The 245000-nt window shown below is 45.1% G+C and overlaps 3 protein-coding genes across 11 annotated transcripts in view; 1 reads left to right on the top strand and 2 right to left on the bottom strand.

Annotated features, from left to right (window-relative positions):
- LOC147016127 (VPS10 domain-containing receptor SorCS3-like) overlaps positions 1-43951 on the bottom strand; it is a 999683-nt gene extending 955732 nt beyond the window's left edge. For all 4 annotated transcript variants that reach the window (XR_015050022.1, XM_085848866.1, XM_085848865.1 and 1 more), the window contains exon 1: positions 43517-43951. Coding sequence is in view for 3 of the 4 variants with exons in the window: in XM_085848866.1 (XP_085704992.1) it covers positions 43517-43816 (300 nt within the window). In the remaining variant the exon portion in view is untranslated. The remainder of the gene's footprint in view (positions 1-43516) is intronic.
- Positions 43952-108372: 64421 nt separating this feature from the next.
- On the top strand, positions 108373-239345 carry RALBP1 (ralA binding protein 1). Of its 6 annotated transcripts, none has more exons than XM_085848868.1 (12): positions 108374-108622; positions 119720-119996; positions 131037-131242; positions 154713-154980; positions 167243-167592; positions 181797-181958; positions 192762-192893; positions 193172-193282; positions 194510-194631; positions 206337-206460; positions 230551-230829; positions 238172-239345. In XM_085848868.1, exons 2-12 carry the CDS (start codon positions 119738-119740, stop codon positions 238403-238405), a joined length of 2247 nt encoding a protein of 748 aa, XP_085704994.1. In that variant the 5' UTR covers positions 108374-108622; positions 119720-119737; the 3' UTR covers positions 238406-239345. The 6 variants fall into 6 exon arrangements, with proteins under 6 accessions (XP_085704999.1, XP_085704994.1, XP_085704998.1 ...); XM_085848872.1 differs by having other exon boundaries at positions 239142-239345; XM_085848869.1 differs by having other exon boundaries at positions 108493-108732.
- On the bottom strand, positions 209374-218684 carry LOC147016132 (uncharacterized). The gene is made up of 2 exons (XM_085848874.1): positions 218591-218684; positions 209374-211966 (listed from the first exon to the last, which is right to left on the bottom strand). Exon 2 carries the CDS (start codon positions 211905-211907, stop codon positions 210363-210365), a length of 1545 nt encoding a protein of 514 aa, XP_085705000.1. The 5' UTR covers positions 211908-211966; positions 218591-218684; the 3' UTR covers positions 209374-210362.
- Positions 239346-245000: the final 5655 nt, after the last annotated feature.

The following is a 245000-nucleotide window of genomic DNA, read 5'->3' on the forward strand; positions in this document are numbered from 1 at the left end:
GGGCCCGAGGTGGGTGCGGCAGCGGCCGCGGTGTATGACACCTCCCCCCCCCCTCTCCACCAAGACCCTTCCCCAACCCCTGCCGAAACGGCTCACTTGAGTGCATCCGACATGGCCCAGCTATTCACCATGCTGGCACAAATGAATGCGGCAATGACAAATGAAATAAAAAACGAAATGAAAGGCATGAACGAAAAGATGGATACAAATACAAATGAAGTGAAAACGACGATGGATGCGAATACACAGCAAATGAGGGAAGAAATGAAAGAGCTGCGGGGTGAGACGCAGAACATGGGCCGATGCCTGCAGGCGGGCATGAAGGCCGTGACCAGGGAGCTGGGAATGGCGACTCCACGTGTGGGAGCAAACGAGCTGGAAGGGGGTGCAACGGCTGACAGGCCCGCGGTGGAGGCGGGTGAAAAAATAATTCAGGGGGCGTGTTCGGCGAGGGTCGTGACAGAGGAATCGACGGTGACCAAAAGGGAAAAATTAAATGGGGAGACCAAAACGTGTGAGACGAGACACGAGGTGACGACGACAGAAAGAATAAAATGTAGAGAGACACGGGAGATAGAGGGTGAATTGGACGGGGTAAGTGACGCACACACACACACACGGAGGTAGTGGAGGACAATGGGGGTGAGTTCGCGGAGCGTGCAGGGACCCAGTGCGAGCACCTGGATGGCCTCCTCCAGGAACGAGGGGAGTATGCCCCCTTGAGGCGAGTCACGACCAGGTGAGTTCGGTCGTGCTTTGCGAGGTTGAGGGGACGAGTGCTGTGGACGGGTGCACGGAGAGCTTGGGGGGTGTAGAGGCCCCGGAGACCCTTGTGGGGACACAAATCCCCAGTGTGGTTGTCCCTGTGTGTGTGGTGCAAGGTGTGAGTGCGTCCCCGTGTGTGGAAGCGACCCCGTGTGTGAGTGGTGTGGTGGCGATGGTGCCGGAGTGCGTGCTTCCCAGCACGCCGTGTGTGGATGAGGCACCGTGTGTGAGAGAGGCCGTGTGTGTGGATGAAACGGCCAGTATGAGTGAGGCACCGCGGGTTAGTTCCCCCGCGTGTGTGGATGAGGCACCGCGGTTGAGTGCCCCCGCGTGTATGAGTGAGGCACGGTGTGTGGATGAGGCACCGCGGGTGAGTGCCCCCGCGTGTGTGAGTAGTATGGTTTGTGTGAGTAGTGAGGCACGCGTGAGTGAACGGCCGTGTGCAAGGTCGCTGTGTGCAAGGGAGACCGTGTGTGTGAGAGAGCGGTATGAGAGGGAGATGTCGGTTGGCATGCGGGAGCACGCAGCCGCGTCTCCCGGTGTGAATGTGATGGAGTGGACTGTGTGCGTCGTAACACGCAGGTGTGCGTGGGTTGAATGGCGACGGAGACGGCGACATGGGAGAAACGAAAGCCGGGTAGCGGCTGTGGTTGTTTCGAGGACCGTGCCGGGTTCACCCAGCCGCGAGCACGCGGTCCGTGCTGTGCAACGCACGAGACCACCACGTGCTCGCTTGCGAGAGTGAAGTCCCGGTCCGGAAACGCACGCGGTGGATTTGCCGATCCCGCGGACGGACAAAGTTTAGGCAGGCAAATGGATTTGGACCGGACGGGTTCTCCACGCGATCGTGTGTGTTAAGCTCCAACGGGCAAAGCACATGTGTTCGCGTGGGGAACCCCTCGAGAAGTGGGGCTTGTGTTTTTTCTTTGCGCACGGTGACGTCATGGCTGCACGTGTGGTTGGAATCCGGCAGGAGGGGTATCTCTGCCGGATGGTCCCGTCCAAGGAGGGACGAGGAACACGTGCAGCTGCATGACGTCACGGGCAGGTGCAAAGTGCGTGAGCTCTGAGTTGCCGCGCAGGTGCTGCGCATGTAAAGAGAAAAAAAAAAAAAAACAGTAAGCCTCACTTTCGGGTGCAAAGGATTCCTGGGCAAGGGGTGGAAGACCCCCTTACCTGGGCACAGGATGGAAACTAGTTAGGGGGAAGGGTTAGCTTAGTTAGACCGACTCCATGGGGCAGGGGTAAGTCCTCATGGAGTCCGTGGAATGGATTAGTTAGAGGGATTGTAGCCAGATTTAGGTTGGGAAATAAAATGGGATTATTTTGGAGACCGTGACAGACTTGTGGATGTGTAGAGGGGACGTAGCTTAGCTACGTAGTGTTAAAAGGAACGTGCTACTAGTTTAAGGGACGACGTGGGAGCACGAGTTAGTTAGGGGATGTAGTTAGAAGGATGGCAGAGTTCAGTGGTGTGTGTGTTGAAGAGTTGGTGAGTTGTGAGGCATGTGCTTGGTGAGTGAGTGAGGCCAGCGGGTCTGTGTGTGTGGAGTGAATGGGGAATGCATGGTGCGATGAGTGATTGGGGGGAGGAGTGACTCCCGCCCAAGGGACCCCGGGGTCAGAGTAAAGTGAGTTAGGGGGTTAGTCAAATTTACAAAACGGAGGTCGTTTTGCTGTTGGTGGGAATGTAGGCTCGAGACCCATTTGGAGGGGTGCAGGAGCCCTGTTGACGGGCTTGGGAGCGTGGCTGCGAAAGGTGAGTATTGCTGAGTGGGTACCCCGGGCACCAGGCTAGTCAGCCGCGGTAGGCCATGGGCCCATGGGGGGCTGGGATAGAGTAGTGGGCACGGGTGCGCCTGCTTGGTGCGGGGGCCCGGGGCGCCATTAGCCGCGTGGGCAGTGTTGTGGGCACGGGTGACCCTCGGAAAGGGGCCCGGGAGGCCGGCCTGCCACGTGTGCGTTTCAGGGGAGGTGCCATAGGGGGCACTCCCTGGTGTTAGGGAGCTGGTAGGCTCGGAGGCAGTGTAGTGCCCGGGGGTGCCATAGCGGGAGAATCGGCAGAGGGTCGTGCCTGCCAAAGGGAGCCACGTGTCCCAGCCAGGAGACCGTGTGAGGGCACGGAGAGAAAATTGGGGGGCGAGGCCCGAAATTGTGAGGACACCAACACAGGCGACGGGAATCTGGGTTGTTAGAACCAATAGTTTAAGCGAGAGGCGCTTGTTGAAAGCCCCGGGGTAGTTTAACAGTTAAATGGTTAGGGTAGATTAGGAGATGTACCCCTCCGCACCATCCATCCCCTCGCTGTCGTTGTGGGCCGCTGGACCCACTTGGTGTTAAGATCGCCGAACTCTGGGGAGGCCATTCTGAGGCTTCGTTGGGCCTCGACACAGGACGTTAGCTCTCCCTTATTCCCCTCCGGGAAGGGAACGTAGGGGTTGGGAGTAGGCTAGGTGACAGGATAGGTTAGCCGAACAAGGACGATAAAGGGGGTTAGGGGACGATTTATAGTGGGGAAGTAAAAATAGTAAAAAATAAAAAAATAAGTTGGGGCTAAATTGGGGTTTGACAAATTAAGGGAGTGGGTATAGACAGTGACAGGCAAAGGCGATAGGGTGGGAGGGAGACAGGTAGGTAGGTCCGAGCCCGCCTTCCAAGTGGCCAGCACCACCGCACTCCCTCCACCAACCTCCACGGAATGGCAAAGGCTGGCCAACTTCATCGGCAGCTGTTCTGTTGCGAGGCCTGTGCCGGCTGGACCGTCTGCAGCTGCTGTGCTGCAAGGCCTGTGCCGGCCAGTTCATCTGCTGGCTGTTTTTCTTCAAGGCCTGTGCCGGCCAGTTCATCTGCCGGCTGTGTTTGCCTGCAGCGGCCTTCTTCTGCGGGCTGTGTTTGCCTGCTGCCTTTGCCATGCCATGCCCACTGCCCACGTTCGCCAGCCCCGTTCAATTTTGCTTTGCCCCCCCCCCCCTGTTCATTGCCATGTGCGCCAGGATCAAGGCAACAGTTTGCAAGCTGCGAGAACTGCCCTGTTGGCAGCTACAACACGGGCCTGCAGTGGCGGCCCGTGCACCGTGTTTGTGTTCATGCATCCATTCGTTGTGTTCATTGCGTGTGCCACTTGAGCTGGCACGGAGACTGCGTTGTGCAGCCCAAGCACCGTTGTGGTTCACTGAGTTCAGTTCAAAAGGGAAGGCCTTGGACTGCGTGTGAGCAGCCAGCCACGTTCCCTGTCACCTGCATTGTTTGAGCCAGAGACTGCATGCGGGCAGCCTGGCTCCCTGCTAACTGCTTTCTTTTTGCAGAGTCAATGATCCTGGGCCATGGTTTAGTGTAAAATTTGTAAGTTAAGGTAAGATGTACTGTAAATATGAGTGCGCCCCCGGCATGTCTGTCTAGCGCCGGCAATTTTATTTAAGTCGTCCGTGTGAGTGAGTTTGTTGAGATAGTTACGCAGCCCTCAGGTTATTTATTTTGGGGACACGAATACCATGAATGTCGCACTCAGGGATCCGTAGGTAAAATGTACGAGGGGAAAACTACACATGATGGCACACGAAAATTTGACGACTCGGGACGAGTCTGTAAAAAGGGAAGGGGGTAGTGTTGTGGTTACCAAATTCGCAAACCACCATTCAGGTCCCTTAGGTGAGGTATCTCGGTAAGTACATGTGTAGTTAGGTCCAAACCCGTTGTCTCGTGGGAATAAATGTTATTCATGCGTGCTGCGACTCTTCAGGATAGCCGTTTTTCTTTTACTATCTTTATTTTGGACCAACCGCCATTGTTACCACCACCAACCACGACATCAACCACCAACCACAACGCCGCTTCACCACAACCGCCACGACCTTCACGTCACACCTCGCAACCGTAGCATCGCCACCGTTCTTGCCCCGCTGTGGGTACCGGTGTTGGATTCGTGCAGAGCGCGCGTCGAACCGCGTGTACAAAATCACGGATTTTGTGCTTCAAAAACGGATCAAAAACGACACACGCCCACTTTTTGCCGTCCAATCGGTGAGCGAGGGGCGAATTGGCCCCGCCCCCAGGGCGATCGATATATGCAAATTTGTGGATCAAAAAGCCTTCACGCCCACTTTTTCTCGGGCCAATGGGGAGCGAGGTGAAAGGTCAAAGGGAGGGGGTCAAAGGCGAAGTTACGGGGGGATAAAAGGACGGTGTTCGTCAGTCAGGAAAAGGAGAACGAGAACGAAAAGGAGAACGAGAACAAAAAGGAGAACGAGAACGAGAAGGAGTCGGAACGGAGGGGACGAGTGTGGAAGTCTGGAGCCCGAAGCCTGCAGTGGCTGGAGAAGCTGAAGAGAGTCGAACGAGGAGAGCCCAAAGAGGAGTCCAGGGTGGAAAGTCCAGAGGCGGCAACGGCGAAGGCAGACGAGGGGGTGCTCGCGTCGGTGCCGGGAGCTGCACGCCCGAGGGAGGCCGGCAGCGCGACCTGGCCGAGGTGGAGACGCACACCAGGGATAATAAAGATCCTCTATACCCCGAGCATCAGCAACCCCCTCCTGTTTCCCCCCGCGCTGAGATAGTGCGACCAAGGGGGCCCCGTTCCCACCCCCTACCAGACACCGTCCACGAGGCCCGCGGGTTGCGGGGCCATCGCCGCTCCGCGTCTCATCACCAGACGGGTAGGCCCGACCCGGTCTCGGCCTCAGGCCTGCCTCATTCTTGAGGGTATTTCTTTTCCTTGGTTTTGGGTATGTGTTGTCGGCGCCGTCTGTGAAGTAGAATTGTATAAGTGTTGCCGTGTGCTCGGTAGTCGGTATTAGCTCTGCACTGTGTTTTCACTTTTATATTTGCTTTTTGTGTAAATGGAATTGTGTTTTCTTTTTTTGTGTGCATTTGGTGGAATTGTATTTGTGTGCTTCCCGTGTGCCGCGAATAAATGTGCTTTATTGTTGAACTGTTCTCCCGCTTCGCTTCGTCTTTTCCTCCATTGAATCCCCATCTTGCTTCACGTAAAGGGTTGGTAGTGGGCTGAATACGCCCGATAATTAATCGAACCGTCGAGGTCGACGATAACACCGCTCGGTTATTCTGATAGTACGGAACGGGTCGCTTAAGTGGCCCGTGTCCGAAGTCGACCTGCGGCGAGGTGCGATCGCCCGGTCTACCCTCCGCGTGGGTACTTGGGTAGTTCGAATTTGGCGAGCAACCCTATCCCACGCGGGGGCTGATTGGCTCGATCGCGGTGAGACCGAAAGGTCCACCCGTGACTGGTTCCCGGCATTAGTCCGAGAGGGTCACGACTGGATTGTCCGTCCGGTGGGCGACGTGCCGCGATTCGAGTTACGTGGCCGTCGCACGCCGGCGGGCGCGAATCCGCAACAATATATACATATACATATACATATATACATATACATATACATATATATACAAGTATATATACATATACATATATATATATATATACATATTGTTGTGGTTGACGAAATTCGCAAACCACCATTCAGGTCCCGTAGGTGAGATATCTCTAAGTATATGTGTAGTTAGCCCAAACCCATTGTTTAGAGGGAATAAATGTCATTCATTCGGGCTGCGACCCTTTTTGATAGCCGTTTTTCTTTTACTATCTTTATTTTGGACCAACGGCCATTACTACCAGCACAACCACCACCAACCGCATCTCGACAACCACAGCCACCTTCTCCAGAACCGCCTTCACAACATCCACCTTCTCCACAACCGCTTTCACACACCAACCACCAACCGCAAACGCCGCTTCACAACTACAGTAACGCCAACAGCCACGACCTTTACCGTCACAACTCGCCCTCGCAACCATCGCATCACTGCCATTCCCGCACCGCTTGTGGGCACCGATACTGGACTCGTACAGGGCGCGCACCGAGCAGCGGGTGCAAAAATACCAGCCTTTCCGAGAAATCGGATCAAGAATGATTCACACCCACTTCTGTTCCGTCCTATCAGCGAGCGTGGGGCGATTTGGCCCCGCCTCCAGGCGCGTCGGAGTATAATCGCTATATGCAGATTCGCGGATCAAGAATGATTCACGCCCACTTTTCCTCTGTCCAATGGGGAGCGTGGCTCCGCCCCCGAGCCGTTCCTGGTCCAAAAATCTGCATATGATTTCTCCTGTCGCACTATAAAGCGCCGAGCGCGGAGCGAATCAGGGCAGTTGGACGGAGTTGAGGAGAGGGAAGAGTTGGAGAGTTGTGGCGGCGGCGAAAGCAGTTGGGAAGAGTTGAAGAGTTGAGAAGAGGAAAGAGTTGGAGAGTTGTGGCGGCGGCGACTAAATACGCCCAATAATTAATCGAACCGTCGAGGTTGACGATAACACCGCTCGGTTATCCCGATAGTACGGAACGGGTCGCTTAAAGTGGCCCATGTCCGAAGTCGACCTGCGGCGAGGTGCGATCGCCCGGTCTACCCTCCGTGTGGGTACTTAGGTAGGTCGAATTTGGCGAGCAACCCTATCCCACGCGGGGGGCCGATTGGCACAATCGTGGTGAGGCCGAAAGGCCCACCCGTGACTAGTTCCCGGCATTAGTCCGAGAGGGTCACGACGGGATTGTCCGTCCGGTGGGCGACGTGCCGCGATTCGAGTTACGTGGCTGCTCGCACGCCGGCGGGCGCGAATCCGCAACACTGGTGTCAGGAGTGGGATACAAACCCATCCCCCTCCTCGCGGCACTGGTGTCGGAGAGCGGGAAAACGGGCTCTCCTGTCTCCAGCTAAATTCACGGGAATCGGTCCAGGGGAGAGAGGAGCGACCCCCGATTCCCTCCAAATTACGAGCGATTTAAATTAACCCTTTACGAGAAATAAAATGGCGTCTCAAGGCGAGCGGGAGCCGGGGGTATTAGAAATGTATATGTGTAGTAATGTAGGATCCATGGTCCAGGATGAAAACCCCGTGCAGGAAATGTTGGTTGTGCAGGAACACGAACTCGCCCAACTGAACCCAGAGCCCGAAATAGGTGCGGCCGCGGTGTATGACACCTCCCCTCCCCCTCTCCGCCAAAACCCTTCCCCGATCCTTGCCGAATCCGCTCAGCTGAGTGCGCCCGACATGGCCCGGCTATGCGCCATGCTGGCAGGAATCAGTGGGGACATGCACGAAATGAAAACGAATATGGAAACAAACGCACTCAAAATGAAGGAAGAAATGAAAGAGCTGCGGGGTGAGATGCAGAAAATAGGCCGAAGCCTGCAGGCGGGCATGGAGGCGACGACAGTGGAGCTCAAAATGGCGACGCCACGTGTGGGAGCGAACAAGCTGGGAGGGAGTGCAACGGCTGTCAGGCCCGCGGTGGAGGCAGGTAAGGAGAAAATAATTCGGGGGACGTATTGGGCGAGAAGCGTGACGGAGACGTGCACGAGGGAGATAAGAGACGAGCTGAAAGGAATTGCGAGGGAGAGAAAAGAACAATTAAGACGGAAAGCAAGGATGAGGTACGCGGAGATCGTGAAAGAGCAAGGAGTGAAAAACAGGGAAGGACGGGAGCGACTTAAGGAGAAAGCAAGGTTGACCTACATAAAGATAAGGGAAAGACGCCAGAAAGAAGCAGAGACTAATAGACTCAAGGGGACAACAGAAACTAATAAATGTACAGAGACACGGGAGATGGGAACGATAGAGGGAAGACTACACGATGAAGACGGGGTAAGTGACGCACACACACACACACGGAGGTAGTGGAGGATAATGGGGGTGAGCTCGCGGACTGGGTAGAGACCCGGTGCGAGCAGCTGGATGGCCTCCTCCAGGAACGAGGGGAGGGAGTATGCCCCCTTGAGGCAAGTCACGACCTGGTGGGTTCGGTCGAGCTTTGCGAGGTTGAGGGGAGGAGTGCTGTGGACAGGTGCACAGAGAGCTTGGGGGGGTATAGAGGCCCCGGAGACCCTTGTGGGGACACGAATCCCCAGTGTGGTTGTCCCGGTGTGTGTGGTGTCGAGGTGTGTGTTCACGAGTGTGGCGAAATGCGTGCTGCAACGCACGCATAGCGCGGGTGCAAGGGCGTGTGTGAGAGCGACCGGGTGGGTGACAAAGACCCCGTGTGCGGAAGCGACCCCGTGTGTGAGTGGTGTGGTGGTAAGTGTGCAGAAGATCGTGCTTCCCAGCACGCCGTGTGTGAGTGAGGCACCGCGGATGAGTGCCCCCGCGTGTGTGAGTGGTATGGTTTGTGTGAGGGAAATGGCACGAGTGAGTGGAAGGCCGCGAGTGAGTGGAGCCACGTGTGCGAGGGTGGTGGCATGCGTGAGTCAACGGCCGAGTGGAAGGGAGACCGTGTGTTTGAGAGAGCGGTATGTGAGGGAGATGTCGGTCGGCATGTGTGAGCACGCAGCCGCGTCTCCCGGGATGAATGTGATGGAATGGACTGTGAGCATCGTTACACGCAGGAATGCGTGTGTTGAATGGAGACGACGACGGCGACAGAGGGACAAAAACCGGGTAGCGGCTGTAGCTGTTTCGGGGACCGTGCCGGGTTCACCCAGCAGCGAGCGCGAGGTCCGTGCTGTGCAACGCACGAGGCCCCCACGTGCTCGCTTGCGAGAGTGAAGTCCTGGTCCGGAAACGAGCGCGGTGAATGTTGCCGATCCCACGACGGACAAAGTTTTGGCAGGATTACGGATTTGGACCGGATGGGTTCTTCACGCGGGCGTGTGTGTGAAGCTCCAACGGGCAGAGCACATGTGTTCGCGTGGGGAACCCCTCGAGACGTGGGGCTTGTGTTTTTTTTTTATGCGCACGGTGACGTCATGGCTGCACGTGGGGTTGGAATCCGGCAGGAGGGGTATCCCTGCCGGATGGTACCGTCCAAGGAGGGACGAGGTACACGTGCAGCTGCATGACGTCACGGGCAGGTGCAAAGTGCGCGAGCTGTGAGTTGCCGCGCTGGTGCTGCGCATGGAAAAAAAAAAAAAAAACAAGCCTCACTTTCGGGTGAACAGGATTTCCCGGGCAAGGGGTGGAAGACCCCCTTACCAGGGCACAGGATGGAAACTAGTTAGGGGGAAGGGTTAGCTTAGCTAGACCGGCTCCATGGGGCAGGGGTAAGTCCTCATGGGGCCCGTGGAATGGATTAGTTAGAGGGATTGTAGCCAGATTTAGGATGGGAAAATGGGAATAGATTTAGAAGACAGTGACAGACTTGTGAGTGTGTAGAGGGGACGTAGTTTAGCTACGTAGTTTTAAATGGAACGTGCTATAGTATAAGGGACGACGTGGGAGCACGAGTTAGTTAGGGGATGTAGTTAGAAGGATGGCAGAGTTCAGCGGTGAGTGTGTTGAAGAGTTGTGAGGTGAGTACATGTTGAGTGAGTGAGGCCAGCGGGTCTGTGTGTTTGGAGCGAATGTGGAATGCATGGTGCGATGAGTGATTGGGGGGAGGAGTGACTCCCGCCCAAGGGACCCCGGGGTCAGTGTAGAGTGAGTTAGGGGGTTGGTTAAATTGAAAAATGGAGGTCGTTTTGTTGTTGGTGTGAATGTAGGCTCGAAACCCATTTGGAGGGGTGCAGGAGCCCTGTTGATAGGCTGGGAGCATGGCTGCGAAAGGTGAGTATCGCTGAGTGGGTACCCCGGGCACCAGGCTAGTCGGCCGTAGTAGGCCAAGGGCCCATGGGGGGCCGGGATAGCGTAGTGGGCACGGGTGCGCCCGCTTGGTGCGGGGGCCCGGGGCGCCATTAGCCGCGTGGGCAGTGTTGTGGGCACGGGTGACCCTCGGAAAGGGGCCTGGGAAGCCAGCCTGCCACGTGTGCGTTTCAGGGGAGGTGCCATGGGGGGCACTCCCCGGTGTTTAGGGAGCTGGTAGGCTCGGAGGCAGTGTAGTGCCCGGAGGTGCCATAGCGGGAGATTCCGCAGAGGGTCGTGCCTGCCAAAGGGAGCCACGCGTCCCAGCCAAGAGACCGTGTGAGGGCACGGAGAGAAAATTGGGGGGTGAGGCCCGAAATTGTGAGGACACCAACACAGGCGACGGGAATCTGGGTTGTTAGAACCAATAGTTTAAGCGAGAGGCGCTTGTTGAAAGCCCCGGGGTAGTTTAACAGTTAAATGGTTTGGGTAGATAGGAAGTGTACCCCTCCGCACCATCCATCCCCTCGCTCTCGTTGTGGGCCGCTGGACCCACTTTGGGTTAGATCGCTGAAGTCTGGGGAGGCCATTCTGAGGCTTCGTTGGGCCTCGACACAGGACGCTAGCTCTCCCTTGTTCCCCTCCGGGAAGGGAACGTAGGGGTTGGGAGTAGGCTAGGTGACAGGATAGGTTAGCCGAACAAGGACAGTACAGGGGGTTAGGGGACGATTTATAGTGGGGAAGTAAAAATAAAAAAATAAGTTGGGGCTAAATTGGGGTTTGACAAATTAAGGGAGTGGGTATAGACAGTGACAGGCAAAGGCGATAGGTTGGGAGGGAGACCTGGCTTCCCAGGCCCCTTTCCGAGGGTCACCCGTGCCCACAACACTGCCCACGCGGCTAATGGCGCCCCGGGCCCCCGCACCAAGCGGGCGCACCCGTGCCCACTACGCTATCCCGGCCCCCCATGGGCCCTTGGCCTACTACGGCCGATCCTACTATGGTAGAGTAGGTCCGAGCCCGCCTTCCGAGTGGCCAGCACCACCGCACTCCCTCCACCAACCTCCACTGAACGGCGAAGGCTGGCCAGCTTCATCGGCAGCTGTTGTTTTGCTGCAAGGCCTGTGCCGGCTGGATCGGCTGCAGCTGCTGTGCTGCAAGGCCTGTACCGGCCGGATCGTCTGCAGCTGTTTTCTGCAAGGCCTGTGCCGGCCAGTTCATCTGCCGGCTGTGTTTGTCTGCAGCGGCCTTGTTCTGCAGGCTGTGTTTGCCTGATCACCTTTGCCATGCCATGCCCACTGCCCCTGTTCACCAGCCCCGTTCAATTTTTGCTTTGCCCCCCCTCCCTGTTCATTGCCATGTGCGCCAGGATCAGCAAGCAACAGTTTGCAAGCTGCGAGAACTGCCCTGTTGGCAGCTACAACACGGGCCTGCAGTGGCGGCCCGTGCACCGTGTTTGCGTCCATCCATTCATCCATTCATCCATCCATTTGTTGTGTTCATTGCGTGTGCCACTTGAGCTGGCACGGAGACTGCGTTTGTGCAGCCCATGCACCGTTGTGGTTCACTGCGTTCAGTTCAAAAGGGGAGGCCGAGGACTGCATGTGAGCAGCCGGCCACGTTCCCTGTCACCTGCATTGTTTGAGCCAGAGACTTCATGCGAGCAGCCTGGCTCCCTGCTAACTGCTTTCTTTTTGCAGAGTTCATTGATCCTGGGCCATGGTTTAGTGTAAAATTTGTAAGTTAAGGTAAGATGTACTGTACATATGAGTGCGCCGCCGGCATGTCTGTCTTTGCGCCGGCAATTTTATTTAAGTCGTCCGTGTGAGTGAGTTTGTTTAGGTAGTTACTCAGCCCTCAGGTTATTTATTTTGGGGACACGAATACCATGAATGTCGCACTCAGGGATCCGTAGGTAAAATGTACTAGGGGAAAACTACACATGATGGCACACGAAAATTTGATGACTCGGGACGAGTCTGTAAAAAGGGGAGGGGGTAGTGTTGTGGTTGACGAAATTCGCAAACCACCATTCAGGTCCCGTAGGTGAGATATCTCTGTAAGTATATGTGTAGTTAGCCCAAACCCATTGTTTAGAGGGAATAAATGTCATTCATTCGGGCTGTGACCCTTTTAGATAGCCGTTTTTCTTTTACTATCTTTATTTTGGACCAACGGCCATTACTACCACCACAACCACCACCAACCGCATCTCGACAACCACAGCCACCTTCTCCAGAACCGCCTTCACAACATCCACCTTCTCCACAACCGCTTTCACACACCAACCACCAACCGCAACGCCGCTTCACAACAACAGCAACGCCAACAGCCACGACCTTTACCGTCACAACTTGCCCTCGCAACCATCGCATCACCGCCATTCCCGCGCCGCTTGTGGGCACCGATACTGGACTCGTACAGGGCGCGCACCGAGCAGCGGGTGCAAAAACACCAGCCTTTCCGAGAAATCGGATCAAGAATGATTCACGCCCACTTCTGTTCCGTCCTATCAGCGAGCGTGGGGCGATTTGGCCCCGCCTCCAGGCGAGTCGGAGTATAATCGCTATATGCAGATTCGCGGATCAAGAATGATTCACGCCCACTTTTCCTCTGTCCAATGGGGAGCGTGGCTTCGCCCCCGAGCCGTTCCTGGTCCAAAAATCTGAATATGATTTCTCCTGTCGCACTATAAAGCGCCGAGCGCGGAGCGAATCAGGGCAGTTGGACGGAGTTGTGCAGTTGAGTTGGGAAGAGTTGGAAAGAGTTGAGCAGTTGGACGGAGTTGAGGAGAGGGAAGAGTTGGAGAGTTGTGGCGGCGGCGAAAGCAGTTGGGAAGAGTTGAAGAGTTGAGAAGAGGAAAGAGTTGGAGAGTTGTGGCGGCGGCGAAAGCAGTCAAGAGAGTGTCTGTCGGGGTCCGGAGAGGCTGGAGAAGCCAAGAATCTTTGTGGAGGTCTGCGCTCGTGTCAGAGTCGGGGAGCTGCGGAGAGGGGAGGCCGGTAACGCGACCGAGGTCGCAGTGGAGTCGCTCGTCGCGGGACCCAAGCCAGCCAGATATCCTCTTTCCCCCGAGCATCAACAACCCCCTCCTGTTTCCCCCCGCGCTGAGATAGTGTGAGAAGGGGGCCACGTTCCCACCCCATTCCAGGCAGTGCCAGCGAGGCCCGCGGAGTCGGGGCGCCGCCGCCATTTTGCGGCTCATCACCAGGCGGGTAGGCTCGACGCGGTCTCGGCCCCAGGCCCGTCTGCCCCCTCATCGTTGAGGGTGGCCCCTTCCTTTTTCTTTTGCTTTGGAGTATATGTGTTGTCGGCGCCGTCTGTGAAGTAAAACTGTGTAAGTGTTGCCGTGTGCTCGCGTAGTCGGTAGTAGATCTGCATTGTGTCTCTTTTGTTGCATTTGCTTTTTGTGCAGAATTGTCGTGTTACTTTTACATTTGCTTTTGGTGCATAATTGTTGTGATTGTATATGTGTGCTTTCCGTTTGCCGCGGAATAAATGTGCTTTATGTTGAACTGTTTTTCCCGTTTCGATTCGTCTTTTCTTTTATTGAATCTCCATCTTACTTCACGTAAAGGGTTGGTCGTGGGCTAGATACGCCCAATAATTAATCGAACCGTCGAGGTTGACGATAACACCGCTCGGTTATCCCGATAGTACGGAACGGGTCGCTTAAAGTGGCCCGTGTCCGAAGTCGACCTGCGTCCGAAGGTGCGATCGCCCGGTCTACCCTCCGTGTGGGTACTTAGGTAGGTCGAATTTGGCGAGCAACCCTATCCCATGCGGGGGGCCGATTGGCACGATCGTGGTGAGGCCGAAAGGCCCACCCGTGACTAGTTCCCGGCGTTAGTCCGAGAGGGTCACGACGGGATTGTCCGTCCGGTGGGCGACGTGCCACGATTCGAGTTACGTGGCCGCTCGCACGCCGGCGGGCGCGAATCCGCAACAATATATATATATATATATATATATATATATATATATATATATATATATATATATATATATATATATATATACATATATATATATATATATATATATACATATATATATATACATATACATATACATATATATACATATACATATACATATATATACATATACATATACATATATACATATATACATATATACATATACATATATATACATATACATATACATATACATATACATATATATATACATATATATATATATATATATATATATATATATATATATACATATATATATACATATACATATACATATATATATACATATACATATACATATATATATACATATACATATACATATATATATACATATACATATAAATATAAATATATATATATATATACATATACATATACATATACATATATATATATATACATATACATATATATATATATATATATATACATATATATATATATATATATATATATATATATATATATATATAATAGTGTAACAGGCACTCTGCTGATCCTCATTGGACACTGTCGACACCAAAGCGTCACCTCCAACAGAGGCTCTGGCCCAGTGACTCAGTCAGTGAGAAAAATATTATATGGTCATTACCAGTTAAACATCAAACCACGGATCTGGATTTTGGACTTATTTGCCCTCATCAGGCTCATTTGCTTGGCTTATTTACTCATCACACTAATCATGATTCGATTTTCCCACTGGTCAAATCATGTGCCTTCTGGTTGAATGGTTTTCAGAATTTTGAACAATTGTCTGGGTGGCAGACGGATGGTTGTTCTGTGCGCATTATGTGGTGTTACCATGTGAGACATAATCTGCGGCAATGCTCACCATAACAGTCAGGAGGTGCGACGTATGTATGTATGTATGTATGTATGTATGTATGTATGTATGTATGTATGTATGTATGTATGTATGTATGTATGTATGTATGTATGTATGTATGTATGTATGTATGTATGTATATATATATATATATATATATATATATATGTATGTATGTATGTATGTATGTATGTATGTATGTATATATATATATATATATATATATATATATATATATATATATATATATATATATATATAGTTACGGAAATGGCCCTGAGTAGGCTACGAAATATAGGATTAACTCAGATCCCCCATTAAATGCATGTTTAGCTCGGCTGTTCGATAAAATGGACGTTACATGTGTGTCGGGAGGTGTAGGATGCATGTTTTTATTGTTCGTCCAGTGGTGGTGTGCCGAGGGCTCCCTCTTCTTCCTTCCCCTCTCCGGGCGATAGGCCCCACCCAGTGGGCTGAGAGGGAGTGGCCTGGAGAGGGAGGTGGAGCTAAGGGGAGGAGCCAGTGGCTTCGAAGCGAGCGAACGAAGAAGAGACAGTGGTGATTCTGCCGGGGGAGAAACTGGACTTGGGCGCGCCGGGTCTACCTTCTGTGACCTGGAGAAGCGAGCCAGGGCCGAAGGAAAGGCAGGGAAAGGACTGCAGGAGGTCCGTCTGCCCTCAGCAGCGAACGGAGACCGCTTGGACTGATTCAGTTTTGGGAGAAGTACAAAAACGGCAGTCGGTTTTGAGGCCACGAGCGCCGAGAGGAAAAAGGAAAGCGAGTGGTGCGATCGGCAGGGAGAGGACCTGGCAGCTGTGTGAGTCTGGAGTCGGCTTCGAGAGGAGGTGATCGACAGGCTCAACCTGTGTCTAACGACAGAGCCTCTGACTGCCCCTACTCACTTCACGGCTCGACGACATCTTGAAATCCCACGGACCCAGCTTGCCAGAGGCCGGCATCTCGATTTGGCCTTGGCTGGTGAACAGGCCAGGCCTGGACTTGTATGCTCTACCTTGAGAGAAACCAGCTGGGACCGATCGTCGATCTGGCGGTCTTGTGCCGTCGACCTTACGTGGGGTCAGAGGGCGCGGAGACAGCGTGCGGTGCGAAAAAGGAAGGTGAGCGCCGTCTCGCCACGCGGCGTGTTCGAGCTTGGGCTCGAATCCGTGGACATTGGCTTGTTACGAGCGACATTCATGCTTTTGACACTTTCCTCTCGTCCATGAAACATCACCAAGTACTCTGTCTTGTCTGCATGTTGTTTAAGGCATATCGCGGTAGGGACCCCCTCGAAACCTGTAGTACCCTAGTTAAGAACAGGTTATAGATTAATTAAAACATTGTCATGAATACTTTGCTTGTGTTGTGTTCCTCGATGTTCCCCAATAAATCTGGTTGGTTCGTATGAAGTTGCCGCTATGGATTAATTTGTGTCGCGTCGAGGAACAATCCGTTTGATTTGTAAAAAAAACCAAAATGGTTACAGACTGGCAGAAAACGCTCGGCATCTGACAAAACCAGTCTGTAACCGGGGTTCTAGTTCCCCAGCTGGTAAGGTCCAGGATTACGTTGGTATCGCAATTGAAGATGCGTGACCCGAGGCCTGTGCCGAGCCAGCCGGCGTTATAAACCCCAGAGACGGCGGTGGTGAGGGTGGCGCCAAGAGTCGGGTGAGAATTCCGCCACCCCGGATCCGCAACAGTTTGGTAGTCAGGAGCGGGATATTTGGACCTGTGGTGCATTTCGCACCCTGAACATTGGTTGCGAGAGGCGCGAGAGAAAAATAAAAAAAAACGACGCCCGCAAATTTGATTTTATTTTGAGCGGATCGGGTGTAAAACTTGGAAATTATAAAGAAAATGAAGTCACAAAATGGCGGCGCGGCTCCACCTTGACGCAACACGAAGCGGGAGTGGACTATTAATTGTGCAACGAACGGCACAACACGAGGCGGGGGCTCCCAACCACCGGTTCAAACCACGTGGTCACGGCATGCGCCATGGCAGGCGAGGCAGGACGACTACGCGAACATTGGCAAGCATCAGATACGATTGGGGGATGCCTTGGAACAAGTGAGGCGTTATGAGAATTATATAAAGGAGGTACAAATTGAATTGGACGAGGCACAACGGCATGCAGACGAGCTTCAGAAAAAGGATGTGTATGGTGGGTTTCAACAACTGGTCGATGTATGGGAACGAATGCAGTGGCTGACAGACAACTTAGCCAACAGAGTCAACGAACTACATGGAGAAAAGAATAAAGTAGTGTTGTTTACCCGTCAGTTTGAATATGAGAAGAGCAAACAGAACAAAAGAATAGAGGAAGAGCAGATTGGTATCTCCCAGGATAGGATGAGCTTGGAGGAAGAATGGGGAAAAAAGGTAGTAAAGGAAAAAAATGTGAACACGATTTGGAATTGGAACAACTGAAGGAAGAGGTAAGATCAGGCAATCAGATAAGAGAAAGCCGAGAAGAGAAGATAAAAAGAGGAAAGAAATATCTGGAGCAAAGGAAGGAAGAATTGTTGGAAAATCCAAGACAGTTCGAAGAACTACAGGGAGAAATGAGGAAAGTAGAGTGGAGTACCCATAAGTTGGAACAACAGAAGAGCGAACTGAACTAAAGAATAGAAGAGGAGCAAATTAGTAACTCCCGGGATAGGGAGAACTTTGAAGAAGAATGGAAAACAAAGCTGGAAGAGGAAAAACGGTAACACGATTTGGAATTGGAACTACTGAAGGAAAAGGTAAGAACAGGCAATCGGATAAGAGAAAGTCTAGAACAGAAGATAAAAATAAAAAAGGAATTTCAGGTACAACTAAAGGATTACAGTAAGAAAGGGGATGGAATGAGGAAGGAAGCATGCGAAAGAGGTGTGGAGATGAGAGAGGAATTTTTTTAAAAAGCTTCTGAGTTACAAAAACACCAAGATAATGAGAGAGAATTACAAAACGAGCTGAGGATGTTAAGAGAGGAAAGAAAGAGAACAGAGAATGAAATGTTCAGGAACCACACTGTGCAGATCGAACAGTTAGAAGCCAAGGCAAGATTAAAGAACAACAAATGAAGCAAGAAAGGGAGATCAACCAATTGAGAGAGACGATGAGATTGGAGAATGAGGAACAAGAGACAGTGGGATAGAAAACAAAAAGAACATGGATTTGAAATTGGACAACTAAAGGAGAAAGCAAGGTTGGAGTACGAGGAGATAGTGAAAGAAAAACAAACGAAACAGGAAAAGGAAATCCACCAATTGAAAGAAACGATAAGATTGGAGAAGGAAGAACATGAGAGACAGTGGGAGAGGAAACAAAAAGAAGATGAATTTGAGGTTGACCAGCTAACGGAGAGAGCAAGGTTGGAGTACGCGGAGATGGTGAAAGAACAAGGAATGAAGCAGGAAAGGGAAATCAGCCAATTGAATGAAACGACAAGATTGGAGAATGAGGAACAAGAGAGACAGTGGGATAAGAAACAACAAGGACAATGTGTCCAAGAGCCGCATCATTAAGGTTTTGTCTTCACCATAAGAAGAAGAAGAAGAACAACAACGTGGAGCTCTCAGAGCCAGCGTTCGCAACGCGACACAGCTAATAAAAAAATAAAAATATATTTATATAAAAAATATAAATATATAAATAACAACTTCCGATATTTTGTCACATGCCTTGATGGAGCCAATAGGGAGACCCGTCATGGAGGCTCCTGTTCATGACGAGAAAATCGTGTATTGATGAAATTACAACACATTAAATGGAATAATCTTTAAATAGTAACGTGAACTTTTCGAAACTTTAAAGCAAATGTCCGAATATATTTAAAAGTTGATGATAGACGCTCTCAAATGGCAACCTCAATGCGAGGCTGTGTGCAGGTGTTTTGTATTGAAGGAGATCCCGATCCTGTATATAAAAGAGCTGAGTCCTAAAGGTTTTGTGAGAAAAAGAAAAAGAAGAAGAAAAAAGAAGAAGAAAAAAAGAAGAAGAAGAAAGAAGAAAAAAGAAGAAGAAAGAAAAAGAAAAAAGAGAAGAAGAAAGAAGAAAGAAGAAGAAAAAAAGAAGAAGAAAGAAGAAAGAAGAAGAAAAAAGAAGAAGAAAGAAGAAAGAAGAAGAAAAAGAAGAAGAAAAAGAAGAAGAAAAAAGAATAAAAAGAAGAATAAAAAGAAGAATAAAAAGAAGAAAGAAGAAAGAAGAAGAAGAAAGAATAAAAAGAATAAAAAGAATAAAAAGAAGAATAAAAAAGAAGAAGAAAAAGAAGAAGAAAGAAGAAGAAGAAAAAGAATAAAAAAGAAGAATAAAAAGAAGAATAAAAAAGAAGAAAGAAGAAAGAAGAAGAAGAAAGAATAAAAAAAAATAAAAAAGAATAAAAAAGAAGAATAAAAAAGAAGAAAAAAAAGAAGAAGAAAGAAGAAGAAGAAAAAAGAAGAAGAAAGAATAAGAAGAAAAAGAAGAAGAAAGAAGAAGAAGAAAAAAGAAGAAGAAAGAAGAAGAAGAAAAGAAAAAAGAAGAAGAAAAAAGAAGAAGAAAAAAGAAGAAGAAAGAAGAAGAAAGAAGAAGAAGAAAGAAGAAGAAAGAAGAAGAAAGAAGAAGAAAGAAGAAGAAGAAGCCTCTCTCTTAGAGCCACGTTCGCTCCGTGAGACGCGGCTGAAAAGAACAAGGAATGAAGCAGGAAAGGGAGATCAACCAATTGAAGGAAACGATGAGATTGGAGAATGAAGAACATGAGACGGTGGGATAGAAAACAAAAATAAAACGAATTTGAAACTAACCAACTAAAGCAGAGAGCAAGGTTGGAGTACGCGGATATGGAAACCTCTGGAAAGAAAACGAACAACTAAAAAGGCTCACAGAGAAAGAACGACTGAAATGGAAAGGAAAATGGAGCCACAAAGTAGAACAGCACAATAATACAGGATGTGTGACATTACCACAGGGAGTAATGTTAGTGGTGCGGAACTTGATTGACATCACTCGTCAGATGACACCACAATTAGAGCAAACCCTGGTGAAGGAGACATTGAGGGAGCATACGGGGTTGTTGACGAATGAAACACATTTTGAGCAGGTCCAGCATGTGGAGCTGATCGCCCCAGAGTGTGGCGAACCGATGATGAGCAACCTGCTGGAGAGAAGTCACCGGACAGAGGTGACTCTGGAACGAAGCAGGTACGTGGGCACATGCATACATGGTGCGGACGATGAGCTTAAGGTAGAAATTGAATTTTATGTTAATGAAGAGACTCTGTCGAGTGGGGTGCACGTATGCGTGGACCCCTGAATGTGTGTGTGGAGTGCCTGTGAATGAATGCTGTGAGCCCACACTCCAGACTACAGCACCGGTATGTGCTGCCGAGGCTGAAACGTGTGTGGGTACTCACCTGGCGGTCGAGAATGTAACCCTGGAGTGCGAGGCAGTTAGTCAGTACGCAGGCAAGGTTGAATGTGTGGAGGGTCAACACATAACCTTGGAATGTGTGCAGCCTGCTGTGAGTGAGAGTCCTGAGCATGGAATGAGTGGTGACATAGGAAATAGGTTAGAGGCGCAAGGAGAAATAGAAATGCCACGAGGACAGAACTTGAGCCAGGGGATGGAAACCATAATGGACAACTCCACATGGGTTCTTGCAGAGTTAGAGGTGCTGCATCCAGGAGCAGGCTTTAGAAATTGGATTTTAATTTCTCTATCAGCCTCACAGGAACTTTGGGGTAGAGTGCAGATGAGTGGCAGACGGCACTGGCGTGTGTCACTTGGTCTTCAGACCTTTCTGAGCACAGGAGTGGTTTGGCTAGCTGAGTGGGGTTTATCTGTCTTCAGGGAGTTATGGAGAAGAGGCGGAGGCCGTTCCACCGATTGGGGTTTTCCTGATTTCCGTGAACCCTGGAGAAGAGGAGGAGGCCATTCCACCGATTGGGGTTTGCCTGATTTCCATGAACCCTGGAGAAAAGGAGGGGGTGGATCACAACCCCAATTGAGAAGTGACCCCTTTGAGCCATGGCGGAAAGGCGGCGGGGTCATGTAATGGGTAATGAGGGATTCGTTCCCTCACTCCCCTTTCAATGAGCCAAAGAAGCAGGCCATGTGGGGTAGGAAGAAATTTTGATTGGAAATTGGACCGAAAGTGATTGCAAATTGAGAGATGACAGAAGGCATAATAGTGCAACGAGTGGATTTGGGTGATTATTGAAAAAAAGAGTGGTGGAGACAATGCAGGCAGAGCGTTGAACACACCTGAAACAAGTGGATGACAAAGAGTGGTTTGTTTGAGGAAAGAGTGAAATGCCTGGTTGGAGCCGTGCAGAGGTTCCATGGGGCTGGTGAAGAGATTTTAATGTCTGGTTTAAACTGTTGGAAATAAACGATTTGGGCAGTATGGAGGAGGCCAGCCAACGACGGACATAGTGACAAATAAATTGGGGTTTGATGAAAAAGTGTACTGGTTAAATTTGATGACCAAGTGGTATCCAAGGGACTGGTGTGTTTTTGTTTTCACATAAACGTGAAAGGTGTTGGATGGTGTTGTGGGCAGGGTGTGCGGCACTGTGGAATGAATGACTAAAGTGTTTGGGTGAATGGCGTGATTGCGCAGATGAGGAGAGCGAGTGTGAACAACATACCCTGTCGGTAGGAGTCTCTTAACCAAGTTAGTGTAGGTTAGGGGGACTTAGAGGATTTGACATGGATTCTGGCTGCTGTTCCATTGTGCAGGCGGACTGCGAGAGGTAGTTGCAGGCCAAGGTATGGTGGTACTGGCTGGTAGTGTGACATGGTATTGGAAGTTGGTGAGTCGGGAAATAGGGCACCAGGGCTTTCGGGGTTCGTGGCAGATGAAGGCTGTCAGAGGTGCCAGGAGAGCACTGTCGGTTCAGTGCCAGGAGAGCACGGTAGGTTCGGTGCTATGAGAGCACAGTATGGGTGCTATGAGAGCACAGTGTAGATGCTATGAGAGCACAGTATGGGTGCTATGAGAGCACAGTATGGGTGCTATGAGAGCACAGTATGGGCGCTAGAGACAGCCACCCCTTAGTTATGAGCGCCAGAAGCACGCTCAGGTGAACCCCGAGGTCGCTGGGTGTCCTCCACCCCCCGATTGGAAGCAGGCAAAAAGGCCTAGTAGTCATCACACTCCCCAGCCAGCAAGTTATGCCTGGCACCACCGAATGGAAAAAGACAAAAAAGGGCCTTGCCCAGGTTTAATAGAATGGAACAGTGTGCCAGGTTGGGAAAAATGGGTCATTAGGATCATTCTAGCAATAGCAGGGTTTGTTGCATTGTCTAGATCTAAAAGTAAATGGTTCGGTTCGATGGACTCTCCTCCACACCATTCATGTGAGACACCTGGTACGAGTAGAGTTGATGGGAGAATTTGTTAACAAGGGTCAGGCTTGGTCACCCTCTCTAAGTGCCAGAGAGGCCACCAGCATGTCATGAGCACACATCCACGAAGATAACAGTTTGAGTAAAACACACCATCCTGTCAGTAAAGAAAAAAAAAGGGGGTAAAAAAAAAAGAGAACTTAACAAAACAAGTCCATTCCAAAACAAGTCAGGCAAAGAAAGTTAAGGGTACACTCCATCTCACCTGGTCTGAGGTGATCACACCCATTTGCGTCCTCAAGAACACCTCCAAACTGCATTTGCTTACATCGATATCACCGTGCCACGATTGCTGTCACCTGCTGTCCAATGCAGGGCTTGTTGTCTGCTGCTGCTCGTGAGTAGGCCATATGGGCCGAAGTATTTTTGTGGGCCGTTGCGGCCGAAGATTCATGCCATTTTGTGGGCTCAGTGGGGCGAATAACTCTGTGAGATTCGGCCACTGGGCCGACTGAACTCACCTGGTGAGAGGCCAATAAGGCCACGAAGTGAGGAAACCCTCAGGGATGAATGGACAATACTGCCGGGAGGGGGCATGAAGGAGCGAACACGAGAAAGAACTTTGAACGTTGGAATGTTCTGCTCCTATGTCAATATTGGTGTTAAAAGTAAAAATGAATGCCCTCCCATTCAAATCCATAACTAGAATGTTAAGTAGTGTGCATAGAGTGTGAATTTGTTTAATAGATTGGTGATCCGACACACTAGGATAGGGACATGCCAATCTCACTGTGACACTTTGCTTTTGGAGTTAAGTGCTTCCCATGTTGTGGGTTAGAGTCAATGGGAGATCTGTGCTGCACGTCAGACAGGGCCATTGCCGTGGGCTGCCCCAGATGGAGGCTCGGTAGAGCCTCGGGAGAAAGGTGGGGGCAGTGTTACGGAAATGGCCCTTATAGGCTACTAAATATAGGATTAGCTCAGATCCCCCATTAAATGCATGTTTAGCTAGGCTGTTCGGTAAAATGGACGTTACATGTGTGTCGGGAAGTGTAGGATGCATGCTTTATTGTTTGTACAGTGGTGGTGTGCCGAGGGCTCCCTCTTCTTCCTTCCCCTCTCCGGGCGATAGGCCCCGCCCAGTCGGCTGAGGGGGAGTGGCCTGGAGAGGAAGGTGGAGCTAAGGGGAGGAGCCAGTGGCTTCGAAGCGAGCGAACGAAGAAGAGACAGTGGTGATTCTGCCGGGGGAGAAACTGGACTTGGGCGCGCCGGGTCTACCTTCTGTGACCTGGAGAAGCGAGCCAGGGCCGAAGGAAAGGCAGGGAAAGGACCGCAGGAGGTCTGTCTGCCCTCACCAGCGAACGGAGATCTCTTGGAGTGGTTCAGTTTTGGGAGAAGTACAAAAACGGCAGTCGGTTTTGAGGCCACGAGCGCCGAGAGGAAAAAGGACAGCGAGTGGTGCGATCGGCAGGGAGAGGACCTGGCTGCTGTGTGAGTCTGAAGTCGGCTTCGAGAGAAGGTGATTGACAGGTTCAACCTACATCTAACGACGGAGCCTCTGACTGTCCCTACTCAGCTCACAGCTCGACGACGTCTTGGAATCCCATGGACCCAGCCTGCCGGAGGCCGGCACCTCGATTTTGCCTTGTCTGGTGAACAGCCCAGGCCTGGACTTATATGCTGGACCTTGAGAGAAACCAGCTGGGACCCATCGTCGATCTGACGGTCTTGTGCCGTCGACCTTACACGGGGTCAGAGCACGCGGAGACCGCTTGCAGTCTGAAAAAGGAAGGCGAGCGCAGTCTCGCCACGCGGCGTGTTCGAGCTTGGGATCGAATCAGTGGACATCGGCTTGTTACTAGCGACATTCGTGCTTTTGACACTTTCCTCTCATCCATGAAACATCACCAAGTACTGTCTTGTCTGCATGCTGTCTGTCTGTCTGTCTTGTCTGCATGTTATTTAAAGCATATCTCGGAAGCGACCCCCTCGAAACCCGTAATCCATAGTTCCCCAGTTAAGAACAGGTTATCGATTAATTAAAACATTGTCGTGAATATTTTGCTTGTGTTGTGTTCCCCGATGTTCCCCAATAAATCTGGTTGGTTCGTATGAAGTTGCCACTATGGATTAATTTATGTCGCATTGAGGAACGATCCGTTCGATTAGTATATAAAACCAAAATGGTTACAGTCTGGCAGAAAACGCTCGGCATCTGACAAAACCAGTCTGTAACCGGGGTTGTATCTCCCCAGCTGGTAAGGTCCAGGATTACGTTGGTATCGCGATTGAGGATGCATGACCTGAGGCCTGTGCTGAGCCGGTGTTATAAACCCCGGAGACAGCGGTGGTGAGGTTGGCGCCAAGAGTCGGGTGAGAATCCCGCCACCCCGGATCCGCAACAATATATATATATATATATATATATATATATATATATATATATATATATATATATATATATATCTCTTCTTCTTCTTTCGGCTGCTCCTGTTAGGGGTCGCCACAGCGGATCATCCGTATGATCCGCATAATGATTTGGCACATGTTTTACGCCGGATGCCCTTCCTGACGCAACCCTGGTCGCCTCTTACGACACAGGGATATGGTATACCTATTTTAACGAGGGTATACACCAGCCCAGTACACTGGTACTCACTTTGCTGACCTCGGAAGGATGACAGGCTGAGTCAACCCCCTGGTGTATTAATTCAGTGGCCCAACGGGACTTGAACTCAGGACCTTTTGGATCCCAAGCCGCTGCCCAAACCACTGTGCCAACACCAGGCTATATATATATATATATATATATATATATATATATATATATATATATATATATATATATATATATATATATATATATATATATATATATATATATATATATATATATATATATATATATATATGTATATATTATATATACAGTGGTGCCCCCAGAATACGAATTTAATTCATTCCAGGAGGCTGTTCGGATTCCAAAACTATTTTCCCCATAAGAAATAATGGAAAGTGAATTAGTCCGTTCCTGGACCCCAAGAAAACCCACTTTCAAGACACTTTCAACTGAAATTACCCATGTTTAAGGTAAAATAAGATGAGTCAATGACCTTTTCTGGGTCATGAATCTTCTTCCAAGCCTGTGGGATGAGCAGGAGCGTTGTCACTTCTTCCATCAGTCTGGATGCAGCTCCGGCCTATCAGTGGCCATTGGGATCCAAAACTTAAACTGTTCAGCCTGGTGGAGGTATGTAATTAACCATGAAGCACCAAATGGTGTTTTATATCCCAGTACACTCTGTGGAGACACAAACGTGCTGTTTTCACCGCACGGTTCCACGGGAGAGAATCAAGAGGGGAAGCGATTGGGTGACGCAGCATGACGTCACTACCATGCACGCGAAAAAAACGTTGAGTTCGTTAAAGCCGATTCATCAGAGGGTTCATTGAAGGAGTTCGCTTCTTTATTTTTTCCGAATCGTACACACGGTCGATTTCGGCAGCGAGATCAGACGCACGCATACTGCTCTCATGCTTAGCGATAAGTTCTTTCTTCAACTCAATTGTCATTCTCACGGACTTCCTCGAACTCCTATTTGCTTCACTGCTCTTCTTGGGTGCCATGGTGAATGCATAAGAGTGATAATTGAAAGAAAAAAACAACACAAATCAAGGTGAAAACACGAGGTAAAGTAGCGATCGACACACGAGAGATGCTTTCACGAGTACTTCCACCGACGAACTGAATGAACAATGCCAACATGAATGCCATGTTGTGTTTGGCTTCCGAAAATGTGTTCCGTTTTTAGGGCAAAATGTTCTCGAAAAAATTGTTCGGATTCTGGGGGCACCACGGTATATAGAAACATCGTTTCTCTCTTGCCTTCCCGGCGCACGCTCGCCTCAAAGCCAGACTGCTCAACTCCGTCCTCTCAGTTTCTTACCACTTTGTCTTTTTGGGGGGCGCCCCTTTACGAAGCCGACAAACTCCTCCCCTTAGTTTCACTTCCTTTTTTTGGCCACTTCCCCTCTCAGCACGCTGGGCGGAGTCTTGCCCAGAGAGAGGAAGGAAGAAGAAGGATCTCTCGATCCACTACCACTGCACAAACAAATAACAGCCTGTGACACCTCCCGACACACATGTAACGTCAAATTACCGAACAACCTGGCGAAACATGCATTTAATGGGGGATCTGGGCTAATCCTATATTTAGTCGCATACGAAGGGCCATTTCTGTAACAATATATGCCTTTATATACATAAATATAATATATATATATATATACATATACACACACACACACACACACACACACACACACACACGTGTTTCTACATACATATATATATATATATATATATATATATATATATATATATATATATATATATATATATATATATGAGACTGGTGTTGGCGCAGTGGTAAGGGCAACGGCTTGGGATCCAAAAGGTCCTGAATTCAAGCCCCGTTGGGCCACTGAATTACTACACCAGGGGGTTGACTCAGCGTGTCATCCTTCCGAGGTCGGCGAAATGAGTACCAGTATACTGGGCCAGTGTATACCCCGGTTAAAATAGGTGTACCATATCCCTGTGTCGTAAGAGGCGACTAGGGTTGCGTCAGGAAGGGCATCCGGCGTAAAACATGTGCCAAATCACTATGCGGATCATACGGATGATCCGCTGTGGCGACCCCTAACGGGAGCAGCCGAAAGAAGAAGAAGAAGAAATATATATATATATATATATATATATATATATATATATATATATATATATATATATATATATATATATATATATATATATATATAGTGTTACGAATTTGGGAATTCGATTGCACACAACATAGAAGTTCCTTTAGTCAGCTATGTCGATAAGTGCTTGTTCCCGAGATAGCTCACCTTTCATTGTATAAATGTTCAGAAATCGATTAGATGCGCTGCGGATCGATTTAATAGTAAGGGAACGAACAATGGAGACATCCCTCCCCCTCTTCTGTGAAGAGGAAGAAGAATCCTGCCGGCCCGTGACTCATGACTCAACAACTCCCTCCCACCCGTGGTTGAGCGGGGGGGGGGGGGGGGATGGAGCACGAGGGCATGAGTCACGCCGAGATCGGGGGAAGGGCGGACAAGGATAAGAGATCTTTTTCTTTTGTTCAGGGTAGAGTTGGAGAGGGCAGAGTTGGAGAAGGGAGTTGAGAGTAGCCGTTTAGCAGACCGTTGGGTCCTGCTTGGCTTGCGTTAGGGTTGAGGCCTTCGGAAGCTTTTTGCTTCGGCTAGCTCAGTGAGCTTCGGCTGAGGCCTGACTCGGGAGGAGGCTTTTTGGAGGCTCTTTGCTTTGATGGTTCCGTGAGCTTCGGCTTCTGCTTGACTCGGGAGAGCTTTTTGCTTCAAGCTGCCCTGTTTGGAAGGAAGTTAAGCCGGTCGCTCGGCTCGAGCTGCGAGTGGTGACTTCTTCTTCTTGGTTCGTGGAGCTCTTTGTTCTCCATTTTGGTTCCCAGCTTGGTGCGACTCATCGACCTCTTCGTGGAGGTGGTTCCTCGGGGAAGCGATGCATCGACAGGAAGGATCGGCGCCTCGTCTCACCAGCACGTGTTGAGAAGCGCGGGAGGTGGTTCCTCGGGGAAGTGACACATCGACGGGAAGGATCGGCGCCTCGTCTCACCAGCACGTGTTGAGAAGCGCGGGAGGTGGTTCCTCGGGGAAGTGACACATCGACGGGAAGGATCGGCGCCTTGTCTCACCAGCACGTGTTGAGAAGCGCGGGAGGATTCGCTGGAGCTCAGGAAGGATCGCGGCTCACAGCGATTGGATCCAGCTCGCTCTCACTGGAGCCCGGATCCGAACAACTTGAAGACCACACGAGGTGGAGAGGTTCGAGATAGGCTCTGTCCTCTGAGCTGGAGCTCGTTATTAAAGGCCTCTGCCACCATTTCTTGGGTGTGTGTGAGTGCGTACATGTGTCCGTGGGCCCGTCTCATAAGTAGGAACTGTTGTTAAGTGCACGTGACTGTACATAATAAGTAGACAGTTGTAGTTATTTTGCCGTGCTTTTGTTGCTTGTATAATTGCACACGTGTTTTGCCTTGTTTAATTGCATACGTGCTTTATTATAATAAATGTCCTTGTGTGAATGTAAACCTATTCGTAGCATCCATTCCCTCATTGAACTGCCCCATCTTTCCCTCGGAATATAGTTGGTTTTTAAATAGCCGATAAATAGAATCGGGTCTGGCGAGGTCTGGCGATAATACCCGCTCGGTTATCCCAGAAGGGAACGGACCGCTAAAGCGGTTCATGTCCAAGCAGGCCTTCGCTGAGGTACGGTCCCTCGGTAGGTTACCCACGCGGGTCCTTAGGTATATCGATATTCGATGATTGACCCCATTTCGCGCGGGTAGAATACGGACTGGGCCGTGGTGGGATTAAAAACCCACCCATGACTGGTTTCTGGCATTGTTCCAGAAAGTCACGACTGGATTGTCCGTTCGGTGGGCGAAGCGACCGCTATTGGTTAGACGCGGTCGTTCGCACGCTGATGAGTGGGAAATCTACAACAATATATATATATATATATATATATATATATATATATATATATATATATATATATATATATATATATATATATATATATATATATATATATATATATATATATATATATATATATATATATATATATATACACACACACGTGTATCTTCTTCTTTCGGCTGCTCTCGTTAGGGGTCGCCACAGCGGATCATCCGTTTTGGATCATCAGATAATGATTTGGCACAGGTTTTATGTCGGATGCCCTTCCTGACGCAACCCTGGTCGCCTCTTACGACACAGGATATGGTACACCTATTCAAACCGGGGCATACACCGAGCTCAGTACACTGGTACTCACTTCGCTGACCGCGGAAGGATGACAGGCTGAGTCAACCTCCTGGTGTGTATTTATTCAAGCGGCCAACGGGGCTTGAACTCAGGATCTTTTGGATCCCAAGCCGCTACCCTAACCACTATGCCGACACCAGGCTATATATACATATATATATATATATAATATATATATATATATAATATATATATATATAATATATATATAATATATACATATATATATACATATATACATATACATATACATACACACACACACACGTGTACATACATACATATACATAGATATATATATATATATATATATATATATATATATATATATATATATATATATATATATATATATATATATATATACATATATATATATATATATATATACATATATATACATAGATATATATATATATATATATATATATATATATATATATATATATATATATATATATATATATATATATATATATATACATGTGTATGTACAAATATATAAATATATATGGTGTCCCCAAAAAATACAACTTTTAAAATGCTTCATTTGATCCGAAAAAAGCAGTAATTTTCATCACTAATGCTTCATTTCTTGTTGCAGAGACCCTGAAGTTTATTTTGATACCAAGCAAGCACCAATAAAGTGCCAAGACTGACCGTACAACAACGGACAAAACTTGTTGAACTTTGGCACCAGACGAAAAGTGTCATACAGGTGCAACGTCTTTACTCGAGACATTCCGGTATCCACTTGCGCCATGCACCAAACTTTCGGACAATAAAGTGCACCATCGCAAAGTTTATCAATGTGGGAACTATCTGTGACCTTCACAAGGGTCACAGTGGTTGGAAGAGGACAGGTCGTAGTGAAGAAAATGTGGAAATGGTGAGACAGGCGGTCGTTCAGAGTCCAAAAAAATCGATTCGACGACTTTCTGCCGAGACAAGCATTCATAAGAGCACCGTTCAGAGGATCCATCGCCAAGACATTCATGCCTTTCCATTCAAAATTCAAATGGAAACGGTGCTTAAGCCTAAGTCACATTTGCTCCACGGCTAGGAGACGGCGGCCGTACCCCCTGAATTTACAGAAACGTGTGGCGGCCGCAGAGTTTCTGAGGTGGCCTCAGGGTGGCCCTACGCCGTATGGGTATCTTTTACAGGCCGTAGGGGTCGCCGTGTAATTATAGCACGGAGTTATAACTTTTTTCATTTCTACGTTGCCCGTAGCAATTCGACAAGCCAAGCTGTGACGTAGATGTGTTCCACGTCGACCGTACGTAGGGCGTACGGTGGGCTTGCCTTATTCGTGCGACTGCCGTAGGCTCTTATAAATGAAAAAATGAATTTTTCCAACCCCCAAAAAATTACGGCGGCTGCACTATTTCCACGGTTGCCATAGGGTAGTCCTAATGCGTCCCTGTGTTCAACGTACGGTGGCCTTGCGGTCTGTGTGACTACCTGCGGGCAACGCAGGGTCGACGCACGGTTCCCCTACGCCCGCCGTGCGTCCTACGTACGGCCTCGGTGGCAGTCTGCGTCGACCGTGCGCTACCGCGAGAGATCGGAGTATAGGTGTTTGCCTATACTCCGAACTGGTATATTCAGTTATATATATTATAGATATAGTATATTCAGTTATATATACTGCCATATTCCGAACTGTTATATTTTTATTTCAGTAAAAAAAAAGAACTGGTATATATACCCACTCGTTACCGTCTGTCTGGCCGCACGTTCGCCTTAGGGCCCCCCCCCCCCCTGCGGTCGCCTTGCGGGCTCTTTAAGGCTACCTTGCGTCTGCCTTGAAAATTCTCTGGCCACCGCAGGGATGCCCTAAGGTCACTGTGCGACATCAAATCAAAGACCGTGCGGCACCCCCACATTTTCGGTCTCCACAATTTCTAAATACCCCGTGCGGCTCCCCGACAAATAAAAACATATGTGACTGCTACAATGTGTTACCGTGGAAATACTGCGGCCGCCCTATAATTGCTAGTGGCCATAGATTTTGTAGATCCTACGGCCGCTGTGCCAAATGTGACTTAGGCCTAACTGATCAACAGAAACGCAAACGACTAGACTTTGCAAATCGGCTCTCAGGAAAGTTGGAGGAAGATGCAGACTTCCTCAAAAAAACTTCACATGATGGACGAATGCCATGCTCACTTGTCCGGGGAGGTAAACAAGCAGAACTTTCGATACTGGGGAACTGAAAATCCTGGTAATGCATCAACTGAACTGCTGCCTCGATCTGTACTCAAAGTCACCATGTGGGTGGCGGTTCGTTGGTATGGGATAATTGGTCCATACTTCTTTGAAGATGACCAGGCATGCACTTGCACGGTAAACCAGAGGAACTATCGCGAAATGATTCAGGAATTCTATCTGCCTGAGCTACATACTCGGGCCCGTCGGAGAAACAACCTGATCCAGATGAGAACCCAGTGGTTCCAGCAGGATGGGGCATCACCCCATACAACCAGGGAAACAAGGCGTTTTCTCAACCAACATTTTGAGGGCCGCTTTATCTCCCTCTATGAAGACGTTGAGTGGCCACCGTATTCCCCTGACCTTATTCCTCCAGACTTCTTCTTGTGTGGGTATCTCAAGGACAGGATCAACGGAAACCCAAGGCCTCAGACTCTTGATCAGCTGAAGGAAAACATCCACCGAGAAATCCAGAACATTCCTCAGGAAATGTTTCCCAAAGTGATGGAGAACATGACAATGCGTTTGCAGGCAGTGATTGGACAATGTGGAGCCTACGTCGAACATGTGGTCTAAAAGAAAATGATGATTCTATTCCAAAATTGAAATTTTGGTGGCAATTTTGACATTGGTACAATAAACTTCAACCTTTCAGCTTTCTATCCAGCCATATATCTTTTTTTTTAAATAAATGTTATGACCATCCTCTTTGCAGATGAAAAGTTGTGTTTTTTTGGGACACCCTGTCTTCTTCTTCATATTGTCTATATATATATATATATATATATATATATATATATATATATATATATATATATATATATATATATATATATATATATATATATATATATATATATATATATATATATATATATATATATATATATATATATATATACATTGTTATGGATATGGAAACCATTTGCATTCAACATACAGATGTCCCAAAAGTCAGTTATGTCGTTAAGTATGTGTGTAGTCAGATCCCTTTCCTTTTGTCGAGTGGGAGAATAAAAGGTGTGCGTTACGATTTCTTTTTAGTTAGGTTATTAAATCTTTACATCCAAACCCTCCAACCCTCCAACAAGCCCTCCAACAAGCCATCTAATAACCATCCCATCTGCATGACTACTCGGCCCATCACGATCCACCACCAACCAGCTGCCTTCTCGCACCATGACGTGCCAAGGCAAGATCTCGTGGTTCCGGCCACAAACGTTGTACCTCTTTCACGACGACCTTTTTGCAACGTTGATACCGTTACTCGTCAAGTATGAACCCGCGTGGATGAGTGGCTGGGGTTTCCCAGCAGGGGCCGTTGCAGCATTGATACTGTTACTCGTCAAATATGAACCCGTGTGTAAGAGTGGCTGGGGTTTCCCGTCAGGGGCCAAGGCCCCACCCCGGAAAGGTATGCCGGGGACCCTGTCCAATAAAAGGCGACAGCGAGGTGTGTTCAGCAAGGCCCCTCCCCGCTGAGGGAGGTCCAAAAATTCCCGAGCACTCTCTGAGGCAGGTGGTCTTTGTGAGGTCTTGGAGGGTCTTTTTTAGGTCTTGGGTGGTCTTTTTGAAGTCTTGGAGAGTCATTTTGTGATCTTGGAGAGTCTTTTAAAAGTTCTTTTGAAGAGTTTTTGGTGGGCGTCGAGGCGGCAAACGTGTCTCTGCTGGCCCTCTACGAGAAAGGGAAGAGCGACCCCGACCCCCCTCTATGACCCCGCTACTCACCACCCGAGCTCCGCCACGAACCTCGAGTCCCACACGTGCAACTGGTGACCAAACCAGTGACCATTGTCAGGTGCCACAGCACGGAGTCCCCCTTTCTCCGACGTCCAGGTACCCAACCGAACTCTGACCCCCAGCTTGTCTCTCTCCTTGGCTGCAAGGGTCCAATAAAGAACTCTGGGTTTATTTTCATTTGTGTGTGTGTCTGCGTGTGGGCTCGTCTTTAAGTAGAACTTAAGTGTTTTTGGATCCTTGTCAATACTTCTTGCATATTCGCATTGTCTTGCTTTGTGTCTTCATTTCGTGTAAATAAAAATTGTTACAAATGTTCCCAGTTCGTTTCCATCCCTTCTTACATTGGTTCAGCATGGTTCGGATCTGAATTTATGCGGGATTTTATCCCCGATAATCCGTTCATTCCAGCTGGCACAGCTTTGGCAGTTTCCGCTTGGCTGCACCCAAACCGGAGTTGGTAGTCGGTAGTTGGAACTCGACCACAGTCGGTAGAGTGACCCAGTTTGAGCAAGACGTGCCGAGGGCATGGTTTCCCCGGTAGTCGAAATTGCGTAGTTAATGATATCGGATGGGGGGGAGGAGGGGTGCAGGCCAGGCCAGGCCAGGAGAGAGACAGAGACAGAGACAGATAGAGACCCAAACATTTAACCACTCAACCTCATCGCGGGAGATACCAATGATCCGAAATGCCTTGGTTTCTACAGCGTGAAGCCGAGAAAGGTTACAGGCAAGAGCACCAGCCCAGAGGGGAGAGCAGTACTCCATCAGGCTGCAGACAAAAGCTTTGTAAGTGGTCAGGAGCTCAGGTGGGCCGAGGAAGGACTTTGCACAATGGAGGATTCCCAGTCAGCGACTGGCTTTGGAGGCGAGGTTTGAAATGTGGCTTTCCCAGGAAAGGTCATGGCAGATAGTGAGACCCAGAAGCTTGAAAGAAAAGACTTCTCCCAGAGGATTGTTGAGAAAGTGGATGGGGGGGTTTTCTAAATGGACCTTTCGAAGAGACATTGTGAGAGTGTGAGATTTGTCCGTATTGAAAGACATGTTCCACGTGTTGGACCAGTTTGTGATTTTATCCAGATCTGCAGTGAGCGAACAAGCTGCTGCTTGCCGGTCTGAGGGATGACCGATGGTACGGCAGAGGGTGGAGTCATCAGCGAAGAGATAAAGAGGATTTCCCATAGTCGGAGAGATCATTGATGAAAACCAGAAAAAGAACAGGGCCCAGAACGCTGCCTTGAGGAACTCCAGCCTGGACAGGAAGAGGGGATGAAAGAACTCCATTTAGGGCCACACTGTGACTGCGACAAGAGAGGAAGTCTGCGAGCCATGAGTGGAGATGGCCTTGGATACCATAGGAAGAGAGTTTGGTGAGCAGGGCAGGGTGCCAGACTGTGTGAAAAGCACGTGAAATGTCCAGGGATGCAGCTTGGATTTCCTGTCTGGCATTGAGGACTTCCATCCATTGTTGGGAGAGCAGAAGCAGCATATCCAGGGTAGAGTGACCTGGTCGTACACCAAATTTATGATCAGAAATCAATCCATTGGAGAAGAGGAAGGATTTAATGTCTGAAGTGATGATGGATTCCATAACCTTGCTGATGATTGGGAGAAGGCTGATTGGTCTGCAGTTGCAGCAATCTGTTTTTGCACCTTTTTGTGCAGGGCAATGATGTTTGCTGATTTCCAAGCAGATGGCAGATGACCTTGAGCAAATGAGAGGGTGAATAGAAAAGAGAGAGGGTGTGCAACAGCAGAAGAGCAGGCTTTGAGGACACGTGGGCTGATGCCGTCTGGACCGGTTGCAGAATCTGAGTCGAGGTTTGACAGCAAGCTCTCCACCTTGTCAGGAGAAAAGGACACAGAGTCCAGGGACAGTTAGTGGGGCAGATAACAGCACTTTTTGAGAGGAATCGTGCAAATGATGATAAAAGCATCAAATTTGGCACATTTGTTCTCCAGGGTGTTCTAATCAAATCTGCCTGATTGGCCATTTGAAAATCCAAATTTTGAAAAATTTGAAAAAAAAAAAAAAAAAAAAAGACTTCAAAAATGTCAAGATCATGAATCAATGTTGGATGCTGGATGAGATTGGTGAATGTTTCAGAAACTTCATCAAAGAAGTTCCAAGTCTGCCGTGCAGTTTTCTTCCCTTTACCGCGGAAGGCAGACAAGACGTCACATCCAGTGAACGCATGGGAAGTATGGGATCCCTCCAGCTTTCTTAGGCCCTATTGCAGAAACTACCTCATGGACTGGAATCCATCGTGCCTTGGCTCCTTGGCCAAAGGCAATCCACATGTTCTCAAGACCTAGTTCCTGTAAGGATGGCAGTGCATATATTGCTATGACTAGTACGTCAGTCTCATTAGCCAAAATGATAATGGACTTGCTACCATCCGTCGTTGCATCCCTTGCGTGTACAAATATTTGAGTATTAGCTTCTTCATGACAACATGGAGTCACAGCATCCAGTGACTTCCTTGTGTTGCTAATGGCATCTTCTCCTTTTCTGGCAATGACTGTGCTTGTCGTTTGTGCTTCACACATCTTTTCCGCAAGGAAGTGAAACAGCTGTCTTGTTGCTGTCATCTCAAAGAAAGCTTCTCCAGTTACTTGGGGTCTTACTGGTTCCTGTCACTCTTCTTCCGATTCCTTGCCCCCTTTTCGACCTTGCCTCGGACTTCAGACTTGACTTCTTGTACACATCAAACACGACGTCCACCCTCTCGTACCTGGCACCATAGGATTCCACGTTTGGGATGATGTCTTCTTTAGCAAAGTCATCAAATATCTTTGAAGTGTGTGGAGGTAGGGCATTGATAAGTGCTGAGCCATCAATGATGACTGCATCTCCCCTTGGTTCTCTGTCTGGGATGTTCACTTGCGCTTCAAGAATTTCAGCCAGCTGTGACTTCAAATTTTTTTGAATTTTTTTTTTTTCAAATTTTTCAAAATTTAGATTTTCAAATGGCCAATCGGGCAGATTTGATCAGAAAGCCCTGCAGAACAGAAATGCCAAATTTGATGCTTGTATCATAATTTGCACGATTTTTCTCCTGTCTACTACACGAAGTTGGGTGCGACTGGTTAAGGTGGGTAGAGAAAGTGATGGGTTTTGGACACAAGATTTAGCTGCAAACACCGAGTTTTGGCATTCAGCTTTTTCAGGTGCAGTATCAGCAGTGCGGCCATTTGAGGTAATGAAGGGGATGGAGGGGGAACTTACACCAGAAACAGATGTGATTAGTCGCCACCAGGATTTTGAGAAGGGAGAGAGGTTTGACAGTTCAGACTTGAGATGAGAAAGATGTTGTTTTCTGGCTCTCCTGAGGGTAGATACACACTTGTTCCGAGCTTGATGGAAGGAACTGAGATTGCCCTCAGGTTGGGTTTGCTTTCCATGAGGCAAAGGCAAGTTTGTTTCAGGACAACTGCCTCACCACAAGCTTCAGTGAACCAAGGGCGGGAGGAAGGGTAGGACAACTGAAGATGAGAGGGGATAAATCTGTGCATGAGGGAGAGCAAGTTTCTTTGAAAGAATTCCCAGGATGTGTTGATGTTGGAGAAAGTAGCAATAGGAGATCAGTCTATAAGTTTGATGACTGCTTGGAGACCCGGCCAGTCAGCTTGAGTGAAATCCCAGACTCAACGGCGGTGAGGTGGTTCTCTGATAATAGCCAGAGAGATGTCCACTTTGACAAAGACGTGGTCAGAAGAACCGATTGGAGCAGAAAAAAAGAGCAGCAGATATTGTCAGGGAAATTTGTCAAAATCAGATCCAGAAGAGATGGAGTACCATTGGTTGAGATCCGGGTCGGGAAGTTGACCGATTTAGTCAGTCCCAATGAGTCGCAGAAAGCTTTTGCTGAGGTGCCATGACAGGCGAGAGAGGTACCCACACCTTGCCAATTGGCATGATGACAATTGAAGTCACCACATAAGAGGAAGAGAGAGTTTGGATGAGAAGATAGAAGTTGGTCCATGTTTTCGGATAGTGAGGTGTAGATGGAGTTATCACTGTTCGGTGGACGGTACAGTACACATATAAACATGAGGTGGGAGTGGAGGTGAAGCTATAGCCAGAGGTATTCCTGGGGGTGTGGGGTGTGAGGGCAGTGCATGGAGAGTGAGGAATGGAGTCTTTGATGAAGAGAGCAACTCCTCCACCAGGACGAGGATCAGGTCTGTCATACCAGAGGAGGGAGTAACCAGAGAGATACTTGGGAGTCAGACATGTCTTGGGGGAGGAAAGTTTCTGTTAGGCAGATTATCTCTGGTTTGTCAGTGGCAACCTGTATGGAAAGATCTGAAAGGTTTGAGCGAAGGCCCCGGATATATGCGGTCCACACTTTTAATGAAGAGAGAGAGGAGGAGGCTTTGGGTGCAGGGGGTGCGGGGGGAGGATGAGGGTCAGACAAGGGACGAGGGGGGAGGTAAGGAGGGTTGTTGAAAGAGTGTGGGGAATTGCAGAATAGCTCGGGGAGGGGGCCGGATGAGGAGGAGAAAAGGCTCTGTGGTGCTGGGGAAGAGGGGAGACAAGAGAGGGGGAAGAAGGCAGTTGAGGATTTGAGGAGGTGGAGTGAAGACATGGAGGTGAGAGGGCAGTGGAAGGAGGCAGCTTTGTGGATGAGAGGGGGGGGGAAACTTTGAGAAGGATGAGTGAGGGGGATGAATGGTGGGACAAAGGTGAGGAGGGAGTTTTTGAGAGAGTTGAGAGGGAGGCTTGGAGGGAGAAGAGTGGGATGGTTGCTTTGAGAGTGAGGGGTGAGATGGCAATGAAGTTGGAAAAAAAGAATTGTTGATGGAAAGCGAACATTCATAGCAAACTGGGGTTTTTTTAAGTTTTAGGTCAGAGATGCGATTTAACACATTTGTTGAGGGATGCAATAAAGGCGAATTCAGAGAATAGAGAGAAGAAACGCTGTAACAGTTGGATTTTTTAGGCAAGGTATGAAGGAAAGGTCGAATTGAGAGCAGTCTGTTTAAATTGCAGAAGAGTAGTGCATTCTGATACAGTAAAGAGTACCACACATGTGAAAGAGGAAGATGAAGCATTATAAGAGATAGTTTTTGTGATTATTATTAATGTTTGAGAAAGTTTTCAAAAGATTAGGTCATGGAAGTGTTGTAGAAAAAAAAAAAATTCGAGGAAGAAGAAGAATCAGAGAAAGTTAGCGGTTTTTTTTTTAAAGATAAGAAATAGAGTGATTAATTGGGATGGGTGACGTTAAGAAAGTGGGAAAGATAGCAATTGAAGATAATGGGGAGAAAAAACAAATAAACACGATCGTACACCGAGGGGAACAAAGGGTAGGCCTCAAGCCTCAAGCACCCAGTAAGACAAGTTTTTACAAACCTTTTTTTTTATGTTTTAGTTTTTTTAAAAGTTTTAGGTCAGAGATGCGATTTAACACATTTGTGGAGGGATGCAATAAAGGCGAATTCAGAAAATGGAGAGAAGAAACGCTGTTACAGTTGGATTTTTTAGGCAAGGTATGAAGGAAAGGTCGAATTGAGAGCAGTCTGTTGAAATTGCAGAAGAGTAGTGCATTCTGATACAGTAAAAAGTACCACACGTGTGAAAGAGGAAGATGAAGCATTATAAGAGATCATTTTTATTATTATTATTTATGTTTGAGAGAGTTGTAAACAGATTCGGTCATGGAAGTGTTGTCGAAAAAAAAAAAAAATCGAGGAAGAAGAAGAAGAGAAGAAGAAGAGGATATGAAGAAGAAGAAGAAGAATCGAGTCGTGAGTGAGGAAGCGAAAGGTTGTGGTTTTTTTTTAAGATAAAAAATAGTGATTACTTGGGAGGGATGGGGGATGTTAGGAAAGTGGGGAAGATAGAAATTGAAGGTGATGGGGAGAAAAAAAACACGATCGTACACCGAGGGGAACCGGTCGGCCTAAAACCTAAAGGGAAGGCATCAAGCCTTAAAGTTAGGCCTCAAGCACCCAGTAAGACACGGTCGACAAAATCCCACAAAATAGCACGATTTTTGAAACAAAACCGAACTAGGAACACACAGTAACATGTAAGTGAGAAAATAAACAGTTTAATATACACATTAATATAAAATGCAATTTATTTTTGGTTATTTAATAAAATGCGATCATTACAACATATTTTATGAGTCATTGTACAGTATTTATCAAAATATTCAAATTTGACAACAGTACTCATATTTCTGAAAAATATCCTAATTTGACAACAAAAATCTTGATTTCTCAGGTGGTCAAAAACTTTTGAGTAGCACTGTAGCGACTGCCTTGAAGGCCTTATTGATACATCCATGTGGCAAACCACTTTCAGCCCTCAAATGAAGGCTGTATTAATTTTGTCAGTTATTTAGCTTCAGCAAACATTGTATTCTATTCCACTTCCAGTTCGTGTTCTATGCTGTGGTTGGGTTAACAACGAGAACTGTATATTTCAGAAACCTCAACTGAAAATGACTGGAATGCTCACCTGACAACTTGACCAGAATGTGTCCTTTTGCCACTCCTTTTGTATAATTTCACCAAAGTTATGCAAATTAACTTAAGACAATGAAAAGTTCTTGCCTGGAACAATCCCAAAAATCAATAGCTTGTTTATGTATCTCATATGCATGGTTATACAAGTTAAAAATGGACAATCAAATCACAACTTTACTCTAAAATGTGTTATATTTCGCATTTTAGATCATTATCTCCTTTTCATAACCAGACTATGGTGGTGTCATGAGCATCTGATCTGAGTCTGGCAGATCAGTGGTTCAAACTTTGGCCGAGGCATACCATAGACTAAACTATAAGGACACTCTTCGACGTCGTGATGTCACCAAATATGCCTGTTGTTCTTCTTCTTTCGGCTGCTCCCGTTAGGGGTCGCCACAGCGGATCATCCGTTATGATCCGCATACTGATTTGGCACCGGTTTTACGCCGGATGCCCTTCCTGATGCAACCCTGGTCGCCTCTTACGACACAGAGATAAGGATTGTGTTTCGCCATGATTCCGGGCTGCCCTACACCCTCTCATAGTGCAACCCAGCACAGAGCGCCCGTCCTCAAGCGATCCTCCAACCCAAGCCTCCGAGTAGCCGGATTACAGGCGCACGCCACTATGCCCGGTCACCAAATATGCCTCCGCCCACATTATTAGATCATTCTACATACTTGTGCAAAGTTATTTATTTAAATCCCTGAACCCAGATTCAAAATATTAAATAATTCTGGCTGTCAGAGCATGCATCCAATCATGTTGAGATTGAAAACACATATTCCACATGACGACTAGATCATAACTGACGTTTAACATCGATCGATGAAGCGGTCCATGAGAAAGATTTTTTTTTTTAAGATTTTGTTCAAACCAATATGGCAGCCGGATGTGATCGATTAATTATTTATGAACACCCTGGTATCAAGGCTTGGGGAACATGAAAGTGAAGTTTCCCCTCGAATTTTCAAGTCATTCTGGGGAAGATGATTTTAAAATATTTATTCTTCAAAAAAAATCGGAGCTGCCAAATCATGTGACCTATGACATCATAGGCGGAGAACTTTTCGTTCCTCATGGATAGGCGATCATACCTGTAAAGTTTCACCTCGATCTGTTTCACTATTTATAAGATTTTTGAAGGTGTTTAGTTTTTTAAAATGTGGCTGCCAAACCATGTGACCGATGATGTCATCAATCCCCCCCCCCCGCACCCCAAATACAATTTAGCCCGAGATGGCCCTCAAAAATTTTCGTGCACATCGGATAAAGCGTTTGACTTATGTAATTATGACGTCATGACAAAAATCACACTCGTTTCCAATGGGGAGTACGTCACATCTGTCAAGTTTAAATTTTTTCCATGAAACGGTTTCGGAGATACAGAGGTCCAAAGTTTTTCCTTTTTTCCAACATGGCTTCCACACCACGTCGACACCACGTTGACCTATGACGTCATGATTATCACAATAATATTGGACATGAGTAGTCGCACCTATGGTGAAAATTCTGTCTCAATCAAATAAGCGATTATGGAGAAAACAGAGAAAATTAGAATGGATGGACGTATGTACGTACATACATACGGACGGACGGACGGACGGACGGACAACCCAAAAACATAATGCCACTGGTGACTGTCACCGGAGGCATAAAAAATGGTAAGTGCTGCATTCTTACTTGACACACAGCATTTAAAAGGAGAGAGAATGGACAAACAACACTGGGAAAGCAATGGCAAACCACCAGCATCATCTTTGCCAAGAAACCGCTTCGTCAGTACCGATGCTCTATAAAGATTCTGGTAGATAAAATGAAATCTCATTCTCACCCTTAATATACACCACCAGAGCCTGAAAGTGTTCAAATTAATTGCTGTACAGATCCAGCTTTTGATTTTGACAAAAAAAGGGTAAAATTGGATGCATTTTCACCCACTTTCACCCTATTATCCCCACATTTTCACCCTATGATCACTACATTTTTACCCACTTTCACCCTATTATCCCCACATTTTACCCACTTTTACCCAATTATCCCCACATTTTTACCCACTTTCACCCTAATATCACCACATTTTAACCCACTTTCACCCTGTTATCCCCACTTTCACCTGATTATCCACACATTTTTATCCACTTTCACCCAATTATCCCCAAATTTTTACCCACTTTCACCCAATCACCACATTTTTACCCACTTTCACCATGATATCACCACATTTTTATCCACTTTCACCCTAATATCACCACATTTTTACCCATTTTCACTCTAATATCACCACATTTTTACCCACTTTCACCCTATTATCACCTACTTTCACCCTAACAACACCACATTTTTACCCACTTTCACCCTAATATCAGCACATTTTTACCCACTTTCACCCTAATATCACATTTTTACCCACTTTCACCCTAATATCACATTTTTACCCACTTTCACCCTAATATCACATTTTTACCCACTTTGACCCTAATATCACCACATTTTTACCCACTTTCACCCTATTATCACGACATTTTCACCCTATTATCCCCACATTTTTACCCACTTTCACCCTATTATCCCCACATTTTCACCCTATTATCACCACATTTTTACCCACTTTCACCCAATTATCCCCACTTTCACCCAATTATCCCCACTTTCACCCTAATATCACCACATTTTAACCCACTTTCATCCTATTATCCCCACTTTCACCCGATTATCCACTTTCACCCAATTATCCCCACATTTTTACCCACTTTCACCCAATTATCACCACATTTTTACCCACTTTCACCCAATTATCACCACATTTTTACCCACTTTCACCCTGATATCACCACATTTTTACCCACTTTCACTCTAATATCACCACATTTTTACCCACTTTCACCCGAATATCAGCACATTTTTACCTACTTTCACCCTAATATCACATTTACCCACTTTCACCCTAATATCACATTTTTACCCACTTTCACCCAATTATCACGACATTTTTACCCACTTTCACCCTATTATCACTGTATGTTAATTGTGAGGAATGAGGACCCTCTGGTGCGATCAGTAAAATTACTCTTGAAGAGTAACACCCAGAGTATCAAATGCGATTGAATATTGGACTGGTCATCTGCTTTTAACCAATAAATTAAGCAGACAATTGAGACTCGTTTTCTCAGGCTTTGTTCTTTTTTTCGAGAATGATCTGCAAACTATAAAATGTGATTAGTCAGTCCCGTCTTGATAAGCGGCCCTTTCAAGGTGCTGTTTATCATGGAAACAGAGACACTATGTACGTGGGATTTCGTGAATGCACGAGGATAAGCATCAAGCATGATGTCTCTGTACATCTGCAAGGCACTGCTCATGTCATGCTTCGTTCACATGAATAACCCAATCAAAATTGGAATGATACACTTCGGTTTCCCCGTTTTCGTAACTCCAGGTAGACCGGGGGGCATGAGCATCCAGCATGAGTGAGACTTGCGAATGCAAAGAGTGGGACCGAGCTGAATCGGAGTGAGATGAAGTACCAGGACCTGAGTCAAGTGAAGATAGGTTGGAGAGGGCGGAGACAGAAAGAGCGCGAAGCAAAGCATGGGAAAACGCATGCGCACGTACGTACACTCACTCACGCACACTCACTCACGCACACTCATTCACGCAAACTCACTCAAGCACTGACACACTCACGCACGGACACAAACCCACACTTACGTACAAACACACGCCCGGACTCACGCTGCTGTTGTCCCCCGTCCAGTGCACTATAGCCTGATTGTGCGTGCTGTCACCGCTCAGCACGAACGTGCTGGTTGTAACACCGTAAACGCGGGTCCCCGACGCCGATCCCGAGTCCTCGGGGAAGTGAGGATTGGTCACGACGAAACGGGACCCCGAGTCCCATGACCTGGCAAAGTGCGGGCTGCGCGAATCCCCTCGTTCCCAGGAGTGGAGCCCGCAGTGCGCCGAGCGGAGCGAGCTCAGGGCGAGGGACCCAACCAGGAGCACGGACGTACGGAGAGACCCTCTCGAGCCCATGGTGGATCGACGCACAGCTCGTGCGAACCTGCGGCAATGCGGCCGCAATTCGCTTTCCTTTCCCGCCCGAGTTTCTCGCTCTCTTTCCCTGTTCTTGTGCCCGCTATTTCTGAGAAGCGCGCTGTCTCTCCTCTCCCTCCCTCCCGTTTCTCCCTCTCCAAGCTTGATCACAAGACGGCACATCTTATCGGCCGCAAAACTCCGAGTGAAAGTGGAGACGCGCCCCCTGCCGACGCCGGTCGAGGAACTCGCTTATCTGAAAATGGCTCGCATTGAGTGCTGGCCATTAAACAGGAATTATTTCATGCTTTAACATGGAGCTGATGGTAAAGAACATTTAACATCCGCTGATAATAACAATTAATAACGAAATTTACTCCAGCACAAGTTACATTGAGATAATTCAGTCGGATATATAATTATCATGGTTACATCATTATCTGGAGAACTGCTTTCCGCAGGGCAAAATATCTGACCAGAAGCCACAGTTAGCAGTTCGGGGAAACGAGGAGCGATCAAAACGTTGGACCAAATCATCGCTACTCACGATGGTCCACGAGACACCGACATCTTTTCCTTTTCAACATACGTATGAACACAATTATACATATACAGTCTCATTTCGAGCCTCACACCACAACTGTTTATAATGAGTTGGGCGAGGAACTGAAAAACGCTGGGGCACTTGCTTTGCGGATGGCCGGCTTAATGCCAATTTGGTGGTGATTGCACGCCCGAGCGGAGCTGAGCGCTGCTATTCCGAGAAAGCGTGTATATATTATGTTTGGAAGGCTAACTCCACCCCAGTGATGAGGAATTCAACATCATTTGCATCCCGAGGGATTCCGCCGATGTTGCCAGAACGACCTGACGTTTGGAAGGTGGATTGAGGAGCAGGCACACACGGTCTAACAAATAAGGGTTTATTAAATAAAAGGAGACTGGAACGAGACATGAAAACAAATGGAATCAGCGGACAAAGACTGACGATAAAGGACGATCATTAATAAATAAATATATAAATTAGAAAGCATCCCAAAATTCAAAGCCCAATCGCATCCGCTTTGCACTCCAACTAAACTTGACAAAAACGACAGCTACAAAGAAAAGATTTTAAATGTATTGATCAGTCTTCTCCATATTATGAAAATAAAAAGGTTTATTGAAAATTTGATAACAAAAGCTCAAATGGTAAAATAAATAAATAAATTAAGTTATCGCCTCGACAGACAAGACATTAAAACAAGAGGTCAGAGACCGGAACTTATGAAATCAGTCACTGCGATACTGACTTTTGGACCTCAAAAACACAAGAAGCTTCTAGATTTTGATTGGTGAACCACTTCAACAACCCAATATTCAAATTCTGTTCAAATTTCAAGTCAATTTGATGAAAACTGATGATTTTGTGTGACCTTAAATTTTGACCTTTGACCTCAAAAATAAATAAAAAATAAAAAATAGTCATATAGCTTTTTCTTGGTGAACCAAATCAGTGATCTTTTGTGTAAACTTTGTTCAAATTTCAAGTCGATCGGATGAAAATTGACTTGATGTGACCTTGACCTTTTGACCTCACAAATAATAGGCTTGTTGGATTTAATTGGTGATTGGTGAACTTTTAATTGGTGATTTAATTGGTGAACCAAATGAGTGACCCAACTTGCAAATTATGCTCAAATTTCAAGTCAATCAAATGAAAATGTCATGTGAACTTCACCTTTGACCTTTTGACCCAATTATTCATTACTCTTGTAGCCATTAATTACTCTTTACTCTTGCATTAATTACTCTCGGAGCCATAATTACAATTATTGATATTACTTAACAATGCAGCCACTAAGAAAGTGCCTTCCTGCCACCGGCACAGGACACTGTCCACGGCTCTGGCCTGGTGATGAGGTAAATGAAGGTACAGAGTGGTTGCTGTTGGTGTTGTTGCCTGTTTGGAGAACATTGACAAGAAGGCGATGTATGGACGGACTGAAGAGTTTTCAAAAGGCGAAGACTGGGTCCTGTACATTGAAAGTGTGTAGCATTATTTTGAATCCTAAGAAGAGGTCCATCTTATCAAGTGTATACTAGGAATAACCAGAGTGGTGTCAAAGCCACCCAATGCTCGCCTGTTTATACATTTATTGTTTTTCGTTTTTAAAAGACTAGTCTAATAATATTTTTTTAAAGCATTGCAGTGAAGTCTGATCCAAATAATTTTAAAGCAATATATGTATTTGTGTATTGTAATCAGTAAAAATAGTGTGGTAGATAAAAACATTAGAAAGGTAATAACTTGCACCAAAAACTTTAACATTTTCACGCTCATGCTCATGCTGATGCTCACGCTGACGCTCATGCCGGGGGTATCGCTATAGCTCTCTGTTCTTCGAACAGGCGAGCTAAAAACTACAAATTTATAAGACTATTATCACCTGAAAGACTTGGTGACAAATCGTTCGACGAACTGGTTGGTCTCCTTCTGAATCATCCTGACAGTTGCTAAACAGGGAGCTGCAAAACACCTCAAGGTGACATTAATTATGAAATCATGACGCGTGTCCGTGTGTCTCTTCCATAACTCCAAAACCATAAAACCTAACAGCCTGAAACTTTTGATGCAAACTAACAAAACCCAAGGAAGTGTAAGAGTGAAAATTGGGTGTTTGGGTTCATGAAAACACCCCTTTTGAAGATAATTAAGGGCCATATTTAATTATATCCTTAATCAGGTGATCCTCGGCCACCTCGCTCTCTGGGGTCTTAAGGTGTTTCCTGGGTACCTCACTGGAGTCTGAAGCCGCCATATTTTTTTGGCCTGCTCAACCATGCCTAGACTTGGAACAGGCCGCAACAATTTATTCATGATAAAGTTTTTTTCACTTTCCTCACTCATATGATCAAATGCCTGTTCATCACAGTGACGAATTGCTGTATACATCACTTTTGTAAGTCCTAAAGTTTTCAAATTAAGAGCTTGGAGCGACTTCATGATTTTGCACGATCAACTCTCACAGACAAATTAAATTATATCATCGAAATATTATTTCGATTTTGAGGATCGGATATCATCCAGACTAAATAAGTATTGAAATCTGGAGTGAAATATGATAATTTAAAGAAATAATGAGGCTTATAACGAAGCCGATAAACCTATTTACTTAAAGCAAGCAAGGCGATGTTCAACTTGGTGTTGGCTTAGCAGTTAGGGTGGTGGCTTGGGATCCTAGAGTCCTGAGTTCAAGCCTCGTTGGCTGCTGAATTTACACCAGTGGGTTGACTCAGTCTATCATCCTTCTGAGGTTGGTGAAATGAGTACCAGTGTAATAGCCAAAAGGCTGCACACGAAGGGAAGGGGTATCGATGGATTGATAAAATCTGGTATTGGTGTGGTGCAGTCATGATGGGCTGAATGGCCTCCTCGTGCACCTTAATTCCTTGCAAATTCCCTTCTCCATCGATACACAAGAAAATGTGAAATTTCCAAAGCATTAAACTGAACTTTTTCTACGGTTTGGAGAATGACATCAAGTGAACAAAAAATTTAGGAACATGCCAAAATGAACCAACTTCATTGAGCTAAATGATTTAATGCATTCACTGCTAAACCTCATGCCCTGTCCCCCAGAGGGCCTGCCCATCCATGGCATCTGCCAGGTCTGTGTCTATATTTTTGTAGGTTTTGTGAGGTGCTCTACAAGGAATCAAAGCAAATCTTTGTAAAGAGATTTGTAAAAGATTTTTGTAAAAAAAAGACAAAGAATCAAAGTAAAAAAACGGACGTTTTAAAATAAAGTTATAACGTTTGCACAGACCCCCAACCGATGTAGTACGTGACACATGCAGAGGAGCAGGCAACAGCTGAAGCCACTTGCCGAGCGCCCATTGTCGAGAGCGGTAACGCACGATGTCACTCTGAGTGAATCGTTAATTCACTGTGGACGCTTTTGCCATGCCACGTCATTCAGAGCGGGCGGTCTGTGCCCCGGCGATACCCTGAGCGGGTGGTCCGTGCCCCGGCGATACCCTGAGCGGGCGGTCCGTGCCCCGGCGATACCCTGAGCGGGCGGTCCGTGCCCCGGCGATACCCTGAGCGGGCGGTCCGTGCCCCGGCGATACCCTGAGCGGGCGGTCAGTGCCCCGGCGATACCCTGAGCGGGCGGTCCGTACTCCGGTGATATGCTGAGCGGGCGGTCCGTACTCCGGTGATATGCTGAGCGGGCGGTCCGTGCTCCGTCATGCTGAGCTGGCGGTCCGTGCTCCGTCACGCTGAGCTGGTGGTTCGTGCTCCATCATTGTGAGCGAGTTGTGAAATTACACCCAGTTTCCGAGCCATTTGCCATATTTACGTGTTTTCGCTCTCTCCATCGCTCCATCAATGCTCTCACCTTCCTGCCATGGTCTCTGTCACTGCTTGTGTCTTTCCTTTCCCAATAACCAGGATGTTATCTGCTACTGACCTCACTCCCTGCACACCCTCTCATGCTTGGTTTTGTCTCCTCTGAAATTCTTCCGAGGCCATCGAGAGCCCAAATGGCATCTTTAGCAATCTATATCTACCATATGGGGTGTTGAACCTGATCAAGTATGAAATCTCCTCATCTTGTTCAATGTGCCAGAAACCACTCTTGGCATCAAAATACGCTGAACACTTTTGCCTCATTCAGCTGTCAGTACGTCCTCAAATGTAGTCATTGGATAGTGACATCTCTTAAGTCCTTGATTAAGGTCTTTTGGATCCAAACAAACTCTTAATTTCCCACTGGATTTCTCCACACACACACACACACACACACACACACACACACACACACACACACACACACACACACACACACACACACACACACACACACACACACACACACACACACACACACACACACACACACACACACACACACACACGGCTGGATATCCAGGGGGTCGGCAAGTCTTCAGGGGCTATTATCCTTGCCTCAGTCAGCTTGTCTAATTCTGCTTTCACTTTTCCTTTCAGAGAAATTGGAATATGCTATGGTGGATGCACTATAGGCCTCTTACTCTCATCCAGCATAAGATGGTATTTGCCTTCCAGCTTTCCAGTCCTCTCGAACACATCTGCAAATTCCTCCAGCAGTTGTCTTTTGTTGAGAGGGAAACTTTCTTCAGTTCTGGCATGTACGCTCTTCAGGTTCTCTGTGCGCACTGTTAACAACTCCATTTGCTGTGCTGCCCTGCTTCCAAGAATTGGTATGCAGTCTTATCCTATTACAACAAATTCTGCTTTGTACTTTCTTCCATTTTTTGGATTTTTCATCTTGAGGTTGGATTTCCCATCTTGAGGTTGGATTTCCCCAATGGGACGACTGTTGTACCATTGAACATGAATAAAACTTGGTTTGTATTCCACAGCTTCCTGGCATACTTCCTTGGAATAATATTGCATGTTGCAATATTATCGCCCTGAGCTCCAATATTATTGCACGGACCTCTGTTGCAGCAGACTGTCTGTCCACCTGAAAGCAGACCTCTCTTCCTCCTTCTTCTTCTTCCATTGTAACATAGATTTGCCCTGGGTATTTCGACTCTTCCAGGCTGTTAACTTGCTCCAAGTCCACTCTCTCTGGATCCAATGTCATGACCTTTATCTGTTCATATTCCGACATCTCACGAGAGCTGTCGCCTGCTTAATCCACAGTGTGGACTGGTCTCCCTCTGCATCGAGATGAGAAGTGGTTCTTCTTCCCACACTTGTGGCACTTGCCCCCATTTGCAGGGCACTTCACTTTGACGAATTCATGTGCAGTTCCACAATGGAGGCACTTATGTAACTTCGAGCGAGCTTGATCATCTGATGAAGACGGTTTCTGTGTGCCATTACCTTTACTCCTTGTGGGCATGTGATTCACTGCATTTACCGCCTGTCCATCAATAATCCCAAGCCGGTTCTTTGACAACCCTGATGCGTGACAAATCTGCATGCACTTCTCCATTGTGAGATAGATTTCTCGGAGGAGTCTCTCTTTCAATGCTGACTCCCTGATTCCGCAGACCACTCGATCCCGAATCAGACTATCTTGCAAATTTCCAAAGTTGCAATTTATTGCCAGGAACTTGAGCTCTGCGAGGTTTATGCCTCACCTCTGTGAGGTGAGGTATATGTGAAGTATATGCCTTAGTATACCTCAAAGGATTCTCCCTATTCTTGATTCCTTATAAAGAATCTGTAGTGATCCACTGTCTCATTCTTGGGTGGGTAACAATGCGTAACAAATGTCTAACACATTCTCAAGCGTTTCCACGCTTGGCTTTATAGTCTGATACAACGCCCGCCTTTTACTGCCAACCAGACACAATAACATCTTGATCTTAGTGTTATCATCTTGAGCAGCCATGGCTAAATCGAGGTACAAAAACAGCTCTTCCTTCCACAGCCTCCATGCCTGTGGTCGGATTCTGGCTTCCAAATCAAGTTGTTGCGGTGGCTTACGCGACTCCATAATCATTCACATACACTTATGAGCCAAAATATTATTACCACTGACAGGTGAAGTGAATAACATTGATTATCTTGTTACAATGGCACCTGTCAAGGGGTGGGATATATTAGGCAGCAAGTGAACAGTCAGTTCTTGAAGTTGATGTGTTGGAAGCAGGAGAAATGGGCAGGAGTAAAGACCTGAGCGACTTTGACAAGGGCCAAATTGTTATGGCCAGACGACTGGGTCAGAGCATCTCTGAAACGGCAAGGCTTGTGGGGTGCTCCCGGTCAGCAGTGGTGAGTACCTACCGACAGTGGTCCGAGGAGGGACAAACCACAAACAGGCGACGGTGTTGGGCGCCCAAGGCTCATCGATGCGCGAGGGCAACGAAGGCTATCCCGTCTGGTCCGAACCGACAGAAGGTCTACTGTGGCACAAGTCACAGAAAATTGTAATGGTCGTCACGGGAGGAATGTGTCACAATCCACAGTGCATCGCACCCTGCTGTGTATGGGGCTGCGTAGCCACAGACCGGTCAGAGTGCCCATGATGACCCCTGTCCACCGTCAAAAACGCCTACAATATGTCCACTGAAAGCGTCGAAAGTGAGCATTGGAACTGGACCTTGGTTCAGTGGAAGAAGGTCACCTGGTCCGATGAGTCCCGTTTTCTTTTAAATCACGTGGATAGCCGTGTACGTGTGTATCGTTTACCTGGGGAAGTGATGGCACCAGGATGCACTGCGCGAAGATGACAAACAGGTGGAGGGAGTGTGATGCTCTGGGCAATGTTCTGCTGGGAAACCCTGGGTCCGGCTATTCATCTGGACGTCAATTTGACACGTGTCACCTACCTAAACATCGTTGCAGATCAGGTACACCCCTTCATGGCAATGGTATTCCCTGATGTCAGTGGCCTCTTTCAGCAAGATAATGTGCCCTGCCACACTGCACACATTGTTCAGGAATAGTTTGAAGAACATGATGAAGTGTTCACGGTGTTGCCCTGGCCTCCAAATTCTCCAGATCTCAATCCGATTGAACATCTGTGGGATGTGCTGGATCGACAAGTCCGATCCACGGCGGCTCCACCTCGTAACTTAAAGGACTTGAAGGATCTGCTGCTAATGTTTTGGTGCCAGATACCACAGGACACCTTCAGGGGTCTTGTGGAGTCCATGCCTCGGCGAGTTGGCGCTGTTTTGGCAGCACACAGAGGACCAACAGCATATTAGGCAGGTGGTCATAATGTTTTGGCTCATCAGTGCAAACTCAAAGGTCAAGTGATCAAGATAAACACCTCTACTCCAGGTACTTACTCTCATAAAAAAGGCTTTTACACCCAATTAATGAGGGGCAAATCCCATCCCCCAGAGCGTGCGTCCACTCGAACAAAACCAAGCTACGCCGGAGAAGCTTCTCACCTTTCTTTCTGGCATCCACAGTTGATGCAACTCAGAACGATTGCTCCCACCACTTCTGGCACCATGTAAGATTCCTCATCTTTCTCAATTGAAGACATGTGGACATGTATCTCGGTTCACATGCACAGAGCATTCTTTATTCGCCAGTTCACCCCGCTCTGCCTGATGGAGACCACACCGACCTCGTCCCACTCATTGTCTTCTCGCGCCCCCTGGGGCTAACCCTCTTACAGTTCACCCCTAGTGGTCTTCGCCCCCGACACCGGGTTCGCCACCAATATATATATATATAAATATATATATATATATATATATATATATATATATATATATATATATATATATATATATATATATATACATACATACATACATACATACATACATACATACATACATACATACATATATATATATATATATATATATATACACATACATACATATATATATACACATATATATATATATATATATATATATATATATATATATATATATATATATATATATATATATATATATATATTGTTACGGATTCGCACCCGCCGGCGTGCGAACGGCCACGTAACTCGAATCGCGGCACGTCGCCCACCGGACGGACAATCCAGTCGTGACCCTCTCGGACTAACGCCGGGAACCAGTCACGGGTGGACCTTTCGGTCTCACCGCGATCGAGCCAATCAGCCCCCGCGTGGGATAGGGTTGCTCGCCAAATTCGACCTACCTAAGTACCCACACGGAGGGTAGACCGGGCGATCGCACCTCGCCGCAGGTCGACTTCGGACACGGGCCACTTAAGCGACCCGTTCCGTACTATCGGGATAACCGAGCGGTGTTATCGTCGGCCTCGACGGTTCGATTAATTATCGGGCGTATTCAGCCCACTACCAACCCTTTACGTGAAGCAAGATGAGGATTCAATAGAGGAAAAGACGAAGCGAAGCGGGAGAACAGTTCAATAATAAAGCACATTTATTCGCGATGAACGGAAAGCACACATATACAATTCCACCAAAAGCACATAGAAAAGAAGAGAAACACAATGCAATTTTACACAAAAAGCAAATGTAAAAGCGAAGACACAATGCAGAGCTAATACCGACTACCGAGCACACGGCAACACTTATACAATTCTACTTCACAGACGGCGCCGACAACACATACCCAAAACCAAGAAAAAGAACACCCTCAAGGATGAGGCGGGCCTGAGGCCGAGACTGGGTTGGGCCTACCCGTCTGGTGATGAGACGCGGAGCGGCGATGGTGCCTCAACTCCGCGGGCCTCGCGGACAGTGTCTGGTAGGGGGTGGGAAAAGGGGCCCCCTTGGTCGCACTATCTCAGCGCGGGGGGAAACAGGAGGGGGTTGCTGATGCTCGGGGAAAGGAGGATTTTTACTCTGTCTCGGGTCCCGCGACGAGCGTCTCCACCTCGACCAGGTCGCGCCGTCGGCCTCCCTGGTGTGCAGCTCCCGGCACCGACGCGAGCACCCCCTCGTCTGCCCTCGCCGCCGCCGCCTCCTCTCCACAGCTCCGTCCTCTTCGCTCCGACTCCAACGCACACGACGACGACGACGACCAACCCTTTTCTGACGAACGCAGCCGCTTATATAAGCCCCGTGGCTTCGCCTTTGACCCCCTGCCTTCGACCTTTCACCTCGCTCCCCATTGGCCCGAGAAAAAGTGGGCGTGAATGCATTTTGATCCATGAATTTGCATATAGCGACCGCCCTCCAACGCCCTGGAGGCGGGGCCAAATCGCCCCTCGCTCACCGATTGGACGGAACAAAAGTGGGCGTGTGTCGTTTTTGATCCGTTTTTGGAGCGGAAAATCCGTGGTTTTGTCCACGCTGTTCGGCGCGCGCCCTGCACGAGTCCAATACCGGTACCCACAAGCGGCGCAAGAACGGTGGCGATGCGACGGTTGCGAGGTGTGACGGGAAAGGTCGTGGCTGTTGTGGTGAAGCGGCGTTGTGGTGGGTGGTTGATGTTGTGACGACTGTTGAGACGCGGTTGGCGGTGGTAACAATGGCGGTTGGTCCAAAATAAAGATAGTAAAAGAAAAACGGCTATCCTGAAGAGTCGCAGCACGCATGAATGACATGTATTCCCACTAGACAACGGGTTTGGGCCTAACTACACATATACTTACCGAGATATCTCACCTAAGGGACCTGAATGGTGGTTTGCGAATTTGGTCAACCACAACACTACCCCCTCCCCTTTTTACAGACTCGTCCCGAGTCGTCAAATTTTCGTGTGCCATCATGTGTAGTTTTCCCCTAGTACATTTTACCTACGGATCCCTGAGTGCGACATTCATGGTATTCCAGAGATGCCAACTTTTGGAAATCAGAATTAGGGGGGATTTGCAACCGACACCAAATAATGTGCGCGGAGCGCTCGACCCTTGCGGCGGGGTCCACGGCCCGCCTTAGGGCCCTGGAAGCTCTGGGGTTCTAGACGCTCTCTAGTGCCCTCTGAGCCCTATTTTGGAGCATTTAACATGTTAAGAATTCCCACTTTTTGAACAAAAAAAGGGGAAAATTGTGCACTTTTTAATGCTACATGTATGTTAATATTAGTAAGTTAGGGGACAATCAAAGATTAACAAAAAGCACAAAAGAAGCAATATTTTTCTTACCTTACTGGCTGGTACTACTGCTGCTTGCTTTTTCCATGGCAGCTTTGCTGAGTGACAGCTGTGTGGCTCTTTTAGCCCTTCTGATTGTGTCTTTGCTGTATTCTCTCTGGTAGCAAGGGGTGCTATGAGCTAGTTTTTCAATTAAGAGAGCTTCCAGGGTTTTGACACTCAAATTGGGACGAAATTCAGTATGATTCTTCCGTACAAGACTGAGTGCCCGCTCACATGATGCGTTCGAATGAGGAATGACCAAGATTCCCTTCATCACTTTGCTCAAATTAGGATACTTCTTGGCACCAGTGCAGGGATCTGTGAGCTGTGAAATCCGATGCCACTGCTCATCCACTCTCACTGTCTCAGTAGCAATTGTAGCTATGGAGGCGTCTGCCTGGTAGTGAGCGATTACACTCTCAAGACTGTCTATGTCACTATCACCGCCACTGAACAGACAGGGGAATTTCTTGATGAAAAACTCCACACAGTCAAACCCCACTTCTTGGTGTAGCTTAACATCCAGCACCTGAGCATGCTTGGCTAATTCATCATCTAGCGGCCAGGTTTTGAAGATGTAATTGCAGGCTTTCACATAATATGAGCGAACTGCACTGAAGAAACCTTGGATGTCTGACTCACTCAGAGTGAAGGTGGATTTCTTGAGACTCCTTTGTTCCCTTATATACAGTTTGGCATCGTTCCCAATCATGAGGTCCTCATCATTCTTCTGATGATTTCTGTCAGAGAAGGGTACATTTACCAGAGCAACCGATGACACCGATGGTTTCAAAACCGTACGAAGATATCTTTCAGAAGACCATTCAATTCTCCGTGCAGGAGATGAATACAGGGTTCGTCTCTTTGGAGCAGAAGATTCCCCTTCTCAAAAAGCTTGTTAGCATATCGAAGGAAGAAACAATAGAGTTTTGTTTGTGGAGACAAGAACATCCTGTTGACACGTTTTTCTCTAGATTCCTGCACAGTGTTTGAGGAAGATGCGCTTTTAGTTGTAGAACTCGTAGTACACTTAGCCGCAGGGCGATCACACTTGCGTTTACTGCCAGCAGAAGAGGTCAGACTCGTAGTACCAGATCCTATTTTACGTTTGAGGAGAGAGCTTGAGGTAGGTGCAGCCAAGGAAGAAGACCTCTGATTCGAAGGTTTTGCTGAGCTTCTATCAAGTGATTTGGCAAAAGCAGAACTTAACTTGGGTCCTTCTTTGCCTGTAGATGGGACTATCACAGTCTTTCTCGACTCTGAAGGGATCTGCTTTGTAGATGAACGTGATGAAGGGCCGGTGATGCTACCTGCTCTCAGCATTGGTTTTGGTGCTGTCCCTGCTGTCTTCTTCGCAGCAGATACTGCAGTGGTAGTGGTGAATGCTGCTCCACTAGTGCTTGATCCTGCAGTGCCAGTACTGGCAGTAGATACAGTGCCGTCCTTCTTGCTCGTTGATAGAGTCTTGGCTACAGTTGGTTGCATTTTTCTTCGTACTTCTTCTTTGAAGAAGAGGCGAAGTGGCTCCCACTGTTCAATCAGCCTGTCTAGGCACTGACCAAGGGACAGCCACCTTGTTGCGACATGCTTCAGAATCTTGTGTGTCGGGGCATCACAGAGTTCTTGCAGTGCTTTCACTCCTTTGACGCGTTTACTACTTTTGTCCAAGTAGTAGTAAATATCGATGAGAAAGTCATCTAATTCAATGGGTAAGGCCTGAGCCGCCTTCTTGGTCAGACATTGTGCATCATATGGCAAGGGCATCCCATGATGTAGCACTCTGGATTTTGTTTGTGGATATAAGCAGCGACTCCTTTGTGCTTGCCCACCATGACAGAGGCATTATCAGCACAAAAGGAAACACAATTTCCCCACGGAATTTTCCTGTCACTGAACTCATGATCAAGCAGTTTGAAAATGTTTTCTCCAGTGGAATCTTGTTTGCACGCAGGCAAACTTAGCAAACCTTGCTTCACAATCCCAGCACTGTTGTCATAGTACGAAATCAGGACAGGATATTGTTGTAGTAATCAACAATAAACCTTTTCGATCGGCTTTATTCTCACAAAACCCATACGCATATCTACAACAACATAAATATACATAGGGTAAGAATAACAAAATACAATAACTTGTACACATAATACTGAAGGCAAACTCCATACTCTAATCCCAATTACATTCCTAATACAGTATACTACATACCATTACTGTTCCAGCACGACCCTCCACGGAGCACGCGGCATACGAGTCATCACCAGCCACCGACCCCCATACACAGTGCTGCCACATCCGCCCAATCTCCGTTGCCGCCAATCACAGTATGGCACTTCATTATCACAACATTCACCCCCTTCCGAGAAATATATCTCTATAAATCTAGTCTAATAGGAGGACGAATGGTGCGACCGGATCTTCTTGGCACTGGAGGGTTATCCACAGCATCTGATTGCTGTGGAGTTGCAGGAACCATATCAGGAACGAGATCACCCCCCTCTGAGCAGGGTGCGTCTTGGGGACTACCCTGGGGAATTACATTTTCTTCAGAAGCCTGAGGTAGAATTTGGGGTTCACTCTTGGATGGGGTTCCAATTGGGGCTAAGTGTCTAACAGAGACCGTAGTTTCCCTGCCATCCGGGTAGCGAATATGGGCATAGTGGGGTCCTGCTTGGAGGAGGTCGACTTCATCCACAAGGGGATCAGTTTTATTCGTGCGTACGTGACGCTCAGCAGGACTGGCCCAGGATTGCAGAGCCAAGTAGGCACCGAGGCTCCCGAGGAAGAACGACGAGAATAGTTCAGAAGTCTTTCATGAGGGGTAGCATTGGTTGCTGTGGACAACAGTGAACGAATTGAGTGGAGAGCATCAGGCAGAACAGTCTGCCAGCATTTGATGGGTAGATTACTGTATTTTAGAGCTGTGATTGCCTTCCAAATGGTACCATTGAACCTCTCCACTTGGCCATTCCCTTGAGGATTATAGCTAGTAGTTCTGCTACCAGCGATCCCCCTACTGGCAAGGAAGTCTTGTAATTCCTTGCTCATGAAGGAGGGTCCCCGGTCCGAATGAATGTAAGCCGGCATTCCGAAAATAGCGAACAGCTGAGAGAGGCACTTGATAACCGTGGAAGTGGTCATGTCGGCACAAGGAAATACAAAAGGAAACTGTGAATATTCGTCCACAATGTTAAGAAAATACTGGTTCTTATCTGTACTCGGAAGAGGCCCCTTGAAATCTATATTGAGACGCTCAAATGGCTGAGTAGCTTTTATGAGTCGAGTCTTATCTGGTTGGTGAAACTTGGGCTTGCATTCTGCGCATATTCTACAAGATCCAACAACCTGCCGGACATCCTCCACAGAATATGGCATATTCTTAGATTTCACAAAATGGTATAAGCGTGTAACCCCTGGGTGGCACAGGGCTTCGTGGAGGTTAAACAGTGAATGTCGATCGTGGCATGCCATCCCACAATAAGACCTGGAGAATGTATCAGAGGGAATGTTTTCTCGACCAGGACGATACACAATGTCAAAATCATAGCAAGATAATTCCATCCTCCAACGCATGAACTTATCATTCTTTATCTTATTTTTATGCTGCTTATCAAACATATAGCTCACTGATCGTTGATCTGTCTTTATAATAAAATGTCTGCCTGTCAAATACTGTCTCCAGTGGCGAACTGTTTCAATAATAGCCTGGGCCTCCTTCTCAATAGAAGCATGACGACATTCGGGTCCCTGAAGGGTTCGGGAAAAGAAGGCTACCGGACGTCCTGCCTGGGTGAGGACTGCAGCAATTGCTACATCCGAAGCATCGGTCTCAACTTCGAAGGGTATGGATTCGTCAATCGCCCTCACCACTGAACCTTCAATGTCTTGCTTAAGAAGATGGAAAGCCGCTTCTGCTTCCCTTGTCATGGGAAATGTAGTAGTGGCACACATGGGAAATGTAGTAGTAGTGAATCCACGATACGTTGGAAGCAAGCCACTCCGTTGGTGACGCCAAAGGGAACCCGAGCAAACTGATAAAGGCGTCCACAGGCCTCAAACGCGGTGTATGGCTTATCTTCATTTCTGATGGGGATTTGATGATACGCACTACGGAGGTCAATCGTACTAAAAACACGGTATTGAGCAATCTTGTTAACAGTGTCATCTATACGAGGCAGAGGATACCCGTCAAGAAGTGTAAATTTGTTGATAGTTTCTGAATAGTCCACGGCTAAGCGTTTCTTGTGAGTTTCGTTCTTAACGACAACAACCTGTGCACGCCAAGAGGAGTTACTGGGCTCTATAATACCTTCCTTCAACATCCTTTGAATTTCCTTTTCAATGAATTTACGATCATCGGGAGAGTACCGGCGTGATCGAGCAGCAACAGGATAACAATCAGCTGTCAAGTTGGCAAACAGTTCTGGAGGGTCAACACATAGTGTACTGAGTCCACAGATAACAAGAGGAGGCAAACTACCTCCATATGTCAGTGTAACACTATCATGCAGTCCCTGAAAATCCTGGCCCAAAACTATATCTGAACACAGCTGAGGGAGTATGGACAGACGCACATCTTGGTAGCACCGACCGTTTACTTTGATATTGACTAGACAGAACCCTGATGTCTGAGCGGTGAAGGAAGTAGATGCCATGGAAACACTGCCTTGGGTGTGATGTACACTTAAGGAATGGCACTTAACGAGGTCGGGATGGATAAAACTTTCTGAACTACCACTATCCATAAGGCCATCCAATTCCACTCCATTGAGCGTGACCCTCACAACCGCCTTTGATAACACCCCTGGGGCAGCGGCAGAAGACACAGCCGCTAGCGTTGCCTGATCAGAGGAAGTTGCACAAGCACCAGTAGCTACTGATGAAGTACTACGGCACACCTTAGCAAAATGACCCTTTTTCTGGCACTTATGACACACAGCCTCTCGTGCCGGACATTTTACACGTGGGTGTTTTAAAAAACCACAAAAGAAACATTTAACTCCCGTAGCAGCCATTACAGTTGTGGGTTCCACTTCACCGGTATTCTGATTGGATGAGGCAGCACCCAATGAACGGGAGGGTTGAATAACACAATAAGATTCTGAATTTCTTTGGGCTGAATCTATAGATCTCGCCTGATCAAACATGGTAGCTAAATCTAAAGTCTTATTCTCTAATAGACGTTGTCTGATCAGTGGTGACTGCAGGCCGCTAATGAAGGCATCCCTGATGGATTCTTCGCAATGTTGAGTTGCTGTTACAGCCCCAAAGTTACACTCTTTACTTAACGTTTTCAGAGTCAGAAGGTATTCATCTAAGGACTCTCCGACCTGCTGGCGGCGAGTTGCAAGACGATGGCGTGCGAACACTTCATTAGTGGGCTTTACGTACTGTGACTGTAAAGTACGGATAGCCTCATCATAAATGGTACACTCTGATATAGTTTCGTATAGTCTTGGTGAGACAAAATTTGTAAGCAGACTCATCTTATCCAGATTATCCTGTGGTAGAGCTCCCAGGAAGTTTTCGAACGTCTTCAACCAGTGTTTCCATTCTTGTGCCGCTGTGGGTGAACTGGGATCCGAATCCAGCCTCTCTGGTCTCAGCAAACGCTCCATTCCAGTGTAGGCCTCAGCGCTCTTCTGGTTCAATCCAACCAGGTAAGTTTTGTGAGAATAAATTATTGTTGTAGTAATCAACAATAAACCTTTTCGATCGGCTTTATTCTCACAAAACCCATACGCATATCTACAACAACATAAATATACATAGGGTAAGAATAACAAAATACAATAACTTGTACACATAATACTGAAGGCAAATACCACATACGCATCACATAATAACGAAGTTAAACTCCATACTCTAATCCCAATTACATTCCTAATACAGTATACTACATACCATTACTGTTCCAGCACGACCCTCCACGGAGCACGCGGCATACGAGTCATCACCAGCCACCGAGTCATCACCAGCCACCGACCCCCATACACAGTGCTGCCACATCCGCCCAATCTCCGTTGCTGCCAATCACAGTACGGCACTTCATTATTACAACAGATATAGCTGGGCCTCACCACTGTCATTGCTACCGTCTGTAGCTAGGCTAAATGGAGCTAGTCTAGCAATATCGGCAATAGATGAAGCAGTAACATTTGACAACTCACCAATTATTGCTGAAGTTTTTGTTCTTGCACATCCATACTTTGAAGCAACTTTTGAATCTGGAAACATCTTTTGAAATAGAGGTCCAGCATGATCTGAGACTGATATGGGCAAGTTATGTTCCACAATAAATCCACTAAAGAGAAGTTCCGCTCGGGTAACATCCTCTTCCTCGCTTGTCCCTTGTTTGGTGAAATAATTCAGAAGTGTACCGGTACTCGTGCTCGAAGATCTCTCCTTTGCAATGTCTGTGTGCCGTTTGCTTCCAACGTGCTTCCGAATATCATCGCGACCTCCGTGCTCAACTGAAATATCAACGCTGCATACTGTACAATACGCATGATGAATTCCTCTTTCAGACTTTCGAATACACGGGTATTGGAGACTGTATTCGGTCTTGTACTTCTGAGACCATTTCTTGGTCTTCGTAAGCTTCTTTTCTGCCATTTCGTAATCAACATCGAGGGCTTGAAGCATCGGTAACTTCGAAGTCGATGTTCCACAGCTGCAGCGCGACTCGTAGAACTCTAGCGGCTGTTAAACACCGCACGGTGGTCGCTACCGCCGGGCTGGTACGGGGCCCAGCTGCATGCAGTGAGCGTATCGCATGCATATACACTGTGCATACATACCGCATGCACTGTATTGCATACATACCGCATGCACTAAATCTCAGTGCATGATCGCATAAGCGAGATCCAGACCCAATGTTTCACTGCTCCTCATTTGAATTTGCAATTTTTTACGTACAATTTGGTAGCAGCGAACGTTATGGAGTTACCACATGCTATACGTAGCAGACGATGCTTTTCATTCAATTCTCATACTAGTACATTCTGATTAGTGAACAGTGCAAAAATATCAAAATTTCGGGAGGATAAGGATAGTGATCGTAAGGGCGGGAGTTTGGGTGAATTTTCGGAAGCCTCCCGATGAAATCGGGAGGGTTGGCATCTGTGGTATTCGTGTCCCCAAAATAAATAACCTGAGGGCTGCGTAACTACCTAAACAAACTCACTCACACGGACGACTTAAATAAAATTGCCGGCGCTAGGACAGACATGCCGGGGGCGCACTCATATGTACAGTACATCTTAACCTTAACTTACAAATTTTACACTAAACCATGGCCCAGGATCAATGAACTCTGCAAAAGGAAAGCAGTTAGCAGGGAGCCAGGCTGCTCGCATGCAGTCTCTGGCTCAAAACAATGCAGGTGACAGGGAACGTGGCTGGCTGCTCACACGCAGTCCAAGGCCTTCCCTTTTGAACTGAACGCAGTGAACCACAACGGTGCATGGGCTGCACAAATGCAGTCTCCGTGCCAGCTCAAGTGGCACACGCAATGAACACAACGGATGGATGGATGGACACAAACACGGTGCACGGGCCGCCACTGCAGGCCCGTGTTGTAGCTGCCAACAGGGCAGTTCTCGCAGCTTGCAAACTGTTGCCTTGCGGATCCTGGCGCACATGGAAATGAACAGGGGGGGGGGGCAAAGCAAAAATTGAACGGGGCTGGTGAACAGGGGCAGTGGGCATGGCATGGCAAAAGCAGCAGGCAAACACAGCCCGCAGAAGAAGGCCGCTGCAGGCAAACACAGCCGGCAGATGAAGTGGCCGGCACAGGCCTTGAAGAAAACGGCCAGCCGGCAGATGAAGTGGGCCGGCACAGGCCTTGCAGCACAGCAGCTGCAGACGATCCAGCCGGCACAGGCCTCGCAGCAAAACAACAGCTGCCGATGAAGTTGGCCAGCCTTTGCCGTTCCGTGGAGGTTGGTGGAGGGAGTGCGGTGGTGCTGGCCACTTGGAAGGTGGGCTCGGACCTACCTACCTGTCTCCCTCCCACCTATCGCCTTTGCCTGTCACTGTACATACCCACTCCCTTAATTTGTGAAAAACCAATTTAGCCCCAACTTATTTTTTTTTTTTTTTTTTTTTTTTTTTTTTACATCCCCCTATAAATCGTCCCCTAACCCCCTTTATCGTCCTTGTTCGGCTAACCTATCCTGTCACCTAGCCTACTCCCAACCCCTACGTTCCCTTCCCGGAGGAGAATAAGGGAGAGCTAACGTCCTGTGCCGAGGCCCAATTAAAGCCTCAGGATGGCCTCCCCAGAGTTCGGCGATCTTAACACCAAGTGGGTCCAGCAGCCCACAACGACAGCGAGGGGATGGATGGTGCGGAGGGGTACATCTCCTAATCTACCCTAACCATTTAACTGTTAAACTACCCCGGGGCTTTCAACAAGCGCCTCTCGCTTAAACTATTGGTTCTAACAACCCAGATTCCCGTCGCCTGTGTTGGTGTCCTCACAATTTCGGGCCTCGCCCCCCAATTTTCTCTCCGTGCCCTCACACGGTCTCATGGCTGGGACACGTGGCTCCCTTTGGCAGGCACGACCCTCTGCCGAATCTCCCGCTATGGCACCCCGGGCACTACACTGCCTCCGAGCCTACCAGCTCCCTAACACCGGGGAGTTCCCCCCATGGCACCTCCCCTGAAACGCACACGTGGCAGGCTGGCTTCCCAGGCCCCTTTCCGAGGGTCACCCTTGCCCACAACACTGCCCACGCGGCTAATGGCGCCCCGGGCCCCCGCACTAAGCAGGCGCACCCGTGCCCACTACGCTATCCCGGCCCCCCATGGGCCCTTGGCCTACCGCGGCCGACTAGCCTGGTGCCCGGGGTACCCACTCAGCAATACTCACCTTTCGCAGCCACGCTCCCAAGCCCGTCAACAGGGCTCCTGCACCCCTCCAAATGGGTCTCGAGCCTACACTCCCACCAACAACAAAACGACCTCCATTTTTCAATTTGACTAACCCAGCAAACTCAGTCTACACTGACCACGGGGTCCCTTGGGCGGGAGTCACTCCTCCCCCCAATCACTCATCGCACCATGCATTCCCCATTCGCTCCATACACACAGACCCGCTGGCCTCACTCACTCACCAAGCACATGCTTCCACTTCACTCACCAACTACTCTTCAACACACACACACCACTGAACTCTGCCATCCTCCTAACTACATCCCCAAACTAACTCGTGCTCCCACGTCGTCCCTTAAACTACAGCACGTTCCTTTTAACACTACGTAGCTAAGCTACGTCCCCTCTACACATTCACAAGTCTGTCACTGTCTCCAAATAAATCATTTTATTTCCCAACCTAAAGCTCACTAAATCCCTCTACCTAATCCATTCCACGGACTCCATGAGGACTTACCCCTGCCCCATGAAGTCGGTCTAACTAAGCTAACCCTTCCCCCTAACTAGTTTCCATCCTGTGCCCTAGTCAAGGGGGTCTTCCACCCCTTGCCCAGGAATCCTGTGCACCCGAAAGTGAGGCTTGCTTTTCTTTTTTTTTTTTCCCATGCGCAGCACCAGCGCGGCAACTCGCGCACTCTGCACCTGCCCGTGACGTCATGCAGCTGCACGTGTTCCTCGTCCCTCCCTGGACGGCACTATCCGGCAGGGATACCCCTCCTGCCGGATTCCAACCCCACGTAATGGCTTCACCGTGCGCATAAAAAAAAACAAGCCCCACGTCTCGAGGGGCTCCCCACGCGAACACATGTGCTTTGCCCGTTGGAGCTTAACACACACAATCGCGTGGAGAACCCGTCCGGTCCAAATCCGTAATCCTGCCTAAACTTTGTCCGTCCGCGGGATCGGCAAATCCACCGCGTGCGTTTCCGGACCGGGACTTCACTCTCGCAAGCGAGCACGTGGTGGCCTCGTGCGTTGCACAGCACGAACCTCGTGCTCACTGCTGGGTGAACCCGGCACGGTCCCCGAAACAACTACAGCCGCTACTCGGCTTTCTTTCCTCTGTCGTCGTCGTCGCCATTCGACCCATGCACACCTGCGTGTTACGACGCTCACACTCCATTCCATTACATTCACACCGGGAGACGCGGCTGCGTGCTCCCGCATGCCAACCGACATCTCCCTCTCATACCGCTCTCTCACACACACGGTCTCCCTTGCACACAGCGACCTTGCACACGGCCGTTCACTCACGCAAGCGGGGGCACTCACCCGCGGTGCCTCATCCACACACCGTGCCTCACTCACACACGCGGGGGCACTCACCCGCGGTGCTTCACTCACACACGCGGGGGCACTCAACCGCGGTTCCTCATCCACACTCGGCGTGCTGGGAAGCACACACTCCGGCACCATCGCCACCACACCACTCACACACGGGGTCGCTTCCACACACGGGGACGCACTCACACCTTGCACCACACACACAGGGACAACCACACTGGGGATTTGTGTCCCCACAAGAGTCTCCGGGGCCTCTATACCCCCCAAGCTCTCCGTGCACCCGTCCACAGCACTCGTCCCCTCAGCCTCGCAAAGCACGACCGAACTCACCTGGTCGTGACTCGCCTCAAGGGGGCATACTCCCTCCCCTCGTTCCTGGAGGAGGCTATCCCGCTGCTCGCACTGGGTCTCCACCCAGTCCACCAGCTCACCCCCATTATCCTCCACTACCTCCGTGTGTGTGTGTGCGTCACTTACCCCGTCTTCATCGTGCAGTCTTCCCTCTATTTTTTCTGTCTCCCGTGTCTCTGCCAACTCTTCACCCTTTACCTCCCATGTCTCAACTATTATTTCCGTTGTCGTCACCTCGTGTCTCGTCTCACACGTTTTGGTCTCCCCATTTAATTTTTCCCTTTTGGTCACCGTCGATTCTTCTGTCACGACCCTCGCCCAACACGCCCCCCGAATTATTTTGTCACCCGCCTCCACCGCGGGCCTGTCAGTCGTTGCACCCCCTCCCAGCTCGTTTGCTCCCACTCGTGGAGTCGCCATTCCCAGCTCCCTGGTCACGGCCTTCATGCCCGCCTGCAGGCATCGGCCCATGTTCTGCGTCTCACCCCGTAGTTCTTTCATTTCTTCCTTCATGTTTGCTTCCATTCCGTTTATTTGCTTGTTCATTTCGTTTTTCATTCCATTTGTGTTTGTATCCATCTTTTCGTTCATTTGTTGTGTATTCGCATCCATCTTTTCGTTCATTTGTTGTGTATTTGCATCCATTCTCGCTGTCATTGCCGCCAGCATGGCGCATAGCTGGGCCATGTCGGGTGCGCTTGGGTGAGCCGTTTCGGCAGGGATCGGGGAAGGGTTTTGGTGGAGAGGGGGAGGGGAGGTGTCATACACCGCGGCCGCTGCCGCACCTATTTCGGGCTCTGGGTTCAGTTGGACGAGTTCATGTTCCTGCACGGGCATTCCATCCTGGGCCATGGATCCTACGCATTCTACATCCATTTCTAATACCCCCGGCTCCCGCTCGCCTTGAGACGCCATCTTGCTTCTCTGAAAGGGTTAATTTAGCTCGCTCGTAATTTGGAGGGAATCGGGGGTCGCTTCTCTCACCCCTGGACCGATTCCCGTGAATTGTGCTGGAGACAGGAGAGCCCGTTGTCCCGTTCTCCAATACCAGTGCCGCGAGGAGGGCGATGAGTTTGTATCGCACGACCTGACACCAGTGTTACGGATTCGCGCCCGCCGGCGTGCGAACGGCCACGTAACTCGAATCGCGGCACGTCGCCCACCGGACGGACAATCCAGTCATTACCCTCTCGGACTAACGCCGGGAACCAGTCACGGGTGGACCTTTCGGTCTCACCGCGATCGAGCCAATCAGCCCCCCCGTGGGATAGGGTTGCTCGCCAAATTCGACCTACCTAAGTACCCACACGGAGGGTAGACCGGGCGATCGCACCTCGCCGCAGGTCGACTTCGGACACGGGCCACTTAAGCGACCCGTTCCGTACTATCGGGATAACCGAGCGGTGTTATCGTCGGCCTCGACGGTTCGATTAATTATCGGGCGTATTCAGCCCACTACCAACCCTTTACGTGAAGCAAGATGAGGATTCAATAGAGGAAAAGACGAAGCGAAGCAGGAGAACAGTTCAATAATAAAGCACATTTATTCGCGATGAACGGAAAGCACACATATACAATTACACCAAAAGCACATAGAAAAGAAGAGAAACACAATGCAATTTTACACAAAAAGCAAATGTAAAAGCGAAGACACAATGCAGAGCTAATACCGACTACCGAGCACACGGCAACACTTATACAATTCTACTTCACAGACGGCGCCGACAACACATACCCAAAACCAAGAAAAAGAACACCCTCAAGGATGAGGCGGGCCTGAGGCCGAGACCGGGTTGGGCCTACCGGTCTGGTGATGAGACGCGGAGCGGCGATGGTGCCTCAACTCCGCGGGCCTCGCGGACAGTGTCTGGTAGAGGGTGGGAAAAGGGGCCCCCTTGGTCGCACTATCTCAGCGCGGGGGGAAACAGGAGGGGGTTGCTGATGCTCGGGGAAAGGAGGATTTTTACTCTGTCTCGGGTCCCGCGACGAGCGTCTCCACCTCGACCAGGTCGCGCCGTCGGCCTCCCTGGTGTGCAGCTCCCGGCACCGACGCGAGCACCCCCTCGTCTGCCCTCGCCGCCGCCGCCTCTCCACAGCTCCGTCCTCTTTGCTCCGACTCCAACTCCGAACTCTTCCTCCTGCGAACTCCTTCCAACGCACACACAACCAACGCACACGACGACGACGACTTTTCTGACGAACGCAGCCGCTTATATAAGCCCCGTGGCTTCGCCTTTGACCCCCTGCCTTCGACCTTTCACCTCGCTCCCCATTGGCCCGAGAAAAAGTGGGCGTGAATGCATTTTGATCCATGAATTTGCATATAGCGACCGCCCTCCAACGCCCTGGAGGCGGGGCCAAATCGCCCCTCGCTCACCGATTGGACGGAACAAAAGTGGGCGTGTGTCATTTTTGATCCGTTTTTGGAGCGGAACATCCGTGGTTTTGTACACGCTGTTCGGCGCGCGCCCTGCACGAGTCCAATACCGGTACCCACAAGCGGCGCAAGAACGGTGGCGATGCGACGGTTGCGAGGTGTGACGGGAAAGGTCGTGGCTGTTGTGGTGAAGCGGCGTTGTGGTGGGTGGTTGATGTTGTGACGACTGGTGAGACGCGGTTGGCGGTGGTAACAATGGCGGTTGGTCCAAAATAAAGATAGTAAAAGAAAAACGGCTATCCTGAAGAGTCGCAGCACGCATGAATGACATTTATTCCCTCTAGACAACGGGTTTGGGCCAAACTACACATATACTTACCGAGATATCTCACCTCAGGGACCTGAATGGTGGTTTGCGAATTTGGTAACCACAACAATATATATATATATATATATATATATATATATATATATATATATATATATATATATATGTATATATATACATACATACATACATACATACATACATACATACATACATACATACATACATACATACATATATATATATATATATATATATATATATATATATATATATATATATATATATATATTGTTGCGGATTCGCGCCCGCCGGCGTGCGAGCGGCCACGTAACTCGAATCGCGGCACGTCGCCCACCGGACGGACAATCCCGTCGTGACCCTCTCGGACTAACGCCGGGAACTAGTCACGGGTGGGCCTTTCGGCCTCACCACGATCGTGTCAATCGGCCCCCCGCGTGGGATAGGGTTGCTCGCCAAATTCGACCTACCTAAGTACCCACACGGAGGGTAGACCGGGCGATTGCACCTCGCCGCAGGTCGACTTCGGACACGGGCCACTTTAAGCGACCCGTTCCGTACTATCGGGATAACCGAGCGGTGTTATCGTCGGCCTCGACGGTTCGATTAATTATCGGGCGTTTTAGCCCACGACCAACCCTTTACGTGAAGTAAGATGGAGATTCAATTAGAGAAAAGACGAAGCGAAACGGGAAAAACAGTTCAACATAAAGCACATTTATTTCGCGATGGCACACGGATAGCACACATATACAATTATACACCAAAAGCAAATGTAAAAGAAGAAGAAACACACAATAATGCACAAAAAGCAAATGTAAAAGCAAAACACACAATGCAGATCTACCACCGACTACCGAGTACACGGCAACACTTATACAGTTTTACTTCACAGACGGCGCCGACAACACATATACTCAAAGCAAAAGAAAAAGGGACCACCCTCAACGATGAGGGGGGAAGACGGGCCTGGGGCCGAGACCGCGTCGAGCCTACCCGTCTGGTGATGAGCCGCAAAATGGCGGTGGCACCCCGACTCCGCGGGCCTCGCAGACAGTGTCTGGAATGGGGTGGGAACGGGGCCCCCCTTCTCGCACTATCTCAGCGCGGGGGGAAACAGGAGGGGTTGTTGATGCTCGGGGGGATGAGGATATCTCGCTGGTTCGGGTCCGCGACGAGCGTCTCCACCGCGACCTCGGTCGCGTTATCGGCCTCCCCTCTCCGCAGCTCCCCGACTCTGACACGAGCGCCCCTCGACTGCCTTCGCCGCCGCCACCTCTCCAACTCTCCACAGCTCCGTCCAACTGCTTTTTCCGACTCTTCTCTTCACTGATTTCCCAACTCAACTGCTTCTTCTTCTTCTTCTTCTTCTTCTTCTGCTTCTTCCCAACTCAACTTGACTCGACTCGTCCCAACTCCACTCGACTGACTCAACTACGAGCGAACGCGGCCCTTTATAGCCCCCGTGGCTTCGCTCCTTCACCTTCGACCCTTTACCTCTGGCTGGCTCCCCATTGGACAGAAGAAAAGTGGGCGTGAATGCTTTTTGATCCATGAATCTGCATATTGCGATTATACTCCGACTCACTTGGAGGCGGGGCCAAATCGCCCCATGCTCGCTGATAGGACGGAACAGAAGTGGGTGTGAATAGTTTTTGATCCGATTTCTTCGGAAAGGCTGGTGTTTCTGCACCCGCTGCTCGGTGCGCGCCCTGCACGAGTCCAGTATCGATGCCCACAAGCGGTGCGGGAATGACGGTGATGCGATGGTTGCGAGGGCGAGTTGTGACGGTAAAGGTCGTGGCTGTTGTTGTGAAGCGGCGTTGCGGTTGGTGGTTGTTGTGTGATGGCTGTTGAGACGTGGTTGGTGGTGGTAGTAATGGTAGTAATGGCGGCTGGTCCAAAATAAAGATAGTAAAAGAAAAACGGCTATCTAAAAGGGTCGCAGCCCGCATGAATGACATTTATTCCCTCTAAACAACGGGTTTGGGCCTAACTACACATATACTTTCAGAGATATCTCACCTAAGGGACCTGAATGGTGGTTTGCAAATTTCGTCAACCACAACAATATATATATAAATATATACAGGAGAATAGGCGCAAGTTGGCAGCGTGTAACTCGTCACTTCGCCTAAGTCGGCAGCGTCAAAAGTCCCGAATTTATCTCATGTTAAATCCCTTTGAATAAAGGGTCATCCCTCTGTAAGTCGTCATGTCTAAGTCGTCACTTCGTCTCAGTCAGAGTTTCTCAACCGGGGTTCCCCGGAACCCTAGGGTTCTGCAAGAGGTCGCTAGGGGTTCCGTGAGAAACAGTAATAAATAGGCTAATGTATTTTTGAGTAGTTTTTGTTTTATTTAATATTCGTAATTTTACTCTACAAGTACGGCATATTGTTGGAAACTCCTTGGTTATTATAATAGAGGCTTCAACCTCTTGTATTATTTACAATTATAGCAACCATAGGGAATGTATTTAACGATGTCTATATGGCGCCAGTGTGAAACCGCCCTCACTGGTTTGTGGACGTCCTGTACGGGCGGATTCGTGTATCATTGAGTGACTGACTCAAGTACTGGACACATGCATGGTGTCCATCTATATTCTCTGTGCTTCCGAGCGTGAAGTCTCACGAAGTGTCTGTCTGTCTCTGTCTCGGTTAATTCTTCTGTTTACCTTTATTGCTTCAGCTTTATTTGTTTAAGTTTTGTTGATCAAGTTACATGAGGTGTCTTTTTTAATTATCAAACAGACTCAGGGTTGACCAACACTTTCAAAAATGACGTTTTCAAACAAAAAAATTATGATAATTTTTTTTTGTGAATTAAAACCTCGGTGCGAGGTCTCATAAATGAGCAGTATGTTTTTTTTTTTCATTGCCAATAAATTTGACAAAAAGGGGGTCATTTTTTCCTTAAACCAGGTATCCAAAAAAAAAAAATTATACTTACCACGTGAACTACTATAAAAATATAAAAGAGCTAGATATTATTAATTAATTTTTATGCAGGGGTTCCCTGAGAAATAAAAACTATTTCAAGGGTTCCACAAGGGTAAAAAGGTTGAGAAACACTGGTCTAAGTCGTCAGATGTTGTCCGTTCCCACGTAATGGAAACTCAAGTAAATTACCACTCCTAATTCGTCACACGGAACTGCTGCCTCGTGAGAAGCCAGATTTCATGGAATCGTGATGCTCGCTCATAGGTGTACACCGCCAGTGATAGGCTATTTATAACTGTGTACACACGTTGATCGCACTGCAGGCAGGACAATGGCGACTAAGAATAAGCTTACAACTAAAACCTACCAAGAAAAATACGACATTATCCAGTTTTGTGAGGCAAACCCACTGATGAAGAAAACAGCCACAGCTCAGAAGTTGGACATCAAACGGCAGACATTGAACGATATATTGAAGAATACGGGCAAGATATTTGGACAAGTGGAGAAGATCGTGAGGCCGGTGGTAAGTGTGAAACGCGTGAAATGTGTGTCCTTTGAAGATGTCGATGACGCGCTCATCATCTGGTTTCGGCAAATGTCGGCTCAGCCAAATATTCGGTTGGACGGTGAAATGTTGCTGCTGAAGGCACGTAAATTCGCTGTGGACCTCGGGCATGATGATGCCGAGACCTTGCCGATGCACTGGATAGACAGATTCAAAGTGAGGTGGGGAATCGGCAAGGTCAAGAAGTGCGGCGAATCGGGCAGCGTGGATTCGGCAGTGGTGCACAACTGGAAGGATGGCAAAATTGAAAGACATCTTGGAAAGGTATCAGCCTCGGGATGTGTAAAATGCCGATGAGACTGGGCTTTTCTGGCAGATGCTGCCAGAAAAGTCTCTGGGGTTCGTTGGTCAATCCCATCATGGTGATAAGCAGGCGAAGATCCGTGTGACATTGCTGGTTGGAGCGAACATGGATGGCACCGACAAGCTGCCTCTGTACGCCATCGGGAAAAGTAAGAATCCCCGAGCCTTCAAAAGTGTGAAGCACCTGCCTGTGGCCAACTTAGCGAATAAAAATGCGTGGATGACTTCTGCCCTGTTTGAACAATGGTTGGTGAAACTGAACCATCGTATGTCAATTGAAAAACGCAAAATTGCGTTCGTAGTTGACAACTGCCCCGCTCACCCTGCATGTCACCTGGAGAACATAGAACTTGTATTCCTCCCACCCAATACTACCAGTCGCACTCAACCAATGGATGGTGGCGTCACAAGAAACGTAAAACTTCACGACCGCCAGATCCTTGCCACGCGTCGCCTGAATGCAGCACATGAGGGAATCCCATTCAAATGGGATTTGCTGTATGCCATGATAGCTGCCAAAACCGCATGGGGAAAGGTCTCCAATGTTACCATCGCGAACTGCTTCCGTTCGGTCGGGTTCGTCAATGCGGATCGCAGCGCCCATGAAGTTGATGAGGAGAACGGTGACGACCATGGAAACCAGTTCCGCAATGTCTGGGAAAGACTCGCTGAAATCTTTGGTTCAGACGCGATACCCTCATTGGAAAAATACATCAACGTGGACGCTGAGGTACGCAGCACCCAACAAATGACTGATGCAGAAATTGTGGATTCTGTGAAGAACGTCTCCGACAATACGGGTGACGTGGACGATGTGGACATTGTTGATCTCGAGGACTCAGGGGAGACATACATTCCAAACGTGCCTCCAACTATTCGGGAGGCATTCAGCGCCCTGGATGTGATGCGCCGATACTGTCTTTCGGTGGAGGATTGCCCAGACAACATCATGGAATACAATAACCGGTTTGAGTTCTTTCTCATGCACCAGATGCCCAAGAGTTTGAGGCAGTCAAACATAACGGATTACTTCACTAAAGGCCCGGTCACACCTTGACGTTTTAGCCAGCGATGGCAACGTATTAAAATGTATGTAAAACGCTGGCTTACGTTGAACTTTTGATGTTTATTTTTAAAGATTCGGACGCATTCATAGCGACTTGGTCTTATGTATAACGCATTGGTAACGGACACAGAACGTTTCGTTGTGTTATAGATAACTTATACCAACGGATGCTGAACCTGTTGTCGGCCTACACAACCTATGCCCAACGATAGTCTAACTTAGGCATAGCGCGTTGCACGCATCGCCGACGATGTCGTGACGTAGCCTATTAAAAGGCTGACGCACAACGATTCGAATCATAACTGCGTAGAAATGGAAGTGTCAACATCGCGGTCACACCTTGGCGATCTTGCCAGCGTATGCCGACGTAACAAAAAGTGTGTCTAAAACGTTGGGGCACGTCAAATACGGTATGAGTAAGTTTGGTATACGTGAGTACAACGCTAAAGTACGCTATCATACGTCGTAGTAAATAGAGTACGTCAAGAAATTTTAAACATGTTCAAAATTTTACGACGTACTCGGCGTATGACACATGTTCCGCATGCAATGGGGATAAGTTTTACACACGATATGTGGACGCTTACACACGTCCACAAAGGATACTTATAAGCTACTCATAAGTCGAAACACGTCGCGGTAATGTCTTTTTTTACGCGAAACTTAATTACTAACTTATGTTTGACGTGCTTTGAACCAATTCTTTACGTAGTCCCAACACACATCGACGTATGTAGACGTATTCCAATGACGTCTTCCGGTCGACAAAAAAAAAAAAATTAACGTGTTTCTAGCTTACAACTGCCATATAAAGACGTGTTCCCAGCGGTTTTGGGAATTGGTATATAAAAATGGTGTTCATAAAAGGGGAACCCAACAGTGTTTTCGAGTCCTTTTTGAGTCGATGTCCATGTCAGCAGTAACAGTATTAGTATTAGTAGTAGTTTGTTCATGTTGGCAGTAGTAGGTGAGTGTGAGTGTGAGGGGGAGGGTGTGGGTTATGATGGATCGTCCTTGCGTTTAACGATTTAAATGATAAACTCAACGATTTAAATGGCTGCTTCTCCACTATTGAAAGTAGACGCTTGCGCTCAACAATTGGATTTTTTTTTTTTTTTACACTCAACGACTTTTAAACGGTACCACTCAACTATTTTCATTGTTTACAATGAACGATTTAAATTGCTGTCACTCGCCTTTGTTTTTTGACGCTGGGTTTGGAAATTTGAAGCGTTTCTTCTGAACGTGTTAAAACGCTCAAACTCGACTATTTTAAATAGACACTGCCGATAGACAATTGGAATCATAGCCAAGCTAGACATCGAAGTGTGAACATCCTCGTCGTGCCCAAGAAAAGTTTGAAGAAAGCTGCAAATAAGTGTCCTGGCCGTGGCCGTGGACGCTGACGCAAGGACGATCCATTATACCGACGTCTTTCAGCCTATGAGTAACTTAAAAGTAACGTCTGTCGATGTGTGGCAACGATCGCGTAACGTGCCAACAACACGTTAGTCATAGGTTAGAAATAAGTTTCGGGTACGCTAAACATTACCTCGGCGTGTCTCAACTTATGATTAACTTACAAGTAGCATGTGTTGAAGTCTGTCAACGATCGCAGACCGTACATACAACTTGTGGCCAGCGTCGCGGAACGTGTGAGTCATACGCCGGCATACGTCGTGAAATTTCAAGCATGAAAAAATTTGAGGACAACCAAAAAGTACAACGTTTAAAGCCAACGTACAACGACGTATGGCAGTGTTTTTTAGCGTGCTCTCAATGTTATCAAAACTTACCCATAACGTATTCAACGTGTGCCAGCGTTTTAGAAAAAAAATTCAAAAATCGGCATACGTTGGCTAAAACGTCAAGGTGTGACCGGGCCTTTAGGAATAAAGGATCGATCGAGCTTCGTGTTGAAGTCCGATCATGGTTTTATATTGGCTTGTTTTGTACATTACCGCACTCACTTACACATAGGCATTGAGTGGTAATCATCACCACGATGACTGTGTCATGTAATTTGTCACCATACCATCACCAATGGTATATGAGTTGTCTTACAGTTGTTCAATATCTTTACTTTTGATAAACTGATTCATGAATTCCATCTTTGCATGATCACTTTCCAACTCACCAATGAACCCCCACCTATGCCCCGAGGATTGTGTTTTCCTTTTGGTGCAATAGCCGGCTCTCACACATACGTGTCCAGGCCACACGCGACTTCATCCTTCACCCCACAGTCATCATGAATGTTCGCACACGCGTAAGTCGTCACATTTTTCTCGGTCCCGATGGTGAAGACTTGCGCATAGTCTACTGTATATATATATATATATATATATATATATATATATATATATATACACACACACACACACACACACACACACACACACACACACACACACACACACACACACACACACACACACACACACATCTTCTTCTTTCGGCTGCTCCCGTTTGGGGTCGCCACAGCGGATCATCCATTATGATCCGCATACTGATTTGGCATAGATTTTACGCCGGATGCCCTTCCTAACGCAACCCTGGTCACCTCTTACGACACAGGGATAAGGATTGGGTTTCGCCATGATTCCGGGCTGCCCTACACCCTCTCATAGCGTGGCCCAGCGCAGAGCTCCCGTCCTCAAACGATCCTCCAACCCAAGCCTCTGTGTAGCCGGATTACAGGCGCACGCCACTTCGCCCGGTTATATACATATATACATATATACATATATCTTCTTCTTCTTCTTCTTCTTCTTTCGGCTGCTCCCGTTCGGGGTCGCCACAGCGGATCATCCGTTATGATCCGCATACTGATTTGGCACAGGTTTTACGCCGGATGCCCTTCCTGACGCAACCCTGGTCACTTCTTACGACACAGGGATAAGGATTGGGTTTCACTACGATTCCGGGCTGCCCTACACCCTCTCATAGCGCGGCCCAGCGCAGAGCTCGCGTGCTCAAGCGATCCTCCAATCCAAGCCTCCGAGTAGCCGGATTACAGGCGCACGCCACTACGCCCGGTCTACATATACATATATGTATATACTGTATACATATACACGAGTCAAAATTTGCTAATGCGAAACATTGCCTTCATGGAATTCGGTACGTTATAATTTTGCCTCTTTTTTGGATACCTTTGCCCAGTGTCGAATATTCTATTCCCACGACCTAGTTACATATCGTAGGACACGTCCGTAATAAAGTGCGCGGCATCGAAATTCATCGTTTGCTCGATTTTACATATCTTGCTCCGAAAAATGTTGATTCCGATGCACTAGTTTTGTGACGTCCGCGTAGAATGCATTTGCATGCCCCGAGTAGCTATACTCGCATTCGTCTATTGGAATATTAATCGCCTTTCCCCCAGAGAATATGTTCAGAATCCTTTGTTCTGCAACACGTTTCGCCGGAAAGATCAACGAATTGCTCATACGGAGCGATATTTCCTCGGTTCACGTGCGTAATGTGTCCGTCAAAGTTTCACAGGGGAGCATAAATGAGGATAAGCTTTACTATTTAGCTGCATTGCAATAAAGATATGAATTATATGTATTACATCGTAATTGTAGTATACCGATCTGCATGAATCGCCTCTATTGATGGCCAATCGTGCAATACAACGCCCAATGAAACTGATGACGCAGGTCTGTCAATTTCTTACGCACGTGAAAGCGGTCTGCAGGTCACGTGAACGAGGTACAACAGAAGTGATGATGCTATAGACGTGTGCCTAGTGGCACTGCACAAACACGTCATTGTTTTCTGATGAAGAAACCCGTAATGGCCGTGATATCTCTGCTATTATGTGAAAAACGGCATTTTATCCCCTCATATTTCGGTCAAACCTGACGCGCGTTAACCCCACTTTTTTGGCAAACATTCTATATTTTCTTCATTTTCCAGTGACTGGAAGCGTTTATAATGAGTGAAACCCAAAAATGTGGTATCAAATGATTCCAGAAGTGACGAATTGAGCAGAATTATTTGAATACGATTTTTCTGACCGGCTGTCACGCTTTTGTAACGCATTCGCGAATTTCGACTCGTATACATATATATTGTTACGAAATGGCCCTTATGGGACTACTAAATATAGGATTAGCTCAGATCCCCCATTAAATGCCTGTTTAGCTAGGTTGTTTGGTAAAGTGTGCGTTATATGTGTGTCGGGAGATATAAAAGGCTGTTTTATTGTTTGTGCGTTGGTGGTGGAACGAGAGATCCCTCTTATTCCTACCCCATCCCAGGATAGGCCCCTCCCAGTCGGCTGAGGGGGTGTGGCCTGGAGAGAGGGTGTGGCTGGAGAGAGGGTGTGGCTAAAGAGAGGAAACGACGCGAGAGAGGCGGGCTCGTGTCTAAAAGGAAGCGAGCGAACGGAGGCTTCGTAAAAAGAGTGCTCGTGTCTCAAGGCGAGCAAACGAGAGAGGAAACGAAGGCTTCATAAAAAGGGTCGAGTGTGTGGAAATAGTCGCTCTCGAAGCGTGCTCGTGATTCAAAACGAGCGAACGAAGGTGATGAGTTTAGAGAAACGGCAGTGGGCTTTTGAGAGGCTGCCTGCATGTCGAGGATTCTGCCGTGAGAGGGACGGCAGCCGGCTTCGAGGCAAGAAAGAAAAGGAAAGGCAGTGGTGAATCGGCCGGGAGAGAACGCTAAACCTGAGGGTCGAGTCTGCCACCGGCCGAGAAAGAAAAGGTGATTCGACAGAGAGAGAGAGGAATTGAGAGGACGAAGCAGAAGTCGGGCTTCGAGGCGGGAAGGCAGGAGAGGAGACGCCGGAGCCTCTGATGGTCCTTACTCACCTCACTGCTGGACACGTTGTCGATCCACCTGCGGAGCTCGGCACCTCCATTTGGGCCTTGTCTGGTGAATGGGCCAGGCCTGGAATTGTATGCTGAACCCTGGAGAGAGATCGGCTGAGACCCATCGTTGATCTGGCGGACTTGTGCCGTCGACATTGCGTGGGGCCAGAGCACGCGAAAACCGCATGCGTGAGGTCTGCGATAAAAGGACAAGCGCCATTTTGCCACACGGCGTGGTTCGAACTGGGAGTTCGAATCCATGGACATCCGCTTGTTATGAGCGACATTCGTGCTTTTGACACTGTCCTCTCATCCATGAGACATCACCAAGTACTCTGTCTTGTCTTGCATGCATGCTGTTTGTCTTTGTCTGCACATGTTGTCCAAGGCATATTTCGGTAGCGATCCCCTCAAAACCTGTAGACCATGGTTCCCCAGTTAAGAACGGGTTGAGGATTGTTAATAAAACCATTGTTGTGAATTTTGCTTGTGTTGTGATCCCCGATGTTCCCCAATAAATCTGGTTAATTCGTATGAAGTTGCCGCTATGGATTTTTGTGTCGCGTCGAGGAACGTTCCGTTCGATTGGAATATAAAACCAAAATGGTTACAGACTGGCAGAAAATGATCGGCATCTGACAGAACCAGCCTGTAACCATGGGTTCTATTTCCCCAAGTGGCAAGGTACAAGGATTACATTGGTATCACGATTGAAGGCACGTGACCCGAGGCCTGTGCTGAGCCGGCCGGCGTTGTAAACCCCGGAAACGGTGGTGGTGAGGGTGGCACCTAGGGCCGGGTGAGAATCCCGCCACAATATATACCTGTGTGTGTGTGTATATATATATATATATATATATATATTCATCTTTCATCACGATCAAAATGGACACGTGTGTGTAGCGTCGATCACATACCCGTGAAAAGAATATCGAGATTACCGCGGTTTACAACTCTTGTAAGAACCAGTATCAGATGTGTCAGAAATTCGGATTTAACACGAAGATTTTGATATAAATGGTGATGAATGAGGAAATAATTGTTCAGTGAGAAAGGTTCGAAGAAGATAGGGAGCGGAAGATGGCCTTTTTACCCGGACATGGGAAACAAACTTGTTGCGGAGATAAAACGGCGCTCGAGGACTGGAAATGTATTTAGAATTTGTTTCAAAGACGTTTTAGGATGATAAGACATTTTAGGACCCTTTATCGAGCATTCTTTTATGACCCTTGATGAACAACGTTATTTTGAACGTACAACTCTTGTAAGTACCATGTTCGGCCTGCTCAAAGCAAGAGCAAGTCCATCGATCTTCAAGTATCATCCATTCTCCCAATCAAGATGTCAAGACATTCATTCAATGCAGCCTTCAAACTCTCCATCTGCTGGCCTGCAGAAGAGTTTGGGAACTGGGAGGTGATTCGGTGTGGATGAGTCCGTCATCCGGCACTGGAGAATAAGCAAGGCAATGATATAGAAGAGAAGATTTTTTTTTAAGGATGAAAAATAAGGGTGCAGTTAATACACCAGAAGATAAGTAAACAAAATAAAGCACTTTATGAATCATGTCTCTCTGGTGTTACACATACATAAACATTGTCTTGGTATATTCTGTTGCACGTACATGAACGGAACCCAAACCCAAACCAAGGAAGGCAACCAATACCAGCCAGATTCTGCATTGTGGCGGTAACCATCCTGTGGCTCATAAGCGAAGTTGCCTGCGGACCCTTCTCCGACGGGTCAAAACACACTGCAGAAATTCAGAAGCTAAAAAAGAAGAAAGGAACTTTCTACGAAAGTTGTTCCGTTCATAAAACTTCTGGGGTAACCATTTGAACAAGTGTATGCCGAGGAGGGTAAACAGCGAGTCGTATTGGCGTGCCCTTCCATAAATGACCAACGTAACAGAAGCTATCACTTGCCAGTTAGACCAGTCGGCATCGCACATAGACATGAGGCTACCATTAAACGCAGGATCATGCAACCAAAAGACCGCTTGAATGGGGAGGCCAAATCATGTCATTTATAAAATAAATTGCAGTAACTGCGCAGCCCACTACTGTACATTGGAGAGACCTCAAAGAGACTAAAGACAAAGCTGCACGAACACCAGTTAGCCATCGGTAGAAAGGACCCGCTCTCCCAGGTCGCAACACACAGCATCGGACAAGACCATCAATTCATGTTCACTGAGGCTGAGGTGATCGGACAAGTGAACAACCGAACGTCCAGACAGCTGCAAGAGGCCTGGTATTAAATTAAAATTGCAATGATGAAAAAAAAAACTGAAATCGATGCAGCTAATCTAGGGGGGTGTTTGGATATGGACACCCAGCAGGATTAAAAACAAAACCTGTCAAAGGGCGGAGGAGCTCCTTGTGAGCCAACGGCCATCCATATCTAGTGCCCAACTTTGTCTGCGGACGTCCTCCTGCAGTTGGGTTACTTTTTATTAGGAGGTTGGTGGCAGGATTTGCACTCCGGCCACCGCAAAACCCTTCATTCCGCAAAACACAAAAACGCAAAAAAAATCTGAAAACCCACTCCGTGGGAGTACCTCCTGTGCAGCTTCCCTTCGCAGGGCAGCTCACCGGATGAGGGGATTGGGGCAAAGCCTTCGGGTCCCCCAATCTTTGACGAAAGGAGGTAAACCACGGGGTAACATCCCTGGGTCAGATTGCGGGAGAGTGTGTCGGAGTGGTGCTGAGGTGTCGTCCACCAGACAGCGGTCTCCTTGGGTTAACCTGAGGCGGTCCCTTCAGGTGGGTGCCTGGAATGTCCTATCCCAAAGAGAGGATGATCAGTTGTCTCTGTTATCATCAGCTCAAGCATTTGGACATTGGTATTGCAGCACTCTGAGGTTCGGAAACCAGATTGCGGTGAGATAATGGTGGGTGGTTTCACCTACTATTGGTCTGGTCGCTCTGATGGTTACCATACTCAAGGAGTTGCTGTAGCTGTGTCCAATAAGCTGACCCAAATGATAATTGAGGTAACACCGGTCAACAAGCGTATTATGAGACTAAGGATTCGTCACTCCTTAGGTGTCATTTCCCTGGTCTCTGTTTATGCTCCGACTGAGGCGAGTGATCTCACCGTGAAGGATGCATTCTACGCCACGGTCGAGTCTGTGGTTGATCAGTGCCCCAGACGAGATACACTTCTAGTCTTGGGGGATTTCAATGCATCGACTGGAACTGACAGGGATGATTACGAGACATGTGTTGGTCCCCATGGGTCAGGAACTATAAACCAGAATAGCACTAAGTTCCTTGACTTTGCAAGAAGTCATGGACTTTGGGTGGCTGGTTCATAGTTTCAGTGCCCACAAGCTCATCGCTGGACTTGGTATTCCAATGCTGGCAGTGTGGCAAAGGAGACTGACCATGTCCTCGTTGATGGTCGCTGGAGAATGATCCAGAACTGCAGGGTCTACCGGAGTGCTCAGTTCCTCAATACTGACCACCGGCTTGTTGTAGCAACTCTAAAGCTGCACCGTAAATCCTGGAGAATGGTACCATCCCAGCCTGGGCTGGATGTTGGCAAGCTCAAGGATGAGAGAGTAGCTGAGGAGTTTGCAAACAGGCTGAGTGGACCTTTGGGGTGTCTAGGTGCTTTGGGGGTTCCTGAAGAGTTGTGGAGTGCCTTCAAGACCACCGTCCTTGATGTTGCCAGTGGATGTCTTGGAACTCACTGCAGGGCAAAGAAGAATTTTGTTTCTCAAGGGACACTGGATACCATTGACCAGAGTCGCAGGGCCAGGCTGAATGGCAGAGCTGAGCTGTTCAGGGAGCTGAGGCGTAAAACTGTACGTGCACCAAGGGTGGACAAGGAGGCCTATGTGCGAGGAATCTGTGAGGGGGTAGAGAATCACCTGTGAACAGGTGATTCGCGTCCCGCTTACAGGGGAATTCGCGCATTGCGTTCATCCAAACCCATCCCTCAGAGCACTGCAGTTCGAGCAGAGAGTGATAGGCTCCTGACAGAGGAGTCTGAAGTGAAGGCCCGCCGGGCCAGTTACTTTGAGCGGTTGTACCAGGCTGATCCCCCAGCTGTCGAGTTGGACGTCAAGGGTGTTACAATCCTTGTTGCTGACCCTCCAATCAACTGTGGTCCACCTTCGCTTGTGGAAACACGGGCTGTGGTGAACCGGTTGAAACGGGGTAAAGCTCCAGGGATCTGTGGCATCCATGCTGAACTTTAAGGCTGGTGGAAATGCTGCACTCGTGTCGTTGCATGCAGTTTTGTGCTCTGCCTGGAACACAGGCATCATCCCAACTGACTGGAAGAGGGGCCTTGTTGTCCCTCTCTGGAAAGGGAAGGTTGACCGCCAAGACTGCAACAACGACAGAGGGGTGACGCTGTTCTCAGTGCCGGGCAAGGTCTTTGCTCGGATAATTCTTGATCGGGTTCCCCATCATCTGCTTGAGCACCAGTGTACAGAGCAGTCAGGTTTTGCACCAGAGGTCAACGATTGACCGTATCCTTGCTCTTCGTGTCCTCACCAAACGCAGACGAGAGTTTCGGCAGGGGCTGCTTGCAGCCTATGTTGATCTCTGTAAAGCGTTCGATTCAGTGAATCGGGATGTCCTCTGGAGGATTCTTGGTCTTCGTGGGGTGCCACCAAAACTGATCGATCTGATGTCTGAACTCAACTCTGGTACTGAGAGTGCTGTGAAGTGTGGTGGTACCATCTCTGACTTATTTCCAGTTGTTACTGGAGTTCGTCAGGGGTGTGTACTGGCCCCCACACTTTTCAGCACTTGTATGGATTGGATTTGAGGGAGGATGTCGGAAAGATCAAGCTGCGGTGCATCGTTTGGGAATGTCAAGATCTCAGACCATGATTTCGCAGATGATGCAGTCATCTTTGCGGAGACTTTAGATATCCTTTTGGGGGCCCTCGAGGTGCTGAATGAGGAGTCGGAGCCACTGGGATTTCGGGTTTCTTGGGTCAAAACTAAGATCCAGGCTTTCAATGACATCTTGGATGGTGCTGTCCTGTCTGTGTATGTTTGTGGTAAGGATGTTGAGGTCGTGGAGAGATTCACTTACCTTGGCAGTGATATTCATGTCTCTGCTGGCTGTGAGTCAGACGTCACTAGACGTCTGGGTCGGGCCTGGGGAGTCATGGATTCACTGGATCATGGGGTGTGGCGCTGCCGGTACCTGTGTGGGAGGACGAAAGTCCGAGTCTTCAGGTCCTTGGTGCTTCCAGTCTTGCTTTATGGATGTGAGACTTGGACTCTGACCAAGGATCTGAGACGGAGACTTAATTCCTTTGGTACCAGGTCTCTTCGGAGAATCCTTGGCTGTCGCTGATCAGATTTTGTGTCCAACGAGCGGTTGCTGAGAGAGACTCGGATGAGATTTGTTACCTGCATGGTCCGTGAGCATCAGTTGCGGCTGTGTGGATATTGTGGCTCGTTTTCCTGACGCTGATCCTGCTCACCAGATTCTCTCAGCGAAGGAGGCCAATGGGCCGACCACGTGCCTCGTGGTTGCAGCAGGTTGACCAGCATCTCAAGGAGATGGGGATGGGCCTGGCATCTGCCTGGGGATGGCCAGACGGAGGCCTCTGGAGTACTGGCGGAAAGTGGACGCAGCGACGCGCTGTTCTGACACATGCTCCCACCCCTGACCTGAATCTACAACATTTACCATTTATAAGCACAGGTCATGGCTATTTGAATACATCTATAAAAACTGAATATTTTCTATACCTGTGTATTAACCGCACCCCCGACTTTTCACTTTTTCCTTCCGATTAAAAAAGCTCGGTTAATAAACAGGAAAATACAGTATTCAAGAATTTATTATTATGTTAATAGTGGTAGCTGGTAAACATGTCAGATAATTAGGCTAGAATGAAAAATGATTTGGATTAAATAATGAACATAAACTGTATTTGTGATTTCAGTGGCACTGTAACACTGTACACTGTAACCAACTATACAAACAAGTGGTAGATTTGGCCAAAAAAGGCAGATTTCACCGAGGTAATTCTGCACTCATTTTACACTTTCGGAGGTTGTTAGAAGTCGCTTGTGCCCCTCTAGAATCTTATGCAAAAGATTCGGAGGAAAGTTTTACATTTTATCGGGTTTTTGGAGAGGTGAAAAACGTTCATCAAACAAAGCCGAGCCAAACTGAGCCGGGCCGGGTTCCGTGGCCAACCTGAAATGACGACATGAGTTGCTTTCCTAAAAGCCAAACATGTTTGCGGAATAGCTTTAGGTTTATCATCGAAAATGTTAGCATGAGGTTTCAGACACAGAATGTGATTTCAGGAAACCCCGATCAATCGATTAAGCAGAGACAGAAATAGAGTACCCCAAATGCGAAAGGGAGATGACTTGTTTTTTTCTTAAGTATTGAACCCAACCCGATCCAGTTTGGATTCATTAATCATACTACCAACTTCGACGAAAAATCTTCTAACTTCTAAAAACCCTCTGGACAAGAGAAATCCGAAATGGTGATTAATAGCAGACTTCCAGCGACCGCAAATATACGTCAGTGTCATCCACATCAATGAACATACACACAGTGCCTTAATCAATGGACAAGCTTCCTGCGCGACTTCGCGGCAGCGAACTCAGATATGATACTGTCAACCTGCATGGAATTGAGCACATTGGATCCGATTGAAATTATGGTCAGATTGACCAGTCTCTGCTGCCCCATCATGGAGCGAAGATGGTTTTTGATAAGCTTGAGTTTCGAAAACGAGCACTCCCGGAGCAATTCGACACCATCAGTGAGAGGTAAATCCAAAGCAGCACTTCCACGTTTGGGAAAGTATCGGTGAGTTTTCGCTCGATGAGAAAACTGTACATCTCAAGTTCAGTACGGCCCGAGTTTGGCTCTGACTCCTTAATCATGGCTTGAAACTGAATCATTTCTTCTGTGAGGTCAGGTGATAGATCTTCCCGATACAGCTCGACGAGCTTCGAGCATGACTCTCGAATCTGTTCCACTTCGAGTTGAACAAGAGCACGCAGGAATCCAAATCTGTCGCTCATCTCGCTGTAAGCGTTTGTACGCTTTTCCAACTGCGACAGCAGTACGTCGATCACCGCAACGTATCCACTGATGCGAAAGGACTCCTTGGTGTCTAGTTCTACTTCTGGAGTGTGTCCGTAGTCCAAGGGAGCGAGGCGGACATTACGCTTTCGTCTACGCGATCCGCGAGTGAATTCCTCCGTACCTGAGCACTCCACTCCGTCAACAACGAATGCATCAAACTAATCGCATAATGACTGCACGAAGCTCCCAGTGACTTGAGGAGCTGCACAGCTGTGTTGAGATCAGTAGCTTGTGACTGAAGGGTTTTACTTGTACAATCAAATCTACCAAGGACAGTAGACCAGAAACCAGCATAGAACCCTATCTCGAGCGTGCACATCGTTTGATGAAGTGTCTCGGCGGTGTTTCTCGTTTCACTATTCAGTTGTTCATCGTTTGCGATTTCATCGAGGACATCCATGATTTCGCTGAAACCGTCTCGAAGAGCTCGGGTTGCATCAGAATGAGCCGACCAGCGAGTTTCGCTGAGGCGCTTTGGTACTTGCAGACCTTTGGCTTTCAGGGCATCAAATAATCTGGCGTAGCGCGATGTGGAAGCTGTAAAAAATACATACACTTGTTCCACGAATTCAAAGAATGCTGCTGCAGGTCTACAGCATCCCACGGTCGACTGACCGACTAAGTTCAGTGAGTGCATCACGCATGGCACAAATATTGCGAGAGGGTTCTCCTGTTGGATCATTCCCTGCATCCCGCTGTATCGGCCACTCATATTAGATGTGTTATCGTAAGATTGTCCTCGGCAGTTAGCGATGTCCAATCCAGTGGCTTTCAAAAAATCCAGTAATGCCGTCGCTTGCTGGAGTCCAGTGTGTCCTGTGTTGCTCAGAAAGGTCATGAAACGCTCCACTGGAGCCTCGTTCTCGATGTATCGTAGAATAACTGTGAGCTGGTCGATGTGGCTTATGTCAGGAGTGGAATCGACTGACACAGAGAAGTATTTTGCCTCTTTCACACGAGCGACGATGTTATCCAGAACAGATTTTCCGATGTTGGAGACTAACTCTTCACATGTCATGGATGATAAGTAGTTGGTGTAGCCACTACCTTGGTTTGCATATTTCTGAATGTGCTGCGCCAAAAATGGATTGTATTCCGCAAGTAATTCCATTAAACCAAGGAAGTTACCATTCGTCCGTGACCCAACAATTTCATCCGATCCACGGAACGCCAGACCACGCTCAGCGAGAAACGATATCGCGCTCACACTTCGTTTCAGCACCTCCTTCCAATAGGACACAATCTTATTCACCTGTTTGACGAGTTCAGTGTCCACACGACCTGCGGATGTTGCTCTGTCTGACAAGCGGATGATATTCGCACAATGCACATGCGAACGCTCATGCACCTCAATAGAACGACTGACATGCTTCCAATCATTGAATCCTTCCCCACCCAGGGCAGTTGCGCCTCCTAAGAGCTTGCAAGCGATGCAGTACAGTTTTCCGTTTGATGTGGAGAAGCAAAGCCAGGACCTTTTCACGGACTCTCCGTTTTGTAGTCTACGGTAAAAAGGACTCTTGGAGCAGCAGCGTTTCCGACCTTCAACAAACTGTATGGATGACTCAAAGGGACCAGTCGAATTCTGCAGGGGCTCCAAATCTCATGATGACCAGAAGTCGATCATCTCCGACGACGGTCGCTCAGGAGGCCAACATCCAATGTCATTGGCAAAGTCAGGTCCACGATCAGTCAGTATATCTCTCGCTTCTTCATCTGATGCATGTTCTTCATCGGTGGAACCTTCCGAGATGTTGGGCGAATCTTGACGCCGGGGTTGCGTTTCCAAATCCACTTGTTCTGTCTCTGTTGGTGTTCCATCCTCTGTCATGGACGAAGCCTGTTTGTGCAGGAGTGAAAAACTCTGAGATTTTCTGGGTCTTGTCGTCAACGGCCTTGTGTCTTTCATCTTTATCCTTGGAACGTTTCCGCTTTTGAGCACCACTGTCATATTTCCGTGGAGCCCTGGATTTGTGCCTGTCGTCACCGAAGCCGCTCATTGTGGTTTCTGCAGCTGGTAGGTACCGAGTAACCGAGATATTGTCAGAGTGCACGTGGGACGTACCACAATCACGAACAACAAGTATTGAAAAGTAGGTTCTGGTAACCTACGGTAAGTCTGCTCATACGGAGGATAACGATGAACAGCGGATCCAGGAAAATACCGTGATCAAACGGTTTGGATGAGATGAGACACCGAAGTTCCCTTTCTGCTCAATGTTTATTAATATAATGGCACGAATAACGACAGTCTCACTCAGCGAGCAAAGACAATATGGCGACGGTTCACTCACACCAACCGACAAGAAACCGGAAGCTCTCACCATATCCGGTGGGAAAACGCCAAGACAGTAAGAATTACAGGCTTGCACTACACCGACATGGTATTCATAAAGTGCATGAAACATTCATGGGCACAAAAGTACCAAACGTTCATACATATGGTGAAACAGCAAAGACTTTCTAACAAGTATGTTTCACAAACCTGGAACATAGAAAGCCACACCGTGTTACTGTACTGTGCACGCCAGTAAGCAGGGTACTGACAGCGTTCCCTGCCAGCCGCAATTTCAGTGTGTATAATACGAGCCTTGCCGGCCATGTGCTGTGCTGGCCTGGCCTAGTTTTACCACGTCGACTTTCACCTTTTGACCTCTCCTCTGGCCAGACCTCTGTATTCCGTCTGTGCTTGCTGGGCTCTGGCAGGCAGTGGCGTTGTTAGTTGGCCACGCTCAACCATCCGAAGCATCGATGATCGATCCAAAAAAAGATCCGAATGCGGGCCCCCAACACCCGAGGCTTGCCCCAGGAATTTTTGACCACGTTGGATCCGTTCTGTGGACCGTAGAAGAAACGGCTTGAAAAGGACCCTCACAATGATGGACAATTTTGAAAAGATATCCTTACAAAGAGTTTACAATCTTCATTCACCGACAAAAAAATAAAAATAAAAAAATAAAAAAAAACTTTAGAAGCACATTTTCAAGGGATTTTCAAAATGTCATCGAAATTGTGGGGGGCCCCAAAATGTGGGGGGCACCGGGGCCATGGCCCCACCTGGCCATCCCTAAATCTGGTAGTGTGTGTCTGTCTGTGTCCGTCTGTTTGTTTGCGACCGCCGTTTCTCGACAATCGAAACTTGCCAGGAATATTGCAGGGACCCCGCAGATGTGCCTTTTCGAGGTTTGATATTGTTGCGAATTCGCGCCCGCCGGCGTGCGATCGGCCACGCGACTCGAATCGCAGCACGTTGCCCACCGGACAATCAATTCTGTCTGAACCCTCTTGGACTAACACCGGGAACTAGTCACGGGTGGGCCTTTCAGCCTCACCACGATCGTGCCAATCAGCCACCCGCGTGGGATAGGGTTGTTCGCCAAACTCGACCTACCTAAGTACCCACGCGGATGGTAAACCGGGCGATCGCACCTCGCCGCAGGTCGACTCCGGACACGGGCCGCTGAAGCGGTCCGTTCCGTGCTATCGGGATAACCGAGCGGTGTTATTGTCGGCCTCGACGGTTCAGATTAATTATCGGGCGTATTAAGCCCACGACGAACCCATTACGTGAAGCAAGATGGAGATTCAAATGAAGGAAAGGACGCAGCGAAACGGGGAACAATCGGACAAGCACATTTAATATGGAACCACGGAAGGCACGTATATTACAGTCACAGGGATACAATAAAAGCAATACACGTATTTACAATCACCGTAAAGAAACACAAGCAAGGAACGATGCAGAGCCACAACCGAATACGATTTACCACACAGAACACTTATACAATTTTACTTCACCAGACTGGTGCCACACACACGTTTACACAGAACCCAAAAGAAATGGAAGTCGTGACTTCAATTGTCTTATGTGGTGACTTCAATTGTCATCATGCCAGTTGGCTCGGTGTGGGTACCTCTCTCACCTGCCATGGCACCTCAGCAAAAGCTTTCTGCGACTTATTGGGACTGACTCAATCGGTCAACTTCCCGACCCGGATCTCAACCAATGGTACTCCATCTCTTCTGGATCTGATTTTGACAAATTTCCCTGACAATATCTGCTGCTCTTCCTTCGCTCCAATTGGTTCTTCTGACCACGTCCTTGTCAAAGTGGACATCTCTCTGGCTGTTATCAGAGAACCACCTCACTGCCGTCGAGTCTGGCATTTCACTCAAGCCGACTGGCAGGGTCTCCGAGCAGCCATCAAACTGACAGACTGGTCTCCTATCACTACTTTCTCAAACATCAACTCATCCTGGGAATTCTTTCAAAGAAACTTGCTCTCCCTCATGCACAGATTTATCCCCTCTCGTGTTCAGTTGTCCTACCCTTCCTCCCGCCCTTGGTTTACTGAAGCTTGTGGCGAGGCAGTTGTCCTGAAACAACTTGCCTTTGCCTCATGGAAAGCAAACCCAACTGAGGGCAATCTCAGTTCTTTCCACAAAGCTCGGAACAAGTGTGTATCTACCCTCAGGAGAGCCAGAAAACAACATCTTTCTCATCTCAAGTCTGAACTCTCAAACCTCTCTCCCTCCTCAAAATCCTGGTGGTGTTTAATCAAATCTGTTTCTGGTGTATGTTCCCCCTCCATCCCCTCCCTTACCTCAAATGGCCGCACTGCTGATTCCACACGTGATAAAGCTGAATGTCTAAACTCGGTGTTTGCAGCTAAATCTTGTGTCCTAAACCCATCACTTTCTCTACCCACTTTACCCAGTCGCACCCAACTGTCCCTGGACTCTGTATCCTTTTCTCCTGACAAGGTGGAGAGCTTGCTTTCAAACCTCGAGTCAGATTCTGCAACCGGTCCAGACGGCATCAGCCCACGTGTCCTCAAAGCCTGCTCTTCTGCTCTTGCTCACCCTCTCTCTGTTCTATTCACCCTCTCATTTGCCCAAGGTCATCTGCCATCTGCTTGGAAATCTGCTAACATCACTGCCCTGCATAAAAAAGGTGCAAAAACAGATCCCTGTAACTGCAGACCAATCAGCCTTCTCCCAATCATCAGCAAGGTGATGGAATCCATCATCGCCTCAGATATGAAATTCTTCCTCTTCTCCAATGGCTTGATTTCCAATCATCAATTTGGTTTCAGACCAGGTCACTCTACCCTGGATATGCTGCTTCTGCTCTCCCATCAATGGATGGAGGTCCTCAATGCCAGACAGGAAATCCGAGCCGTATCCCTGGACATATCACGTGCTTTTGACACAGTCTGGCACCCTGCCCTACTCACCAAACTCTCTTCCCATGGTATTCAAGGCCATCTCCACTCATGGCTCGCAGACTTCCTCTCCTGTCGCAGTCAACGTGTGGCCCTAAATGGAGTTCTTTCATCCCCTCTTCCAGTGCAGGCTGGAGTTCCTCAAGGTAGCGTTCTGGGCCCTGTTCTTTTTCTGGTTTTCATCAATGATCTCTCGGACTCTCTGGAAAATCCTCTATTTCTCTTTGCCTACGACTCCACCCTCTGCCGTACCATCTGTCATCCCTCAGACCGGCAAGCAGCAGCTTCTTCACTCACTGCAGATCTGGATAAAATCACAAACTGGTCCAACACGTGGAACATGTCTTTAAATCCAGACAAATCTCACACTCTCACTATGTCTCTTCGAAAGGACCGTTTACAAAACCCCCCCATCCACTTTCTCAACAATCCTCTGGAAGAAGTCTTTTCTTTCAAGCTTCTAGGTCTCACTATCTGCCATGACCTTTCCTGGGAAAGTCACATTTCCAACCTCGCCTCAAAAGCCAGTCGCCGACTGGGAATCCTCCGTCGTGCTAAGTCCTTCCTCGGCCCTCTTGAGCTCCTGACCACTTACAAAGCTTTTGTCCATAGCCTGATGGAGTACTGCTCTCCCCTCTGGGCTGGTGCTCCTGCCTCCCACCTTTCTCGGCTTCACGCTGTCGAAACCAGGGCTTTTAAGATCATTGGCATCTCCCGCAATGAAGCTGAGTCTTTGGACCTCTCACTCAATCACCGCAGGTTGGTCGGTGGTCTTTCTGTCTTCTACCGTCTCCTCTCCAGCCTCGCCCCCCCCCCCTGCTCTCTCTGCGATTTGTCCCCACCACATTTCCACAGGGCGCTCAAGGTCCGCCAACAACCCCCTTCTGGTAAAACTACCAAAATCACGAATCACTGCTCATCTTCACTCTTTCATTCCTCTTTTTTCCCGCCTTTGGAATAAACTTCCTCACTCTATTCTTTCCCATTCTTCCCTCCAGGCTTTCAAAACAGCTGTTCACCACCACCTCTTATCTTCCCCCATCCAAATCCTCGATCTTTTCTACCCCCGATAATCCACCCAAGCCCACTTCCTTCATTTCTCCTGTTTTCCTTCCTGAAAGTCCCTGAAATGTCCATCTTCTCTTCGCCATGTTCCCCGTCCCATCCCCATCCCTCTCCCTTCCACAGTTCACCTAATGTGTCTGTTCCCCACTGTTTTGTCCCTTCCACTCCCGCCCCTCTTGTCTCATGCCTCCTTGCTGTGAGTTGTGTGTTAGCTCTCATACGAGCCTCGACCAAGGTATACAAAAAAAAAAAAAAAAAAGTCGCGACTTCCCTGAGCGTGTCGAGTCCCTCTCCGACATCCGTCGACGTGGTCCCGCCTGGCCGCGACTCCGTGCCCGAGCGTGGTAGGCGAGGCCTCTCCGGCGTGCCTCGCGCCTGCACGTGTTGGCCACTCGACACCACGGACCGAGTGTTCGGCGCTATCCCAGCGCGGATGGGGGGGGGGAGGGGAAACGTGGATGCACAAAGTCGGGAGAGGGGAATGGCGGACGCTCCTTCCCTCCAGCGGGGTCTTGCAGCTGCCCCACAAAAGACCCCGCTAGCGGCCACCAGGACGAGCGAGCCGGAAGACGAGAGCAACCATGAAGCAAGTATATCCACCGAGCAAGAGCATCCACAAAGCAAGAGCATCTCCAAAACTGCTTCCCCCGTCTTCGACTTTTATATCCTCGGAGCTCCGCCCTGTTGCTCTGCCCCGTTCTTTGCTCCACCCCCCTTCGAGGCGCTTCGAGAAAGGTCTCGAAGAGGGACGTTCCTCCTCCCTGGCCGCGTCACACCGCGCATCCACCAATCGAGCGCCAGCTGCCCTCCCCTCGCTTCTCTCCCCTCACACCAAGCGCGGAGAAGAATGGCGCGAAAAGCCACAGAGCGTCCTAGTTGGGTTTTATTTGAAATAAAAGATAGAGAAAGAAAAACGACTGACTCAAAGCGTCGCAGCCCGAATGAATCACATTTATTCCCTCGAAATAATGGGTTTGGGGCTAACTACACATGTACTTACAGAGATATCTCACCTGAGGGGCCTTTATGGAGTAATGCGAATTTCCACAACCGTAACAATATCAATCAGACGAGCGGTTCCCAAGTTACGGCCATTTATCTGTCAACCAATGACAAGACACGGTGCTATGACATCACGAATGACATCACAATTAATGTAAATTTATTTATTTATTTTTTGCACGATTGACGGTCAGATCTGATTGAAACTTGCCAGGAATATTGCTGGGGACCCGCGGATGTGCCTTTTCAAGGTTTGATATTAATCGGAGCGGTTCCCAAGTTACGGTCATTTTATTGCTCTTTTCAGTGTTGAAAAGGTGTATATATGGCAGCTGAAGTGTCGTTCCACCTTATCATGCCATTTTTTCTCGGAATAATGATAACAGCATATTAATAATAATAATAGCACAATAATTGGCAGTAATAAAAAGAATAACGTGATACAATGACCAATGTCTGTCAACCAATAACGACCTATATATTGTCTGTCAACCAGACAGGACACGGCGCTATGACATCATGAATGACGTCACAATGCTTCCTCTTTTTTTTTCTTTGATATGATGTCACAATTGATTCTGGGACCTGAGTGTGTGCCTTTTCAAGGTTTGATATCGTTCTTCATCTGTTTTAGCTGTTTTTTTTTCCTGTCGTGCCTGAGTATGTGCCTCAGGTCCCCAGTTTGAAGGGGGTTTGATATCATTTGATTTGATTCTTACTGTATTTTTGATTGCTGTATTCTAATAATTTCTCGATTTCTAATGCGCATTTATAAACAAACACAATGCCCCAATCCAGTCGTCATTTACGAGAACGAAGGAACGGCCTGTGTGGTTGTTTTAAAAAAAAAATTCTTTTTTTGCACATACGGCCACGCACGTACAGCCATGCACGTACGGGCACACGAGAGCGAAGGAACGGCCTGTGTGGTTGTTTCTGACACACGGTTTAAACGTTTTTTTTTGTTTTTTTTACCGGCCCACACCTACGGGCCCGCCCGAGTAATAATAATAATAATATGAATGTAATTTAACAAAATAAAAAATTAAAAAGGGAGGGGTCACATATCGCATTGATACAAATTGTTTGGTTCCACTTTGAGAGTAATCCCCCCCTCCCCAACTGCATGTGTGGACTTGCCCAGGAGAGCGGGGGGGGGGCAGCATGCGCCCCATGTTGGGCATGGAATAAAGTTGAAGAAACAACTGGAATCTTTCGATCAGTAAATATTACACAAGCAATCATTTAATAACAAGTATTTGAAAGCAAGAAAGCAACAAGACACATAAAAGCAGATTTAACCACAACATGTATTCTTCTTCAGTCTTACTCAAACAAAAGACTCGGCCATCATTCACTCATGGGCGAAGGATAAAACAAGGACTTGAAAATGAAATAAAAGTAATGAATGGAGAAAAGGAAAGCAGTCTTTCCTTCTCTCCCTCAACTCACACAAATATACAGGAGATGTGGAAGATGTGCGGCGATGGGGACACAGCCGCGTTCCTGAGGTGCCCAGACCCAGTAGGCGAGTCCTCTCTGGCATCCCAGATATATATGCGAGCTTGATGTGCGACTCGCCCTCCTCTGCCACAGATTCATCCTCCTCTGCCACAGATTCATCTTCCTCAGACCCCCCCGTCGATGAGGTTCCACCATTCACCTTCCTCGTCCTTCGTGGCTGACAGGATCGAGAGGGCAGGATGACGCTCGTGGAAGGAGTGTTCTTTTTCTTCAGACGCTCGACACCAACTACTCCAACTTCCTTTCTTTACCCTCACACGTATATGTTTCTTCCCTCATGAACCTTCTCAGTCTTTTCGTTTTCTGCTCAGGTGAGCTTACCTCGTTCGTGTCTCCATTATGCTTCCCTCAGCCTTCTGCCCTCTCTTCCAATTCTGCCTTTTACTTCCTTCTTTTCTGAGCCGTCTGCTCAGGAGCGCTCTTGATCCCTACTCGCGCGAGCTCATCACGAGCGTTTCTCGCGTCATCCTGCTTCTTCCTCTTCACATCAAATTTCTTCCACTCCTCCCACAAGCCTTCTCCCTCTCCCATTGGTCCACAGCTAATGACGTCACTTGTGGAAATTTCCACACCATTCTGAGGTAAACGTTCAACAAAGCCTCCGCCTCACCCTCGACGTGCCCAAAGCCGCAACGAGGGCGGAGGGCCCCAGCCCTCCTTCGGGCGCGTTTTGCACTGCACCACATCTGCAAAAAGCGCCACGCCGAGCACTAAGTGCCACGAACATGCCTGCAAGAGCACTTGAGTTATCAAACTATGCACGGATGGAGGGAACACGGAAAGGAACCCCACACGATGGAGGGAACATGAAAAGGAATGATAGTGTGAAGGAGTAAATATTGAAAGTTACAGAAGGGATTGAACAGAATGATAGTGTGAAGGAGTAAATATTGAAAGTTACAGAAGGGATTGAACAGAATGATAGTGTGAAGGAGTAAATATTGAAAGTTACAGAGGGATTGAACAGAATGATAGTGTGAAGGAGTAAAGTTTGAAAGTTACAGAGGGATTGAACAGAACTATAGTGTGAAGGAATAAAGATTGAAAATTACAGAGGGATTTGTTTTGAATTGAAGGACGTGACGCATGATCACATGTCGCGCGGCTCGCACACGGGATAGATAAAGCCAAGTCTCCGCACGGACGGGGTGATTGTCCCAGGGGCATTGTCATTTACGGCGGCGGTTCACTTGGTGCTCGTTGAATGGTGAGAATTGAGAGTATATCGGACTCCGTGCTTATGCTGATTTATTTTGCGGTGATCAATTGCATATGTATACATTGCTGCTTATGTACTCCTAGCTGCACCTGTTTCCCCTGATGTGCCCGTAGAAGCGGCTTCAATCAAAAGGAATAAAGCCTACACTCTGAAGGTTCTTCTCTCGCTTTCATTTCAATTTATTCCATTTGATTTTCTCAGCTCTCTCAACCAACGATGGACAAGATCTACAAACCAGAGAGGTTCGACGCAGACCCAAACGCGACTGACTCGGAAATGAAATGGTCGCATTGGTTCCGTTCCTTCTCACACTATCTGACCATCATCGAAGAGGGAGCCGACAAATTGGCCGCCCTTGTGAATCATGTCTCGCCCAGTGTATTCAGGCTCTTCTCGGAGTGCGACACCTACGATGCAGCGATCGACGTGCTGCAGGCGCTCTACGTGAAGCGCAAGAACGAGGTGTACATACGACATCTTCTCAACACACGCAAGCAAGCAGCCGGGGAGACCATCGATCAGTTCCTGCAAGCTCTGAGGCAGTTGGGAAAAGACTGCAGTTTCCGGGCCGTAACCGCCGAGGAATACCGAGATGAAGCGACCAGAGAAGCGTTCATCCAAGGGCTCAGGTCAGCCCACATACGGCAACGCTTACTGGAGAAAGCGCAACCCACTCTTGAAAACGTAGCCGACCAGGCTCGAGCAATGGATACGGCTCAGCAGCAATCTGAGTCATATGGGACACCGATGCTGCTAATGAACGCCGCTACAGTGGAAACTCAAGGAACCCCACAGGGCACCCCTGGCACAGAGGATGGAGAAAAACCCGAGGAATCGGATACCCAGACCTCGTCAAACTCCTCAGCAACTACTTCGGTTGGTAAATGCTACTTTTGTGGGTACAAAAGACACCCTCGCAACAAATGCCCCGCCAGAGATGCCACATACATGAATTGTGACAAGAAAGGACATTATGCCAGGGTATGTAAATCTACTCGAAGGAGAAATAAACCCACTTCTGCGGCTCTCTACTCACAAAAGAAACTAACTGCAGCCTCACCGGGGAATCTATCCAAGGCTATCATCAACGTACGAATTAACGGGCATATGGCTGAAGCTCTGATTGATACCGGTAGCTCTGAGAGTTTCGTCAACAGCTCAGCGAAGGGCAGGAAATGGAAGATCCACCCGACAGACAATATGGTATGCATGGCTGCCACATCACTACAGTCCCGCGTACGAGGGTACTGCAATGTTGAATTGGACGTAAAAGGGTACACCCATCGGGATGTAAGGGTACTGGTGCTTCGTGATTTATGCGCAGACGTAATTCTGGGTCATAATGTCCACAAGCAGCACACGAGCGTCGAAATACCCTTTGGAGGAAGCAAACCTCGTCTAATTTTAAATGCTCTGACCACCGCAGAGGTATCGTCCCCCCTGCTGTTTGCTAACTTGTCGCCGGACTGTAAACCGATAGCGATCAAATCGCGACGATATACCACTGCTGATATGAACTTCATCACTTCAGAGACCAAGCGATTACTGGAAGAAGGAATTATAGAACCGAGCGATTCGCCATGGCACGCGCAGGTGTTGGTCACCACCAACCAGAACCATAAGAAACGAATGGTTGTCGATTATTCCCAAACAGTCAATCGCTTCACCCAACTCGACGCCTACCCTTTGCCGCGCATAGACGAGATGGTCGAACGCGTGGCCAATTATAAAATATTCAGCACCATCGATTTGCGAAGCGCCTATCATCAAATTCCCATCTGAGAGGAAGACAAACCTTACACCGCGTTCCAGGCAGGTAGACGCCTCTACCAATTCAGGAGGATTCCGTTCGGTGTCACGAATGGAGTAGCTTGCTTCCAACGAGTTATGGACGACATCATCTCAGATGAAAACCTCAAAGACACTTTTGTTTACGTGGACAATGTCACGGTGTGTGGTAAGGATCGGGGGGGAACATGATATGAATCTGGACAGATTCTTGAGAATTGCTAGAAAATATAATCTGACCCTCAACTACGAGAAATGCGTATTCTCGGCAAGGTCAATTGACCTTCTCGGCTACACAATAGCCGACGGCACGATTAAGCCCGATCCTGAACGATTGCGCCCACTTCGTGAGCTACCCCCACCTCAGGACCTGCAGACAATGCGCCGGGTGATCGGCATGTTCGCTTACTACGCGAGATGGATTTCGCAATACTCCGAGAAAATACATCCCCTAGTGCATTGCAAGAACTTCCCACCAGATGCCGCTGTTGTAAAAGCTTTCCACAGCCTCAAAGATGATATCAGTAATTCCGTGGTATTATCGATCGACAGCTCGGTGCCCTTCGTGGTGGAAACAGATGCTTCTGATCACGCGATAGCTGCTACGCTTAATCAGTCTGGGCGACCCGTCGCGTTCTTCTCGAGAACTCTCTCTGGAAGCGAGCAGAGACACTCAGCAATAGAGAAGGAAGCGTACGCTATTGTCGAAGCCCTACGTAAATGGAGACATTATTTACTGGGAAACCACTTCACGCTCGTCACGGACCAGCGATCCGTTGCATTCATGTTTGATGGGAAAAATAACGGAAAAATTAAGAATGAAAAAATTATGAGATGGCGGATAGACCTAGCTTGCTATAGTTATGACATTGTTTACCGGCCCGGGAGGGAAAACCCTGCTGCAGATACCTTCTCTCGGGTCTACTGTTCGGCGACAATCAGTCGGGCTTTGCAAGACCTACATGTGTCTCTTTGCCACCCAGGGGTAACCAGAATGGCACATTTCGTGCGCAGAAAAAACCTTCCCTATTCTATCGAAGATATCAAACAAATGAATGCTTCATGCCCTGTTTGTGCTGAACTAAAACCCAGATTCTATGGCGCGGCATCTGGCAGGTTGATCAAGGCCACTTCTCCCTTCGAGAGACTAAATATCGACTTCAAAGGGCCCCTGCCGACCGAGACAGACAACAGATACATATTCACTGTTGTTGATGAATACTCAAGTTTCCCTTTCGCATTTCCGTGCTCGGATATGACCTCGGGCACTGTCGTGAAATGTCTCTCTGACCTCTTCGCTATGTTTGGGAAACCTTCGTACATACATTCAGACAGAGGGCCATGTTTCATGTCGGCCGGGTTAAAACAGTTCCTATTAGAGCACGGCATAGCAACTAGTCGAACGACGGGTTACAACCCACAGGGTAATGGGCAGGTGGAACGGTATAATGGAGTCATTTGGAAAGCCGTAACTCTGGCGTTGAAATCAAGAGGACTGGGCCCCGGGCAATGGGAGGTTACCCTTCTCGACGCTCTCAATTCCATATGCTCTTTGGTCTGCACGTCCACCAATGCAACTCCTCACGAACGAATGTTTACTCACCAACGACGTTATGTTGATGGCCAAACGGTACCAAACGGTACCCAAACGGTACCCAACTGGCTAACCCATCCCGGAACAGTGTTCATGAAATGCCCGGTACGACAAAGCAAGTATGAACCCATGGTGGAGGGGGTTGAACTCATCGATACTAATCCAGAGTATGCTCATGTCAGACTCCCTGATGGCAGGGAGACCACTGTGTCGGTTCGCCATTTGGCTCCCTCCGGTACTCCTCCCGCAGGTACACCACCATCTGGCACTCCTCCCTCTGACATCCCCTCCCCAGGTGTTCCCCCCCCCAGGAACTCCACCCGGGAACGGTGGTGACGGAGCTACCGCGTTCCACCCGAGAGCGATCGAGGAGTCATCCCCGGCACGAGTCGAGGCTCACCAAGAGGATCGGAAGCCTCCCTCAAGTGAAACCGCCATTTACTCCCGGAGAGGTCGACGGATAAAACCCCCTCGCCAACTCAATCTGTAAAGGGGATTATCGGCATCCTCGATGCTCATGCTCCTATATGCTCATTATATCATATATCGATGCTCATTACCATGCTCCTACAACTCAAAATAATCCTCACTGCTTGGAATGTATGCTTCTGTAGTTTAAATAGTTCGCGTTGCTTGAAATGTATACTCCTATAGTGCTGAAGTAATCATGGTGCGTTAGTTGGGTCTCCAGTTACATTTTAAAGACGGGGAGAAGGTGGTGAATTAAAGGACGTGACGCGTGATCACATGTCGCGCGGCTCGCACACGGGATAGATAAAGCCAAGTCTCCGCACGGACGGGGTGATTGTCCCAGGGGCATTGTCATTTACGGCGGCAGTTCACTTAGTGCTCGTTGAATGGTGAGAATTGAGAGTATATCGGACTCCGTGCTTATGCTGATTTATTTTGCGGTGATCAATTGCATATGTATACATTGCTGCTTATGTACTCCTAGCTGCACCTGTTTCCCCTGATATGCCCGTAGAAGCGGCTTCAATCAAATGGAATAAAGCCTACACTCTGAAGGTTCTTCTCTCGCTTTCATTTCAGGATTGAAGAGAATGATGGTGTGAAGGAGTAAATATTGAAAATTACAGAGGGATTGAACAGAATGATAGTATGAAGAAGTAAATATTGAAAATTACAGGAGGGATTGAACAGAAAGATAGTGTGAAGGAGTAAAGATTGAAAATTACAGAGGGATTAAACAGAATGATGGTGTGAAGGAGTAAAGATTGAAAGTTACAGGTGGGATTGAACAGAATGATAGTGTGAAGGAGAAAAGATTGAAAGTTCCAGAGGGATTGAACAGAACTATAGTGTGAAGGAGTAAAGATTGAAAGTTACAGGAGGGACTGAACAGAATGATAGTGTGAAGGAGAAAAGATTGAAAGTTACAGGAGGGATTGAACAGAATGATAGTGTGAAGGAGAAAGGATTGAAAGTTCCAGAGGGATTGAACAGAACTATAGTGTGAAGGAGAAAAGATTGAAAGTTACAGGAGGGACTGAACAGAATGATAGTGTGAAGGAGAAAAGATTGAAAGTTACAGGAGGGATTGAACAGAATGATAGTGTGAAGGAGAAAAGATTGAAAGTTACAGGAGGGATTGAACAGAATGATAGTGTGAAGGAGAAAAGATTGAAAGTTACAGGAGGGATTGAACAGAATGATAGTGTGAAGGAGTAAATATTGAAAATTACAGGAGGGATTGAACTGATGGTGTGAAGGAGTAAAGATTGAAAGTTACAGAGGGATTGAACATAAAGATAGTGTGAAGGAGTAAATATTGAAAATTACAGAGGGATTGAACTGATGGTGTGAAGGAGTAAAGATTGAAAGTTACAGGGGGGTTGAACAGAATGATAGTGTGAAGGAGAAAAGATTGAAAGTTACAGGAGGGATTGAACAGAATGATTGTGTGAAGGAAAAAAGATTGAAAGTTACAGGAGGGATTGAACAGAATGATAGTGTGAAGGAAAAAAGATTGAAAGTTACAGGAGGGATTGAACAGAATGATAGTGTGAAGGAGTAAAGATTTAAAGTTACAGAGGGATTGAACAGAAAGATAGTGTGAAGGAGTAAATATTGAAAATTACAGAGGGATTGAACTGATAGTGTGAAGGAGTAAAGATTGAAAGTTACAGAGGGATTGAACAGAAAGATAGTGTGAAGGAGTAAATATTGAAAATTACAGAGGGATTGAACTGATGGTGTGAAGGAGTAAAGATTGAAAATTACAGAGGGATTGAACTGATGGTGTGAAGGAGAAAAGATTGAAAGTTACAGGAGGGATTGAACAGAATGATAGTATGAAGGAGTAAAGATTGAAAGTTACAGAGGGATTGAACAGAAAGATAGTGTGAAGGAGTAAATATTGAAAATTACAGAGGGATTGAACTGATGGTGTGAAGGAGAAAAGATTGAAAGTTACAGGAGGGATTGAACAGAATGATAGTATGAAGGAGTAAAGATTGAAAGTTACAGAGGGATTGAACAGAAAGATAGTGTGAAGGAGTAAATATTGAAAATTACAGAGGGATTGAACTGATGGTGTGAAGGAGTAAAGATTGAAATTTACAGGGGGATTGAACAGAATGATAGTGTGAAGGAGAAAAGATTGAAAATTACAGAGGGATTGAACTGATGGTGTGAAGGAGTAAAGATTGAAAGTTACAGAGGGATTAAGCAGAACGATGGTGTGAAGGAATAAATATTGAAAATTACAGAGGGATTGAACTGATGGTGTGAAAGAGCAAAGATTGAAAGTTACAGAGGGATTGAACAGAACGATGGTGTGAAGGAGTAAAGATTGAAAATTACAGAGGGATTAAACAGAACGATGGTGTGAAGGAGTAACGATTGAAAGTAATAGGGGGAGGGGAGAGACATTGCACGAGACAAATTTGGCCGAGCGAACGCATGCCCCCCCCCCCCCAAAAAGCCCTTTAACAAGACACCAAGGATTATCTATACAAAGACTACTGAAATAACTGATCCTTGGGTCACAATGTTCCTCGGTCCAGGTATGCTCTCCTCCCGGGGTCAATTTTCCAATACCATAAAAAATATTGAGAGCTCGAGATTCCACAGAAACCAGGAGCCACAGATGCAATGCTGGAGTGCCAGCCAATAGAGGAGAGCTGTACTCCATTAAGATACGGAGTGAAACATCAGGCACAGCCAGTTAATTCCTGAAAGACGGGTGAAAAGCATTCCCCGGCCAGGTGGTAATAATTGGGACCGTTAAAACAGCAACAATAGTAGTGGTTGTAGCACCAGCAGTCGTAGTAGTAGTATTAGTATTTTCAGGCTTGATGCAGAATGTAAATAAAATTATTTACGTGTGTTTTGCTATCGTAAATACTGCTCTAAAATAATGATGAGGAAAATCAGAATCATCGAGACTCCGTACAAGTGCTAAAACATACAAGAAAGCAATATACAGCAAGTCCTCGCTTTACGTCTTCAAGGGTTCAGTCCTGGAAAGTGCGACTTGAAGCAAAACGACGTAAATCAAATTCATTTTTACCATCGACTTAATAATTTCAATCGGGGTTATGTTCCTGGGAGTTTGGTCAATATTTTCACTACAGAACATATTGTGATGGTAGTGGGTCTGAAGGGGACATCATGCACTTCTCGGGTGAGTAAATGCACACACCCATCGGATTAGAGTTAGGTATGTCTTAATATTCTGTTTAGCAATTAAGACAGATTGTATACTTGGGATAAATACGCATTGCAAGTGTGAATTAGCATAAGTTTCTGTTCATTTTCACCCTCTCTACCTTCTCTATCCTCTTTATCTCACAACGAATGCAGCACTCTCACTCACTTTCAGATGAATTACATAACTAGTGCAAGTGTAGTGCTTTTGCGCAACGGCGGACAAAGTCATCATTTAATAAAGGCAAGTTTCGAAACTTCTCAAAGCTCCCTGCCCCTCCCAGGTGCGGTGCTGCTGCAACACAACTCTGCCAATCAGGAGTGGCCACAACCAAGGAGCGGTTGCCCCCGAACAACCAGCACTGGGGGAGGAGGTGAAGGAATACGAGGAGGAACATGCGAGCAATCTTTCGTCTTTCGTCGTTTTCGTCTTTTTGTCCTGAAGTCTTATGGTCTCTTTCGTTTGGACCAATTTGATTCGTCTACACAGTCCGCTTGAGTCCGTCAACCTCGACAGAGCTTTTGCCCTTAACTTACACTCTCTTGGACTTTCATTCTGCTTCATCCTTCCGTTAAATTCTTCATCACCTTGCACCTCTCCACTCGCTTCATTTACAAACAAACGCAATCCCACAGACCACAACGTCTCTCATTCTTCACTTTTCTCGCTCCGTACTTTCTGCAGCTTTGACGGAAACACGGACCGGGCACAACTCATCCGCACCAAGTCCATTGCCACACTGCCTCAGGAACTCCACCTGCCCTCGCATCAACGGACCGAGATTTCCCAGAGCCATGCAGGTTATCGCGTTGGAACAGAACTGCAGTTTCCCCATACAACCGGGCGCTACCGCAGAAGAGAGGAAGGGACGGCAATGGAGGTGAGCCTGGACCGTCAAGCAGTGGGCACAGTAGCCTCTACCGAGGTCGCAAAAGGTGCACCGGGGTGTACAGAAGACCCCATACTTCTTTAACATTCTGTATCTCTTCACTCCTCTTCCCAAACTATCTGCGTCCTTCCATCAGGTGTCTGGATCCATTGGTGTAAAGGTGCTGAGTCATTGCTCTGAGAAATCCGAGGGTGGGATTTTTCACATATGGGATAAGTGGGAAAGTATACATGCTGTAGATATTGGAATATGCCTTGCTTTGCCTCCATTTGAATTCTCACACCATTTTTTCCCCATTTCAATTCCCCAATTGCCATCCTTCCTGTGTTGCGGTTCTCGGAACCGCATGCATCCAACAGATTGAGGTCCCAAGACAGTTATTCCATTATTATACGTGTAAATAGTCCCTTCCCTTTTGTCTAGCGGGACAACAGAAGCGTGCGTTGCGATGATCTCATAGCTGGGTTTGCTGACATTTCTTCTTCATTTCATTTCTACTCTTCTTTTCTGATTATTTCTGAGGTAAATCTGAGCCGCGTGCACCTTCGCTGTGAGATGGGTCCTCATGGAGGCCAGCGCGTGCGGCGCCGCTGCGAGGAAACTATGACGCGCGAGCATTAACAGCGCAGAGCCCCGTTCCCAAGCGAGCCCTAAACCCAACGTGTGCAGCAAGTCATACAGTGCACTTGGCAGTTCGGGATTATCAACACGAGCTTCCGATGATCTGGGGAAGATTGCCGGTTGCATTAAGAAAGCGGCGCATTCCTTTTCAACCAAATATCTGATACATATTGGTTTTTGCCCCGCGCACACTCAAGCAGAGTCGTGCGGACGTGAGCGCTGGCCAAGTGCGTAATGGCCGAACCACGCGCACGGTATGGAATGTGCTCGAAGGCAGTCACGTACACCGCTCGCGACTTTATCGTACAAAGCTGGGCACGAATGCACCACTCGCGACTTTGTATCGTATTTCCTCAATATCTGACACATATTGCCCCACACACACGCTAGCAGAACCAGGCGAACGCGAGCACTGACCACGTGGGCCATGGCGGATCCACACGTACTGCGCGAAACATGCATGGATTTATCCATAACAAAGTACCTTCGGCCCTCGCAGGCAGCAGCTGATTCCCCACGGATGGTGAATGTCTTCTCGTCTCTACGGCCAACGAGGCTGCAATCGAGCAGGGGAACGTTGTATAGTGCGGGCCACGTTGGCGCACGCGGAGCAAGCACATTGATCAGCGCTGGTCGGACGTCCGAGCGGGCATGCGGGACCCTCGACCGGTTGCCAGAGCACAGCCCGGGGGTTTTTGTGGGACGATTTGCACGCCAAGTTCGATGTGGGTGATTCGTGTCATATCATGGGGTCGGAGCGGAATATTTTTGCTGTCTGGGATGACCTTGCCGGAAACGGTGTGTTGCGGTTTCCGGCCAAAGTTAGCGAGCCGCGTGAGGGGTTGGGCCCAATCGGAGAGCCCGATTCAGGTGATGGCACTTCGTTTCGGGGTGGCCTCCCGCCCCACGCTGCGAGTCCTTTAAAGGTCGGAGCAGTCCCTCCGCCTCTCTCTCTCGCCCTCGTCTCTCTGCCCGACATCGCCACGACCCGCCTCCTGCTGCCTGGACCCCGACTCCTCATCTTCGCCCACACGACGTTGACCCCACTCGCCTACCTGGTCCCGCCTACCACTCCATCCATGCACTCTGGACTCCGCCCCTTCTCGACTCAAGCCCCTCCTTCACGCCCACGGTCTCCACATGCAATGCTTAAGCCAGAGATGACTCGCCAGCTGTCGGGAACCGCACCACAGAGCACCCCCCGCCCCCAGAAACATATTAGTGGCGCGTTCGTGCAATCAAGTATGAAGGTACCGAGACCGTAGCCTCAACTCCTCTCCCTTCTTGTTTCAATACTTTCTCTTCAACTGGTTGTGTGTGTGTGTGTGTGTGTGTGTGTGTGTGTGTGTGTGTGTGTGTGTGTGTGTGTGTGTGTGTGTGTGTGTGTGTGTGTGTGTGTGTGTGTGTGTGTGTGTGTGTGTGTGTGTGTGTATATATGTGTGTGTATGTGTGTGTGTGTCCTGGCGCCTGTCTGCTTACGTCAGACTGCAGAAGATCGTTATTGTTATCATTATTATTGTTGTTATTATTTTCTTGTTAAGTCTGCTCTGTGTCCCCTTTTGTAAGTTGCCTGTAAATCAATCATTATTAGGAATGTTCCCAGCTCGTTTTTGTGGTTTCTTTCATTGATCCAGCATGGTCCGAATCCTCGCTTAGCCAGGACTTTATTCCCAAAGATCCGTTCCTTTCAGCTGGTACGTCCTTGGCAGTGTCGCTCGGCTGCATCGGATCCGGAAAAGTGATCCGATCCGGTAGAGTGATCCGGTTCGGACAAGGCGTACCGAGGGTGTGTTCCCCGGTAATTAAATCACGTAATTAATTAGGTAACTCAATTAACCCATAGACAGGAGGACCCGAGATCACGCGATTGAGTTATTGGCATCCACGGTCGGTTAAGCGACCCGCCACGTCACGGAATTATCCGTGTGCGATGGCCTACAATTCTGGGGAGTCTGATGGGAGCCGAGATAGCTTCCCCCCCTAGTGGTCTTCTCACCCGACCCCCAACCCGCAACAGTATACATGCTGTAGATATTTGAATATGCCTAGCTTTGCCCCAATTTGAATACTCCCACCATTTTTCCCCATTTCAATTCCCCAATTGCCATCCTTCCTGCCATTTCCCCATTTAAATTCTCCCAACCGTCATTCCTCCTGTCATTTCCTGCTGAATGAGTTGTGTTTTAATAAAGTGTATAAAGGTTTTATACCATGTCTTGGCCTATTCTGCTCGGATTTAATCTTGGGTAGCACTCATGGGACGATTGGTCCGAATACATAATTCTCGTTATTCGCCCATCGAGTGCGTCACGTGACGTTGGTTCGTTCAGACAATTAAGTAGCTGACACATAGTCGCTGACACGGTTCCACATCTGCTTCATTCATCTCACAGGTATGGTAAACAGACACTGGCATGAAGATCCGGCCAGACGTGAGTGTTGTCAATGGCATCTATGGTCTTTTTATCGACATGCTGAGTTTGGAGTTATCCACCCATGCAGCCATCACAAAATAATTACGAGGATTTTTTACCCGTTGCTTTGATGACTGATTTAAACAAAAGACGTAATGTAGTACTTCACAAACATTCTGCTCCATTCACCCCATCATTTCCCCAAGAACGTCTTCCATCTGCTTGGAAGTCAGCTAACACCATCAACCAATTCCATACTGTGTGAACGTCAGCTGCACCGTGACTACGTCCATTAATTAGCTACTAATGGAGGATACCTTTTAAAGCTTTTTAGACCCTTTGGACCGCTTATACCCTTGATGTACTGCAGTTAGAGCAGTGGGTAGTGAGCTCTTGACAAAAGAGTCTGAAGTGAGGGCCCGCTGGGCCGGTTACTTTGAGCAGCTGTACGAGGTTGACTCACCAGCTGTCGAGTTCGATGTCAGGAGTGTTACTATCCCGATTGCTGGCCCTCCAATCAACTGTGAGCCACCTTCGTTTGTGGAAACACAGGCTGCGGTGAACCGGTTGAAATGGGGTAAAGCTCCTGGGATCTGTGGCATCCATGCTGAACTTCTCAAGGCTGGTGGAAATGCTGTACTCATGATGTTTGCATGCAGTTCTGTGCTCTGTCTGGAACACAGGCATCATCCCAACTGACTGGAAGAGGGGCCTTGCTGTCCCTCTCTGGAAATGGAAGGGTGATCGCCAGGAATACAACAACTACCGAGGGGTGACGCTGCTCTCAGTGCTGGGCATGGTCTTTACTCGGATAATTCTTGATCGGGTTCGCCACCATCTGCTGGAGCACCAGCACCCAGAGCAGTCAGGCTTTACACCAAAGAGGTCAACGATTGACCGTATCCTTGCTCTTCAGGTCGTCACCAAACACAGACGAGACTTTCGGAAGGGGCTGCTCACAGCCTTTGTTGATCTGCACAAAGCGTTCGATTCAGTGAATTGGGATGCTGTCTGGAGGATTCTTGGTCTTTGTTGGGTGCCACCAAAACTGATCAATCTGATATCTGAACTATACTGTGGTACTGAGAGTGCTGTGAGTGGTGGTGGTTCCATCTCTGACTTATTCCAGTTGTCACTGGAGTTTCTCGGAGTATGTACTGACCCTTCTACTTTTCATCACTTGTATGGACTGGATTCTGGAGAGGTTGCCGGAGGGATCAACCTGCGGTGCATCGTTTGGGAATGTCAAGATCTCTGTCCTTGGACCTTGATTTCGCAGATGATTCAGTCATCATTGTGGAGACTCTAGATATCTTAATGAGGATCCTCGAGGCACTGAATGAGGATTCGGAGCCGCTGGGATTTCGGGTTTTCTGGGTGAAAACTAAGATCCAGGCTTTCAATGACATAGTGGATGCTACTATCCTGTCTGTACCTGTTTGTGGTGAGGATGTTGAAGTCATGGAGAGATTCACTTTCCTTCGCAGTGATATTCATGTCCCTGCATGTTGTGATCCAGAGGTCAATCGACGTCTGTGTCGGGCTTGGGGAGTCATGGATTCACTGGATCATGGGGTGTGGCACTGTCGGTACCTATGCAGGAATACGAAGTCCTTGGCTCTTCCACAGTCTTGCTCTACGGATGTGAGACTTGGCCTCTGACCAGGGATCTGTGATGGAGACTTAACTTCTTCAGTTACCAGGTCTCTTTGGAGAATCCTTGGCTATAGCTGGTCAGACTTTGTGTCCAACAAAGCGTGGCTGAGTGTTACCTGTATAGTCCGTGAGTGTCAGCTGCGGCTGTATGAACATCGGGCTCGTTTTCCTGACGCTTTTCCTGCTTACCAGATTCTCTCAGCAACGGAGACTCGTGGAGGCCAATGGGTCGGCAATGTGCCTCATGGTTGTGGCAGGTTGATCGGCATCTCAAGGAGATGGAGATTGGCCAGGCATCTGCCTGGGACATGGCCAGACGGAGGCCCCCTGTAGTACCTGCGGAAAGTGGACAGAGCGACGCGCTGTTCCGATGCATGCTTCCATCCATGACCTGACCGGACCTGACCCCTTTGCACCCTTTAAGCCTTTTAAGATCTTTTTGACGGCTTTAATAATTCACATCCCTCAGACCCCTCAAGACCCTATAGGAGTATAGACGCTTTAAACCACTTTGCCCCTTTTGACCTCTTACACCCCTTAAGATTCCACTGACACTTTAAACTCCTTAGACCACTTTCGACCCAAACTATTATTGGACCACACCCTTTCGGACCTTTGACTTCTTTGACCCTTAAGACCTAATTACACCCTCAAGACACCTTTAAACCCACACCACACAAACATCAGAATTCAAAAAAGTGTTCTTGCAACATGCAGACTACAATATACTTTATTCAGCAAGTAATGTACAAAACTCTACCAACTTAGGTGGGTACTCCAACTGGTATTACTGAAACGTGCATTTCATAATTCTATTGTCACTGCAACTTTTCATGCTGTTTCTTCAAGATCGACCAACATGCAACCACCCTGAAAACGCACAGTGGTAGGGTCCATAGATGAGCTTGGCAGGGGTTCCTCCTTCTGACTCCCCATTTATTTCTTCCTCTTCCTCTTCCTCTTCCTCTTCCTCTTCCTCTTCCTCTTCCTCTTCCTCTTCCTCTTCCTCTTCCTCTTCCGCTGCAGCCGCTACTAACACACTCAATTTGTTTGGGGAAGTTGTCACAAGATGATCGAACATGATAAAACCATTTCTACAAATGTGCTTCACTTAATTTTGGGGTGGGTGTAAAACCGTTCGAGTTATTTATGATTTTTTTTGTATGCCGTCGTTTACTGTGTTTTTTTTTTTTCTCTCCACGTTTCTGCGCTGTGTAAATGTTAAAGTATTGAGGCGGTGTATAGTTTATAGCACTGTTATGTTGGCTATTTTTTTCCCCTCTCCATCCAACTATGTTGTAACCGTTGAATTAAACTGTAGTCTTGAACTTTTTAACTTATGAATATTTTTTTTGTTGTCTGGTAAACAATATCTGAAAGGATTAAAAATTTATTTGTGACAGCTGTTTGGGGGAAGGTTTTTGCTTCCTTCATTTGTTTTTACAACAAAAGCTTGAGGCGTCGGTGAAAGTCAAAGGATCCAATCAAACCAAGTGTTCTCGAAACGGGCTCGAGCGGCTTTCACGACCTTGATGTAAGTAATGACGTGTTGAATGGTCCGAAATCGGTCGGTGATGCCACCACGGCCGAACCTCGTCCGATGGGAGTGGAGGGGAGATTACATCCTCGCTGATCACGGACATGGTGGTAGATTTGAATTTTTTTTTTTCGTAAAAATAACTTTTTTGACAAGTTAATACGAATGAAGAACATTGTTTTTAAATTTCTGATATCGGGCAATGAAACGAAATGAATTTGCAGACAAAAGGAAAATGTGTCTACGATTTTTTTTTAACTTGATGACGTCACGAAACATCAAGGTTTGGTCTGTGTTGGAAAAAAAAAATATATATTTATATATACAACCACAAGCTGCGTCACCCGATTAAGATTGGGTTACTTAGACCTGAGTAAACCATCAGATCAAGAAGATTGATGTTTTGAAGCTGTAATAAAAATTAACCTGAGAGTACACCACAGCAATGGTTGGTCAAATGGACTCGTTTTAATTTCGTTGTTTGATGTCAGACGTTGTGGTTGTCAGTAGTGAGGGGGTAGTTAGTAGGCTGTGGTGAGGGGTTCGTAAGGGCAAGCAGTGGTTGAGGCGGGAGCGAAGGTCGAGATGTTTAAGATAATGAAGGGGAGGGACAAAATAAGTGCAGAAGAGTTCTTCAGCAGAATAGGCAGATATAACCAGGGGTCATACCCTGATAGTAAGGAAGAGGGGAGTTGAGATGGTACTAAGGTAAGGATCTTTCACTCATGGTAGTTAAAGCATGGAATGATCTTTCTTGAAAGGAAGTGGCAGCAGAAACAGGAGATGCACTATGTGACTAAAAGTATGTGGACACCTGCTCATGCAAGATCTCATTCCAAAATAATGGGCATTAATATGGACTTGGTCCCCCCCCACTTTGCTGCTCTAACAGCCTCCACTCTTCTGGGAAGGCTTTTCACGAGATGATGGAATATTGTTGCAGGGATTTGCTTCCATTCAGCCACGAGAGTATTAGTGAGGTCGGGTACTGATGTTGGGTGATTAGGTCTGGCTCATAGTCGGCGTTCCAATTCATCCCAAAGGTGTTTGATGGGGTTGAGGTCAGGGCTCTATGCAGGCGAGTCAAGTTCTTCCAAACCGATCTCAACAAACCATTTCTGTATGGACCTTGCTTTGTGCACAGAGGTATTGCCATGCTGAAACAGGAAAGGGCCTTCCCCATACTGATGCCACAAAGTTGGAAGCACAGAATCATCTGGCATGTCATTGTATGCTGTAGCCTTATAATTTCCCTTCACTGGAACTAAGGGGTCGAGCCTGAACCATGAGAAACAGCCCCAGACCGTTATTCCTTCTCCACCAAACTTTACAGTCGGCACTATGTATTCGGGCAAGTAGCGTTCTGGTATCCGCCAAACCCAGATTCATCCGTCAGACTGCCAGATGGTGAAGCGTGATTCATCGCTCCAGAGAACACATTTCCACTGCCCCAGAGTCCAATGGCGGTGAGCTTTACACCGCTCCAGCCGATGTTTGACATTGCGTATGGTGATCTTAAGCTCATGTGCGGCTGCTCGGCCATGGAAACCTATTTCATGAAGCTCTCGACAAACAGTGCTTGTGCTGATGTTGCTTCCAGAGTCAGTTTGGAACTGGGTAGTGAGTGTTGCAACCGACGACTGATGATTTTTTTTTCCTGCGCTCTGTGCTTCAGCACTCGGGGGTCCCGTACTGTGAACTTATGTGGCCTACCACTTCGCAGTTGAGCTGTTGTTGCTCCGAGACATTTCCGCTTCACAATAACAGCACTTACAGTTGACTGGGGCAGCTCGAGCAGGGCAGAAATTTGACAAACTGACTTGTTGGAAAGGTGGCATCCGATGACGGTGCCACGTTGAAAGTCATTGAGCCCTTCAGTTCGGCCCATTCTCCTGCCAATGTTTGTCTATGGAGATTGCATGGCTGTGTGCTTGATTTTATACACCTGTCAGCAATGAGTATGGCTGAAATAACTGAATCCACTAATTAGAAGTGGTGTTTCAAAAAGTTGTGGACAGGTTGGGTGTGTGGCAAGGACGAATCAATTCGATTTTGGTGAAGTTCCGGATCCGGATCTAGATGTGAGAATTATTTAATTCACAAAGTGATTCTTGACCATTGAGAGATAAGGCCAAAAACGATATATAGCACAATATTTGAAAAATGTATTGGGCCCGATATGTTCTCGTGGATCAGGCATTGTGTGGCGGAGGTATGCACTCTACCGAGTTTCTTTCTCATTTTCCGATGTTGCACTCACTTTCAGAGTTCGGGCTGACTAACTCCAAAGCCTCTTTGATGGGCTTCCTCGACTTCAGGAACTTCAGTGAATAATGTGGGAATGTTCTTCTTGCATCTTTCTGTGTATACTATCACTGACATTAATTAATTGAAGATAAACACTATCAGGTTTCGTTTTCTTTCTTCTTGGGTTATCAATGACTTTTTGAAAGTAGGGTTTGACATTTGTATTCGTATCCCTTGTAGTAACAGTTGTATCATGAGTAGTAGCCCACACGTGACTCAGAGGCATAGTCGCAGTGGGGGTTGTTTCACTACTGGTGATATTATGCACTACCCCTACTACTAATGATAGCAGCAATCTTCTTCATCTCCTTCTGCATTTTGTCTAGCTTACCATCCACTTCTTTCTTCTGTTTTTTTTTTTTTTTAAAGCTACTCAAACTGAGAACATCTTTCTTCAATGTATTACTTTTACTCATTGATGCATCTCATCATCTTGGGGACAGGAATGTTGCAGAGTTGTGTTAAATATGATGAAATGTCTGAGATTTTACTTAAAAAAAATTTTTTTGAAAGATTTTGCATTTTCAAAGGGATACATTTTTACCTTATTTAAAATTTTTATTTTATTATTTCAAATTTTAATTATTTTTACATACGACTACGTAATTACGTCATGGACGTGATCGATCATCAACATTCGCCTGTTCACTTCCTGTCCAACCTCACTTAGAGAGAGAGAGAGAGAGAGAGAGAGAGAGAGAGAGAGAGAGAGAGAGAGAGAGAGAGAGAGAGAGAGAGAGAGAGTCAAAGTGTCCGAGTGTCCGAGTCCAGTGGCATGCTCAGTCCGTGATTCGGTGTCTGAGTCTGCACAGGTCAGGTCGGGTATGGGAGCATGTGCCAGAACAGCGCGTCGCTGCGTCCACTTTCCGCCAGTACTCCAGGGGCCTCCGTCTGGCCATCGCCCAGGCAGATGCCAGGCCCATCCCCATCTCCTTGAGATGATGGTCAACCTGCTGCAACCATGAGGCATGTGATCGGCCCACTGGCCTCCTCCACTCATGAGACTCCCTCGCTGAGAGAATCTGGTGAGCAGGATCAGCGTCAGGAAAACGAGCCACATGTCCATACAGCCGCAACTGACGCTCACGGACTATGCAGGTAACAAATCTCATCCGAGTCTCTCTCAGCAACCGCTCGTTGGACACAAAATCCGACCAGCGATAGCCAAGGATTCTCCGAAGACACCTGGTACCAAAGGAATTAAGTCTCCGTCTCAGATCCTTGGTCAGAGTCCAAGTCTCGCACCCATAGAGCAAGACTGGAAGTACCAAGGACCTGAAGACTCGGACTTTCGTCCTCCCGCACAGGTACCGGCAGCGCCACACCCCATGATCCAGTGAATCCATGACTCCCCAGGCCCGACCCAGACGTCTATTGACCTCTGACTCGCAGCCAGCAGAGACATGAATATCACTGCCAAGGTAAGTGAATCTCTCCACGACCTCAACATCCTCACCACAAACAGACAGACAGGACAGCAGCATCCAAGATGTCACCGAAAGCCTGGATCTTAGTTTTGACCCAAGAAACCCATAATCCCAGCGGCTCCGACTCCTCATTCAGCACCTCGAGGGCCCCCAAAAGGATGTCTGAAGTCTCCGCAAAGATGACTGCATCATCTGCAAAATCAAGGTCCGAGATCTTGACATTCCCAAACGATGCACCGCAACTTGATCTCTCCGACATCCTCCCTAAAATCCAGTCCATACAAGTGCTGAAAAGTGTGGGGGCAAGTACACATCCCTGACGAACTCCAGTATCAACTGGAAATAAGTCAGAGGTGGTACCACCACACTTCACAGCACTCTCAGTACCAGAGTAGAGTTCAGACATCAGATCGATCAGTTTTGGTGGCACCCCACGAAGACCAAGAATCCTCCAGAGGACATCCCGATTCACTGAATCGAACGCTTTACAGAGATCAACATAGGCTGCAAGCAGCCCCTGCCGAAACTCTCGTCTGCGTTCGGTGAGGACACGAATGGCAAGAATACGGTCAATCGTTGACCTCTTTGGTGTAAAGCCTGACCGCTCTGGACGCTGGTGCTCAAGCAGATGGTGGCGAACCCTATCAAGAATTATCCGAGCAAAGACCTTGCCCGGCACTGAGAGCAGCGTCACCCCTCGGTAGTTGTTGCAGTCTTGGCGATCACCCTTCCCTTTCCAGAGAGGGACAACAAGGCCCCTCTTCCAGTCAGTTGGGATGATGCCTGTGTTCCAGGCAGAGCACAAAACTGCATGCAACGACACGATTGCAGCATTTCCACCAGCCTTGAGAAGTTCGGCATGGATGCCACAGATCCCTGGAGCTTTGCCCCGTTTCAACTGGTTCACCGCAGCCCGTGTTTCCACAAGCGAAGGTGGACCACAGTTGATTCGAGGGTCAGCAACAGGGATTGTAACACCCTTGACGTCCAACTCGACAGCTGGGGGATCAGCCTGGTACAACCGCTCAAAGTAACCGGCCCAGCGGGCCTTCACTTCAGACTCCTCTGTCAAGAGCCTACCACTCTCTGCTCGAACTGCAGTGCTCCGAGGGATGGGCTTGGATGAACGTAATGCGCGAATTCCCCTGTAAGCGGGACGAGAATCACCTGTCCACAGGTGATGCTCTACCCCCTCACAGATTCCTCGCACATAGGCCTCCTTGTCCACCCTCAGTGCACGTACAGTTTTACGCCTCAGCTCCCTGAACAGCTCAGCTCTGCCATTCAGCCTGGCCCTGCGACTCTGGTCAATGGTATCCAGTGTCCCTTGAGAGGCATAATTCTTCTTTGCCCTGCGGTGAGCTCCAAGACATCCACCGGCAACATCAAGGGCGGTGGTCTTGAAGGCGCTCCACAACTCTTCAGGACCCCCCAAAGCACCCAGACCCCCCAAATGTCCACTCAGCCTGTTCGCAAACTCCTCAGCTACTCTCTCATCCCTGAGCTTGGCAACATCCAGCCTAGGCTGGGATGGTACCATTCTCCAGGATTTAAGGTGCAGCTTTAGAGTTGCTACAACAAGCCTGTGGTCAGTATTGAGGAACTGAGCACTCTGGTAGACCCTGCAGTTCTGGATCATCCTCCAACGACCGTCAATGAGGACATGGTCAATCTCCTTTGCCACACCGCCAGCGTTGGAATACCAAGTCCAGCGATGAGCTTGTGGGCGCTGAAACCATGAACCAGCCACCCTAAGTCCATGACTTCTTGCAAAGTCAAGGAACTTAGTGCTATTCTGGTTCATAGTTCCTGACCCATGGGGACCAACACACACCTCATAACCGTCCCTATCAGTTCCAGTCGATGCATTGAAATCCCCCAAGACTAGAAGTGTATCTCGTCTGGGGCACTGATCAACCACAGACTCGAGTGTGGCGTAGAATGCATCCTTCACGGTGAGATCACTCGCCTCAGTCGGAGCATAAACAGAGACCAGGGAAATGACACCTAAGGAGTGACGAATCCTTAATCTCATAATACGCTCGTTGACCGGTGTTACCTCAATTATCATTGGGGTCAGCTTATTGGACACAGCTACAGCAACTCCTTGGGTATGGTAACCATCAGAGCGACCAGACCAATAGTAGGTGTAACCACCCACCATTATTTCGCCGCAATCCGGTTTCCGAACCTCAGAGAGAGCTGCAATCCCGATGTCCAAACGCTTGAGCTCAGATGATAACAGAGACAGGTGATCATCCTCTCTTAGGGATAGGACATTCCAGGCACCCACCCGAAGGGACCGCCTCAGGTTAACCCAAGGAGACCGCCGTCTGGTGGACGACACCTCAGCACCACTCCGACACACTCTCCCGCAATCTGACCCAGGGATGTTACCCCGTGGTTTCCCTCCTATCATCAAAGATTGGGGGTCCCGAAGGCTTTTCCCCAATCCCATCATCCGGTGAGTTGCCCTGCGAAGGGAAGCTGCACAGGAGGTACTCCCACGGAGTGGGTTTTCAGATTTTTTTTTGCGTTTTTGCCTTTTGCGGAATGAAGGGTTTTATGGTGGCCGGAGTGCAAATCCTGCCACCAACCTCCTAATAAGAAGTGACCCAACTGCAGGAGGACGTCTGCAGACACAGTTGGGCACTAGATATGGATGGCCGTTGGCTCACAAGGAGCTCCTCCGCCCTTTGACAGGTTTTGTTTTTAATCCTGCTGGGTGTCCATATCCAAACACCCTCCTCACCAGAAAACCTGGTGGGGGAGACGGTTTAGTCGCCGACAACCCGACCATGGAACAGGTTAGTACAGGTTTACATGGTACCTGTAGCAGGTCACAGATCGAACCTGACCTGACAAGAGGTCTGCACCGTACACACTTGTTTGATTTTCTTCAAGAGCTCGATTTGATATTTTATTTTACTGCACCCCAAACACAATGCCAAAACCAAAGTGTAAATCCACTGCAGAATGAAAGACAAAATTCCTGTGTTTTCAAAGTGGGCGAGAAGAACGGGAAGCTGAGTGCTTGGTTTGTACGTCTCTGCGGCAAATAAAGGTGCAATTGATTTACAATCTCATATGGATTAGAACAAGCACAAGAAAGCAGTTTAGAGGGAGAGGGAGAGGGAGAGGGAGAGGGAGAGGGAGAGGGAGAGGGAGAGGGAGAGGGAGAGGGAGAGGGAGAGGGAGAGGGAGAGCTCATCAGCAAAAGGGACCGATTATTTTGTAAAGCCAGGCAGCAAATCAAAGGATGCTGTTTCTGCAGCAGAGGGTGCTTTTACATTTCACACTGTTAAGCATCACAATAGTTTAAAGTCGATGGATTGCACATCTGTCTTGTTGAAGAAGGCATTCCCTGATTCTGAGGTAGCCTGAAAATTTTGAACTGCTTAAACCAAGACAGAAGTGATTGTTAACTTTCTACTTGCACCGCATTCTGTTGATGCTGCTCTGAAAAATGTTTGAATAAAATGTCTTAGTGCAGAGTTGCTACAGAAGGAAGCAATCATGGTTAAGTGAAAATGTTTCCAGTAATAATTCATTATTTCGACTGGAAGAACGGCGGTTTGCAAAATCAAAATTAATCGAGGTCCGGAACACAATGAGACTGCCAATATGATTGCTTGATACGTAAAGATGATTCTTGAAAAGATTGTCCTTTTTTCATATTGTCCCTCTCTGGAGTGTCCTTTTAAAATTTATTTATTTATTTATTTTGAAAGTTCAAATATGGTAGCCATGCTTTTGGTCTTGTACCATTTCCTAACCCCTTGTCCTTTATGTCCCACTTGCACCAGCTGCTGCCATCGTTACTGTCACTGTCCAATTTGTCTCTCACTTGTTACTCGTCGAATGTCATCAGTGTGGATATGAACATTGATCACCTGTACCCTCCCGGTAAATGTTCAACGATCCGTTCCTCGCACCAAAATTTTCTCTGGATGTCTCTTTCTCTCTTTCTCTCTTTCTCTCTTTCTCTCTGGATGTCTCTTTCTCTCTTTCTCTCTTTCTCTCTTTCTCTCTTTCTCTCTTTCTCTCTTTCTCTCTTTCTCTCTTTCTCTCTTTCTCTCTTTCTCTCTTTCTCTCTTTCTCTCTTTCTCTCTTTCTCTCTTTCTCTCTTTCTCTCTTTCTCTCTGGATGTCTCTTTCTCTCTTTCTCTCTGGATGTCTCTTTCTCTCTTTCTCTCTGGATGTCTCTTTCTCTCTTTCTCTCTTTCTCTCTTTCTCTCTGGATGTCTCTTTCTCTCTTTCTCTCTGGATGTCTCTTTCTCTCTGGATGTCTCTTTCTCTCTGGATGTCTCTTTCTCTCTGGATGTCTCTTTCTCTCTGGATGTCTCTTTCTCTCTGGATGTCTCTTTCTCTCTTTCTCTCTTTCTCTCTTTCTCTCTTTCTCTCTGGATGTCTCTTTCTCTCTGGATGTCTCTTTCTCTCTGGATGTCTCTTTCTTTCTTTCTCTCTTTCTCTCTGGATGTCTCTTTCTCTCTTTCTCTCTTTCTCTCTGGATGTCTCTTTCTCTCTGGATGTCTCTTTCTCTCTGGATGTCTCTTTCTCTCTTTCTCTCTTTCTCTCTGGATGTCTCTTTCTCTCTTTCTCTCTTTCTCTCTGGATGTCTCTTTCTCTCTTTCTCTCTTTCTCTCTGGATGTCTCTTTCTCTCTTTCTCTCTTTCTCTCTGGATGTCTCTTTCTCTCTTTCTCTCTTTCTCTCTGGATGTCTCTTTCTCTCTTTCTCTCTTTCTCTCTGGATGTCTCTTTCTCTCTTTCTCTCTTTCTCTCTGGATGTCTCTTTCTCTCTTTCTCTCTGGATGTCTCTTTCTCTCTTTCTCTCTGGATGTCTCTTTCTCTCTTTCTCTCTGGATGTCTCTTTCTCTCTTTCTCTCTGGATGTCCCTTTCTCTCCTTTCTCTCCTTTCTCTCCTTTCTCTCCTTTCTCTCCTTTCTCTCCTTTCTCTCCTTTCTCTCCTTTCTCTCCTTTCTCTCCTTTCTCTCCTTTCTCTCTTTCTCTCCCTTTCTCTCCCTTTCTCTCCCTTTCTCTCCCTTTCTCTCCTTTCTCTCCCTTTCTCTCCTTTCTCTCCCTTTCTCTCCCTTTCTCTCCCTTTCTCTCCCTTTCTCTCCCTTTCTCTCCCTTTCTCTCCCTTTCTCTCCCTTTCTCTCCCTTTCTCTCCTTTCTCTCCCTTTCTCTCCCTTTCTCTCCCTTTCTCTCCCCTTTCTCTCCCCTTTCTCTCCCTTTCTCTCCTTTCTCTCCCTTTCTCTCCTTTCTCTCCCCTTTCTCTCCTTTCTCTCCCCTTTCTCTCCCTTTCTCTCCCCTTTCTCTCCCTTTCTCTCCCCTTTCTCTCCCTTTCTCTCCCCTTTCTCTCCCTTTCTCTCCCCTTTCTCTCTCTCCCTTTCTCTCCCCTTTCTCTCCCCTTTCTCTCCCCTTTCTCTCCCCTTTCTCTCCCCTTTCTCTCCCCTTTCTCTCCCCTTTCTCTCCCTTTCTCTCCCCTTTCTCTCCCCTTTCTCTCCCCTTTCTCTCCCTTTCTCTCCCTTTCTCTCCCCTTTCTCTCCCCTTTCTCTCCCCTTTCTCTCCCCTTTCTCTCCCCTTTCTCTCCCTTTCTCTCCCCTTTCTCTCCCCTTTCTCTCCCCTTTCTCTCCCCTTTCTCTCCCTTTCTCTCCCCTTTCTCTCCCCTTTCTCTCCCTTTCTCTCCCCTTTCTCTCCCCTTTCTCTCCCCTTTCTCTCCCCTTTCTCTCCCCTTTCTCTCCCCTTTCTCTCCCCTTTCTCTCCCTTTCTCTCCCTTTCTCTCCCCTTTCTCTCCTCTTTCTCTCCTCTTTCTCTCCCTTTCTCTCCCCTTTCTCTCCCCTTTCTCTCCCCTTTCTCTCCCCTTTCTCTCCCCTTTCTCCTCCCCTTCTCTCCCCTTTCTCTCCCCTTTCTCTCCCCTTTCTCTCCCCTTTCTCTCCTCTTTCTCTCCTTTCTCTCCTTTCTCTCCTTTCTCTCCTTTCTCTCTTTCTCTCCATTTCACGGCACACAATTCTGGAAGCTTGGAAGGTCATTCGATGCGACTCCCCCCCACACGTGATGCAGAGGTGAAGCTCAAGAGGTCTTGCAATGTGAGGTTCTGTGCCACAGCCGAGATGTAGAATGGTGTGCACCTTGCTTTGAGCACCACCTCAACAGAGTACTGGTTGAGTTTGCTCTTCTGGTGGTAGCAAAATTGGAGCCACTAATGATGAAAGTTGGTCATGAGTCATGTGGCCTAAAAACATACCCCCAGCTTCAATTTCCATGTTACTGATGCAATCTGCTTTATTGACCAGCCAATTCCAATGGAGTGAAAAGCAAGATGTTTTCTGCCATGTTTATGTGGATTTGAGTATCACTTCCTCAAATTTGATGTTTCTTTTTCCATTTCATTTGTGAAGCTAATACTGGAAATTACTCGGTCAAGTTGCCCAAGAAGGTGGTCCACCATGACACTATGTACAACGGTGAACGTGTCATCCACGTGCATATCTGTTGAAGTATCATGCGAGCCAATTCTCGCGAGGCTCAAATATCTTTTGCTCGAGTTCCTCCATCACCAAGTTAACCACAACACCAGAGACCAGAGACCAGTGAAACCATTGCTGTTCCAAATATGTGTTGATGAGTATGTCCCATCATACATTAAAGTGGTGCTTTTTAGACACATCTCCAGCAGGCTGGTAACATCCTCATGTGTTCATTGGCTGTTCCGACAAGCCATTTTTCCAGTCATGAGAATGTTCCAACTCATCAAGCGTGACACTCACCAGCAGATCGACTGGGATTTTGGTGAAAAGTGAAACCACATCGAAAAATACCAAAGTTTCATCTTCTTGTATTTTAACCTTTCTTATCCTCTCGCCAAATTCACCACTGTTCTCGACTGACCATGCCCCAGAAACAAAAGAGCAAGCGCACACACCCATTCACCCCATGCATGCAATGCCAGATCTCGAGTAAATAACAAAAAGAGCAGAGCAGACAATCAATTATGTGATTGACGTTTATTGTTTAAGGTTTAGTAAAATGAAAACATTCCTCAATTGATCTCTTGCACTGGCAAATGACCGGAAATGAATTGTTTCCTTCGGAATAAAAGTGGACACGTGCTGAGGCTCGGGGTCTATTGGCGTGAGGAAGCTCACTGGGAAGCGGCTGAAACGTCGCCCGAGACTGGATCTGCTTTTGCTTTTTTTATTACTCGATGAGTAGAGTCAATCTAGTTCCTTTTTGGTTTGATGTGCCTTTTTCCTTACAAAAAACAACAACAAAACAACAACAAAACAAACAAACAAACCAAAACCATATATTTTGAGGTGGATGGATGCTGAATGAAATGTTTTTCCTCACCTCCCTAGGATCAGCCAGAGTGAAGCATGGCAGAGTGCTTCCTGCCTGCACCGGGTAGCCCTCATGAACCTCGACGAGTCGAGACAACAGGTACTGGCCGCAGCCCAAGTCTAGAAGAGGAGGAGGAGGAGGAGGAAGTTAGTCCAAACAAGTTTCCTGGCCTGTATCGCCTAACTGAGCCAATTGCATCGCAAGAAGGGCCACACCACATTGGGGAGGTGCCTTCGGATGAAGACAGAGATGGTGCAAAGAGGAAAGGAAAATTTAAGAAGAAGGAGAAACGATGTTGGTATTCTTTTATTGGAGTAATATATTGCACAAGTGTTGAATTTTGAGCAAGCTGTTTTGATATGTGGTATTGTAATTTTTTTTTGTTGTCATCTCTCTGGCAGTTAATGACTAGTTACCTCCACCACCCAAGGTGAAGGAGGTTATGTTTTCACCCCTTTCTGTCTGTCTGTCTGTCTGTCTGTTTGTCTGTCTGCGTGTAGGATATCTCAAAACGTTGTGGGCAGATGCGGATGAAGTTTTGTGGGCAGGTTGGGTTGGGTGTGTGACAAGGACGAACTGATTAGATTTTGGTGAAGATCCGGATCTGGATCTGACTACAAGAAATTTTAAAGTGATTCTTCACTGTTGAGAGATAGGACCAAAAATGATATATAGCATAATATCTCAAAAAGTTGTGGACAGATTCGGACGAAATTTTGTGGACACGGGTGTGTGACAAGGAAGAATTGATTCATTTTTGGTGAAGATCCGAATCCGGGTCTGAGAATTTTTAAAGTGATTCTTCACCATTGAGACATTGGACTAAACTTGTGTGTGTGTGTATATGTATATGTATATGTATATGTATATATATATATATATATATATATATATATATATATATATATATATATATATATATATATATATATATATATATATATATATACACACACACATCTCAAAAGGTTGTGCATGGATTTGGATGAAAGTTGATGGACAGGTTGGGTATTGTGACAAGAAAGAATTGGTTCGATTTTAGTGAAGATCCAAATCTGGATCTGCATACAAGAATTATTTAATTTTTAAAGTGACTCTTCACCATTGAGAGAGAGGGCCAAAAACGATATATAGCATGATATCTCAAAAATGTATTTGGCCCGATATGTTCTCGTGGATCAGGCATTACATGGCGGAGGAATGCACTCTTCCGAGTGCCCTTCTCGTTACTTTCTGTATTGGTAGATATGTCATGGAAGCTCAGCCTGTAAAAATGTACATCCCATGGTCATGCTTAATTTGAGATTAGACTTTATCCAATTTTTTTTTTTTTTAATGTCCATAACACTGATCAAAAGTGATACACAATCCAATAAAATTTATCCCATCATAAAGTAGAATGAAAAACTAGTCTTTCTTGTGAACACACTCGTGTCTGTGTTGGTGGATGATAGAACATTGGATGGAATCATCAGAACATTGATCAAGGTATGTTAATCATTGTCAGAAGGAAGGAGAAGCTGAGGTTTTGGGCCTTAACCCTTTGTGAGCAAAAGAGGGGGTTACACGAGGAACCTGGACGTAGGAGGAGGCCATTCATCCCTTCAGCCCTGCATTGCATACACACATCATCAATTCAATCTGACAATTTATCAACTTAATCTCACTTGGGGGAAGGTGTGTTGGGTGGAGGAGTTGGGATGAGAACAAATGGGGGCAAGCACAGGCATCACCAGGATGCTTTATACATGTAACAAATAAACAACGTTTTATGCATGTAATCTCAAACACACACCCACACACACTTGTACAGTATTGATTATTCCTGAAATATAATTTTATATACAGACACGTAAGACGACAACCATTATAAAGCTTGCAGTGTTAGTGTGAAAAATGTCTGAAGACATCCCGAAGACTCATTTGCTCGGTGGGCTGTCGCCACGTAATAGATGAGGTCCTAGGTTGAGTCAGAATTTTTTCATACTCGCCCCATGCAGGAATTTATTCCTGTTTTTTTTAATATATATTTATATTTGTGTGTGTATATATATATATATATATATATATATATATATATATATATATATATATATATATATATATATATATATATATATATATGTATATGTATATATATATGTATATATATATTTATATTTGTGTGTGTATATATATATATATATATATATATATATATATATATATATATATATATATATATATATACACACACACACAACAAACAGTATATTCCAACTGAGACCTAAGGCTGCTAAGCAACCAATTTGAGTATAAAAATGGAGAATCATTTTTTTAAAACCCCAAATTTCAGAGCGAAAATTGCTTCACCTGATTATGGGTACCTCTCAAGAACGTATCGAAAGTAAAATTCCAACCCAAGATATTTAGTCGAGTACTGGGGGGGGGGGGAGGAGGTCACCCTCTCCAGCCTGCAGGCTAATGGTGTTATAAATCGAAGATACCTTATTATGGGGCTGTTAGGTTTGGTGGCGTAAAGTGTCCGAATGTATCTCAATACAAAAGACATGATAGCTCCATAAATATATACAAAACCTCACTAAATGTGTAATTAAATGAATGCCCATTCTGGGTCTCACTATCAGCTGTGATCTTGGGCAAACCACATTTCAAAGTTGGTCTCCAAAGCCAGCCACTGACTGGGCATACTATGTCTTACATGGGCAAAGTCCTTCCTTGGCACACCTGAACTCCTATCCACCTACAAGGCTTCCTTCCACAGCTTGATGGAGTGCTGGCTCCTTTATAATTAGTGGAATCTCCTGTGATGAAGCTGAGTCTATGGGCTTATTACTTCACCATCGTAGATAGGTCTGTGGCCTCTGTCTTCTACTGCTTCCTTTCTGGTCTTGCACCCTCTGCTCTTTCCATGCTTCCCCCCCCCAGGTTTTTTTCAGGGCTCACAATGTCCACCATCAACCCCTTCTGCTGAAACTCTCAAAACGCATGATCACTGCTCACCTCCAATAATTTGTTCCTTTTTTTTTCCTGTCTGTGGAATCAACTTTCACATCCTCTTCAATCTCATTCTTCCCTTCAGGTCTTCAAGACAGCTGTTCTCCACCATCTCAGATTGTCTGCAATCCAAAACCATGATCTTTTCTACGCTCATTAACCTCACCCAAATTCCCCCTCCTCCTAACTGTCCAGTTTTCCCTCCTTGGAGCATCTTTCTGCATCCACCTTGTCCACCCCATGCATCCTCTGTCTGTCTACCCAGTGCATGTGTGTGTTTTGCATCTTGTTTTTGTCTTGCGTCTTGATCCATTGAGTGTACTAGCTCTTCCACGAGCCTTGTCGATGTATACAAAATTTTTTTCCCAATTTTGCTCCTTCCCAATTCCATATCCAGGCCATGCTTGACGTCATCACCAGGCACCAAAGGAAGGGCGTACTCAGTTTTTACTCCGTTTGTTTTCTTGCTTTCTTGTTTGTTACTTAGTGAAAAAAAAATTGTCAAGTCTTTTTGGTCTGTTGTGTCTGTAGCGTGTCTGTCTGTCTGTCTGTCTGTCTGTCTGTCTGTCTGTTTGTCACACGATTTTTGGCCACAGTTTTCAAGCAATCGTTCTGAAATTTTTTGTGTATATAGTTGACTGGCCAAGGACAGCAACGCTTAATTTTGGTGAAGATCCGAATCCGGATCCGGATCTGAGAATTTTTTAAGTGAATTCACCATTTAGAGATAGGGCCAAAATCGATATATAGCACAAGTGTGTGTGTGTGTGTGTGTGTGTGTGTGTGTGTGTGTGTGTGTGTGTGTGTGTGTGTGTGTGTGTGTGTGTGTGTGTGTGTGTGTGTGTGTGTGTCAACGACAGATTGATTTGATTTTTGTGAAGATCCGGATCCGAGAATTTTTCAAGTGATTTTACCATTGAGAGATAGGGCCAAAATCGATATATAGCACAGTATCTCAAAAGGTTATGGATGGATTCCACAGAAATTTTATGGACAGGTTTGGAAGTGTGACCAGGACGAATTGATTCAATCTTGGTGAAACTTCGAATCTGAATCCGGATACGAGAATTTTTCAAGTGATTCTTCACCACTGAGAGATGGAGCCAAAAACAATGCGTCGCATGTTATCTCAAAAAGTTGCAGACGAGTTACGACAAAACTAGGTGGAAGAGTTGGTTCGGTGACAAGAACAAGTCGATTTGATTTTGGTTAAGGTCAGGATTCACATCCGACCTATCAGTGGCATACAAAATGTAAACTATTCAGCCTGGCGGAGGTATGCGTTCTACCGAGTGCCATTCCGTTTTGCTAAGTGTCACTCTGAGTGATTTTTTCATTTATTTGTTTGTTTTTCTGGACGATATCTCAACCATCCTTTGAGATAGGAAGCTGAAATTTGGGGACAAAATTGAAGATGTCCTTTGGCAAAAATGGTATTTTATATTTTTGGATTAATCAATTAATTTTATAGATTACTTAATTATTATCAATTTAGTAATTACTTATTTATTTTATTTCTCATCCTGACAATATCTTGGGCACCTTTTGAGTTAGGAAGCTGATATTTGGACACAACAGTGAACAAGTAATTTGGCTTAAAGGGTATTCTTGATTTATCGATTAATCAATTTGTTACTTAATTTTTCAAAAAGTTACAGATTCAGATGAAACAGTAGTGATTTAGATATGCTATTTGCCAATTTATTAAGAAATTAATTATTTTCCCATTATTATTTATTGATTTTTAACAATGCAATTAATCAATCAATTATTGCACACTGCTCCCTCCCAATTCTGACTCCATGTGCTGCAAGCTGGCATCGCCGGGCGCCGAAGGCACCCCGGTGACGTTGCACGCTGGAGGATTGTTATTTATTTATTTGGCATGGGGCAGTGTACTTTGAATGTACCGGTACTTATCTTTTATTTTTATTTTTTAATTTAAAATAATTTCTTGAAGTTTATCCTTTGCCTTTAGTGCTTTTGATTTTGAAGATATTGTTGCAGATTCGCGCCCGCCGGCGTGCGACGGCCACGTAACTCGAATCGCGGCACGTCGCCCACCGGACGGACAATCCAGTCGTGACCCTCTCGGACTAACGCCGGGAACCAGTCACGGGTGGACCTTTCGGTCTCACCGCGATCGAGCCAATCGGCCCCCGCGTGGGATAGGGTTGCTCGCCAAATTCGACCTACCTAAGTACCCACACGGAGGGTAGACCGGGCGATCGCACCTCGCCGCAGGTCGACTTCGGACACGGGCCACTTAAGCGACCCGTTCCGTACTATCTGGATAACCGAGCGGTGTTATTCGTCGACCTCGACGGTTCGATTAATTATCGGGCGTATTCAGCCCACTACCAACCCTTTACGTGAAGCAAGATGAGGATTCAATGAAAGAAATGACGAAGCGAAGCGGGAAACAGTTCAACACAAAGCACATTTATTCGCGATGAACGGAAAGCACACATATTCAATTCCACCAAAAGCACATAGAAAAGGAAAAGAAACACAATGCAATTTTACACAAAAAGCAAATGTAAAAGCGAAGACACAATGCAGAGCTAATACCGACTACCGAGCACACGGCAACACTTATACAATTCTACTTCACAGACGGCGCCGACAACACATACCCAAAACCAAGAAAAAGAACACCCTCAAGGATGAGGCGGGCCTGAGGCCGAGACCGGGTCGGGCCTACCCGTCTGGTGATGAGACGCGGAGCGGCGATGGTGCCTCAACTCCGCGGGCCTCGCGGACAGTGTCTGGTAGGGGGTGGGAAGGGGGCCCCCTTGGTCGCACTATCTCAGCGCGGGGGGAAACAGGAGGGGGTTGCTGATGCTCGGGGAAAGGAGGATTTTTACTCTGTCTCGAGTCCCGCGACGAGCGTCTCCACCTCGACCAGGTCGCGCCGTCGGCCTCCCTGGTGTGCAGCTCCCGGCACGACGCGAGCACCCCCTCGTCTGCCTTCGCCGCCTCTCCACAGCTCCGTGTTTCTCGTCCCTCCTTGGACGGCACCATCCGGCAGGGATACCCCTCCTGCCGGATTCCAACCCCACGTGCAGCCATGGCGTCACCGTGCGCATAAAAAAAAAACACAAGCCCCACGTCTCGAGGGGTTCCCCACGCGAACACATGTGCTTTGCCCGTTGGAGCTTAACACACACGATCGCGTGGAGAACCCGTCCGGTCCAAATCCATAATCCTGCCTAAACTTTGTCCGTCCGCGGGATCGGCAAATCCACCGCGTGCGTTTCCGGACCGGGACTTCACTCTCGCAAGCGAGCACGTGGTGGTCTCGTGCGTTGCACAGCACGGACCTCGTGCTCACTGCTGGGTGAACCCGGCACGGTCCCCGAAACAACTACAGCCGCTTCTCAGCTTTCTTTCCTTACATGTCGCCGCCGTCGCCTCCATTCCACCCACGCACACCTGCGTGTTACGACGCTCACAGTCCATTCCCTCACATTCACACCGGGAGACGCGGCTGCGTGCTCCCGCATGCCAACCGACATCTCCCTCACATTCCGCTCTCTCACACACACGGTCTCCCTTGCATAACCCATACCACTCACACGTGGTGCTCCATTCACTCGCGGTGCCTCATCCACACACCGTGCCTCACTCATACACGCGGGGCACTCAACCGCGGTGCCTCATCCACACACGCGGGGGCACTCACCCGCGGTTCCTCATCCACACTGGCCGTTTCATCCACACACACGGCCTCACTCACACACGGTGCCTCACCCACACACGCGGGGGCACTCACCCGCGGTGCCTCATCCACACACGGCCCCTCACTCACACACGCGGGGGTACTCACCCGCGGTGCCTCATCCACACTCCGTGCCTCACTCACCCGCGGTGCCCCTTTTACACACGGCGTGCTGGGAAGCACACACTCCGGCACACTCGCCACCACACCACTCACACACGGGGTTGCTTCCACACACGGGGATGCACTCACACCTTGCACCACACACACAGGGACAACCACACTGGGGATTCGTGTCCCCACAAGGGTCTCCGGGGCCTCTATACCCCCCAAGCTCTCCGTGCACCTGTCCACAGCACCCGTCCTCTCAACCTCGCAAAGCACGACCGAACTCACCTGGTCGTGACTCGCCTCAAGGGGGCATACTCCCTCCCCTCGTTCCTGGAGGAGGCTATCCCGCTGCTCGCACCAGGTCCCTACACGCTCCGCGAGCTCACCCCCATCATCCTCCACTACCTCCGTGTGTGTGTGTGCGTCACTTACCCCGTCTTCATCGTGCAGTCTCTCCTCTATTTTTTCTGTCTCCCGTGTCTCTGCCAACTCTTCACCCTTTACCTCCTTGTCTCAACTATTATTATTTCCTTTATCACGGCCTTCATGCCCGCCTGCAGGCATCGGCCCATGTTCTGCGTCTCACCCCGCAGCTCTTTCATTTCTTCCCTCATTTGCTTGTTCATTTTGTTTGTGTTTGTATCCATCTTTTCGTTTATTTGTTGTGTATTCGCATCCATCTTTTCTTTCATGTTCGCATTTATCTTTTCGTTCATGCCTTTCATTTCGTTTTTCATTTCATTTGTCATTGCCGCCAGCATGGCGCATAGCTGGGCCATGTCGGGTGCGCTTGGGTGAGCCGTTTCGGCAAGGGTCGGGGGGTTTTGGTGGAGAGGGGGAGGGGAGGTGTCATACACCGCGGCCGCTGCCGCACCCATTTCGGGCTCTGGGTTCAGTTGGGCGAGTTCGTTTTCCTGTACAACCAACATTTCCTGCACGGGGATTTCATCCTGAGCCATGGATTCTACACATTCTACATCCATTTCTAATACCCCCGGCTCCCGCTCGCCTTGAGATGCCATCTTGCTTCTCGTGAAGGGTTAATTTCGCTCGCTCGTAATTTGGAGGGAATCGGGGGTCGCTTCTCTCACCCCTGGACCGATTCCCGTGAATTTAGCTGGAGACAGGAGAGCCCGTTTTCCTGTTCTCCGATTCCAGTGCCGCGAGGAGGGCGATGGATTTGTATCCCACTCCTGACACCAGTGTTGCAGATTCGCGCCCGCCTGCGTGCGACGGCCACGTAACTCGAATCGCGGCACGTCGCCCACCGGACGGACAATCCAGTCGTGACCCTCTCGGACTAACGCCGGGAACCAGTCACGGGTGGACCTTTCGGTCTCACCGCGATCGAGCCAATCGGCCCCCGCGTGGGATAGGGTTGCTCGCCAAATTCGACCTACCTAAGTACCCACACGGAGGGTAGACCGGGCGATCGCACCTCGCCGCAGGTCGACTTCGGACACGGGCCACTTAAGCGACCCGTTCCGTACTATCGGGATAACCGAGCGGTGTTATTCGTCGACCTCGACGGTTCGATTAATTATCGGGCGTATTCAGCCCACTACCAACCCTTTACGTGAAGCAAGATGAGGATTCAATGAAAGAAATGACGAAGCGAAGCGGGAAACAGTTCAACACAAAGCACATTTATTCGCGATGAACGGAAAGCACACATATTCAATTCCACCAAAAGCACATAGAAAAGGAAAAGAAACACAATGCAATTTTACACAAAAAGCAAATGTAAAAGCGAAGACACAATGCAGAGCTAATACCGACTACCGAGCACACGGCAACACTTATACAATTCTACTTCACAGACGGCGCCGACAACACATACCCAAAACCAAGAAAAAGAACACCCTCAAGGATGAGGCGGGCCTGAGGCCGAGACCGGGTCGGGCCTACCCGTCTGGTGATGAGACGCGGAGCGGCGATGGTGCCTCAACTCCGCGGGCCTCGCGGACAGTGTCTGGTAGGGGGTGGGAAGGGGGCCCCCTTGGTCGCACTATCTCAGCGCGGGGGGAAACAGGAGGGGGTTGCTGATGCTCGGGGAAAGGAGGATTTTTACTCTGTCTCGAGTCCCGCGACGAGCGTCTCCACCTCGACCAGGTCGCGCCGTCGGCCTCCCTGGTGTGCAGCTCCCGGCACGACGCGAGCACCCCCTCGTCTGCCTTCGCCGCCTCTCCACAGCTCCGTCCTCTTCGCTCCGACTCCAACGCACACGACGACGACGACGACCAACAACTGATTTCTTCACTGACGAACGCAGCCGCTTATATAAGCCCCGTGGCTTCGCCTTTGACCCCCTGCCTTCGACCTTTCACCTCACTCCCCATTGGCCCGAGAAAAAGTGGGCGTGAATGCATTTTGATCCATGAATTTGCATATAGCGAACGCCCTGGAGGCGGGGCCAAATCGCCCCTCGCTCTCCGATTGGACGGAACAAAAGTGGGCGTGTGTCGTTTTTGATCCGTTTTTGGAGAGGAAAATCCGTGGTTTTGTACACGCTGTTCGGCGCGCGCCCTGCACGAGTCCAACACCGGTACCCACAAGCGGCGCAAGAACGGTGGCGATGCGACGGTTGCGAGGTGTGACGTGAAGCGGCGCCGCGGTGGGTGGTTGATGTTGTGGTTGGTGGTGGTAACAATGGCGGTTGGTCCAAAATAAAGATAGCAAAAGAAAAACGGCTATCCTGAAGAGTCGCAGCACGCATGAATGACATTTATTCCCACTAGACAACGGGTTTGGGCCTAACTACACATATACTTACCGAGATATCTCACCTAAGGGACCTGAATGGTGGTTTGCGAATTTGGTAACCACAACAATATTATTCGTGTAAGCTCTCATAATGTCTTTTTTTTTTCTCCTCATGAGTAACTTTTATCTTTTCTCTCTCTTTCTCTCTTTTTCTCTCTCTTCTCTCTTTCTCTCTCTTTCTCAGTTGTGCACATTCACTCTTCCTTTTGTATAGCTAAAAAGAAAATTTAAAACACCTCACTGCCACATTATTAAAAGTACCTCACTACCATGTTAGTAATATTTCCAGTCAGAGACATGGCAGAAGTAAATAGACACCTTAAATTTCTTCATTTCATCTCAGTGATTTGTGTTAATCGATGATTTCTTTGCATATACGAGTTCCTTGGTCCTGTATGACGATTAACTAAGACAATTGCCTCAAACCCATGAACGAGCACACAAACTTTCAGATTTTCAAAGAGGACGAATTGTTGGCCATTTGGAATGTGGAGTTAGCCAGCATCAAATAGCTCAGAACCTTGGCATTCTTCTTTCTACGGTCATTCGCGTGATTGTGTAATTCACCAGCGAAGGCAAGGAATCCACAGATTTCCATTCTGGTCGATCTGGGCCCTCAGAAAGGTGTCTTGGAGTTGTCAAGCGGTCCATTAAGAAAACTCCCCATTGCAAGGCAGCAGATGTTGCAGAGGAAGTCCAACTTAGCTCAAGAACTGCCATGCAGTACCTTCATCAACTGGGCTATGATGGGAGAGCAGTGAGGAGAAACAAGTGTGCTGATGAGATGTCCAACAGACCCTTGGAGTTTGGGCAAACTATAATTTTTTCAATTGAGCTCCAATTTGCTCAATTTGCTGAAAGTGGATGCGTATGGATCTGGAGACTTCCCTGTCAAGAGTTCTCTTTGAACTGATTGCAGCCAACTGTCAAACACGGTGGTTCTTCAGTGATGGTGTGGGGAAAAATCTGGAGCACTGGTTGGTCAGAGCTTGTGGAGTGTGTTGGCAACATCAACTCTACGATATACATTTCTATCCTTGAGGATAGACTTCTCCCTGTCTTCTCCACTGGTCAGATTGTCAAAAACAACACTGTTCATGGAAGATGGAGCTCCATACCACACTGCAAAATAGACCAAAGGATGGCAGGACAGAAATGGAATCAAGTGACTTCCATGGCCAAGTCAGTCTCTTGAGATGAATCCCATTGAACACCTCTGGGCCATGCTGGATCGAGCTGTGCAGAAAAAGTTCAGGAAACCAACGTCATGGGCAGAATTGCTAACCCGTTTGTGGGAAACCTGGGCAGAAATCCCTCAAGAGAAAATTTCAGAACTCATTAGTTCTATGCCTGAAAGAGTAAAAGCATTGAAATCTGCAAATGGCAAGTCCACCAAATACTAGTGAATGTATTAAAATGGATCAAATATTCAATAAGTAAATTCCTTAAAAATCATCGTGTCTATTTACTTCTGTCATGTCTCTGTATATGTTTTGTGTATATATATATATATATATATATATATATATATATATATATATATATATATATATATATATATATATATATATATATATATATATATTAAAGGCATGTGTCAGACATACAATATTTTGATAGAGCATGAGCATTCTGTGTGCAATGAAATTGGTTTATTGGTTGAGTCCTATTTTGCTTCAAATTTTTTTTTCTCCATGATATGACTGTGTCGAAATGTGACATTCATTCCCATGTTCATTCAGTGGAGGGGTATGCAGCTTTTCAGGAGGATAGCTCTGCCGATGAAGCCGAATCTCCTACTAAGGTCAAGAAGTCGAAAGGAATCCATGTGTTCAAGAAGCCTAGCTTCTCAAAGAAGAAAGAGAAAGATGTCCGAGTGAAAGAAAAGCAAAAGGAAGATAAACCAAAGGAGGAAAAACAGAAAGAAAAGAAATCAAAAGAGCTTGTGGTAAGAACACTATTTTGTTTCAGAGTAATACCATAAACCACATGGTACTATGTTGTTTCGTTCTCACATGCCATCTGATGTACATATTTCAATGAATATTTATTAATTTCTTGATGCCTTCATCCTTTTTGACAAAGTTTGATTCCTTCACTGGGAGTCTAGATCGATAGATTTTTGAAGGAGCATTTAATGGTGTGACTGGCACCAAATCCATGGTCTTGTGGAAAAATGAGCTCCTGGAATGTATTGCTTATTGAATCCAAGTCAGAGTAGTGGAGGCAACATCTTACCCTGCCCCCCTCCACCTTCCCCCATCCAATGCCTTTCTGGATGTTAAATATCACTTTCTTCATTTTTTACTTTTTCTTTCCACTGTTCTAAGATATGACACTTGTATGAGGAGCATGTGAGGTGGGTGTTATACTTCATCCTTTCACAAGCTATTAGTGCAGCATATAAGCTCACAATATAAAACAAGCCAGTAGGTGACATGGGTGTCACTAGACTAAGGCGAATTTGAAATATGTAGAGAAGAGAACACATTAGATGGAATTTTTTTCCATTCGTTGTTCCAAATAGGAACATGACGAACAACTGTCCATTCATCATTTGTGTTCGATTCCCTAACCCTACGTTGGGGAAACCCAACGCGAACGTTGGGGTGAAAGCATATAGTAATAGAATTGCATACCAGTCTTACAGTTTTTGACGGATCGGGCTGAAAATTTTTGACAAATAGGGTGATTATAGTGCGCATAAAAGCGTGGAAGCCAATTTTTGATTTTCGAAAAAAACCTCATTTTTTTCAAAAATTTCAAAGTCCTGTTGCTGGGCAACGGTGGCATCCATATCAACGGTGCTCAAAAGCATACAACTAGATCCTGGTATGAACCCAGTCAAGTTTCATCAAAATCGGTTCACTCCTCTGGCCTCCAGAGCTGTCCATTACATACAAACAGACAAGCCGGTTGGCGACATGGGTGGTCGCTATATAATTGCATCCTAGTCATACAGTTTTTGACAGAGGTTGATTACAGTGCGCATAAAAGCGTGGAAGCCGATTTTTGATTTTCAATTTTTTTTTTTTAAGGATTTTTCAAAAATTTCAGTCCCGTTGCTAGGCAACGGTGGCGTCCATAGCAACGGTGCTCAAAAGCATACAACTACATCCTGGTATGAACCTACCAGTCAAGTTTCATCAAAATCAGTTGACTCCTCTGGCCTCCAGAGCTGTCCATTACATACATACAGACAGACGGAAAACCTGAGAATAACGGTAGTCTAGCGACCACCCAACAGACATACAGACAGACGGAAAACCTGAGACTAAGGGTAGTCGAGCGACCACCCAATACATTCTCTACTTTGTGATTAAAATCATGAACTTTTTTTCAAGTATTTATACAAACTGTAAACTTTATTTTCAGATGTGGAACCATCTTGGATTTGACCACTGATGACCTTGAGAGGTCAATGACCTTGGACAATGAGAATTTGCTATTTGTGCACCAAGTGCCACAGTAACATGACTAGAAATCCCAGAATCACATTGTTTTATGTGTTTCTGTATTTCTGTGTCCTGCAACATGATTACCTCTGCCACCGGCAGCTAAGGCCAAGGAGGTTATGTTTTCACCCCTCTCTGTCTGTTTCTTTGTCTGTTTATCTATCTGTATGTTTGTGTGCAGGATATCTCAAAAAGTTGTGGACGGATCCAGATGAAATTTGGTGGGCAGGTTGGGTGTGTGACAAGGACTAACTGATTAGATTTTGGTGAAGATCCGAATCCGGATCTGGATATGAGAAAGATTTAATTTTATAAGTGATTCTTCACCATTGAGAGATAAGACTCAAAAACGATGTAGTACTGTATAGCATGAAATTTCAAAAAATTATTGGGCCCGATGTGTTCTCGTGGATCAGGCATTACGTAGCGGAGGTATGTGCTCCACCGAGTGCCCTTCCAGTTTGAAGAGGTGAAATCAATGGAGCCTTGACCTCTGTTGACCTTGAGATGTCAATGACCTCAATCAGGATTCAAATACAGTTTCTGGTTGAGATGTGCTTCATAATACTACAAATACACCCAGTTTATTAGAAGCTACTTTTAGGTGTCTACATATACATTGTGTCACAATGCATATTTGATGCAGAGATCGAAAGAACTGGGAGGTGTGAGCATGCTCCAGAATAAGAGCAGAAGCTCGTACACTTGAGCGCAGCCTTGACACATTTGTATCACCGAAGTGCATCCCTTTGTACTGTCGTGGCCAAAATGATCACCGTTGCACTTTTTTCAAATACTGCACAATTTCTTCCAGATAAATGTTGAAATAAAAAAAATATATTTTGGTATCCACAAATGTATTTCCATGGTTTGCAGTGGATCAAAACAAAAAAATCTGAAAAAATTATTAAAGCCTCACTTATTACAAACAGAAATCCTAAAATGGCCCGGACAGTATCATTGGCACCTTTTAGAAGTTGTGAGAAATAATTACATTTCAAGCAGATGATTTTACTTAACTTTGGAATTGAACTCACCTGTGGTGAGTTTCATGTGCCTGCAATATAAAAATCACTCATTCAACCAGTTTGAATGGAGAAAAAGAGTCATTCTGCACTGTGTGCGCACCGCAAAGGAGAAAAGAAAGAAAACCAGAGAATTATATGAGGAGGTCAGGCACAAGATTGTAGCCAAGCATGGACAATCTCAAGGCTACAAGCCCATCTCCAGAGACCTTGATGTTCCTGTGTCCACGATACGCAATGTTATCAGGAAGCTTAAGGCCCATGGCACTGTAGCCAACCTCCCTGGACGTGGCCGCAAGAGAAAACTTGATCGAAGATTGCAGCAAAGGATTGTTCGCATGGTGGAGAAGGCACATCGGTCAACTACCAAAAAAGATTTGAGCTGACCTTCACACACAAGGTACGACAGTTTCAACTCGCACCATCCATCGCCAACTCGATGAAAGGGGGGTTGGTTGTATGGTAGAAACCCAGGAGGATGTCACTGCTGAGAGAGAAACATAAGAAAACCCGACTGGAGTTTGCCAAAACACACCTAGACAAGCCAAAATCCTTCTGGTAGAATGTCCTGTGTACAGATAAGACCAAATTAGAGCTTTTTGGATTTGGACATCATCTCTATGTTTACAGAAAACCAAACGAATCCTTCAAAGAAAAGAACACCTTCCCAACAGTGAAACATGGAGGAGGTTCAGTGATGCTTTGGGGTTCCTGTGCTGCCTCTGGCACTGGGTGCCTTGAATGTGTGCATGGCATCAGGAAATCAGGAGATTACCAAAGCATTTTGGAGCGCAATGTTGAACCCAGTGTCAGAAAGCTGGGTCTCCGTCGAAGGTCATGGTTCTTGTAGCAGGACATTGACCCCAAACACACTTCAAAATGCACCCAGGCATAGTTCAAGACAAAATGCTGGATTGTTCTGAAGTGGTCAGCAATGAGTCAAGATCTATATCCCATTGAGCACCTGTGGGGAGATCTTAAAACAGCATATGGGAGAAGGCACCCCACAAATCTGGGAGAACTGGAGCAGTTTGCACAAGAAAAGTTGGCCAAACTGCCAGTAGAGAGGACTAGGAAGCTCATTCATGGCAGATAGACAGTGCTTGACTGCAGTTGTTTTGTCAAAAGGCTGTGATACCAAGTATTAAGTCTTGGGTGTCAATTTTGTCAATGCCATTTCTTTTTATTTTCTGATTTAAAAGGGCATTCAGTTCTAAATCAAAAACAAAGGTTCTGTCATATTTACAGTGAAATAAAGAATTGTGGAGATCAAATACTTTTGTCAATTTCAACTTATTTTTTCGAGAAAATTGTGAGTTATTTGAAAAAAGTGCAAGAGTGCCAATATTTTGGCTGCGACTGTGCACACTCCTTGAATGAGTTCATAGCATGACTGTGATGCTTCTGGAAGGGTGGTCCACAGTGGTTGCCATCCTGTGGTGTCCTTCCTCCAGTCCCAGTCTGACAGGCTTGGAAGCTTATAGGGCTGATACCCGTGAGTTCAGGCCTGGTTCCAGCAGTTGGCTTGGTTGCTAGTCCGTTTTATATGCTGCATGTGTTGGTGGCATGTTCTCCAGGCTCCTTGACTTTTGCATGACCACTTGCTTCCTGGCATCATTGACCTCCATGGTGGAACTCGTTCGGTCATCGAGTCATACCACAAACCGCTCCAGTCCTGACGTCATTTGGTCACTGATTTCACTTTGCAGGAGTAGGTCTTCAAATGTTTGGGGAGCCTTGGGGAAACCTTTCCACGTGTCTCGGGCACTCTTTTTGCTTCCCCACCACCCCAAACGTAAATACTTTTTGTATACATGATCAAGGCTTGTGGAAGAGCGGGAGCAGAATGGAAGGGAACAATATGAAACGGGGGAAACACCAACAGCAGAGTAAGAGTAGAAGTGCGAGTGAGGTCAATGGGAGTTGGAGAAGCACACATCGATGTGGAACGGGGGGGGGGGGGGGGAAGGACAATCTGCACACAAGCTGAAGGAAACACGGCAAGAAGAGGAAGGGGAAAGTGGGGATGAAATGGAAAAGGAGCCAACCAACCGACAACTAACAAACAAAAGGAACTGAACAGACTGGGGGAGTTGGTTCCACAGGTGAGAGAGAAGATGAACAAAGAAGTAGAGGTGAGCAATGAGCCTGGATTTTGTGAGTTTAATAAGAAGAGGGTTACTGTGTGTATGCTGCAGAAACCAGGGATGGACAGAACCAAGAGAGGGCAAAGGGTACAACACCAAAAAGTAGGTGGTAGAATACAGAGAGGCCACCTACCTGTTTGTGATGTGAGAGGGACCGGCCAAGATACTCGGCTTTAATGCGAGATATCTCGATGACTTTAATGTCCTTGCTTTCCATGGTATCAATAAGGGAAAGGTGTGAGGCAGGGTTGCCAGCCCAAAGGAATGAGCAGTACTTCATCAAACAGTGAATGAAGCTTTTGTGGGTTGTCAGATTGGCCAAGGAAAGCCTTTGCACAATGAGGGATGCCCAGTTAGTGGCTGGCTTTACATGCCATGTTAGGAATATGGTCTGCCCAAGAAATATCTGATCGTGAGGACCAAAGCTTTGAGTGACTTAACCTCTTCAAGTGGTTTGTATAGGAAGTAGGTGGAAGGGTTAGCTAGACAGTCCATTCGGAGAGGCAGGGCGAGTATGTGGATTTATCAGGGTTGAAAGGCATATTCCAAGTGTTGGACCAGCTCCTGATTCTATCAGGTTCTGCAGTGAGGGAAGAGGCTGCTGCCTGCCTGTCTGAAGGATGAGAAATTATATGGCAGGGGGTGGAATCATGAGGAAAGACATAGGTAGGATTTTCAAGGAAATCAGAAAGATCATTTATGACTATGAGGAACAAGACTGGGCCCGATGCATTCTGTCTTGGGCACTCCAGGCTTGACGAAGAGATGAGAGGATCCTGTTAAGAGCTATACCCTGAATACTGGAGTTAAGGAATTCAGAGATCCATGAAAGGAGGTGGCCTTGGATGCCATAAGCAGAGTGTTTTGAGATCAAGGAGGAGTGCCAGACTGTATCAAGTACTCGAAATATGTCCAGAGAGATGGCCGTGATCTCATGTCAATGATTGAGGGACTCAATCCATTATTGGGAGAGTAGAAGCAACATGTCCAGTGTCAAGTGACCGAGTCTGAAACCAAACAGATGATAATCTGAGATCATGCTGATGGAGCAAATTAAGGATTTAATTTCAACTGCAATTATAGATTCCATGACCTTGCTTATAATTAGAAGGCCTGTCGTGAAGAGGATCTGTTTTAGCACCATGCTGTGTATTGCAGTTATTTTGCTAACTTCCGGGCAGCATAATGCAGCTATCAATTTCCTTTGCAGGGAAAATCTTTACAACAATGATTTTTACTCTAATTTCTTTGCTATTTACTACAATGGTTTGATCGAAACGAACTTTCTGTTGTCTATCTTTTAAAAAAAAATTAATTATCCTGTTAATAATAAATTATCGATTTTTGTCTTCTTGTTCTGGGTTTTCTGCCGTCTTTCTCAAAGTTAAATTTCCGGTCGTTACTTGTCCCATTGTAATTGTTTATTTCCTCACCTACATGCTTAGTGTGTGTTTGTAGTTTGGTTTGGTTTCAAAAATCATGCTATTTTGTGAGTTTTCGTCAACCTTCTCCTACCGGGTTACTTGAGGCTTACACGTCCTTCTCCTCTAGGTGTACGATCGTTTTTATTTGTATTCTCTCCCCATTACCTAAATTCCTATTTTACCCACTTTCCCAATGCCCCTCATCTATTCCCTCCCAACTAAACACGGTTTCTTGTGTAGTGTGAAATAACAACAACCTTTCTCCCGACATACACGAGTCCCGATCCTTCTTCTTCTTCTTCCTCATTCTGCTGGCACACCATCTTTCTTCTACTTGAGCTGACCCACTCTCACCATTACACTCACAATTTCTTCCTACAACCTTACATTCCCGAATCTTACCTCATCTTCAAAAATCCATCAGAAAAAAATAATTTCCCTTGTATCCTTTCTAACCATACACCTCCTGTAACCACGTGTCTCTCCACCCTCTTCCTGATACTTTTCATCGATCCATCAGCTTCACTCCGCATTGACCATTCCAAATTCACCACACACCTCCACGATTTTACGTCAACCTTTCCTTTTCCGAATCTTACACAATCCTGATTAAAAATAAACAAACAAACAAATAAATTCACTTTTGACGAAACACCTCCCGTAACCATGTGCTTCTCCTGTAACCACGCGATCTGTTTCCACCTTCTGCGTTTATCAATCCAAATTCACCATTATCCTCACGATTTTTTTTCTTCAACCTTTCCTTTCCCTAATTTGATGAAAATGCTCTCAAAAAATAACAATGATAATAAAACGATCTCTTTTTCTGCTGAATCTTCCTCTTTCACCCTTGTGGTTCTCATTACTGTATCAAAGTATCCCCACTCTTTTCGACTTCAACAGACTGCTCTCAATTCGACCTCTCCTTCATACCTCATCTCAAAAATCCCACTGTTACAGCGTTTCTTCTCTCCATTCTCTTAACACGCCTTAATTGCATCCCTCAAGACGTGTGTTTAATCGCATTTCCGAATTTAATTTTTTTTTTTTTTTAAACCAGTTTGCTATGCTTATTCGCTTTCCATCAACCATTGTTTATTTTTCCAACTACAATGCCAATTCACCCCTCTCACCCCTCCCTCTCAAAGCAACCATCACACTCTTCTCCCTCCAAGCTTCCCTCTCACCTTTCTCAAAAACTCCCCCTCACCTTCCCCCTCAACTTTCCCCACTCACCCTTATCCCACCATTCACTCACCCTTCTCAAAGTTCCCCCCCCCCACATCCACAAAACTGCCTCCTTCCCCTGCCCTCTCACCCCCATCTCATCCCTTCACCTCCTCAAATCCTCAACTGCCTTCTGCCCACTCTTATTATTCCCCACTGCACCTCAACCCAGCACCACAGAACCTTTTCTCCTCCTCATCAGCCGCCCTCCCCGAGCTCTCCTGCAATCCCCCACACTCTTTCAACAACTCTCCTAACCTCTCATCCCCTGCACCCAAAGCCTCCTCCCATCCCTCTTCATTAACAGTCTGGACCTCAACTATCCAGGGCCTTCGCTTAAACCTTACAGATCTTTCCATACAGGTTGCCACTGACAAACCAGACATAATCTGCTTAACAGAAACATTCCTCCTTCAAGACGTCTCTGTCTCCCAAGTATCTCTCCCAAGTTACTCCCTCCTCCGGTATGACAGACCTGAGCCTCGTCCTGGTGGAGGACTTTCTCTCTTCATCAAAGACTCTATTCCTCACTCTCCATGCACTGCGCTTACTCCCCCACACCCCCAGGAATACCCCTGGCTACGGCTTCCCCTCCACCCCCACCTCATGTTTATATGTGTACTGTACCATCCACCAAACAGTGATGACTCCATTTACACCTCACTATCCGAAAACATGGATCAGCTTCTATCCTCTCATCCGAACTCTCTCTTCCTCCTATGTGTGATGACTTCAATTGTCATCATGCGAGTTGGCTGGATGTGGGCACCTCTCTCACCTGCCATGGCATTTCAGCAAAAGGCTTCTGTGACTCATTGGGACTGATTCAATCGGTCAACTTCCCAACCCGGAACTCAACCAACAGTACTCCATCACTTCTGGATCTGATTTTGACAAATTTCCCGAAAATATCTGGTGTTCTTCCTCCGCTCCAATCGGTACTTCTGACCACGTGCTTGTCAAAGTGGACATCTCCCTGGCTGTTAGAGAATGACCTCAGTGCCGTCGAGTCTGGCATTTCACTCAGGCCGACTGGCAGGGTCTCCAAACAGCCATCAAATTTCTAAACTGGTCTCCCATCGCTACTTTCTTCAACATCAACTCATGCTGGGAATTCTTTCAAAGAATCACTCACTCACTCACTCACTCACTCACTCACTCACTCACTCACTCACACACACACACTTGTCCTACCCTTCCTCCCACCCATGGTTCACTGAAGCTTGTAGTGAGGCAGTTGTCATGAAGCAACTTGCCCTTGCCTCTTGGAAAGCAAACCCAGCTGAGGGTAATTTCAGTTCCTTCCAGAAAGCTCAGAACAAGTGTGTATCTAACCTCAAGACAGCCAGAAAACAACATCTTTCTCATCTCAAGTCTGAACTCTCAAACCTCTCTCCCTCCTCCAAATCCTGGTGGCATCCAATCAAATCTATTTCTGGTGTATGGTCCCCCTCCATCCCCTCCCTTACCTCAAATGGCCACACTGCTGACACCGTGCGTGAAAAGGCTGAATGCCTAAACTTGGTGTTTGCATCGAAATCTTGTGTCCGAAACCCATCGCTTTCTGCACCCACCTTACCCAGTTAGTCCGGATGTCAAACACCATTTTTCAAGATGACCTTGCATTAGGGTCCGCACAATGTTTTTCTGAATTTTTGTGATCACCAGACCATCTGAATGAATATTCTGATTGATGCCACTCTGGCACCCTTGAGCATTTTTGTGGAAACCCATTAATATGCAAATTAGCAGTGGCCATTGTTGAAATTACTATTTTTCTGAATATCTCCAAAAGTAAGCATCCAAATAGCCTGGTTGTTTTTTATTTTTATTTATTTATTTATTTTTTTAAAACACCCATGTTTTTTAGGGTCACTCGTCATGATAAACCAACTTAAAATTTAATAACATTTAAATTTAGCTCATTAATATGCAAAGTAGCAGTCGCCATTATTGAAAATGTCAATAAATAGACATAGATAAAAAAAACACTTCAGTCTTTGTGAATATAGATCACTTTATTATTCATACAGATTCAACAATTCAACAGTATGCAATGAAAGCAGCTAACAACATGAACAAAAGAAGACATTCCTGTGTAAATCAAATGTTTTTGTGCCATTTTGTGCCATCTTTGGAAACTTTAGCGACTTGCTGAATCATGATGACATCTGCCTCCTCATGCGTCGTCTTCAAATCAGTGTGACACCTTTGGGCTCCGTGGTGTATTTCCACTGGGGTAGACTCCTGTCCTGTAATGACGAGCCTGTGTTGGCTCTGCTTTCTCTATTGACTAACATCAATCAAATTCTGGCAAATCAGTTCTCTCAGCTGAACTTTGTTCTCAGTTACTGATAGAACCACCAGCTGTGGAGGCAGTGGAGTCTGGCGGTTCAACCTGTGGCACCTGCTAGCTTGCTGCCCAGCTCTTGCTAATCTTGTTCCACTCTTGATGCTGAAATCATGATATCTGTCAAATACCAGATATACATCTGATTTGTCCACCTTTGCCATGATGTAGCTCATGAAGTTGTCAACAAAGTCTTGCACAATTCCCCTGTTAGGCCAATGAATAACCTAGAGGATTGCACAACCATCTAAGATGGTGACTTCAGGTTGTGGACCCAGTCTTGTTGAGATTTCCACTTGGAGATTCTTCTTCAATGTCGACTTGGTCTTTGCTATTCTCATCTCCCCCTTTTCATCAAACATTTATGTTGGCACAGGTGCAAGCTTGTATTCTAAGATGTCACATAGTTTGATGTTTTGACTTTGTTGGAGTCCAATGACCCTGGAGTAGATGAGATTTAGATCACAAACCTCAGTAGATCCCACACGCATGACTTTCCGTGTCACTACCATAGTTATGACTTGTTTAGGTAAGGGAGCGTTGAATCCTGCTGGCCAGCTTTTGTCATATGAATGCATCTGTGCTCGGCCAATGTCAACTGCCCTTGGCGTATTCACCTTCTCCAGTCCAATTCTGCCAGTTACATTGTTGACAACTCTGTCTGCATGTTCGTTTGGGTCAAGTGGGTCGATACAGGACTGGAGTTTTCTCCTTATCTTATCTCGGTCCTCTGCATCAGATCGTATGTGTGATTGCTTCTCTTCCTTGTGAATGGTCACCTCTGTGACTATGTGCACCTCAGACATATCTGTGAGATCGTGGACTATCTGACTAAACGTGTGCATACTTTTGGCCCACTTCTTCAGTATAGAAGGCTTCAGTGTAATGCCAAGGATTCCATGTATGCCATGACCGTAGCGCATGAACGTGGACTCAATGTACATATCCGACCATATGCCGTTCCATAGGCCCTTCTTGTGCCGCATTACGTGATCTCCTTTTAAGAACATTTCCAGAATGTCTCCATGAAGCCTTTCCATCGATCAAAGGTGGTAGAGCCCATATCTAGCATAGTTGTGATGTCCAGCCACGAAGAAGTAAGGGAGCATCTCCTTCATAGCCCAAAGATGCAATGGCCAGTCTCCTTCACACTCAGCACGAACAAACGCCATCATGATGAATACAGGTTTCACAAGGTTCTGTACCCATAGTTGTGTGATCATGCTCTTTGTTGCTTTGGTTTCAAGAGTGTCCATTAAGTCTTCATGACTTTCTGCCTGAGCCACGCTGGAACGAAGGACCTCCTCAGTCACCAGTCACAGGGCCCTGAAGTTTTGGGGAAACTTTTTCCCCCATGCATATGAGCAACACCTCCAAAGGCAGATTTAATCACCTCTTCCAGCCCACTTTCAGCCATCAAGTTCCCCACACAACTGATGAAACTCATAAGGGTGTGCATGCCGCCCAGCCTTGGTATGAACTGGGTAAATCGCTCAGGATTAACCAATTTAACATTAATGGCCACTCAATACAGCTGTTGGTCATTTGTGAAGATGGTTACGGTTTGTCCACACTCTGCGGTCAAGCGTTTTCCCTCCATTGCTGTAAACATTGTGTCCGGATCAGCTGGATCCATATCTATGAGTGGTCTATAAATGGCCCTCGTTGCAGGTTGGATGGATCGTCCTTGCTCTCTGCAGAGCTTCGTTTTAAAGCCACCAAACTCTGGTGTGTTCTGATGAGAAGTGATTTGCTTCAGAAAAGAGAAATCCATATATTGAACTCTCCTAAGTTGTATAGCTTGATGAGCCAATACGCAGAGAGGTAACACCACACGTGTGGCTTCTTCAACTGGCATTGCTGGTTTCTCAGGTCCCTTGTACCTTTGAACCGAAATGTCTTCTGTCACAGGTGTCGTCATTTCATCACGGGTCAATCATCTGATGATGGCTTCATCTTCAGATGTGGAAGATATCTCCTGATCTTTTATGGTAAGTTGTACTGCAAGAGAATGTGTTGAAACGAGTCCATTCTGGGATGAGATATTTGTGTCGAAGTTGTCAGCAACAACCTGAACGAGGCCACATTCAGCATTGGCGGTTCCCCTAATCCCGGAGTGAACAGTTGCAGCCTTTGCTGCTGATCCCTTGAAACGCTGAAACTCATCATAGGAACAGGTCACACGATAGTTGTACAACTGCTCGATGAGGCTTTTATGACTGACTTGAATGCCCAGTGCTATTTGGAGTGTAGTTCGTCGATTGGTGATCATATTCGTTATGATGTTTCCTATCAGAGCTCCTGGGAGTGTGCAGCCCAGTTTAGCTGATATTTTGGAGAGTAGCAATTGAAGGGTTGAACTCACTGCTTCATTAGCAATATCTATATTAATTCTAGGCTGATAGGAACTGGGGTCGGATGACAACTGCTTAGATTCCTGTGCAACCTTCTTGGCAATTCGTTCCATGGAAACATCAATGACGTCGTCTTCATCTGATGCTACTAAGTTCATCGCAGTAGATGCTCTGCTGCGAAACATGATTAAACGAGCGACACCTTCACCAGACAGAACCAGAAGCTCAGAGCCAAGTATATCCAACAATTTGGATAACAGGGTTCGTCGAGAGTATAGCTTTCCTCCATGATCCTTGTACATATTGTGGACTTCTACTGAATTCCAGATGTGCAACATGTCGTTTTTCATCAATAGGATGGTAGAAGTGACAGCTGGCTCAATGTCCTGAGTTTCTCTGCCACTGTGTGCTGCTGCTGCAACAGAGCGGGGTGCCATGAAGGACTTTCTGCAGTCATCGTGATATTTTGCATCAGCAGCATGAAAATCACTGATTGTGCCCATTAATCGTATCTTGACCTGGCGTCCTTCTTCATCCTGGTGGGAATCGATAACATCTAGAATAGTTTGTTTGAAAGTTGTCCGATCAACACGATCTGCAGCCCTACAAAGGAGAACTCACCGCCAACGATTAGGATTCTTCTTATCAAAGTTCATGATGCACTTTTCTCCGCAAAAAATGCAATGTTCTTTAAAGTCAAATACTGTCGTCTTTGAATGGCAGCTTCTTTTGCTTGTTGAAGCATCTTCCAAACAGACATTACTCATTCGTTTCAGGTGTCTTTCTATGTGTGAGCGTGATGTGTACGTTGACACACACTCTCTATGGCATTTGAGCTCGATAGATTCGTCTGCCTGTAATCTCTGTTCAAGCTCTTCATGTACACCATCTTGTCTTGCTTTGCCTGACCGGATGATACTTCGCACTCTGTTTGGACCAACTGTCACCAGAGGTTTTCCAGCTTTAGTTGCATCGCAGTGACTGAAGAAACAGTCTCCCATGGTGATGGAGCCTCAGCCTCTAACAATAGAGGTAATTATAAACATCAGTAAACATTTAATTTCTTTGTTCATATTTTAAAAAAATTCTCAGGAAACAGGTTCCACCCTGTGTACTTTTAAAAACCAATGAAATACACAGTTGCTTTTAGACAGATCATGTTTAAAAAAAAAAATAAAAATAAAAACTTGCTTGCAAATAATATCGATCATTCTACTGCAGCAGAAGACATCACTCTTACTTAAAACTCAGTTCTCCATCTTTCTTTCATTACATTACAAGCCTCAACTTACTTGATCAGCAACAGTTCATGCTGTTGATCTTCTGAGGTCAGCCATTTCTTCACAACTGTACTGGGGATAAACGGCTCTGCGCAAGTTATTTTCAAACAGTTTTGTTGTTGTTGTATAACTGTACTGCAAAAACGCCGATCGGCGTGGACAAATTCAGGGGGTAGGGTTATGCTAATTTGCATATTAATGAGCTAAATTTCAATGTTATCAAATTGTAAGTGGGTTTATCATGACCAGTGACCCTAAAAACATGGGTGTAGACACCTCAACCAGGCTATCTGGATGCTCACTTTTGGAGATATTAAGAAAAATAGTAATTTTGCAATGGCCACCGCTAATTTGCATATTAATGGGTTTCTACAAAAATGCTCAAGGGTGCCAGAGTGGCATCAATCGGAATATTCATTCAGATGGTCTGATGATCACAAAAATGCAGAAAAACATTGTGCGGACCTTAATGCACGCTTTTCTGGCCAACACTCGGACTAAGTCGCATCCAACTGTCCCTGGACTCTGTTGTTTTCTTCTGATAAAGTGGAGAGCTTGCTGTCAAACCTCGCGTCAGATTCTGCAACCGGTCCAGACGGCATCAGCCCACGTGTCCTAAAAACCTGTTCCTCTGCTCTTGCTCACCCTCTCTCTGTTCTATTCACCCTCTCATTTGCTCAAGGTCATCTGCCATCTGCTTGGAAATCAGCAAACATTACTGCCCTGCATAAAAAGATGTAAAACAGATCCCTGCAACTACAGACCAATCAGCCTTCTCCCAATCTTCAGCCACGTTATGGAATCCATCATCACTTCAGACATTAAATCCTTCCTCTTCTCCAATGGATTGATTTCTGATCATCAATTTGGTTTCAGACCAAGTCACTCTACCCTGAATATGCTGCTTTTGCTCTCCCAAAATTGGTTGGAGGTACTCTGTCAGACATGAAATCGGAGCCATATCCCTCGACATATCGCATGCTTTTGATAGTCTGGCACCCTGCCCTGCTCACCAAACTCTCTCTTTCTATGGTATCAAAGGCCATCTCCACTAATGGCTCGCAGACTTCCACTCCTGTCACAGCCAACGTGTGGCCCGAAATGGGATTCTCATCCCCTCTTCCTGTCCAGTCTGGAGTTCCTCAAGGCAGCGTTCTGGGCGCTGTTCTTTTTCTAGTTTTCATCAATGATCTCTCTGACTCTGGAAAATCCTCTTTATCTCTTTGCTGATGACTCCACCTTCTGCCATACCATCTATCATCTCTCAGAGCAGCAAGCAGCAGCTTCTTCGCCCTCTGCAGATCTGGGTAAAATCACAAACTGGTCCAACATGTGGAACATGTCTTTCAATCCTGTCAAATCTCATACTCTCACTATGTCTCTCTGAAAGGACCATTTGGAACTCACCCCCCCCCCCATCTACTTTCTCAACAATCTGCTGGAACAAGTCCTTTCATTCAAGCTTCTGGGTCTCACTATCTGCCAAGATCTTTCCTGGGAAAGCCACATTTCCAACCTGGCCTCCAAAGCCAGTCGCCGACTGGGAATCCTCCATCGTGCAAAGTCCTTCCTCGGCCCACCTGAGTTCCTGACCACATACAAAGCTTTCGTCCGCAGTTTGATGGAGTACTGCTCTCCCCTCTGGGCTGGTGATCCTGCCTCTCACCTTTCTCGGCTTCACACTGTGGAAACCAAGGCATTTGGGATCATTGGCATCTCCCACGGTGAGGCTGTCTTTGGGCCTCTCACTCTCTTTGGGCAGGCGGGTCGGTTGTCTTTCTGTCTTCTCCTGTCTCCTCTCTGGTCTCGCCCCCCCCCCCTGCTCTGTCTGCGATATGTCATGGTGATGGAGCCGAATGCGATATGTCATGGTGATGGTCTCTAACAGCTTTGTCCCCCCCCCCAAAATCACGAATTACTTCTCATCTTCACTCTTTTATTCCTCGTTTTTCCTGCCTTTGGAATATACTCCCACACTCTTCTCAATCCATTCTTCCCTCCAGGCCTTCAAAACAGCCGTTTGCCATCACCTCTGAGCTTCCTCCAACCAAAACCTCGATCTTTTCTACCCCCGTCAATCCACCCCAAACCCACCTCCTTCAAATTCCCTGCTTTCCTTCCTGAAAATCCCTGTAATGTCCATCTTACATTCCCCGTGTTCCCCGCTCCATCCCTCTCCCTTCCACAGATCTCCTAATGTCTCTGTTCCCCACTATTTTGTCCTTCCCTCTCTTGCCCCTCTTGTCTCATGCCCTCCTTGCTGTGCATTGTGTGTTATCTCTCATACAAGCCTTGACAACGTATACAAAAAAAAATCGATTCAAATTTGAATTCACAACCATTCCCTGCAACTTCTCCATCAATAAATAAGTGAATAATCATCAAATCCTATTTTAAAATCTCCAAACAAAACCCGTGCATAAGATCCTGCTCTCTCAAATTGTCCATACTCTTTGTGTAACAAGGGCATAACTGTATCTTCAACACCTCTCTTTTCCTGATAAGTGAATTCAAAAGGATCCACACATTCCTTCTTTTGCTCCCCAAGAATGTTTCTCACAATCCTTTCCAAACATTTAATAAGTATAGAAGTTAATACCACTGGTCTGTAGTCATTGAAATTTATTGGTTTTGGTCTTTTAGGTAGAGGTACAATGACAAAAGTCTTTCACAACTTTGGAACCACTTTGAGAGTCCAATGACCACTGAAACAGTGAATGAAACACTAACACCAATTCCTGGTTAAAAAAAAAAAAAATTTTAAAGTAGGACCACTGGACCTGTAGCTCATCTGGGCCCTGTCCTAATGCTGTGACCCAAATTTGGGGGCATTCTGACTGGTGGGTCTGGAGAAGAAGATTTTGGAAGACATTTACTAAGTCTGCCATTTTGACCTACTCAGTCACATGACCAGAACGAGCTTTGCAATCCCCGTTGGAAGTCGGGAGACCAACCTTGCTGCCAAATTTCAGCCAGATCAGCCCAGCGGATTGGCTGGAGAAGTCGAAAAAGGAGACGGCTGGACGGTACACGGTGACAATACCTCATATGGAATTCTAATTCCAGACAAGCTAAAATATGTCCAGGCAAGCTATACAGCCCAGCAGCCTAACCAGATTTTGCATTCTTTAAAAAAAATCTGTCAACTACAGAATGATTAAGTTCAATCCCTTCTGCTTTCCTCGCAGAATCTCGTGTCCTGATAAATTGTTCCAAACTAGTGTGACATCATATTTGTTAAATCAAACAAATAATTTATTCATGTCATAAGCAAGAGTTAACTCGTGATCATAACTTTATGCTCGGATGTTTTTCTTGTCGTAAGCTGTTGTTTTTATCCTCCGCTCCTCCGCAAAGGTCGGGGAACGGGGACATTGAAATGAGTTCCTTCCAACCAACCGATCATCTGTCCATGTATTTTTGTGTACGTGACATTTCAAAAATGAATATTTTATTGATAACTGACTTCATAGGTCACATGGTATGGCAGGCATATTGAATTAAAGGAAAAATTCAGACATCTCTGAAACCGCTCATCTAAAAATAAAATATTAAACTTGGCATATATCAACTCCCCATGGGGTATATAGGGTGATAACGATGACATCATCGGTGATACAAAGGTAACTACAGACCTAGCAGCTGACTTCCAATCATCAGCAAGGTCATGTGATTCATCATCGCAGTGGACATGAAATCCTTCCTTTTCTCCAACAACCTCATCTCAAATCATCAATTTGCTTTCAGACCAGGTCACTCGGCCATCTTGCACATGCTGCTTTGACTTACCCAACAATGGATAGAGGCCCTCAATGTCAGAAATGGGGCCAGGGTCATCTCTCTGGACATATCTCGAGTATTTGATGCAGTCTGGCATCCTGCCCTTACTCTCCAAACTCTGCGTATGGCATCCAAGGCCAAGTCCACGCATGGCTTACTGACTTCCTTTACTCAAGTAGCCAATGTGTGGCACTCAACAGAATCCTTTTATCTCCTCTCACTGTTAAGGCTAGAGTGCCCCAATGCAGTGTTCTGAGCCCAGTCCTATTCATGAACTTCATCAATGATCACTCTGACTGTTTGTCTGGAAAATCATCTTCATCTATTTGCTGATGATTCCACCCTCTGCCGTGACATCCCTCATCCTTCAGACAGGCAGGCTGCATCCTATTCCCTCTCTTCAGATCTTGAAAAATATCACAAGATGGTCAAATACTTGGAATATGTCTTAATCCTGACAGATCTCTCACACTCACCATCTCTCTCCAAAAGGATAGTTTGGCAAGCCCTCCTATCTCCTTTCTTAACAATGCTCTGAACAATCATTTCCCAACAGGAAAAGGATTCTTCAAACAAGCCACATGGAATCACAGTTATGCTACAAGATGTTCACCAGTTACTAGACCAAATTGCAATAGGTAAATAAAGCAAAATAGGATGACGAGGAGACAGGCTCTCATGAAAAGTGTCCAGCGGAAGCAACGTCCTCGAGAGGTGGCAAAATGAAGTGACACAGCAACAGCACTATATGAACACTAAGGTGGATGAGGAATTCGTTTTCGAGTCATTCAGGGAAGGAGAGAAGGAGGGAATGGAACGTAGAATAGGAGTAAGGAATTTCGAAGTCAGTATGTGGGAATGTTGACCATTTTAAAATGCTGTTTAAAAAGGTTTATATTGATGGAATGAGAGGGGAGGAAGAAGAAGAATGAAAAGAGTCATAAATGTTGAGGAATGAGGATGAATGACATTTAATTATTATATTTTTAGGTCATTTTGTGAAGGAAAAAAGGAATAGTTTTGAAGTAGGCTAGAAAGGGCCGGGTTTAATGAGGACAAAATTTAGCAAAACGTGGGTAAGGAGGCAGAGCCTATCGAGCACGTGGTTAACAAAAAGCAGTATAGATAAACGAAATTTAAGACTAAGAAAGGTTGATTTTATTTTGGTTTAAATTTTTTTTATTTTTAGACAGAAGGTATAAGGGAGGAATTGTGAAGTGCGGGTGGTGAATAATGGGATCGAGACATGGCTCGTGGTTTTGAGAAACGGTTGGAAAACAAAAAAGAATCGGTACAAAACTATTCGAGCCTGAGACGCAGGATCGAAATAAATACAATGAGCATTTAGAATAATACACAGGAATGAGCGCTCACGATGACACAAACATAGGACATAAAATCGACGCTAGTGCAGTCGAATCCAGAACGATTGCTTTGCTTTTTGGAAGCAGAGCACTCGGTTGTCCAAGAGAAGACTCACCACCAAGAAACCGGAAACAGAAGTCCAGGCGTGTGAAGAATATACTGCACAATATAACACATTAAGTACCCTATTTTTCGGTGTATCGTTGGACCCTGACAATTCCTCAAAATTGCCGCGACTGGTGACATTGTTTCAATGGGAAAAAGGGGGATAGGTTCCCAGCAGTTCGTGATTCATAAGGGAAAATCAAAAATTCCACGGAAAAATGCAAAATGCAAAAAAAAAAAATTTTTTTAAAACCCCAAATACATGAATCACAGGGCTGTGGATGTAGAAGCAGGTCACATTTTATGAACCGTGGATACGTGGGGTCAGCCAATTGCGGAACCGCGAATCTCAGGGTTCTGACAGTATAAGTCAATACTTTTTCTTCACAGAAGTCCGGGCCTTTACATATACTCAGAATCAACTTATCTTGTGATTTAAGAGGTTTAAGATAGTGCTAATTGATTCTGCAGCTTGTTTTAAATATTGAACCTCAATATGAAAACAAACATGTTGGAAAACTATTTACATTTCTAATTTATCCAAAAGGTCGTCCCACAAAGCAATTCATTTCATGTGCACAAAACAGCTCGTTAATATTCATTACCCTGAAGTAATGCTTCATCTTATTATCCAAATCAACTCATCTGTAAATGAAAGAAAAAAAAAATGGAAAAATTAGCCAAATTGACCACTCTGAAAAATACAGTACAACATTAACAATACACCCTATAAATGCATGGATGAACAGGAGAGTGCCACCCAACCTTCAATTCATCCCAGAAACTCCTTCACAGACAGGTATATACTGGAAATTTGATCCAATACCATGTGCCCCACCCACATCTCATCAGGCATTAATTGGTTGAACATAGCGATCACCAACACCACAGCATCATTAACAACGGGTGCATACACAGTGGCCTGCAAAAGTATTCCCCTGCCCCCTCTCATATTTTCACATTTTTATGCCACCTGAGGTTATTTCATGATGCTGTCAAATCAAACTTAATTATATAAGTGTCTTCACAAACTACTCCAAAGTGATAAAGCTAAAATATGGAGATAAAATGTGAATAAGTTAGATCAACAGAGAATTTTTGTCAGGTCAGGTTCGATCTGTGACCTGCTTCAGGTACCATGTAAACCTGTACTAACCTGTTCCATGGTCGGGTTGTCGGCGACTAAACCGTCTCCCCCACCAGGTTTTCTGGTGAGGAGGGTGTTTGGATATGGACACCCAGCAGGATTAAAAACAAAACCTGTCAAAGGGCGGAGGAGCTCCTTGTGAGCCAACGGCCATCCATATCTAGTGCCCAACTGTGTCTGCGGACGTCCTCCTGCAGTTGGGTCACTTCTTATTAGGAGGTTGGTGGCAGGATTTGCACTCCGGCCACCGTAAAACCCTTCATTCCGCAAAACGCAAAAACGCAAAAAAATCTGAAAACCCACTCCGTGGGAGTACCTCCTGTGCAGCTTCCCTTCGCAGGGCAGCTCACCGGATGACGGGATTGGGGCAAAGCCTTCGGGACCCCCAATCTTTGATAGGAGGGAAACCACGGGGTAACATCCCTGGGTCAGATTGCGGGAGAGTGTGTCGGAGTGGTGCTGAGGTGTCGTCCACCAGACGGCGGTCTCCTTGGGTTAACCTGAGGCGGTCCCTTCGGGTGGGTGCCTGGAATGTCCTATCCCTAAGAGAGGATGATCACCTGTCTCTGTTATCATCTGAGCTCAAGCGTTTGGACATCGGGATTGCAGCTCTCTCTGAGGTTCGGAGACCGGATTGCGGCGAGATAATGGTGGGTGGTTACACCTACTATTGGTCTGGTCGCTCTGATGGTTACCATACCCAAGGAGTTGCTGTAGCTGTGTCCAATAAGCTGACCCCAATGATAATTGAGGTAACACCGGTCAACGAGCGTATTATGAGATTAAGGATTCGTCACTCCTTAGGTGTCATTTCCCTGGTCTCTGTTTATGCTCCGACTGAGGCGAGTGATCTCACCGTGAAGGATGCATTCTACGCCACACTCGAGTCTGTGGTTGATCAGTGCCCCAGACGAGATACACTTCTAGTCTTGGGGGATTTCAATGCATCGACTGGAACTGATAGGGATGGTTATGAGGTGTGTGTTGGTCCCCATGGGTCAGGAACTATGAACCAGAATGGCACTAAGTTCCTTGACTTTGCAAGAAGTCATGGACTTAGGGTGGCTGGTTCATGGTTTCAGCGCCCACAAGCTCATCGCTGGACTTGGTATTCCAACGCTGGTGGTGTGGCAAAGGAGATTGACCATGTCCTCATTGACGGTCGTTGGAGGATGATCCAGAACTGCAGGGTCTACGGGAGTGCTCAGTTCCTCAATACTGACCACAGGCTTGTTGTAGCAACTCTAAAGCTGCACCTTAAATCCTGGAGAATGGTACCATCCCAGCCGAGGCTGGATGTTGCCAAGCTCAGGGATGAGAGAGTAGCTGAGGAGTTTGCGAACAGGCTGAGTGGACACTTGGGGGTCTGGGTACTTTGGGGGGTCCTGAAGAGTTGTGGAGCGCCTTCAAGACCACCGTCCTTGATGTTGCCGGTGGATGCCTTGGAGCTCACCGCAGGGCAAAGAAGAATTTTGTCTCTCAAGGGACACTGGATACCATTGACCAGAGTCGCAGGGCCAGGCTGAATGGCAGAGCTGAGCTGTTCAGGGAGCTGAGGCGTAAAACTGTACGTGCACTGAGGGTGGACAAGGAGGCCTATGTGCGAGGAATCTGTGAGGGGGTAGAGCATCACCTGTGGACAGGTGATTCTCGTCCCGCTTACAGGGGAATTCGCGCATTACGTTCATCCAAGCCCATCCCTCGGAGCACTACAGTTCGAGCAGAGAGTGGTAGGCTCTTGACAGAGGAGTCTGAAGTGAAGGCCCGCTGGGCCGGTTACTTTGAGCGGTTGTACCAGGCTGATCCCCCAACTGTCGAGTTGGACGTCAAGGGTGTTACAATCCCTGTTCCTTACCCTCGAATCAACTGTGGTCCACCTACGCTTGTGGAAACACGGGCTGCGGTGAACCAGTTGAAACGGGGCAAAGCTCCAGGGATCTGTGGCATCCATGCCGAACTTCTCAAGGCTGGTGGAAATGCTGCACTCGTGTCGTTGCATGCAGTTTTGTGCTCTGCCTGGAACACAGGCATCATCCCAACTGACTGGAAGAGGGGCCTTGTTGTCCCTCTCTGGAAAGGGAAGGGTGATCGCCAAGACTGCAACAACTACCGAGGGGTGACGCTGCTCTCAGTGCCGGGCAAGGTCTTTGCTCGGATAATTCTCGATAGGGTTCGCCACCATCTGCTTGAGCACCAGCGTCCAGAGCAGTCAGGCTTTACACCAAAGAGGTCAACGATTGACCGTATCCTTGCACTTCGTGTCCTCACCGAACGCAGACGAGAGTTTCGGCAGGGGCTGCTTGCAGCCTATGTTGATCTCTGTAAAGCGTTCGATTCAGTGAATCGGGATGTCCTCTGGAGGATTCTTGGTCTTCGTGGGGTGCCACCAAAACTGATCGATCTGATGTCTGAACTCTACTCTGGTACTGAGAGTGCTGTGAAGTGTGGTGGTACCATCTCTGACTTATTTCCAGTTGTTACTGGAGTTCGTCAGGGATGTGTACTTGCCCCCACACTTTTCAGCACTTGTATGGACTGGATTCTAGGGAGGATGTCGGAGAGATCAAGTTGCGGTGCGTCATTTGGGAATGTCAAGATCTCGGACCTTGACTTTGCAGATGATGCAGTCATCTTTGCGGAGACTTTAGACATCCTCTTGGGGGCCCTCGAGGTGCTGAATGAGGAGTCGGAGCCGTTGGGATTACGGGTTTCTTGGGTCAAAACTAAGATCCAGGCTTTCGGTGACATCTTGGATGCTGCTGTCCTGTCTGTGTCTGTTTGTGGTGAGGATGTTGAGGTCGTGGAGAGATTCACTTACCTTGGCAGTGATATTCATGTCTCTGCTGGCTGCGAGTCAGAGGTCAATAGACGTCTGGGTCGGGCCTGGGGAGTCATGGATTCACTGGATCATGGGGTGTGGCGCTGCCGGTACCTGTGCGGGAGGACGAAAGTCCGAGTCTTCAGGTCCTTGGTACTTCCAGTCTTGCTCTATGGGTGCGAGACTTGGACTCTGACCAAGGATCTGAGACGGAGACTTAATTCCTTTGGTACCAGGTCTCTTCGGAGAATCCTTGGCTATCGCTGGTCGGATTTTGTGTCCAACGAGCGGTTGCTGAGAGAGACTCGGATGAGATTTGTTACCTGCATAGTCCGTGAGCGTCAGTTGCGGCTGTATGGACGTGTGGCTCGTTTTCCTGACTCTGATCCTGCTCACCAGATTCTCTCAGCGAGGGAGTCTCATGAGTAGAGGAGGCCAGTGGGTTGACCACGTGCCTCATGGTTGCAACAGGTTGACCATCATCTCAAGGAGATGAGGATGGGCCTGGCATCTGCCTGGGGGATGGCCAGACGGAGGCCCCTGGAGTACCGGCGGAAAGTGGACGCAGCGACGTGCTGTTCTGGCACATGCTCCCATACCTGACCTGACCTGACCTGAACAGAGAATATCAGATGATTCTTAGTTGCATAAGTATTCAAACCCTTTCCCAAATGAACCCAAAATCACTTCAGGAGTAAATTATTTGTTTGAAAATTTACAAAATAAGTGTAATATGTTATCAGTGGTTTAACTTAAAAATTAAGCTCCTGCACTTATCTAAGGAGTTTTAAGGTGCAACTCACTTGTCCCCTTCCCACCCATACAGTAATTTATGGCTAAATTGTTTTTTATGCTCCTCCTACGAGCATTATAACATGAGCTTTGTGTTCACAATCTGATGTTGAGGAACCTTGCTGAACAACCACATGGGTTTGTCGCAGACTCCTGTTGATGTGGTCAAACAACTTAAAAAAGAGAAGCCCAAAAAGAAGAAGAAAAAAGTTTCCTTGAGTGCAGAAGAATGTGAGTGGCCGCAGGAGGAAGAGGTCGTTAGGCCTCGCCGCCGTCCTATCTTCGGTGCCACCTTGGAGGAAGCTGTGATGCGTACTGCATTATGTGATGGAATACCACTGCCTGCCGTGTGTCGTGAATGCATTGACTTTGTGGAAAGGAATGGACTTCGGTGTGAAGGGATCTACAGAGTTTCAGGTGAGGTATTTTACTTGTCGCTGTGATGACTAAACTGTAGTCTGACAATGGGCAGATTGAAACTGCTTCAACAAAGTTTGCTTTTCATTGTCTTCTTACAGCTTCACATCGGTCACTGAATTAGAATTTTATTTAAATTTGAAGGAACACAAAAGTGACACTATTCTTTTAATATTCTTAACCCTGGTGTTGGCTGAGTGATTAAGGTGGCTGGCTTAAAATATTCGGGTCTCAAGTTTAAGCCACTGTCATCAGTTATATTAACACCAGGTGAGGTTGACTCAGCCTGTGATCCTTCCGAGGTCTACGAAATGAGTACCAGTGTACTGGGGTAATAACCATTTGGGGTGGACTTCATTTGTGGTTTGTGAAATATGGGCAATCGGCTTCGACAACCCAAGCCCAGCAGAAAGCAGGGAAGAGGATGCAAGTTGCGCACGAGGACATGCAAATGTCAAGGATGCTGCTGAGCTTTGCAAAATGCATTGCTTTCTGCTGCTATTAATTACAAAATGAAACTACAGTATTTAGTACTACCCGATTAATGCTTAATTATGTGAATCTGCTGATCCAACCTCTACCTTTGTTATCCTACTGTCAGTAAGCTCATTGATTTTTTTTTAATCTATTTTTAGTCTCGCCCTCAAGGGGATGCATGACCCATCGGTGTGTGTGTGTGTGTGCGTGCATGCGGTGTGTGTGCGTGCAGCGTTCACGTCTATATATTTTTACTTTCAAGAAACAGTTTTCTCTGAAACCGCTTGTCCGATCGATGTGAAACTACAAACAGAGGAGGGACTCCACGTGGAGAATATTTTGTTGATAACTCTGAGGTTATTGGTCGCATGGTATGGCAGTCGTACTGGATTAATGGGGAAAAAAATTGTTCATCATCTCCAAAACCTTGCAACAAAAAAATTTGAAACTTGGAATACGTCATCAACCCCCACCCCCAATGGGGTACAAAGGGTGATGATGACATCGGTGAAGTGGTATTCCACACGTAATTGGTTGAATCAAAATCCTTATTCAAAAAAAATCTGAGACTTCATACATTTCTTCTGTCATACGACCTATTAGGTCTTCTCGACGACCCGATGTGAATTGATGAATAAATAATTTAACTTGTGACCTCATCGGTCACATGGTCTGGCAGCCATATTGGATTGAAAATAAAAACATTTTTAAAAATCTTCTTCTCCAAAGCTGCTTAATAGATCGATGTAAAATTTCATACATGTAAAGTACATGATGGATGAGCCACGAGGAATATGTTTTGAATATTTTTTCATATTAATCTTCTTTGATGCAATTTGGCCTTAATGTGCACAAAAGTGGTCATTAAATATCCTGATAATCAACAAAGCTACGGATAATGGCAATGTACTGTATGTGACATAATAGGGTGCGTGGATGATACGGGTATATGGGCCATAACAGCAGCGTGTTCAGTTACCGATGGTATTTTTGTTCAGAATGAGTGTGAGAGGTGAGACTGTGCCATGCTCCACCAAGTGCTGTTCGTTATTTTTTATTTATTAAAAAAATTTTTTATAATCTTGTCACCTTTGGGGTCCATCTCTTCCACCTTCATACTAGATCCTTATCACAAATGATATATGCTGTTCTCTCATTTTACCTGACGCAATTGTTAATTTCAGTCGAGTTGTCATAAAGTGTCCTACAACCGTGTATGCAGTTCTTTGGGCCGTATGATGACCAGGAAGGCCTCAAACGAGACGGTTTTGTATGCAGGAAATTTAGAACTTGGCCATAGTACCTTCAAATGTTTGTCCATATTGTTTTCTCATCTGAACACATAGCTCATGGTGCTGTGATTCCTGGTCAGGGTTAAAATGTTCATGATCTAACGTTTTATTCAAATGAGGTCCGTCCAAGAAGGTACTCATGTGTCATTTTCTACTGAAGGGGAGTAAACAAACCATTTGCCTTCCAAACACCAGTTAAAGCTTTTTACCCTCACCACTGAAGGTGGAAGGAGGTTATGTTTTCACCCCCTCTATCTGTCTGTTTGTGTGCAAGATATCTAAAAAAAATTGTAGATGGATTCGGATGAAATGTGGTGGGCAGGTTCGGTGTGTGACAAGGAAGAATTGATTCGATTTTGGTTATTTAATTTTCAGTCATTCTTCACCACTGAGAGACAGGGCCACAAATAATGGAGTACTGTATAGCATATTTCAAAAATGTAACTACAGCTTCAATAACTAATTATTCATTTATTCCAGCTTGCTTTTCTCCACATGGAAAGGAATCCAAATGAGAGTAGCTTTAGTACACTTAAGGCTTGCAATCAGTGTGCCCTTCCTTAGGCAACCCATAAAACATCATCTTGCAAATCTCAGGGATGAAATCTCCAAATGGTCTCCATCCTCGGACTTCACAAGGTACCATGATGACTATCTATTGTGTATGCTACCCCCCCCCACCTTCCTCACCTCAAACTTTATCACCACAGACTCTGCTCAATTTATCGGGCATGATGTCTCAACTCCCTGTTTGCCTCCAAATCTCGTGCACCCGACCCATCCCATTCTCTCGCAATATTACCACCTCGTACACTGTCTACTGCACTTTATCAACCTTATTGGGTGCAAATGATGCAAAGTTATGTCCACCCTCAACCCTGCCTTGGCGACAGGCCCAAATGGTATCAGTGCCCATTTTCTTAAACCCTGATCTGTTCCTCTTGCTGCTTTTTCTGTTCTCTTCAGCCTGTCCATTTTCCTTCAGTTGCCTTTTGTCTGCCTGGAAGTCAGCAGAGTTAATTCCTGTCCACATGAAGGGTGCAAAAACAGATCCTTCTTTTTTTGATGACTCCACCATGTATTGTATAGTACTTACATCCCACTGAAATGCACAGTTGCACACAGTAGCTACATCCACTCTCTGCTGATCTGGAATATATTTGATGATTTTCTGAAAGATCGATTCTGGCAAGTCTCATGCTGATTCTCAACGTCTCTTAACTCTGGTAAGTACCAGACTGGCACTCCAACAGGAGCATCAAACGAACCTTCATATCCATTTTTATGATCAGCCACCAGAAGAGATTCAGTTTCGTGAACTTGTATGCCTCACCATAATGCATGACCTTTCGCCACCTGACCATATAGCAAAGCTGGCTTCCAAAGCCAGCCAGAGATGGGGCACAATCTGTCTTCCCAAGTCATTCCTTGAAAAATTAGAAATCACAGCCTGCAATGCTTTTATCCATACCTTAATGGAGTACTGCTCAAAGTTACAGCAAAAAGAGCACTGTGGGCTGGTGCCCCACCATTATATATTCGTTGTATTTTCTTTCTGTCTGTCTATCCATCAATATAATTGGCCCCACGGGTAGCAACCCCATTGCGTACCGTTGGAATCCTTTTGGCAAATGGAGATGCAAGAAAACATTTCAAACCTACAGGGTAGGGGGTTCAGGGTGGCGGGAAGACCCCAATTCTTTCATTGTAAATGTGTGTCGTGTAGCGCCACTCAGTGGTGGGCAGTGTTACAAATCATCTTCTATCTATACAGCATCGCCAAGCTCACAATTCTGGCACCCAAGAATCAGACTCGAAATGTTGTCTATCCAGAGGTACTGCAGGAGTCATTATTGTGGAGTATTGCCTTATTGTATTATATTATTGCCTGTTTTGCCTAATTTTTTTCTTAAATATTGTATATATTATATGAATTGTTGCATTAATTATTATTATAGCATTGCCTGTTAAATTATTTGGGATTAATGCATTGGAATTGGACATAATACCTGGCTCTCTTTTGCAAAACTCTAAATTCCTTCTGCAAAAGTTGTGGGTACCTCTGCTCGTATATAACATGAGAAGTGTCTGACTGTTTGTTTTTGTTGGTTTATTTGTGTGTTTGACTTGAATGCACTCATAAACCTCTGGATGGAAATATTTGAAAACGGGTGATCGTTCTCTGGGAGTGCTCGGGGAGGTTTTAGGCGGTTTAAAAAGAGTTCGTAGTACTGCACAGGTTGGGTGTGTGACAAAGAAGAATTTATTCGATTTTGGTGAAGATCCGGATCCGGATCCGACTATTAGAATTTTGAAAGTGATTCTTCGCCATTGTGAGATCGGGCCAAAAACGATATAGTACTGTATAGCACGATATTTCAAAAATGTATTGGGCCAGATATGCTCTCGTCGATGAGGCATTATGTGGTGGAGGTATATGCTCCGAGTGCCCTTCTAGTTTTGTTTAATGGAACTGCCCTCCTTGCAGTTGTAATATCCCACTCTTTCTTCCATGGTTTCAAGTAAGTAGTGCACTGCCATTCACATTATCCTCTAATCCTTGTCCTCAGTAGCAACCCTCTTACTTCCAGGCTACTGTTTGTCTCTGTCTGTCTCTGTCTCTCCCCCCCACGCCCCCCCCCCCGTGTTCATTTATTCCTCCACTTGTTGAGTCAAATTGTGCTCCCTCCACCACCCCAACTGTTGCTTTGTTGCCTTTTATTCTCTATTACCTCACTCTTCAAAGAGCTGCAATGTTGTATCGAAAGGGTAAAAACAAATGTCTGGATATCATCCAAATTCGACAGCTCAAAGGCGATTGCACCACCTCGACACTCCTGCCATCCCCATAACCTGATTATATTTTTGAAGAAGGTAAACTAAATTTCGAGCATATTTGGCAAAAGCTCAATGTCAGCTGTGTGCAGCACCCTTTGAAATGCAATTTAATTCTGTACTTTTCCCAGAGGAGCCAGATCTGCCAACTTGTACGCTGTTTTCTTCCCACATTCAGTATCATTTATCACAGGAATTACACGTACTATTAACCTTGCTCGGTTAAATGTTCGTGTTTTCAGTGTGATGACCCCGCTTTATTAATTGATGATCACGGAGGGTAGTTGCTCAACATGGTTTGCCGTGTACATCTGTCAAATATTTCCACCGATCCTGAAATGGGGATGGAAAAATATAATAAATTTACCAATAAAAAAGAGAAGCATAAAATAAATTTTCCACGACTCAGAATTACCGAGTACAACCCTCACGTTGAAGGTGTTTGCACTCGGTGTGTGTTTTGCTCGAGACAAATTCGTGCAAAAACTCACTTGTCCAGCATTTCATTATCTGCATCTCGGGCAAGCGGTCATAATTTCTTTTCTACAAGTTATTTTATTATTATTATTATTATTATTATTATTATTATTATTATTTGAACACAATTGAAAGGGAGCTTTTTTTTGCATATTCTTAAGGATTCAACCCCTTTGGGATGACACTCCAAATTGAGCTCAGGTGCATCCAATTTCCTTTGATAATCCTTGAGATGTCTCTACAATTTGATTGGATAAACAGATGTTTGGTACTACAGAACCTTAATATGGATACAAACAAACGCGACATAATAGTGACCGAAGCTTTTCGTGCTGCACTCTTCAGGGTAAAAATCACAGCAAGTGAAGGAGGTCTCCTGGTCTCCTGTCTCTACTTTCTCCAACAACAACTCATCCTGGGAATTCTTTCAAAGAAACTTGCTCTCCCTCATGCACAGATTTATCCCCTCTCGTCTTCAGTTGTCCTACCCTTCCTCCCGCCCTTGGTTCACTGAAGCTTGTGGTGAGGCAGTTGTTTTGAAACAACATGCCTTTGCCTCATGGAAAGCAAACCCAACTGAGGGCAATCTCAGTTCCTTCCATAAAGCTCGGAACAAGTGTGTATCTACCCTCTGGAGAGCCAGAAAACAACATTTTCTCATCTCAAATCTGAACTCTCAAACCTCTCTCCCTCCTCAAAATCCTGGTGGTGTCTAATCAAATCTGTTTCTGGTGTATGTTCCCCCTCCATCCCCTCCCTTACCTCAAATGGCAGCACTGCTGATACCGCACGTGAAAAAGCTGAATGCCTAAACTCGGTGTTTGCAGCTAAATCTTGTGTCCAAAACCCATCACTTTCTCAACCCACCTTACCCAGTCGCACCCAACTCTCTCTGGACTCTGTGTCCTTTTCTTCTGACAAGGTGGAGAGCTTGCTGTCAAACCTCAACTCAGATTCTGCAACCGGTTCAGACGGCATCAGCCCATGTGTCCTCAAAGCCTGCTCTTCTGCTCTTGCTCACCCTCTCTCTGTTCTATTCACCCTCTCAATTGCTCAAGGCCATCTGCCATCTGCTTGGAAATCAGCAAACATCACTGCACTGCACAAAAAAGGTGCAAAAACAGATCCCTGCAACTACAGACCAATCAGCCTTCTCCCAATCATCAGCAAGGTTATGGAATCCATCATTGCTTGAGACATCAAATCCTTCCTCTTCTCCAATGGCTTGATTTCTGATCATCAATTTGGTTTCAGACCAGGTCACTCTACCCTGGATATGCTGCTTCTGCTCTCCCAACAATGGATGGAAGCCCTCAATGCCAGACAGGAAATCCGAGCCGTATCCCTGGATATATCATGTGCTTTTGACACAGTCTGGCACCCTGCCCTGCTCACCAAACTCTCTTCCAATGGTATCCAAGGCCATCTCCACTCATGGCTCGCAGACTTCCTCTCCTGTCGCTGTCAACGTTTGGCCCTAAATGGAGTTCTTTCATCCCCTCTTCCTGTGCAGGCTGGAGTTCCTCAAGGTAGCGTTCTGGGCCCTGTTCTTTTTCTGGTTTTCATCAATGATCTCTCCTACTCTCTGGAAAATCCTCTATATCTCTTTGCTGATGAGTCCACCCTCTGCCGTACCATCGGTCATCCCTCAGACCGGCAACCACCCGCTTCTTCGCTCACTGCTGATCTGGATAAAATCACAAGCTGGTCCAACATGTGGAACATGTCTTTCAATCCGGACAAACCTCACACTCTCACTATGTCTCTTTGAAAGGACCGTTTAGAACCCCCCCCCACGCCCCCCCCCCCAATGCACTTTCTCAACAATCCTCTGGAAGTAGTCCTTTCTTTCATGCTTCTGGGTCTCACTATCTGCCTTGACCTTTCCTGGGAAAGCCACATTCCAAACCTCGCCTCCAAAGCCAGTCGCCGACTGGGAATCCTCCGTCATGCAAGGTCCTTCCTCGGCCCACCTGAGCTCCTGACCACTTACAAAGCTTTTGTCCGCAGCCTGATTGAGGACTGCTCTCCCATCTGGGCTGGTGCTCCTGCCTCCCACCTTTCTCGGCTTCACGCTGTAAAAACCAAGGCATTTCGGATCATTGGCATCTCCCGCAATGAGGCTGAGTCTTTGGGCCTCTCACTCAATCACCGCAGGTTGGTCGGTGGTCTTTTTCTCTTCTACCGTCTCCTCTCCAGCCTCGCCCCCCTCTCTCTGCGATTTGTCCCCACCACATTTCCGCAGGGTGCTCAAGGTCTGCCAACAACCCCCTTCTGGTAAAACTACCAAAATCACGAATCACTGCTCATCTTCACTCTTTTTTTTTTCCCGCCTTTGGAATAAACTCCCTCACTCTATTCATTCCCATTCTTCCCTCCAGGCCTTCAAAATAGCTGTTCACCACCACCTCTTATCATCCCCCATCCAAATCCTCGATCTTTTCTACCCCCGATAATCCACCCAAGCCCACCTCCTTCAAATTCCCTGCTTTCCTTCCTGAAAGTCCCTGTAATGTCCATCTTCTATTCCCCATGTTCCCCGTCCCATCCCTCTCCCTTCCACAGATCTCCAAATGTCTCTGTTCCCCACTATTTTGTCCTTCCTACTCCCTCCCCTCCTGTCTCATGCCCCCTTTGATGTGCGCTGTGTGTTGGCTCTCATACGAGCCTCGACAAGGTATAGAAAAACAAAATGGTGTGAGGCACACTTTGCGTTGACACCTGAAAGAAACTGCCTTGGTACAAGATAAGAAAAGGCCAGGAAGATATAGAAGAACCTCTTAAAGGCAAGCCAAGCACTTTAATTATATCAATCTGTCCGATTAAAGAAAATCAAGTTGGCAGCTGACAAATGAAATGGGAGCAGGCCTGAACATTAACATCTCACCCAGCACTGTTTCCAGAAGGCTGATTGCAGCAGGTCGCCATGGCAGAATTACAGCAAAGAAACCACTGCTGAGACCACAGAACAAGGTGAAAAGACTGATATTCGTGAGGCAACACCAAGATTTAGTGACTAAACCCTGGAATCTGGTACCCTGGTCTGATGAATCAAAGTTTTAATTTTTTGGATCTAAGAGACGTCAGTTCATATGTAGAAAACATGGCGAACGCTACGACATGCAATTATTGCAGTCTACTATTAAACACTGGGAACCTCTGTGACTGTTTGGGGTTGTATCTCAGATTTTGGGGTAAGAAACTTGTTTAAACCAATGTGACGCTAACAAAAGTACAAGCAGATACAACTTTGGAAGATAATCCAGACCTATCCTGGCCACGGTCTCCAAGCACCATAACATGGCGCACAGCATTGAGGGCGAGCAAAAGGCCAATTTGGCCTCATTTCGGCCACACTTCTGCATCTGTCATGTGCTGTATTCTCGTTCTGGGCTTCCAGACCTGAGCTCATGACCTCCCCCTTTGTCTGAATTGCTCACACAAGGCTTGAAATGATATAGCTCCACAATTCCCCCGAAAGCGTTTCAATCACTAATTTTGGCTCCAGTCGTTTCGTTAAAATCCCACTGATCACTTTCAACATTCTGAGAACCATCAGTCGCCAATGAAGGTGGAATCGGAATCCGAGCTCGACCTGCACTGTTTCTCTATGTAAAACCACCAATCAGATCAATAATGATTCTAGATGTGACATCACTGGTGAAATCGAAAATTGACACTCGGGTTGTTTTCCGACACTGTGATTGGCAAAAAAAATTCAAATTTTTTTCCCCTTCAACTTAGACCGTGATTAATAATTCTCAATGGTTTTCAGAAAAGAAAATTGCGTTTGGGTTCGCCTTCAAGTTTTTGCGCCGTGAGCAAGCTCACCATCACAAACATGATATTCCAGCAGACAAACCAGTTGAAAACATTGTGGATGCAGTCAAAGCATGGGCACCTAATAGACTACATCCACCCGCTCAAAGCTAACCTCAAAACAGCACAAGATCAACAACAATGTGTGCCAGTGTGATCGACATGACATCCATCTGACCAGAGCTGTTGAGCAGTCCATTGCATTGTCCAATCATCGTCTGATCGTTGCTAAAACACCTCTCCACATTGCACTTAAAGCATGGAACCAGTGACATTAACAAACCCGAAGCTGAACGTTTTGTAGCTGAAACATCGTGACTGAAAAAAAACCGAAAACTCTCCACTTCTTCTTCCCATGCTGGATGACTTGCACCACAAGCATGTTTCCCATGCATGCGACAAATATAATTTGTTGAGGGAGAACGAATATGCATTGGCCAGAAGCACAGCACAGAAGAAATGTTGCCAACTGAAAGTAGACTGGTGGATCAACAGAACCCGTATGCTCATAGAAGCTGCTGATCACAAGACGCACAAGCCATGTACAGTCCCAGTTTCATTGGGATTATGGTGGTATGAATTGCTGACGGTGGTTCTCTTATCATGGAACCAACGTTGATCCTGAAAAGGTGGGCAAAACACTTCGGCAAGGTTTGGAACCAGCCATCCAACATCGATGACACAGCAATAGAAGACATCCACCCGGTAGCTGAGATGTCACACCTAGATGTACTAGCAACGCTAAATGAAATCCGCAGTGTGATGAAACCACTAAACACGGGCAAGGTATCTGGTGCTGACAGTATTCCAACGGAAGTGCTGACGGTATTCCAACGGAATATGACGGAAGTGTACAAGCATGACCCCCCCCACCCCCATCTGCTTTTGCGACTGCATAAGTTGCTCACCTGAATCTGGTTCGAGAAGTTTCAAAGACGCCGCAATTGTCCAACTGTACAAGAGGAAAGGCGACCTATCGAACTACAACAAGCACTGAGGAATTCGCACTGTTGTCCACAGCTGGGAAAATTCCTGCTCGCATTATCATCAATTGGCTATCTGAGTTGCTGAGGAAACTCACCCAGAGAGCCAATGTGGCTTTAGAACAAACGTGGAACAGCTGACATGATTTTTGCAGTGTGACAAATACAGGAAAAGTGTTGCGAGCAACACAAGGATGTGTTCATCGCTCTTGTTGATCTGACAAAAGCATTTGATTCAGTCAGCCACATTGGCCTGTGGAAATTATTGTGACGTGTCGGTTGCCCAGAGAAGCTCATAAACATCATGTAATCGTTTCACGACAGTATGAAGGTGAGAGTCTGAGGCAACAATGGTGAATCCGAGCTTTTCGACATCACGAACGGCACTAAACAAGGTTGCGTCTTAGTAGCAACTCTCTTCGGCATTGTGATTTCCGAAATGATCATTGACGCACTGAAGGACTCGGGTCTCGAGGAAGCCAACATCCACTTCCATAACGATGGCAGCATTTTTAACTGGAGCTGCCTTAAAGCCAAGACCAAAGTCCAACTGATTCCCATCAAAGAGTTTTTGTTTGCTGACTATTGTGCCCTTGTCGCCTATATGGAAGAGAATGCGCAACGTCTGATGGACGGCTTCGTCGATCTGCCAACTGATACGGCTTGACTGTCAGCTTCAAGAAAACTGAAGTATTTTTCCAGCCGAAACCGGATTCACTATACGTGGAATCCCAGGTCACAATCAACTGTCAGCCATTGAAAGTTGTGGAGAAGTTCTGCTACTTGGTCAACATCATCAGCAACGATGGTACCACCAATGCCAAAATTCCATCACACATCAGTAAAGCGAGTGTTGCATTTGACCAGTTTATCCAATGGCTGTGGTCCACCCATGACGTGTCACTCACCACAAAGATCAGCATCTTGCGTTCAGTCAATATGTCCACCTTGCTGATACGGCTGTGAGACCTGGATGCTCGACTGTCACAATGTGCAGAACTTGGACAGCTTCCACTTGAGATGCTTGCAGAGAATTTTGAACATTCGCTGGCAAGACAAAGTCCTGAACACAGAAGTCCTGTTCTGATGCGGTTTGGACGGAATTGAAACTTACCTCATCTGAACTCAACTGTGCTGGGCAGGGCACCTAGTGAAGAAGGAGGTCTGCCCAAAATGCTGTTCTTCGGCAAGCTTGCAGAAGGCAAAAGATCAATTGGCACCCCCTCAAAAAACATGATACAAAGACTCGCTCAAAGCTAACCTCAAAACAGCACAAGATCAACATGATTGGATGGAAGAAAATTGCCCTTGATCGTGGGAAGTGGCGAAGTTACGACACTGACCACGTGAAAGAGTTCGAGCAGACATGCATCAAGAATGCGGAGGAGAAGAGAAGAGGAGATGAAGGAAGGAGAGATGATTGCAACTTGGTGACGGAAAACCCTGAGATCTGTCAAGTATGACTGCTCAAACCTACCATGACGACGACGACGTCGATGACAGACACTGCAGCACCATGCAGTTCCCTTTGGGAATCGTGAAATTAATCAGAAGAGGATTCATTTTCCCACAAGATAATAATCCAAAACACACTTCCAACATAGTAAAACAGTATTTGGAGAACAAGGTTACAGCTGGTGTGCTCCAAGTATTAGCATGGCCACCCCAGAGTCCAGACATGAGTTCCATCGAGGCCATATAGGATTGCCTGGAAACAGAGAAAAACAAGAGGAACTCAACTAACCTCAGAGAACTGTGGCATGTACTACAGGATATTTGGCACAATATTCCTGCAAGTGTGCTTTTGTCGTATACAGGAAGGGTGGGTAAAAGAATGATGGCACTCAAGAAGACAAAGGGCGCACACACAAAATATTGACTGATACTTTAAAGTGCACTGTTCTTGTTATTTACTGAAGCAGTTTGTTTCACACGCATTTATTGAGGCTGTTAATTTACAATAATAAACACAAATGACTTATCACTGATAATTTAATGAATTTACCCTAAAGCTTGAATATCATTGAAATAACCCAAGCTTTTGCACAGTACTCTATATGATCACCCATTGAGTGTGGTTTGACCCTGGATGAGCTGTAGGTAAGGAAATTTTCTGTAATTGTCTGCAATGCATAGATTCTATTGTACTGCTTGTGCCACATTTATTCAAGAACAATATATTCTTTAATGTTGTTGTTTTAATCTGATGGGATCCATTACAAATTAATTCTCTGCCACCACAGTAGGAAGCCAGTTGTTGCAATGTATTGGCATGGGGATGATTAATGTAGCTGCTCTCCAGACTTGACACAATCTGTACAAAGCTTCGACTGATGTTGAACTCACGTGTCTTGAACACATTGCTTGTTTTCTTCCCAGGTACCAAGTCTAAGGTGGACGAACTACGTGCAGCATACGATCGTGAAGAGACACCGGTTCTGGACGACTATGATGCGCACTCAGTGGCCAGCTTGTTGAAGCAGTACTTGCGTGAGTTACCCAACAATCTGCTGACGCGCGAGTTACAGCCACGCTTTGAAGAGGCATGCGCACGTACGACGCTTGATGAGCGGTTAGCTGATTGCCGCCGTCTGCTGACCGCACTGCCCTCCTGCCGACGTGTTCTGCTCGGCTGGCTTTTTGTTCACATGGAACGTGTCCTGCAGTACGAAGCAGATAACAAGATGAGCGTGCAGAGCATTTCCATTGTGCTGCATCCCACAACACAGGTACACACTGTCTTAGTTAGACTCGCCTTATGTCTCCTATTTCCTGCTGTTCCATAATAATGTATTTGCATTGTTACACTTTAATACTTGTTTTCCATTCCTTATATCGTGGGTCCATATATATATATATATATATATATATATATATATATATATATATATATTTTCTCTTGAGATGTTTGCAGAGTCGAACCAGGAGCTGTGAAATAGTGGGCAGGATCTAATCCATAACAATTTTTATTATGACAGAGTGATCTAAAAGCTTCAAACACATCAGCCAACAATAAAACATCTGTTTTTAGATACAAATCATGATATTCTCCAAGGTTCTTTATCTTAAATATTTTCCAAATTTCTTGTGTGTGTTTATATTCCTTATCACTTTTCTCTTCTTCATAAAGGTTATTATAGAAACTTTCTTTTGAAGGAAGTTGTGTTTCTTTAAATCTCATAAATGAATCCATATAATCATAAGGATAAATTCCCTTACTTGTAAGAATTTTCTCTTTACTTTGAATTTCATTCCTTGTTTGAATTTCCTCTCTAGTTAGAATTCCCTCTTTAATCAGAATTTCATCTATAAGCAGAATTTCCTCTTTCGTAAGAATTTCATTCATTGTTCGAATTTTCTTTATAATTAGAATTTCTTCTTCAGTTAGAATTTCTTCATTAATTTCCTCGTTAATTAGAATTTCCTATTTACTTTGAATTCTCTCTTTAGTTAGAATTTCCTCTTTTGGAAAGAATGAATTAAGATTTGGAAAAGAGCCCGTGGAGCTTAGATTTTATGCTAGGTTGGCTCGTGGTGTTCCCATAAACTTGTAAGAACCTAGAAACCTAATACGAGTTAAAGGTTTTTTGAATATCATTTTTGTAAATGAAATATACTTTTGACTTGTGTTTGTTATGGCAGAAATATTCCCTGGTGCTTTTGAAAGTTCATTTATAAATAGATGTGTATCATAGTTGGCGCTGTTGTGAAGAAAGACTGGAATAAAAGAAGGTAATTTATAATTAAGATTACAGCAGGAATGAGCGGGACCTCTATATTTACCAGTAAGATGACAATGATCCCGAACTTTAGACTCCTCGATTTCCTCCTCACAAATATGACAGATATTGTTCTTTCTAAATTCTAATTTTTCTTCTTCGGTTAATTTAATCGGTTAATTTGTTTCTTTCATTAATTTAGTTAGTCTTATACAATCCTTTTCTAATCGTTTCACAAACTCTTGTGAAGCTTTTTTTTCCACGATAATGTTCAAGTTTATATACTTTTCTCCAACAGATGATTTGATATAATAACAGAAACCACAAGGAATATGTTTTTGATATCTATTTGTATGTGATTCTTTTGGATTAGGAGAAGCAGTATTTATCTTTTTTAGGATACATTCAAAATCAGCGTTTATCACAAATGGGTGCATGATAGATTTATTATAATCTTCAAAAGAAATCTTTTCACCAGGTTTAGGCATTGTAATTACAGCTGATTTATGATTACTACAATATTTTGAATGTTGTTCTAATCGTTCTTTTGTGTGAAATGAATTAAGACATCGCTTACAAGGATATATTTTGTTTGCTGTTCTGAATACCTGAGAAGAGATTAATCTTGATAAATTATTGATGTATGTGTAATGTGAATTCTTTCCAACACTAAAATATAAAAGATCAATGTGTGTTTCTTCATTTTTATAGTTGTTTGAAATTTTTAATATTTTAACTTTTTTGTATCCGTTAATCCATATACATTAATGGAAAGATTATTCTTTTTCTCAAATTTAGGAATATCTGTTAGTGGCATTGGGAATTTAAAATCTTTAATCTCCAAGGTATTCTCATATTTCATATATTGTTTTACTCTTTCTGAATGACATTTTGGTGGATGTAAGTGAGCAAGAACAGACCAGAGAAAATATTTATTATCATTGTTCTTAATATTAACAACTGCCTTCTTTAGTTTTATTTCTTTTGGTAATTCAATATAAGAAGAAGCTTTAAGAGGGTTTGATTTTAGAATGTGTATATCTAAAAAGATGATTTTTTTTAATATGAAATCCTCTTCCCACCACTGTATTATCAAAATCCTCCTCTTGTCTTGATGGTTCTTCATAAACCCCACTATTCAAAAAATCTTGAAATAATGTTATAAAATGAAGATCTGTTCTCATACAAGGAGTTTGTTCTTCATCTTGTCTTTTCATATTCATTTTCACTCCCATATAAAACTTTAAAGTTTTCATTTCTTTTAATGTCTTTTTAATAACTTTTTCAACATCAGGTTTCACTATTTCAATTGATTCAGCTATTGATGATGGACCGGGTTCTCCAAATTGAAAAATCCTTATTTTAATTTGATTCTTAAAAGCTCCATCAGTGTTTTCAATATAATAGTCTCCCTTCACTTTAAACTCATTCTTCTTGTGTTTTTGTGATTGAAGGTGATTCTTGTAACTACTCTTCAAAACATCCTTTGAGCAGATATCACAATGTTTTCTTTCCAACTCAAGAGGAGATATTTGTTTGAAAAGATTGAATGTGTGTTTGTTGGTTTGAAGGTGTTTTTTATAATATTTATATTCGTGATTACAAACATCGCAGTACGTTGTATTCACCATATTTATGTAATAAAACTTTGCTTAAACTAAAATTTTCTTCATGAAAATTTTGTTTAATTTATAGGTGAATCTGTGCTTAAAACCATTTTATCCTCCAACTTTTTCACTTCATAAATACGTTTCAAGACACAAAAGACAAGTTTCAATCAATCTCTTCATTTGTTAAAGATCCTGAGAAATATGTCAAGGATGTAAAATTCAACAAAGATAAATATAACAACTATTGGATAAAAACAATTATTGCGAATAATATGAGTTCTTCAATTTCCTTCAGTGGAAGGGCTTTTAGTATACCTGGAAGAACATCAATTAAGGTATCTCCAACAAAAGTTTCTCCTCTCCTTCTGGCAATATATTCAAAACTAGAAAAAGCAATGAAACAAGAAAAAGTATCAAAAAATAAAAAAAAAACCTTATGGATGAAGCTTGAGAAAAAAGATAAGACCATCTGTAATATGCAAGGAGAAATTTGTATTTTTTTCAACAACCCGAAAGATATAAATCCTGATGAAATAAAGGATGTTAATATATCAGGTGAAATAACATTTCGTTCAATTGTAGTTGAGGATCATATCATTTTAAAATTACCTTTAATTTAAAAAATGTCGCAGTTGAATCTGATAATGACAAAAAGTATATAGATATCGATGGTAATGTTTTTTCTACTAATTAAATATGAGTCAATATTCAACTGAAGATTTTGAAGATTATGAGAGTGATTATGATACCGAGAGGTTGCATTCAAACGATAGTTATGATACCGAGAGTTTGTGTTCAAACGATAGTTATGAAATTATAGATGATTCTGAAAGTATCGAAGATGATATCGAAGATGAATTTCACTTTCAGTAAAGTTTTACTTTATAAATATGAATAGTTTACTCGATTTTGAGCCTCTTGAATTCCCTGATTCTCCATATGACAAATTTGAGAATTATCCTGCGTGTGAAAGACGGGGATTAAACACAGAGTCAAAAGCCTATAAACAATGTATATTCTGTGATTATCTTCTAATTAATGATAATAAAAAATATAAAAAGGAAAATAATTCTTTTAGATTTACACCAAAAATGAATTACTTTACAAGATTGATGAGAGAAATGAATGTAAAGTATGAGGGTGATGACACACCTTTCCTTACAAGGGAAGAAACTGAACATATTCGAGAAATGTTCAAAGGATTGTTGTTATATATCATTCATGGATGTGATTTTCAGGGAAATATCAACATAAAATAATGGATTATCTTGAAATTAAACCTGAACTTAGGATAAAATATAGTTTCTAAAAAAGCCAATAGTAAATCAAATAACCTGTTTTCCAAATATATAAATGAATGATTTTTTTTACCCATTTGGGAAAATAAGATAAAATTTAACAACCACAAAAATCTCCCAAATTCATTAAGATGCCTCATAGTTGGTTCAAGTGGATGTGGAAAAACCTGCTTACTTTTAAAGATGCTCCGTACTCCCAACTTTTTAGATTATGATAATTTAATAATTTTCACAAAGTCGAGTTTTCAACCAGAGTATCAACTACTCTCCCAAGGTTTTAATGCTGGTCTTCAAAAAGAAGATATAATCGGTTTATTTAAACTTCAAAAAAACCTAAATGATTATAACATTGAAGATATAATACAACTATTTTGTGATACACAGAGATGTAAAAAGAAATCAAAACCGATAACTTGTATTCTTCGTGATAATACGGATGATATACCGTCTCCCCAAGATTTGGATAAATCTAAAAAGAACCTCGTTATCTTTGATGATTGTGTTAATGAGAGAAACCAAACGGTAATGGACAGCTACTACACAAGAGGGAGACATTCTTCTTGTAATTGTATTTATCTTAGTCAATCGTACTTTCAACTTCCTCGTCGTTCCATCAGAAACAATGCTAATACTTTTATTTTATCCAAGTTAAATTCAACAGATATGAACAATTTTTGGAGAGACAATTGTTCTACATTATGTAGTAAAAAGGAATTTGGGGATTACATGAAACACATGACTGAAAAATATAAATATATTGTTGTGAAATAAGATGAGATATTAAATGATATTTTTCAATAAATAAATGGATGTGAAAGAAAGAGCAAGAAGATTTAGGGAACATCAAGAGTTGGTTTCAAAAGTTGTAAAACAACAGGAAGACATAAAGAAGAAACGCAGACAAAAACTAATGGGTGAAGAAACATTTGAAAGAAAACAAGAGAAATTTTTTAAACCACTTTTAAAAACTTCCCAAGAAAAAAATTATAGATGTTTCCACAGTTCCCACAATAAAATATACTCCTCGAAAGCTCCAAGTGTTAAAAGATTTCAGTCAAATGACGGAGGAAGAATTAGAGCATATAGGAGAATTAGAATATGATGATGAAGGATTATTTCAACAACTGGAAGAGATTAATCGACCCCCTGATTATATTGTGAATGTTCTTCAAAACAATGAATATTCAGCGGATTCAAAAACCAAAGCAGGGCTCATTCCAACAGAACAATCAGCAATATTTCATCTTGTTCAAGAAAAGGTATTGATATTTAATGATGAATTAAGGTTCTTGAGTTCTGCTCAACCCCCTGTCAAACTAACTCCGAGATTAATGTTTCTTCTCACAAAAGATGGAAGACAAGGTTCAACTGTGAGGGATGAATCAAAGTATATTGATAAACCATTGGATATGAGAAATAATGATGATAAAGTATATATTGATCTGCTGAACTCTGTTGATGATAGGGTTATTCTTTCTGGTAAAAGTAGGAAGAAGGAGAAGGAGAAACACATTATTCAGGCTTTTAGTATCCTTGGTCCAGGTGTTAGTTTTCTTCCAAATGACCCATCACAATTAGTTAATAGACTGTTATTGTTGTTAGGCAGTAAGAAGGCTGGAAATAACAATTGTTTTAATGAAGCATCAGCCATTTTAGACCAGTTGATGAACATGAAAATTATTAATAAATCTCAATATAAAGACATTTTATCTCATATTCAATAAGATGAGAAGCACAATCCTTCGTTTCAATTTCACAACAAGCGACCACACATCTTCATTCCCATACCCACTACAACTTGACACAACAAAAGAATATGAGGCATCTTTATTGTCCATGGAAACTTATAATACCTTATTTAATACAACTGATAAAAATGACAAGTTTAGTTGTAATCCGGGAAGTGGAAACAAAATGATAACAGTCTCACCCGGAGCATATGAGATGTCTCAAATATCTTCCGAAATTGCTCGTCTTATGAAAGAACAGGGTGATGAACCAAAAATATTGTTATAGACATTCAAAAACACTTCAAAATCAACGATTAAACTTAAAAATAACGACAAGGTTGATTTCACAATTGATAATTCATTTACAGAGTTATTGGGTTTCTCCTTAAAAAAGATTGAAACTAATGGGACGTTTTACAGTGATAATGTCATTCAAATATCCTCAGGAATAAATTCGGTGTTGATTCACTGTGATTTGATTGATGGTGCTTACATTGATGGAGTAAAAACAAATGCAATATTTTCATTCAGCGCATACTCAACCCCAATTGGTGATAAATTCAATATGGAACCCAAAAATTTGGTTTATCTCCCTGTGTCAGGAAAAACCATACACAGAGGAAATTTTAGGATAACCGACCAAGATAATCGTATGATTTCTTTTAATGGAGAAGTTATATCCATCAGAATTCACCTACATGAAGTTTTCCAACAAATAAATACGATGGTTATTGTGAGGAAACACGAGTTGGGAAAATATAAAATAATTACAGAGGATGGGATGTTCCTTTTCTCATACGACAAGGGCGAAGGTATGTATCTTGGTAGAGGATACTATAAACCTATGAGACAAAGGGGTGTCGGACATCAATTTAGAGGAGATGGGATAATTGATACTTCAATGGGTATCGGTTCAACTATTCTTAAACGTAAAGACTTAATTGGTTCAACTGCTTCTGCTGTGGGAAATGTAGCAGGTGCTATAAAGAGTATAAAAGATGCCCAAAAGGAATCTCATAAATTACAAGCAATAAAAGAAATTAAGAAAGGCAAAACTCAGTTGTCTCTCCAAGAACGACAGAAAATAATTTGAATACTTGGATCAGGGTTTCAAAAGTTTTAACATCTTTTTTCCTAAATAAATACAAGTATGGAAGCAATTGATAGTATCTATGATTTGGATGATACTATTATTTTCTCCAACTCCACTAAAAAAGAAGATTACTTCAAGGTAAATGCAATAACTGGAACAGACTGGAATGCAAATGGTACAAAAAGTTTTGAAATAAATAATCAACAAACCTATTTGAATCTATCTGAAAGTTTCTTGTTGTGTAAATTTACATTCACTAAGGCTGGGAATAACACAAATGCAACACTCGTAAATGATTTCTTCTGGAAAATGTTTGATCGTGTTCGTTTGTACATTGGAACACAAGAAGTTGAAGCGGTTGATTATGTCTCTGCTGTATCTGAAATGATGAAATTTACACGATATTCATTCGGTGATAGAATGGGAAAGGGGGCTGTCGAAGGTTTTATTCCTGATATGTCAACGGGAACAAACGCAGACCCTGGGTATAATCAAAGGAAAGGAATGTATAATGATGATACAAAAGCAGGTAATAGTTTTACTGTGGCAGTTCCGCTTAAAGGTATATTTGGATTTTGTGATCATGATAAAGTTCTGTATGGTCTTAAAATTAGATTTCAACTACAAAGGACTGATAATGAAAATAGATTACTTTTTGGAGTTACTAGTGCTTTTGGTGATCAGAATAAATTTGTAATTGATGAAATGAGTTGGTATATTAGTGAATATACTCCTAATCTTAAAACAGAAGACATGTTGAATCAAAGACTTAACTCAAAGAAACCACTCAGTGTATCAGACCTCAAACAAAGATGTCAACACGTTAAACTCAACCAAACCACTTACACGTGGAATTTGGGTGTTCTGGAAGGAAAGCCACGGTATCTGTGGATCATTTTTAAAAAGCCAGATGGTGATACTGTGACTGATAAGAATAATGCATTGCGTGATAATGCTAAGGTGAAACAACTTCGTGTTTCTCTTTTATAGAAAGATGGAACGTTTTACCCACGAGATAGATTGGAAATTAATTGGGAAAAAAATGATTTTGCTGAAGCATACAAGTCTTACCAAAAGGTGTGTGAAAGTGATCGAAATAATGAACCTATTTTGGATATGACAGCATTTAAAAGTTTGTATGCAATCTATGCGTTTGACCTGAGTGCTCAAAAGGAAACTATAAAGTCTAATTGAGTGGATACTTCCCTGTACATTGAAAGAGGAGAGAGTGAAGAAGTTGATGCATATTGTTTGCTTTTGGAAGAAACAGAATTGCAGATTAATACAGATAATGGTGTTATGATTAGTCTCACATAATTTTTTGCAAAATAAATGAGTGGAAAACTAACAACTGGGGTATATCTTAATCAAATCAATCTTCATAAACTATCATCTTGTGTTCAAAATCAAAAGCCTTGTAGATTAACGTTAATACAATTCAGAGAAAAGGAGCAGTAAGAATTGATGTTTTGCTCACATGAGAACAGGTTAAAATCTTGAATGATACTGGCTCACTTAAAATTAAAATGACAAAACCAATGTTGAAAAAATATTCAATAAGTGAGACGAGTGGAGGATTTCTCCCATTTCTAATTCCTTTATTTGCTGGTTTAAGTGCGGTTGGAGCATTGACGGGTGGTATTTCAACAGCGGTGAAAACTGCCAACGAAAGGAAGGCTCAACTCCGGGCTCAAAAAGAATTGGAAAGACATAACAAACAGTTGGAGAAACAAATTAGTGGAAGTGGTGCAATTGTAGATTTTGCTGAAAAACTTGAAGGTCTGCCTGATAAAGCGAGATTGTTAGTTGGAGATATGCTTTCTTCGATCGCACAAGCAGGTGTAAAATTAACTAAAAGGGGTGATGGATTATATCTTTCTAGTAAATAAATGAACATTGATGAGTGGTTTAAAGAATTTGGAAAGAATACAACATCAAATTTACAACTTGTCAAATATTGTAAGAAATTAAAAATTCATAATGTGGTTATTTGTATGAGAGATGAATTAACAAACATGCCTAAACATACAAAGAATATTATTATGAACTTAGAAGATAACAATGGGAACGGTTATCATTGGGTTTGTATTTTTAATAATCAAGACAAATATTATTTTGATAGTTTTGGTCTTCCACCACCTGTTGAAGTCATAAAATTCTTACAGAATGGTGTTTATCAAACATTTCAAGTCCAAGAATTAAATTCCAAGTGTTGTGGTCAATTATGTCTATATGTGTTATTTCACCTCAACAAAAATAATTTTTTATGACATTTTTAATCTAATATAAATGACTTATGTTGGTAAAGATGGTTCTATCTTTGGTGTATCCCAAGAACTGGATATTGTTTTATCAAATTATTACACAAAGTCATCGGCTGAACGACATAAATATAATATAACCAAAAATATTAATATGAAAAATGCTTATAAATTAAAAAATTATCCAAGCCCGACTGACGCGAATGACTTTGTGAAATTAAGCGATTTATCACAATATATATCCTTAAATAAAACGGCCGTGTATTCCAAAGATACAGAAGTGTTGATTTTATCTCCGGGTCATACAGAATTCACAGTTCGAATTAAAATATTTTTTTATAAAGAAGGGCGTATCGTTTGCATGAGAATAGAACAATGGGGGTATGATATGAATGATTTAGGGTATAATTGGTCATTTAAAATTGACCTTGAAGACCTGGAACAATTAAATCAGTCTCGTAAGGAAGAATATTATCCACTTGGTTTCGAGAATGAGTTTTGTGGAGCCACGATTAGTAAACAACAAATAAAAGAATTTAATAAGGGTAAATATAATAATGGTCTTGTCCTAGTTTATATCATGAAAACAGAAAAAACAGGATTATATATAATAAGTAAGGAAATACAAAATGATTTAACTATGGGGAGGTGTTTCGTGTCATAATATTATTCTAACATTTATTTCTAATACATAAATGACAGCAAGAAGGCTTCAAGAAAATTATCATTTCTGTGTCCAAGCATACCTTCAAGAAAAGGGTATTCGGTATTTTAATAAATATGTTCTACAACATAAGAATGAGGTATTTTCAATAAAAGATTGGCATTATGCTGATGTTGATTAACCGACAACTTTAGATTTAATTAGAATGTTAAATCATGAAAAAATTATAAAGTTAGGAAAACGTAAGGATCTTTTAGAAATTCAAAAGAAATTTTATTGGTTTCATGTTGTAAAAAAAATTATTTTGGATACAGGAATAACAAGAAATCCTGATGAATATATGTGTGATATTCGATGGGGTGTAAGCGATTCAAGGATCGTAAGGGACGAGGAAGTTGAAGAGAGAGAAGAGGAGGAAAAGGAGAAGAGAGAGGAGGAGAGGGAGAAGAAAGAGAAAGAGGAAAGGGAGAAGAAAGAGAAGGAGGAGAGAGAGGAGAGAGAGGAGAGGGAGGAAAGAGCGAGACTGAATAAATATGAAAATATGGAAACCAGTGAGATGAGAAAAAGATTGGTGGTATTACAGAAAATAACTCAACCCACCGAGGACGAAAACAAATTATTGACAAGTCGATTTGCAGTATTTTCGACAAGACCATTGACATCTTTTTCATGGAGAGGATATTGATGTTAATTAAAGTTTTTTTTTTTTTTTCTTAAATAAATGGAGGAGAGAGTGAAGGCATTTCTAATGATTCTTTATGTTTTAAAAATTAAGATTCAAATGTGCATGTTGGAAACTAAAAAGGTTTTTGCACTCTGTCGGAATTTTTCTCATAAATAAATGAGTTATTGTCTCAAATGTAAAAAGAAAACTAATCCTAAAAATATCTCATATTTTAAAAGAAAAAATTACAGGGTTATACAAAAAGGTATATGTTCGGTGTGTGATTCAAAAAAAATCTATTTATCTCCAAACACAAACTCGGAGGAGATATACAAAAGTTTTTATCAGGAAGTAAATTTACAACTACTGGAATACCAGGGAATTACATCTACCAGGGTATTCTTTCTGTGGTCCAGGCACAAACTTGGATAAAAGATTAGATGAGGCAGACAATCCTAAATCCTGGAGTGAGCCCATCAATAGAGTTGATGAAGTGTGCATGAGACACGAGATTGATTATGGGAATACCACAACTTTGGAAGAAAAGCATGAAGCCGATAGAGAAATGTTGTATAATTTGTCTCTGATACAAAATCCAACCTTGAGAGAAAAAGTTGATAGGTTCATCATGAAGAAGATGATCAGTGCTAAATTGAAACTTGGACTTGGAAATTCAAAAAACTTATAGACTCTAATGATGTCATTAAGATTGAAGAGCAATTAGCTGATGAATTACATAAACCAATATTCACAAAGTTTCAGAGAAGTAAAGGAAAGTTTATTCCAAGGAAGTAGATTATATCTGGTCCGCTGATTTGATTGAACTCAATAATGATAAGGGGTACAAGTATGCTTTAACCGTTATTGATTTGAGGAATAGATACGCATGGGTTGTCCCATTAAAAAAACAAAACAGGTAATACTCTTATGTTCGCCTTTCAACAGGTATTTAATAAAAGTAAGAGAAAACCTAAAAAATTGTGGACTGATGAGGGTAGAGAGTTTTATAACAAGACATTTATGAATTTTCTCAAAAAATAAGTGTGTTACATTATACAGTACCTTTAATGAAGGGAAGGCCGTTGTTGTTGAACGTTTTAATCGTACCTTAAAAGAGAGACTATATAAAAAAATTCACACAATTCAGTTAACAACAATGGTCATCTTTTATTCAGGATATTGTGGATAAGTATAATAATACGATTCACACGTCAACAAATATTAAACCATCAGAAACATTTACAAAATTAAAATATGAAAAAGAGATTAATGTCAGAAAACCTAAGTTCAAAGTTGGTGATATCGTAAGAATATATAGGTGGAAATCTCATTTTGCAAAAGGTTATACTAAACGATGGACGAACGAACTTTTTAAAATTGTTTATGTAATAGATATGGTTCTTTGGACTTGTAAGATATATGATTTGGAAGGGGAAGAGATTTTACGTTCATTTTATTCACAGGAATTACAAAAGACAAAGATAAATTGAAATTTTTTGACTCCGCCCACACAAACCCCACCCACATAAACCCCACCCCCCACATGACTGTATATAGATGTATATATGTATATATATATATATATATATATATATATATATATATATATATATATATATATATGTACATACACATATTGTTCTCCATGTACATTTTGCACGACTAAACAAACCATCATTTCTCCAAACAAAAAAAAACACTTTTATAGTCACTACTTATAGCTGCTCCTTCCAGAAGGGAAATGTGTCAATACCCGCTCCCTCCGGCAGTGGTTGGTGGTTTGAAGCACTCCCATTATTCCACGCGTACAGTGAAAATCATAAGCCGTTACCCTCCCTCATGGAGGTTGGGGAGGGGGGGTTATTTTGTCTTGAACTAGGGTTCCTCAAGCATGTATGCAAAATTTGGTGGAGCTCGGCCTAATATTTTTGATTCTATAAGGTTTAGACATATCCACATACTGTATATACAGAGAATTGGTGAATTTTTGTATGATTTCTGCTCCATGCTCTCATTTGATGAGATAACAAGGAACTTTGACAAAGGATGAGGCTGTTCGGCCCATCGTGCCTGCGCTACACCAACACCAGACCAAACAAATCCATCTCAGGCCACAGACTCGGTCTCAATGGAGGTATGGGGGAAATGCCACATTTGCAAACAAAAGTCTATTTATACTGGAATGGCACTTGTTGGAGTGCATACCTCTGCCAGACTTAACAGCTTACGGATCTGGATCGAAGAATTTATTCTTCTTTTTTTTTTTAAGTGATTCTTCATCATGGAGAGATCAGGGTAAAAACTATAGATAGCATAATATTTGCAAAAGTTGTGGGTGGATTCGGACATCACTTTGTGGATGAGTTGGGTAGGTGACGAGAACAAGCTCATTATATTTTGCTTTTGGTGTGGACCCAGATCTGGCCTATCGGTGGGATCCAAATCCTAAACTGTTTAGCCTGGTGGAGGTTTGTGCTCAACTGAGTGCCATTCTAGTTGTTACAATAAACTACATTTTTGAGGGAAAGATGGTGGGGAAGGGGACAAAGGTGAACCCTCGCACAGCTCTCAGGTATGAGACCCTACCATAGACATCACAATCACGACACATGTACACTATCACCCATTCGCACATAAGCTGCGTACAAGTCCTGACAATATCCCTGTATCCTATCTCCAATGCTTCCAGGTACCTATCTAATTCCAATTTAAACTTATCTACTGTTTTGCTGCCACTACCTTTCCAGCGAGACCATTCCATGCATTAACTACTCTCTGAGTGAAAGTCCCCTGCCATCTTTACTCTCCTCTTCTTAACTCTCAAGCTGTGGCCCCTGGTCCTATCACTGTCTACTCTGTTGAATAATTCATCTGCACTTATTTTATCTACACCTTTCATTATCTTAAACATCTCCTTTCTAGTGTAACCTTGTATTTTGAGTCCCTGATCTTAACCGTGATTTTATTAGCGTGAAGTCATATTCTCTCATCCAGCTCCCTTTGCTTTTTACTTTTTCTTTTTTTTTTAAACTCAACCAAGGCATAACTTGGATGATTGCATGGCCAAAAGCATTTTGTATTCGTGTGTGACAGAAATGCCAAACGTTGTAATGGTGCTAACTTAAGCCTGGGAGGAAAATATGTGTTCATCTCTGTCAGAAGGACGATGTCTTCCTCGTCAAAGCGAATCCCTGGAGAAGCACTTGCCGAGCCGTTTGTGTAATTTATCATTGATTGAGCCGTGTGTGCGTGCGTGCCCATATCCTGTATATGCTCTGAAGATGGCCTCTTTCGTTTTCGATAATTTGCAAGTCAGCGTCGTGAAGGAAAATCATTCTATAATTCAAGTTATTTCCCTAATAATATGTAAGAATTTTGGTGGGAAGACCACAATGCCAGAGACATTTAAACAAGCATTCAGATTGATATGCAGCTACTGGCGCATGTGCTTGACATCCCTGTTACTTTGAAATTCAACGTCACCCAACGATCCTTGTGTGGACCAAATAGATGGAAATCACATGATGACATGTCGAGACGATATGGGATTTGGTTAAGCATTTCCTTTCCTGACTGATTTATTTATTTATTTATTTATTTATTTACTTATTTTTCAGCCTGTGTGTGGCTGCTTGGCTGCATCAGTTTCTGTCGACGCGGTTGTGCCGCTGATTTAATGTTACTAGCACGCTGGTACTCATTTTGTCGACCTCAGAAGGATGTTAATCCAATGGCCTGAGAGGGGCTTGCACTCAAGATCCTAGGATCTCAAGCCAGCCACCTTAACCATTAAGCCAACACCAGGCCAAAATGCCTGATGTTCAAACAAAAGTTATTTTGCAACTCTCTCCTGCTTGCTTTATTAATTTCTCAGGTGTGTGTACGTGTGTGTAGATCGGCCACCGCGTATTGTTCACCTTCTTCAACTTCACGAAGGAATTGTTTGCTGATGTGGAGCTGAAACCCGTGGAACACCCACTGCGTTGGTCTCAACTGGCAAATGCTCCAAGCTTTCCTGAGGGCCAGGAACACATAAAAGACGAGATCAAGAGACAGGTATGTTTGTCGTCTTTCCTCCTTCCCAAATCACTGCCCACACCACTACTACCTCCATGCTTCACCGTAGCCTAAATAAATGGTGGTAGAAGGTCTTCATTGGATCTTCTCCAAACCGACGTGGCCTCCAGTTTGTCCAGGAGGGAATTCTCTGTGTTCAAAATAAAACATTTCATACACAAACCCTAAAACTGAGGTTTAGCGGTCTAAGAACAGCATGAACACTCCTTCCTTCACCACCTCCCATCTTCCCCTTCCACTCACCTCCTTCCATCATATGTATATATGCATTTCAACAAAATAGACATGATCAAAGCTTTTCGATTTGCACTCCTCTGGATAAAACCACAATCAGATGAAGAAGAAGCACCAAACTCCCACTTGTAAATTTACCAATTAATGTCCTCAACGTTGATTGGTTGAGAGAAAGAGAGGACGAGATTGATTGGTGGAGCCACAGAACATCATGAATAATGAGTATGCGGAAATGAAACGGAAATGAACCATCATGAATAATGAGTAGGTGGAGATGAATCGCCAAGAACCGGCAGAAACATAATGCTAATTAGCTGAGGGCTCCTTGGGTGTGGTGGGGGGTTGGTGGTTTTCATGCTGACAACGTTTACTGTGGTACAGCAGTCACACAGTCAAGCCATTATAGTCAAAAAAGATATAAAATTCAGACACATTATTTCTGTCTACAAAGAATGGGATTGGTTGACCTGATGAATGTGGCTTCCATTGCACAAGGTGAGCTCAACTGCTTCCTCTACTCATGATTTTAAACCAGCCGATATGATATTGCTCTGCACACTGAGGATTATTCAGTAAATGGTAACCAATTGCAGAGGCACAGGGAATAGTCGTCATACTATGTACATTCTTACAAGCCCAAGTTCGTTGTCTCTGTTTGGATGACTGACCCCGTCTGATCCCCAAAGGGACATGTTATTCAATGCATTCCTTCAATCTCAAAGATGTGCGGCCCACTTACCTTGCGTCACACTGGCATTGAAATTCATAAGTAATCTTACTTATATGAGAGGCGTGGAGAACATATTTTTGGACTGACGGAAGCAACCAGGGGGTGGCAAAAATCACTCGTGGTTGAACAGCACAGTAAAAATGGGGCATTGTCGGTTTGATCTGGTTTTCAAACCGGTGTGACACTTTGGCTTTCCAAGATAGATGTAGGTATACTGGACATTTACCAGATCCAATTATAGGATTCTTTGGTGGGTTCAGGAATTTGTGTATATATATATATATATATATATATATATATACATACATATATATATATATGTATATATATATATTTATATATATATATATATATATATATATATATATATATATATTTGATCTGTTCAGGATACCCATTATCAAGAAGAATAGTCTTGATGGTCTCAATTTCAGCATGGAGTTTATCTGTGGAACAGATCTTTCTTGCTCTGTTGACCAACATGCCAATCAATCCAATCTTGTATTTAGAGGAACTGTTAGAGTCGCACTGAGTACACTGTCTGGTAAAAGTAGACTGGTTTTACAAGCGTCAGCCGATTTCTCAACTAAGACGTCCAAGAAGGGAAGTACGCCAGAGTGTTCCATCTCTTTGTTGAACTCTTGGGATGGATGGAGAGAGTTCAGGTATGCCAAGAAGACTTTACATGCTGAGGTTGACTCAAAGACAGCAAAGATGTCATGCACGTACCAATAATAGATGGAAGGGGGTTGAACTCCAGGATGTGGATCTGCAAAGGCACGTTTTTCACAGTAACCTGCAAATATGTTTGCCAAGACGGGGTCTAGAGGGGGATCCCATCGCTACACCATCAATTGGAGTGTACAATTAATCGGTGAAACTGAACTCGACATAACGGGTCACTATATTCATTAATTCAACAAAGACAGACTTGGAGATTAGTGGAGGTGTCAAGTCACTGATGCAGAAGTTGAGCACAGCTTTCACAGTCTGTGAAAAGTCAGAGTAAACATGGGGAATGTATATGTTTTAAATGTCAACCTGATGGACGTATGGTCTGGCAGCCAGAATTATTTAATATTTTGAATCTGGGTTCAGGGATTTAAATCACACCTGGTACAAGTATGTGTAATGATGTAATAATATTGGCAGAGGCATATCTGCCAACGTCGTAATGTCAAAGAGTGCCCTTCTAGTTTTCCCAATCAGTGTTTCCTTCCTGAGAATTTGCTTCTGTGTCCATATTGTCCACCCTGTGCACCCTCTCCTACCCCATATCCTGTGTTTGTCCAAGTCTCCATCTATTTTGTTCCTCAACCCTTCTGTTGGTGTTTCCCCCCTCTTTGCTGTTCCTTTGGGTCTATTGTGTCCTGATCCGTTTTGTGCTCGCGCCCTTCCACGAGCATTGACTGTGTACAAAAAAAACACCAATGCCACCAATACCAATGCCTTTATGATCTCCACACCAGAAATATTTTTGTTTCTTTGTTGCAGCCAATAAGCCTTGTACTTTGTCCTTTCCTTCCTTTGTTGAAGACAACCAATATCAATTAATCTTCTATTCAGCATTTCAATGACTTCTCCACCCCTTCCCATTATCATAATGACATTGATCGTTCCTCTTCATAATTGTTTCTTTTCCCCATTTAAAACTCTAATTAAGCAGAATCTATGTGCAATTTTAAGCTGTTCGCCATCACAGCTGCAGTTATTTTGCCTGTTCATCTTATTTCCTCTGGGAGGGGGGTGACCACATTTGCTTGTTTGTTTGTTTGTTTGTTTTGTCGTAGGGAAGTGGACACCTGAGGCTGTACCACACCCATCATTGAGAACTGCCATATTGAGAATTTCCATCACCCCCCCCCCCTTTCCAAGCTCCAGTGACTGGATTTTTATAGCACCTTAAACCTTCCCAGAAACACCCCGAGTCCAACCAACAAATTTCATCTCGTTCCGTCGAGCGTTTTAGGAGTGCATACAAGTCAAATATACACAAACACACAATCCAAATTATATTTGCACTGTAGTATGATTACTTAATGCCCTAACAGCTTTAAATATTTCACAACACTGCCAGCTGTTAGTCATCCTGAGCATGTCTCCTTTTCATGTTTAGTCTCGTGGTTTTGGTGAGGCATCAGAAGTGCTATACTATAAGTGCACTGGAAAGCTTTGTTTAAATTTGTCAGGAGTGCAGTAAGACGTGATGTTAAAATGTCTGAGATGTTTAATTCACAATCCCTCTCGATGGTGAGCAATTCAATGTTTGGGCTTGGCCCCCAAACACAAAAAAGCATTTTTACATCAAGCAAACACAAGGCATTTATAATAGTCACTGAAAACTGTTCTCCATGACCTTTTGTAATAAATAGAAATTAAGTTGATCAAGTACCGAAAATAACTTCTGAATTGAATTGTCATGAAGTTGAACTAATTTACAATAAACTGAAAAGTAATTTCTGTTTCGTTAGAGAGAGAACCCTGTCAACAAAACCCCACTTTCCATCAAGTAGCTAATAAGGGTTCTGCAAAATACCCGAGTAACAATGTTGTTTTGTGGAATTAGTGAGTATATGCTACCCTGGGAGCTGAGCCATTAATCACCGCACACCACCCGCACAAGAAAATCGTTAAACGAGTACGGCATGGGAGAGGCCTATCTCTCCTCCCCATGGTCTCTCTCGCTACCCAGCTTGTAAATCTGACGGGCATAGATTGGCTCTGCAAAGAAGAGACATGAAAAGTTTAAGAAGCACCACATATAAAATGGTGCTTAATGAGTTTCCAGGTTCATCGTCTCCTTGCGAACACGAGTGTTTCAAATTCCTGCTGGTTGTTGTTTTTTTCTTTGTTTTGTTTTGTTTTTATACCCGAGACCTTGGGAGGATTGTGTTGTGCACAGTTTAATTTCCCTTCTGCAATCAATGCACAAGTACAAAGTCAAAGGCCCTCCAGCTGTGCCCACATTTGTTGGTGTCATTTGATCACCTGTTGTTCCACCTCCAGGGATGAGGAATCTGTTTTTGTTTTTGGGTTTTCATATTTTTGCTAGATAAGCTCAGTTGTGGAATGAGTGTTGTCAAACTCAGTTTCACCTCTTGTGATCAAGGTTATTATGTGTAAAGGCTTAACAATCCTTCCTAATCATTCTTGTTCTTCCATGTTAAATTATTGTTATTTGTGTTGGACTGCGAAACGTGTTTTTGATACTTTTGTTTTTTTAATGGTTCTCATAAAGAAACTCTTTCTGTCCCTTTTTTAGGTCATCTCTACCGAGATGACCTAATAAAGCCGGACCAAATGTCCGTCCGTACGTCCTTCCGTCAATTTTTCTTTCTGATCTTGATGAAACTTAGTATGTGGGTAGAGGTCGATGAGTGTTGCACAACGATATAACTTTTGTCCGGGTTCAAGGTCAGGGTCAAGGTCACAAGGTCACGTAAGTTATAAAAATCGCCATTTCCAAAACCTATCTAGTCTGTCATTTTAGGAGATATCTGGCAACGGTTCATCGATTTATAATAGTAAAAAAGCAATATAGAGATGACCGTCACCCCCACATAGGGATAATTTTATTTTATTTTTTTTAGAACGAGAACAATCGAGCAGTAACTCGTTGTGGTTTTTCAGGACGCGAGAATGCAGTTTCCCCGTGAGGATTCGTATGATGGTATGCACAGATGTGCCAGAAGCATTTTAGCATTGGGAGGGGGTGGGGTGAGGGTGGGGGGGGCAAAAAAAACATTTAAAAAGCATTTTTCATAACATAAAGGTGTCCTTTTTCACCAAAAGGTGCCTTTTCCCTGTGATAAGGGTGCCTCCTCTTCCTGACAAAATGGTCACTTTTCATCAGGAAAATGGTGCTCATTTTATTATTTAAACTTGAGTTCATAGAACATGTTACCCCGAGCATTGTTCAGGTAGGGTATATACAATCAATTTTAATGAAATGATTTTAACGATCATTGAAAAATGATCACATTCAGAGCTATGGTACGGTTAAACGGCAAACTTGTCTTCCTCTTCATGTTCCGATTCTTGATCGAAATCTAACATTGAATTAAAATGAGTTGTTCCTCAATCATAAACTGATGCTTGCAGACAGGCAGATGGACTGATGGATGGACATGAACCAATTACTTCACGCTGCTTTCTGCTTTGTTTACGTGGGGTAAAATAACGACTTCCTTGTATTAAGAGAGCCTTTCAAAACTCAAGCTACTTCGTGAAGAATTTTGTATTTCTCTTCCTGTATTTTCTTTTTATTGCTCTCTCTCTCTTTCTACTTCCTTCTCCTTGTTATTATTAATTGTTTTATTTTATTTTGGGGGGAGAGATGTTCCATATCCCTGCCTCCCCCCCCACCCCACAAAAATCATTTTGTCTCACTACTAATATTTTATGGAGGGCACATGCTCCCCCACCACACTTCTAACACCCTTGGGTATGCAAGGTATCTATGGTAATTATGGTACTGTGCTGGGGAGAGAATATATTCATATGCTGGGGTATATTCATTTTCTCCCAATATGTTGGGGAGAATATATTTTGTCACATGGGACCTGCCTCTGTTCCACGTGAGACTTTCCTCTGCTCAAACGTAGGGCCTGCCTCTCTTCCACATCATGACACTGACCTTTGACCTTTTGATGAAATTATTAATTTGGCTTTTCTATATTATCATAATAAAGCTTTGTTGAAAATTTGATGGGAAAAGCTCAAATGGTATAAAAGTTACGGCCTGGACACACACACACACACACACACACACACACACACACACACACACACACACACACACACACGCACGTGATTGCAAAACCCCATTTTCCATTGCGTGGGAGATGGGCGAATAACGTAATGTACATGCATGAATCGTGTGAAGCAGAAACATGCATACGGCTTATGTGCATATCTAATACATCGTGGTTATATACCTGGGATAATTCCAATTACACTGGGCCAATGACAACACTCAGGCTTGAGGCCTGCCGATCTGTGCTGTTTCATTTTCATGTCGGCACATGATTTTATTGGTGTGGAGTCAGGTCAGCTGTTCAGCCGATGGGTGTAAATCAGTGGGGTGGAGTCAGGGCAGCTAAACACTGACCCATGTATAATATGTGATATTTTCTAAGTCCGAAAGGGCATAACTGTGGAAAATTGACGGAACATCCTGAAACTCGTACTTGTTCTGTAACTTATAATGAAGTCATGTACCAAGTTTCAGTTAAATATGTTAAAAAATAGTCCGATAAACCATGGACGGACGGACGGATAGATGACAGATGGACGGACAAAACCTATAGTCCCCTCTGGTAAAACTGGAAGGGGACTAATAACAGACCAGACCAACCAATCTACTTGAGAATCTTCCATTTCACAAGTAACACACAAACAGGGGTTAATACATTACCTTCGGTAGTGGAGGTAATAAATTATCTTCTGAAAATAAGTGCAACATTAGATATGAGGGGTACAGCTATTATGATGATTATGACAACCACTACTTCTACTACTACTACTACTACTACTACTACTACTACTACTACTACTACTACTACTACTACTACTCATGCCTGGCTAAAGTGAGGAGCGATCCCTTTGGGGGTTGACCCCTTTTTGCACTCTGTTCCCTTGGGACAGGGGGAATGTGAGGTTGGCGCAAGAATTTGTAATTTGTTCAGGGTGCCATAGCTCGCCTACTCTTCAAGGAGGACATCGTGAGATCCTTAATGTCCACCAACTAATGCCGCAGACTGGACACCCGTTTAACGTCCATCCAAGGGACGGCACACACATTGATGAATAACCCTGCATGTGAAACACCAGAATCACCGTTTATATTGGGTTGGACTTCAAACTCGGTCTAGACAGCTTAGAGGCGAGTGTGCGGACCTCTCATTCATCCTGTCAGCCGAAGGGGAACTAGGAAAGTGGAAAATTAGAATGAGACCCAAACCCAAACATTCGAGCCAGCACTTACTCACAAGATTAAGAGCACAAATGCAACACTAACCCCCAAGGTGAATGTCTTCATGGCTTCACTAATCAGAGCAGTAATATTCACCCCAACCCAAGCTTTAAATTCGTCAGCCTGCAGCTTCTTCTGTATCGTTTCCTAAATAGCTCGTGCACTCGCTTTTCCACATTATTATTTGTCAATGATGTGAAAGAGGAATTAGACCCAGTATGGTCTGTTTACTGTAATGCAGTTCAGGTGTGTGTGTGTGTGTGTGTGTGTGTGTGTGTGTGTGTGTGTGTGTGTGTGTGTGTGTGTGTGTGTGTGTGTGTGTGTGTGTGTGTGTGTGTGTGTGTGTGTGTGTGTGTGTGTGTGTATAAATAATCAAATGCAGTAGTGTACTGCTGGGGTTTTTTTTAATTAATTTTTTTTTTGTTTGTATTGCTCTGCTCCATTCTTTATATATCACGATGTACTCAAATCGGCAAGCAGTAAAATATTGTTTTTTGAACTCAGAATAGGACAGACATAAATTTTGGAGGGATGGGAATTTATTGGATCGCTTTATTAACTTTTTGTCCCATTTTATGATATTGGGCATCGGAGTGGCGACCCATCCAGGATCTCGTACTCCCGAGCTAAGGAAAACTGCCTCGGCAGCCTTATGCATCTGAAGATGCGAAAGGATTGGCTCTTCTTATTATTATTGGTCTTGTTCTTCGCCTTCTTTGTCTTCCCCTTAGTCTCTATCCTTTTTATTATTATTTTTTTTCTTTTTTTTTGTCAAACAGAAACGATGTGATTTTGGAAGTACAAACGAGATTGCAGTCAAGTAGAAATGAGGATGAGTATGGTGGCCACTTGTGCTTACCTGTTTTACAAACAGAAGCATGGTGTGTTCTTTCAAGTCCACATCAAATTACAGTGGAGTGAGAATACAGTATGGTCATGTAAAGGTGGACAAGATGCTGATCACACCAACCACAGTTCATTTGTATAAGAGATCTATAATTACAAAGGTTAAACATTTTCTTTCAATACCGGGCGTAGTGGCGTGCGCCTGCAATCCGGCTACTCGGAGGCTTGGGTTGGAGGATCGCTTGAGGACGGGGGCTCTGCACTGGGCAGGGTGTAGAGCAGCCCGGAATCATGGCGAAACCCAAATCCTGATCCCTGTGTCGTAAGAGGCGACCAGGGTTGCGTCAGGAAGGGCATCCGGCGTAAAACCTGTGCCAAATCAGTATGCGGATCATAACGGATGATCCGCTGTGGCGACCCCTAACGGGAGCAGCCGAAAGATGAACAACAACAAACATTTTCTTTCAATATCTTTGAGCACCAAGCACGACCACTGTGAGCTTGGCAATCAGGTTTTAATCGCTATTAAAAAATCAAGTGCATAAAAAAAAATCACGTGGCATCACCTTCCCTAAAATCCTTCTGGTCAGACTAATATTCTGGCACTATCATATGGAAACTGATCAAGGCTTCCTGTCTATTGACCTCGATTCACCATATTTCTTTTGAAGAGGTTCTATGTAGCTGCAATATTTGATAACAAGGTACGCTAAAAAGTGCAGAAAGCTATTCGGATAAACTGGGTCATTCGACAGGAAGTAAGTGTAATACAAGCCTCTATCGTAGCTGTGTTCTCTATGGAGATGCCTGTCCATTCCCACCTCACTCCCTCAATGACTATTTGATCTCCATTTCCAGAGTTAATCAACAAAATATTTTCTTTCTGGTGATTTTTATTTTTTATTTTTGTTGTTTATCCTTATCATCATCGTCATCATGAATGACAGGAAACTCCAATTTCACTCTCACCAATTGGGATGTATGGGAAAGTAGCAGAAGCAAGTGGGCATGGGTTTTGATTGCAGTTTGCTAGACAGTACAAATAATTGTTCATGTTCAAAAATTAGAACTAGAATGGCACTCCGTTGTGCACATCATACATCCGCCGGAATGAACAGTTTGTTTGTTTTTGTATACAGAGTCGAGGCTCATGGAAGAGCTGGTACACTGAATGGATAAGGACCTAACAGCACAAAAAGGGACAGCAGAGAGAGAGAGGGGGATGTGGAACACTAAAAGCAGAGTTAAGGACCAAGGTAGAGAGAGACTTAGACAAACAATGGGGTGGGGAGGAATTGGAGTCAGGAGAGGATGCATAATGGGCTGGACAACATGACGCATGGGGTGGACAAGATGTATACAGAAAGTCTCAGGAAGGAAGAACTGGGAATTTGTAAGGAGGAGGGATTGAGGTAGTGGGAGTGGGGGGGGGGAGGGCTTGACAAGGGTAGATAATATCGTTTTGGATTGGGGATGATCTGGGATGGTGAACACCTATCTTGAAGACCTGGAGGGAAGAATGAGACTGAAGAGGATGTGGAAGTTGGTTCCACAGGTGAGACAATAGTGAATAGATGAACAAATAAGTGTAAAAATCCAGGATAACTGCTCACCTCCATACTTTCAGCAGAAGGGAGTTGATGGTGGACCATATGAGCCCTGCAGAAACCTAATGGGACAAAGCACAAAAAGAGCAGATGATGCAGGACTAGAAAGGAGGCAGTCAAAGACAGAGATCACCAACCTGTCTGCGATGGCGAAGTAATAATCCCATTGACTAAACTTAATTGTGGGAGATTCCAATAATCTTAAAGGCCTTGGTTTCCACAGTGTCAAGCTGAGCAAGATGTGAGGCAGGGGAGTCAGCCCAGAAGGGAGTGCAGTACTCCATCAAGGTGCAGATTAAATCATTGCAGGTGGATTAGAGTTCAGGTGTGCCAAGGAAGGACTTTGTATGACGGAGGATGTCCACTCCGCGGCTACCTTTTGGAGACCAACAATGAAATCTGGTTTGCCCAAGAATGATCATGGCTGATAGTGAGACCCAGGAGTTTGAATGACTGAATTTCCAAGAGGATTGTTAAGAAAGTAGATAGGAGGGTTTGCCAGAGATTCTTTTCGGAGAGAGATAGTGAGAGTGTGAGATTTGTCAGGATTGAAAGACATATTCCAAGTGTTTGACCAGATTGTGATTTTTTTTTTTCAAGGTCTGAAGACAAGGAAGAGGCTGCAACCTGCCTATCTGAAGGATGAGAGATGTCATGGCAGAGAATGTAGTCATCAACAAATTATATATATATATACATATATATATATATGATTTTCCAGAGAGTCAGAGAGATCATTGATGAACATCAGGAACAACACTGCCTTGGGGCACTCCAGCCTTGATAGGGAGAGTAGATGAAAGGTTCAGATGTCGTTGATTTTTATTGAGTTTAGTGGTAATTCGTAATTCTTTACCATACTCCAGATGTCAGCCTCTACCCTGCAGGCACACTTGGGTTCGCCGGAAAAAATTGTTTCATACTCTGACATGTTCAGCTGCAGTGATTGAACGGATTTAGTCAGTTAGTGCTGTTTTGAGATCATCTATGGATCGTGGCCTTCCTCAGTATATGTTGTCCTTGACCATCTAACCGTGAACTTGATTTGAGTCTTCTTGAAGAATTTCGTTCTCAGGTAGATTTAGACTGAGAATGATTTTTCTTAGTTGCACAGCATGTTGAAAAGATGCATGAACTCCACTTTGCGTGTCATCAAAAAGTAAAATGATATCAGTAATGGAGGATGTTATTGGAGGTATAAGATCGGTACCAGTTTTTTTGTTTTTGTTTGTTTGTTTTCTTTTTGGTATCATCCTGTATGTAAACCTGAAATCGCATCCGAATATCATTTTTGTGAAATTTCAACTTATGTGCATTATCATTGTTGGCAAATCGCCGAAGCAGCGATTTAAAAAAAATCTAACATGCATTTCTTTTCTACGGCGCTGTAGGAGTTTCTCTTAAACAGACTTCACCACGACCTTCAGGGAGGTGTCAAGGATCCGAGCAAGGAGGAGCGCCTGTGGGAAGTACAGCGAATCCTCACTGCACTCAAACGCAAGCTCCGGGAAGTCAAACGGCAGGTAGGCCCGAGCTGACATCAAGGACGCCTTTTTTGGCAGAGGAATGGGTTGAGACAATTTGCAGGTGATTGTGCCGAGAACAAGGGAATTCTTATTTGTTTTGCTTCCTGTTTGTCCGTCTGTGTGCGTCGTCTCTGCCACCACCGCACCCTCGACCCTCTATGCAACCGCCGTGCCCTCGACCCTCCATGCATCCCTCGTGCCCTCGGCCCTCTATGCAACCACCGTGCCCTCGACCCTCTATGCAACCACTGTGCCCTTGACCCTGTATGCCCCAGGACAGCGAACAGAAAATTGCTCAGGAGATTGCAAGCTTGTCCAAGGAGGATGTGTCAAAGGATGAAATGACTGACAACGAAGAAGAGGTTATCAACATCTTGCTTGCACAGGTATGTTTGTGTGATTTTGCAAGTACAAGTTTTAGATGAAAATGTGGAAAATCTAGTAATGAGGGAGTTGGATGCAAATGAGCGGGTTTTTTTGGGGGGTTTTTTTGTGACCTTTTGTTGAAAATCCTGACAAGTGTGTTTGGCAATGAAAGGAATTAAGTTACTGATGGTGTACAGTATAATCGGTTAAAAAATCTTGCTTCCCTGAAAAAAAAAAAATATTCGTTTGGTTGATAACATTGCCACCAAAGTCAAATTATTATCATGTCAAGTGTATACATGGTTGACGAAACAACTGTTATGGTGGTGAAAGCAATCCTTTTGGCTGTTTGGAATGATTGTTTTCTCTTTACCACCAAGCGAACTCAACACGCCATCAAATGTCCGATTTATTTGGCGTGTCATGAAATTAATGATTGGTGCACAGCTGACAGCACTAACCTTCAACACAAGGTACGGTACGATGGATATTGAATTTATTGCCTTCAAAGCGTTTGGAAGGCTTGCAGCAAAAAAGCACGGAGGGCCTGTTAGAATGGTCATGAAACAAATTTGGAATTCGACACCAGGAAATGGCCACAAAATGCCGTGTAAAACCGCAGTCAGTTCCATGATTGTTATGCAAGGCAAACAATGTTGTGATGACAAGAATGTAAATTAAATTGCATACCACATCAGTACAACAAGGTGATGTAATGTTTTGTTTTTGCGTTTTGGATAATGAGTTGCATTTTGCAAACGCCCGCGTGAGGACAGGTTTGAGCAACGACTGTCCAGTCCGTGTTTCTGATCATTCCTGGGGAAGAGGGGGCAGCGTGTTGGTGGTGGGGTATGAGGGAAGATCGATGATATCATTGTTTGACAAATGAAGCCTGTCCAGTCATGTGCTGTGTAACTCTGATCCACATCCTCAGCATGACAAGTTTGGTATCTTTCACCGCTAATTTTGCAATGATGCCGAGCATGTCTTGCCTCGCTTATCTTGAGGTGTTTGGAGCCACAATACAGATACAGATCATTGCATTTTATGTCTCACGGCTAAGCAACGTGACTGGCTTTAACAGCAGTTGCCAAGCGGGCCCAATATCATATATAATTGCTGACATGGGGAGGGAGAGGGGGTGTGGGGGGAGTCACCTACCTTCTTCGCTTGAGCATTTGTCTGTCAGGAAACAACAGACGTGAGAGGCTCCTTGCTTCGACTGACGGCCTTGTTTGTTATTCTAGGAAGATGAGGTGCTCACTGAACAGGAGGAGTTGTTGGCAATGGAGCAGCTTTTGCGCAGAAAAATTGCGGCTGAAAAGGAAGAGATTGAGTGGTTGCAAACAGAGATCGTTGAAATCCAGAGGTGAGATTCTGTTGTCCCTTTAACCCCACAATCTGTGGCTATTTTTTCCCCAAGTTGATTGTAAACCAATATTAATTCATTTTTCTACTTAATTGGTGCTATGACATTCCAATCTGCGTTTATGTTGACCCTTGTAAGTTCTGATGTGCACGAATCGTTGTTGTGTGGGATGGTGAGCAATGAGAGCAGGAAGTGGGAACAGAGTATAACGATTAATGTTAGATGATTAGAGTGTTGCTTTATTTAATTCGTGCAATTCTGATGCTGTCCTCTTTGATATTCATGGGAAGGGTTTGGTAGGGTAAGAGACTGAAATGCATGACAAGTCATTGCAACCATTTCTTGAAAGATTGAGTGAAGTATAACTAAGTTTAAGCCTGCCCATAAAAAATCAAACAAGAAAAAGAGCAATCAGAGATTGCAGACCTTTGCCAGGGCATGTTTTGTGTGGTGTATTTTGTGTGGTGTTTGTGTACTGGTGTGTTGCTTAATAAGAGACAATTACAGCTGCCACTTGAAAACTGCTGGCAGTGATGACTGAGTACCAAGACATCTCGCTTTGATGCAACCCCGCTTTGGTCGGACACCTGACCCATTACGTTTTTTTATGATTTTGCAATTGAATTTAGAATGGGATTAAAATAAATTAAATTCAGATGAAATGGAAGACCAAATAGGAACATTGCTGCATTGGAGCAATCAGAAGGAACCCAAACAAGCAAAAAGCAATGATGACATCATCAGGAGGACCCTGGATAGGATTCGCATTTCAGCTGCTGCTCCTCTCCCCTCAAACCCATCCAGGCACAGCCAAGCGAGCCTTATTCAAAAAAATAATAATGATTTTTAAAAACCCAGATCAAAAAATTGAAAAATTCTGGCTGCCAGACCATGTGTCCGATTAAGTTAAAATTTAAAACATGTCTTCCCCATCACCACTAGATAACAGTTGTGAAGTTTCACGTCGATTGATTAAGCGGTTCCAGAGAAAACATTATTTAATATTTTTCTTAAATCCAATATGGCTGCCAAACCATGTGACATTATTCCTCAACAAACCTGTACACGCACACCTTGGGGAACATTTACGTGAAGTTTCCCCTCAATCTGCCCAGCTGTCCTGGAGATGTTTCAGGGAAATCCAATATGACTGCCAAACCATGTGACCGATGACATCATGTGTTTGAACCTTTTGTTCCTCATGGATAGGCTGTCATATGTGTAAAGTTTTGCCTCGATATGTTCAGCCATTTCAGCGAAGAAGATTTTGGAAGGCTTAAAAAAAAAATAAAAAGATGGTTGCCAAATCACGTGACCGATGACGTCATTAAGAAAAAATCGTGGACCATTTTATCACACTCATTCCCCATGAGTACTTGCGATGTGCCACGTTTCAATTTTTTCCTTGGTGCAGTTTCAGAGATAGAGGTCCAAGGGTTTTCCATTTTTCAAACATGGCTGCCACACTACGTGACCTATGACATCATGATTGTCATGAAAACATTCTACATGAGTAGTCTCACCAATGGTGAAAATATCGTCTCAATCCGACAAGCGGTTGCAGAGAAAAACACAAAAGTTTTGTGCAGTCAAACAGACAGATGGACAAACGGACCCAAATGCAATACCCTCTCCTTCGTCGAGGGTAATACAGATTGGCATCCTGTGTCCGCACTGGGCACCTCGTCGATAAGTCAGAGAGGCAGGAATGGCTGAATGCAGCAAACCCATCGGTCCTTTTTAGGTTCTGTAGGTTGTGAGAAACTTGACTGATATTGGATTTGGTTATTGGCACAATGATGAATCGAATTGGAGCATTGCACATCTCAAACGCTCCCTTTATTCCAAACGGTGCCATTCAATTGAGGTTCAGACAGGTTTTTTCTTTCTTCATTAAATAATTCAAGTTCGCTGATAGGAGGGCATTGCTAATTGCTGATGTGAAGAATTTTAAGAGTGCGTCTGTGGCTGAGCATGGTCAGAAAAAGCACGAGTATAACATATGAAACCGAATGAACATACAAGGAACGTAACTTGTGGTTAGCTCAATGATACATTCTTAAACACCCCGAGATACATGGAGGGAGCATTTCTTTTCTTCACATCGATCGAAGGCCCATTGTCATGGAGCTTTAGCGTATTGGATTTCTGAAGAGTTACCGAATATTGTCAATATAATTGATTTATGTCATTCTGATATGGCCAAGAATGGCACTTAAATGAAAGCCCATTTTAAAACAGAAAAAGGTGTAAGTTTGCCGATAAACGTGAATTTTACACCCCATGTCTTAGCACTCGTACATGTGATGTGAGAATATATATATAACGGGGAATAGGAGAGATGTGCAGGCAATCAACGATAGCTGTACATGTGTCAGGATATGGGATGCAACGTACCGAGATAGCCGATGAGGCAGGCAGGCGAGCAAGCAGCTGTCTTCATGCAGAAGCCAAAAATATGTTTTCTGCCTTGGAGACATGAATTTATATGCAACAACAAAGACAGATATTGTCTTTGGTGTCACATATATAAATATTTCTTTAAATATGACATATTCAAAAGATATGGCATATTTCTACGCACCCTTGTGCAAGAAAATAACAGATCGCAAGAATATTTATATTATTTTACCAATTCACAGGTAAGCGAGGAATTTCAGTAGAATGGGGGGGGGGGGGGGAGGACACATCACATCACTTGAACGGCACTGGGTTGAGCGCATACCTCTGCCAGGCAGAACATTTAACATTTTGTATCCCATTGATAGGCCGCATCTGCATCCATACCTTAACCAAAATGAAATCAGCTTGTTCTTGTCACTTAACCAGCTCGTCCACCTCGTTTTGTCATAACATGTCCACAACTTTTTGAGTTATCGTGCTCACAGACAGACAGACAGACAGGCAGGCAAACAAACAGGGGTGAAAACATAACCTCCAGCGACCTTCAGTGGTGGAGGTAATCATGAAGGCTCGTGTCGTTCTGTGTCTGCGGACAGGTAGAACAATGGATGGGATCAACAGAACGTTGAAGGAAGAGTTAAAGCATGAAACATCAGTTTCTCCTTGTTTCCCTCAACAATTACCATGCTTTGATCAACAATTTGTTGATTCCATCCAGAGTGGTGATGGTCAATTGCTTATCTGATTTTAAAGAAATAAATCTCACACTCTCACGATGCCTCTCCGAAAGGACCGTTTAGAACCCCCCCCCACCCCCCACATCTACTTTCTCAAAAATCCTCTGGAAGAAGTCCTTTCATTCAAGCTTTTGGGTCTCACTATCTGCCATGATCTTTCCTGGGAAAGCCACATTTCCAACCTCGCCTCCAAAGCCAGTCACCGACTGGAAATCCTCCGTCGTGTAAAGTCCTTCCTCCGCCCACCTGAGCTCCTGACCACATACAAAGCTTTCGTCCACAGCCTGATGGAGTACTACTCTCCCCACTGGGCTGGTGCTCCCGCCTCTCACCTTTCTCGGCTTCATGCTGTGGAAACCAAGACATTTGGGATCATTGGTATCTCCTGCGGTAATGCTGAGTCCTTGGCGGTCTCACTCTCACGGCAGGCAGGTCGGTGGCCTTTCTGTCTTCTACCGTCTCCTCTCCGGTCTCGCCCCCCCCCCTGCTCTATCTGCGATATGTCCCCCCCCACCCCCATATTTCCGCAGGATGCTCAAGGTCCGCCGCAACCCCCTACTGGTGAAACTACCAAAATCACGAATAACTTCTCACCTTCTCTCTTTCATTCCTCTTTTTTTTCCTGCCTTTGGAACAAACTTCCACATACTCTTCAATCCCATTCTTCTCTCCAGGCCTTCCAAAGAGCTGTTCACCACCACCTCTTATCGCCCCCATCCAAAAACCACGATCTTTTCTACCCCCGTTAATCCACCCCAAACCCACCTCCTTCAAATTCCCTGCTTTCCTTCCTGAAAGTTCCTGTGGTGTCCATCTTATATACCCCATGTTCCCCACCCCATCCCTCTCCCTTCCACAGATCTCCTAATGTCTCTGTTCCCCACTGTTTTGTCCTCCCTCTCCCACCCCTCTTGTCTCCTGCCACCCTTGTTGTGCGTTGTGTGTTAGCTCTCATACGAGCTTCGACAATATATACAAACTATAAGAATGCTGTCATGATGGAATTGCAGAGTGGAGCTGTAATGAGTGTGTGATGCAACACGTTTTTCTTCTGATGATTTTTTTAAAGGCAAAAAAACACTTATTTTCATTTGTTTTAACAACTTGTCCTTGCCCTCGATTGTTTAACATTCCATATTGTGGGAATTAATACATCTCATGAAAGGACCAGTTACCAGTGGCAGTCCATTGACTGCCTGACCTAACGTGATACCATTTGCTTGACTATGCCCAAAGTCGCCCTAATGTAAATGCCAAAAAGAGGAAACAAACGACGCATATCCGAGGGTAAGTACTGTAGAACGTGGACTCGCAGTTAAGATATTAAAATGTGGAGTCGCCCCGCTGTCTACATACACAACCAATATACACACCTTCTTCTTCTCATCCTCTTCCTTTTATAAGGGGTGAGTTCCAATGATACCAAGCTTCTGCCCTTCCTTCACAATGATATTCCTCCACCTCCCTCTGTCCTCAGCCATCTCTGTCCACTCTCCAATCACCCCTACCTTTCGGATATTCCTCCTCACACAATTCTCCCATCTCAAACGCAGTCCAGCTCTTTTACTCCTACCTTGCTCCCTCAACCTATCTGCTCTTTGTCCATTCTCTCTTCCCCCATCTGCACCAAGTGTCTAGTTAGCCCCTCTCAGCCAGAATTTCACCAACCTCCCCATCAGCTCATCTGCACACCAATTTCCTCCCTCAGTTCATCCGTCCTCCTTCTATCGACCCTCTTCACTCCAGCAATCCTCCTGACCCAGTTGTTCTCGCAAAACTGCAGCTTCTGTTGTTGTCTCTCCATCAGTGCCATCATCTCCAGACCATAAAGGGAGCTATCTGACCCACATCCCCAGTCTTCTCCATACTCATCTTCAGCCCAGGCTTCCCAAATACCTCCTTTTACTCCCCCAGAACTTCCTGTATCTCCCGCCCACTCTCCATCACAAGAGCCAAATCATCTGCATCGAGCATCTTCCTCATAATACCCTTCAAGCTCACCTTCCTGCCTAATAGCTCTATCACCATGATAAACATGAGTGGGCTGAGGGTGCTTCCCCACTTCAAACCAATGTTCACACTGAACTCCTCAGACATACCAGGACAAAACCAAAACTCTTCCCTTCTTTCCCTTGCACATCCCTTCCACCAACCTAACTTCTGCTTCTGGCACTCCCATCCGTCTCATTGTCACCATCACCATCTCCTATGGGACAGTGTCGTTGGCCTTCTCCAGGTCCACAAATCCCAATGCCATCTCACCTTGCAACGCCAACCTCTTCTCCACCAGTTGTCTCAGTGTGAGCATCCTACCCGTTATCCCACTACCCTTCTAAACCTCTGCTGCTCTTCTCCGATCTCCATCTCCACAATCTTCCTTATCCGCCCACCCAGAGTCCTCTCCAGCACCTTCATGATGTAACTTTAGGAGCATGTTGCCCCCGTATTTCCCCAGATCTTAAACATCACCCTTCCCCTTCCATATTGGCACAATTAATCCTGTCCTCCACTTCTCCAGAATTGAACCCCCTCTCATACATATATTCTCAACAGCCTCTTCATCCAACTGACTCTGACTTCTCCCGCTGCAATTATCATCTCTGGACACACCTCATCAATGCCTGGCGCTCTTCCTTTCTTCATCCTCTCCATTGCCTCCACACTTCCTCCTCTGTGATCTCACCAACTCCACTTTTCCCTCAACATAACAGGGTAACTCCAGCTCGCCGTTGCTTCCTTCCTGGTTCAACAGCTCTTTTAAATAAAGCCTGGTGTTGGCTTGATGATTAAGGTGGCTGGCTTTGGATCTTTGGGTCCTGAGTTTGAGCCCTGTCAGCTGCTGAATTAACACCAGGTCGGGTTGACTCAGCCTGTCATCCTTTTGAGGTTGGCAAAATGAGTACCATTGTACTGGTAATAGGAGCATTGCATCAGCGGCACAGTTACACCCTCAACCGTTGATGCAACCAGCAGCCACAGGCTGCACACGAAGAAGAAAAAGCTCTTTGAAATATCCATCCCACACCTTCAATGTTGCCCCCCTCTCTCACCAGCTTCCTGCCACAATCATTAATCACCGCCCCCCACCCCTTCATGTCCTTACCATCCTCACCTGTGTCACGTGCCAATTTATATATCATCTTCCTCCCACCATCCTCTTCCATATCATTCTTTGCCTTATCGACAGCTCTCCTTGCTGCTTTCATCTTCTGCCCATACAGGTGCAGCAACCTTGCATCTGGCTGCCTCCCCCTATACTTGATCTTCTCTATCCTCTTCCCAACCTCCTCCTTTTCACCAACTGCCTTTGCTACCTCCTCTGTCCAACATACTTGGTTTCTATTCCTCGACGATGCACCCTTTTCCTGACGTTGTTCCAAACAAAACTTCTGCAATTCCCCTCTACGCCTCTCCATACCTCCTCCACTCCTCAAAACCTTCTTATTCGTGAAGTTTCTCATACCTAGCCCTTAACCTCTCCTTGTACTTGTATGATGACGTCATAGTCCTTGTACTCTCTCCCCCTATCCCCATGTAATAATCTTCCGACCCCTGCTCATAACCTCCCTCTTTTTCTCCATCCGTACCACAAACACCACAAGCTTGTGATGGCTTGTGCATGCTCTCCCGCCACTACCTTACAATCCTTAACTCTCCACCACCAAATCCAATTCTGTTCTATGTTGTTCACTCATACAGGTAATCTTGTGGCTTTCCCACTTTTGAAATAATTATCCAGCTCAGGCCATCCCATTCCTCACCACCAGCTCCATCAGCTCTTGCCCCTCTCCATTCCTCATTCCCACCCAAATTTACCAAAACATTCCTCTTCACCCCGCTCCGCAACTCCGATATGCGAGTTAAGTCCCTCGCCATGCACAGCATCACGTCCAGCTCAACCATTCCCATCATCCTCTCCAGTACGTCCCTGAATTCCTGCTTCTCTGCCACATTCCTCCCGTTTCTGGCCCATATACCGACATAACACACACCATTTGCCTTTGTACCACCAACCATGCCATAACTATCCGTCCCTTCCCTCTTTCCATTCTGACCACCTGCTTGCTGATCTCTTCCGATACTATTATTCCCTTGCCAGTACTCCTTCCATCCCCATCCATGTGTAACAACTTGTATCCTCCTACCAACATCCTTGCTCTGCCTCCTTGCTCCATTTGGACTCCTGCACCCACAACACTTCCAACCTTCTTCTCTGTATCATCTCCACCACCTTGACTCCTCTCCCCTTCCCCCCTCCCCCCCCAACTGATCCCACATTCAAACTACCTCGCCTGACCTCACTTCTGAGCCGTTGCCCACCTGGCATAGCCGGTACCATCTTGATCAGTTTGAGGCGCTCAGGTCATCAATCAACAGTGCTGCCTGGGCTGACCTGCTGGACCTATTTCCCGAGCTTGTTATCATAATCTTGTGTGCGCGCACCGCACACACTGCTCTCTCTCCACTCGCTCTGTATCCCCATCCCACTCACTCCCTTTCCTCTTCTTCCCCCCCCCCACCCCTCCGCTTCTTTATGTCTCGCTATCCCCGCTCTCCTTAATACATTAAGTTTATGCTTCTTCACCTTACAAGTAAATGCTTTTCACAAAAGTCACTCAATTCTCTCATACAACTCATAAAATCACAAAAATCACAGTTCAAAGATCACTTGGTTCAACCCTCATCACGCTCGCCGAGTCCAAAGGCAAAAAGAGCACCCGCAGTACGAATTGTTGATTTTCTCCACCGCACCATGGGCTGAAGTTAGTCCACAAGCACAAAGAGCACACACAGCACGAATTGTTGATGTACCGCTCTCTCTCCACCGCACTGTGGGCTGAAGCTAGTCCCCAAGCACAAAGAGCACCTGCAGCATGAACTGTTGATGTACTGCTCTTGTTCCATCGCAACATGGGCTGAAACTAGTCCACAAGCACAAAGAGCACCTGCAGTATGAACTGTTCATTTACGACACCGCACTGTGGGCTGAAGCTAGTCCACAAGCACAAAGAGCACCCGCAGAATGAACTGTTGAGTTACGACACCGCACCATGGGCTGAAGCTAGTTCACAAGCACAAAGAGCACCTGGAGCACGAACTGTTGATGTAGCGCTCTCTCCCTCACGTGGACGAAAGCTATTCCTTTCCTTAAATTTCATGTAGTCAAACGAGTTTATTGTAATCTGCTCCGTCTGTCCGTCCTTCACGCTATCTCCTCCTAAACGGTTTTGCAGAAATTCACTAAACTTGGTATTTATGATCACCACATAGCAAGAAGATACAAGAGCAGTGCCATTTTGGCCCCAGCCCCTGCAGCATGGTCAAAAGGTCAAATACCAAAAAATGCAATTACGGGCACATTTTAAAACTTTTTTAATGAAACTTTGTATTTGCAATCAACATTGGGGGACGAATGAATGTAACAATCTTTTGCATTTGACCCCTGGTCCATGCCCCAGGGGGTGGTGACCTCACTGACCTGAGGTCACAGGGATCAACACGGAAAAAAAATTATTCCTCAAAATGTGTTATTTGGGTTATTCCTGGTGGAATTCTTTGCCATCTTTCAACTTTGTTTGAGGTGGGAAGTGTGGGGATTTACAATGGCACATCATCAACTTCGCTCGAGCTAAAATTGTGGTCATTAGCCATTTTATATACATGCTACCCCTGTTCAAATTGAACGTTTCTCCTGTGCAAACCTTTGGACAGTCAAATTATATTGTCACTTACATTAGGTGTGTGAACTTTCACTCAACACACCCGTACACTTGGGGCATAGGACAGCCCACTGGTTATTGGTTGAATTTGAAGCCACAGAGTGAACAAAACTTCATGTTTTTGCAAGTGATTCTTGTTTTCCTAAAAGCTCAATGGCAGGAAGAGAAAACGTTGCCATGCTATCTCTTTGCATTCCAGTTTTCAGAACGAAATTAACAATTCAGCAAAACCTCACCAGGGCATTTGTCGAGGTAACCCCTTTTGCACACCAATGATCCTGTATTAACCTTGGCAGCCCTTGGTGCTATATTAAAGTTAACCTGCATCAAAAACACACACACACACACACACGACAGTTAGTGACTGTCTGGAGCTCAATGACGATCCTGAAAAGAGTTCTCAGAACAAACACAAGGTGGGAATAATTACAGCTGTTAAAGAGGTAGTTGTAGTGAGATTGTCAGGGGACATTTATATATTACTAGATGACCCGTGAACCCGTTGGGTTCCCGTTGTAACAGCGGTTGATTAAAAAAAAATCATTTCAAAAAAACAACAACAAGAGAGCTCCAGGGAACTATACCACTGAGGTTGTTTGCAATTATCAAACAATCCCGAAGAGTACTTGACTGAATTGGGAATTGATTTTTTTTCATAATTTTTTTTCGTTGCCCGATTTGAACGAAACTTGACATTGCATGTCAATGTGAAGAAAAAAAACGGAGAAAAGGAAAGTCGAAGAAATTATTGTGCATAATCTTCAAAACACAATTTTATTTATTAACGAACACGGAAGTATTGTTGCGGGGCCGGGACGTCGGCCGCAGGCACAACCGCTGGATGGAGCCGCAAGTCGGCTCGACCAATCGCCCGGAATTCAGATCATCGCCCCGGATAAGTCCGGAGTCGACGGGTCCTCTCGAGGACCGAAATCCGCCAATGGATAGACCACGTGGGGTAGGGTCGATTGCCAACTTCAATTTACCTAAATACCCACGTGGTCCAACTACCGGGGAATTTCACCCTTGACGGAAATCGTACGAAAATGAGCCGCTTAGCGCGCTAAGCCGTGTGTGATTCCGAGCGGTTTAATCGCCAAGAACCGTCGGTCCAGATTTCCCCTCACGGAGGCACAACGGCCTTGCTAATTTTCCCCCACACGTGATACGCTCAGTCAATGAAAGAAGGGACGCGAACGAGCTGAAAACATTGAACAAATGGGGGGTTTATTTATAAAGCAATAGGTGGGGAATGAGGGAAGCACGTAAGGGCAGAACTAAACCACCTATTGATAATGCAATGCAAATATATACAGCACAGGCACTTAAACAGTTTTCTACTTGGTAGACAGGCCCACAAACACACACACACACACACACACACACACACACACACACACACACACACACACACACACACACGCACACCCCAATAATTGGACCGAAAGGTCTTTATTTGGACCTCCAGCCCGGAGGATAGTCGGGCTGAGGACCAGGATGGCTGGCTACCTGGCCACAAACGCGCGACTGGACGTTCCCTCCTTCCGGGAGCTCCGGTCTCCGAAGGACTGGTGCAGCGCAACGGAACCCAGCCGAGGTGAGACGAGATGATCGCCCAAGTTTGCAATCACGCGGAAGAGGAGGCGAAGGAGGATGAGGACGCCGACCAGACCAGACTGGCTTCCCAGAGACGAGCGCTCCAGCGAGATGACGACCGAACCCAGCTAGAACGAGATGGGTCGCTTGAGATGATGCTCCTCCTCGCTTCTTCCTTCCCTTCGCTTCTCCTCAAGTCTCCTCGCTTTCTGCATCGCTGCAAGCTTCCTTCATACACTCCAGTGCGTGGGGAAAATCCCGGCGCGGGAGTTGTCGTTCTTTTCTGAGCATACTTTTTGTAATGGTCATTCCTGTTTTCATCTCAGAATCTCAGGGCTGGAGTGTTGTTCTTTTCTGAGCATACTTTTTGTAACGGTCATTCCTGTTTATGTCTCAGAATCTCGGGGCGGGGGTGTTGTTCTTCTTTGCAGAGGAGGGTTGTTCTTCTTACAGACTCTCGATAAAACTCCTAACTTAAAATAAATCACAGTGCATTTACATTGATTTATCCATTAAACCAGGGACGGGAAGCTATCTATAAAGCACATACTTACAGAGATAACTGAGCTAAAGGACCTGAGTGTTGTGTGCGATAGATTTCCAAATTCGTAACAGTATTAGATCAAAATGGCGATGTTTATTTTATGCTTAAAAATAAATCGTTCTTTGTCTTTAATAAATGTTTGATTTTTTTTAAAAATAAATCATTTCAAGAAAAATAAAAAAGATAGCTCCAGCGAACTATACCGCTGAGGTTGTTTGCATTGATCAGATTCTCCCGAAGAGTACTTGACTGAATCGGGAATTGATTTTTTAATCATTTTTTAATTGCCTGATTTTAACGAAACTTGATACTGCACACCGCGGGAGAATGGTGAGTAATGTGGGCTGAAAATTTTTGTGCTATCATGTACCATTTTGCGGTATTTCGGGAACATACATACATACATACATACATATATACAAGATGAGAGTTTTAGTAATATATAGATAGATGTAAGCAAAAATGGCATTGGCTTTTGACCGTTTCCCCTCTTTCCTCCCACAAGTGAGGAGGGGTGACAGCCCATTCATTTGCCCATTTCCTTTGTTTCATACATCTCCATTTTTTCCCTTCCCCTTAACTCCTAATTCCTACATACGTCGTGTGTGGGAAACCCCTTTCCATCCTAGGCCATAATCAAGCTGTCATTCTCATCTGTAATGTCTTGTCGAAAACAAACTTCACAATTCTGTGTTTCTCTCTCAGCCGACAGCAGCAAGTGCGCAGCGAGACAGAGGAATGGAGCTCAGAAAGTGAGAGTGAAAGTGAAGATGAAGAAGAGTTGCAGCTCATTCTGAAGGAACTTCTGCGCCAGAATGAAGAACTGGAGGTGATTTCTCTTTTGAAGTTTCTGAATAAAACAGGTTATACCAGAATAAAAACCCATTAGCTGAACTGCATTTTGGACAAAAATCGTCTGAGGGACACTGCAGCTTGCATCCTATATTTTTCTAATCTTTCAATGATGGTGATTTTTGATGACAACCTTGTATCTGTCATTAAGCAAGTACGAGCTGAAGGTTAGTAGAGTGGGGGCCTCGTACAATCAAAAAGCATTTTTTGAAGATATTTATTGTAGACTTTGTAACAAGTCAGACTTTTATCAAACAAAGTGTTTTTTTTTTAAATTGACAACTAGAGAGTTCATAAAACACCTTACCCCACCGAGTCTTAAGAAACAAGGACATGGGTGGGGTCTGCGAGCGGAAAATTTGATTGGTCATGATGACAAAAAATGCTGTAACATTTTGTCCAAGTACTACTAAACGGAAAGTTTTTGAAAGTGCTTAAAAGGCGATTTGTGTTCTACAGTATTCAAGTACATAATTCAATTTAAGTAAAATAAAGATTTTCAGGGCTGTAGGGAAAATTCGGAAGTTTACTACCATTGCTGCAGGGTCTTCCACACAACCTTATTTAACATGTTGCATTAGTTATTCATGCCTGTTGTTTGTGTCCTTTATGACATCCTTCAAAACAGTAAGTTTCCTGTTTGGAATTACTTTCAATTTTTTTGACTGCCAGCAACTAGACAAAGCAAAGTATGTATCTCACTCCTCCCTGTGCATGTGTGATTGGGATGACTTCAGAGACAAAGTACTGCCAAACTCCAGGTTTGTTTTCCGACTAATGTTTAAAATACACCATTGAATTGAAATCAAATTGTTACTCGATCACAAACTGATATTTGTTGACAGACGGTGGACAGACAAAATGAACCAATTGCTTAACCCCACTTTTCACTTCGCTTCCAGGGGTATTGACATGTACTTTCTTAAGAGTCGTGGGGCACACAATTTTATATTCATTCCATAGACTCCTATAGAGAAGGGCTGGAACCTTCCATGCTCGGGGTTTGTAACTTGAGTCTGAAGGATTAACTTGAGTCCGGGGCTAAAATGACTTCTAGAAGGGCTAGAGACACGATCTCGGGATCCATATAGGGGTTTTTGAGGATGGCGAGTTCAATAGTGTCATTTTTAATGCCACCTGAGGTCATCTTCAAGGTCAAAAGGTCATATTTCAAGGTCAAATTGCTGAATTTTGGTATTTTTTGCCCGTTTTTGTGTCTCCCTCATAAAGGGTGAGAGATGGCTGATTGTAATAAGATGCAAATGTGTAGAGCTGTCAAATTTTGATATTTATTGTCATATCGTATTACATAAACATTATATGCATGTCACAACACTATGCCTATTACAACTATGTCTATGTCTATCACTAGTTGGAGAGCTTTTCTTGCCTCATGAGGCATCCCAAAGCTTTTTCTTTGTCACTAAAGGCCCAGTCACACCTTGACGTTTTAGCCAGCAATGGCAACGTATCAAAATGTATGTAAAACGCTGCCTTACGCTGAACTTTTGATGGTTATTTTAAGGATTCGGACGTATTCATAACGAGTTGGTCGTATGCATAACATATTAGTAACGGACACAGAACGTTTCGTTGTCTTCTAGATAACTTATACCAACGAATGCTTAGCCTGTTGTCGGCGTTCACAACCTATGCCCAATGATAGTCGACCTTATGCATAGCGCGCTGCACATATCGCCGACGAACTCGTGGCGTAGCCTATTAAAAGGCTGACGCACAATGATTCAAATCATAACCGCTGGAGAAATGGAAACGTCAACATCGCAGTCACACCTTGGCGATCTTGCCAGCGTATGCCGACCTCTGAAAAATGCGTGTAAAACGCTGGCGCACGTTGAATACGGTATGGGTAAGTTTGGTATACGTGAATAGAACAATAAAGTACGCTATCATACGTCGTAGTAAGTGGAGTACGTCTTGTACTTTTAAACGCGTTAAACATTTTACGACATACTTGCCGTATGCCTCACACGTTCCGCATGCGATGGGAATAAGTTGTACACACGATATGCGATCGTTGGCACACGTCAACAAAAGATACTTGTAAGTTACTCATAAGTCGAAACACGTCGAGGTAATGGTTAGCGTCAGTGTTCCAGACTCCGTTTTTTTTTTTTTTTTCTTCGGTATAATGCTGATGTTGACACTTTGATTTCTAGTGCGGTTATAATATAATTAATAGGCTGCCGCTCAACGATTTAAATCATAACCGCACTAGAAATCGAAGTGTCAACATCACCGTCATAGCGAAGAAAAAAAAATAAAAAATAAAAATAAAAAACAGGGAGTCTGGAACACTGACGCTAACCATTACATTGACGTGTTTCGACTTATGAGTACCTTACAAGTAACGTGTGTCAACGATCGCGTAACGGGCCTACAACACGTTACTCCTCGGTTAGAAATAAGTTTCGGGTACGCTAAACATTACCTCGACGTGTTTCGACTTATGATTAACTTACAATTAATGTGTGTCGACGTGTGTCAACGATCGCATAACGTGCCTACAACTTATGGGCAGCGTAGCGGAACTTGTGAGTCATATGCTGGCATAAGTCATAAAATTTCAAGCATGCTAAAATTTGAGAACAACCGCAAAGTACAACGATGAAAGCCGGCGTACTACGACGTATGGCAGTGTTTTTCAGCGTGCTCTCAATGTTTCCAAAACTTACCCATAACGTATTCGACGTGTGCGAGCGTTTTAGACAAATTTTTCAAAAATTGCCATAAGCTGGCTAAAACGTCAAGGTGTGACTGGGCCTTTACATTGAGAACATGAGCTTTCAATAGAATGTTAGCTAAAGTAGTACATGCAGCATTACTACTAGCTTAAGGTGCATCTACAGAGGATAACAGCTCAGCAAAATGAAATCGGCAACGCATTTTAGTCTTGTCATACAAATTATAGGCATTATGTACAAAAAAGACGGTTGACATAGTCGGCACACTCAATCCACCTCTATTCAAATTATCTAGAAACTCAGATGACACCTTGTTACCATCTTGATTACCATCCTCGTTACCACCAACATCAATGATCTCCTCCATACTAGTGCTATCACCATCTTCATCATCAATGATCTCCTCCATACTAGTGCTATCACCATCTTCATCATCAATGATCTCCTCCATACTAGTGCTATCGCCATATCTATGAACAAGGTGTCCGGCCAAATAAACGACTTTATGCTTAAGGGCATCGTCAGACCCCAAGAGATCCTGAGTGTCTTGAGGAGTAATCTCATCAATGAGTTCACTTCGCTCATCTGGATTTATGGAAGTTGTACAGTTCTTGTCGCAATCAATCACACGAGAACTAGATTCGGGCATAATGTGATGCTTAATGAGTGTTTGCAAATTAAAAATTTTAGCTGCAGCCATAATGTCAACTACGTCAATGTAGAAGTTTCCACCGCTTCTTTGCCTGGCTTGGCCAAAAAACTTTTCCAAGGCTTCATCTGCAAATAAAGCAGGAAGAACGTAGTCAAAGTCTTTCTCTGCCAGAAGCAATTTGGCAGCATCCACATTATTACGTGTGGACACAGTGAAGGCTTCAGCAGTTTGCTGAGTTAGCTTCAGCTTACGACCACCACCTCCTTGCCATGCGCAGGTAGATATAATTTGGCAGGCCTGCTCCAGCCGAGTGAAACTTGTACAGTCTGCTGTCCAAGGCTGTCTGAATTCGTCGTGCAGATGGATAGCTGAGAAACGGTCTTTCACGTTCATCATCTTGAACCACTCACTCATTATCTGGGTGAGGATGATTGTACCTTCGCTGATGCCCAGTGAATCCTTGAAGGTCTTTAAAGCAGCGACAGTCTTGTCATTGAACACTTGGCATACCAATGGTACGCTCTAGCGTTGAAGGGGCTTGGGGAAAACAGCGGTGTGCGTCAGCTTGGATAAGCGAATAGGAGTAGCCCGGTCGATCTCATAAACCTTCTGAATATCACTCCAGTAAGCTTTGTACTCATTACCATCTACGACAAATGAGAGTGTCTTGCCATTAACAGTAATCCAGTTGTTGCGAACAATTTTGAAGATGTGCACATAGTCGTACACTAAGAACATAGATTGCTCTTGAATTAACAGCACTTGGCAACCTCCTGGTCCTCCAAGTTTTGAATAAACACTGCGGTTGGGATTGCAATTGTCACATATCAAAGAAATCACAGTACCGCCAGCACCAACTACAGCTGATGCAGCTTTGATAAGGAGTTCCTTCAGCTGATCGGCAGTTAGTTTTTTGCAGGGCAAAATGCGTAGAATATAGTGTGGACCACCGAAATGGCAGGCAACTTCAACAACCATAGCATGTGAAGCAAGCATTTCGTGTTCACCACCCGCTGCTGCATTTTGAGCATATCCTACAACATGCCCTCCAGAAAATCGCAACGTCTCGACCAGCTTTACCTCGTCAAACATTAAATTGACCAAACGCTGCTGTGGTTTAAGCTGGTCGAACAAGGTTTTGAGGTTGGAGTCCTGCTGGCTACCAGCAAGCATCTGTTTTACCTTTTTTGTTGATGGTAGAATGATTAAGCCGGATCGCCGAATCATTTTGTATGCACTGGGTGATATGTTGTGAAGCTGCATTGCGAAAATCATAGTATCAGTATCAAATCGGCGACGATCAAGAGGTTTGAACATAAGATGCAGCTGCGACAGAAGGAAGGTGAAATGAGGAAGCTCGTGTGCCTCAGTCATCCAACAGAGCTGGCTTATTACAAGCTGAATAATTTCCTTGCTTGTGCATTCATAGATGTTTACCTGGTCAGTTATGGATTGAATCTGGGACCATTTTGAGAGCAGGCTGTTCTTCTGCAAAGGAAAAAGTCGTTTGGGCACCTCAATGCCATCTTTCTCAACTCTATTCAAGAATAGAAATCCAAAAGGTGAGTGAACTTGTTGGAAATGAAAGAACTGCTTGACAGTTTGTCCAGTAGCATCAGTTCTTGATAGGTAAAGGTTTTCCTGGTCTTTTATGATGTTAAAGCCAGGAAAATAGGAGCTGATTTTAGCACAGAAGTGGTCGAAATCTTGGATATTGTCTGCAGCCTCATCAGCTGCCTGCATCTTCTTAGCTCTTGATTCTGACGTGGAAGATGATGTTGGGCGTGGGGCTGAGGTCACCTGCTTCAAAGCTGATTTCGGTACTCCAGGAAATATTGATGGGGGTTCTTTGGGTCGTTTGCCACCCCTAGCTGACACCCAATCACAATTGAAATGTGTCTCACAAATATATATCTCCTTTAAGCACCTCAAGCTTTCTTTCTCATTTGGCATTGCCAATATCCATCTCTCCCTCTCCTCAGGATCTTTTGGGAAGGATATGACCTTTACATAAGGCATCCCATCATAGTTTCCTCTACAACCAAAGCAGCTGCAACGACGTGGCATATTGTCACCAAAGCAGGAAACAACACAAAAATCCTGTGAGATCACCAGCTGGACAGTTTCTGAAAGAGAAACAAACAAAACATACATTAGTTAACGATGATAATAATCAGCAAGTAGGTGCAGTAGGTGCACAATGTCATGATTTGTCATAGACTTTACAAAAGTTTTCCTCTATGAGTTAGACACAAAAACGGGAAAAAATACCAAAATTCAGTAATTTGACCTTGAAATATGACCTTTTGACCTTGAATATGACCTCAGGTGGTGTTGAAAATGACACTATTGAACTCGCCGTCCTCAAAAACCCCAATATGGATCCCGAGATCGTGTCTCTAGCCCTTCTAGAAGTCATTTTAGCCCTGGACTCAAGTTAATCCTTCAGACTCAAGTTACAAACCCCGAGATCGTGACGTTCCAGTCCTTCTCTATAGGAGTCTATGATTTATTCATACATAACCGGTATTGAAGTGTTGCCATTTAATAACTTACAAAACCATAATCAAATTCTGCATCTTGTGCAACATCTGCTAACAGTTGGTTTTTTTTGGGGGGGGGGGGGGTTTCCTCCACCACCAAAGGTGAAGGAGGTTATATTTTCACCCCTCTGTGTCTGTCTGTTTGTCTGTCTGTCTGTCTTTGTGCAGGATATCTCAAAAATTTGTAGACGGATCCAGATGAAATTTGGTGAGCATGTTCGGTGTGTGACAAGGACGAACTGATTAGATTTTGGTGAAGATCCTGATCCGGATCCGACTACCAGAATTGTTTGTGATTCTTCACCATTGAGAGATAGGGCTAAACTGATATATAGCACGATATCTCAAAAGGTTGTCGACCGATTCAGATGAAACTTGGTGGACAGGTTGGGTGTGTGACCACGACGGATTGGTTCGATTTCGGTGAAGATCCAAATCTGGATACAAGAATTATTTAATTTCCAAAGTGATTCTTCACCATTGAGAGATTGGGCCAAAAACGATATATTCCAAATTCCATGATATTCCAAATATGTATTGGGCCCGATATGTTCTTGTGGATCAGGCATTACGTGGCAGAGGTATGCGCTCTTCCGAGTGCCCCTCTAGTTTTTGTTTTGTTTTGTTTTGTTTTTGGTGTACATAGTCGAGGCTTGTGGAAGAGCTAACAGTGAACGGATGAGGACGTACTAGCACACTGAACTAGAGCAAGCACACTGAACGGATCAGAACGGATAGAAAAAAACAAGATGCAAAACATGCATGTATGGAGAAGGAAACTCCAGAGAAGAAAAACTGGAAATTTAGAAGGGATTTGGGTGGGGTTAACGAGGGTATAAAAGATCATGGTTTTGGATTGAGGATGAGGGATGGTGGGTGATCAGAGATGGTGATGAACAGTTGTCTTGAAGACCTGGTGGGAAGAATGTGGTTGAAGAGAACGTGGAAGTTGATTCCACAGCTGGGAAAAAAGAAGAACAAATGAGTGGTAGTGAGCAGTGATCCTGGATTTAAGTAGTTTTACCAAAAGAGGGTTGATGGTGGACTGTGTGAGCCCTGCAGAAACCTTGGTGGGGTGGAAGACATGGAAAGAGCAGAGGGTGAAAGACCAGAAAGAAGATGATAGAAGACAGAGAGACTACTGACCTGTCTGCGATGGCGAAGTCATAAACCCATAGACTTGGCTTCAGCGAAAGAGGTTCCAATAATCTTAAAGACCTCAGTTTTGACAGTTTCGACAGCATCAAGCTGAGGAGGCAAGGGAGCCAGCCCAGAAGGTAGAGCACTACTCAAGCTGTGGATAAAGGCCTTGTAGATGGATCGGAGTTCAGGTGTGCCAAGGAAGGACTTTGTACAACAGAGGATGCCCAGACGGCAGCTGCCTTTGAAGGCCAACATTTAAATGTGGTTTGCCCAAGAAAGATCGTTGCTGATCATGTGACCTCGGAGTTTGAATGACTGAATCTCCTCAAGAGGATTGGTAACAAAGTAGATGGGGGAGGGGGTGGAGGGTTGCCAGAAATTCCTTTTGTAGAGAGATAGTGAGAGTGTGACATGTGTCACTATTTAAAGACATATTCCAAGTGTTTGACCATTTGTGATATCTATATATTTTTTTTCAAGGTCTGAAAAGAGGGAAGAGGCTGCAACCTGCCTTACTGGAGGATGATGAATATCATGGCAGAGTGTTGAGTCATCAGCAAATAGATAGAGGGTTTTCCAGAGTCAGAGAGATTGTTGATGAAGATCAGGAATAGGACTTGGCCCAGGACACTGCCTTGGGGCACACCAGCCTTGACGGGGAGAGGAGATGAAAGAATTTTGTTGAGAACTGCATGTTGGCTATGAGAGTAGAGGAAGTCAGGAAGCCATGTGTGAAGGTGGCCTTGGATGCCATAGGTACAGAGTTTGGAGAGTAAGGCACAATGCCAGACTGCATCAAAAGCATAAGATATGTCCAGAGAGATGGCCCTGATCCCATTTCTGTCATTGAGGGCCACTATCCATTGTTGTTTGAGGAGAAGTAGCATGGCCAAGGTGGAGTGACCTGGTCTGAAACAAAATTGGTGATCTGAGATGGTCATTGGAGAAAAGGAAGGATTTCATATCAAATGCGATGACTTATTCCATGACCTTGCTGATGATTGGAAGTATGCTGATCAGTCTGTAGTAGAGGGGATCCGTTTTTGCAATTTTCTATGTAGTGTAGTGATGTTGGCAGATTTTCTAGCAGATGGAAGATGAGCTAGTGCAAATGACAAGGTCAACCAGGCAGAGAGAGAATGTGTAAGACCAGCACAGCAGGATTTTAGGACATGTGAGCTGATGCCGTCCAGTCCAGTCCAGTGGCAGTTGAGGGTTGAAAGAACCTTCTCTACCTTCTCAGGACGTGTAAAAGACAGAGTCCAGGAGCAGTTGCGTATGACAGGGAAGGATAGGTAGAGGGAGGGGTTGGAGACAAGATTTTGAAGCAAACACAGAATGGAGGCATTGGGCCTTCTCACGAGCGGAGTCTGCTGTGGTACCATTTTAAGTGACGGAAGGGATGGAAGGGGAGCATATTCCAGAGACTGACTTAACTTGATGCCATCAGGTTTTAGAAGAGGGAGACCAGTTTGAAAGTTCATTCTTGAGGTTGGACTGATATTGTTTTCCTTTTCCTGCTATCATGAAAGTGGACAGACACTTGTTGCAGACTTTTTGGAATGAACAGAGATTGCCTATGGTCAGATTTCCCTTTCAGAAAGAGATGGCAAGTTTCCCAGAAGGGAGGATTTGCCATGAGGGGAAATTTGGGTGGGAAAGTTCACAGATTAAGTCAGTCCAATGGAGTCACAGAAGTGCTTTGCTGAAGTACCATGGTTTGTGAGAGATACCAACACGAAGCCTGGTGTTGGCGCAGTGGTTAGGGCAATGGCTTGGGACCCAAGAGGTCCTGAGTTCAAGCCCTGTTGAGACACAGAATTAATATATGTATATATATATATATATATATATATATATATATATATATATATATATATATATATATATATATATATATATATACCAAGTCGAAAACACCAGGGGGTTGACTCAGCCTGCCTTCCTTCCGAGGTCGGCGAAATGAGCACCAGTTGTCCTGGGCCCGGTGTATGCCCCGGTTAGAATAGGTGTACCATATCCCTGTGTGTCGTAAGAGGCGACCAGGGTTGCGTCAGGAAGGGCATCCGGCGTAAAAACCTATGCCAAATCATTATGCGGACAACAAAACGAATTTCCATACCGGATCGGTCGAGGCCCGGGTTACCAACGACCGCCACCGGTACCGGTGGTCAGCAGGGTACCAGTGGAAATTGTGCTACTGCTGGGCGAAGGAGGAGAAGGAGACGGGGAAGGCAAGTCCGGAGGCAGTGGGAGAGGGGGAAGGGTAGAAGTGTGGAGGTGAGAGTTGGAACTCTGAATGTTGGGACGATGACTGGCAAAGGGCGAGAGTTGGCTGATATGATGGAGAGAAGAAAGGTGGACATACTGTGTGTACAAGAGACCAAGTGGATGGGGAGTAAGGCTAGGAGCATTGGAGGTGGTTTCAAACTGTTCTACCATGGTGTGGATGGGAGGAGAAATGGTGTCGGGGTAATCCTGAAGGAAGATAATGTCAAGAGGGTATTGGAGGTGAGGAGAGTGTCTGACCGAGTGATGAGTGTGAAGTTGGAAATTGAAGGGGTGATGATGAATGTCATCAGTGCATCTGCCCCACATATGGGGTGTGAGATGGAGTATAAAGAAGATTTCTGGAGTGAGTTAGATGAAGTGGTGGAGAGTGTATCCAAGGATGAAAGAGTGGTGATTGGAGCAGATTTCAATGGACATGTTGGGGAAGGGAATAAAGAGGATGAGCAACAATAAAGAGGATCAATTCAATTGTGCAACTACAGCAGAAGTGGTGAGGGAGATAGCGAGGAAGGTAGTTGGTGTGACCTCTGGACAGAGGAAGGAAGATAAGCAGACTTGGTGGTGGAACGAGGAAGTACAGGAAAGTATAAGGAAGAAGGGGTTGGCGAAAAAGAAGTGGGATAGTCAGAGAGATGAAGAAAGTAGGCAGGAGTACAAGGAGTGGTGGCGAAAAGCAAAAAGAGAGGTGGCAAAGGCCAAGGAAAAGGCATATGACAAGCTGTATGAGAAGTTGGATACAAAAGAAGGGGAAAAGGATTTATACCGATTGGCAAGACAGAGGGACCGAGTTGGGAAGGATGTGCTGCAGGTTAGGGTGATAAAGGACGCAAATGGGAATGTGCTGACGAGCGAGGAGAGTATGTTGAGAAGGTGGATGGAGTACTTTGAGGAGCTGATGAATGAAGAAAAAGAGAAAAAGAGAAAAAGAGAAAAAGAGAAAGAGAGAAAGAGAGAAAGAGAGAAAGAGAGAGAGTGAGAGATAGTGAGAGATAGTGAGAGATAGTGAGAGATAGTGAGAGAGAGAGAGAGAGAGAGAGAGAGAGAGAGAGAGAGAGAGATAGAGAGATAGAGAGATAGATAGAGAGATAGAGAGATAGAGAGATAGAGAGATAGAGAGATAGAGAGATAGAGAGATAGAGAGATAGAGAGATAGATAGTGAGATAGTGAATCTGGAAGTGGGGTGGATCAGTAAGGATGAAGTGAGGACTGCTATAAAGAAGATGAAAAGTGGAAAGGGAGTTGGCCCAGATGGTATACCAGTGGAGGCATGGAAGTGCTGAGGAGAGATGGCAGTGGGGTTGTTAACCAGATTGTTTAATCAAGTCTTGGAAAGTAAGAGGATGCCGGAGGAGTGGAGATTAAGTTTACTGGTTCCGATTTTCAAGAATAAGGGTGATGTGCAGAGCTGTGGAAATTACAGAGGGATAAAGTTGTTAAGCCACACCATGAAGTTGTGGGAAAGAGTAGTGGAAGCTAGGTTGAGAGGAGAGGTGACGATCTGTGAGCAGCAATATGGGTTTATGCCAGGAAAGAGCACCACTGATGCGATGTTTGCTTTGAGAATGTTGATGGAGAAGTATAGGGAAGGCCAGAAAGAGTTACATTGTGTGTTTGTGGATTTAGAGAAAGCTTATGATAGGGTGCCAAGAGAGGAGTTGTGGCATTGTATGAGGAAGTCGGGAGTGTTGGAGAAGTATGTGAGGATCGTGCAGGATATGTATGAGGACAGTGTGACAGCGGTGAGGTGTGCGGTAGGAATGACGGACCGTTTTAAGGTAAAAGTGGGATTGCACCAAGGATCGACTCTGATCCCTTTCCTGTTTACAATGGTGATGGACAGGTTGACAGACGAGATCAGACTAGAGTCTCCATGGACTATGATGTTCGCGGATGACATCATGATCTGTAGGGAGAGTAGGGAGCAGGCTGAATCGAGCCTTGAGAGGTGGAGGTACGCACTGGAGAGAAGGGGAATGTTAGTCAGTCGGAGTAAGACGGAGTACATGTGCGTAAATGAGAGGGAGGGTGGTGGTTTGGTGCGGTTGCAAGGAGTTGAGGTGGGGAAGGTGGATTGGTTTAAATACTTGGGATCAACTGTTCAAAGTAACGGAGAGTGTGGGAGAGAAGTGAAAAAGAGAGTGCAGGCATGATGGAGTGGGTGGAGAAGAGTTGCAGGAGTGATTTGTGACAGAAGGGTAGCTGCAAGAGTGAAGGGGAAAGTATACAAGACGGTAGTGAGACCAGCTATGTTGTATGGTTTGGAGGCGGTGGCGCTAACAAAAAGACAGGAAGCAGAGCTGGAGGTGGCAGAGTTAAAGATGCTGCGATTCTCGTTGGGAGTGATGAGGATGGATAGGATAAGGAATGAGTATATTAGAGGGACTGCGCAGGTGGGACGGTTTGGAGACAAAGTGAGAGAGGTGAGATTGAGATGGTTTGGACATGTGCACAGGAGGGAAGCGGAGTATATCGGGAGAAGGATGTTGAAGATGGAGCCGCCAGGCAGGAGGAGAAGAGGAAGGCCAAAGAAGAGGTTCATGGATGCGGTGAAGGCGGACATGCGGGTGGTTGGAGTGTCAATGGAAGATGTGGAGGATAGAGCGAAATGGAGACGGTTGGTCCGCTGTGGCGACCCCTAACGGGAGCAAGCCGAGAGAGGAAGAAGAAGACCAACACGAAGCCAAGTTGCATAGTGACAATTGAAATTGCCTTATACCAGTACGTGCCCGTAAAAAATAAAATAATAATAATAATAAATAAATAAACCTCACAGGCCGTTTCTTCGCTCTCACGTGCCCATACGTGCGTGACCCGGAAGTTCGATATTATTCGCAATTACAATAATTCGCAATTTATTTTTAATACCCAATTATTCAATTAGCACCAACGTATTTTACCTTTTCGCAATGTCATGGCAAGCAAAAACAAAAAGAGAAGAGAAGAGAGAGAAAAAATTTACTTCCTAGTTCGGAGCATACCAGCACTCTGATGTTCCCGAAATTTATACACCGTCTAATATGAAAACGATCATAACTTGGGCCAATATTTTTAATACCCCATTATTCAATTAGCGCCAACGTATTTTACCTTTTCGCAATGTCGTGGCAAGGAAAAACAAAAAGAGAAGAGAAGAGAGAGAAAAAATTTACTTCCTGGTTCAGAGCATACCAGCACTCTGATGTTCCCAAAATTTATACACCGTCTAATATGAAAACGATCATAACTTGGGCCATTGTGTTTATCTATAAATGCGCATAAGAAATCGAGAAATTATTAGAATACACGTAGTCATCATTATCCGGAAGCCCGTACGTTGTAACCCGTAATGGGGAACGTGGCTATGCTTCCCTTCCCCATCGGCCACGCCCACGCAACAACGTGTCCTCCATTGGTTGGTAAATAAATGGCCATAACTTGGGAACCACTTGTCCGATTAATATCAAACCTTGAAAAGGCACATCCTCAGGTCCCCAGCAATATACCTGGCAAGTTTCAATTCGATCAGACCAGCGGTTGTCGAGAAACAGCGGTCACACACACACACACACACACACACACACACACACACACACACACACACACACACACACACACACACACACACACACACAGATTGCTGGAATTATAGATAGATGAGGAATTGAGAGTTGGGATGACTGCTTTAAAGAATGTCCATGTTGGCTGAGAGTAAGATATAAATGGAGTCATCACGGGGGATCGGAGAGCACACATATGAACAAGAGGTGGAAGCAGAGGGGAAGTCGTGACTCGAGGTACTCCTGGGGGTTGGGAGGTGTAAGGTCAGTTCAGGGGCAGTGATAAATTGAGTTCTTGATGTAAAGTGCAGCTGCGCCGATGGGGCGTGGTTCAGGCCTAACAAATTGGAGGAGACGGTAACTGGGGAGAGACACTAAGGAGTCACGGACATCCCGTGGGTGGAAGGAGTCTGTTAACCAGATATCTGGTTTATTGACAGCAGTCTGGATTGGAAGATTTGTCAGATTGGAACGGAAACCTGCACGGGATGTGTGGGGTTTGAGTGTGTGGGGTGTCCACCAAGTTTTTGTTGATCGTTTGGATGTGGGTTTCTTCTCATTGTGTACCCCCTTGTTCTTCGAGATTTTGTCATTCCAACATTCCCACAGAACCTGCCATCTGAAATATAAAAAAAATATTATTTGTGGACTCATTGCTCCAGAAAACTTAATTCTACATTTAAAAATCCCAGGGTGCCCATCCATTGCAAAAATGTAACTAGAACAGCACTCAGTAGAGCGCATACCCCCATCGGGCTGAACACTACATTTTGTATCCCACTGATGGGCCAGATCTGGATCCGTACCTGAACCAAAATCGAATCGTGCCTTATTATTGTCACCTAACCAACTCATCCACCTCGTTTTGTTGTCAGTCGTCCACAGCTTTTTGAAATACCATGCTGTATATCATTTTTGACCCATCTCTCAATGGTGAAGAATCGCTTTAAAAGTTTAAAAATTCTCATATCCAGATTTGTATCTTCACCAAAATCTAATCGATTATTTTTTGTCACACACCCAAACTCTCTGCCAAATTTCTTCCTAATCCATCCACAACTTGAGATATCCTGTTCACAGAAAGACACAGGGGTGAAAACATAACCTCTGCCGATCTTTGGTAGCGGAGGTAATAATATAAAATATACTAATCATCCCGCCCACTCCCGGAGGGAGGGAATGGGATATTGTAATCGTCCGGTTTGTTTGTTGGGTGGTCGCTTGAGTACCCTTATTGTCAGGTTTTCCGTGTGTGTGTGTGTGTGTGTGTGTGTGTGTGTGTGTGTGTGTGTGTGTGTGTGTGTGTGTGTGTGTGTGTGTGTGTGTGTGTGTGTGTGTGTGTGTGTGTGTGTGTGTGCGCGCGCGCGCCGCGAGGCTCCACAGCACAAACCAGCAAACCGATTTCGATGAAACTTGGCGAACAGGTGCCATATGCGCTGGGAGTGTGCGCGTTTGAGTTTCGTTGCTAAGCAACCATCCGTTGCTATGCAGCAGCCAAAAAACCGTGTACGGTATTTTCAATACTTGTCCTACAGTTTTGAATGTGGAGAAACGAGACTTCGGAATTAAACACTTCGAGATATTTAGAAAATTTTACTCGAGCCGATTTTTGATTTAGGTTTTATTTTTCAAATGGTAGTCCTTCAAAAATCGGGTGTCTATTTACTGTCATTTTTTTTTGTTTGTTTGTTTGTATGTAATGGACAGCTGTGGAGGCCAGAGGAGTCAACCAATTTTAATGAAACTTGACAGGTGGGTTCATACCAGGATCTAGTTCTATGCTTTTGAGCACCGTTGCTATGGACACCACCGTTGCCAAGCAACGGGACTTTGAAATGTTTGAAAATCATAAAAAAAATATTTTTTAGAAAATCAAAAATGGGCTTCCAGGCTTTTATGCACACTGTAATCAACTTCTTAGTCAAACATTTTCAGCCCGATCCATCAAAAACTGTATGACTAGTATGCAGTTATGTCGCGACCACCCATGTCGCCTACCAGCTTGTCTGTTTGTTTGTCTGTCTGTCTGTTAGCAACTTTACGGCAAAACGGCTTTCGCAAACACTATCAAATTTAATCCACAGTTGGGCAATGAACCTTGGACGACCCCATTAACTTTTAGGTCCAATTGGATCAAAGGTCAAAGTCAAGGTCACGAAAAGATCAAAATCGTTTATCGCTGATAACGTCGTCAAAAATGATCTGATTTACTTCAAACTAAGCTTATAGTGAACCTTTTTCTATTTTTCACTTATAATCCTACCCATTCCTATAGTGAAAAATGCATATTTGTGAAGATCGGTAGGGTCCAAAGTTTTGGGGGTCATGGCCATCGGTCAAAATTACAAATTTTCCATTAAAACTAAAACATGGTTACGAAAATACAACTTTACGAGAAAACGGCTGGCTCAAACACTGTCAAATTGTATCCACAGGTGGGTAATGAACCTTGGACGACCCCATTAACTTTTGGGTCCAATTAGGTCAAAGGTCAGGTCACAAAAAGGTCAAAATGTTTTTCACTCATAACTTTGGCAAAAATGGTTTAATTGACTTCAAACTAAGACTAAAATATTCCTTATTCTATTCCTTATAATCAACATTCAGGTTAAGGATGTATCAAATTTAAATTTAATCCCCAAAATAACTTTATGCCTTAAATGGGCGGGATTTGTTGTGCCTGGCACCACTTGTTAATTTTTGTTTTCATTAATGCACGGATACTAGTGTTGGTGGTATAATGATTAGAGCGTTTGCTCTGAGTCTGGGAGGTTGGTGGGTCGAATCCCGGGCTGTCGTACCAAAGACTTTAAAAGTGCTACGAGCTGCTTCCTTGCTTGACATTCAGCATTTGAAAAGATAATAGCATGGACGAACAACCCAAGGTTGGCATCCATGGGGAGGAGGAAATTCCTCATTGGGAAATGCCCTGCTGAGTGCGATGAGAAAAGCGGTGCCCTTGTTGCGACATCGCTGGAACCCAGAATGCCCTGGGAAGTGATGACACTTCCCCCAAGCTCAGTAGCTGCGTTTGTCTTGTCCACCAGTTCTGCATTGCCGTGTGTGTGTGTGTGTGTGTGTGTGTGTGTGTGTGTGTGTGTGTGTGTGTGTGTGTGTGTGTGTGTGTGTGTGTGTGTGTGTGTGTGCGCGCGCGCGTGCGTGCGGAAGCTCCACAATGAGCCTCAGCTCATGTTTCAAAAAAACAAGAAAAAAAAACACACATTAAAGGTCTCTATACTGTTGCTTTTTTGTCGACAATATCTCGGCTTATGGAAGAGCGAGGTGGCAGAGGATAAAGTTACAATGTACAGCCAGTGGTATTCTATTAAATGCTTGATCAAATTAACTGGTGCTTAACTGCCTGTCATATTACAGACTTCTTAAACTCTTGATGTCTCACAAAGGTTTAGTGTGATGAAAGGGTTGTCCGTACCATTGAACAATCTTGTGGATGGTTCTCTCCCATCTTGCGGTAATTTTCAACACTCAGGGTTGGTGTTGATTGTATTCTTCTCCTGTGATGGCATTCCCACAGGTGATTCAGCTACGATCCAAATTGTACTTATGAAGGTCATCCCTCACAGCAATGACAATGTTACTTGACCGTGTTGACATTGTTTGTATTTTGTTGCGTGCATGTGCGCAGTTCTCACAATTGTAAAGGAGTGTTCCATGCTTTGGTAGGAGTGTTGCCTTGTTAAAATGCAAGTAAATTTTTTTTCTCACAAAAAACCACGAATTTGATGAACAAATCTCGCATACTTTTCAAATTGCATGCAAGACTTTAATACATGCTTTTTATGCCTCCGCTGACGAAGTCACTCGAGACATTATGTTTCTGGGTTGTCCGTACGTACATCCTTACATACTTACGTACATACAGACAACCCAAAAACATAATGCCTCGAGTGACTCCGTCAGCGGAGACATACTTAAGTATGTACGTACGTCCATGCTACTTTTCTCTGTTTTCTGTGCAACCGCTTATCCGATTGACATTAAATTTTAACCATAGTTGTGACTACTCATGTAGAATGTTGTAATGATAATTATGATGTCATAAGTTACGTGGCGTAGCATCCATATTGGAAAAAAGGAAAAACTTTGGACCTCTATCTCCGAAACCGTTCCGTGGAAAAAAATTGAAACTTGGCACATGTCAAGTACTCCCCGTGGGAAACGGTCCTTATGACGTCATAGTGGCATAGGTTGAACACTTTATCCGATGGGTATGAAATTTTTTTAATTTCATACCCATCGGATATGATATCGGTCATCTGTGGCAAAATTGTATGGGGGGGGTGTGGGGGGAGATTGATGGCGTTATCGGTCACGTAGTTTGGCAGCCATGTTGTTGTTTTTTTCAACATAAAAGCCTTCAAAAATCTTCTCCGAAATGGCTGAACAGATCGAGGCGAAACTTTACACGTATGACCGCCTATCCATGAGGAATAAAATGTTCTCAGCTATGATGTCACAGGTCACACGGTTTGGTTACACCCCTTTAGACCCTGAGCTTTTTTAATGTCCTGAACAAACCTTGGTACATCATTGGTGATGAAGTCAAGTTTCATTGGAATTGTGTGTAGTTTCTGAGAAGAAAGCAAATACAGTCGTGGCCAAAAATATTGGCACCCTTGCACATTTTCAAATAATGCACCATTTCTTCCAGAAAATTGTTGAAATTAAAAAATCATTTGGTATCCACATATGTATTTATTTGGTTTGCAGTGGAAGAAAACAAAAAAGGTGAAAAAAAATTATGAAATCCTCGCTTATTCCACACACACATCCTAAAATGGTCCAGACAATATTATTGGCACCTTATAGAAGTTGTTAGAAATAATTAGATTCCAAGCAGGTGCTTCTCCTTTACTTTGGAATTGAACTCACCTGTGGTGAGTTGCAGGTGCCTGCAATATAAAAATCACTCATTCAACCAGTTTGAATAGAGAAAAGGAGTCATTCTGATGTTTTGTGTCTGTGTGTACTGCAATGAGCATGGAGAAAAGAAAGAAAAATGGGAGAATTGCCTGAGGAGGTGAGACAAGATTGCAGCCAAGCATGGACAATCTCAAGGCTGCAAGTCCATCTTCAGAGACCTTGATGTTCCTGTGTCCACCGTACGCAATGTTATCAGGAAGTTTAAGGCCCATGGCACTGAAGCCAACCTCCCTGGACGTGGCTGCAAGAGAAAACCTGATCGAAGATTGCAGCGAAGGATTGTTCGAATGGTAGAGAAAGCACATCGATCAACTGCCAAACAGATTCAAGCTGACCTTCAGACACAAGGTACGACAGTTTCAACTCACACCATCCGTCGCCAACTGAATGAAAGGGGGTTCTATGGTAGAAGACTCAGGAAGACCCCACTCGCTGAGAGAGAGACAAAAGAAAGCCCGACTGGAGTTTGCCAAAACACACCTGAACAAGCCAAAATCCTTCTGGGAAAATGTCCTGTGGACAGATGAGACCAAACTAGAGCTTTTGGTGAAGCACATCATCTCTACATTTCCAGAAAACCAAATGAAGCCTTCAAAGAAAAGAACATCTTCCCGACAGTCAAACATGGAGGAGATTCAGTGATGTTTTGGGGTTGCTGTGCATCCTCTTGCACTGCGTGCCTTGAATGTGTGCATGGCATCATGAAAACAGGAGATTACCAAGGAGGCATTATGGAGCGCAATGTTCAACCCAGTGTCAGAAAGCTGGGTCTCCGTCCTAGGTCATGGGTCTTGCAGCAGGACAATGACCCCAAACACACTTCAAAAAGCACCCAGGAATGGTTCAAGACAAAATGCTGGACTTTTCTGAAGTGGCCAGCAATGGGGCAAGATCTAAATCCCATTTAACACCTTTGGGGAGATTTGAAAACAGCAGTTTGGAGCAGGTACCCTTCAAATCTGGGACAACAGGAGCAGTTTGAAAAAGAAGAGTAGGCCATACTACCAGTGGAGAGGTGTAGGAAGCTCATTAATGGCTATAAAAAGTGCCTTGACTGCAGTTATTTTGTCCAAAGGCTGTTGTACCAAATATTCGGTGGAGGGTGTCAATAATTTTGTCGATGCCATTCATTTTTATTTTCTGATTTTAAAGGATATATTAAGTTCCGAATTAAAAAAAGGTTCTGTCGTATTAACAGTGAAATAAAGAATTGTGGAAACAAATACTTTTGTCAATTTCAACTTATTTTGAGAGAAAATTGTGAGTTATTTGAAAAAAAGTGCAAGGGTGACAATATTTTTGGCCAGGACTGTACCGATTTTGTGGGGCAACCCACGTAGACCCCCTTAGGGCCCGAGTTATTTAGTTAGTTAGTTAGTTAGTTATTTATTCATTTAATGCCATAAACAAAAAAAAATTGTCCAGAGAGGGTGATTATGGTTGTGGTAAAGTTTCATTAAAATCGCATGTGTCGTTTCGGAGACGAAGTTGCAAGTATTGACGGACGGACGATGCACCATCCCATAAGCTCCCTGGAACTACGTTCCAGGTGAGCTGAAAGTCATCTTCGCCAGAACAGCTTGACAGTTCAAGGGGAAACTTCACCCACATGTTCCCCAAGCCATGGAGATCTCAAGTTGTTCATGAGTAATTAATATGTCACAGGTCTGACAGCTATATTGGATTTAACGAAAATCTTGAAATTAAAAAAAAGTTTCTCTTGAACCGCTTAATAAATCGATGTGAAACTTCACATTTATGATGTATTAGTCATAGGGAATATACATTTTAAATTTCAACCTGATCTGACACATGGTCTGGCAGCCAGAATTATTTAATATTTTGAATCTGGGTTCATTGATTTAAATCAAAATATGTATAATGATGTTATAATTTAGGCAGAGGCATATTTGACAATGTCGAAAAGAGCCCTTCTGGTTCGATATTATTTGGTGAAATGGTCATGTCAGGACAATATGATCCACTTGCAAGTTTACACTGACTGGAAAAGAGGAAGATGAACATTTCTTAAACCCTGAGGCTGACCTCTTGCTGTGAGTATTGTTTGAATTGATGGATTTTGTTTGCAGGCATACATATTGCAATGGTTGGTGGTTGTTTGGTGCAAGTCCGACGCGTCGTATCAACACGACCACGAAGGTCGATCACTTTGGGGTCTTCCTCGCCGAAATTACATGTCCAACTGCCATTATACCGTGCAAATTGGAAGTCCGAATGCATCGGGCATCATGCCAATAAAGCGTCGCATGTCGTCTGTAAATGAGACCGAGCGAGCATGACGTGATCTAGTTGCGTGGTTTTGACTCGCCATTGCCAATTACCCCAAAAAGGATTTTTTCTTAATCACCCCAGGAGAACCACCACAACCAGAAATCACCCCGAGACCAGGTATATTTTAATAAACAAATGGCACACGAGGCTAGGAATGTACAAGGAAGCAATCACAATAATAAATAAATGATGCAACCAACACTTTGCCCTTACCCCCTTCCAATCATACGTGCCCACGGTACCAAACGGATGAATGGGATTCCTTAATTATCTTCTACCTTATTTGAGTCCACCAGACACACCAAAGGAGATTTAGATATTAGATAGAGGCAGACAAGACAGGAAATACCTGAGCCTTGCCAGTGTGGCACAGCTGGTAAGGATGCAGGTCACATCCCTTTGCAGGTTCGGTCAGTGTCTACTCTTATGTTTGCAAAGATCAAAAAAATTGGAGCAAATAAAAACAAGCCGGTAGGCGACATGGCTGCTCGCTCTAGATGGAAAGCTGGCCGACGCGACGAGCCGATATTCATGTACATGCTATCAATCAATTTAGCACAATAAATATGATTATCACAGCCCTCTTAGTTTGCGCCCAGAAACCCGCCTTGTGAAATTTCAGGCATGTTTCCAAAGAGACTCTAACAAATGGCAGCCCTGGTAATTCCATTTATCTATTCACTAAAGATTTTATTTTTTTATATGATGCTGTAAGACATTCTCCTTGGGCACAAAAAAACAGGTCCCTCGGAGGTCCAGTTTCGGAGGTATTGATTTTTTTGTACAGTCCACAATAAGTGTACGATGTACGATAAAGTATTTTAGCTGTTGCTAAGCAACGGAGGTGTGTATAGCAACCATTCATTTTTGTGTACATGCGAGCCACATTGTACACATTTCACCCAAGTTTCACCAAAATCAGACTTTCTCTTAGAGATATTCGCAATTAACCGTTTCTGAAATGTTCGACATGTACTCGCCCAAAACCGATCTCCTCCTACAAATATTTTTTGTTAGGGCTGCAAATTGGCATGAAGGGAGCTAGATAGATTGCGCACAGAACTCTAAGCTTCGATTTTTCGATTTTTTTTTTTTCGATTTTTGACCACTTTAAAGGGCCGTTGCTAGGGCCCGGGGTACCATATTCGAAAGCACACGATTCCCAGAAATATTGGTCCTCCCTACCAAATTTCATTGGAATCGGTTGAGTGGTTTAGCCCCGAGGCTTGACCAAAGTTTCCCGGACAGACAGACAGACAGATGGAAATGTCCAGAATAAGGGTGCTCTAAGAGCAGCCAATAAATTATTTTGCAATCGCTGATCAACCTTTCCTCGATCGTGTTGCCTATCCAATCGGTGAGTTGGATTAGAAATGGCACAATGTAGACTGAAGAGTGTTCAAATGAACTCTTCATTAAGAAGCCTCTGCCAGATGAGTAAGGCTTATATTGTCTTATTTAGTGAGTTGTGGTGCATAAACCATGCCTCAATGATAACTTTGGTTCGCGTTCAGTAGTAAATCAGGGGGGATGGAGGGGGGAACCTCACCCAAAGGGTAGCCCCGGAGCAGTTCAAGACATCATGGCCTCAATAAATGCAGAAAGAAATTTAATCGTGGAGACATTTGCTGTAAAAGTGGAAGGGTAGCTTTTTATTATTGGGTTTTGTAAATCACTTTGCACAAACGGTGCTTTCATGCTGTGCAACTTATGTGACTTCAAGGGTCTGCATGGGATGTTCCTGGGTTTATAAAGTATTTCAAGGCATTATGAACTCTTGTGGAGCAACATATTAAAACAAGAGCCTTGTTATTATATTGCAGTCATTAGTCATCGCCATTTCATGTTCTTTTATTTTGGAAGGAAACCAATATGGCCACCTTCATCAAAAGGCACTGGGAGGCTTCCTTTGACATTTGCCAAGTAAATGTAATGACCTGTGCATATTGAAGTCATATACATCAACTAGGGAGTGAACGCAAACATTTGGCAACTTTTTTGAATTCCAAACAATTTGTCTTCATTCCGTTGAGTGGACACGGTGTGCAAGCCAGAAACAAAACACTGAATGAACTGTTTTCTAAAAGAGTTGCATTCCTTAAAGGTTTTTTCTTTTTTTAAAAATCCCATACAAGACAAAGTGCACATAACATGTCGTGAAACGCTTATATAAATATCTAGCTGCAACCATGTCGCATTCCATAACTGAACTTGCAGTTGGGGGCAATAAATTTAATCGGACTCGGTGACGTAATGATTGGAGCATCCGCTCCGAGTCTGAACCCAAAACCTGCTGAGTCGCACCAAAAACTTTGAAAACGGGATGTGCTGCTTCTTTGCTTGACGCTCAGCGTTTAGAAAAGATAGAGCACAGACAAACAACCATAGGTTGGCAACCATTGCACAGGCTTGTTGGGCCTAATGGCTTTTCTCCTACATTGAAATTTCTCGTCAGGGAACTCGTATTATATTATAGTCTACGGCCTCTGACCCTGGATAGGCGAAGTGAAGTGGTGCTGTGTATCCTTGGTATTTCCACCATGCAATGTCTGCTGTCCAGGCCAAATAATGACCTTTTAAAATCATTACATTGTATGAGTGGCAGTGATTGAGCAGGAATTCCAAGTGGTTTGAAAAAATAAGAGGAATAAAGAAAATATATTCTGTCTTGTTCGGATATAAAAAAAAATAAAATCACAACCATTGTTTGACGCATTCCTCTCGAGGTGCCTCTAAATGGTTAACCAGCAATGCGATGAGGAAGGAGGAACACTTGGCCAATCCATCTTTAAGTTTTAGCACCATTGTGATCAGAAATGGTGTTCTGCATTTGAAATTGTGTTCATGCATAATGTTAATGGGGTCCTTAATGTTAGCCACGGATAATGTAAGGGATGCTTTAAACCCTTCTTTTTTTTTTTTCCTTTATTGCTTTCCTTTATGTATGATTTATAAGTGTTCGTAATACCACACCAACCATGCGGTGCCTTTTTTTTAATGTCTGCAGCCACCGAACCCGATGGTAAAATACCATGCAAGCCATTTGTAAACGGTGCGTTTGAGATGGGCAGTTCTGAGTGCGACGTGTGCCGCTCACTCGGTTTCCGGTTAACTCGCATGTGTGCTGTTGAAAAGGCTGTTTGTGCCGAGCCTTTTTCACCTGGCTTGCATCGGTTTCCACCGTGGGAACGTCTTCCGTTACCTCCCATCTTTCATTCACCGGTGACGTGGTAGCTTACTGTGCACGTGATTGGTGCTTTCAGTCATAGCCCGTCGGCCATTTGAAACATTATCTTCAATTCTTTGCTTCGTCTTTCAATTGACACCTTCGGACAGTTTTTGTATTTTAATATGATCATTTGTTTCATTGATTTGTCAAAGGCATTATTCAATGTTCCAATACGTACGATGATGAAAGCAAAATATGTTAACGTTAAAGTCAAAGTACAAAATGAAATGACCAAACCGAGCAATCACCGATCGATTTGTCTGTCAGGATAAAATAATTTTTCTTTTTCTTTCACTTACAACATCCATGTGTACATGATAACATCAGCAAAACGTTTGGGCCATCTTGTCAAAAAACACAGGAGCATTTAGTAGTTGGAAATAGTTGTTTGTTTCCCTGGTGACTCCTTCTTTTGAGGACCATTATTATCCCACCAACTGCTTTGCAAAGGACACCATGGGATCTTTAACATCCGCCAGCAAATGCTGGCAGAGGAGATATCCGTTTAATGTCCATCCAAGGGACGGGCACACACATTGATGAATCTGAAACACCGGGATAGCAGGTTATATCAACAAGATCACCTGTAGAGTGGGTACTCTGCCATGGTATTTCTAATCGTAAAGATAATAACATGATGCATTTTGTTTCAGCATGTGCCAATGTATGTGGATTATTATTTATGTACGTGTTTGACATTCACCTGTGTTTCCACTTCCCGTCCCCATAGATAAAGAGCACACATTTGAACCAAGCGATTCACGATGAAAGGGAAGCGTTGGTGGAGTTGCGTGTACAGATCAGGCGTTTGAAAGGCCCTCGCGGTACTCCTGCTGTTCCAATGTCTTTGACGCTTCCCGCGCAGGTGGATTTACCCAAATGTGACCTTGCTCACCCGACCGACAACAGCACCCCGGCCAAAAGTGACAAATCTGTGGAATCTTTGGGAGAGGGTGATGACGATAGGTCATCACAGAGACCAAGTGAAACCTCACAAGAATCCACTGAGGTCAGTTGTGTCTGAAATATGTGACCTGATGTACCAAATAGTAAATTAAACGAAAGTGAATGTATGATGGTCAGTGCAACACTCACTTGGTCGACAGTTATTTCAGACATACCGGTCTTGAGGATGACTCAAAACCACAAAATAGATGCTTGATCTTCTTATCAAGATATTTGTCCACTTATGCTATTAGTTTGTCTGCTGTGTCCCAATGTTCTTGTTCCTGTCATTAATTCAGAACTTATATTCACAAACATTGTGTCAAATGGAAAATGTAGGAGCACTAGCAACTCAAGATTTTGACAAAAAAAAGACAAATGTATGTCTATCCTCTGAAATCTGGCAATCCTTGAAGCTGAACTCTCCAACTTTTCTCCTCCAAAGTTCTGGTGGAGTGTGTGCTCCTCCGTGAATCCCTGGTTTCACTTCAAAGGGCATACCAGGTGATTCCGCTCAAAATGAGGCGCAATGCCTTTACGAGAGTTTGCCTCCGAAAACTCGTGTACCCAATGCATCACTCTGTCCTTACATTCTACCCTCATCCGAGACAGTTTATTTTATTAGTTTTATTTTTCAAACTTTACAATGTGGGGAACGTTCTGGCCAGCATAGCCTCTGTTTCAATAATAGGCCCTGATGACATCTGCAGCACCCACATTCTCCAATCCTGCTCTGCTATTCTCGCTTATCCTCTTCGATTCGCCTGAAGCTACCTCCTATTTGCTCGGAAGACGGTGACCATGAGTCCAAAGATCTGTGCAAAAACAGATCCTTTTTAAACGTAGTCTGAGGCTTGTTGTGGAGCTGCTACGCTATACACATGGACTTACAGACGAACATACGTGACACAACACAAGACTTAGACACAAACACAGCCACTGAGCTTGGGGGAAGTGCCATCACTTCCGGAGTACTCGGTATCAGCGGTGACAACAATGGGCTCACTTTTCTCACCGCACTCTGGAACATTTCCTCAGGAGGAATCTCCCCTCCCCATGGATGCCAACATATGTGGATTGTCCATGCTCTTATCCTTTTAAATGCTGAACGTCAACCAAGGAAGCAGCATGTACCATTCTTTTGTATGACTGCCAGGGCTTGAACCGCTGTCCTCCCAGACTCGGAATCGACGCTCGAACCATGACACCACCAAGCCTGTTTTTTTTAAACCAGACTCTGTGGTGTAATGGCAACCTTCTCTGCATGCCAAGCTTTACGCCTGTGGAATGCAAGACAATGTTCCTTCCTTGATTACTGATTTCTTCACTCAAGCAGTCAGCATGTAGCTGGGCTGGCAGGGTGGCCTTGAGGTATGCACACTCTCCTCTAAGCTGTATAACCTGGGTTTGCATCCAAACCCAGCTATAAACTGTCATCCTGGTGTTTCACGGGCAGGGTGATTCATCGATGTGTGTGCTGTACCTCAGATTTTTTTTGATTTTTTTAACATACAATGTCATGGCTCATATAAGAGATAAAACACAGAACATATAACAAGAGGAGCAGGAGACAAGAACGATAGTAGAGGGAAGTACAAAACAGTGGGGAATGGACACATGAGATCTGTGGAAGAGAGAGGTATGGGGTTGGGTACATGGGATAAACAAGATGGACACGACAGGGACTTTCAGGAAGGAAAGCAGGGAATGTGAAGGAGGTGGGTTTGGAGTGGATTAACGGGGTTTCGAAAAGATGAACGTTAAACTCACGTCCCGTCTGCCGATATTAGTTGGTGGACGTTAAATATCCCATGTTGTCCTTCGTGAAGAGTAGGCGAGCTATCGACAGCACCCTGAACAAATTCCAAATCCCTGCCCAAACCTAAAGAGGGCACTGCATCCATGGCACAGCCATGTCCTAAGCCAGTGATGCTTCCCCGCAGCCTTATACTGTATACGAAAGATGAAGCATGTAGCTCTCAAAAGAATCCTTTCAACTTTCCCAGTGCAGGTGTCCTTTCATGGGCATCCTGGGCCCAGACCTGTTAATATTACTGTCGACTTCAATGACTTGTGTGATGCTCTGGAAAACCTTTTTCTTTTTTTTTTCTTTTTTTCACAATTGACTTTGCTCCCTTAGCTCTTTCCTCCCTCCGCCTCTCCAGGTTGCACGTGTTCTTCCAGCAACCCTCCTCTTATGAAAAAAAAATCCAGGCTCGCTGCTCAGGTCTCATTTATTCCTCGACAAGCGAGTACCACCAGTCGCTTCGGTTTTGGGAATGCTGAGGGTGGAAGAGGGAGAGAAGGGTGGGGTGGGGGGGGGCGAGGAAGGGTGGGGGAAGGGAAGACAGTGTGAGGTGAGAGGAAGGGAAAGCAGAGATGTGCGGTGGAGCGTTAATTCCAATTCATACCATCTCATCAAAATGATTCTGCGACACATCCAGAGACACACCCTGCCCAGACATGTCCGGAGACACACACCATCCAGATATGACCACTGTCTGGATATGTCCAGAGACAGGGGAGGGTTAAGTGAGAGAGGTGTGGGGGGAGGGTGCTGCACTGCATTACGAGAAGGTAGAAGCAAGGATGGGACAGACGGAGAGAGAGAGACAGACAGACAGAGATATGCTTTCTGAGCTACACACACACACACACACACACACACACACACACACACACACACACACACACACACACACACACACACACACACACACACACGCTTGGCTGATATCGGCAACAACCCAACCCCAACAGCTGCATGTGACAGGTGGAAAAAAAATTTGGCCCGGTAATTTAGAAAACATGTTAATACAGCAAACAGCTCAGAAATTGGGTGTTATTTCACAACAACTCACTCAGGGTGACGGAGCACGGCCCACTCGCTCAGGGCGACGGGCCACGGGCCACTCGCTCAGGGCGACGGGGCACGGGCCACTCGCTCAGGGCGACGGGGCACGGGCCACTCACTCAGGGCGACGGGGCACGGGCCACTCGCTCAGGGCGACGGGGCACGGGCCACTCGCTCAGGGCGACGGGGCACGGGCCACTCGCTCAGGGCGACGGGGCACGGGCCACTCGCTCAGGGCGACGGGGCAGGGCCACTCGCTCAGGGCGACGGGGCACGGGCCACTCGCTCAGGGCGACGGGGCACGGCCCACTCGCTCAGGGCGACGGGGCACGGCCCACTCGCTCAGGGCGACGGGGCACGGGCCCCTCGCTCTGAATCACGTGGCAGGCAAAAGCATCTGCAGTGAGTGAACCATTTGCTCAGAAGGATGTAGCGCAGTTCCACTGTCGACTGCCTTAAGCACTCATGCAAGCACTCCAATTAAATGGTTGATTCGGAATGATTGGCCATGCTGTCACTGCATATCACATTGGATTCCTTTCACTTTCAAGTCAATTTTCACCGCGCACGCAGTGGTTAATGAAATATATTTAATTCGTTCAAATAATGACTTTATCCACCACAAAGTTGCTGATTTAAAAGAACAACCCTTGAAACATCACAAAGTTCAATCGCCCGTGAAATAAACATTGCAGATAATCCACCATCTCATCTGCTCGTTTGTGCACGTGTTACTTGGTACATCAGTTTGGGGTCCGTGTAAACGTTATAACTTGTTTTTTTAAAACGAGCGTTTTTTTACCAGATTTGCTCTAGTTCCCTGCAGGACACCTCACCAAGCCTCTGAAAATATAGACACAGATCTGGCAGACACCATGGCTATACAGGCCCTCTGGGGGATGGGGTGCGAGGTCAAGCAGTGAATGCGTTAATCATATTTCCCAATGAAGCTCATTAATTTTGTCACATTCCTCAAAAATATTTTCATTCAATATAATTCTCCAAACAGTGCAAACGTTTTTAATGCTTTGGAAATTTCACATTTTCTTGTGCATCGATGGAGAAGCAAACAAAGCTTTGCTTGCTTAAAGTAAATCGGTACATCGGCTTGGTTATAAAACTCATTGCTTCTTTAAATTATCAGATTTCACAATAGATTTCGACACATTTCCTAATTTGAAAACTATAGTAGTTACAAAAGTGATGTCTGTAGCGATGATGAACAGGCATCCGATAACACTGAACAACAAAAATTTTTTACTGGAGATGTGTAAAGTGATTTAGACTAATTTGGGTACGCTGATTTCAAAAATCATAACCGTTTTGCTGTATCACGTCAGGATTTTCAGTAACAGAAATATTCCCATTGCCTAGAAGTCAGGATTTCAATGAAATTTACAAAAATTCATTTATTCATTTATTTCATCATGAATGCTTCAAAATTATAGAAATTACAGAAAAACTCCACTAGAATGTAATTTAAAATGCTTTAGGCATTTGGCTTTGCGTTTGTGCTGCTCTGTGTCAGTTTCACGATGCAGGAACCAGCAGAAATCGCCCATCATGTTCGGGTTGTGCCGCCCTTGGTAACGCGTCTCCATGAGTGAAATCTCTTTTTTTTTTTTTTTTTTTTTTTTTTTTTTTTCTTGGTTTTTTTTTTCTTGGTTTTTTTTCTCTTGGTGGAATCGCTCGCCATGCTCGTCCGAGACTGCTCCCAAGTAGTCAGGGAAGAAGTTCAGGTGCTGGTGTAGGAAATGGATTTTCAGGGACATCCTGGAGCCAAGTTTCCTGAAGGACTCCAGCAGCTGCTGCACTATTTCTTCATAGTTGTCCGCGCGCTCGTTCCCCAAGAAGTTGTCCGTCACAGCTTTGAAGCTCCTCCACGCTGCCAGCTCTTTGGGGTTTAGAGTTGTCGGAAAAGTTTCGTCCTTCATAATCTGTCGGATTTGCGGTCCAACAAAGACACCAGCCTTGATCTTGGCCTCCGACAAGGTGTTGCCAAACTTTTCCTTGAGGTATAAAAACCCACGCCCATTCAGATCCATTGCCCGTACAAAACTTTTCATCAAGCCGAGCTTTATGTGGAGTGGTGGAAGGAAAACCTTGGCTGGGTCGACAAGGGCGACATGCTTCACGTTGTGTCGACCAGGTACATGCTCTTTTCGCTCTTCCCAATCTTTCTTCGTCCAGTGATTCTTGTCGTCTCTGCTATCCCAGAGACAAAGGAAGCACATGTATTTCGTGTAGCCTGACTGCAGCCCTAACAACAGCGCCACCACTTTCAAGTCTCCGCAGATGTGCCAGTTGAAGTCATTGTACTTGATGGAATCAAGCAGCTGCCGCATAGTCTCATAGGCCTCTGTCATGCCGAACGCGTGAGCCAGTGGGACTGATGGTTTCTCGTTGCCATTGTGGAGCAAAACAGCCTTCAAGCTGTTCTTCCCCGAGTCGATGAAGAGGCGCCAGTCTGCAGGATCGTGATCACACTCAAGTTCTTTCAACAGACCGTTGATGTCACTGCAGAATGTCATCGTGTCTTCCATCTCAAAGAACTCAGCCATGTCTCTGTGACGTGCTCTGAACAAGGATATCTTGGTGTTAGGTTCAAGTAGATTCCACTGCTGCAGCCTTGATCCAAGCAGCTCTGCCTTCGCCTTTGACAGCGAGAGATCTCTTACAAGATCATTTAAGTCTCCCTGGTTCAGAAGGTGTGATTCTTGAGTGTCGGGTTCAAAAGGTTCATCATCACCATCCTCTTCACCACTGCTTACAGCTATGTTCTGATCAGCTGGAGGTGTTGGAATGGGGTTCTCGTCATCATGAGGCACAGGTTTACGAGCAGAGATGCAGTCAGCGTACTTGATGTGACCTTTATTCTTCTTGTTGAAGCCGGCGATGCTTGTGCAGCAGAAATAACAATCATCATGATGATTCTGCGGCTCACGCCATATCATGGGCACCGCAAATGGCATGCTCGCGCGCTTGCCCACCAACCACTGAGTCAAGGTTGTGTGACAGCTTGTGCAGCAGATGTGTGGTGCCCAGCTCTGTTCTTGGTCCCCCACCTTACACCCGAAGTAGTGAAAGTAGGCGGCCTTCATTTTCACTGCTGTAGATATACTTCGCTGTTGATCTTTTTTGGTATACCGACCACAGACATAACAGAAGTTGTCAGGATGATTGGTACAGGAACGTCTACTCATCTTTATCTGAAAGAAAGAAATATAACACAAGTTAACAACAATTGTACGAAATAGACATGTTAAAGACACGTGTAAATTTCATTGAAATCCTGACTTCTAGGCAATGGGAATATTTCTGTTCCTGAAAATCCTGACGTGATACAGCAAAACGGTTATGATTTTTGAAATCAGCGTACCCAAATTAGTCTTAATCACTTTACACATCTCCAGTAAAAAAAAATTTTTGAAATTTGTTGTTCAGTGTAATATGAGTGAGGAAAGCGAAAAAAATAAACTTTATCGTGAAGAAATCATTGTGGCTTTTTCCAAGTCAAGACAAGGTTGAGCAAGCCAAAAAACATGGCGGCTTCAGACCCCAGCGTGGTTACCCTGGAAACGCTTTAAGACCCCAAACAGCGAGGTGGCCAAGGATCGACTGATGAAGGATATATTTAAATATGGCCGTTAATTATCTTCAAAAGGGGTGTTTTAATTGACCCAAACATCCAATTTTCACTCTTGCACTTCCTTGGAGTTTTATTAGTTTCCATGCAAAGTTTCAGGCTGCTCGGTTTTATAGCTTTGGAGTTATGGAGGAGACACACACACACACTTATTAGTATAGAATCTCCTGCTTGTGGAACCTCCTTCCTCATTGTGTCCAATCCCACTCTTCTTCCAGTGTTTCAAGTTGGTGGTGCACCACCATCTCAGGCCAATCCGTCATCCACACCAGTGATCTTTTCTCTCCTTTATGCCCTCTCCCCCAACCTGTATGTCTTTGCTGTTTGCTCTGCTTTCTTTCCTTTTTCTCTACTTCTCTCTTCATTCAACTCCTTGTATGTGCATGTTTTCCAACCGCACACTGTCAGTGTATTGCTATTTACTGTCTTGTAAACTTGCTCTTCAGAAGAAATGACTCGATTTTGGTGAAGATCCAGATCCGAATGTAGATATGAGAATTTTTTTAGTTTTTATTTTATTTTTGAAGTGATTCGTCATCATGGAGAGATGGGTCAAAAACTATATAGTACGATATTTCAAAAAGTTGTCGAAGAGTTGTGATAAAATTTGGTGGATGAGTTGGTTCGGTGGCAAGAACAAGCCGATTCAATTTTTGTTCAAGTCCACATCCGGATCTGACCTATCCATGGGATACAAAACGTAAACTGTTCAGCCTGAAGGAGGTATGCGCTCTACTTTCCCCATGGTTCAAGATGTTCGGATAAAACTTTTTTGTTGTCATTTGAACCCACAGCCTCCTGGCATGCCTCTCCATTGTGAATCCCATTCTACCACTCGAAGATTGATTTGTACTGTTTTGTCAAAAATAAAATCACTGAGAAAAGTTCTGTCTGTCCTCTTCACAGGATTCCATGAAAGAAAATCGTTTGATGAAGGACGACCCCGAAGAGGTTCAGACTTTGAGGGAAACACCGAAAGAAACGAAGGATTCAAAAGAATTTGCAAAGGAGTTGCATCTACAAAAAGAAGTTGAGAACAAAGAAGGACTGCTGTGCAAGGATAATGCAAAAGATGACACAGTCAAGGCCTCTACTAAAGACATCGCCCAACCCTGCATTGCCATGGAGACAGAAATATGAGAGATAGCATTTAGGGTCTTTGTGATACTTCTGCTTCCTGTATTTTATTCTCTTAAATGATACCATGCTTGAGATTCTGCATGAGTATTGTATTCATACAAAACTTTCACAATTTGTTTTTGTGCTTCGGGGGAGTTTACCTTGCACTGTAATTGTCAACTCTTCTTTGCACGAATTATCCATACCAACTGGATGTCATCAGTTTGTTTTATTTTTGTATCACTTCAAAACTTATCTTTTATCATGTTTAATGTGCTCAGTGAAGTTATCTCAAGTTATGCGTACCTAACTCATGAATTTGGCTTCGCAGAGCATATTATTCTGGGAATACATGCCTGCCTTGAGGTGTGTTCCTTGTTTTGCTTGTTTTGGAGAAATTCAAGTTTATTTTGCTCCTGGAGTAGAGTATCTCGCACTTGCATTATTACCGTAGGGACCCTTTGAAAACTATGAGCTTAATGAACCAGTTTTCCGTCGTTTTTATGATTGTCTATCTAAACTTCACTCAATTGTAGCTTACCAATCTCGTGACACCACGATGAACAAAACATCGAAACATTTTCCTTCGAAGAACGTGCTAGTTGCGAATGTAATGTTTACACAACGGTTATCCATCCAGTGTCACGATTCTCATGTTGTTTTTTGTTTATTCCTTTCGCTATAAAATGGAACACTTCCTGGTGTTTTCAGATCACATTAAGCCTTTCATCTTTTTTTTATTTTTCCATTTCCAAAGCAAAAACACGACCAAGTGGATTAAGGATTTTCGAGAATTTGGGATGGTCGCCACTTGAAAATCTTCTGAAGAACGTGAACAAACTTGGAACCTGAGGGGTGTGCCACTGATTTTTGGTACTTTGTCAACTTGTTCAAATACCTTATCTCGTATCGATCATTTCTGATTTGAGGCACACAAATATGCAATAAAAGTTTACACTTACCATGGTACCAATGTTTTCCATTCATATGGATACATTCCTTTATAATTAGCAATTCCTTCCTGATTTTTTTCCCCCCTATGGATGAACCTCTATTTTATTTTATTCAAATGAGTATCAGGAGGGTGAAGTTTACTGTGAATTTCTATGAAAACCACTCATTTTGCACCCCAACATTTTTCATCCCCCTACTTTGGAAAGCCTGCAACACCAACAGACAGACTCGTGGGGCTCCATAGCCGAAATATTCACAACAATTGTGCATTTTGTGATAAAAGCACCAAATTTGGCACAGAGAGACTAATATATTATGAACAAATCTGGATATTGGTGCATTGCAGATTTGACATCTGACGACCGTGGCAACCATCTTACGAAATGGCCACCAGTGGTTGCAATTACTTCATAGACCTGATGAACTGAGGATAACGTGGTTTTAATAATGGCTAATTAACCTAAAAGCACTACCCCGATGCAGCCCAGACCTGCTCTACCAGCTTGTGTCCTGCAAATGCAATGAAGGTTGTGTTAAGCGCTGCAAGTGCAGAAAGGCTGCACTTGAATGCACAGCCTTGTGTGTATGTGTGTTCATGTTCGCAGAATTGACACCCTGGCCTCTAGTGAGACATGATTAGAACCATGACTGATAATTGTGAGGCCTGAGGCTCTGAAAATCATTAACTGCAATAACTGTATTCAATATTGAATGCCATTGTGACATTGTTTGATTGATGATCTATCAAATGTTTTTAAGGACTTTTCACTTTGGTTCTGTGCCAACCATGCCACAATAACTTTTTTTTCTGGTGGGTGAACATAATTGATAGCTCAACATAGATTTAGTTTCCAGTCATGATTTAGGCCTTCACTTAGACATGGATTGATAGAAATGTAAGCACAAAATATTCATTTTTCATACACCTCATCTGATTATGCGCTTCATGGTAATCAGGATAGGTCAACTGACTGGTTTGGTATTCATAGTATGTTATTCATAAAACAATGTTATTTCATCAAAGAAAATGACACTTCTGTTCCATTGTCTCACCAAAATATCCATTTTATAACCTCATATAGTACAATGGCTGATTAGCAATGATTAATAATCATCTCTTTGGACTTATCATTGTCTAATTTCCCCACTGAAACCATCTACTTCTTCTGAATTAAGCAGTTCCTTATAGTTGCCATATCGCTTGGCAGCTATTTTGTAAGATTGCTGCTACGGTCGTCAGAGGCCAAATCTGCAATGCCCCTATATGCAGATCTGATCCATATATTATTAGTCTTTCTCTGTGCCAAATATTGTGCTTTTATCACAAAATGTACAATGGGTTTGCGATGGCACCCCACTAAACGTCTTTACAACCTTTTAACAAAACAAATGAATGGTCCCAAGTGGAACAGACGCTCACTTCCTGATGGAGGGTGGTCGTTGCTGGGGTACATTAAGTGATAAAGTTGATTTTCAGTTTGATTTGATGGAACAATATGGGTCCGTGGGGGCTGAAAAGCCTGATAACACGATTGTATTCACGCAGTAAAAACTGTGCAGGATGAGTGGATCCTGAATTGATTAAAAACTTTCCGTTAGTTTTTGTCCAGTAAAAAGACCCTTGAACCCTCAAGACTCTAAAGGGGTGTAGAGGGTATAAGGGTCGAAATGGTAAAAGGGTTCTCAAGTGTTGAAAGGGTCATAAAAGGACTAAAAAGGTCTTAAAAGGAGTGAAAAGGTCTCAAGGGATTGAAATGTTGTTGAGATCAAGGGTCTATAGAGTTTTAAATGATGATAAGGGTCTAAAAATCTATGGGATCAAAGGGTATATTCCAATAGTAGGTAATTAGGGTCGAAAGGATCTATAGGGTTGAAAGGGTGGAAGCATCTAAAGCAGTTTTTCTCAACCGGGGTTCCGCAAGAGGTCGCTAGGGGTTCCGCGGGAAACTAATAAATAGGCTCATCCATTTTTGAGTAGTTTTTGTTTGATTTAATATTCGTACTTTTACTATACACATACGGCATATTGTTGGAAACTCCTTGGTTATTATAATAGAGGCTTCAACCTCTTATATTATTTACAATTATAACAACCATAGGGAATGTTTTTAACGATGTCTATAGGCTCAAGTGTGAAACCGCCCTCACTGGTTAGTGGACGTCCTGTACGCGGCGGATTCGTGTGTCATTGAGTGACTGACTCAAGTACGGGACGCATGCACGGTGTCCATCTATCTTCTCTGTGCTTCCTAGCGCAAAGTCTCTCTCTCTCTCTCTCTCTCTCTCTCTCTCTCTCTCTCTCTCTCTCTCTCTCTCTCTCGCTCTCTCTCTCTCCCTCTCTCTCTCTCTCTCTCTCTCTCTCTCTCTCTCTCTCTCTCTCTCAAGGTTAGTTCTTCTGTTTACCTTTATTGCTTCAGATTTATTTGTTTAAGTTTTGTTTATCAAGTTACATGAGATGTGTTTTTGTTTTTTTATTTAAAAAAAGATTCTTTTTTTTGTGAATGAAAACCTCGGTGTGAGGTCTCGTAAACGAGCAGTATGGTTTTTTTTTCATTGTCAATAAATTTGACAAAAAGGGGGTCATTTTTTGCCTTAAACCAGGTATCCAAAAAAATATATATTATATTTACCACGTGAACTACGATAAAAATATAAAAGAGCTAGATATTAATAATGGTATATAATAATTTTTATGTAGGGGTTCCCTGAGACATGAAAACTATTTCAAGGGTTCCACAAGGATAAAAAGGTTGAGAAACACTTATCTAAAGTGTCAAAGGGGTCTTAAAATGCTAGATTATGGTCCAATTGTAGTTGGGGTCTAAAGGATGTAAATTATAAACTAAAGGATCTTACAAGGTCTAAAAAGGGTCTTAAAAGTTATAAGAGATTTAACGGCCAAGGGGTCTAACTGGTCGAGACGGTCTAAAGTGCTGAAAGGGTCTTAACAGGACTAACATGGTAAATGACTAAAAAGACTCTCCCCTCTCTACCCACACCAATTCTCTGTTCTCCCCTCGCCCTTTCCCATTCCTCGAAGCAAGAGGGCATTAACGAAATTAATAAACATCGTTTTTATTGAATTCACAATCTCATAAAATGATGGAATCTCACAAGATGTGATGGACAAACAAACGTAGATTACATTTTGCGTTAATTAGTGATTTATCTCACCACCTAGATGGAAATTTAAAAGGACTCCATTAGTTTTTCTTCATCATGCCAAGTTTCAAAATGATCCATTTGGCCACGTCTCGGAGGAGCAGGGAAAAAGGCGAAAAAAAAAAAAGTTGATGGACCCACTAACTAACTGACTGACTGACAGTAGGATGTTGTTATGGCTTGCACAGCTCATCATCTATTCGTTGTGGACGAGTTTAATGGTCTCTCAGCATCTTATTCCAGTCGTCTTGCACCACACTCGGCAGGGCCGGATTTAGACATGTGGTGGCCCCTGGGCAGCCTTCAGTAGTGGAGGCCCACCCTACCTTAGAATACAAAAAAGGTGACAAGACATATTTACAGTCATCCATAAAGTATATTTTTCAAGAACAAAGAATCTGAACTTCTATATAAAATTGAGAATGAGATAAGATGATTATCTTATATCTGTTATTGATGAATATCTTGTATCTGTTCCACTAACCACCAACTACCATTCAGTCACTCACAAATACATTTTTCCTTGCAATTTTTTTTTTCATGAAATATGTGGAGGCCCCCTGGTTATGGAGGCCCCTGGGCAACTGCCCAGCTTGCCCATGCCGAAATCTGGCCCTGACACTCGGTGTTCGGCCAGATGTCTGTGATCAACTTCAAACTCACTCGCCGACTGGTCCTCATTCTTTGGTGTGTACAGAACTTGTACCTCGGCTGCTTGGGTTTGTCGTGCCTCTGTACCAACTTAACCAGTACTGCGTATGACTTGTCGCGAGGTTTTGCTGGTGATCGAAGATTTTTCATCAAGCTGGAGGTCTGGGACCCACGTGCTGTCAGCAGAATAGTACGTCTTCAAGGTGTTATTACCATCAGCACCATCTATTCCGTTGGCAACGGAATGTTACTCCAGTCACTCGCAAAAGTCAACCCAGTCATCTGAACTCAGATTGAATTCACCATCCGTGAAGTTAGCACTCTTTACCCGATTCAAACCATTAAAAAAGAGGGAGTTGTGGATTGTACCATTACAAAAAAACCTTAATACGAGTTGAATCGGGTAGGAATCTGGGAACTATGGAGAAGAAGTGAATCGAGAAACAGGATGAATCGGTTCATGGATTGAATTTGGTAATGGCTTGAGAAACATCATGAGTGGTGAATGGAGTGCGGGTTAGTTTGGGTTATGGTCAGTAAGGGTTCGGGTTCCGACCTGATTTAACCCATCACCCGAAGCATTATGTTTTCTGGTTGTCCATCCATGCGTCCGTCCATGATAGGTTTTCATTACCGCGCTAACTTCAGAATGGCTGAAGGGATCTAAGCCAAACTTGGTACAAGTATGTACTGTATAATGATGTAAAAATCAACTCATTAGATTTTGGAGTCAAGGGGTCAAAGGTCATGTTTAGTAAAAATTGTTACCGAGCTAACTTGTAAACCAATAATTGCATTTTGACCAAACTTGGTAAAAATCTATATATTACTAAAACTCTCATCTTGTATGTGTGTATGTATGTATTTATGTTCCCAAAATACAGCCAAACTGTACACAATAGCGCAAGAATTTTAGGGCCACCTTACTCACAGTGTGCAGTATTAGTGTCTTCAGTGTGCAGTCTCCTGCAGTGTGCAGTATTAAGTTTCGTTCAAATCGGGCAACGAGAAAATTATTTAAAAAATCAATTCCCGATTCAGTCAAATACTCTTCGGGAGAATTTGATTAATGCAAACAACCTTAGCGGTATAGTTCGCCGGAGCTATCTTTTTTTTTCTTTTTTGTTGTTGAAATGATTTTTTTATCACCGCTGTCACAATGGGAACCCAACGGGTTGACGGGTCATCTAGTATATATTATGATACAAAGATGAACTGATCCAAACAGCAGCCCATTAACCGGAAGTGATCACACATCAACAGTACTCAGGGTACCCACCTGGTAGCGGAGCTTGGAACTACACCTGACGTCAGTGTGTTAACTGACCAGGTGTTGCTGATCGGCTGATACTCGAATCTCATTGATAACATGTCCAAAGTAAACTGTTGAAATCAAAACTGCAATGCAACAACCACGAGAACTCTTTCATTACATTCTTATCTGTTACCAACTGTGATTGTCGCAATTAATCTGCCTTATTCTCATTAATCAGAATACTGTGATAGGATTTTGAATCCTCAGCTACTCAAATTCCACGAATTATAAAGTCTTCACAATCATTCCAAAATATTCCGACGAATGACAATATATTATTCCTTGTTAATCTCAGATTCCCCTATTTTACGGATGTTTATTACGTGTATACACCTTTATAGGGTATTACCTGTAGTACTCGATGTTGCCGGAGAAATTCAATGAAATCCGTATTTAAATATTTCCTGCATGAGAAATTGGAGAATGTTGACCTTATAGTTTTGTATGAATTACCGATCTTGACAATACACATTACTCGATCACTACCGGGAAAAACCCAGGCAGTGTAGAAGCAACATACTCGAGGCCTGAACA

This window comes from Eptatretus burgeri, chromosome 12 (assembly GCF_056783735.1).
Source record: "Eptatretus burgeri isolate ZD-2024b chromosome 12, Ebu_testis_v1, whole genome shotgun sequence".
Lineage (NCBI taxonomy): Eukaryota > Metazoa > Chordata > Myxini > Myxiniformes > Myxinidae > Eptatretus > Eptatretus burgeri.

Bases quoted from the DNA above. Each gene is read 5' to 3' on its own strand.
- RALBP1 (XM_085848868.1), top strand. From the start codon at position 119,738: ATGGCAGAGTGCTTCCTGCCTGCACCGGGTAGCCCTCATGAACCTCGA. The intron at 119,997-131,036 runs GTTGGTATTCTT...ATGTTCATTCAG, and splicing joins TAAGAAGAAGGAGAAACGAT to TGGAGGGGTATGCAGCTTTT. The intron at 167,593-181,796 runs GTACACACTGTC...ACGTGTGTGTAG, and splicing joins TGCTGCATCCCACAACACAG to ATCGGCCACCGCGTATTGTT.
- LOC147016132 (XM_085848874.1), bottom strand. From the start codon at position 211,907: ATGCCACGTCGTTGCAGCTGCTTTGGTTGTAGAGGAAACTATGATGGG.